Source organism: Trichosurus vulpecula, chromosome 6 (assembly GCF_011100635.1).
Source record: "Trichosurus vulpecula isolate mTriVul1 chromosome 6, mTriVul1.pri, whole genome shotgun sequence".
Classification (NCBI taxonomy): domain Eukaryota; kingdom Metazoa; phylum Chordata; class Mammalia; order Diprotodontia; family Phalangeridae; genus Trichosurus; species Trichosurus vulpecula.
The window spans coordinates 43,800,213-44,066,625 of record NC_050578.1 but is presented as its reverse complement, the minus strand read 5'-3'; the positions used below and the strand labels follow the sequence as shown (position 1 = coordinate 44,066,625).

Here is a 266,413-nt window from a genome sequence, read left to right as displayed (position 1 = left end):
TCTATGCCCCCCTTTCTCCTCTCACACTGCCACCACTCTAGTGCAGACCCACATCACCTCACACTTGGACTATTGCAATGGCCTGCTGGTTGGTCTCCCTGACACCTCTCACCCTACACCAGTCTATCTTCCACCCAACTATCAAATTAATCTTTTTCAAGTGCAGGTCTAACCAAGTCATTCTCCTACTAAGTAAACTCTACTGGCTCTTTATCACCAAATCCCTTTACAACTTGGTCCCCTCCTACCTTTCCAATCTTCTTACACCTCACTCCTCCCCCTCCCCCACTTTATACCTCTCCCATGTACTCTGCCATCCAGTGACAATGGCCTCCTTGCTTTTACTCACACAAGACATTCATTCCTTCTCCAAACTTGAGGCATTTTCACGGGCTGTCCTCCTTACCCGGAATGCTCTGTTTTATCTCCACTTCCTGAATTCCCTGGCTTCTTCAAGTCTTAGCTAAAATCTCCTATTCTCCGAGAAGCCTTTTCTGATTCTCCTTAATGCTAGAATCTTTCCTCTGTTTGATAATCCCTAATTTATCTTTTATATAACTTATTCATATGTAGTTGTTTGCATGTTGCCTCCCCCATTAGTCAATGAGAATATAAACTATCTGTTGCCTTTCTTTGAATCTCTAGAGTTTAGCATAATGCCTAGTCCACAGGCTTATCGACTGACACAAGGTGCAATACCCTATCCAGTACACCACACTTCCTCTCATGTCATTCACAAACAGGAGCATCTGGAAAACCTTTCCATCAATAGATCCTTCCATCCTTCTTCCACTGGGTCTTACTGATATCTGCTAATGCCTTTGACTAGCTTTGTTGCTGGTTTTCAGTCATGTCTAACTCTCCATAACCCCATTTAGGGTTTTCTTGGCAGAGATACTAGAGTGGCTTGCCATTTCCTTCTCCAACTCATTTTACAGATGAAGAAATTGAGGCAAAGAGTTAAATGACTTGCCCAGAGTCACATAGCTAATGTTTGAGGCCAGATTTGAACTCACAAAAATGAGTCTTCCTGACTCCGGGCCTGGCGCTCTATCCACTGCGCCACCTGGTTGCCCTGTTTGACTAGTAGATGCTTCCGTGTTCCATACTTGGAGACATTCTTTTGGAAGGGGGTGCTAGTGAACCACTATCATGTTCTGGAAAAGACATGTTATTTTCAAGTCTTGGCAATTGATTGGGTTACCTCTGTCTTCTATTTGTGGGATCACTGACAGGTACAGTGTGTGGCCATGGAAGAGCTGGGTTTTGGACGGTGGTGGGGATTGTTTTTTCCACCTGGTTACTGCTGCTGCTGCTGCTGTTTGTTCTTAGTTCTTGAAGAAGACCATCTCATCAGGGAGGTGATGACATGACAAGCAAATGAATTGGATTTAAGTGAGGGAGGGCTGTACAAAGTCACCAGCCTCACTTCCTCCTCCGGAGCCACCTGGATTAGTAAAGGGGACACATAGAAATCAAGCTCACAAGCATAACCTCCTTAATTAATTAAACTAAAGGAGCTAGAAATAACCTAAAGGAAGGGAAGCATATCCGAGCTAGAAATTAAGGTGACTTGAAGATAAACATTCTAAAGCTAGCTGAAGGAATTGGGCAAAGTTTGGAACGCTGGTTTGTTTAGGAAAATAGCTAGAGATTTGATTATATAATCCTGAAGTAAGAACCAGTGCGAGATGTTATACTATCCTCCTCAGCACCTATTCTCCACTCAGGGAAGTAGTGAAGGGGGAAGAGCTGCTTCTTTTAAATAAAGACAACTGGAAAGAAAATTCACTTTAAAAATTCTTTGCTTTACTATAAACATTCACATTATGCATTTGTTTATACAGAAATGTCTAAAAAAAAGTCCTTTCTGGAACATTCATTCCCTGCTGCCCACAAGAATCAGAGTCAAAGGCTGCACCCAAAGCAGGGAGCACCCATTCTTAATACTGCCTGCGTTGGCCTCTACTCAATGTATCTTCTTCCAAAACTAATTCATGCATGTCAGAAGACTGTTTCATTGTTACTGGTTATACAAATTGAGGAAGAATGTAGAAACCATGATAGGGAAATGCCACACAGTACCAAGTAATTAAATTTGCCTCACGTTGCATTATTCTGATCCAAGAAAGGTCAAAGACCAAATCAGAGTGGGAATTTCAGATGCCGTCTCAAGTAGATCAGATCTCAGAAAAGGAAGGCCCCAAAGTCAAACCTACCATGGCTGGAGTCCAGGCCAGCCTTGCAATATAGGACTGCTGCCCATATTGGGTAGAGAGCAATATTGGGTAGACAACTACAGCTCACCACTGGCACTCATTACACACTTATGACCTACTGGTATGCTGTGGAGGCTTTGTATGCTGCAGCAAGACATTTTGATATATTGCTATTTTGAACACTCCTTCTTTTCAAGTCTTCATGCACTGTGAAATTTAATCTCCCTCAGGGGTAAGCATGACCTTTCCCAGGGCCTCCATGAGGATGAATCAGCATCTGGTTTGAAAGACAGCGCAGTACAGTCTCACTTTCATGGTCTTATTGTGGTGTGGAGGTGACCCTGCATTCTTGAAGGCTATGACAGCAAAGCTCAATGCTGGAAAGGCGTGGAGAACAATCCCAATGACAGACTACATCTGCTATGCTATTGCAGAACCAGCCTAGTTACGTGTGGAGAGGCTCATTACCCGGAGGTCAGATACGTGGTGATGAATTCTTTGGCCATGAAACAAAGCAACGAAGTAAGTAAAACACAAGATGGCCTTCGGTTCTGCGTTCCTTCGATTTCTACGATACGATGAGAGAACGCCGATGAACATAGTGCCAAGGATCAGTTTTTAAAGCAGCTCTAAATATTAGCTTAGCTATTCAAACTTGAAATGGAAGAGCCTTGTGCCAATGACCAATCCATCAGTTCAGCCAACAAGCACACTCACTCTACTGGAGGATCCTGATTTTATTAATACAAAAATAATAATGGCTGTTATTAACATTGCCATTCTCAATATTTTTTTAAAAAATGTCAAAGAAATTTACTACTAGAGGGAAAAAAATGGTTTGGTCTTGTGGGAAACAAGGGCTAAGTGATATATAGTCTGCATTTTCCACTGGCCACCATGCGACAAATTAGAGGAAGATCTCTATCAAGTGGGGTGGGCTTCTTGGTGGTGGATTTCCAAAAAGATACGGACAAGAACTTCACAAGATGGCGCCGCATTCTACATTACTGGGAGGAGGGCCTATGTCAAGATCACAGATGCATCCAAGAACATCGCAGCTAAAAGAGCAAAGGACTTAAGTCTGAAAACCTACATCACAGCCACTGCTCTGTAACATACTTTGTAACCTTGAGCAAATCACAAGTTCTTGGGGCTTTATTTCCCACCACCCCCATCTGAAAAATCACCGTATTATTTGTGCCACCTCCCAAGATTGTTGTGAAGTCAGTCAGTCAACAAACATTTATAAACACCTACTATGTGCTGGGCACAGTGCTAAGAGCTGGACATACATAGAATACAATGTCTCAAGGAAGTCACAGTCTAACCGGAGAGACGTTCAAACTATACACAAACAAGATATAGACAGGACAAATTGGGGTTAACCAAAAGACGGAAGGCACTAGAATTAAGGCCCTTTGTAAACTATAAATGTGAATAGTTATTGTAAGTTGTCATAGTAACATGATTATATACTTTGTTCTAAACAGCACCTAGTATGTTATTAAAGCTTAATAGCAAATACTCATTAAAAACTTGTTAGTCAAGAAATGGATAGGTTAAGTCAAGTGAAGGAATCAGATATTTATCATGGGGTTCAGGGTATCTCCCCCTGCCCCATGCAATCTGGGCAGGTGGCTCCTTCCACACACACTTACTCTGTGTAATTCTTTTCCATGTGTTTAGACAAATCCTCCACGGAAGAGCCATTAATTTTCTGGATACTTTTCTTTTGTTCTTTTACCATTTTGGGGAAGGCTAGTGAAGTACCTCAGGCTGTCTCCCTGCGCTTTTCCTTCTCTCTACATGGCCATGCCAATCATACTTTATGATGTCTTTTACACCACTTCTGACAAGTCATGAAATGACATAAACTTCAAAACACCACACTTAGCTTATGTAAGGGCATGTCCAATACAGCCCAACCTATGTGGAAAAGCTCTGGTTGGAGCTACCACACTGAACAAGTCCTGTGAAAGACTGTGTGTCTGCTATCTAGACACCAGCCCAGCCAAATTCAAAGGGCTCAGCTAAACCCAGCCACATGACTGGCCATCAGATGAATTTTTTTTCAGCTACAGAAACTCCCACAGACTTTCTACTTAGGCATGGAGGAATTTCAGTTTTTATAAGTGGAAGCAGCTCTCATACTGACAAAATTATGGAGCCTTGAAATAACAAATAGGGACTATTAAAAATACTCCTGAAACAACATCTGAGATGGTACTTCTTCAAAATGTTTAGAAATTTCCCATTGATTCCGAATAACTGAGGTAGGGGTATACGGGACAGCTATCTGGGAAGCGATATTCTTTCTGGCTCTTCTAAAAGAAAACTAAGGAAACTTTTTAACTCCTTCTTCCAGGGCCAAGGATTAGGCAGAAAAGTGAATTTGTCATTTCTGCCAGCTCGGAAGATGGACACTCCCCTGCAACATGGCTAGCATGGATGAGCGTCGATCTTGAACCAGTCTGGGTATCACAGTTTTGACAGGCTAACTGTCAAAAAATGGCCAAGGTCCTTAACTTTGGAAACCAAAATGCTTTGTAATAAGAGTACTTGACCAAACTGAGGCATGGCCCATTATCAAGACAAAAGTAAAAACACGAAATTAAAAACAAGGGCCAAAAATGAAACAATGAGTTTGTTATCTGGGTAAATGGCTTGAAGTGTCAGAGCAGAGCTGTTCTACGTTAGCAGACAGAGTTTCTTCATTGAGAATTCCCTGTACCAGTAAAATCCCAGGTCTGGCCATCTATACACAGGAGAATATACACCCTTACATATGTAAATGCATTTGCATGAATTTTTTAAAAATGTATTTATACAATGTTTATAACAGGGTTTTGTTTTTCTTGCTTTCTCAGTGGGGAGTAGGGATGGGAAGAAAAGAATGTGGATCTGAAAATAAAATAAAATGTACTTTTAAAAATATGTACAGTATAAGCTATGTCTAACAGCTTTTCTTCTTCAAAAGGCACCAAGGTAATCTAAAGTTAATTCTTTAGAGATCCAAAAAGATCATGCTCCAGGTAGATAGGTCCTTAGATACCTCATGATCTCATTTGTCCAGTGCAGATCCCAACCCTCCCCCTACACACACACACACACACACACACACACACAAACACATATCCTGTGCAATTCACATCCATGCTTTTTTGTAAATTCTTTAGTAAGGATCCACCCAATGCACCGAACCTCTTCCTCTGGTGATCTTCAAGGCCCAAGAAAGTCACAGAATTTAAAAAACAACAAAGCACTGAATTTAAAATACTCCATTTGAGGGCATGGAAGACAGAAATGTTGCAGTTCAACTAATTCTACCCAAATAATATCTATCCATCAAGTTGTCTGCCTTCCCACGCCCTTTAGGATTCCCTGTGATCTCCATTTGTTCAATATTCATTTTCATCCATTTCTGTAGGCAATGTGGATGAAGAAAAGCCATTCTCAGGTACAGGCTTTCCATAGTGTCTTTCCTCTAAGAGTGACCGTGGGGCTCGCACAAAGCATGTCTCAAAATACTCCAAGGATTCCCCATCTTCTTTCTCCATCAAGAACTGGTATTCTCCAAACCGCACGATGCACCTGCCCGGAAGGTCCATTTTATTGAGATAACCAAGTTCTATGTTGCCCACAAGCAGGCTGGTTTTCTTACTCAGGTTTTTTATTTCAAATGAGAGGACTGGACTGTTGAATTGTTTAAATGGCTGCAGGGAGAACTGAACTCTGGAGACTTGTTTGTCTTGAAAGGTATAATGACACAGGTTGGGACTCCGGCCAAACTTTACCACTTCCATGGATGACAGCTTTTCTCGATTAAAAAACCTCAGTCCCTGAAACACCTGATTATGATCTTGGTTCGGATGATAGACTGTAACTTGGAAGCAAGTGAGTGTTTCCTCAGTGTCTGCATCCTCAAAGCTGGTCATGGCGGGCATCAGAAGGAGACCTACCAGTAACAAATGAATCATAAAGTTAGCATATCACCAAATAGTACTGCAAGACTTCCCCTATGAGAACTACAATAAATTCTTCAAGGAGGAAGGTGATGTCTAATATTAAAAGAATTTTGTTGAAGTTTGTCTCCTAAAAGATTTGTTTGAGTTCCAAGTTCAGGAATAAGGGGCCTAATGTTACATATACAACATACTTCTGATTAAATTTAGTTGCTTAGTAAAATAAAGCCCTTAGCCCAGGGCCCTGTAAGAAATAAAACATTCAATTCAGTGCAACAAGAGAAATCCTGGTTACACAAAGGCAGAAATCAAAGCGTCTGGATAGGCTAAAATCAAAAGACTCCTTGTTTGGGAGATGGAACTTAAGCTGAGCCTTGAAAGGACTTAGGAATTCCAAGATGCATATGAAAATCTTTTTGACACCAATAATGTAAGCAACACAATAGTATATAATTCAGGGGTGCAAGGTACCTAATCAGGCAGCTGGCTGGCACAGTGAGTAGAGTACCAGACTCATCTTCTCGAGCTGAAATCCAGCTTTAGACGCTTAACTAGCTATGTGACCCTAGATAAGTCACTTAACCTTGTTTGCCTCAGTTTCCTCATCTGTAAAATGAGCTGGAGAAGGAAATGGCAAACCACTCCAGTATCTTTGCCAAGACAACTCCAAATGGGGTCACGAAGAGTTGGACACGACTGAAAACAACTGAACAACAAAGGTACCTAATCGTTTTAAAATTAGAAAATTTAAGCTACTTTTTGAAAAGGGAGGAAAAAAATAGCTTCTCTTATTCAACCTAATACTCATGAAAAAATCTTAAAGGAATCTCATCTAATAACCAAAGAACTTCAGGATCAGGGAGCATTTTCTAAATCTTGACACTTCTAGAAACCCATCAAGTTCTTAGGTTATGCTGACAGGCTTCAGAATTCTGTATTCTTAAGTCTTTTCAAGTCAAGTTTTTCTCAGCCAGAGACTGTGGACCATAGGTGCAAAATGGGGAATATCCTCTTAGACATGGCCAATGTGCTATCCTAGTTGGTTCAACCATTCTTCTTTATTACAAAGAAGGGTTTCATTTTCAGATATGCAGGTCCTTTGGCAGTAACTAGGATAGTTTTTAAAGTTTTAATGAAACATTTATAGAGATAGGCACTGGACTTGTGATTTTATTGGTATTGTGTAACTACCAATCCAGGTCAGGACCTTAAGAGAGTTGCCTAGGCAGAAAGGTGAAGTGGTTAACATAGCCAGGATATGACAGAGGTAAGACTTGAACCCAGTTTGTCCTGGCTTCAAGGCCAGCTCTCTATCCACTACTACACCAGGCTGCCTCTCATGAAACATTTTTTTTAAAGAAAGAAAAAAAGTACATTAAAAATAAATAATAAAAAGCATTCAAGAGAAGGAAAATTATTAAGTATTTTACTAGAATTATAATAGGATAGTAGAGTTGTTTATCTTTATCAATTATTTCTGATGAATTAACAGCCAAAAAAGTTATCACTAGCCACAAGTACCACAAATTAACTGTTAACCTCAACATCTGGATACTGTTAATATCCCCATCTCCCCAAGGCACATGTTATGTTGTGTTTTCTCTCCTTGATCGCTAGTGTATAAAAAGTAACATAAAAAATTTGGAGGAACTGCTGAAGATGACTTCTTAAGTCTTCATTTTACATATGAATAACTGTCATTTATTTTTCAATTGTAATTTTTTTCAAAAGTTATTTAATCTCTGTGGACCTCATTTCCTCATTTGTAAAATGAAGGGGTTGGTCTGGCTAGCCTCAAAGTTCACTTTCTGAATCAATGATCTTATGATCTTAGCCTATTACGCAGTTATGCAAGTATAACTGAAAAAATAGATTTAAAAAGAAAAGTCATTAAATTCTTAATTGCCTATGCTAATGAAGATGTTTAGCAGTACACCTAATCCAAAGTTCTCTTTTATTTATTGTTTGAAGCTCGAAAATAAAACTTATTGTCATTCAATTTAATATTTATTAAGCACTTATCATGGATAAGACACAGTAAAGATAATATACATTTAATATTATGTTTTATTTGGATTAATAAAGAATTTTCATGAATTCCCTGACCATACACTGTAGAAAACTAATGGGCAGCTTAAAATCCAAAAAGTGAGATTCATCTCAAAATATTAATAAAAAATTGGCAAGTGAAAGCTAAAAAGCAGACAAAAAACCAGATCAACCAATAAGCCTTTGTTCGGTGCTTTTTATGAGGCAAGGGACTACAAATACAAGAGTGACCTAGTCCCTACTCTCAAAGAGTTTACATTCTATGAGATGGGATTAGTGAATTCATTGTAAATCTTATTTGGAGAGAACTTTCTTATGAGAACGCTCCTTAATCAGGAATTGGTCTCCTTTAAATGTAAATGATAAATTATGATCCTAGAAATTTAAAAATGGGCCCATAGAATGATAAAAAAGGTCCAATAACCAGGTAAGATGTTTTAAAAGAGAAGACAGGAAAGTAATAATTGTCAGTGTCTTGTCAACCTGAGAAGATGCTTTGATTCTAGATGGTCTTCATAGAATTGTTAGAGTTAGAAGAGACCCTTAAGAAAATCTACTACAACCCTTTTATTTTATAGATGATGAAACTAGGGCCTTGGGATATTAGGTGATAACATAGTACTTCTGCTCTGAATCCAGAGGATGTGTGATAGAATACCACCATTGCCATTTGCAACCTATGTTCCTTTAAAGAGCCTAGGACCTTTAACTAAACTCTTTGGAACTCAGTTTCTCCAATTATAAACCAAGAAGGCTGTACCTGATCACCTCCAGGTACTTTTAGCTCTAAGTCTATGAAGCTATGACTTGATCACTATGATATAGCCTTTGACTCCAAGTTCAATGGCCCTTTCCACTATAACACAGCTGCCTCCCATGGCTATGCCTAGATAGACCCCCGCTCTGTAAGGCCCAGATTAACGGACCAGGTACTTGTACTACCAATATGGTAGGGAAAACCACCACAACAGCAACAACAGAATTGGAATAAGAAGATACAGGTTCAATTCTCACCTCAATCACTTAGCAGCTGTGTTCACTTAGGCAAGTCAGTTAATTTCTTAAGCCTCAGTTTCCTCATTTGCAAAATGAGGATAACAATAATCAACTGATCCCCCAGGGGTGCTGTGATCAAATTAGACAATATAGGTGGAGAGCTATTCAAGTGTGGTTTAGTGTCCTTATTGTTATTACAATGTTTGACAGAGAGAAGAAGGGTCTACTGAGGCATAAAGAAGTTGCCATCTGTGCCTGGGTAGAACAATGAAACCAGACATCCTTAAATTAATTAATTATTTCAATTAATTATTTAATTATTTGATTATTATTTATTAATCAATTAATTATTAAAACAACATCCTACACCTAGACAGTGGAGAGAGGTACGCTAAGGGTGCCATTGGCCTCTCATGATCTATGTTTAAAATTGACTGAAATAGACATGATGCTAAAGCATCACTCCCTGGCCTTATCAGACTGAGAAAAGACAGGTAGAAACTTCACCTACTGAAGCAGCCTACTGGTGTGACTTTTAAAATTTATCCTTAAATTTTGAAGCCACAGAGAGTTAATACTATCCCAATGTGGCTTTGAGGCAGGGTGGCATATAATAGTGGTATATTGAAAAGATGTATTTAATGGCCCCTTATCTGTTATGACAGATAAGGAAAGGATTGATAATGTTAATGTTGGTCCATGTGAAGGGAATTATAATTTTCATAATTGATATGATATGTGTAATGAATATACTGATAATTTAGATTTTCTAGAATTGCCTCTTCTAACTTGTGAGTCAGAAGCTCACAATGCAGCTTGAAATAATTAATCAAACCCTTGACAACACAATCACTGCATTCTTGTGCCTGTATACCTTAATCAAAGTGAATCAAAGATTGTAAAACCTATTCCTGTAACAGATCTCTGGTCCTGTGACCCACCAAGTAATGACCCTCAACGAACTGAATCAGTGCTGTTCCCACAGAACTTCAGGACACCTGTATCTTGGTGATTGTGGGATTCGTGGGCTTGTGGGAACTCAGGCGCTGGGTAACTATTGCTTGTAATCCACCTTCCCCCCAGCCTTCCCATTGTGATTTATGTTATCTAACCTCTGCCTTCACTACTGCAAGATGGAATCCTGATCAGGAAAATTTCCAATTTGCAAATCTGTTCCTCATAATGAAACTAATTAATTAAACCTCTGCTTGATTACTGACACTTTGTCTCTGGCTTGCTGTTTCATCATTCTCAGGTTAGAGACTGGCTTGGTAAAATCCTGGTTATAATGCATCATAAAAATACACCATACAAAAGGATGTTCTCTGATCTCTAAGGGGCCAGATGGAATTGACGGAAACTTGGAAAACTAAAACCTTCGGAAGAGGGAAAACAAAACAAATTTTAAAAAACCCACCAACCTGAAAATTCCAAGGAGGCAGAAACCTGTATCTCTGTTATCAAAGAAGATGGATTACAGTATAACACACTTTTATTATCAGAAATCCCCAAAGATCATAGGGTCAAAGGTCCAGAGCTGGAAGGGACCTCAGAGGCCATCTTGTTGAGTGGAATACTGAAATAGTGAAGCACCCCCCCACTTCAGCATGGGAAAAGACCTTACCTCTCCTACCATCCACCTCCCCCCCCACCCCTCCTATATTTTTATAAACTGCTCTGCTGAGAAAGTAGAGATAAGAAATTACATCAGCAGACAGACACCTGCGAGGTCCTGCTTCATCTAACTACTACTCCCTTCTTGCTGACAGACACCTGCAAGGTCCTGTTTTATCTAACTACTACTCCCTTCTTGCTGACAGACACCTGCAAGGTCCTGTTTTATCTAACTACTACTCCCTTCTTGCTGACAGACACCTGCAAGGTCCTGTTTTATCTAACTACTACTCCCTTCTTGCCCTTGGTCTCACGCCTGTTTCTTTTTGTTCTTTGTTGCAGGGGAAAAGTTTCTGCATTTAGAGTGTGAGCTCCAAACCCAGTCATGGGAAGACGAGCCAGTGCAGGGGTGGGGTGGGGGGTGGGAGGGGACGACTCTGCATTAGGGTCTATATAACTTGCTTTGAGCTATATGCCACACACACATGTGCTGACATCATCTTGGGCCACGCTGAGGTGTATCCTTTCTCATGAGAAAGTAATAAATTCCTTTTTGCCTTTTCTCAAGAATGGTCTCTGTTTTTAGTGTGAGTAGTGGTCTCTGACCCACACGTTGTCAAACCCCTTAATTTTGCAGATAAGGAAACTGAGGCCCAAGAAGGCTTAGGAGTAGCTAGATGGTATGGTGGATAGAATGCTAGAATTGGAGTAAGGAGCTCCTGAGTTTTAATCGTGCCTCCAGCACTCTGGGTGCTTAACCTCTCTCAGCCTCAGTCTCCTCACCTGTAAAATGAGACGGTTGGACTTTTGGCTCTAAATCTATGTTCCTATAGGCGACTTGCTCACAAGTGGCAGAACGAAGATTTGAACTCTGTTCCAGTGTGTTCTAAGTATAGCACTGTGGTGCTTCCCTGGAGGCAAAAACTGGGTGGGGAGGAGAAGGAAGTAAGGGTGAATCAGAAAAAAGGGCATCACAATACAAAAATAGCATTATTAAATGCTAATAAAAATAATAAATGAACTAGAAAGTGTACAGTATGAACTCAAAAGATCCTGGGCCAAGGGGAGAGCTGAGTAGAAGGGGGCCAGGAGGCCCTCCTGGTTGATTTTGTCAGGAGGGAACTCCAAGTTACAGCAAAAACTAGTGATAGCATACCTCCAGTGAGACCTCCAATAGCCAGAACGAGGCCAAGTTTGATGAGATGATCTCTAAATTCCCTTTTGACCCCAAGATTCTAGGACCCAAAGTGGATGAGTAGCAAAAGGAAAACAGGCACCCATAGATGGTCTTTTCTGACCTATTCCCTTATACTCTAAAAGAACTAAGTTGAGCTTACCTTTAGGGAGACCTTACTATTAAGTCTACCCAGATCTCAGTGGTCATAAAGCCCATCCCCAAATCTCCCCAAATGCCAACTGATACTATCAAATGTAAACTCCTTGAGGTCAGGGACTGCTTCATTCTTATCTCTGTATTCCCAAGGCCTAGAACAGTGACTGGCATATAGAAGGTATTTAATAGATGCTTGTTGATTGAATAGAGTTCTTTAAGAAGGTATAAAGCCTTTGATTTCACAATTAACAATACTTCTATGGATGTGACTGTTCTCTTTAAAGCAGGGCTTCTTAACCTAGGGTTCATGAACTTGTTTTTCCTCATATTTTAATAACTTTATTTCTGATCCAACCATTCTGGAGATCAATTCAGAACTATACCCAAGGGGCTATAAAATTGTGTATATATACCCTTTGAGTCAGCAATACCACTTCTAGTCTGTGTCTCAAAGAGATCAAATAAAAGGGAAAAGGCCCTATATGTACAAAAATACTGATAGCAGCTCTTTTTGTGATTGCAAAGAATTGGAAACTGAAGGGATACCCATCATTTGGGGAATGACTGAACAAGTTGTGGTACATAATTGTAATGGAACACTATTGTGCTATAAGAAATGATGAGCAGGATGTTTTCAGAAAAACCTGGGAAGACCTATATGAACTGATGCCAAGTAACAGAAACAGAAACAGGAGCACATGTACACAGGAACAGCAATACTGCAACATAGTCAATTTTGAAAGACATAGCTACTCTGATCAATACAATGATCCAAGACAATTCCAAAGACTCACAATGATAAATGCTATCCCTCTCCAGGGAGAAAATTGATGAATTCCAAGTGCAGATCCAAGTAAACTTTTTTTTTACTTTCTTTTTCTTGCTTTTCATTTATTTAATTAGTTATTTTTGCTACACGGCTGATATGGAAAATATGTTTTGGCCATCTTTGTTATGACCGTCACCCTGACATTATCCTGGTGACTGTGAGCTCTGATAGATGAGTTTCTGCCTTATCTAGCCTGGAACCAGGAAAAAAGACGGTGTACTACTGTACCCTGCCCCTCCAAACATACTTTCCTTTCTTGCTCCTCTTTATCATCTTTCTCAATTAGAATAGAAAGTGCTTTTGGACAGGGACTGGCCTACTTGCTTTTATTTGTATCCTTAGAACTTAACACAGTGCCTGACATATAATAAGTGTTCTAGTTAGATAGGTAGGTAGGTACGTAGATAGGTAGGTAGGTAGGTAGGTAGGTAGGTAGATAGATAGATAGATAGATAGATAGATAGATGGATAGATAGATAGATGTTCTATCTATCTTGTAGTTGGGTGGTGCAGTGGATAGTGTTGGGCCTAAAGTCAGGAAGACTCATCTTCCTGAGTTCAAATCTGGACTCAGATCCTTCCTAGCTGTATGACCCTGGGCAAGTCACTTAGAATCCTGTTTGTCTCGATTTCTTCATATATGAAATGAACCAGAGAAGGAAATGGCAAACCAGTATCTTTGCCAAGCAAACCCCAAATAGGGTCACAAAGAGTCAGATACAGTGAACAACTATCTCTTCTCTATCATCTCTCTGTGTCTATTTGTCTTTGTCTTTCTATCATATCTATCAATCTCCCAAAGTTCCGGAACCATAAAAGCTTTACTCACTAGATGTTGCCCAACAGTAACTGGACATCTATTGTAGGAATGGAAGTGTTTTCAAGTTACTGAAAGTATAGAAAATTTCTCAACTAGCCTGCTTTCTATTAGCAGAGATAGGAAAGTCCCGAGGAACCAACTTTCTTTTGTGGCCTGCAGAGCCAACTTTAAGGAAGGAAAAATACTACCCTGACAAAATTAGACATAGTCACTCTAGAAAAACCCCTGTGCAGCACAAACAACACTCAAGAGTCAGGAAACCTGGGTTAATATTTCCTTATTAAGTCTTGACACCCTAAGTCACCACAATAGATGAGTGGGCAGCACAGCAGAGTGGATCAGAGTTAGGAGTCAGGACCGAGTTCGAATCCTCTTTCTGATGTAGTCTGGCCGTGTAAACCTAGGTATTTTTTAACCTCTCAGTTCCCTAGACAACTCTCTTAAGACTGGACTGCAATCCTGCACTGGTGGAAAACGTTTCCACAGTGGGAGCTTTGATGAACTCCCAGGCCTTGCAATATTGCTCTTCTGCATCCCGGCTTTTCCATAAAGACTCTGAGCCGTCCTGAAAGAGGCTGGAGACCATAGAAAAGTTCCCAAACCCGGGAATGACCGGGATCCAAGTCCTAGCGCTGCTGCAACCTTCTTACTTGTCTTGGGAGTTTCAATTTTTCTTACCTGTAAAATGCGCGAAGTGGAAGACGTTTAAGGTCCCTGAGTTCTCAACCTTTACGGGCCACTTGGGCTACGCACTATTCTGAGCCCACTTATGTTTCCCGGTCCGAAAGAGATTGCGGGAAACCAAAACTCACAATTCCGTCCGGCCTCCTTCCACTGGCCTTGCCTCTACTGGCCCTGGGGACGCAAGGTCAAGTGCACGTTATTTTCGTGGGCACTTCGGGGTTTTTGTCGGTTATTTCCTTCCTTTTTCCCATCACCTCGTCCTTACTTGGTCCATCTACGTTTCACTTTCCAAAGTGTGTCTCAAACCGCCAAGACAAGCCCATCAAGAAGAAAGAAGGGCCTCTCTTTTACTTTCCTCTGTCCCCACCACTTTCTGAAGCAGATAAGCCGACGCCAAGGGTCTGACCCCAAGTACCTCCCCTTCCCTCCACGCGCTCCCGGGGAAGCAGCTATTCCAAGGCTGGAAGATGCTGTCTGCCTGCGCCCTGCCCGCCCTGCCCAGGTCGGGCAGGATGGGCCACGTAATTGGGGTACAGCCAAACCGGAGGGACGGGCTCCTCGGAGGAGGCTGCCTCCGCCCCCTTCCTCTTACCTGTCTCGGCCAAGGCCAAGGCGACTGGATGCAGCGAGACTGGAGCAGGCGGCCCCGCGGCCGCTGGCTTGGGAGAGGCAAAGACGTGGGGTTGGCGGGGCTAGCAAAACTAAGCTGACTTTCCGCTGAGCTGAGCCGGGACTTCTCCCTCCTCCAGGTGCGAGCGGGGAAGAAGAACTCTTTATTTGTAGAGGAGGAGAGAGATCTGCAGGACTAGTACCTCCTCTTCGCCATCTCTCCGCCTCTGCTCAGTCTCGTGACGGTGGCGATGAGAATTGGGAGAGGAGGGGCCAAGGCAATTATGAAAGTCTGCCAAAAAAAAAAAGTACTTGTTTCTGTGCAAGCTGCCCCAGCAACAAGCCCATTGGAAGATGCGGGGGTGGGGTGGAGGTTGGGCGAGATGGGGATGGGGCCGAAGTGATTTATGGGGAAGTGTTTAGGAGAAAGGTCCCAAAAACCCCACGCATTGCGAGTGGTTGCCTAGTGGCAGTCACGCTTGAGAAGGGAATTGTACCACTTGTTAAGCGTGACCTGTCCTACATACAAGATCCTGTTGGTTCTCCTTTGTGGTTACTCCAGTGGTATGGTTTCAGGACCACCACAAAGTCTCCCCTCTACTGCTTTCCTCTCCCTCTCCCACCTCCCCCACACCATTCCAACACACACACACACACACACACACACACACACACACACACACACACACACACTAAAACAAAAAGCCATTTGGCTAGCTAGTACCAGAAATTGATTCCTGTTAAAATGTGTAAACATCTTAAGCATTATCTGACTAGTTTAGGGATGTAGTGAAGCCAACTCTAATAGGCTAGGAGTCTGTTAAATTAGCTCCTTGAGGGCAGGCATTGTTTCTTTTTTGCCGTCATAGTCCCAGTTGTTGTTGTTCAGTCATGTCTAACTCTTCATGACCCCAACTGGAATTTTCTTAGCAAAGATACTGGATTGGTTTGCCATCTCCTTCTCCGGCTCATTTTACAGATGAGGCAAACTGAGGCAAACAGGATTAAATGACTTGCCTAGGGTCGCACAGGTAGATCTGAACACACACATACATATATATTCATATATACATACTCATATGTATACATACATATATACTCACATATATAGAGGTATATATATCCCAGAAATCGACAAATGAGTTATTGTTTTGTTGATTATTTAGACTTAGGAGAGTGATGGGGAACCAAAAATTAAAAATAAATTTAAGAAAACAAAGTGATGGAGGGAAAAAAAGGTTATAATATAGGTTAAGCTTAAGAATGTGTCTTGCAGGATTTCTTTTTTATTCGTTTTGTTTTGTTTTGTAGAGATCTGGTTGTTAAACATTTACCACCTTGTTTCATGTACATGATTGTGTAGAGGCAAGTATCTTGAACAGAGAGACAGGAGATGTGGGTTCTAATCCTGCTTCTGCCACTAACTAGCAGTGTGACCTTGGGCAAATCACTTGGCTGAACCAGGGCTCAGAATCCTAATTTTTCCAAGGAGTAAGCTCCAAATTTTACATTTTCATTTTTTAAGAGTTCTGAACTTAACAAATACTAAAGTAAAACAAACAGCAGAATAGAAATATAGGCTTATATGTGAAACCATAAATCTCTCCTGCATACAGCTTTTTAAAAGTATATAATATATTACATAATATAATATAATTGTACACAACCACAGATATATGGATTCCGTGAGGACCAACCCTGACAGACTTTGCTCTTCTCAGCAACACAAGGTGCAAGGACAACTCCAGGGGACTCACTATGGAGAATGGGAGAATGCTATCTTCATCCAGAGAAAGAACTGTGAAGTTTGAATGCAGATTGAGGCACACTACATGCTCGCCTTTTTTCTTCTCTTTTGTTTTTGTTTTTGGGGTTTTTTTTTTGGTTCTGTCTCTTCTTTCTCATGATTCATTCCATTGGTCATAATTCTTCTCCACAAATTGACTAGTGTATAAATTAATTCAATGCGAAGTTTAAAAAAAGTATATAATACATTTAACATGCTATTTTCAAAGCTGTCCTTATTACTTTTGTTTTCCTATGAACTTCCTTATGTTCCCATCTGGGCATTTTGAAGACACTTAAATAATTGTTTTAGTCTTCTTTTTTTTCAACACTATTACTAGCTTCTACTTTTGCTACAAAGGTCCTATCCCAAACCAAAAAAAGGGGGGGGGGATTACAATCCTAGTAACAAACATTACATGATGAAACAAGACAAATCCACACATTTGCTGTGTCCAAAAATGTATCTCATTCTGTGCCTTGGGTCCATCTATCGGGAAATGGGGAACATGGCCCATCATTGGTCCTCTGGGGTTGGGGTTGGCCATTGCACTGGCAGAGTTTTAAGTCTTTCCAAGTTGTTTTTCTTAGATTCCTAATCTCAAAAAAGAAAGGGTTCGTTGATTCATTCAGTATGTATTTAAGAGCCTGCTGTTATGAAGTATATTGCTCAATCTCTGAGGAGTTCAACAAGAAGCTGTCCAACAACATTGTATAGAACCTTCGTCTCTGTATCTGCCTATGTGACATCACCAAGTTAGAGGAAAAATGTGTTCCAGTTCCATACCAGAGTTGTTTCTTAGCTAAAAGTTTTGAAGCTTCTCTTTGTCGTTAGGATTTCACCCCAGTGATTTAGCAGCTTCTTTTTCTCTCTCTACCCCAGTAGTCCCGGCACCCCCACCCCTTTGGTGATTTCTTCTCTGAAACTCCATTTTGAAGAAGTGCAAAGACCAGCAATTCTTCATTCTCTGAACTTTGTCTCCATACACACACACACACACACACACACACACACACACACACACACACCCCTCCCCCACTACTTTCAGCTCCCTTTTCTGTATTGTCTATTCCTTGTTAGAACGTGAGAAGGAACTGTCTTTTCGCTTGGATTTGTACCCACAGCCCTTAGCTCGATGCCTGGCACATAGTAAGCACTTAATAAATGCTCTTTGACTTGACTAGATTTATGTGCCTGGCTGCTTTCTAAAACTGTGATAGAGTACTGGACTGAAAGAATCAGGATAACTTGGATTCAAATACTGCCTCAAACACTAGCTTTATGATGCAGGGCAAGTACTTTAACCTCTCAGTGCTTCAGTTTCCTCATCTGCAAAACGGAACAATTGAACTTGATGGTCTCTAAGGACCCTTCCAGTTCGAAATCTCCAACCCTATGGACTGCATTAGCAGAAGAGGATTCCCTGTACCAAATGGAATCCCAAGTCAGATCCAAAAAAAAAGTGACTGTGACTGTGACTGCAAGGGACAACTAGACAATGCCATAGAGTGACAGGCCTAGAGTCAGGAAGATGAGTCTTCCTCAGTTCAGATCTACCTGTGTGACCCTAGGCAAGTCATTTAATCCTGTTTGCCTCTGTTTGCCTCATCTGTAAAATGAGCCGGAGAAGGAGATGGCAAACCAATCCAGTATCTTTGCTAAGAAAATTCCAGTTGGGGTCATGAAGAGTTAGACATGACTGAACAACAACAACTGGGACTATGATGGCAAAAAAGAAACAATGCCTGCCCTCAAGGAGCTTATATATGATGGCAGTGGGGGGATGGTAAGAAATACATGTACATAGAAAAGTAAATAAGAATTACAGGATATGCAAAGTGATTTCTGGGAGGAAGTCACTAGTGAGTGAGAGGGCTGAAAGAACAGAACCAGATGAACTCTAATCTCCTTCCAGAGAAAGCTAACATTCCAGGACTCTGTAACCCTTACATCACTCTTAAATCATACTCTTGTGAAATCTCTGGCAAGGTAGTCTAGACATTTCTCCTGTGATTTACTGCCTGCCATATCCGGATGCTCCATCTTTCTGTTGTTTCTGAGAGACCAAGTGTTTCCAGCATGCTGGCCAGGAGCCTAAATTCTGGACTGATGGATCCCAGAGGGCTCCAAGTATGTATGCTACCTGCCTCAAAGTGCGGAGCCTACGGGGAGCCTTCATTCCCTTCAGTCTCCCCAGAAGCCATAGCAAATATTAAGCCAACAGGTGTAGCTTCTCTTTTCTACCAAGGCAATTGTTTCCTTCCTGTTGAGGTAGCCCCAGTTGCGTCTCACCTTCCCTACTGGTATTCATAGATTTGGTCTCCTTTGTATTTTCTTCCAAAATCTCTCCAGAGGTAGATGTCTCACTGAAGTTTGTAGATGGGACTTCCATTGAGCTGAATGCTTCTATTCTTCTTCTGAATGTTTTTATAACCCTATTAACATGGTGGTCCAATCAGTTTCCCTGAGAGTATGTGTCTGTTTTAGACTTACATGAGTATCCCCTCTACAAATGCCCAACAAGTGGTTCCCCTTGAGTCCTCTTCACTACCTGGTAAATCATTGGAGGGGAAGAGGGGCCATCATGTCTTGAGGAACATTCTGTTCAGACCTAGTTGCCTTTACCCTATGCTAGTACCCCCATACCCTTCCCACCACCATCATTCCCTTCTCCTTCATCCTTCCCCCACCCCATTCCATGTCCTCGTCCTTTATTAGAATGTTGACTACTGGAGAGTAGACAGGGACTATCTCATTTTCCTGCTTTTGTATCCCTAGTGCTGAGCATGTTGCTTGGCACATAGTAAGTGCCCTAATAAATGTTCTTTCTCAATCTCTCAATCTCTCCCCATCTCTGTCTGTCTCCCTCTCTCTCCCCCTCCTTCCATCTAGGGGAAGTCCAGTACTCTTCCATGTAGCCCATCCATTTTGTAATAATCATACTTGTTCTAAAGTTTCTCCTTACTTTGAACCTAACTCTGCCTCCCAATACATTCCACCCATCGTTCCTCAATTCAGCCTCCCAAGACTAAGCAGAACAAGTATAACCTCTCCTTCTCATGACTGACCTTCAACATGAGAAGACAACTAACATGTCTTCTCCTTTTCTCCAGGTTAAGCATCACCACTACTTTCGACTGCCTCATATGTCTCCTCACCATCTTAGTCATCCTTTTCTGGACATGGACTAGCTTGTTAATATCCTTCCTAAAATGTAGCACTCGTATCTACAGTCATGGAATCATAGAATTTAGAATTAGAAGGAACCTTAGAATTAATCTAATCCAACCAATTCATGTTGCAGACTAAGTAACTGAGGCCTAGAAAGAGATGGTGTGCCTTGCCAAAGGTCACATAGGTTCTAACTGGCAGAGATAGAATTTTCACTCACAAATACTGATGCCAGCAAGCTGCCTAAGGGCAGGGACTCTTTTTGGCTTTGTCTTCATATCCTCAAATCCTAGTATGGTTCCTTGACACTGACTGTCTCCCATGCCTGGAATAGTCTCCCTCCCAACCTGGCTTCCTTCCAAACTTAGCTCATATCCTACTTCCTGCATGAAGCCTTTCTCAGTTCCCCCAGCTGCTAATGCCTTCCTCTCTCAGATTGCCCTCTGTTTACTCTGTAGGTACCTTGTCTGTACCTAGTCACCAATGTTGTGTCTCTCCCATTAGCACGTAATCCCCTCCTCCTCCTCGTCTTCTCCTCCTCCTGCTCCTCTTCTTCTCCTCCTGCTCCTCTTCTTCTCCTCCTTCTCCTCCTCCTCCTTTTCCTCCTCCTCCTCTTCTCGTCCTCCTTTTCCTCCTCCTCCTCTTCTCGTCCTCCTCTTCCCCCTCCTCTTCCTCCTCCTCCTCCTCCCCCTTCTTCTTCTTCTTTTTCTTCTTCTTCTTCTTCTTCTTCTTCTTCTTCTTCATCTCCTCCTCCTCCTCCTCCTCCTCCTCCTTCTCCTCCTTCTCCTCCTCCTCCTCCTCCTTCTTCTTCTTCTTCTATCTTCAGCATTTTGCATAGTGCTTGGAACATAGTAAATGCTTAATAAATGCCAATCTACTTACAAATAGGATGGTTAGTCAATGCTTGTTGAATTGGATTGGACTCTAAACTCCACGATGCTGAATGCTGGCCAGAAGAACTCACACAACCATGATGACTAGAGATTCAGGACATCTGATCAGCAAATCTCAGCTGGGCCTTTACATGGCAATGCTTTTATCCTTCTCCCCCAAGAGGTATGAGGCATGCTTCACTGTATGACTGACTTCCATTACATTCCTCAAGGTAGTTATTCTAAACCTCTCCTTCACAATTTCCTCCCTCACTCCATTCCCTAGTATGTCATCTAAGAACACAGAGGCCATCCACTATGAGATCCTTCTTTTCCCTTATTTCGTGTCTTAAAACTCATCTTCATCACCACTCATTCTCTCCTCCTTTGTGCCGGTTTCTGAGGTTGAGCTAGTCTTTCTCCTTGCCACAGCCAAGCTTTATTCTCTCTTGGCTTTCATTATACTGCTTTCACCTGACTCTCCTGCTACCTGTCTGAATACTTGTCTTTAAGTCATCTTAGTCATCAACCCTAAGTTACTCTTGAAAGTTGGCTGTACCACAAAGCTTTGCTCTGGGCTCCCTTCTCTTCACTGGATACACATTGTGCATTAGTGATCTTATATGTTCCCCAAGTATCCCCAGTAAACAGATGACTCCCAAATCTATATATCCTTCCCTAGCCTTCCTCCTAAATTGTAGCTTTGCATCACCACAGGCCACCTTGATATCCTGCTGGCATTTCAAACTCACCGTGCCTAAATAGAACTCATTTTTTCCCCAAACCTGTCTCATCTCCAGTTTGTATAGATGGCATTTCAACGTCTAGTTATCAAGGTTCTCAACGCTGGACTTTTTGGGGACTCTTCCCTCTTCATCACCCCCTTGTTCAATCAGCTGATAATTCTTATTCTACCTCCACGATATTTTTATTATGTTTCTCTATTTTCCATTCTCATGAATACAGCCCTAGTTCAGGCCCTCATAATCTTTTGCCTGGACCATACCAGTAATCTCCAAATTGTCCTCCTTAATACCAGTCACTCCCCTTCCCACAAATGCCACATTAATCATCTGCAAACACAGGTCTGAACAGGAAGGACACCCTTGCTCAAAATTTTCAGTGACTTGACACTGCCTTTAGAATAAAATACAAACGCCTCAGCCTGACCCTTAAAGCCACCAGGTCAACTGTGCCAGCTCATTTCATACTATGTCTCTGTAGACATTCTGTACCATTTTATGTAGCTATATCCCAAATTCCACATTCCATTTCTGGGTTCTGTGCACAGACTCCCACCACATGCCTAGAAAGTGCTCCATCCTCACCTCCAACTGACTTTAAAACTGAGCTCAAGTACCACCTCCTATATGAAGCCACTCCTGATTTGTAACCCACAATTGTTAGTGGGGGTACTTTCCCTCCTAAAATTATTTTCTATTTACTTCTCTGTGTATCTATCTATATCTATATATCTATATCTATATATCTATATATCTATATCTATATCTATATATATATAGCTTATAGGTCAATGGGTTGCTGTCCATATATGCCTGAAACCAGGCTTCTTAATCATAGCCTCCAGAATTTTCACTGGCAGCCAAAATTTCAACTTGTGAATAGAATAGGGTGGGTCTCCCTGGCACAGAGTCCACTGACAGTTTGTAAGTACAAATGTAACAGGCTACAAGCAGCCATCACTTTGTTACTCTAGATACCAGGCTGGTTTCTGTGTGTAACAGAAAAGCATCTGATACTGTTCATAGTTAATGGACTGGATAGCACTTTATGTTCAGATGAGAAAGTTTCTCAAGTCATAAATGCTATAAGTAACAAACCTGTGAAGGAAATGAGCTAATTTATGGTAGTACGTGGTGTCCGTAACTTCTTGGTTTACCAGGAAGAACAACAAAATGCTGTGTGAAGAAAGGTGTTTACTCCAATAAATGTGATGGCAAGCATCCAAACTCATTCTCACATGAGGCAGTCAATTGAACTTTTTGTAACTTTTGTAATTCCAGGCAATCCCAAAGGAGTGATCAAAGGCCTTCAAGGTCCAGCTACACCTGAACAAGGATCTCCTTTTGCGTAAAGGTCTCTAGTATGAGGGAATCTCACTACCCCCTACGGCAGCCTATTTGACATTTGGGTAGCTTAGATTGTTAGGAATGTTTTTTTCTTTACACCAAATCCGCTAAATCTGCTTCTCTATAATTTCCACCCATTGTGCCTATGGGGCTGAAAATGTCCCAATAATAACAGCTAACGACATCATTTTTAAAGGTTTTTCAGTCTTTTTTCAATCATATCCAATTCTTCACGACCCCATTTGGGGTTTTCTTGGCAGACATAACTAGAGTGGTTTGCCATTTCCTTCTCCAGTTAATTTTTACAGATGAGGAAACTGAGGCAAATGGGATTAAATGACTTGCCCAGGGTCACACAGTTAGTAAGTGTCTGAGGCCAGATTTGAACTCAGGAAGATGAATCTTCCTGACTCCAGGCCCTGTACTCTATCCACTGCACCACCTTGCTGCCCCATTTTTACATACATAGTACATAAAATCTGAGGTCCTCTAGCCCATATCTTCATTGTTCTGTGTCTAACAATGATATTCTTAGAATATTTCAGTAACTTGCCAACTAGGTTTCCATTTTCTCCTTTCCTTCTAGGGCAACAGCAACAGAATGATGGCAACTTCTCATGAGGGATACACATTGGGTGTGGTTGTAATATTGGTCTTAGAATCTACCCAAGCTCCGTGTCCTTTCTTCAAGCCACATCATGTTTGGGAGTGGAAGGGCATTCTCCCACACTGCCAGAACAATCAACCAAATCAGCAAGTGTTTATTAAGGGCCTACTCTATGCTAAGCTCTGGAGTTACAAGGCCAGAAGTAAACTGCTTCTTGTCTTCAAAAAAGTTATGTTCTATTGGCATAGCTAGAATGAAAGCTTATATCCTAATATTAAGGAAGAAATAAATCTCTGTAAGAGCTCAGTGATTCAGACACATTCCATTCACTTCTCTCTTTGCATGATCTCTCTAGGAAATTTGGAATGCTTTGTGCCTCAGAACATTCACAGAGAACAGCATTCCCACTGTGCCCACTTCTCAGCATCTTACCTAGACCTGCCCAGAGATTCAAAGTGGGTGGCAGGATCTTCCAGATGGTGCACTCATCACAGTTCAGTAATAATTCCCCAAATCAACTGTGACTTCTGTTTAGACCAGTCCTCTAAAAATTGGTATACCCTTTCCTTAGCGTGTCTTTCCGGCACAATCCTCTGTCTGTTAAGCTTGCTAACCAAGTTCACCTATTGCAAAGAGAAATGACTTATGCACCATTGAATCACAGGACATATATCTAGAGCTAGGAGGGATCTTAGGATCCATCTTGCTTTGTTTTACAGTTAAGAAAACTCAAGACCCACAGAGGTAATATAACTCACACAGGTAGTATTAATCACAGAGATGACTTGAACCCAGATCCTCTAACTTCTGAAGGAGTGATCTTTCTACTGTACCAAACTGTTCACTCTAGTTGACTACTCAGAATGCAACCCTTGTCTTTCCTAACATGAAAGGCTCAGATTCATGTTATTAAAGACAAGGGCTAGGGGCGGCTACGTGTTGCAGTGAGTAGAGCACCGGCGCTGAAGTCAGGAGGACCTGAGTTCAAACCCAGCCTCAGACACTTGACACACTTACTAGCTGTGTGACCCTGGGCAAATCACTTAATCCCAATTGCCCTGCCTTCCCCCCTCCCCCCCAAAAAAGACAAGGGTTGCATTCTGGTTGTTGAACTGAAAGCTAGCTTGCCTCTGAGGTCCCTTCCAGATCTAGACCTTGGATCTCATAATCTCAGCAACATAGCTCACCCTGTCTGAGGACAAGTTTCTCTGTCCATCTCAGTGATACTTGCAGACTCTTCTTTTCACCAGATGGTTTTTAGGGTGGGGTTACTTCTTTGAACTCTTCAGAGAAAAGCATAATCATAGCACTAATATTAAAGTCATGCTCTCCTGCATATCAGCCAGATTAGGAACTATATAGCCATTGTTAGTCAATTATCAACAAAATTTATAATTCCTAGGTAGAAAGCCACCTTTGTTGGTGTCTTTATCTACATTTAAGTGAGTAGAAGAAAGAAAAAATATAATTTCAGGTTCATAGTCATAATGGGACACATTAAAATACCAATTGCTAGCAGATTTGGCTTTCTGATGTCCAATCATTTTAAAGAAAGTACAATAATTTCATAAGAACCAAAATGCTGTATGATTCCATTTTTTGTCTAAGGATTAGGTTTTCCTTAAAACACATGCTTCATTTACAATGAGGTACACTGGAAAGATGGAGTGCATGACATTGGTATCTTTGGTGTCTAATCGAGCTCTAAACTCCCCATAGCCATCCATTCAGTTCTGTCAAGGAAAGTCTTCATGTGTTTAGGGTAGACATCCCTGTAACTCACTAATGGCTTTGAGGATTGTTGGTTACCTTCAATGGTTTACTGGGGTGTGACCACTATGTGTGGTATAGCTTCTTGGAGCCACAGGTGAGAGTTAGATGAAAGTAGACACCAAGAGTGGACAGGCAGCCCTGAAAAGGACTCAGCAAACCCTCACACCAGAGGGTCTAGTCCTCTCGGAACACCCATACAGTGGCTTTGGAGTCAGAGGATGTGGGTTCAAGTGACATCTCTCATACTTTCTACCTATGTGTCCTTAGGCAAATCACTCAATCTGCCTGGCCTCTATTTCAACTATAGGATGAGCGTATTCAATTAGATGACCACTGAGGTTCTTTATAGGTCTAAATCTATGATATTTTAGATACAAAATTTGCCTTCAATAACCTGGCTGACTCTATGGTTGGCAACAACATTATTCCTCCAACAATGGAATTAGAATGACGGATCTTCGTTATTATTGTTGTTAATATCAGCTGATGGAGGTACCCACCTGAGTAGTCAATCAGGGAGTTGAGTGTCATAGTGAATAGAATACTAGGCTTGGAGTCTGGATGACCTGAGTTCAAATCCCACCTCAGACACTTACTAATGGTGTGACTCTGGGTAATTTTATGTAACCTCTGCTTGCCTCAGTTTCCTCAACTGTAAAACGGAAATAATAACAGCACCTCCTTCACAGTGTTGTTGTAAAGATCAAATGAGGTAATATTTGTAAAGTACTTAACACAGAGCCTGACTTGAAGTAGATACTAAATAAATGATACTTCCTTTCCTTCCACCCAATCATTCTTACAATCTTGAGTCGGTGGCTTGGATTCACTGTTTATTGAAGTGAATTTCCCATAGTTATGTTACTAAAGGGTCAGGAGAGATTGCTTAGTAAATCAAAATGGATTTTGCCTAGGTACTTCTCCGTATAATGTGGGGCCTTGGCTTTTCTTGAGGACTGACAAGAGGCCTAGACTGATTGATAAGCTCTCTATTCAGATTTCGGTGGGTAAGAGGTAATCCCCTAACCTTCATTCTTTGTTCCTTCCAAATAAAAGGATTCTTTTGTGACTCCAAATCTAAATTACTGAGTTAGCCAAATATTTCAAATCTATTTCACAAAGCACACTAAATTCATGCAACCCGTAATGGTGCCGCTGCTTTAGGTGCAAAGTAGTCTGTATCTTTGTTTTATTACTGCTTGATTAAGTTAATATAAAAATTAAAATAAGATTCTTAAAAAGACATTTTACAGTTTTATGCTTAGATTATTCTTTTGTAGTTCTTGAAGGTTAGAACATAAACAGATACAACACAGGAAACTTTTTTAGGTAACAGGAAAATTATAGTAAGGTAATAATAGAACTAGTATTTTAATAACACAAAGAAAACATTACTAAGATTTTTAGGAAAAACTTAAGTGGTGATTTTTCTTTTTTCTTTTTCAAAGATAATGCCTAAAAATATAGGCTTAGTAAAAAGACTGCAAGCCATAATGATATGTCATGTGCAATTCCAAATACACATCATTAAATCAAAGTTTGTAGTAGCCTTCTTTATTTGCAGTTTTCTCGACCTGCCTTTGTAAGAAAAGAAAGAGAAAATGTATCTTTGTCAAAGAATAACCAAGAATTTTAATAACCAAGATTTCTGGCCTATTGGGTCAAGGAAATGGGTCCCTCTTTTCCACACTTGCTTTCTGGCTTCTCATCCCTTAAAAGTTGTGAAGAAGGTTCTGATGCTCTACTTTTTTTCTTATGAAATGAAAGGATGCTGCTGATAGAATTTGGATATAGTAGGAATTATCATCGAAAGCAAAAATCCAATACACCAGAAGCTAGACTGGGATTCTACTGGATTATAAACTCATTGAGGACAGAATTGTCTTCCTGTGTCTCTTTGAGTGCCTAGCAAGGTGCATTGAACCAAGTGGGCACTAAATCCAATCATTTGCCAAGAATTTCTTGGGTGATTACTCTTAATAAAGAGCTGTTGAAAGAATGAATGCATAAAATAAGTTAAATAGATACTTAAGTCCACTCAATTAACAAATATTTATTTAGCATTCATTATGTGCAGTATAGAATAATGGATTCACAGCTGTCCTGGAAGTCATGGAAAGGTGGGTTCAGATCCTGCTTCTGATACATACTGGCTGTGTGGCCCTAAGCAAGTCAAGTGCTCTAGGCCAGAGGGCTCAGGTGCATCAGGAGCTTGGTGGCCAATTTGACCCAAACCAGATTAATGTATAATTGGGAAATATTTAAGAAAATTAATAAAAATACAAAAAATAATGTTAATTTTTGGTTTCCTAAGACAATATGAAGCCTGTATTTGTTTGATTTTGGCACCTCTGCTCTAGGCAACTGTCTACAACTCTAAGTTGAATAGAAAGTACTAACTTGTACCATTAGAGGAAGTTCCTTATACTAATAAATCATAGGTCCAGTCCCTAATTCTATCCCTGTTATGTGTAAGACACTACCCTAAAGGCTGGAAATATAAAATCAAAATTAAATAGTCCCTGCCCTCAAGGAGTTTATGGATGTTATATATAAACACACACACACATAAACATACTCACATACACACACACACATACTCACATACACACACATATATACTCACGTGCACATAGCCAAAATAGTTGCACACTTTCATGTGACCTTATCTATAATTGAACAATTCAATAAATATTAAACCTACTTAGGGATACTAAGATGAAAAACATAATATATCTCCCTGTCTTCTAGGAGAATATGTGGAGACAAGTTTGATAAAAGGAAATATGGGAGAAGGGGAAGGTTTTGGGGGGAGAGTGTTGAGCTCAGTTTTATACATCTTGGTTCTCAAATGTTGTTGGGCCATCCAGGTGGAGAGATCCAAGGGGCAGCTGGAAATCTGGGACTGGAGCTCAGGGGGAAGTTTGGGGATCAGTATATATATTTGGAGTCTACCTAAATAGAGGTGATAATTTAATTTAAGTTATGGAAGTATGTGTGTTTATGTATGTGTGTGTGCAGAGAAAGAGAAATAGAGGGGGGCGGAGAGAGAGAGAGAGAGAGAAAATGTAGGGGTAGACCCACAGTTAAAGGGGAAAATGTAGATTGATTTAAAAATGGGAGAACTATAAAAGAACAGTCTGACAGATAGGAGAACCAGGAGAGAGGAACGTTGCTGTTTGTCCTTTGATTTTTGAAGAGAACCAATGACATTATGGGTAATGTCTTGGCTTGCATGTGAATTGGATTTAAGCGAGGCACAGTTGCACAAAGTTGCCAGTCTCACTATCTTTTCCTGTGTCATCAAAGTCCAGTGGAAGGACAAAAATCAACACAACTGATGATGGCTCAAGATGGAGTGGATGACATTGGTATCTTTGATGTTTAATCAAACTCTAAACTGCCCATAGCCTGCTTCAGTTGCCTCCATGGCCATTGCAACAAATTGTTCTCATCCACCCTTTCTGCCAGGGGAGGTCTTCATGTGCTTAGGATAGACATCCCTGTAACTCACTGACAGGTTTGAGGACTGTTGGTTACCCTCAACAGTTTACTGGGGTGGGACCACTATGTGTGCTATAGCTTCTTGGAGCCACAGGTGAGAGTTGCATGAAAGTGGACACCAAAAGTGGATAAGCAGCTCAGCAAAGTCCTCCCTGAACATCCATACAGAAAAGTGAAAAGAAAAGAAAAGTGAAAAGAAGCACTTGGCATAGATGCAGTATGGGCTAAATCAATCAACAAACGTTTATTAAGTACTTACTATCTGCCAATTTGTCAGGCACTGTGCTAAGTGCTAATGAATGAATGGATGAGTATTAACTAAGCACTTACTATATGCCAGACACTCTGCTAAGTGCTGTTGATATAAAGAAACATCAAAAACATTGTCAAATAATCAGTCAATGAGTCAGTCAATAAACTGTCAGTGGGTCAAAAAACAATCAGTGAGACAGTCAATAAATATTATGTGCCAGACACTGTGCAAAGGAGTAGGGATACAAAAAGAGCCAAAAGAGAGTTGCTGCCCTCAAGGATCTTACAATCAAGTGGGGGAGACTACAAGCAAGCAAATATGTACAAACAAGCTATACACACACACACACACACACACACACACACACACACACACAGAGAGAAAGAGAGAGAGAGAGAGAGAGAGAGAGAGAGAGAAAGAGAGAGAGAGAGAGAGATTGAGAGAGAATAATAGGAAATAATTAAGACAGGAGTCATTAGGATTAAGGGAGGTAGGGAAAGACTTCCTGTAGATAATGGAATGTTAGTTGGTACTTGAACCCACGGAAGCCAGTAGGCAGGTGAAGAAGGAGAGCATTCTAGGCACGGAGTAAATCCAAGGAGGAAAAATTATTAAGAAGAGAGGGGGAATGTGGCTGTGTCTTTTCTGCAGAAAGGGCAAGAAGGATGATTGAAAAAGGGGGCATCACATCTGCAGCAGGGGAGTGGAAGAGAGCGGTACAATTTGCAAATTGATTCCTAGAATTAAGATCATAAGATCACAGATTTAGAGCCAGGGGCTCTCAGAGGCTCTCTAATCTGACCACTTCATCAGGCAGATGAGGGAAAGTGATTTACCTAAAGTCACATAAGGAATAAGTAACAGAGCCAAGATTTGAACTTGGGACTATTTACTCAAAATCTAATGATATCTCTGGTGTAATACTATTTATTCTAGTAGAAAATTGCAATTCCAAAAGACTAATGATGGAATCCGCATCCTTAGAAAGAACTATGGAGTCTGAATGCAGGTCAAAGCACACAATTTTCTCTTTTTTTTTGTTTTTTGTTTTTTGTGGTTATTCCCTTTATTTTTGATTTTTCTTTACAACATGACTGATGCGGGAGTATGTTTAATATGATTGTACATGTATAGCCTATATCAGATTGCATGCCATCTTGGGTCTGAGAGAGGAGAGGGAGGGGAAAAAATTTAGAACACAAAATCTTATAAAATTGAATATCAAAAACTAAAAATAAATTAATTAATTTTAAAAAAAGGAAATTGGTTGGTATAGATGAATGAATACTATATTTGTAGTCAAATGGTCTGGATTTTATTCTTGGTCTTGCCATTCACTACTTGTATGAACTTGGGCAAAACACTTAGCTTCTCAGTCTCTCAGAAGATTGTGGAATCCTTTAAACTTTACAGTTATCTGCTGTCAGATAACTTGCTCCAATCTGAAGCAAAGTGAGCATTTTGCGGTTTCCGTCTCAGGTTCTGGATCTTCCGGGACAAGATGACACCACATCAGGGGGATCATGAAAAGGGCAGCTGAGCCCCAGAAAAGGGTATTGCCCGAAGGTAATGCATCTATCTCACAGCCTGGCCTGAGCTAGACATGAGCTATCACAGCTCCCAGACCTGTGCTGCTGAAGAATAGCTTCGGCCTGAGGTCAGGACCATTTCCCAAGGAAGAAACAATTTTTTTAAAAACCCAAGAGAGGAAGCTCTGACTTAGTCAAAGAGAAAATCTTTATTACAAAATCTGATTTTGAAAATGGTCTTTAACCTTGTTATCTTTAAGGAAAGAAGGGTTTTCTGTTATCTTCAGATCCTCCACCCTAGAACTTTCTTCTTCCTTCCTCTGTGAGTTTAGTGCCTGGTTCACAGTCTTTCTTTTCTCCCCAAATCAATCAGTCAGTGCACATTTATTAAGCATTAAGCATATAAAAATTATTGTCTGATAATTACAAAATACTAATTATTATTTATTATGTGCTTTGCTAAGTGCTAAGGATACAGAGAAAGGTACAAGATAGTCCCTGGTCTCAAGGAGCTCACAATGTACACGGGAGACAACATTCCAATACCTATGTACAAACAGGCTACATATAGGATACCATATTTCCCCATGTATAAGATGCATCTTAATTTGGGGGCCAGAAATTTGAAAAAAAATGTATTACATAAAGTTACTGAACTCAAGTTTTATTCATCTGCTCATAGCTTTCAGGCATCTTTTGGGCAAGTCTGGTGCATGTACACATGCTTAGTCCATTCCATTTCATGAACCTTAAGCGCCAATTGTGTCCTCCTTTGAAATCAGTAACTTCTTTTTCATCAGCAATTCTTCTTGCCTCATGCTGAACCATCTTTGTGGACACAGGAATTCCAAATACCCTTTGCTCTTCAATCCATATCTTCAATTACTTCTCTAAATCAGGTCATTTTGCTGACTTGCCTCTCATGGCCTTCTTCTGCTGTGGCATTTTCAGTAGGGTTTCTTTTTCCTGTAACCAGTCTTGGATTGTTTTCTCAGTTGAAGGAAGACCAAACTTACATTCAGCAGCCCAATTTCCATTCACTTTTGCAAACTGGATCACTTTTAACTTGAATTCAGCACTGTATGAAAATCTTTTCTGAGCCATTTCTGGGCAGAACGTGGCAAAATATAACTTAATATACTAGTAACAAATGGGAAACAACAAGCACAAAGACAACAAGGGCGAAAAAGTGGGAAACGCAAGTAAAACATCTATAACCACTGTGTAAGACTCACCCAGTTTTTAGACCCCAAATTTTTCGAAAAAGAGTGCGTCTTATACATGGGGAAACATGGTAGCTTGTATATAAGCAACAGAGAGGAGAAATTAGCAGTAAGTAGGACTGGGAGAAGTTTCTTGCAGAAGGTAGGATTCTTGCTAAGTCTCCCTCATTAAAGTGCAAGCAATTTAACCCAGCAATACTAGTTCTAGGGCTGTATCCCAAAGTCACAGCACTGAACTCAGTGACTGGCACACAGTAAGTGCTTAATAAATGCTTGTTTTCTAACTGTAAGAAATACAATTCCCAGAATTCCTTTTACCGAAACAGCCTGATTTGAGGAGGTGTAATCCTGTGAGTCTAGCAGCTGTTGAAAGTCCCTGGAGTTACACAATCCTTAGCTGAGCCAATGCCTGTTCTCTGAGGTTTTTTTTTTTTTCTCCCCACTTCCTGGAACTGGAACTGCTTTTAAGAAACTGAGTACTTCTAGCCTTCTAGCTGGATCATACCAATGTACATCAAATCCCTGAGTTGTTGATTAATATTGTTCTCAGAGATAAAGGTAAGTATTCACTTATGCATGTATTTTCTGTAAATCTGTGTGCATCAGATTCGTTCTAAAGTACTGAGGGAAGGGTTTGCTTAGATTGCTGTCATTTAACTTCCTTCCTATCCTCCACCCCTTGCCCAGCCCTCAGAGAGTGAGCTCTCTGGCCCAGAAGGTACGGACGTAATGTTATCTGAGGATCAGCCTGGTCAATTTCAGAGAAGCTCCTTCTCTCCCCGCATCCTGCCCGATATAGCTTTTAGCCCCAGGAACTTCCAATTTAGACCACCCCTTCTATTTTTATTTGAGTTGGTGGAGTTTCATCGCTGAAACCACAGAAGCCTAAAATTGTTGGTTTTTAATTATTTTTAAAATAAAAAGTAAACAAAAATTATTTTATCATCAACTTAATACCCATTGATAAGCCATCGAATAAACACAAGGAGCAAGCAGCATGGTGCAGAGAATGGGAGTTTAATCCTATGTCAGAATCTTAAAAGCTGCAGGACCTTGGGACAAATTATTTCATCTCTCTGAACCTCAGCTTCTCCATCTGTAAAATGAGTGGGTTAGACTAGATGACTTTAGAAGGTCCTTCCAGTTTTAAAAATCCATGAATAACATATGAGCACTTAACAGGTGAGAACAAACGAAGCCAAAAGACACAAATGTTTTCTCAGTGCCCCCTTCCAAGTTTATCTGAAGCTCTGTTACATTTGGCTCGATTTTAAATGTATGTTTTTGGACCAGACCTACTTAAGATGGTATTGTTGTGGGAAAGTTCCTGATGAGGAAACTCTCTCTACCAACGTTATATGCTTAGAGAACTGTCTGGGAGCATTGAGAATCGAGGGGATTTGCTCAGGCTCATACAGCCAGGGTCAGAGCAGGATTTCAACCCAAGCCTTCCTCAATCTAAGGCCAGCTCTCTCTTGACTATGTCACACTATCTATCACATATGTCATGTCATACATGCATATACATATGAATATGTATGTATAGAAACACATTTATATTTATATTTTTGCATTTATATCTATAGTTAACATTTGCATAGTGCTTGCTAGACACCAAGAACCACTCTAAGCGCTTTACAGTTATTAAATCCTCACAACAGCTCTGGGAGGTAGGGGCTATGGCTATCCCCATTTTTCAGATGAAGAAGCTAAAGCGAAGAGAGTGGTCACACAGCTAGTAAGTGTCAGAGACAGGATTTTAATTCAGATCTTTCTCACTCCAGGTCCCTTACTCTATCTACTATGCCATCTACTGTATGTATTGTGTGTATGTATATGTTATGTATGTATGTATTATGTACATATGACACTATGTAACTATGATGCTATTGTGTGTGTATTATGTACATATGATACTGTAACAAAATAGCATGAATGGCAAATAAATGTGTGCATATGTTCATATAAAACATGCATGTGGTGTATCCTATATGAGGTACGTGTGTGCGCGTATGTTTTGTAAGGGATCATATACACATATAACATGGTACCTAACATGGCAAGGACTTAATAAATATTTGTTGATTAAAATAGCAGTATATTTGTGGTTGATATTTAGACCTCTCTGGTTCTGCTGATCTCATTTCGTATCATTTTGTGTAGGCTTTTATATATTTCCTTCTATTCTTCACAGTTGTTATTTGATGATTTGTTGATATACTGTTACACTAATATGCCATAATTTATTCAGCTCTTTTCTAATCATTGGAAATATAAGTTGCTTTCAGGGTTTTTTTTTTTTTTTGCTACTACAAGTAAAACAATTATGAATATTTTTGTGCAGGAAGGGCCTTTTATCCTTCTTGGCTGTGTGTGTGTGTGTGTGTGTGTGTGTGTGTGTGTAGATGATTTAAAAAATAAAAACTTCCTAGCAATAAAATCTCCAGATCAAAAGGCATGATCTGTTCTGTGTCTCTTCATATGTATTACCTGTTTCCTTGGAAGTGTCTGGATCTGTGCTTTTCTGGTGGGGAAACTCCCTCTTCCAATGTGGCAACTATTCTTCAATTCTTAGAGAGTCTAAGTGACATGTCCGGGATCATACAGCCAATATATGTCACAGGCAAGACTTGAACTCAGGGCTTCCTGATTGGATTTAGTCAAAGGGCCCCACTTGAGGACCTAGAGGGCTAAATGTGGCCTGGAGGCAGCAGGTTCCCCACCCCTGCTCTAGACTATAAGAGGCAGAGAAGGGATGACCTGCATTTGTAAAGGAAGTTTCCTTATTCAAAATACAAAATTACAAGTCAAATTTCTATCTTAGACTTAAAGCCAATGGATATACATGTGTGTATTCTTATATGTTGTCATATGTAATATAACAATACTATATAACTGTTTATGTATATATGTGTATACAGGTGTATATGTGTGTAGACATTGATACACGTACAGGGACAGCTGGGTGGTGCAGTGGATAGAGCACCGGGCCTGGGGTCAGGAAGACTCGTCTTCTTAGTTTAAATCTGTCCTCAGACACTTACTAGCTGTGTGACCCTGGGCAAGTCACTTAACCCCATTTGCCTCAGTTCCCTCATCGTAAAATGAGCTGGAGAAGGAAATGACAGACCTCTCCAGTATCTCTGCCCATAGAAACCCAATGAGGGTCACGAAGAGTCAGCCATGGCTGAGCAACAACATACACATATCTTTTAAATCTAGAGTATCCAAGAAATGATCATTGACTTTTATGATAGTGTCTATGACCTCACTGGGAAATCTTAGAATTTCCTCAATCCATACTGGAATAACTGGAGTACAATTCTAGGTGTGGAAGAGGACGAATGGGGAAATGGATAAGGAACAATTTTCATGATTAAGTCCTTTCAGTCTCTGGTCAAAAAAGCTTGCTATTAACTGATACTGTACTAGCTTTTGTAACATGAGAGGATATTTTGTGTGATATTGCATTAGCTTTTGTAACAGGAGAGGTTTTTTTGGGTATTCGGTATCAGGGCTGCAGATTTATTTCGAATACTCCATCTTGGAAAGATAGCAAAATAGAATTGCAGAATTTCAGAGCTGGGAGGAACCTCTATGAATTTCTAGTCTAACACATAACTGCAAGAGAATTCCTTCACTAACACACCTGACAAGTGGTCATCCTGCTTTTTCCATAAAGACCCCCTGAGGAAGCCCATTCCCTTTTGGATGACTTTAATCATTTTGATAATATCTCATTGTTATGTAGTTTTTCTTTAAGTTGAGGTTCAGTTTACCTCTTCGGAACCTCTGCCTATTAATTCTGTCCTATTGGGGCCAGGCAGAACAAATCTAATTCTTTTTCCCTACATGACAGATCTTCAAATATTTGAAGACAACTATCACATGTCCCTGACTAAGTCTTCTCCAGGCTAAACAGCCTATTTCTTTATCCTTGTATGGCATGATCTCAAGGCCCTGGACCATCCTGACTGCCCTCATTTTGATGCCCCCTAGTGAATCAATATCCTTCCAAAAATGTGGCATCCAGAACAAAAACCAATATTTCAAATATGCTTTAACCTGGGCAGAATACAGTGAGGATGTTACCTCTTTAGCTTTCTTCCTTGAATCTATCCCTCTCTTAAATCAGCCTAAGACTGTGTTAATTTTTTTGGCCACCATATTGTACATTTGACCTTACAGTCCATTAAAACCCCAGATCTTTTTTCAGGCAAATTGTCGTCTAGTCAGATTTACCCCATCTTGCGAAGCTCATTTGTGGAACCCAATGGTAAATTTTTACATTTGTTCTCATTTTATTTCAGCTTACTTAATTCATTTGGATAGCCTAACCCAGGGGTGGGGAACCTGCAACCTGGAGGCCACATGTGGCCCTCTAGGTCCTCAAGAACAAATCCTTTCATTAAGGGGGTTTGTTCTGTGAAGTTTGGATTCAGTCTAAGGGCCTCATTTGAGGAGGGCCATATGTGGCCTAGAGGCCATAGGTTCTCTACACCTGGTCTAGCCTGTCAATGAACTTTTTGGATCCTGATTCTGTCATCTACAGTATGAGCTACTTCTCTCATCTTTGTGCTGTCTACAGATTCGAAAAGTATTTGAATTAGCCCCAATCTTGGCACCAATTTGAATTAGTGCTATTTAGCTTGCTGTGTAAGAGTTTTCCTTAAAATGGACATGAATTAACCCTGTTCTACCCATTTCACTTGTGTCTACAGAGGAGTGATACTGTGGTGAATCAGTGCAAATCAGCCTAGGGAGGATGGGAAAAGAAGAAAGCCTAACCACAAAACTTTTGTATTCAATGAATAATGAGATTTATTGAAGGACATTCTTTACAATTCAGGGGGACCTCAAGAGAGATGAGGCCTTGTGTGGGGAGAATCCTGTAAAGCACCTGCATGTAATGTGATTGGGGCTAGGGTGGAGGTACAAACTCACACAGATGCCTTCCCAGCATTAGGGTATAATATTCAGATAGAATGATTGCCTAAAGGGTAATATAAAAGCCCCTCAGTCTGACTGGTTTTCCCTTTTGATGCTTTAGGGAGTTTCTGGTAAGTAGAGTCATAAGTGCGACTGCAATGGTTTCAAGCCCCCAGTTAGAAAAATTCCTAATGTTTAGGCAGAGGTCTGGCTCTTAATTCACAGCTCTCCACCCCTCCCCCACACTCATATGAGCCATTCTTGAGGAAGCCAGGCTACTTGCTGTGGTCAAGACTTATTTTCTATATGTTCACTATCTTTTTAATAATACGTTCTAGAATTTTGCCAAGGGCAGCTAGGCGGCACAGTGGACAGAGCACTGGACCTAGAGACAGGAAGACGCCTCAAATCTGTCCTCAGACATTTACTAGCTGTGTGACCTTGGACAAATCACCTAACCCCCTTTGCCTCAGTTTCCTCATCTGTAAAATGAGCTGGAGAAGGAAGTGGCAAAACACTTCAGTACCTCTGCCAAGAAAACCCCAAATGGGGTCACAAAGGGCCAGACGTGACTGAACAATAACAAAAGAATTTTGCCAGGAATTGAGGCCAAATGCACTGGGCTGCATGTAGTTTTCAGGTTCTATTCTCTTTCCTTCCTTGAAATCTGAGACAATAGTTACCCTCTTCCAAATCAGTAGTGACTTTTGCATTCTCCGTGTTCGACCAAAGGATCGTTGATACAGGCTCAGGAGTCATCTCTGACAGTCTTTTACAACCAGAGTTCATAAGGGCCTGGTGACTTGAATTAATAAAAAAGATATATGATGTTCTTTTATTATCTCTTTACTTCTCTTGGACATAAGTATTAGCTATCTTTTTTCTCTATCTAATCCAAAACTTATTCTCCTTGGCAGAAAAAAAAAATATAAGAAAAATTAGAATTAAGGAGATCTGCTTCTTTCCGTTGGTATCTGTCACTAGTGAGGTGAATCATAGATTTAGATTTAAATTTAGAGCTAGAGGTAAGATTAGAGACCATTGATTGCAACCCTCTCATTTTGCAGTTGTAGGAACTGAATGTAAGGAGAATCAAAGATAAAGGGACTGGATGAACCACTCTGACTCCCACCACAAACCTTCAGTTTACAGAGCACTGCTCGGAGACCAAGGAAAAATAGCCCTACCTGAGCACCTAATTGTGACCAGCCACACCCTGACCTGACTCAATGGAAACTCTGATTAACTTTACTGCCAAAATGAAAATTGGGATATTAAGAGACTCAGAAAAAGGGGACAAGTCTATGCTTGAGAGAGACAGAGGTGGATAGAGAAATGGAGAGGCAGAAAGAGACAGAGACAGACAGAGAAACAGAGAGGCAGAAAGAGAGAGACAGAGAAGCAGAGAGAAAGAGAGACAGAGAAACAGAGAGGCAGAAAGAGAGAAACAGAGAAACAGAGAGAAAGAAGGAGAGACAGAGACAGACACACTAACAGAAAGAGAGAAAGCAAAGGGACAGCTTGTCCCAGAATGCCCACCTGGACCATTGCTTCTTCTCTTCCTGACCATTGGATTGTAAGTGTGCTTCTCCCCACATTAAAGCTTGCTTGCTTAAACAACCCCTGTCCTGGTTTCCTTTTTCCTCATATCCATAAGCCACAACCCTAGTGGGGTCAGCACACTGAGGCACAGAGAATTGACATGAGGATAAATAACTTCACCTGAAAAAACATTGTCATTGAATGAGATTGAAAACTGGAAAAAAGTCAAGAAGGGAAGGGGAACATACATGTCAAAACTTGATGGAATTTCCTATGTAGATACATGTTTATTTGTACATGCATATATGTATATTCACATATCCATACACATATGTATGTATATGGCATCCATATATGTTTATGGTACCAAATTGAAAAAAACTCTTGATCTTCAGAGTAAGAGAGTGAGGTATATATAGAAAAAAACTACTTCCCCCCACCAAATATTAATGCAGGAGGCACAAAAATGAAAATTCTTTAGGTCATAGGAGAAAAAATTTTTAAGTAAACTAGTTTATTTTCTAGAAAAAAAAACCAGAAATTTACTTTCATTTTTTAGTAACTTACAGACCTAGGGAGGTCCCCAAAACTATAATTTAGAGTAAATTTTCCCTGCATCTTTAATAAAAAGTGTGATGAAATATCCGGTCTTTAAACTTCTATGGTAGTAGAAGTTTGACTGTAGTCAAGACATTATTAAGGATGAGCCAAGAAGCTGCTAGAATTAATGGAAAAACACACATAAGTATGTACAGTACTTGGCCACTTGGATAATTTGATTGATTCATAATTTCATTAGCAGAGTTATCCTCTCCCCTAATGCTGATCACAGTCCCACTGCACCCTTTTATTCTGTACAGTGTAATTTTTGCCCATATCTTTCCATAAATTCTTTATAGATATCTCTCCAACCTACTGGAGGCCCTCCTTTCACTCCTTTTTTTAAAATTTCCAATAATCAAGTATTTTTTTCTCCCTCCCATTCTGTAGCTGAGAGCTCTGAGTGCTGAGTCCATGCTCCCATTTCCTTAGCCCTAACCTGAGTTCATAGCCCTGTCCAAGTCAGTCTACGATCAGCTCTGTGTGCCCCCACACTGCTGGCCTAGCTCAGAACTAAGGGTATTGAGGCCATGCTGCTTGCCTAATTTGTTTTAATTTAATGTAATCAAAATTATCCATTTTACATTTCATGATGCTCTCTATTTCTTGTTTGATCAAAAATGCTTTTCTTCTCCACAGATCTGATGGATAAGCTATTCCTTGGTCTCCTAATTTGCTTATGGTATCACTCTTTATGTCTAAATCATGTATCGATTTTCTTGGTATATGATATAAGATGCTTGTCTATACTTAGTTTCTGCCATACTGTTTTCTAGTTTGCCCAGCAGTTTTTTGTCAAATAGTGAGTTCTTATCCCAGAAGCAGGGGTCTATGCTAGATTACTATGGTCATTTATTATTGTGCCTTGTGTACCTAATCTATTCCACTAATCCACCATTCTATTTCTTATCTAGTACTAAGTAGTTTTGATGATTGGTGCTTTATAATGTAGTTTGAGTTCTGGCGTAGCTAGGTCACTTTCTTTGGCATTTTTACCATTAATTCCTTTGATATTCTTTACATTTTGTTCTTCCAGATGAATTTTTTATTGTTTTTTCTAGCTCTACTAAGTAGTTTTTTTGGTAGTTTGAGTGGTATGGCACTGAATAAGTAAATTAGTTTAGGTAGATTTGTCATTTTTATAATATTAGCTTGTCCTACCCATGAGCAATTGATATTTTTACAATTGTTTACATCTGGCTTTATTTGTGTGAAAAACTGTTTTGTAATTGTGTTCCTGGGTTTGCATTGGCAGATAGACTCCCAAGTATTTTATATTGTCTACAATTACTTTAAATGGAATTTCTCTTTCTATCCCTTGCTTCTTGGCTTTGTTGGTAGCATAAAGAAATGTTGATGGTTTATGTGGATTTATTTTATATCCTGCGACTTTGCTAAGGCTGTTAATTATTTCAAGTAGTTTTTAGTTGATTCTCTAGGGTTCTCTAAGTATACCATCAAATCATCTCCAAAGAGTGATAGTTTTGTTTCCACATTTCCTACTCTAATTCCTCAATTATAGCTAACATTTCTAGTACACTATTAAATAATCATGATGATAATGGGCATCATTGCTTCACCGTGATCTTGTTGGGCAGGCTTGTAGCTTATCCCTACTACAGATAATACTTGCTAATGGTTTTAGATAGATACTAATCATTTTAAGGAAAACTCCATTTATTCCTATGCTCTCTTATGTTTTTAATAGGAATGGTTGCTGTATTTTGTCAAAATGCTTTTTTTGCATCTATTGAGATAATCATATTATTTCTATTGATTTTGTTATTGATATGGTCAATTATGCCGATAGTTTTCCTGATATTGAACCAAACCTGCATTCCTGGTATAATTCCCACCTGGTCACAGTGTATTTCCTAGTGATATATTGCTATAATCTCCTTGCTAGTATTTTATTTAAAATCTTTGCATTAATACTTCTGGGAACCAGGATGGTGGAATAGGCAGTAAATCACCATAACTCTCCCACATTCACCTCAAACAATGATAAAAATAGCCTACCAAACAAGTCCTAGAATAGCAGAACCAGCAAAAAGATGGGGTAAAACAATCTTTTAGCCCAAGAAACTTGGAAGATTGTCAAGAAAGTTCTGTCTCACTCAGGTAAAAGGAGAACTCAGTCCAGGAGAGGAAACATCCCAGCAAGCCAGCAGCAAGCCCTGCCTCAGGAAAACATTGGGAGATCCTGAGCTCCAATGTGGTGGAGCAGATAAATGCCAACACCAGGACCCCCTCAACATAACCAGGGGAACAGGTGGACTCCAGCTCTGAGAACCTCCACGTGCTTCAGAATAGCCCTGGGCAAACAAGCAGCCTCCAGCAGCTAGAACACCAAATGCTTCAATGTGGCCCTGAGGAAACACAGAAACATCCCACTAGGCTCAACACATGCCAGACACCAGTACTAGGACCCTAACTCAGCACCGAGTAAGTTTCCAGACCCCTATGGCCTCTAGCAGCAGCAGACATCCCTCAGTGAGGCACCAGACACTAGAGTCTTTCATGGGCCTTTGGACAACATCAATGCAGCACTAGGTAAAAAGTCAGGACCTGTATTCCCTGGCACCAGAAACCTGAGACAGTGCCTCTTCCATCCTGAAAGCAGAGCTCACATTTTTAAAAAATGTAAAAAGCCAAAAGAGATGAGCAAAAAACAACAAAAAAAGAATCTGACCATAGAAAATTATTATGGTGACAGGGAGGATCAAGATACAAACTCAGAAGGGGACAAAAATGTCAAAACATCTATGGGCAAAACTCCAAAAAAAATAAAAACTGAGAGTGGCCTCAAGCCCAGAAAGAACTCAAAAGGGGGCTTAAAAATCATATGAGAGAAGTAGTAGAAAAATTGGGAAAAGAAATGAGGGTGATGCAAGAGAGTTATGAAAAAAAAGAGTCAACAACTTGGAAAAAGAAAATAACTGCTTAAAAAGTAGAATTGGCCAAATGGAAAAGGAGATACAAAAATCCACTGAAGAAAATAACTCCTTGAAAAGCACAATTGGCCAAATGGAAAAGGAAATACAAAAGCTAACTGAGGAAAACAACTCCTTAAAAGTGAGAATTGGGCAAGTGGAAGCTAATGACTCTATGAGACATCAAGAATCAATTGAACAAATTCAAAAGGATGATTAAATAGAAGAAAATGTAAACCATCTCACTGGAAAAATAACTGACCTGGAAAGTAGATCCGGGAGAGACAAAGTCAGAATTATTGGACTACCTGAAAGCTGTAATTAAAAGTAGGACATGGATAATATCTTTCAAGAAATTATTGAGGAAAACTGCCTTGATATCCTAGAATCTGAGGGTAAAACAAGCATTGAAAGAACCCAGGAAAGAGATATCAAAGTAAAAACTCTAAGGAGCATTGTAACCAAATTACAGAACTATCAGGTTAAGGAAAAATATTATAAGTGGTCAGAAAGAAACAATTCAAATATCAGAGAACCATAATCAGGATTACAGAGGACTCAACAGCTGCAATATTGAAGGATCAGAGGTCATAGAACATGATATTCTGGAAGGCAAAGGAACTAAGACTACAACCAAGAATCACCTACCCAGCAAAATTAAGCATAATACCTCAACGGGAAAAATGGTCATTCAATGAAATAGTATGATTAAGCTTCATAAGAAGACCAGAATTGAACAAAAAATTTGATGTCCAATATCAAGACCCAGGAGAAGCCTAAAAAGGCAAAAAGGGGAAAGAAAACATAAGTGATTCAATGGAGCTGAACTGTTATGTGGGAAGATAATATTTGTAATTCTTAAAAATTGTATCACTAATAGTACAGCTAGAAGAAATATACATAGACAGAGGGTACAGGTATAAGGTGAATTTGAGGGAATGGTATCAAAAATAATTAAGGGATGAGAAAGAGGAGCACAGTGGGTACAGAAGGAAGGAAGAAGTAGAATAGGGTAAATTATTTCACATGAAGAGGAGTGAAAACCCATTACAGTAGAAGGAAAGATGGGAGGGTGGGCAATAGGCATCACTTGAACCTTAAGCAATAATATACACAATCAGTTGAATAGCGAAATCTATCTTACCCAACAAGAAAGTAGGAAGGGAGGAGATTAAGAGGAAGAGGGGGAAAGCCTGACAGAAGAGAGGGCATACTCAAGGAGGTGGTAGACAGAAGCAAAACAATGTCAAGGAGAGAAGGAGTGAAAGGAGAGAGGACAAACAGAAGGAAAAATAGAATGGAGGGAAATACACAGGTAGTAATCCTAACTGTGAATATGAATGGGATGAACTCTCCCATGAAACGAAAGTGGAGAGCAAAATGGATCAAAAACCAAAAGCAGAAAGACACACACAGAGTAAAGGTAAGGGGCTGGGGCAGGATCTATTATGCTTCAGCTGAAGTTTAAAAAAAAAGTGAGGGTAGCAATCCTGATCTCAGACAAAGCAAAAGCAAAAATAGACCTAATTAGAAGAGAAAAGAAAGGAAACTACATTTTGTTGAAAGGTACTATATACGATGAAGTAATAGCATTGCTAAACATACATGCACCAAGTGATATAGCATCCGAACTGTTAAAGGAGAAGTTAAGTGAGTTACAGGTTCATGACCAACCAAGAGAAAGATACCATTATGAAATGCAAAATAGATCATTTTGATTTTATTAAATTAAAAGGCTTTTGCACAAACAAAACCAATGCAACCAAGATTAGAAGGAAAGCCTAAAGCTGGGAAACAATCTTTACAGCAAGTGTCTCTGAAAAAGACCTCATTTCTCAAATATATAGAGAACTGAGTCAAATTTACAAGAATACAAGTCATTCTTTTAATTGACAAATGGTCAAAGAATATGAACAGGCAGTTTTCTGATGAAGACTATCTATAGTCATATGAAGAAATGCTCTAAATGGCTTTTTATCAGAGAAATGAAAATTAAAACAACTCTGAGGTACCACCTCACACCTATCAGAATGGCTAATGTGACAAAAAGGGAAAATGATACATGTTAGAGAGGATGTAGGAAAATTAGAATACTAATGGATTGCTGGTGCAGTTGTGGGCTGATTCAACCATTTTGGAGAGTAATTTGTAACTATGCCTAAGGGACAACCAAACTGTGCATACCCTTTGATCCAGCAATACCACTAATAGGTCTGTATCCTAAAGAGATCATAAAAAGAGGGGAAAGGACTTACATGTGCAAAAATATTTATAGCAGCCCTTTTCATGGTGGCAGAATATTGGAAATGTCCACTATTGTGCAATAAAAAATGATGGACAGGCAGATTTCAGAAAAACCTGGAAAGGCTTGTACAAACTGATGTGAAGTGAAATGAGCAGAACCAGGAAAACATTGTACACAGTATCAGCAGCATGTGATGATCAACTATGAATTATTCAGCTCTTCTCAGCAACACAATGATGCAACACAAGTACAAAGGACTGAGGAAATAAATGTAAATATTAACCTTTTCATTTAGATTGTTAGATTTATTGGCATACAATTGGACAAAATTGTTCTTAATTATTGCTTTAATTTCCTCTTCATTGGCGGTTAATTCACCCTTTTCATTTTTGATACTGGTAATTTGGTCTTCTTCTTTCCTTTTTAAAATAAAATTAACCAATGATTGTTCTATTAGATTGGCTTTTTTCCATAAAACCAGCTCGTAGTTTTACTATTAGTTCAATGGTTTTCTTACTTTCAATTTTATTAACCTTTTCTTTGATTTTTAGGATTTTCAATTTGGTATTTAATTGGGGATTTTTAATTTGCTTTTTTCCCCTAGCTTTTTTTAGTTGCATGCCCAATTCATTGACCTGCATTTCCTCTGTTTTATTGATGAGATAAAACATTTAGAGATATAAATTTTCCCCTAAGTACTGCTTTGGCTACATCCTATAAATTTTGGTATGTTGTCTCATTATTGTCATTCTCTTTGATGAAATTATTGATTGTTTCTATGACCAACTCATTCTTTAGGATTAGATTATTTAGTTTCCAATTAATTTTTAATCTCTTTCCATGACCCTTTGTTAAATGTAATTTTTGTTACATCATGATCTGAAAACAATGCATTTACTATTTCTGCCTCTCTGCATTTGATTGTGAGGGTTTTATGTCCTAATACAAGGTCATTTTTTTCTGTAGGTATCGTGTGCCACTGAGAGAAAGGTACCTTCCTCTCTATCACCATTCAGTTTTCTCCAGAGCTCTATCATAATGAACTTTTCTAAAATTCTATTCACCTCCCTAACTTCTTTCTTGTTTATTTTCTGGTTAGAATTATCTAGTTGTGAGGAGGGAAAGTTGAGGTCCACCACTAGTATGGTTTTGCTATTTCCTCCTGTAACTCACTTAACTTCTTTAGAAATTTGGATGCTATACCATTTGGTACATATATGTTTAGTATTGATATTACTTTATTGTCTATGGTACCTTTTAGCAAAATGTGGTTTCCTTCCTTGTCTCTTTCAATCAGATCTACTTTTGCTTTTGCTTTGTCTGAGAACATGATTGTGACCTCTGCTTTTTGAACTTCAGCTGAAGCATAATAGGTTCTGCTCCAGTCTTTTACCTTTACTCTGTATATGTCTCTCTGCTTCAGATGTGTTTCTTGTAAACAACATCTTGTAGGATTCTGGTTTTTAATCCACTCTGCTATCCACTTCCATGTTATGGGTGAGTTCATCCCATTCACATTTACAGTTATGATTACTAACTCTGTATTTCCCTCCATCCTATTTTCCCCCTGATTACATAATTTTCTCTCTTTCCTTTCACCCTGTCCCTCCTCACTAGTGTTTTGGTTCTGACCACTGCCTCTCTCAGTCTGTCCTCCCTTCTTTTTCTTTTCCTCATCCCCTCCAACTTCCCTATAGGGTAAGATAGATTTCTACACCCAACAAAGTGTGTATGTTATTTACTCTTAGAGGCAAATGAAATGGCACTAAGGTTCTAGCAATGCTCAACCTCCTTCCTTCTCTCCCTCCACTGTAATAGGTTTTTTGCTCTTCATATATCATATATCACTTCTTATATCACTCTTCATGTGATATAATTTACTCCATTCTGACTTTTCCTTCCCTGTTCTCTCAGAACAATCCTCTTTCTCAGCCCTTACTTTTTTTTATACCATCCTATCAAAGTCATCTTATACCCCCACACTCTATGTATATTCTTTCTAACTGCTCTAAGAGAGATACAGTTCTTTTTTTATTTAATTTATTCAATATATTTAGTTTTCAGCATTGATTTTCACAAGAGTTTGAATTACAAATTTTCTCCCCATTTCTACCCTCCCCCCACTCCAAGATGGCATATATTCTGGTTGCCCTGTTCCCCAGTCAGCCCTCCCATCCCCTTTTCCCTTCCTTTCTTGTAGGACAAGATAAATTTCTACACCCTGTTGCCTGTGTATCTTATTTTCTAGTTACATGCAAAAACTTTTTTTTTGTTTTTGAAAATCTGTTTTTAAAACTGAGTTCCAAATTCTCTCCCCTCTTCCCTTCCCACCCACCCTCCCTATGAAGTCAAGCAATTCAACATAGGCATATCATCATGTATAACCCTTCCACAATACTCATGTTGTGAAAGACTAACTATATTTTGCTCCTTCCTAACCTATCCCCCTTTATCCAATTTTCTCCCTTGACACTGTCCCTTTTTGAAAGTGTTTGTTTTTGATTACCTCCTCCCCCTATCTGCCCTCCCTTCTATCATCCCCCATTTTTATCTTCTTCCTCCTTCTTTCCTGTGGGGTAAGATACCCAATTGAGTGTGTATGGTATTCCCTCCTCAGGTCGAATCTGATGAGAGCAAGATTTACTCATTCCCCTTCAACTTCCTTCTCTTCTCTTCCTACAGAACTGCTTTTTCTTGCCACTTTTATGTGAGATAATTTATCCCATTCTATCTCTCCCTTTCTCCCTCTCTCAATATATTCCTCTCTCATCCCTTAATTTGATTTTATTTCTTTTAGATATCATCCCTTCTTCTTCAACTCATCCTGTGCCCTCTCCCTCTCTCTCTCTCTCTCTCTCTCTCTCTATATATATATATATATACATACATACATATATACATACACACACACACATATACATACAAACACACACACACACACACACACACACACACACACACACACACATATATATATATATGCATATTCTCTTCAGCTACTCTAATACTGAGGTCTCATGAATCATACACATCATCTTTCCATGTAGGAATGTAAACAAAACAGTTCAACTTTAGTAAGTCCCTTGCGATTTCTTTTTCTTGTTCTTTTTCTTGATTACCTTTTCATGCTTCTCTTGATTCTTGTGCTTGAAAGTCGAATTTTCTATTCAGCTCTGGTCTTTTCACTGAGAAAGCTTGAAAGTCCTCTATATTATTGAAAATCCATATTTTGCTTTGGAGCATGATACTCAGTTTTGCTGGGTAAGTGATTCTTGGTTTTAATCCTAGCTCCATTGACCTCCGGAATATCATATTCCAAGCCCTTCGATCTCTTAATATAGAAGCTGCCAGATGTTGGGTTATTCTGATTGTGTTTCCATGATACTCAAATTGTTTCTTTCTGGCTGCTTGCAGTATTTTCTCCTTGATCTGGGAGCTCTGGAATTTGGTGACAATATTCCTAGGAGATTTCTTTTTGGGATCTATTTGAGGAGGTGATCAGTGGGTTCTTTCAATTTCTATTTTGCCTGTGGCTCTAGAATATCAGGACAGTTCTCCTTGATAATTTCTTGAAAGATAGTATCTAGGCTCTTTTTTTGATCATGGCTTTCAGGTAGTCCAATAATTTTTTAAATTCTCTCTCCTGGATCTATTTTCCAGGTCAGTGGTTTTTCCAATGAGATATTTCACATTGTCTTCCACTTTTTCATTCCTTTGGTTCTGTTTGATAATATCTTGATTTCTCATAAAGTCAGTGGCTTCCACTTGCTCCAATCTAATTTTTAAAGTAGTATTTTCTTCAGTGGTCTTTTGGACCTCCTTTTCCATTTGGGTAATTCTGCCTTTCAAGGCATTCTTCTCCTCATTGGCTTTTTGGAGCTCTTTTGCCATTTGAGTTAGTCTTTTTTTAAGGTGTTGTTTTCTTCAGTATATTTTTCACTATTTTTTTGGGTCTCCTTTAGCAAGTCATTGACTTGTTTTTCATGGTTTTCTCACATCCTTCTCATTTCTCTTCCCAATTTTTCTTCTACTTCTCTAACTTGCTTTTCCAAATCCTTTTTGAGCTCTTCCATGGCCTGAGACCAGTTCATGCTTTTCTTGGAGGCTTTTGTTGTAGGCTCTTTGACTTTGTTGACTTCTTCTGGCTGTATGTTTTGGTCTTTTTTGTCACCAAAGAAAGAATCCAAAGTCTGAGACTGAATCTGGGTGCATTTTCGCTGCCTGGCCATGTTCCCAGCCAACCATTTGACCCTTGAGTTTTTCGTTGGGGTATGACTGCTTGTAGAGTAAAGAGTACTATGTTCCAAGCTTGGGGGGATATGCTGTTGATTTCAGAGCTATTACAGCCAGCTCTGCCACACCAGCACTCCTCCTTCCCCAAGAACCCCCAACCTGGACTTAGATCTTCAGCAGGCTGTGCACTCCTGCTCTGATCCACCACTTAATTCCTCCCACCAGATGGACCTGGGGCTGGAAGCAACTGTAGCTATACTTCTGTAGCTGCCCCACCTCCACTGCCCCTGGGGCGGTGGTTGAACTGAGAACTCTATCACCCTGTCCCCAGCAGCTTTTCCCACTAAGCTTCTCTGTTGTCTTTGGTTTTTGTGGGTTGAGAAGTCTGGTAACTGCTGCAGCTCACTGATTCAGGGTGCTAGGGCACACTCCGCCTGGCTCCTGGTCTGGTTGGTCTGCGTGGCCCATGCTGGGCTCTGCTCCACTCTGCTGTGCTCCCAGCTCCATGTGCGAAAGACCTCACCCAGCAACCATCCAGGCTGTCCTGGGCTAGAGCCCTGCTTCCCTCTGCTCTTTTGTGGGTTCTGCAGTTCTAGAATTGGTTCAGAGCCATTTTTATAGGTTTTTGGAGGGACTTGGCGGGGAGCTCATGCTAGTCCCTGCTTTCTAGCTGCCATCTTGGCTCCACCCCCCGAGATACAGTTCTTAAGAGTTACATGTTTCATCTTCCCGTGTAGGGATATAAACAATTTAACTTTATTGGATAACTTACTTTTCTTCTTTCTCATTAACCTTTTTATGTTTTTCTTGAGTCTTGTATTTTAAAATAGGATTTTCTATTTAGCTCTGGTCTTTTCATCAAGAATGCTTGAAAGTCCCCTACTTCCTTGAATGCCCATTTCCCACCCTCCACCCCCAAAAGAGTATGCTCAGTTCTACCAAGTAGTTGATTCTTGGGTTGTAATCCAATCTCCTTTGCCTTACAGAATATCATATTCTAAGCCTTCAGATGCTTTATTGTAGAAGCTGCTAAATCCTGTGTAATCCGGACTGTGACTCCCCAATATTTGAATTGTTTCTTTCTGGCTGTTTGCAATATTTTCTCCTTGATCTGAAAGTTCTGGAATTTGACTATAATATTCCTGGGAGTTTTCATTTTGGTATCTCTTTCAGGAGGTGATAGGTAGATTCTTTCCTTTGCTATTTTACTCTCTGATTCTAGGATATCAGAGTAATTTTCCTTGATAATTTTTTGAAAGATTCTGTCCAGGCTCTCTTTTTTTATCATGGCTTTCAGGTAGTTCCATAATCCTTAAATTATCTTTCCTGGATCTATTTTCCAGGTCAGTTGTTTTTCCAATGAGGCATTTTACATTTTCTTCTATTTTTTCTGTCTTTTGATTTTGCTCACTTGATTCTTGATGTTTCATAGAATCATTAGCATCCACCTGCTCAATTCTAATTCTTAAGGGATTATTTTCTTAAGTTAGCATTTGTACCTCCTTTTCCATTTGGCCAATGGAGTCGTTTTCTTTTTCCACTTTTTGTGTTTTCCTTTTCAAGCTGTTGACTCCATAATTCTCCTGCATAACTCTCTCTTTTTTTCTTCTACCTCTCTTATTTTATTTTTAAAATCCTTTTTGAGTTCTTCTAAGGGGACTTTTTGGACCTGAGATCGATTCATATTTCTCTTTGAGGCTTTGCAGGTAGGCATTTTGACATTATTGTTCTCTTCTGAGTTTGTGTTTTGGTCTTCCTTGTCACAACAGTAGCATTCTATGGTCGGACCTTAAAGCTGAACGCTACTCCTGTGGTACAGGGGGCACTGTCCCAACCATCTTGCTCAGGCAGGGTTGGTGGTGGTGGAGGGGACAAGGGGCTGCTTTAGGATCATTAAAACACAGGTACAGTTTCTTCTTTCTTTCAATAAAACCTATTTCAAATACATGCTTTTATTCTAAATTTAATAAATATCCCTCCAAATAAATATTTCTATCTTCAAAGTAGAACATTGAAAGAGAATTTTATATGAAATTTTAAGTTTTTTTTCCATACTACTTGCTTTAAAAATGGATAAAAATTCCATATTACTTTCAAAACTGTCTTGATTGTTTCCTTCTGAAATTTCTTCTGATCTTCTTTGTGAATTTTTTAAAAATATCTCAATGACTCATCTTTTTTGGGTGGTGGCAGGAATATCATCGCCTCTACCCCCACCCCAACTAGTTTTATGCAATTAAAATAGAAAACAAAACAAAAAGCTTGCAACAAATATGCACAGTTAAGCAAAACAAATCTAAACCATGGCTTCATCCAAAAATATATGTTCTTCTCCACTCCTTGAATCTATCAGCTCTATGTTAGGAGGTGGGTAATATTGTTTATCATAGATTCCTTGGAAATGTGACTCGTCATTATATTGATCTCAGTTGTCAGGTTTTTTTAAGTTGCTTATCTCAGCAAAATTTTATGCTAGTATGAATTGTTCTCTTGGTTCCTCTTACTCCACTCTGTATCAGTTCAAACTTCTCAGATTCTCTGAAACTGTCTTTTTTATCACTTCTTGTGGAGCAATAACATTTCATTATATTCATGTACCACAGTTTGTTCAGTCATTCTCCAACAGGTGAGCTTTTAGTTTTCAGATATTTCCTTTTCTTTTATTTGTTCTTTTCTTTCTTCTCTCTTCTCTTTTCTTCCTTTTCTCCCTTTTAATCTTCCCTTCAGGATTAAGAAGTTTGCTTTGCTTTCAACTATTCCCTCACAGATATTACCTTCCCTCTTAACTACACTGTTTCTCTATTAAGTTTGCAGTGAACCAACAATACTGTCTATGTCTGTGCATGCATGCAGGTGTGTGCATATGTATATTCAATCTTCCTTTCTAAATTAATATATTCCTTTTACTATTTTCTTATTTAATCCTCTCTTTACTCTTTGAAGTTATTAAGGTTCTAAAAAGATGTGTTTCTCCTCTCACAAAATATTAACACTTTTTTATCTTATGGTCACTTCCAATTGTTCAAATTAAACTGTTTTTAGGTTTCTCTTGATACTTATGCTTACATTTCAAATTTATTACTCAAATTTCTTACTTCTGATCAGAAATGCTTGAAAGATTCCTATTCCGCCAAAGGTCAAATTTCTTTCTGTAGGATTATACTTATATTGGTGAAATTGAGTTATTATTAATTTAAAGCCCATATCTTTTGCCTTTTGAAATGTTGAATTCCAAAATCTCCTCTCATCAGTAGTAGAAGCTCCCAGATCTTATATGATCCTGACTGTGGTTCCTTGCTACTTGAACTCTTTCTTTCTCATTGTTTGCAATTTTTTTTCTTTGATGTGCTAACCTTTTCATGAGTATTAACGTTTGTCTTTCTAGATCACACTGATTTATTTAGGATTCTCAGTTTTTTAAAATATGCAAGTTTCAGAAGAATATTTTGTTATAAAATAAATTTGCTTCTTTATTGTCACTGAGAAAAATGGCAAATTCTTTTGGTTCCAGCAACCTTCAAAGTATTTTAGCAGAAGAAAGCTAACTTATTTTGTAATAATATAGAAGTGTCCTATCCTCTGTTCAGCCACAAAATTTTCCAGTTTTCCACTCATCGTATTATTTTTATAAAGTTCATTAGTCTTGTAACAGCTTGAAGAATTTCATAAATCTGCTCATTCATTTCCCAATAAAGTGATTTGAGAAATGCAGTTATACCCATACAGCCTGAAGAGCCACATTTTTAACACGTGTTTGAAAACATGCTTTTCATCCTGAATCAGTTGAACCTCTGACACTTATTTTGAATTAAATCACTAATATACTTACATCGTGTATATGCCTTAATTTCCTCATTTGTAAAATGTTGGGGGGGGGCGTGGAGTAGACCAAATAGTTGGTTGGCTTCTCAAGTCTCTTTATCTCTAGATCGATGACCTATGATTGAGCTCTATTGGGGCAGAATGTCTACAATTTTCCTATATGTATACAATTTTCATTTTAAAATCTATCACTTAGAGTGAAACTTTCTCTCGTGTCACTGTCATCAATAGCTTTGCAAAGCAACACATCTTCTCTAACATCAGTTTCAACAGCATATCATACATATCTAATCAAAGGTACATGTAACTATAATCACTCTCGAGTCATTTCCAAAAGTTGCAGTTTTTGTAAACCAGCTTATGTTGTACTTATCAAAGTGAATAATTGAGAAATACAATAGATATTATCATATTTTTGATTTTTACAGAAAGATTATCTCTGAGTTTTCACATCATATTTAAGGTCAGCAAGCAGCATTATGCTGGAGTATTATGAGCTTATGCAGATCAACAATGGCAGATTGTGCTGATATTAACAGTCTATTATCTTCTAAATTAAATTCAATCTTGTTTGCATTTACCATAGTAAATAATCACTGCCATATTTACTGTCAAATTGGAATAAATTCTCCAGGCTGGTTTTCCTTTTGTTGACTTGGATAGGAACTTTGTTTTCACTGACAAAATAATGGATATATTTATGAGGGAATTACACCTGAAAATAAGCAGCTATTTTGTCTGTAGCTTTGCTTCTTACCTGCAGAGTATCTCCAGACTTCCAAAGGCAGAATGCCCTACAGTTTGGAAAACTTTGCCTTCCATCGAGTGTACCTGTAGCATTAGTACTTGGGCTTAGTTTCAAAATTATGGATTCCATTTCAAGAAATAGTCATTTAAAATATTTTTTCTTTCAAATCTTAAGCTTATTTATGACAAAACACTTATATTTGGATTTATCCAGGATGTGAGCGTAATTGGTTGAAACAGTTGGTATTAAACCTTATTTTAGATGTTTTTGTTAGAGTTAGTGGTTTTCTGAATAAGGAAGATGCTTTTTCCCCCTCCTTAGTCACTGTAAACTAAAGAGTGCTTAGGGAGGATATAGGCCATTGTGGTTTACTTGGTTTACTAAGCTTACAGTGTCTTGCTCAATTTGAAATTTTAAGGTAAACTTGTTCTCTGCTGTCTTTTTTTCTTTTATGCCTGGAAAAAATGGAAAGAGACTGATATAGACTGAATCCCAGTTAGTCAGAGATTGCTGCCCAGAGCAGACCTTCTCTGAATAAGGTGCTAATGTTTTGTCCTTCTTGGGATTTAGTTCGTGTTGAATGCCCCTCTTTAGTTCAGCAGTTTTCCTATTATACTGCACTGCTGCTCTCTTAATAGCCATAAGCAGGCATATTGTCAATGATGTTTAACTTTATTTTACTCCAGTTGTGTGGTATGGTTGGGGGGAAGGGAGGAAACCACCAGATTCCTAGTTAGAACCTTGGGTCTGACACATACCGCATCTCTGGCACATGTCCAGTGACTGTCCTATTGCTCCACTCACCACCCTTGTGACTTCCCAGACCAAACACCCTCCTTAGCTTCCACTGCCTTATATATGTTGTCTTCCCCTGTTAAAATGGAAGTCCCCTGAAGACAGGGATTACTTCTCATTTTGAAATTGTGTCTCCCCCTCCCCGCCATTAGCACAGAGCCTGGCCCATTGTTAGCACTTAATAAATGAGAACAGGAGTCAGGTCTTTTTAAATGTCTCTGTAGCCAATTGGAGAACCTCCTCTTTATTCTGATTGGAACCAGTCAGTCAATAAGCATTTATTAGGCACCTACTATATACCAAGCATTGTGCTAAGCACTGGAGATACAGAGAAAGGCAAAAGGAGCCCATGGTCTAATAGGGGAGATAATATGCAAACAACTATGTACAAACAAGATTTATACAGGATACACTGGAAATAATCAACAGAGGGAAAGCACTAGAATTTAGGAGAATCAGACACAATGTCCACACATGCTCCAGAGGTGCTTCACTTAAAGTCATCTGGACACTCCCAGAAGCAGGCTGGCCAGCTTCTCCAAATAGGAAAGTTACATTAGCAGAGCAAGATGAGGGATCCGCACATGAGCCAGACCCAGGTTACAAATATAATAGAAAATAGAATTTGAAGGTATAATAAAAAGAGGTATGTTAGAAAAGAATAGCTAGTGTTTATATAATGCTTTAAGGTTTGCAAAGCACTTTGTAAATATAATCTTTTATCTTCAAAACAACCCTGGGAGCTATTGTTATCCCCATGGTACAGATGAAGAAACTGAAGCAAAGTTTAAATGATTTGCCCATGCTCACATACTTAGGTAAGTTTCTGAGGCAGGATTTGAATTTAAGTCTTTCTGACCCCCAGTCACGGTCCTGGGCTAGCTCCATTAGAGATAGAAAGGTTGTTCTCAGAATTGTGGCAGGGGTCTAACCATCCTAGCACATACAGCCTCTTCTGTCTCTCTCCCCTTCCTCCTCCTCCTCCTTCTTTTTCTCCTCCTTCTCCTCCTCTTCCTCTTCCTCCTCCTCCTCCTTTTCTTCTTCTTCTTCTTCTTCTTCTTCTTCTTCTTCTTCTTCTTCTTCTTCTTCTTCTTCTTCTTCTTCTTCTTCTTCTTCTTCTTTTTCTTCTTCTTCTTCTTCTTCTTCTTCTTCTTCTTCTTCTTCTTCTTTTTCTTCTTCTTCTTCTTCTTCTTCTTCTTCTTCTTCTTCTTCTTCTTCTTCTTCTTCTTCTTCTTCTTCTTCTTCTTCTTCTTCTTCTTCCTCTTTCTCTCTCCTCCTCCCTTTTTCTCCCTCTCTCTCTCTCTGCCTCTGTCTCTCCCTTCCCCCCTTTCTCCTCCTTTCTCTCTCCCTACCTCCCCTCCCACCAACTCCAGGTCTATTCAATGTGTCACCTAGTCATCTTTGAGAATTCAGGTGAAGCAGGGATTACTTCTGTCTGGGGCAAGAAGATTGCCTTTGAACCAGGCTTTGAAGGATGCATAGGAATTAAACAGGAAGAACTGGAAAGGCAGTTGGGAGAGGAAGGCATTCTAGAAAGAGGAAACTGTGTGGGCCAAGCTATAGTGCCAAGAAGTACCTTTTGGGGAGACAGTGAGTATTCCAATTTGATTGGAGTGGAGTAGTGGAAATAAGACTGGAAAAGTAAATTGAGGCCAGATCATGGAAGGTCTTGAACAACCAATGCAGGAACTTTATTTTGTAGGTAATGGGAAAGCATTTAAATTTTTACAGAGCTGTGGAGGAAGTGGGGGATTGACATGATAAAGCCTATATTTTAGGAAGATTACTATGAATCCAGTGATTAGGATGGCTTGAATTCCCTCTTCACCCTCTCCCCTGGCCTGGCAGTCCCAGAGCTCCTCTGGGATGGCTAGGTAGCAGGAAGACTCACTACCATTGGAGGTACCTTCCCTCCTTCCCTAGGGCTTATTGATTGTTCATAGGGCTTGGATGAGATGGGAATCCACAATTCTATTCCTTCCCATGTGGCTTATCTACCTGCCACTGCTTCCTATCCTCCTCCAGTCCTCACTGTCTGATTCTGCCTCTTACCTGCCTATATAACCTAAGGATCTGTGGGCCTCGCCATCATCCTGCCGATTAGCATCCTTGGTATTTTTTTGCCCTTTCCTTCTTCCCTGCTGATTTTCTTTTGAACTGGCATTTCCTCCAATTGATGTGTGAGCTCCTTGAGAGCAGGGACTGTCTTACAAAATTCTGGGCACATACTAAGTACTTAGGAAATTTTTTTCATTCATTTCATTGATTCAAGAGGGGAGAGACTGAAGGTTGGAAGATTAATTAGGATACTGTTGCAATTGCCTTACAAGAAGTATGCCCAGGGCTCTTGGCCTCAGGGTCTTGGACTGTCTCCATTAGTCTGAGGGGTTGTTCTCAGGATGGTAGCAGTGGTTTGATTACCCTGGCACATGATCTCTCATTTCCCTCTTCCCTCCCCTACATTTCCATCATCTCCTTTCTCCTCTCCTCTCCTCCCCTCTCCTTCCCTCCTCTCCTCTTCCTTCCCCTTTCCTCTCCTCTCTTTTCCTCCCCTTCCCTTCCCTTCCCTCCTCTTCCCTTCCCTCTCCCTCTCCCTCCCGGCCTCTGTTTCTCTATCTCTCTGTGCCCCCTCCCCTTTCTCTCTCTGTGTCTCTGTCTCTCTCTCTTCTCTCTCTGTACCTTCCTCCTTCAGCTAAGTGGGCTTGCCTGCCTAGAAAGTGATGATTGGTGAGCATGGCTGGCCCCTTCTACCCAGGAGTTACTTATCGGGCTGATGGCTTTGGGGGACACAGCTAGAAGCAGGTTTTGCAGTCTCATTGGTGAGACATCCGCACTAAATGCAATTATCTTGCTGTTCACTGATTCTTTAACCTCTGTTGTTACTTGCTGAATCCAAATTACTGCTTACCACTTTCCTTTATTTTGTTAGGACATGACTTCTGCTTACCTTGCAGTTACATTTTCTCAATTAGTTTCCTTCCCTTTGAAGAGCCAGCATGACCTAAGATTCTTTGTTTTATACTGTCTTCTATTTAAACCTAATCTTGTTCTATCTTATTAAGTGCCCAATGGTATCCCCAAGACTTCCAGTCACAGCCTGCCCAGCAGGTCCTGCTTTCAAGCATATCCCGGGCCCAGCCAGCTATTTCTATTCTCTCTTAGTAGGTTATGTGGGAAAATGAGCTGAGCTAAATGCCTGACACATTCAGTCTTGTCCCTTCACATTTATACTTTTCATTTCTTATTTTAGGTATCATTGTTAAGCTTCCTTTTATTTTGTCACTTTCTCACTACAGCCAGATCTCTAATTTAGCACACATGCTGCAAACCATGACTTTCTAAAAGTCATCACCATCATTCATTATACAGCTTTATTCTCTGAATCATGGTCTATTTTTGTTTGGTTGGTTGTTTTGTTTTTCTTGAAATCTTTAATAGTGGGGAAAAAAATCCAAGCCTGCCTCCCAGGCCTGCAAACATGCACAAAAAAAAATACACAACAAAGACCCAATGGGGAGAGGGAACATGGGAGGCAAGTTAAGTTTCAAAGGGGAATTTGAGCAACAGCCCCTCCCCAGGGGCAAGGATCAGTTTGTGCATGCTCCCCTCCCTGAGTCCCTGGGTACTAAGCATAAGGGCTACCTTCTCGGACAGCTCTGGCTTCTGGTTGGTGGGCATAGGGGGTATCTTTGGCAATGCCTCCTGCCTCACGGAGCCTAGGCTGATCGCAGCAGCACACGTAGGCAAAGATGTCCTGCGTGGGCAGAACCATGAAGTCTCTGTGCAGTAAGGGCTGACTGCTCCTTTTCTCTTATGTCACTCAGTTTCCAGGAGAAAGAAAGAGAGAGAGAGAGAGAGAGAGAGAGAGAGAGAGAGAGAGAGAGAGAGAGAGAGAGAGAGCAAAGACCCAGGGTTGTCCTTCCTGCCCTGGACGGTCATGCTGAGCTTCACTGTTTGGCTTCATAGGGCAGAGTCAGAAGCATGGGTGGATGATGCAAAGAGGTAAATTTAGACTTGAGGTTGGAGAAAACTTCCCAACAATTGGAATTGTGCGAAGTGAAACAGCTTCTTGGAGAGGTGGTGAGCTCCTCCTCCTGGGAGATCTTCCTGCAGAGTCAAGATGACCATTTGTCACATAGGCTGTTCCATTATACTGAGAGTTCTTTTCATGTATGGGATGAGTTAGATGGCTGCTGAGGTCCCTTCCAGGTTTCAAATTTGGGCTTCTTTAACTATGATTCCTCCACATCCTCACAGATGTAACTAAGGATTCTTGAAAACAATGCCAATAGATAACAAGCCCTGGGGTGCTGGTAAATGTTTAATCACCAGCTCTGAGGAGAGTGGGGAGGTGGATGTACTTATAACACACTTTTAAGTTCAATTTGCATAATTAGCATTTTTTCTATCACCTAAGTCTAGAAAAAAATGACCAACACAATAAATCAAGCCCTGATTTATAGCATTCGCTAATTTCCAAGGTGTAAGTGCTCATGCTGAAAATTTAACAACAGACCCTTGCAAGCCTGTACCAGCTGGCTCTAGAACACACCTGTTTATACTAAGAAAGGCTGGAAAGACTATGAAAATGGTCCCTGCAGTAGGCTGGCCATTTGGTGATGAATTCCTTTTCTGTGGCAACCCATGAAACAAACAAGCAAAAATTTTTGTGCATGGGGAATGACTTGGCCACAGTGATACAATGAGTCAGTACTGGCGCCTAGATCAAGACTGAGCTCTTTGGATTCAGAATCCCTACTAATCCAACATTATAGCTGCGGTGATGTAGTGGTTGAGGCAGTACTGGATACACACACATGTACGCACATATATACATATATACACACATACACATCTGTACACACGTACATATACATATGCACACACAAAATGTGTATCTACATATATATAGTGTTGTGGGTATATTGTATGAGCATGTATGTACTCTTATGCACATGTATTATGTATACATACATTTGCATATATATAGGTGTATTTGTGTGTATATATGTATATATCTATGTCTATGTATATTTGTGTATATATGTATGTGTATCTGTACGTGTCTATGTGTTAATATGTGCATGTATAGATGTATATTTTTGTATGCATGTATTTATATATTTGTCTGTGTAGCCAGTTCTGGCCTCAGACACTTATTAGCTGTATGACCCTGGCCAAGTCACTTAACCCTGTTTGCCTCAGGTTCCTCATCTGTCAAATGAGCTGGAGAAGGAAAGGGCAAAACCACTCCAGTGTCTTTGCCAGGGAAATCCAAAATGGCATCATGAAGAGTCAGATGCAACTAACCAATAACAACGTGTATATATGTATAAATGTGTGTACATATATTTGTATGCATGTGTATGTGCGTATGAAACAGGTAATTGAGATGATGGTGTGAGAAAATAATCTAGGGATTTTGTTGTGTTGTGTTTGTCCTTCAAAAGGAAGGTGAATTTTGATGGACAGAAGCTGCCCAGTTAAGTTGGGGTGTTATACCAGAAGCGAGTGAGACATGCCACAGAGTATAAGTTTTAAGTGGAGAATTTATTAGCCAGCGGCCATTGGGGTACTGCATCACAAATCAATGGCTACGTTTGAAGCGACAAGGTAGTTCATATAGGGAATTACATGCCAGGTCACAGGGTGGTCTGGGGGTACAGGAACAAAGGCCCTGACAGATCACAGATTCTGACAGGTTATCGTTAAGTGGGATAACCTTATCTATTGACATTCCTTGGAGGAGTCACGGAGCCCAGGGATATTTGCTAGACTCCAAAAGGTCTGAGTCCACTTTTTAGTATGCAAAACTGGGGTTTGTAGTTAGGGGCTGGGGGCAGGGTTTTTCTAGCAATAGCTGGCTACTCAAGTATCACAGGGGTTTACTAGCTAGACTACAAATCAATTCATAAACTACACAAACTCTCTCTCTCTCTCTCTCTCTCTCTCTCTCTCTCTCTCTCTCTCTCGCTTTCTTTCTAGGAGTTTTAGTGGAATGCTGGACTGCAATATCAATGTGAGTCCACAGTATGACATGGCAGCTGGAAAAACATGAATGTTAGCCTAGTGATTAACACACATTTATTAAGTACCTCATGTACAGTGAGGCATCATGGCATAGTACCTAGAGAGCCAGCCTTGGAGTTAGAAAGACCTGGGTTCAAGTGCCACCTCTGACATCCACTGCCTTTATGACTCAGGGTCAGTCATCTGGACCAGCTGAACCAGCAAAGGCGAGGGGTGTTACTGGAGGGAGCACTAGACAGTGTATAAGGATCCTTTGACTTCAAAAACCACAAATTGTGTCTTATGCTATTTTTTCCTTTTGTTGAGTATTTCCCAATTGCATTTTAATGTGGTTGGGGCATTTATTCATGGCCCTCACGCCACCCATGAAGGGTATTTGACGTCTCTGCCTTGGGCACCTGTAAGTTGGAGAGACTCTGCTGTATCTACATTGGGAGCAATCTCCTTATCCAAGGGTGCCCTGAACCTATGGAAGCACATCCGACTGTGCATTAGGCAATTGAAATGTAAAGACAAAGTAAAACAATCCCTGCCCTCAAAGAGCTTCCATTCTATTAGTAAAAGCAACATGCACACAGCAATGTTTGTAAAAATAGATACAAGGTAATTTGGAGGGGGGGTGGCAGAGGGAAAACACCAACTTGTGAAATCCTCTCCTTGGGAGACAGCTGAATGTTGAAGGAAGCTGGTGGTTATAAGAGGTGGGAGTCAGGGGACATTCAGGGAGTGGGGCTTTTCTAGATCTACCTCCTAACGTGATGTAATGAATGGCTTCTGGTGCCTGCACAGAGGCAAGGAAAAGGGTGCTGGAATATTGGGGAGGGAGCAGGAGGAAGGTCTCTTTGCTGGAATCATAAAGTGTGTGGAAAGGACCGTAAAATAAGGCTAGAAAGGTGGGGTGGAACCAGATGTTGAAGGGCTTTCGAAAATTAACAATAATGACTAATATTTGTAGAGCACTTGCTGTGAGCCAGGCACTTTACGATAGCATCCAATGTGGTCCTCGAATCAACCCCAGGAAGTAAGTGTTATCATTATTATCCACATTTTACAGATGAGGAAATAGCTTAAGTGACTTGCCTAGGCTCACTCAGTCGGAGTCTGAGCCTGGCTTTGAACTCAGGTCCTCCTGACTTCAGGCGAGGTGCTGTCCATTGTACCACTTAGCTGCCCTAATGCTAAGCGGAGGAGGTTGTATTTGTTCTCTTTATAAGCTCTTGGGGTCCGTATTATAATAATATTAACTAACATTGATATAGTGCCCAATATGTGCCAGGCACTGTACCAAGCATTTTATAATTATTATCTCATTTGAGCCTCACAACAACTGAGTTAGGTGCTATTATTAGCAAAAAATGAGGATTTTACAGAGGCCAAGTAACTTGCTAAAGGTCATACAACTAGTAAGTACCTGAGGCTAGCTTTGAACTCATGTCCTCCTGATTTTAGGCCCATACTCTTTCCACTATACCATCTACCTGCCATGATACCAAGCAGAGAAATTTGTATTATTCTAATTTCCATTCACACTTATGAACTAGGTCTACCAGAACAAAGCTAACTAGCAACTTTTCCCTCTCAGGGGTCTGGGGGTCCCCCTGAGAGGTTGTCAGTATCTCTCTACCACTTTTGGCTCAAGCCTCATTAAAGCATTTCTTTCTAATATTAATCGGCAGCTACAGTTAGTATCTCTTCTATATCATGGTTGGCCCACGGCGTTCAACCAATTGACATTAACCAACTTTTCCAAAGGGACATTTGCTGAGAAGATACAGGAAGAACTGAAGTATAAAACAATCTGCCATTCCCTCCTTCAATGTGCTCTCCAGGCGCACATTTCTCTCTTTTTGGAGGCATTTCTAATACCAGCACTCCCTTTGTTCAGGTTTGATGTTGGTATGAAAGGAGGCTCTTGGAAGTCATTGAGCAGTTAACAAAAGGAGGTTTAATTTCCCCCAACATAGCAAGCATAAAAATCAAGGATATAGTGACATTTAGTTTCTTTGGACATAGCACCTCTAGTCTCCAGATGGAAACCTGTCTGGTCATCAGAACAGGAGAGGGTGAAGGACAAAGAATTCACATGGTCTTCGGAAATCCACCAAGTCAAAGGGCCCCAACTGCCCATGGTTGGGTCTTTGTATGCATTCTGATGTACAGAAAACTTCATAGAGGAAGTCAGGCCCATTCAGGTCCTGGGGATAACTGTCTCCTCTTGGGGAAAATAAATACCTGTACAAAGAGGGAAGGAGAAGAGACCTATGCCTCCTCCATATTATGGGTTGGGGGAAGAAGCTGCATTAATGTAGATATTGGTCTTATCACACAACTCTAGCACCTTGGTCCTTGGGGGAAAGTGATATTAAACTTAAAATGGCTTCTACAAAGAATCCACTTTACCAAGTTCAGTATAGCCCTACATGAATGGCTCCCTTATAGAAGCAGGTCATGGTACTTCAGATTCCATCCATTGCTGGGCTAAGTCCAGCAGATTGCTCATGAGGCAGCACTGATACCTCAAATGGCTCAAATGCCAGCAAACTGATTCCCAGACCACTAGTAGGACCCTTGACCTTTAGAAGTTCACAAGACTGCATCTTAGTCCATTTCACCTAATAACAGCAAAAAACAGGAACAAGAAGATGAAAAACAGAGACATTACTTATTTATAATCACATCCAGGCAAATAGGCCTCTAGGAATGGCAGAACCTCTCTTCCCACCCAGAGGCTTACAGCAGATATTGCCTCAGTCACCATCAGGAAAAAGAGACCAATTTGACTGGTTAGTGACTTTTTTTACACCCTCTCAGTTTTAGCTCAGCAGCCAATCAAAAGGCTGTGTGTAAGTGAGCAAAAAAACAATAAGAGAATACTTGCACCTTCTACAGAGTTAATATGGGGGATTTCATCAAATAGGGTCCTCTGTGCATGTTCATCAGGACTGGGTTCTAATTGGCCAATCCCTTGTTATATGTTTAACCCTCAGGACCTGGGAAACCACTAGAATTTATTAACCAGGGAAATGAGAGAGCTGATAGTTTCACCATAGTCTGTTCTGGTCATATCACATCTGGAGGAGTGTGATTAGTTCTAGGGTCTGCCAATGAGAATGGACATTGATGAGCCGGAGCACATTCAAATGCATTCGGAAAGGACAGAGGGGAGTTGAGATCATACCATACAAGAATAATGCTATGTTTGAAGGGAAATCTTTGGGAAAACATGACAATTTCATCTTTAATCTTCGAACTGTTGGGAATCAATCCTAGACTAGCTTAAGTCAAGTGAAGAAGGGATATATTTTTCCTGTTCCTCAACCTTTGTGCCCCTACCATTCAAACAACTAGGAGGTTAGCGGTTATTTCCTATGGTATTTCCAAGAATGGATGAGCTAAGGAGGCCTCATGATAGTCTCCTTTCAGTGGCTTAATACATGTCATCATACCCACCCCATTATGACTAAGTAGTCAAGTGCCTAACATGCCAGCAGTTATGGCAGCAAAAACATTTATGTGTGTATGTAAGTGAATGAATGAATATTCATTAGCAGGTGTTCTTAACCTTTTTTATGTTATAGACCCCTTTGGCAAACTGGATGAAGCCTATAGACTTTTTTTGAGAATAATGTTTCTTTCAAAAAATTCATGAAGGAAATGCTGAATTTCAGATAGAGGTTAGATAGTTTTTTTTCTTTTTGATACAAATTCTTGAAGGCTATTCGTGGTCCCCTTGGGAAGCCATGGACCTCAGGTAGAGAACCCTCATGTTAGAAAAATGTCCAGTGAGCAAAAGTGACTTCTGATGAGGATTTCACCCTGACAGATATATCTATGTTTCTTTGGAATGTGGCATGGAGTATATTCATCCTAAGAGTATATACCTTCCATCAGGTACATTTGGTTGAGCTAAAGTCTGTGGTTGCCATTCAACAAATAAATTATAATTAAATTAATCATTCTATCTTTCCATTTGTATCATTTATTTAGGACACATGAATCAGTGTGTACCTGGATTTGAGTGTGCTATGTTTGCATCAGTGACTACGGAGTTAGCTTGCTATATAACGTGAGTATTTGTGATTTCTTTTTAAACAAAGAGGCAAGTGAAAAGAAATCAGAGATAAGGGGATGAGGGAGAGAAATGAGGTACAGAAGAGGAAGTGCCTTTACTTGTTGTTCACAGGTTCCAGGAATTGGTCAAGGGCTCTAGCCAGGATATGATCTAATTGCCTGCCATAAATCATCTGTCAGGCTATAAAAACAAAACTAAACATTATTTTTTTCTTTTTTAAAATTGTGTTTTTCCCAAATTACATGTAAAGACCATTTTTTAACATTTAAGTTTTTTAAATTTTGAGTTCCAAATTTTCACCATCCTTCCCTGAGATGATAAGTAATTTGATATAGGTGCAATCATGTAAAACATATTACCGTATTAGTCATGTCATGAAAGAAGGAGCAGAACAAACAAAAAATTAGGGAAAAAAAGAAAGTGAAAACAGTATGCTTCAATCTACATCCAGACTCCATCAGTCCTTTCTCTGGAGGATAACATTTTTTATCACAAGTCTTTTGGAATTCTCTTGGATCGCTGGATGGCTGAGAATAACCAAGTCATTCAGAGCTGACCATCGTACAATACTGCCATTATTGTGGACAGCATTCTCCTGGTTCTGCTCACTTCACTTGGCAGTTTGCATAAGTCTTTAAACATCATTTTCTAGAAAATCAAAATGAAACTACCTGCAAAGAAGGGAACAAGGCTGTATTAAGTGCTAGGCACTGTGTTAAGCAGTTTACAAATATTATCATTTTATTACTATGATTAATATTAACAATTAACCATATTATTTAATTTATTATTTCATTACATTAGTTATAATATAGAAATGATAATAAACAATATAATATAATAAATATAATATGATATAATATGATAATATATCATATCATAATATCATATAATATAGTACCATATAATATATAATGTATATTATATATATGTTATCAATATTACAAATATTATCATTTGATCCTTATAACAACCATGGGAGGTAGATGCTTTTATTATGCCCATTTTACAGTGGAGAAAACTGAGGCAGACACAGGTGAAGTGACTTGCCCAGGGTCACACAGCTAGTAAGTGTCTAAGACTGAATTCAAACTCAGGACTTCCTGACCCCAGGTCCAACGCATTATCTAATGTACCACCTCGCTACCTCCTTCCAAGGATCATGGGATTTAGAGTTTAAAAAGAGGGACTGAAGAGATCATCTAGTCCAAGGCCCTCATTTCCTCCCAAAATGAGGAAACTGAGTCCCAGAGGTGAGACCTGACTCGACCAAGGTCACACAGGTAAGTAGTAGAAATTGGCCCCGTCCTGTCCTCAATCCTTTTCCAGGACTGACCTATGATTTTGGCTAATCTACTTGGCGCCTGAAAATAGAGAAGTTCTAGATTTTGGTTCTCAAGTTAATAAAATGACCGTTTGTTGGCATTTGAACAGTTTCTAACAGATCATATCGCACATTTTTCATGGCCAGAGCTCCACGTACAAACCTGGGAAATTTTTCCATTAGACACGGAGTACAAAAAAAAGTTTTTAAAAAACAAAAGAGAAGCAAGGACATCAACTAGTATGTGACAGGCCAAAGTCCTGTAGCATTACCCCAGGGACATTTTCCTAGGTAAACTACAATTCCTAGAAGAGGCATCTTTTCAGCCTTTAGTAGTGTTGAGCATGGATTTGGAGTCAGAGGACTTGAGTTCAAATTCTGGCTCTGCTTTTTTCCATTGTTTAGTCCCGTCTGATTCTTCACGACCCCATTTGGGGTTTTCTTGGCAAAGATACTGGAATGGTTTTGCCATTGCCTTCTCTAGCTCATTTTACAGATGAGGAAACTGAGGCAAACGGTGTTAAGTGACTTGCCCAGGGTCACACAGCCAATAGTTGTCTGAGACCAGATTTGAACTCAAGAAGATGAATCTTCCCAACTCCAGGCTTGGTGCTCTACCCACTGCACCGCCTAGAGGCCTGGCTTCTGTTACTTACTAAGTACGTAGCTATGGGAAAGTCACTTGGCTTTCTGGATCTCAATTGCCTCAGTTATAAAATGATCTCAAGTTCCCATCCAGTTCTATATGTTATGGCATTATCTACTCTAGACATTCTGGATATTAGCTGGGACCCTGGGAATTCTCCCACCAGATCTGTCTATTCTACCTCACAATAGGATCTCATGCATCCATCGCCTCCTTTGTAGACCTGTTCCTTCTGACCCACATCACGCTTCATCTCTGGTCCTGCAGTAGTCCTCTCTGCTGCCAAAGTAATCTTTGTAATCCTAGGCTCTCGAGATGGAAGGACTTTCCAAGGGTCATCCATTCCAACCCCAACATTTTAAGTAAGAGAAACTGAGACCTAGACGAGTTAAGTTTCTTGCCAAGGTCACACAAGTAGTAAGTGATAGAACGGCGATTCAAATTTCTGTCCTGTGACTTCAATTTCATCCCTCTTTTCACGGCACCACTGTGTCCCTTAACATGCGTCTGCTTTGTATTTTTAATTTATGCTTTATTCTAAATTTAGATGTACCAAAAAAAAGAGCATAGCAGAACACAGAAAGAGGATTGTACATGAAGCCGTCAACCTACATTTCATACTAATTAATGCATCAATCTTATTATGTCATCCTCCTGCTCAAAATCCTTTAGGGGCTCTCCATTACCTACACAATTAGGCAGATACCCCTTACTCTGGTATTTAAGACATCCCATGGTCTCCCTTAACATAATCCGTACATTATATATGCCAATGTAATGAGACATCTATCCTTTCCCATATATTTCATTTTGTTCTCCCTTACTTTAGGGCATTTGTTTTTATAGTTAGATAGATAGATAGATATAGATAGATAGATAGATAGATAGATAGATAGATAGATAGATATAGACAGATACATAGATAGATACATGTATACATATAAATCTTTTTTGGACCAGACTCTCTCCACCTTGCCCCATGTTGAAATTCTTCCCAGCTTTCAATGCCCAGATCATCTGAAGCCTCCTCTATAAGGCCTTACCTGATCCCTCAGACCTGGAGGCCCCTCTATCCCCAAAACATTATTCCTTTTTTTGCCTTCTATGGATTTGGGGGGGGGATGGGATTTTAACATAACTTGTGGCCCAGGATCTCCCGAGCTCCAGACTCACAAGGAACTGGTTGTATCTAAAAGATCATTAGATCTTTAGCTCATGTCCTTCCTCCTAGAGATTATTCTGGAAAAACTCCAAATATACTCATGTATTTTTCCACAGATGTAGGGAACCCTAGCTACCCTAATGAATGTATATTTGGTAGTGTATCAGGGGAATAGTCTTTAGTTAATTCTCAGAAAATATAGAAGGTGAAAAAGTAAAAAAAAAAAACAAAAACCTCACAGAAGCCCATCAAAAGAAAGAGAAAACTAAACCAAGGGCTCACAGTAATGTCCAAACTCTCTTCAAAAGGGAACTGAACTTGGGTGTTGCCATTTTCACAATACACTGAAATTTCAGTGACATTCTTCTCTCTCATAGGATTCCATACAATCCTTCTTGGTGTTATCAGAGAGCAAAACCTTTCTCATTGTGGAATTTCACAAGAATTGTGGAATTTCACAAAAAATGAAGTTTTGTTACTTTTGATGACATCTACGTAATTAGAATCCACTGCTAACAAATTGTTTATAATTCAAAACTCCCCTGAGTTTGCTTTAATGAACAGGTTAAAACTGAATTAGCAGCATCTATGTTCATATAATTAGTTTGAAACCAGCTTAAATATGTCTGTGCTATTTTGTTTGAATTATACATTGGCCAGGAAAACTAACCTTCAAAAGGTGAATTTAATACTAGCCATCCTATCTAATCCCAACAACATTTTTTAAAGTGCCCACTATGTGCTAAACACCACATTAGAGAATACAAAGACAAATTCTGGGAGAAAAATTAGTGAGTTTTAATGCACTGAAAACGTATGCAAAATACTAGGGAGCTCATAGAATCATAGATTTAGATAGGAATGAGAGATCATCTAGCCCAACCCCTTCATTTACAGATGAGGAAACTGAACCTACAGATGTTGCCCAAGGTCCCACAGATATTAAATTCTGGAGCTGTGATGCAAATCAAGTCCTCTTGTTTGAAATCTGATTACTTCCACTATCGTGAGGTAATTAATAGATATCTTAGTTTTTTGCTTTTAATATCTTAATAAGTTTTATATTCCTCTAAGAGATTTTTTTCAAGGCATAATGCAGGATCAAATGTAATGAAGTTTTTCATTTTTAACAAAGTTTTTAAAAAAGCATTGTAATAAATGGATGCTATGCACCAGCTATTACTACTTCTTACCACGAGGGGGCAACAGCGACTCATGAGAAAACTAAATTACGTGAACTTTTTGATTATGTGGGAAGTTGTACTGTATTTAAGGATCTGTCCATCCCAGGAGCTTCTAACACTCTCAAAGGTGTAACATTTGTTGTACTTATGATTTTATTTCTATTCCAGACCCTCCAGTCAAGGAAAGCTACCACTATAAATGCCCAAATCTAAATCTAACATTATCAAAGATACATTATTATTAAGAATGTTTTATTTTATCTGGTTACTTCTGTAATGATAATTTGAAAAATTATTTGGAAGTATTTCTATATGTTATCTTGTTGTTACCTAGTTAACATCTTTAAACTGACTCATTTTAGCTTTCAATGTGCTTGGCACATAGTAGGGGCTTAATAAATGCTTAAGCATCCTAGGTGGCACAGTGGATAGAGTGTCAGGACTGGAATCAGGAAAATTTGAATTCAAATCAGGCTTTAAACACTTACCTGATGTGTGAACCTGGGCAAGCTATTTAAACCCTATTTGCCTCAGTTTCCTCATCTATAAAATGAGCTGGAAAAGGAAGTGGCAAACTACTCTGGCATCTTTGCCAAGAAAAATCCCAAAAGGCATCCAAAAGAGTCAGACATGACTGAAAATGACTGAACAACAATAACAATAAGTGCTAGTTGACTTGATAGTACTTGATTCCCACGTTATACTTGTCTAAAACTGTGTCTCTTTCTCCATATCCGTTCATCACTTCAATGTCAGGAGACAATAGTATCCTTTATCATGGCTTTCTGGGATCATGGTGGATCTTTTCATTGATCAGACTTCCTAGGTCTTTCAAGATTGTTAGTTTTTACAATGTTGATGTCATAGTATGGATTATTCCCCCGGTTCTGGTTTTGCTTACTTTACTTTTCATCAGTTCGTAGAAAGCTTCTCAAGTCTCTCTGAAACCATCTCAAGTAATTTCTTACAGCACAATTGTATTCCATTACATCCATATGGGATAATTTGTCCAGTCGTTGCTTAATTGATGAACACCCCCCCCCCCCCGCCGCTTAGTTTCTAGCTCTTTGTCACCATAAAAAGAGTTACTATAAATATTTTTTTATATAAACACCTTTCCGATAGTTTTAAAATTTTTTTTTAATTACATGTAAAGACAAATTTTAACATTCACCTTTTCTTCTTTGATTTCCTTAGGGTATAGTTCTAGTCGTGATAATGTTGGGACCAAAGAACATTGCACCAGCTAGTAACTTTTAAAGAATTGGCAACTCAATAGATTAAGTAAATAAGAGAAATCACTTGAATTTCCTGTCTACCATTCCTTGAAATGCTGTTGTTGATGCTCATCCCGAGTGGGACAAAGCTTCTCAAAGTCAGCCTCACTCTCTCCTCCACTCATCCTCCTTGAAATGCAGAAATGACATTCAAAAACCAACAATACCAATCTACTACTAAGAGAACTAAAAAATTAATTGCTCAAGCCCCAAATGCTTTTAAATTTAAATTTTATTCCGATGAACAAAAATCTATTTTCTCCCAAGCCTTAAAATGACTAGTAGCTGGGAGAATCAGGAAAGGCTTCATGTAGGTGTTGTCACTTTATTAGAACTTTGAAGATAGCTATGGATTCTAAGAGACAGAGGTGAATAGGTAGGTGGTATATTCTAGGCATGAGGGACAGTCAGAAAGAAGGTATGAAACACCATAGGTGATGAACAGCAAGAAGGTGGGGTTGGCTAGACCAAAGAGTTCATAAGAGGGAGTAATGTGGGATCTTCCTGGAATGGTAAGTCAGAACCAGGTTGTGAATGGGTTGTATAAGTAGGAATTTCCTGAATGCTTTAAGTTGAATTTTGTTTTTTCATTTAAAAAGCAACTTGGAAAATTCTGTACCCTAAAGATGACAATCTTGGATAAGGTGAATATTCTTGGCTTCCCCTGGCACAAGTGAAATTGTGGTTTTCACATTGGTTTGAAAGAAATTTAATACTTGAAAAGGGGCTTGTCTTATTGGCATAGCTAACTCAACCTTCTAACTTCTGAATGTTTGAATGAATGAACCTCTGAATGTCAATCTCAGCAGGTCTTTTCTCGCCGTATAACTTTAGTTTTGGAAGGTTTGTAAACTGTAAATCAGGTTATTGAAATGTATTCTCCAACCTGAAATCTAGCTATAATATACAGGTCATGGGAAGAACAGATAAAAAGAGAGGAGAGTAAGGCAGGGGAACAAAGTGATGGTGATCAAGCAAAACAGATATGAAGCAAATAGTCTACTATCCCTTGAACCATTGTATTCTTACATAATCAAATGTTCTATTACTGCTGCTGCTGCTGCTGCTGCTGCTGGTGCTACTGCTACTAGTACTGATGATGATGATGATGATGATGAAGGCAGAATGTTATGGAGAGAGAGCTGGTATTAAAATCAGGAAGATCTGAGTTCAAGTCCTGCTTCTTGCCTCTAGGAAAGTCATTTGCAAAGCATTTTACAGACATTATCTCATTGGACCCTCACAATGACCTTGTGAGATAGGTACTATTAATGCCCATTTTACAGATGTAGAAAATGAGGCTATGAGAGGTTGTGACTTGCCCATGGTCACACAGCCGGTGGGAGTCAGATGGACTTCTCCTTGACTCTGTGTCTGGCACTCTGTCTGCAGTGCCATCTTAATCAGAAGGTTAAGCAGATTTTGTATGTGATCCTATTTACTCCTTCTGTATTCTTCTGTATTTGTTATAGCAGAGGAGTGGTTCAGCTATTAAGTAAATGTCAGAATAAAATATGGTGGCCAAGTACTCATGAGGATCTTTGTAATTAGTCCTAGGAATGAAGGGAATTAAGTAATTAAGAGGAAGAAGTCAAATCAAGTGAGTGAAACTTGATTTTCTGGAAAGTCTATTAGAGGCTTCAGAATTCTTACCTATTTGAATATGTATAGTGAGATAATTAAATTATTGGGGAATAGACTACATTGTCTAAAGTAACCACATCCTTTAATTTGTGCAAATGATTATGTATATCGTTTCTCACATTTGGCCACAGTGAATATTTGTGTATTACATAGTATAATTCTCCAGGGACTAACCATCATTCTTTCCTGACAGCATTCCACTTTCTGAGATTTCTGGAAGTCTGTGTTTGGCATTTGGTACTCTTAATGGAGTTCTTGGACGCTGCTATGGGCCTCCTTGGAACCAGGTTTTGCATAATATGCCGCTTTGTATGACAAGTCTGACCACTGCTGATCACTGATGGATATTAACACATGAAGAAAGAAAATCTTTTCCACTCACTCTGGTGTGCAAGTCATCATTAGGAATATACTGAAACCCTCTAATACTCAGCCATTATGTATGTCCCTTGGGACAGGTAGAGATGAAAAGCAGAGCATTCCAAGCAAGGGGGACAGCCAGTACAAAGATGGAGATGGAGCACTCTATTTACGGAAGTGAAGATAAGTCAGTGTGGTTGGATCATGGAGTGAAAGGAGGAATGGAGGGGAGGTAAGTGTAAGGAGACTAGAAAACACGGAAGGTTATGAAGAGCTGTAAATGCCAACTAGAAGAGTCTATCCTGGAGATAATAGGGAGCTCACTCAGCCCAGGAGTGATGTGGTCAGTGATTTGCCTAGAGTCCCAAAGCCAGTGTGTGAGTCAAGACTTAAACACAGGTCTTCATGACTCTGAGTTCTGCTTGATCTCTCTCTGTCTCTCTGTCTCTGTCTCTCTCTCTCTTTGTCTTTTTCTCTCTTTCTTTCTCTCTGTCTCTCTCTTTCTCTGTCTCCATCTTTTTCTCTGTCTCTGTCTCTGTGTCTCTGTCTTTTCCTCTCTCTTTTTTTCTCTCTGTCTCTTTCTCTGTCTCTCTCTTTCTCTGTCTCCATCTTTTCCTCTCTCTCTGTCTCTATCTCTATCTCTGTCTCCCTCTCTCTCTGTCTCTATCTCTCTCTGTCTCTGTCTCTCTCTCTCTCTCTCTCTCTGTCTCTCTCTCCCCCCCCTTTGTGGATATTTAAAAAATAATGGCATGAATTGCAAATTCGTTCCAGAACCACTGACATTTGAGTTCAGAGAATGTGATAGTCCACATGATACCATCTTGCCCCTGTTGCCATCCAAAGCAATGCCCAGCAACCAAATTGCTGATATAATAAAGGGATAGTAAATAGTAAAATCATAAAATGAACCAATTAGAGGGCATTAAATGGATTATGGTTAGAGCAGGTGGTAAGATATGAGATAGAGACAGGCGGACTGACTTTAGGCTGAGACAGAAGCAGGGGACCAAAGAGGAGGACAACGAAGAATCAGTCCTTCCAGCTAGAAAGCAAGAATTCATTTCCTTTAATCAATAGAGCAAGGCTTAGAGCCTAGATACCTAGGGTAGCACCAGAACCAGGAGATCTCTAAGTCACCATAGAGAATTTGAAAATGCAAAGACAGAGTGGAGTGAAAAGCCATGGAGAGTGAGGTATAAATGTAAGAAGTTGAAGATAAAATGGGTAACTATTGTTGAATCAATAAAGGCCCATAGCTTTCTGCCATCTTATCTTGGCCTTAGTCAGAAGTTCAATTGCCAGCACTTTGACTCTGGTCCATCATTCTAGGAAGCAGATAAATTACCTTCCATCCAGCTTCTGGCTGGGCCTCCCATCTGCTCCAAGGAAATGGCACTGTCCTCAGACACTGGCACCTAGGACTCATGAGCAAGAGGAACCACACTAACAGGCTGGAACAGGTCCTTTAAAAGGTTAATGGGCTGCCCTGGGCAAGGCTGCTGAGGGAAGACCTGAGGCACTGGCTAAAAGGCCACAATGGACAGCAAGCTCCCCCCAAATACTCAAAGGCCTTCTCTCTGTCTCTCTCTCTGACTTTGACTTCTACCTTCACTTTTCCAGCCTTAACCTTAGCATTTTCATTATTCAAGTAGGCTAGGTCTACCTGAGATGGGCCTGACATCTCAGGTTTGAGATTGGAACAAGACACTTGGGGAATATTTAGCAGCTAATAAAAACAGATTTATTTAGCCATAGCAGGGAAAGGATATTTAGGCCAGGGAAATGATATTTAGCAAGGACATAATCTTGATTCAGTTGGTTGCAGCTTTCCTGCCTCTGTGTTGGCTATGATGGTCTGCTGGTCAGGGCTTGAAGAAGCAGCCAGAGTTCCTTGTTCCATGATATTTTTTTTACTCAGGTTAACCAGGAAGCCGAGTCAAGGATCTAAGCCAATCAAGTCTCAAGGACAGTTTACATTTTAAGGAAAAGGCTAGGCTAGACTGTATTACAAAGGACCAAGAGTATGCTGAAACCAGCTTGAACTGGAGCCAATTTTTACATTTTCAGTATGGGCATGTACATCTCAGAAATCTGCAAATGCTACAAATCAGCTAGTTGTCTAAACTCAAGAAACTAAACTCAACTGCTACATTTTTCCCCCTAGAAAGCTGGTTGTTAAACATTTACCAGCATGTTGCTGCAAGGGTCCCTGATAGATAATTCTTCTTCCCACAATGATGATCTAGTTTGACCCAGCTCTGACTCCTAGAGATCAGCCAAGCTCACTTTTGAACTCCTGGGCCCTGCTCTCATTTGAATCCCACAGCCATCAAACCTAAATAAAGCAAGTTGCCCTGGCCCAACAGAGGAGGAGTGAAAACTCCAGTGGGGGCACTTTAAGTATTCTAAGAGGTGAACTCAGCTTTACAAATTAGCTCTTCCTGGTAACTGGAGAGAATACCACTGAGCACAACTTCGGCCTGGCCACTTGGTCACTGGGGGCCTCAGACCCACTTCCTTTCCCTGTGGCAAGTCACCAGTTTAAACCCCAGATGAAATTGAGATTCCTTCAATATTATCAATTTAGTGGAAAGAACACTAGATTTTTTTTTATGAACCATCACTTTCAATGAGGCTGCTTTCCTTCAGGTCGACCCTTTTGCCCCCACTTAATACAATGCTCCTTTCTTTGTATAGACTAAAGGGAACTTGGGAACCTGGCATTCCATTAGAATATGTATTATAAAATCTGATAGGGCTAGGTTCTTCATCAAAAGACCCCAGTGCTGAAGTTGCTAGAGGGAGCAGGAGAAGGGAAGACACTAATACCTAGAACGCAGAACAATTTCTTATTTGATGTTATGTTCCTTCCTACTCCGACCTTCCCAAATATTACCAGCTCTGCCCCATAAAGGGAAATCAGCCCAGCCCTATTCTGAAAGCAACTAAACTGCCAGGGTATAGATAGGCCCATGGACTCCAGAAGGGATACGCTGTCTTCTACTATCCCTGAGCTCACAATTAGGTGGGTACCTAGGGCCTATTGGAGCTGGGGCTTCTGAGATACCAGATTGCAAATATGGATTGTCCAGTCAGTCAACAAGCATTTACTAAGGGCTTCCTCTGTGCCAGGTATTGTATTAAGTGCTGGGGATACAAAAAAAATGGACCCTTGCCTCAGGAACCTCAAAGTCTAATGGGGAAAAGAACATGTTAAAAATTTTACATATCATTGTCCACTTAACCCATGAGGGCCTCAGATCTCTTTATTATATCTTTAATGAGAGAATTATACTTGAATAAGGAATACTAGGCTCTTAATACCATCATCATTCGAAATTGGCTTACTTTTCTGCTAATTCCTGATTTGCTAGATCTCCTATGGTAATTTTAAGGGAAGAGATGATTTCACCTTTGTCTTTGGGTCTCCTGCACTTCACATATTTAACAAGACGTGTTTATTGTGTTGAATTGATTCCCAAAGTTTGTTTCAGACTCCTGTGTCAGTTTCTGGTTATCCTATTCTTCTAGTCTGGACCATGGTTTTTCAACTAGGTTCTCGGTACAGGCCTACTGAATAATGACTGTTCGACCCTAGCCCTAGTTCCACTGGCTAGCTCTTGACTCCTCTGGAGGCCAGGACCGTGGCTTGACCCAACATCTACACCGCTTACTCTTTGAGTAAGCAGCTTGACCACAGTCCCTCTTGTCAGGACCAAGGCAGGTACAAGACAAGTGTGTAACTAGACTATGGGGGCCAGGAGAAAAGGAATACAATGTTCATCAGACCAGAGCATCTATGTGTTTTCTACATCTACAGCTGCTTGTCCTTCAGCAGAGAGAGACCATGGCTAATAACACTGTCTGTCTCAGGCTTTCTTGTATCCCATTCTCTTTATTGTTCCCCACACAAGACACTCCATCAAAGGACTCTGGGAATTTTCACTCATGCCTAGAATTCTCTTCTTCCTTATCACTCTTTCTAGACTTCCCTGCCTTCCTTCGAATCTCAATTCCCCTTAATGTTATTGCCTTCCCTTGGTTGATTATCTCTAATTTATCCTGTATATCTCTGGTTTTTACATGGTCCTCTGCTCATAGTTTCCCCCAATATGGTGTGAGGGCTTGAGGATAAGATTGTCTTTTGTTTGTTTGTTTTGCCTTTTATTGTATCTCTAATACCTAAGCACTGTGGCTATAGTAGGTGCTTAATGAATGCCTCACCTGAGATAAGCTGATTCCCCCCTATAGTACGGATCATAACAAAATGTGGCAAGTCTTCAAAGAGATGGGAGTACCAGATCAATTACTTGTCTTCTGAGGAATGAACCTGTATTCTGGCCATGAAGCAACAGGTAGAACTGAACATGGAACAAATGACCGATTTAAGATTGGAAAAGAAGTACAACAAGGCTGCATATTGTCACCTCATTTATTTCACTTATATGCAAAGTACATCATGTGAAATGCCAGGCTGGAAGAATCAAAAGCTGAAATTAAGGTTGGAGAAATATTAACTGTCGCAGATAAGTGGGTGACACTACTCTGATGTCAGAAAGTGGAGTAGAATTAAGAAGCCTCCTGATGAGGGTGAAAGAGGAGATTATAAAAGCTAGCTTGAAGCTTAACTTCAAAAAAACTAAGATCTTGGCAACGGATCCCATCATTTCCTGGAAATGGAGGGAGAAGAAATAGAAGCAGTGTTAGATTTTATATTCTTGGGCTCAAAGATCACTTCAGATGGCAACTACAGCCATCTTTGGGGGAGAGCTCAAGCAAGTCCCTGCTTTAACTCTGCTGTCTTGGCCTGCTTGCCAAATACCAGCCTATTTTCACTCTTCTCTCTAGTAGAATCCTGTCAGTGAGATACTGTCTATGGATCCTCTAGGACAAATTTCTAGAAAGGCATGGATAAGAATCCTAGAGGTAGAAAAGGCATGGAGGGGTTGCGATCGACATTGATGGGAGGGTTTACCCACACCAAAGAAATCACAGGTCTATCAAGTGAATGCTAATGATCTGAGTTAACGGAGAGCAAGTTTTGTAGGAAAGTATGGGAAAAGTCATATAGAGGAGAGGCCATGCAGCTGGAATACCTTTTTAAAACACAAACCAGTCAATATAAACATTTATTAAACACCATTTACTGTGTGTCAAGAAGCACTGTGCTAAACACTGGAAAAAGAAATCCAGAGGTGGCTAGGAATAATATCCCAAAGAGAGGTAGGGAAGACCTTTACTCAACTGTTTTTTTTGTGTATGTTTTACTGTGAAAATGACAGCAGGGTTACTGATGTGGGAAAAATTCAGTGAGACGCATATGATTTCATTTTTGTCCAATGGCCACACCATATTTGCTAAAGTAACCCATCTCTATGATACCTTATTATGCAAAGTAAGCACCTCAGCTTGCCTTTCTTCACTCTTCAAAGTTCTCAAATCTTTTGTATAGTTAGTAAACAAAATGTATATGAATTTTAACTTAAGGAAAAAAATACAACCTTGTTGAAGTTTTTAGGGAACTGAGAAGTATAAGGAAAATGGTTTTCCCTTTTCCTCTCTCCTGTAATTTTCTCTGCTGCCACCGTCTGGTGATAGGTGTTTCCAATCAGGCTTATATAGACTAGATCAGATAAAGAAGTATGCCACAGGAATTTAGAACAAAAAGGATTGTTTCTTTAAATAATCTAGAAATCTTGATGAAATTTGTATTTTTAAGTCAGTCCATTATGTTGATATGGGAGGAAGAAACCTTTCCAGAATTCTTATACCTGACTCCCCTATTCCCCCAGCCTCACCCAATACATTCTACAACCCAGTGATCCCGACATCCTTCTAGGATCTTTACATCGGAATCACTTCACATCTGGGATCCATCTTTACACTTGACAATTCATCTCCCAGCTCCAGGCATTTGCACTGGCTGTCCCCTACACCTGGAATACTCTCCCTCCTCATCTCTGTCTCCTAGCTAGCCTGGCTTCCTTCAAGCCTCAGGTAAGTCCCACCTTCCGCAAGAAGCCTTTCCTGGTTTTCTTTAGTTTTAGAGCCTTTCCTCCAATTTACCTGTTTGTACATAGTCATTTCCAAATTGTCTCCCCCATTAGAACCATAAACTCCTTGAGAACAGGGACTGTCTTTTACCTTTCTTTGTGTCCTCAGTACTTAGCACAGTGCCTGGCACATGGTAGGCAGGTAATAAATTCTTGTTGACTTCCCTTACAGTGGTCACAAATTTATGAAAATACTTTGAACTGTAAGATAACATGTTCTTCCTTAAGTAACACTTCCCATAAGTATGATCTTATCTAAAAATGTTGGTCTCTTGCTGCTAGTCTTTACAAAGAGGGTCTGTAAAGAGAAAAGTTCTGAATTTACTCAGTGGTGGGAAGTAGTTCCTCACAGAATCTCAGAGTAGGAAGAGACCTTAGAGTTCACTGGGTGTAACCCAGACTGGAGCAGAAATCCCCTTTACCAGATAAGTGACGAGCGGTCATTCATCTTCTGTTTTTCTGCTGAGGGTAATGTACTGTCTCAAGAAGCAGCTTGTTCATCTTGGAGGGCTCTAAATGGGATGACATTTTCCCTTGTAGCTAGCACAGACCTCTCTGCACTTCTTCCCTTCTGCTCCTTAGTCTATTCTCTGCGACCATTTATTCCATGGACACTTCTTTTCTATTTGATATCTTAAGAGGTAGAGGATTTTCTCCTTTCTCATGATTCATTGCAGTGGTTATAATTCTTCTTTACAACTGGGCTATTATGTAAATCATTTCACTGTGAAGGTATACGTAGAGCCTACATTGGATTACATGCTTTCTTGGGGGGAGAAGGGAGGTGAGGGAGGGAGAGAAAATTTGGAACCCAAAAACTTGTGGAACTGAGTGTTGTAAACTAAAAATAAAAAATTAATTTATTAATAAAAAATTAAAAAGAAGTAGATGTTTATAGAGTTAATTTGAGCCCTCCATCCCCCTTCTTCAATGGAGATAACAATGGAGGAGATAGTCTAGCTTGTATTCTCATCCCTATCCTACCATGCTGGGAAGAAGAGAGAGTTGATTTTAGTCATTTAAGATCTTAAAGGTACCCTGTGTGTTACCAAGTTCTGCTGTTCCCTTAGGACACTTTATAGTGATGGCTTTACATGTTTCCTCCCACCCCCTCTTTCCTCCTAACTTGTTCTCTCTCCAAGTCTTAGGGCACCACATAATTGTACCACATCCATATTTCCTTCTTCAGCTCTTTTTGCCACGCCTTGGAGGGTTGACACTGGTGATGGAAGGAAGGAAAGAAGGAAGGGAGGGAAGGAGAGAGGGAGGCAGGAAGGAAGAAAAGAAGGAGAAAAGCATTTAAGCACTTGCTCTGTGCAAAGCCCTGGTGGAGGGTGGGGGTGGAAAGGAACATACAAATAGAAAAGTAAGACAGCCCCTGCCTTCAAGAAGCTCTCATTCTAATGGGAGAGATAGTATATAGGGAAGGTTTCAGCTGTAAGTCAAATGGAAAGGTCTCATGGTCCATAGATTGCAGCAGCAAAGTAGATGCTAATGTATCTTCTTTAACGTTATTTCAGCTGATAAAATATCAGCTTCTGATGCTGAACCATTTGACAGTCACTGTCTCCTCTCCCCAGCAGCAACCTCCTGGCAACAGCCAATCTTCTCCCTACCAGGCCCCCCTGAGAGGCGGTATGGCCTAGTGAGAGGACAGGGTGCTAGATTGAGAGACAGGAAGACGGGTTCGAATCCCATCTCAGACACTAGCTGTGTGACCTAGGACATGATGTTTAACCTGTCTAAGCCTTAGTTTCCTTATCTATAAAATGAGGATGTTGGACATGCTGACCTCTAACATCCCTTCCAGGTCTAAACCCATGATCTCATAATGCACTCCAGGCTCAACTCCCTCCCTGGGCTCTTTTCCACCTTGCCACAACATTTTCATCCTGGCAATAACCTGGCCCGAAGAATTGGTCCTTTAATTGATGAGTCCCCACCCTGAACTATAGTATTTCATGAGGGAAAAACCATGTTTCTGGCTCAACTCACTGTACTTCTTCACTTCCTTTAAACAGACTTCCAGTAACTTCTCCCCTCCTCCCCCACCCCACTTACTGATTCCTTCTCCATATTTTCTTCCCCCATTAGAATATAAGCTTTAGCTTACATTTGCTTGTTTTGTATCCTAGATTTAGCTCTCTGTCTTGTTCATCTCTCTGTCTCTGTCTCTATCTCTTTGTGTCCCCGTCTCTGTTTGTCTTTAGTCTCTTGCTGTCTCTATCTATCCTCTATCTCTTCCCCTCTCTTCTCTCCCCCTCCCCAACTCTCTCCTCTCTTCTTCTCTCCCCTTACTTCTTTCCCATCCCCAGCATTTAGCACAATGCCTGACTTGACTGTCCAGCACATCAAATCTATCTCTCTGTGATTCTGAGGTGAACAAGTGGGGCAGCTAGCAGTGGCCAGAGGTAGATGGCTAGAATGGGTCAGGCAGTTGTAACAGGGTTTTAGCCCCTTATCACATTGGGGATGGAGAAGAAGCCATGGTTTGTTGTTTCTCCCTCTCTGGAATTGTTGTGGGGTACTTGTCTCTAGGTCTCTAACAACTCTGGCAACTTGCTGAAAGTCCAAGTTCACATTTTTTAAATTAAGAATTTTTTTAAAAAGTATCGGGAAATTATCCTTAAATATTTGTGGGGACTTGAGCAAAGAGTCCCTTCCCTAAATGAATCCTAGGCAGAGCCCATGTGAGCATACACACACACACACACACACACACACACACACACACACACACACAGAGCCTTCATGAGCAGAACCAGAAGACTAAGCCACTACTGCCCCCTGATGGCAGCATGCAAGAGTTTAAACTTCACATTTTCTGTAAAGCCAATAAAAGTCCCCTTTAAAAGAACGTTACATGCTACATAATTCAACCAAAAATGATGAGGTCGCAGCAAATGCGCAAATGTATGTACTTTTACTATGTGTTTGTGAAGATGGGACTGAATTAAATTAGCAGCTGAGTAAAAACAAATGAAAGAAATGGTTTAAATGAACAAATCTTTACTCTTTTCCTGTTCGCATGTATCTTTGAAGGAAAATCATTGAGCAAACAGTAGGTTGCATTGATTTTCCTTGGACTTCCCCAGAAAGTTATGTAGTTCTCTGTGTCATGTACAATAATCACCTTGTAAATTGTTTGCGCTGGTCTGATATACTATATTTCTTCCCATAGATTACTACATCTCAGTCTCAGTTTCCTCATCTGTAAAATGGGGATAATTCTTAATAATAAAAATAATATAATATATCATAATTATTATATAATAATAATCCTTAATAATAATCCTACCACACAGAATTGTTGCAAGAATCTAAAGAAATATAGTAAGTGAAGAACAATTTAAATGTCAACGATCATTCTTTATTAGTAATAGAAAGAACACTGGCTTTGGAATCCAAGCCCTGAATTCAAATCTCCTCCCCACTACTTCATATCAGCTCAATCTTGAGCAAGTCACTTATCTTTTTAATTTGTGAAATAAAGGAATTAGACTAAATGACTTCTAAGGTCCTTCCTTTCCAGCCAAAAATTTATGATCCTAGATTAATCTGACCTTTTTTAAAAAAAAACTGGGCTTATCATTTTATTGATGTAGGAACCATCTAAGTAGAACTTTCTCTTTGAAGGCAGATTTTTTACCTCCTCTGCAATTTATAGTCTCAGAGAGTTACAAAATCAAGTGACTTGCCCAGAGTCACACACAGCTAGTACGTGGAAGCAATGGGACTTGAACCTGGGTCTTTTAACTAGTTTTCTGTCCTCTACATTGATGCTACTTCTCTTGACCTCTATATTTTATTAAAGTGTTACTTTGGGGTAATATATTGTTGATGAGGATAGTGGGGAAAGGAGACCATGATCAGTTATTAATTATTACTTCAAAACATATAATTCTTTTTTTTTGGTTGGGGGAAGGCAGGGCAATTGGGGTTAAGTGACTTGCCCAAGGTCACACAGCTAGTGTGTCAAGTGTCTGAGGCCAGATTTGAACTCAGGTCCTCCTGACTCCAGGGCCAGTGCTCTACTCACTGTGCCATCTAGCTACCCCCCCCATATAATTCTATCTTATTAATCAACAAACAATCCAGTTTGCCTACAAGCCAGTTACAGGCTAGATGCTATGATCTCCCCCTTCCACAAAAGGGAGAAACAATTCTTGCCCTCACAGAGCTTCTATATTATAGCAGAAGACAGCATAAACACATTTAGAATATATATATACATACAGAATATATACACACATATACAGACTGTGGACATCTACACATACAGTATATATACTTACAGAATATATACAAAGCAGATACAAAGTGACATGGAGGGAAGACAGGGGAGAGAAAGTATTAGCTAATGGGAAGACCAGGAAAGGCTTCATGCTGACAACAAGTGCTTTGGCTGAGTCTTAAAGGAAGCCAGGGACTCCATGAGGTAAGAAGGGAAAACATTCTGGGCATGGGGACAACCAGTAGAAAAACACAGAAGAGGGAGATGGGGTGTTAAGTGTGAGGAAGAGCACGAATATGTTGTAGGGAATGAATGTGTAAAAACGCTAGAAAGTTAAAATGGAGCCAGGTTTAAAAGGGTTTAAATGCCAAAAGGAGGAACTTATATTTGATCTTTAAGGTAAGAATAATAGCTAGCATTTATATAGTGCTTTACAGTTTGCTAAACACTTTAAATATATGAACTTATTTGATCTCCCAAACCATTCTGGTAGGTAGGTGCTATATTATTATCCCGATTTTACAGATGAGGAACGTGAGGGACAAAGGTTAAATGACTTGCCTGGAGTCCTATAGTTAATAAGTGTCTGAGACAAGATTCAAATTCAGATCCTCCTGACTCCAAGTCATTTACTGTACCACTTGGCTACCACTAAGGAGCCCCTGGCATTTATTGAATAGAGAGACAACGTGGTCGGACCAGTGTTTATGGAAAATTGGAAAATCACTTTGGTAGCTTTGTTTGCATACTTTAAGGTGGGGAGAGACTTGGGTCACGGAGAGGGATCAGGAGTCATTGCAGTTGTCCAAGGGGGAGATGAGAGCCTGGGGTGTGCATGTGTGTGTGTGTGCATGTGCGTACATGTGTATGCATGTATATATGTATCTATTTTAAAATAATATCAGAAAAGAAAAGGGAAAGAAAGGTCTGTGATACCATTCACTGGGTCTGTTCTCCTTGCTCAGACTGGCTCAGGTTGCTTTCAAGACAGAAGATGTTGTTAGCACTTGATCTGTAATCAAAGGGCCAAGAAACTTTGAATTAGTTTTATTTTTCATCTTACTTGAGAAGATTATAGGTGGACACTCAAGAAAAAGTGAAAAATAGAAAAACTCCTCTTCAAGTATAGCACAGTGTTTGGAATGGTAGCACGGATTTTATCCCCCTTATAATTCTCCTTGATGAACACAGAAGGATTTCACAACACAGAAGGCAATGGTTTATAGGGTGGTATACAGACTCACAAGAGATCTCTGTTCAATAGTCTTCAAAGTGATTCAGCGATGGCGTAACTGCCGCTGTGGCCACATGTAAAGGGTCTGTAGCTCTTTAAAGAGGATTAGCCTTCACTCACCAGGAGCATTCATCGATGGATTTCATGTAAAGTAGAATATGCTAATTAAATGTAAATGTCTACTGCAAACATTGCATAATATTGAAAAACCCTCAAAATTGAGCTTTGTCTCTTGCACCGTTGGAAGTCAAACTTTATCATATCACGAGAAAAGAGAGAAAGACAGAGAGAGAGAGAGAGAGAGAGAGAGAGAGAGAGGTCTCAGTGGCTTAGAGAAACACTCCTGTACAAAGATGAAATATGTATAGATTTAAAATAAATTAAGATTCAACTTATTGCCCTATGAAGCAGCAAAACAAAATTCAGTCAATCAAAAAGATATTCCTAGAATCTTGAACAGCAGTGAAGATTTAACAGCTCTCTCATGGGAAAGAAAACATTTATTTAATATACAACATTGGGAGATTCTGTTGCCTTTTATTTTATTCTAAAACATCCTCATTTGTAATTTTTCCCACTTTTGGTCCGAATGCAAACTTTTCAGTGTGTAACTCTAGAAAATATTCTATTTTATTTTATTTTCTTTCTTTTTGTTATCTCATAGGAAACTGATGTGAAATTGACCAATTTCTTGAAATTAAATCAACTCTTCCTCATTGTAGTTAGTACTAAAGTACTATGTAAACATGAAGTAATTCATACTGTATTTTAATCATATGAAACTGAACTCAAAAAACCTATGATGTGAATTTCACCTAGGTTAATGGACTGAATTCCACATAGGTTTGCATAGCACAGTTGAACACACACACATTTGAAGTCACTTATACTTTGTTCGTGTTGTTCTAAGGCACCCTAAAGTTTCATCTGGACTTGTTGGGAAATAAAGGTCCTAGGAATCATATGCAGCCATGTTTGTCTGATTTGATTTCCAAAGCGTGAGCTTTCATTAGTTACTAGCATTTCAGCACACTCAGCTTAGATTTTTCGTGTGTGTGTGTGTGTGTGTGTGTGTATGTGTGTGTGTGTGTGTGTGTGTGTGTGTTTTATATCTCAGTTTTGAAGGGTTTGTCTCTGTAGACATGGAGGGATGGTAATACATATTCATGAAAGACGGCTCTTTCCAGCCCCTGTTAACATTGACAAAGACTTAGCTGTTTCACACAGCAAGCTGGGTGGAATTGTGTGTATGTATGGGGTGGGGGGAGGGGAGGAGGGAGAGGAGAGAAAGTTGAGGAGGGGGAGGGGGGTACTGCATGGCCAGATTAGTGCCAACATCAAGCTTACTCCTCCAGTTGTTAGACCTTGCCTTCCTAACAATTGTCACTTGTGACAAGGCTGTCATTAGGTGATGACTTCTTTTGGCCATTTCGAGATAAAGATGATTTCCTTAACTTCCATTTTATTGGGCAACAAGCACTTTGGGAGAGAAAGGAAGTGCCTCAGTAGTTTATGGATTGGGGTTTTGTCACTTCAAAGGCATCTTTGATCTAAAAATATGTGCTGTACCAAATTCATTATGTCTTTTTTTAAAGAGCTTTTAAATTTATTGATCTCCTCAATTATTCCCCTTTAACATCTAATAATGATGTGTGAGATGGTAGTGTTGGGAGGAGTGCAGGGAGGGACTGGAGAGGGGGGATGTCCTGCCAAAAATGGTCACTTTTAAGGTCATTACAAGAGTTAAACAACAGGTGCTTTTGTTTCATAAGGACTGACACTCTTAACTTTTGATGCGAAGGGCCATCTACTATTTCTCACCCAAGATGACAATATTACTGTCAGTGACATAGGGGCTAGGTTAGATCTGAGACTTTCGATGTCTCCAAGAGAAGAACTTCACTATTTATAAAATACACAGAGCTCTAAACTGTTTTTTCTTTATCATGTAGTCCTTCCTTGGCTCAAGTCAGATCCAATAGTGCTTGCACAATTGATCAGAAAAAAAAGAATGTATTCTTGCCTACCAGCAAAAGATTCATCTTTTTTTTGTTTGCCTGTTTGTTTCATTTTAAGAATTTCAACAAAAATCTACTTACTTGAATTAATATTTTTCACTATGGAAATCATGGGTTTTGACTAATTTTGGAACATGGGATGCCTGCAATGTAAGATCAGTCTTATGAAATTCTTAGGTTTTGATTGCTACCACATAACTTTAGGTGTCAGTAGATGTAGTGGTTGGTTTTTTTTAAATTAATTTTTTTCAATTAAAAGTTTTCTCTTCTAGCCCTTCCCCCATCACTGGGGGTAGAGGGGTGGAATCCTTTGTAACAAACACACACACATATAGTCAAACAAAATTAACTCTCCATATAGTAGTGCTAAAAATACCCAAGTATATATAGGACATCACAGTAAATACATAACAAGTTACATCTTTAAAGATGAAAAAGCAGATCTTGCTGTAGGTATCCTGTTCCTGCTGGCTTTTGTGTTTTAAGTAACTTGTTGCTCCGGTGAAATTTACAAGCATGCACCACATAATGTTTTAATTGGTTTCACAAAAACATGATTTTAGAGGAAGCAATGTTACAGGGGGCAGTGTCCTAGGAACAATGTCGTGAATGGGCTGTCAGCAATATATTTCTGTAACTTTTGCAGTAGGTCAGGGCTACCTTTTCTGGGGGCATACCTGCACATTCTTTAAAACAAATAATAATGAAGCATTAAGGGAAAAGAGGCACATAATTTGACCACATTCAAGCTATTACTTAATACAATTCTGTTTCTTTCAAATACAGTACTCAATTCAACTCATCAAGCATTCACTGTGCTAGGCTTTAGGGATACAATGATGAAAAAAAGAGTCCTGCCTTCATGGAGCTTATATTCCACTGGGAGGATGCAACAAGTAGACATTTAATTAAATGAGTTAATTTGAAAAGAGAAAAGACATTAACAACTTGGATACAAGTTATCAGGTGTTACTTTTATGCCTTCAGAAAATCTTTTCCTACTTGAAATAGCTAACCTCAAAAATGTCTAAGTATTATGAAGACTATGTGATTATCACACAACTTGAGAGTCCTACAAGCAATGAAACTTCGATTTGAAAAGTCAGTATTTCCTGAATCCTTAGCATTCAGGAGAACGTTCTGCATGCATCCAGGACCCAGTCTTCTGGTTTGAGAGCAGGCAAAGTCCCCATGATGCTCAACTCCCTGGAGAAGGTAAACCTGAGGGATACTGTTGCTACTTTTGACTGTACCTGGAGGGTTTCAGGATCTACTGGGAACCAGAATGAACTCTACTTTTTACTTGCCACCCAAGTAGATGGCTGCCAAGGTGCAGAAACAGAAAGCATATGGAGATCTTTATACCAGCCATAGGAGTCCCCAGGTGGACCAGCAAGTTAACATGAACAAATCTGGTAAAAAATCAAGTCAGTAAGATGAACAATAATATGAAAAAACATATTATTCTGTCATTTCGAGGATCCCTTTCAAGCAGTTATCAAAGTTCAGTGGGGAGCACACTAAATTAAGGAGGAATCAGGAGAAACTGGTTTGTAATCCTGGGTGGGCCACAAACTAGTTGTGTTACCTTAGGCAAGTAATTTAGCTTCTCTTGGGGAAGGAGGGAAGGGAACAAACATTTATTATGTGTTTATTTATGGTTGTTCAGTCATGTCTGACTCTTCCTGACCCCATTTGGGGTTTTCTTGGCAAAGACACTGGAGTGCTTTACTTTTTCATTCTCCATCTCAAAGAAACTGAGGCAAACAGGGTTAAGTGACTTGCCCAAAGTCACACAGCTAATACGGGTCTAAGGCTGGATTTGAATTCAGGAAAATGAGTCTTCCTGAATCCAGGCCCAGCGCTCTATCCACTGTACCACCTAGCTGTTCTGAGTGTCTATTAGGTGTTATTATTATCTCCATTTTACAGCTGAGGAAACTGAGGCAGAAGGTGTGACTTGCCCAAGGATGCATAGCTAGGAAGTATCTGAGGCTATAAAGGAACTCATGTCTTCCTGATTCCAGGCCCACCGATCTACCTACTGTGCTCCCTAGCTGCTTTTATGTCTCATCTAGCTGGACTAGGGAACACCTGGGTTCAAATTATGCTGAGACACTTACTAGTTCCATGACAATTTCTCTTGGGCAATGGTTTCCTCATCTAGCTAGGTGATATGGTTAGGATGCTACATTTAGAGTCAGAATACTCTGGGTTCAAATGCTAGCTGTATGACCCTAGGCAAGTCTCTGGGTCTCTTTGTGATTTAATGTCCTCATGTGCAGAATTAGGGGGTTGGGCTTGATGGCTTCTAATGTTCATTTCCAGCTCTAAATCTACATTCTTATAATCTGTGAAATGAGAGCGCTGGGCTAGATTATGGCTAAATTCGGCCCCTTTAACCTTAACGTTCAATTATTATTTCTTTTAACTGTGAATTTTAGCCAAGAAATCTTAATTTTGTCTTTCCAGTGAAATAAGGAAATACTGTATTGGAGTGGAGTAGAAAGGTAGGGGGAGAAGAGGATAGGAGGAGGAACATTTTGAAAAAAAAGTGCTTTTCCTTTTTTATGGATAATATTCAAAGAAGTTTAACTGTTATACAACACCTGAGTGAAAGACAGATGGCATCTCTTCTATAGAACTCCTCTGGGCAGCAGCTCCAAGCCACCAGCCTTAGATCACTGAGACATAAACTCCCCTCCCCAACAGGCTGCCCTAAAGTGGGAGAAAAGCTCTTGCCTAGTGACCCCTCTGCCCATACAAAGATCATATTCCCCTTCCCCAAACACACAAGGAGCTTGTAAACTACCGTTTCCTATGCGGACGATGGTGGTGATAATAATAACAGGACCCTTCTCACTGCTGAGGCCCCTAGACTGATCCCATCTCCAAACACAAACACTTCTGCTCCAGTCAGGGCGGTGGCTGTGCAGTGGTCTCTCCCCACCCCCAACCCCACTGGTTGGGTTCTTTTTTTTTTGCCTGTTAATTGGCTGAGACCACCAGAATTCGAAGGACACAGATGTCACTGATAGTTTGCCTAGGAGCACATTCATGCCCATCTGTTGCAGTCTAGAAGGCTGTTCATATATCCACAAGGCCTTCATTTAATTCTTGTCAGAAAGTAATGTAAATCCAGTTTACCTCAGAGGTCGCAGCCGAGATTTATGCCAATGAGCCCCCTGCAATTTACACACACTGTAGTTGTATAGGATGAAAAGAGAGCTTTTCATGTTAGTGCATATTAACAAGAAAGCCTGCCTTTGGAGAGGCCTTGGGAGTGGGGTTTCTCCTGATTTTAATACAGCCCATGCCAGTTGGTATACCCAGCTCCACAAAAAAAAGAAATATCTAATCTTTAAACTGGAGAAGTTAAAAAAAAAGAAAAAAAGGAAGAAAAAGAGAGAGAGAAACAGAGAGATAGAGGAAGAAACAGAGAAAGAAAAAGAGAGAATAGGAAAGAAAACAGAGAAAGAAAAAGAGAAAAAAGAGATAAAGAAAAAGAAAGAGAAAGAAAACAATAAAACAAAACCTAGCAAATAAATCCAGCTGCATCTTTCATTATCAGTTATTAGACAAGCCTTCTATGAAGGAATGGGAAAGAAAAAATGACTAAAATTTAGTCTTTGGGAATGCTCCATCAAGGGCCCTTGTCCTTCCTAGTAGATAATTGTAAGAGTGAAAGGTGGAAATATTGCCCAACATCCCCTCCCTCCATTTTGTTCTACTGTGTTAGAAATTCCTGGAGCTCTGTATTTTCTTAATTCAAATAAGATAACATTTAGAAAGCATAGTGGCTGGCACATATTAAGCACTTAATAAATGCTTTTTTCCCCCTTGAGGAGTACCACACAAAGATAGATCTGTTAGTGAATGGAAGAAGGTATTTCTGGGTAACCAATATACCTACTGGGATATTTATGGAATTATCTATTAAAGGGAGACAGATGAAAACCTCTGTGAACTTGTTTAAAATATTATATATATATATATATATACATATATATGTCTGTACATATACACAAATATATTTTATATGTGTGTTTATATATAGTTTATAGTTATCAAAATACAGTTAGAATACAACTATGAAAAACATATTTTATCGATAACTACATAGCAAATTTTCTTTGTAATACTACACATTTTCTCTAATGCATTTAAAAACAGTCTTCTGAGAAGGGGTCCACAGGTTTCACCATATTCTCAAGGGGCCCCATGACACAAAATAAGATCCAGAAGTCTCACTCTACAGTTTCTCCTGATTGTGGCTTGCTCAGATCACCACATTTAAGAAAAAGCAAATGCCATCTTGATTGAGGCCTTTTGTCACATGGACCAAAGTCAGTAAGCTATTATGTGGTAAACAGCTGGTCAGATCTGTTAGGTACATAGTAAGAAAACATTAGGCATTGGAGCCAATGGGATTTTCTTAGGATTTCAAAGAGATGGGTTGGTGGGCTCTCTCCTCATGGCTATGAATTATAGATATTTGTATTTATTCTGTGAAATGAAATAAAAGAAATAAACGTGCTGCCTAATAACCCATGTCAAAGTGATTTGGAAAACAAGTAAAACTATGCTTCTAATTGAATCTCTTATGCATGAGTGTTACTAGAAGGTCTAGCCCAATGCTAATGCCCTCAAAAGGATCCTGAAAAATGATGAGCTTCATTTCATATTCAACTCTTGACTATCTGCATTGAATGAGGGAAGCAATTGATCTTGCAAGAATGACTTACCTTTGGCTTTTGAATTTTGTGACATGCTTAATTTTGCAACAGACCTATCTCCTTTTTAGTGTTCCCAGCTCTAAGTCTTGGGATTCTGGTATTTTCATACAGTGTCAGCAATAGAAGAAACTTAGAGATTATGTAGCCAAACCCCCACTGAAGAAAAAATTAAGGCCCAAAGAAAGGATGTAATTATGTGACACAATTTGACTAAGATATAATTAAAGGTTTCTCCACCCCCTAAGCACACATTAAATGGACAAAGTGGGTGAGATAACCTGGACCATTAGGTGGATAGTATGGTATAGTGAAGAGAGTTCCAGGGTTGGATTCAGAAGGCCTGGGTTTGAGTACTAATTCCAGTCCTTACATCTGGGTGACCTAAGGGATCATGGGCAAGTCAAATATGAGCTCTCTAAGCTTCAGTTTTAACCTCTGTAAAATGGGGTGACAATATTGTAATATCTATCTCACAATGTTGTTTTTCAGAGAATACACTGAGCTGGGCATAGTGATGTGCAATGGAGGCCGAGGCTGGTGGACAGCTTGAGTTTGGCAGTTCTGAGCTGTAGTAAGACTAAAGCCAATATGGCGCCTATGGCCAAGCCTTCCACCAATATGATGAATCAATGGGGATTGGGACCTACCAGCTTGCCTCAGGGGGAGTGAACCAGAGCAGGTCAGAAATGGAGCAGGTTAAAGTGTCCATGTTGATTAGCTGTAGGATCAGCCCACATATGCCCGTTGCATTTCCAGCCCAAACGAGATATGGAGACCCAACTTCAAAACCAAAACAAAACAAAACAGTTCTTTGAAAAGCACAAAGCACTCTATAAGTATTGTTGTCCAGTCATTTCAGTCGTGTCTGATTCTTTGCGACCCCTTTTGGAGTTTTCTTGGCAAAAATGATGGAGTGCTTTGCCATTTCTTTCTCTCACTCATTTTACAGATGAGAAAACCGAGGCAAAGAGGATCACACAGCTAGTAAGTGTCTGAGGCCAGAAGATGAGTCTTGCGGACTCTGTCCTTGCTCTCTATCCACTGCATCACCTAGCTGCCCACTCTATAAGTGTAAACTATTATTATTATTATAATCATTTTGAGAGAATAGAGGGAATATAGTATAGCAGGTAGATGTCACAGTGGATAGAATGCTGGACTTAGAATCAGGAAGACTGGAGTTCGAATCCTGCCTCAGACATTTAATAACTATGTGACCCCGGGCAAGTCACTTAATTTCTGATTTTCAGTTTCCTTATCTGAAAAATGAGAGGGTGTGGGGGATGAATTTGATGACCTCTTTTAAGGACCCTTTCAGCTCAAAATCTATGATCCTATGATTCTATGACTTCCCATTATGTGTAATCTACAAAGTCCATCCAAATTTGAATATTCAAAAGTTAACTACTGTTCAAAAAGGAAGCAATTGTTTCATCCTATAAAGCAATAAAAGTGTCAGAGACTGAAGTCTGGTCAATTAGAACAGCTAGGTCCCAATTAGCCCAAATAATCAATCCCATGGTGAGGTCACATTATTTGAATTCACACTGCATACTTTCTGCATTGGACTGGAACCAATGATCATACTGTATATAATTATAATGTTAAATAGTTCAGATTTGAATATGTGTGATCACTTCATGGGACTCATCTATACTGTTTGGAATCTAGCTGTATCTAGAACTCAGGGCTCTCTAGCCAGAGAAGCTTTGCGAAGGGGACAGAGAAGCATCACTGGTGCTCCTTAGAGATGATCAAGACCGTCTTGTGTTACTTGTGACTTGTAGTCATCAAAGCCCAAAATTCATAATTCAGTCCTCATTATTCCAATGAGTTGCTCTGATAATTAGCACTCTGGGCACAATGGATAGTGCATTGGAGTCAGGAAAATCTGAGTTCAAATGTGACCTCAGATACTTACTAGGTGTGCAACCCTGGACAAGTCACTTAACTTTTCTGTTCCTCATTTTTCTCATTTACAAAATGTGTTTAATAATTGCACCTATCTCCCAGGATTGCTGTGAAACTAAAATGAGATAATAGTTGTAAAGTACTTTGCAAACCTTAAAGGGTTATATAAATGCCAGCAATTTTTATTATCTTAATATTATGATGGATAGGTTTCATACGGCAAGAATCTTTGGTAACAAATTAGACTAGATTGAAGGAGTGTGATTTGTGTGTGCTTTAGTGGGTGTTTGAATCCATGCGGAAATGTGAGGAACCTTCACTTATATAAGGATTACGTGTTATTGTCTAGTGCCCTCCCAGAGGTAGGTAGTAAGTGATGGCACATAGCAAGTGCTTAATAAATGCTTCAAAATTCATTTATGGGGGGAAACATTTTACTTTAACCTTATGACTTTGGTATGCAGTTAGATCCTTGAAATCTCAGCTGATATGACTTACACAAAGGATTAACCTCAATGTCATATTACTCATTGGTGCAAACTGCTCTCTTTAACATAGTGTAAGGAAAGGGAGGGGATCAAGATCACGACTGATATGCAAATTGGCGTAATTTAGTACTTTTTTTTTAGCTTCCTTCCCCAGCAAAGAATCTTGCACTTATAGTAATTAAAAATGTTTATTTAATAAGAAAAACCATTGTGGTCATAAATAACAACCCCATTTCTCACTTGGCTGCATTGGGCCTCCATTGAACACCCCTGGGAAGATGGTTATTTGCTCCCTGTCAGGATTAATACATAAATGCACTCCCCACATGGAACTCATCAGTTCTTTTCTTCCCCTTCATTGGTCCCTTGGGAATCATCCTGCTGCTTGAATAAGATCAAAATGAGGATTCGTTTTTTATTCCAGAACATAGTAGTTGTTGCTTTGCTGCTTTAAAAATTAGGGCTCCTATAACCAGAACTGGAAGGAGACTTTCTTGTTCAGGAAAACTATCCCAATGGTCTTTGGGGTTTGTTGAACTCTTTAATATGCTGAGTACCACATACATCGAGAGACAGAGATAGATTGATAGATAGATAGATAGAGAGAGAGATAGAGAGAGAGAGAGAGCATTTGAATGTAAAGCAAAAGTCTGGCTCCAGCTCCTAGTCAGATTTTTCTTCAGGCAAGGACTGGTTTTTGTTACCTTGTGCATTGCAGGTGTTTAACAACTGCTTCTGGATTACTATGGGATTTATATCAAATCACTTAACACACTTTCTTCTGTAAAATGGGACAAGCTCCCTTACTGGCCTTCCTCTAATGATCTTGTGGGAATTAGCAGGATAATCACTTCATGTCTTCCCTTTTCAGCAAGTAACAATGTCTCCCTCTCCTCCCAAAGAAGTGTTAAGCATTAACGGGAAGGGAAAAGTGAATTTTCCACAACCCAGAAAAGTCCTCCGCAAATTTAAGACAGCAATTTATGAGACAGGATAGTAATAAAGCCTATTTCATGTCATTTTTCAATTGCTTTCTTCATTTGAAAAGTAATTTTTTTACATCACTTTACTTTCCAAATATATTTCTCTGTCTTCTCTTCCCCCAGAGTAATCCATTGTAACAAAAAGGGAAAAAGAAAAAAGGGAAAGAAAAATAGCAGTTCAGCAAAATTAACCAACATAGCAACAAATATGCTTTCAAGCCTGACAGCATGTGTAATATTACCCACCCATAGTCCCCCAACTTCACAAAGAAGGGAGAGAGGTGCATTTTCTCCTTTCATTTTCAAGTCAAACTTGATCACTTTAGTTGCACTGCGCTCATTTTTGTTATTCCTTCCATTTACATTGTTGTAGTTAATGTGTATATTGCTTTCCTGGTTCTGCATGCTCTACTTACAGCAGTTCATATAAAGCTTCCCATGCTTCTCTATATTCCTCTGTATTCACCATTTTTTATGGAACAGTAACATTCCATTACATCTCGTAGAGTTTTTGGATTAGCTGTTCCCTAATCAATGGGCTGTAACTGCTTTTGGTCTCCTTCATGTTTTGCTTCCTACCTAGACTATAAGTTCCATGAAAGCAGGAACTAGTTTTTCTTGTTTCTTTCATAGCCACCAGTAATGCTAAGTGTTTTGTTATATACATTTCGAATGCTCAAAAATGTTTATAGACTAAATTTTAGGTCCCTCAAAGAAAATCAAAATGCAAATATTATATATAATATTTCTTTTCTTTTTTATATTTCCAAGTTATGGACTATCCCTAGTCACCAAAAGAGTAATAAAGAAATCTTTTATAATTTCCTCTGGTCCTGTATTATATTAGGGTTGTGGATATGTGCTGTGCCTAATAGAATGATAGTAGGGATTTTTTTTTTCTGTATTTGGGTCCCCAGTACCAAAAGCACAGTGACTGGAGCATAGTAGGTGCTTATTAAATTCTTTTTGATTGATTCTACTCTCTGTCCATTTCAAAAAACTTCCCTTTAAATTTTATTTCTGTTCCTTTGTAAGTACTGTCCTTAAAACCATAGGACCATAGATTGAGAGCTGGATGGGATCCCAGAGATTATCTAGCCCATCTCTGACCCTCATTTTACAGATGAGAAAATAGAGCTTAGGGAGGCAAAGTGATTTGTCTAAAGTCAGATAGTAAGTGGCAGAGCTGAGATTTGAGCCTAAGGTCATCTGACACCACTATCCTGTGCTCTTTACAAAGGCCATCTCAAACAGAAAGGTAGAATTAACGTCAAGTTCTCTCTCTCTTCCTCTTTCTCTTCCTTCTCTCTCTCTCCCCCATCTCTTTCCTTCTCTCCCTCTCTCCCCCTCTTCTTTCTCTCCTCCTCCTTGCTCTCCTCTCCTCTTCTCTTCTCTTCTCTCTCTCTCTCTCTCTCTCTCTCTCTCTCTCTCTCTCTCTCTCTCTCTCTCCCTCCCCCCGACCCCTTCCTTTCTGTCTCTGTCTGTCTCTGTGTTCTTGTCCCACATTATTTAATGAGGAAATGAGACCTCTGAGGTCCTCATTTTTAATGAGGAAATGAGGCTTGCTGGCCTTTGAACTAGGGGAAGTAGTGAAGATAAAAACATATACACAAAAACAGTAGATACTGCTCCAAATTGACTGCTTGTAGTTCTGAGCACCATTTTACTGAGAAGCAGAGAAAGGGGCCTAGACTTTTCATTTGCACCAAGAGTGCTTATTTTCCAGGATTGCCTGGTTACATGAGGAGTTCTCGAAGGCATCCAGGTAGTAGAAGTAGTATGTATTTCCCAGGCAAGACTTTTTGGATAACTTTGGCAGAGATAAGAGAGGAAAAGAGAGAGAGAGAGAGAGAGAGAGAGAGAGAGAGAGAGAGAGAGAGAGAGAGAGAGGAGAGAGACAGAGACAGGAGGGAGAGAGACACAGAGAGAGATACAGAGACAGAGAGAGACAGAGACAGAGAGAGACACAGAGACATAGAGACACAGAGACAGAAACAGAGAGAGAGGAAGAGAGATAGGGAAAGAGACAGAGAGACAGAGAAGGGGGGAGAGACAGAAGGAGACAGAGAGAGACAGACAGACAGACAGGGAAACAAAGAGAGAGAGGAAGAGACAGAGACAGAGAGAGGGAGAGGGAGACAGAGAGATATAACACAAAGAAAGGAGATACATGAAACAGAGAGAAGGGAGACACAGAGTGAGGCAGAGAGAGAAAGGGAAAGACAGGCAGATAGACCGAGAGAGAGAGAGAGAGAGAGAGAGAGAGAGAGACGGGGGGGGGGGAAGAGGAGAGAGAAGGAGAGAGGAAGACAGAGACAGACAGACTGAGAGCACAAATGCTTTAGTAATACAGTATATGCTAGGCTAAACAAGGGAAACAAACATGATCTCCCGTTTTCATTGAAGTATGGATAGGGGTGGGGGGGTGTTGCACCATGGGGCGACACAACACATTTGCAGTAAAATCCTGCTATAAACTTTCTCAGAACCACTGCTGTTCTGCCACACTCAGTCATGCTTCCATTTAAAAATGCCAGTCAGTATTTTGATGCCTGTCCTGTTGAACCACACATTTCCGTATATCTTTGGAGCAGCCCCCAGCCATCCCTCTGTGTGGCTCTCCGGATTTCAGCATCCCAGTGGCTCTGGCAGCTCTAGGAAATGTAGCCCTCTCTCTGTCCCTAGGCCAGCAGGAGGCTGCCTGCCAAGACCCATCGATTGCGGGTGACATGCCCATTCTGTGTAGATCACACAGCCACATGGTGAATCTTTATTATTTCAGAGCTGGAGTGTGATCTGCCAATCCACAGCTCAGGAGGCCCACCCCCAGGCTCCTTTGACATTCTAAGTATAAAATAAATAAGAGCTTTTTGTGTGTCTCAGGGTGAAGAAGAGGAGGGGCTGGGGGAATGTTCATGTCTGATCTGTAATCCGATGGACTCTTCTTTCCCTCCAGCCACGGCGGTGCTCACTCTGCTGACACCCCAGACAGAGTGCTGGGGAAACGAACAATGGAACATAGCAGGGGCTCAGCAGACCAGGAGATTACAGACTGGGGATGAATTACCTTTTTAAAAGAAAGAAAGAAAAGCAAATAAAGCTCATATCTTTCTCCCTGAAAAATGTCTAATTGGTCATAACACTTCAAGTCTTTTGAGTGGAATCTCTGCTTGGTGATAGAACGTGGATCTACTGTGTAATTTAGAGGGATTCTCCTCATGGTTATATTACTTTGCCCTAGAAACCCAGCTCAGGATTATTGGAGGTCAAATGTAAATTATTGTCATAAAACCTATCCTTCTCAGAAATTCAGATGACAGTAAAGCCAACAGAAAACCCAAATATAAATAACAGAAAACCAAGAGAAAAGATAATATTTTTTATTTAAAAAAAGAAAGGGTATTTCTTGAAGATTTTTCCCTGTCAATTAGTGCAATGAATTTGCCTAGAGCAGGCATCTAAATGTTGTTGAAAGAATGAACAAATGAGTAAATGAATGAATGAACTGAGATGGCAAACTGTTATTTCAAGAATATCTTAATTTTTCTCCTCCAGTAATTTCAGATTTCTCCTTTGTACATATGCATTTTTGTGGATGTATGCGTATTATATTTACATATGTATATGTAAATGTGCTCTCTCTGGATCTGATTCTTGCTCCTTGAGGGTCTCTTTCATTATTGTCTTTCTATTCCTAGAATTTTCCTCATACCTTGAACGTAGGGATAGGGAGGAGGATGAAGATAGGGAGTGGACCTATGATATTAGTAGCACAGCGAACTTCCAGATGAGGAAGCCTCTTCTGCCATTGCTGGCCAGCACCCTCCTTCAATGTAAAGCATTAGGGAATTATTAGGTCATTGAGAAATTAAGTGGCTTGCCCAAGATTGGACAGCCAGTATGTGTCACAGGAGAGACTTGAATCCAAATCTTCCTGGCCCTAAGGCTAGGTCTCCAGACATAATGCCAATTCTGCCTCTCTGCCTGGCACATAGTAGGTGTTTAATATGTTGAATGAATATGCTATGACCTCATAGTATTGTAACAGGATGTGTGTGTCCTAGGTTGCTGTTGTTTGGTCATGTCTGACTCTTTGTGACCATGTGGACCATACTGTTTGTGGGATTTTCTTGGCAAAGATACTGGAGTGGTTGGCTATTTCTTTCTCCAGTGGATTAAGGCAAACAGAGGTTGAGTGATTTGCCCAGAGTCACACAGCTAATAAGTGTCTATGGCCAGATTTAAACTCAGATCTTCTTGACTCTAGGTCCAGTGTTCTATCCACTGAGCCATCTAGCGGCCCCTATCCCAGGTACTTAACTTCTAAAAGTATAATAAACCGAGCAATCAGAGCCATAACCTGGAGGTCCATAGATGATAGTATTAAGGCTCTGGACTGGGCAGAGAGAGCTTTAAAGGTGATTACGGGGTGATGGGGGCAGAGAAAGAGGTTGAAAGTGGCAGTGGGGAGCAAGGAATGTACCAATCCCTCCTCCTGGCCTGCAGTATTGGGGACTGTGAGAGATGGAACAGCCAGCCTTGGAGACTCATGGCAAAATCAAGATTCAAAAGGAAATTCGCTAGCTAGAACATTGGACTGCATTCATTAAGATGAAAATTTATAATGGTAAATGTAAACTTTTGCACTTAGGTACAAAGAAATCAACTTCACAAGTATAAGAAGAAGAAATTGTGGGTTGACAAAAATTTTTTGGAAAGTATCTGGAGGGTTTTAGGGTCAATATGAGTCAGTAGTACTATGTAGCAGCTAAAGAAGCTAATGTGAGTTGGGGCTGCAGTTAAGAAAGGATTAGATTCAGGAATAAGGAGGTGATAGTCCCATTATTGGGGCAGCAAGATGGCTCAGTGGATAGAGCACTGGGCCTAGTGTCAGGGAGACCTGAGTTCAAATACAGCCTCAGACACTTATTAGCTATGCAACCCTGGGCAAGTCACTTAACCTCTGTTTGTCTTAATTTACTGGAGAAGGAAATGGCAAACCATTCTGGTTTGGCAAACCATTTCTCAAGAAAACTCCATGCATTGTGGCAGTTAGGTGGCGCAGTGAGTGGAGCACTGGCCCTGAAGTCAGGAGGACCTGAGTTCAAATCTGGCCTCAGACACTTGACACACATACATGCTGTGTGACCTTGGGCAAGTCACTTAACCCCATTTGCCCTGCTTTCCCCCCTGCAAAAAAAAATCTAAAAAAAAAAGAAAGAAAACTCCATGGACAATATGGTCCATGGGATCACAGAGAGTCAGACATGACTGAACCACAAAAACAACATCAAAAGTTCCAATATGGTCTGCCTTTGTCTGGTAAGTAGAAGAGTATCCAGAGGAAGGTGACTAGGCTGGTAAAGGGCCTTGAATCCATGTCTAACAAGAATCTATTAAAAGAAATGATATATTTATCCTACATAAAACTGACGGGGGATATTAAAGTTGACTAAGAGTTTGAAAGATTTTTATGGGGAGAAGGGACTTTTTTCCTTTGGCCCCAGAGGGCTGAACCTTTAGCAATCAGTGCAACTTGCAAAAAAATGTTTTGATGTTGAACCTCAGAAACATCAGAAAAACTTTCTGACAGTAAGAGCTGTCCAAGAGTGGAATGGGTTATCTCAACAGGGGATGGATTCTCCCTTCTTGGAGACCAAGAAGGGGATGAGCACTTGTTTGTCAGGTTATAATGGAGGAGATATTTTTGTATATGGGCTGGACAACACAGCTGCTGAGATCCTCCCAACTCTCCAATTCTGTCATTCTAGGAGAGGGTGCCAAGAGATTCTGTCTGTGTCTTTAAGAGAAAGCTTTGTTTCAGTGGGCATGAAAGAATAGAAATAATCCATTAGGAGACTATTTGTTCTCCTAGAAGGAGAACTAGGATCACAGAATCGTAGATTTAGAGATGGAAGGTACCATAGAGGTCATCAAATTATCCAACCCCATTCCTTTTACAGATTAAGAAACTGAGGCCTAAAGAGTTTAAGTAGGGGGTGGAGCCAAGATAGCAGAGAAAAGGCAGGGACTTGTCTGAGCTCTCCTCCAAACCCTTCCAAGTCCCTTTAAATATTGCCATAAAACAATTCCTGGAGCATCAGAACCCACAAAAGGATGAGGTAAAATAATTTTCCAGTGAAAGCTAATGACTTAGAAGGTTAGCATGAAAAGTCTGTTGCACCTAGGTGAGAGTGGAGCACAGTCTAGCACAGGCCACACCAGCACAGACCCAGCCCCAGCAAACCAGGAGCAGATCTTTGGAGTCACTGAATCAGCAGTGGCAGTAGCTGCTTGCAGAGCTCTCAGCCCACAGACAACAAGGGGATTGACCAAGTGGCCAGAAGGAGATTACAAGGGTCTCTTTGCTAGCTCTGAGGCAGGACTCTGTTGCTTTGCCCATACTTGGATCTGGGTCACAGTCTTGGGTGGCAGTCCCAGGGCAAAGAAGAGCACTAGCATAGCAGAGTTTGCAGCCACAGTGGATGGGGGGGGACCTTCTTCACAGTTCCAGGGCAGAAAATAGTGCTTGTGGTCACTCACAGACCAGAGAATAGGCCAGGAGAGGAGTAAAGGCACCTCTCCTTAGATCATACTACCTTGGAAGAACTGAAAACTTACAGGTGCCTAGAAATATCTCTGAAAACAGCACACAAAACCCTTGATACTTGGGACAGTGCACCCTCCACCCTGGAAGCAGAGCCCTACTTTAACAAAGAGTTAAAAGTCAAGAAATAGGCTGAGGAAATGAGCAAATAACAGAAAAAATTCTGACCATAGAAAGTTACTATGGTTATAAGGAAGATCAAAACACACACTCAGAAGATAACAAAGTCAAAGCTCCTACATCCAAAGAGTCCAAGAAAAATATGAATTGATCTCAGGCCACAGAAGAGCTCAAAAAGGAGTTTGAAAATCAAATAAGAGAGTTAGAGGAAAAAAATGGGAAGAGAAATGAGAGTGATGCAAAAAAAAAATCATGAGTCAGTAGCTTGGTAAAGGAAACACCAAAAAAAATGCTGAAGAAAATAACACCTTAAAAACCAGAATAGGCCAAATGGAAAAAGAGACACAAAAATTCACTGATGAAAAAACTCCTTGAAAAGTAGAATTGGGTAAATAGAAAAGGGGGTACAAAAGGTAACTGAAGAAAATAATTCCTTAAAAGTTAGAATTGAGCAAATAGAAGCTAATGACTTTCTAAGAATTCAAGAAACAATCAAATAAAACCAAAAGAATTAAAAAATAGAAGACAATGTTTAATACTGGAAAAACAACTGACCTAGAAAATAGATCCAGGAAAGACAATTTAAGAATTGTTGGACTACCTGAAAGTCATTATAAAAAAAGAGCTTAGACATCATCTTTCAAGAAATTATCAAGAAAAACTGTCCTGATGTTCTAGAACCAGAGGCCAAAGTGGAAATTGAAAAATCCACTAATTATTTCCTGAAAGATAGCCCAAAATGAAAACTCCCAGGAATATTATAGCCAAATTCCAGAATTCCCAGGTGAAGGAGAAAATATTGCAAGTAGCCATAGAGAAACAATTCAAGAGTCATGGAGCCACAGTCAGGATAACACAAGATGTATCAGCTTCTACATTAAAGGATCAAAGGGCTTAGAATATGATATTCCAGAGGGCAAAGGAGCTAGCATTACAACCAAGAATCACCTACCCAGCAAAACTGAGCATAATCCTTCAGGGAAAAAAATGGATATTCAGTGAAATAGAGGACTTTCAAGCATTCTTGATGAAAAGATCAGAGCTGAATTTGACTTTCTAATACAAGGCTCAAGAGAAGCATAAAAAGGTAAAGAGGAAAGGGAAATTACAAGGGACTTAATAAGGTTAAAATGTTTACATTCTTACATGGGAAGATGATAGTTGTAACTCATATCAACTTTCTCATTATTAGGGCAGTTAGAAGGAGTATATATAGACAGAGGGCATAGGCATGAGTTGAATAAGAAGGGATGATATCTAAAAAATAAAATTGGTGGAATGTACTAGGGCAAAGGGAAAGGGAGAGGTAGAATGGGGCAAATTATCTCACATGAAAGAGCTTTTACAATGGAGGAGGAGATAGGGGAAGTAAGTGGGAGCACTTGAACCTGACTCTCATCAGAATTGATTCAAGGAAGGAATAATATACACACTGAACCTAATATTGAAATGTATCTACAGGAAAGTAGAAAGGGAAGGGGATAAGAGAAGGGGGCTGGTGATAGAAGGGAGAGCAGATTGGGGGAGGGGTAGTCAGAAGCAGAACACTTTTGAAGAGGGACAGGGTAAAAGGAGAGAGAGAATAGAATAAATGAGGTAGGGGAAAATAGAATGGAGGAAAATAGTTAGCAATAATAACTGTGAAAAAAAACTTCAAGCAGGTTGCTCTGATAAAGGCCTTATTTCTCAAACATATAGAGAACTGTGTCAAAATTATTAAAATAAGAGCCATTCCTCAATTGATAAATGCTCAAAATATATGAACCGTTGTCAGATGAAGCAATAAATGCTATCTATAGCCATATGAAAAAAGCTCTAACTCCCTATTGATTGGAGAAGTGTAAATTAAAACAACTCTGAGGTACTACCTCACACATGTTGGATTGGCTAATAGGACAGAAAAGGAAAATGAGAAATGATGGAGGAGATGTGGGAAAAATGAGACACTAATGCATTGTTGGTGGAGTTGTGAATTAATTCGACCGTTCTGTAGAGCAATTTGGAACTATGCCCAAAGGACTATAAAACCATGCATACCCTTTGACCTAGCAGTCCCACTACCTTAGGTCTGTATCCTGAAAGAGATAACAAACAAAAGAGAAGAGGACTTATAGGTACAAAAATATCTACAGCAACTCTTTTCTGGTATCAGAGAATTAGAAATTGAGGGAATACCCTTCAACTGGGGAATGGCTGAACAAATTGTGGTATATGATTATGATGGAATACTATTGTAATATAAGAAATGAAGAGCAGGATATTCTCAGAAAAACCTGGAAAGACTTACATGAGCTGATGCAAAGTGAAATGTACTGTGTACAATGCAACAGCAATATTGTAAGATCATCAACTGTGAATGACTTAGCTATTCCCAGCAATACAATGATCCAAGAGAATCCTGAAGGACTTATAATGAAAAATGCAATCCATCCCCAGAGAAAGAACTAGTGGTGTCTGAATACAGACCGAAGCATACTTTCTTCTTTATTTTTCTTGAGTTTTTTTTTGGTCTATGTTTTCTTTCTCAACATGACTAATATGGAAATGTTTTGTATAACTACACATATATAAAATATCAAATTGGCAGTCTTCTCATTGAGGGAGGTATAGAGGAGGAAAGGGGGAATTTGGAACTCAGTTTTAAAAATGAATGTTAAAATCGTTTTTACATGTAACTGGGAAAAATAAAATACTAAATAAATTCAAAAATTAAAAATGCCAAAGAGGTTAAGTAACTTAGATGAAGTTATACAACTGGTAAGTTAGATCTTTTAAATCTAAATCCAGCTACCTTTCTACTGTAATGGAAAAGTCTGATGGAATAATGGAAATTGAGGGCAGAAAAGAACAAGGACTGGGGAGATTTAGTGTGAGTTTACTGTGGAGGGGCAGGGGCAGAGAGCCAGTAACAGTGTGGGCCAGACTTGCCCCCCACATCCTTTGCCCAGTTTGCTGCTGATTGCCTGTTGTTGTTGTTTTTCAGGCATTTTCAGTCATATCTGACTCTCCATGACGCCATTTGGAGGTTTTCTTGGTGAAAATATTGCAATGGTTAGCCATTTTCTTTTTCAACTGATTTTACCAATGAGGAAACTGAGGCAAACAGGGTTAAGTAACTTGCCTAGGATCACAAAGCTAGCAACTGTCTGAAGCCAGATTTGAACTCAGGAAGATGAGTCTTCCTGACTTCAGGTGTGGCAGTCTATCCACTGTGCCAATCTGCTCTGCTGATCTGCCCCAGTGATCCCCTAGCAAATCTCAAATGTTGAGTGAGTCCTGTGGCAGCAAGGTAACTAGAAAAGGGAGACTGATAGACGTAGGATCCTACTTTTTAATGGTTGCAAACCACAGAATACCTCAAACATAAGGTAACCTTCCTGGGATGGCCAATGTGTGAGTGAATATTCCAGGAATTATTATCATTCTTTTCCAATATGTCTTATCTTCCAAACTAGATTATAATGTGAATTATTATTGTTATAATGTTGAGGGCATAGATTGGCTCTAATTTTTCTTGTATCATCATGTGCTTGGCACAGAATAGGGTAACAGTTCCTAGGTGGGCAAGAAGGCAGAGGGGAAGAATACATGCAGCAGTTTGTTGGTCACTCCTTGTCCATCTGCTCTTCCGACAATCACCCTGGACCATTCCTCACTTTAATCTCTGGTCTAGCAAGGTTTGTTGTGACTTGCCATTCCAGCTCTGTTCAGGGAGATGATGTATATGGATCATCTTGCATTTTCACAGATAAGAAACCACTAAATAAATGCATGACTTCCTGTCTTCCTTCAAAAAATGAACTCCCTATGTCCCACAGAACCCTCCCCTCTTCTAATTTCCCTCTTAGTGTTAAGGAGACCACCACCCTCCCAGTCATACAGGCTCACAACCAAGACATCATCTGCAAATCCTCACTCTTTCTCATTCACCATATTCGATAAGTTGCCATATTCTGTTATTTCCACTTTGGTGAAATCTCTCACATTTGCCCCTTTCTCTCCTCTCAAGTGTCACCATGATGTCATCTCACTCCTAGACTTCTATAAAAGTTTGCTGGTTGATCCCCATGACTCAATCTCTCCCCTCTCCCACTTAGCTATCAGAAGGGTCTTCCCAAAGTGCAAGTTTGACTATTCCCTCCCCAACCCTTTCAGTAAACTCCATTGACTCCCAATTTTATATTCAAAACCCTTCATGATCTGTTCTCCCCTCTCCAGTTTTCTTAAATCATTTCCCCCTCCCCCTCCTCTAAGATCCAATGATACTGACTCATTGCTGTTACTCACAAAAACACTCTTTTGACTCTGAGCATTTTCCCTGGCTGTACCCCATGCCTGGAAAGCTCTCCCTCCTGATCTCTGTCTCTGAGTTTCCCTGACTTCCTTCAAATCTCAGCTAAATTCCCACCCTCCACAAGAAGCCTTTCCAATCCCCCTCAATGCTTCCCATTTATCTGATTATATTGTGTTTGTACAAAGTTGTTTCTATGTCTTTTTTCCATTCTACTGCGAGCTTATTGAGGACAGGAGCTGTTTTGCTTCTTTTTTGTATCCCCAGAGCTTAGCATAGTGCCTGACACATAGTAGGTGTTTAATAAATCTTTATTGACTTAATTATGCTTAAATCACAGTACTCTTCTTCCAGCAAAGCAGACATTACAAGTTATTTTCATAGCACTTGGGTCAATGTGCATGGAAAGTAGGTCTTCCTACCCAGATCGGAAGGTCAAAATCTCAGAATTCTAATCCTCATTGTAACTGACTCACTGTGTGGCTTTGAGTAAGTCACTTAAAAATCACTGCTGCCCCTCCTCCCTCCACCCCCCTCCACACTCAACTTCTTTATCTTGACTATGGTTCTAACAATACCTGCCTCCCCAGGGCATGGCTAGGGTTGCTCAGGGTTTGTCTACTCTCCTGGTGTCTCACATCAATTCTGTGAATATTAGGGACAGATGGGGGCAGTGGAGATTTTCTTGGACATAAATGAGTATATTTTCTTTCCTCATTTGAGTTTGGAATTGTAAGGGAAGATCTCCAGGAAGCAGCATTTCAAAGACATCTGTGTAGGAGCCTGGAGCCAGGACCAGATGGCAAGGATGACTCACCTTGACCTGGCATGCTCTCAGGAGACAGTCATATGCCTCTCTTCTCGCCATCAGGGCCAGTCTAATCAGATGACTCCATTGTCAGATGTCATCATGGGCTGATGGAGTGGGTAACTGTAGCCGAGTTACGTTCACATTATCCTCAGCAGGGATGGCCTTTTCCTTTCCTTTTCTTTCTTCCTGAGAGTGACAGGTAACCCATCATGACCCTGAAGACTCTCTTGTCCTAACTGAACAATCCCACTTACCTACAGAGTAGAGTTTGGTAAACATCCACAATGAGGAATTTGGTGACTGAATTAGAGCTTCTGGAAGGACAGAACTTTGTTTCTTAAAATACTTGGTTTTCTCAAACTTGCTACTTTCCATAATGTACAAGTTAACTTGTTATTGAGAACAAAAGAGATTGATTTTCAATTTGTGGTGCTAACTTTCTTAAATGTCTCCTTAGATTAATTATTTCATTACATTCTACTCTCTTTTCTGTATACGTAAGAGAAAGAGATGAATTAAATCTACTGAAAATATTGGAAGCCATTTTAGCCACTAAGTTAAGCTTGCCATGAGCAGTCTTCAATGTTGGAGGCCCACCACGTGCATTCATTGGATATGCACATTTTCTATCTGTGCTGGTGACATATGTTATTTACATATATGTCATTGAACTTGTGTGTGCCCCCTATGTATTATCCCTGTGTATCCGTTCTTCCCACTGACGATGGTATTTACATTTGGGGGAGAACAACAAAAACTCTTTTCTCATAAAACTAGGCACGGTCTTCCACAAACACAAACGCATCAGTGGGAAGAGGGGCCACACAGGGAGCATGCATAGGTATACATACTATCACTTGAACATACTTTGTACACTGCTACCTTCAAATCTTTGCTCCAGATGTTCTCCTTATCCAAACCCTACTGTCTTGAAAGGCTTAGCTTAAGTCCTCCTCTCCCGTAAAACCTTTACTGCCCCTTCCAGCGACCAGGGAATTTTTTGCTTGTAGACTGCTGTAGCAATGGTCTATGCCACTCATTGGGGGATAGCAACTTCCCAGGCAAGCAATTGATCACAGTTCCTCAATTTAGAATACCTTGGGAGTGGTTGATCTACAATGTTATATTCTTATATGAATACTCAAAAGGTTGGTACCCAAGATTTATATCACTATGATTAAATTCCTGCTCCCTTAAAAAGAAATTTCCTCTGCCTTCTACTGTCATCCACAGATACTTCTGGAGGCTGAGGAAGTCTCTATTCCCACCTCGCTCTGACCTTATTAGAATGTGGTATAAAAGGAAACACAGAGGAATTTGAATTCTCGGATATAGATTAGAGGAAACGTGTTATTAACTCTGCTTGTGAATTTGCAATGCATTTTCTGAAAGAAACAGTTGTATACAGCAATTAAGTGTAGTTCACATTTAATAAGCATTTATTAAATACCCTAGTATGTGCAGTAAAGAGCTGGCCTTGGAACCAGGAAAACTTGGGCTTCAAGTTGTGTTTCTGACATCTCCTGGCTGTATGACCCATGACAAGTCTCTCAATGCTCTAAGAATACCAAATGCAGAGAAGGTGTAAAGGGAGTTTTTCACTGGACAATTCCTAATAGGCCAATGAGATAACAGATCCAGTCCCTGTCCCTTATGTGTAAAACACTGTTCTGGATGTTGATAATAAGACAATCCATGCCACCATTATGCCAGTCATAATAATTCACATTATTATTATTAAAGGCTAATTTGAGAGATGTTATGTTGGCAAAGCACTACTGTAGCTGGAGTATTTTCTCACTGGCCTCCAGAAAAGGTGCCCCAGCTTCAGAGTACTCTGTGGCTTCACATTCACTCAGAACCATAGCTTAGAAGTCCCCACCAATGATTTTATTTTTATTAGACAACCAGAGGACACAATTAGTCCAGAGCAAAGCCATTTAATAAAGAGCAATAAAGTAGTAATAAAAAATAGCAATAGAACTTTTCTTCAACAAACCTAGATATACTTTCTTACAGCCTCAGTGGAAAGCATACACACATCATATGTAGGGGTACAATAAGTGGAGAAATATACATGTATCATTATGACTTTGCTGCACTCTATCATTCTTATTCCCATGCCAATAAGTTTTCCTTAATGCTTCTACCTACTGAACCTCAGCTGTATTCTTTAACTGCGGGGTTACTCTTCCCTAAAAGAGGAGGAATTAGCTGTGTTGACTCTTTTTAGCTTATAGCCCAGACACTACACTTTAGCTCTTTTAGTGAGAAAGACAGGCTCTCACACTTACAGTTAGATCAAGGGAAAAACCTCATCTCTGAGCTCTTTGGTTTTATAGAAAACTCATCTTTGTCTCTTCCTGACTTCTGACATCCAACTGATTTCTGTTGACAAGGCCTATTGATGCTACCTTCAATATGGCTCTCAAATCCATTCCTTCCTTTCCATTGCTATTACCATAATTCTAATCCAGTCCTGCTTTACTTTTTGCTGAGGAAATTGTAACATATTTCCAACAGGCCTTCCTGTTTTCTCTCTTTACCTTCTTTAATATACCTTTCAATCAAGAGAGGTAAATAAACCCCTGACAAAATAATCATTGTAATGCATAGGTCGATACAATGACCACTCATGATTACAAAAAACTGATGATGAAAACTGCTATCCATTACAGACGTGATGGATTTGGGTACAGAATGTGACATCTATCTGTTGATTGATCGAACAATTGATCCATATATGACTATGTATTTGTGTATAGTCTTTGGGGAGATTTATTTTGCTTGACTGAATATTTGTTATAGGAAATTTAATTCTTTCCAATGGGCTAGGGAGTGAGAGGGAAGTAAAATACATTTCAGTTGATTTTTAAAAATACAGAGATGGGGATGCTACAGATGTGAAATGCTGCATGCATGTTCAGACAGGGTCATTGTATACTTAACTGTTTTCCTTTATTACAAGAGACTTTTCATATAGGTAAATGTAAAAGGTATTTATAAATACTTGTAATATAAAAACAAACATATCAATAAAACTGAAAGTGTAAAAATGGGGGAAAATGCATAGGTCTGACCATATCATTCATCTGCTCTATGGATCTCCATCACCTGCTGGAAAAAATTCCAAATCCCTTAGCCTGGCATTCAAGGCCCCTCTACATTCTGGCTCCAATCTGTCCTTGTAGTCTTATTTATCAACATTTCCTACATGCTTCCCTAAGTTTATCAGAGCATGGATCGTAGATTTAGATCACAGATGTCATCAGGTCCAACACCCTCATTTTACAGATGAGGAAACAGAGGAAAATTATCCAAAAATGATGGGATTGGATCTAATTATCTAAGTCAGTCCAAATTCTAGTCTTGTCATTATAAGGAATACTTAAAGATGCTCCATGTTGTAGTGGATAGAGCATGAATCTGGATTGGTTACTTAACCTCTCATTGTTTCTGAGCAACCCTCCAGGATTATTAATTACAGAGCAGGTGCCAATCTGGATTGGTAAAAGGAGTCCCTCAACTATAGCTCCCTATGGCAATGAATCACAGGTCCAGCCAAAAAGAAAAAACATAGACGAGAGACATTGGAGAACCAGGATTATCCAGTATCTCACAAAAGTATGGTGGATTTGAGAGCCATATTGAGGTAGCATCAATAGGCCTTGTCAACAGAAATCAGTTGGATATCAGAAGTCAGGAAGAGACAAAGATGAGTTTTCTATAAAACCAACGAGCTCGAAGGGTTTTTCCCTTGATCTAACTGTAAGTGTGAGGGTCTATCTTTCTTACTAAGAGAGCTAAAGTGTAGTGTCTGGGCTATTAGCTAAAAAGAGTCAACACAGCTAATTCCTCCTCTTTTAGAGAAGAGTAACCCCTCAGCTAAAGAATATAGATGAGGTTCAGTAGGTAGCAGCATAGAGAGAATCAAGGAGGAAGTGGGTAATAGTGTCAGAAGCAGCAGAAAGATCATGGAGCTACTAATAAAAAAGCTATTGAATCTGGCAATTAGCAGGTTGTTGAAGACCTTTGTGAGAGCAGTTTCAGCTGAAGATTGCAAAGGATTAAAGACGGGGTGGGGGGGGCAGGGTTGCGAGAAAACAGAGGCAGTTAGTGAAGATGGTTTTGCAACAAGTTTGACATTGAAAGAAAAGATGATACATGGAGCAGGTTGATGTCAAGATTGAAGAAAGTTGGTTTAGCGTTTGTTTTGTTGTTTTTTTTAAGGATAGAGGAGACTTGGACATGTTTATAGGGAGAATGGAAAGAGCCAATGAAGAGAGGAAGACTGAAGAGTGAAAAAGAGATGGGCTCATTCCCAGGTGAAGTGGAAAGTTGGAGATTAGAGTTCTAAAACACCACAGTTCTAATCTAGTCCCTGGCGCTTATCAACTATGAGGCTTTGATAAAGGCACTTACCTGTCTAACCCTCAGTTTCCTTATCTGTAAAATGGGGGGAAGAATATTTGCACTATCTTCTTTGATGGCTGCCATGAAAGCTCTAGAGAAATATAATCTTTCATGTTTGATAGAGTGAAATATTAGCAGAAGACAGACAGGGAAACAATGCAGGGATAGAAGTGGGGAGGAAAGAAAGCTACCTCTTCATCTTGGGTAAGAAAAAAAGAGGATGAGTGAAAATAGAGAGAAGCTTCAAGATGTGGACGGCAGGAGTTGAAGGAGCCCATGTGGGAAGAGCTTGGCTCTTTTTAGTAAAGTAAGACATGAGGTGACCTGTGGAAAGTACGAAGGCATGGACACAAGGATCTAAAACAATTCCAAAAGACTCACAATGGAAAATGCCATCCTCATCCGGAGAAAGAACTTTGGAGTCTGAATGCAGAGCAAAGCAGATTATTTTCTCTGTTTTTTTCTTTCTTCTTTCTAGTGGTGTTTCCCCTTGGTTCTAATTGTGGAAATATGTTTAATATGATTATACATGTGTAGCCTGTTTCAGATATCATGCTGCCTTGGGAAGGGAGAAGCAGACAGAGGAGGAGAAATCTAGAACTCGAAATCTTATAGGAGTGAATGTTGAAAACTAAAGACAAATAAATAAATAAAATTAAAATTAAAAAGGGTGAAGATAGGAAAATGATACTTGAGATGAGAACAGTCAGTCTATGACATGAAATAATCAGTGGAAATGAATTGAATGAAAAGACAAAACAAAACACTAAGGAGCAGAGATTAAAGAGGATGACTTGAAATATTCTGCAGCCTCAGAGATGGAGGAGAGAGTAGATGATGAAGGCTGATCAGCACTGAGGCTTAAAGGTAACAATTGCAAAAAAGCAAAGGTGTGGGGAAAGTCAGGGCAAAATAATTCTGTTGTTCAAAGCTGTGCTATAGCTTAAGAACACCATGAAGCTCAATGGGTGTTTGTGAGCTCAACCAAGCACCTAACCACCTGTATTTTTATGGGAATGAGTTCTGAATTCTAAACATTCTAATTTACAATGGACTTTAGAATTATAATCCATTCGTGAGTTGGAGCAGGGGGGCCTTCCTGTACTGCCCTGTAACTATATTATAAATTCCTTGAGGGTACAGAGCATCGATAACAGTAATAAAATGATAAACATGAATTTCTATTGTGCTTTAAGATTTGCAGAGAAAAGACTTATTTGTACCAACCCTGTGAGGTAGGTAGTGCGTGCTGTTATTATCCCCACTTTGGAGAGGAGCAAATTGAGGGTCTTGACTTACCTACAGTCACACGACCAGTAAAATGTGGTAGATCTGGAACCAGAGAACTTATATTCAAATCCATTCTCTCCCAACTCACTACTTGTATGAGTCACTTAACCCTTCTAGCCTTAAAATTTGGGATCCTGTAATAATAAGTGTCTAAGGTGGGATTCAGACATAGGATTCCCAACTCTGGCGTTCATTCCCCTAGACAACAATGTGTTCGACTCTGTGCCTTGCTCAATAATATTTGCCGACAAACTGATTTGTGGGCTGTCTGTTGATGGAACAAACAAGCAGGAGAAAAATTGGCCCAGTGAGGCTTTCTGTTCCTTTTATTTCTTTCCCTCTTTCTAGCAAAGGTGCTAATGATCAGTGAAATGTCCCACAGGCAGCTAACCACCAAGAAACAAGGGATCCAGATAATCCAAAGAATTGAAAATTGGTGAGTAAATTGCAGGATTAACCAACTATCCCAAAACAACCAGGGACAGTTCTCCTCCTCTCCTCCTGATAGATTTTTGGATCAGCAATAGGTCTGAGCTGTGAAGGGGCATAGGATCAGACAGATGGAAAAGAAGGGATGAGTATACGTGCGGGTCTTGTAGTCTGTTTTTTTCACATTTGAATATTGATCTCACTTGAGAGTCAATTTCAAGTAGTGTTTTATTATCATTTATTCTGTATTATGCTTCTCCTTTCCTTTATTAGTATAGATAGGAAGAGCTGATTACTTGCAAAGGCTAATTGCTCTATTTGGACTCTGCTAGAATTATAATTTTAGAATCCTCAACTTTACATTAAAACAGTTTTAAAGGAATTGAAGTAATCGAACACATGGTTCTCCACAACACAGATACAAATCTACTCTTTAAAAAGAGATTTTTCATTTTGGTACTAGGTCTTTGTATTCACAGCTTGAGCAGTGTGACATAATTTATTCTTCTACCTCCATTTGATGAGAGCAATAGGAAACTTTAAATTTGGGACTTGAAAATGGTATTAATGATTTGGATATGGCTTGGACTAGATGAATGAGTGCATGAAAAGGTATTTATTAAGCACTTAGTATCTGCCAGATACTGTGCTAAATGCTGGAGACCCCACCCTCAAAAAACTTACATTCTAACAGTGGAAAACAGTGTATATATAAGGGAGTGATGTCTAGGGAGGGCAAAAGTGAATCAAATTCCTTAATTTGGCATTCAAAGCCCTCCACGATTTGGTTCTAATGTATCTTTGCAGTCGTTAATTCTGCTTCATGTATGCATTCCAGCCAAACCATAACACTTATTGTGCCCTAGTATCTTCACCTTTTCTTACATCTCCATGGCTTGACTCACACTCTCCCCCATCCAACTTTACTGTTGCAATGGGATACTATTGACTGTAGACAAATACAAAGTCAACTTGTCAGTCAACAAGCATTTATTAAACACTTAAAATATGTCATAGGCATTGTGCTAAGTGTTGAGAATACAAAGAAAGACAAAAACAATTCCTGTCCTCAAGGAGCTTATATTCTATTAGGAAAGACAACTTGTAAAGATATATCTATATTTATCTCACCTATATCTAGCTATCTATCATTTATCTATCTACACACACACACACATACACACACACACTGTGTGGATCAACAGTAATCATGGAGGGTAAGGTGCTTCCTTAGAAGCTGGGGGGACCAGGGAAGGCTTCCTGCAGAAGGTGGGGCTTTAACTGAGTCTTTTTTTTCCAACATTCTCTTTTGTAAGACTTTGAATTCCAAATTTCCCCCCCCCCAAGACAGCAAGTAATCTGATATAAGTTATACATGTACAATCATATTAAACACATTTCCACATTAGTCATGTTGTGAAAGAAGAATCAGAACAAAAGGAAAAAAACACGAGAAAGAAAAAAATTTAAAAGGGTGAAAATAGTATGCTTGGATCTGCACTCAGACTCCCATAGTTCTTTCTCTGCATGTGGATAGCATTTTCCAACATGAGTCTTTTGGATTTGTCTGTGTATACAATTTGTCATTGTATTGCTGAAAAGAGCCAAGTCTATCAAAGTTGATCATCACATCATGTTGCTGTTACTATGCACAATGTTCTCCTGGTTCTGTTGATCTGAGTCTTGAAAGAAGCCAGTGATTCTAACAGGCAAAGGTGAGGAGAGAGAGTATTCCAGGATTGGGGACAGCCAGTGCAGTCATGGAAACAAGTGATGGTGGTAGCTATGCCAATGCTGCTACTCCAGGTGCTTCTTCATGCCATCCACTTTGTTCTGTCTTAGCTTCATCCCTCTGTCTTCACTTTATTTGGATGGAAGCCAATGATCACATCATGCTACGTACAATGTTTCTAGTCATAAAAAAGTGCCTGTTGGACATTTCCACATGGAGACATCTTAAACTCAACATGTCTAAAGCTTAATTCATTATCTTTCCTTCTTAACCCTCCCTTATTCTAAACTTCCCCATTTCAGTCAAAGGCATTGTCATCCTTCCAGTGTCTCGGGCTCATAATCTCAGCAATATTTCTCGTTCTTTACCTCACCTCACATATCTAACCAGTTGCTGAACCTTGTCATCTCTACCTTTACATTATCTCTTTCATCCAATCTCTTCTTCCTACTCATTTACCACTTCAGCTCAAGCTGTCATGAGTTCTCATCCAGATTGTTACAAAAGCCTCCTTTTTGGTTGCCCTGCCTTAAGCCTCTTACTTTTCTGGTCCATTCTACACTCTGCTGCTAAAGTCAATTCCTTTTTTTTGAGGGGTAGAGGAAGGCAAGGCAATTGGGGTTAAGTGACTTGCCCAGGGTCACACAGCTAGGAAGTGTCAAGTATCTGAGGCGGGATTTGAATCCAGGTCCTCCTGACTTCTAAGGTAGGTGCTCTATTCATTACACCATCTAGTTGCCCCATAAAGTCAATTCCTTAAGCACAGATCTGACCAGGTGACTTCATTGCTCAATCAACTTCAGTGCCTTCCTATTGTCTCTAGAACAAAATATGAGCTCCTTTGCTTAGCTTTTACAGCCTTACACAACCTGATCTCAACCTACTTTTCCATTGGACATTACTACCTTCCCATATTCTGTGATCCATTGAAACTGGCCTTCTCTCTGTGCCACCATACCCCACTCTACCCATCTCCATCCTTTTTGTGGTGATCCCTTACACCTGGAATGGACTCCATCCTTGCTTCTTCCTCACAGAGTACACTCTCTTCCTTTAAGATGCATCATAGGGATCTTCTGCATAAAGCTTTTCTGGATCCTCCCAACTACTAGTCCAAACTACTTTTTATTCAACTATTTTGTGTATAGATATAAACATAGACTTATAAAGATATGACATAGAAATGGATCATAGATATAGATATAGGTATGGATATGTAAGGTGTCCCCAAAGTTTTAGTGCCATTTTAAGCTCTAGTAGTGCTAATAAGCTTAAAATTGCACTAACTTTTGTTGTTATTCAGTCATTTTTCAGTCATATCCAACTCTTCATGACCCATTTTTGGATTTTCTTAGCAAAGATACTGGAGTGATTTGCTGTTTCCTTTCCCCAGCTCATTTTACAGATGAGGAAACTGAGGCAAATGGGGTTAAGTGACTTGAGGTTGGATTTGAACTTGGAAAGATGAGTCTTCCTGATTCCAGGCCTGGTCCTTTATCCATTGTGCCACCTACTTCTCAATTATTAAGTACTTAATAATTATTTTATTCATTTATATAGTTCACACTTGTTGGATTTGATTAGACTTAATATTCAGCATGGTTTCAGTGGGGGAAATGCTTTTGATATGACTTCAGCAGACCTAGGTTTGAATCTAATTTCACCTACTACCCATGTGACTTTGAACAAATTCTTTCACTTCTCCAGGTCTGTTTCCTTATCTGTAAAAGGAAGAAGCCGTGTTGGACTAGATGCCTCAGAGCTCTCCTAGATCTGTGATTCTATCCACTGTTTTACCTAGTTTATGACAGTAATTCATTGGACATTTTCTGTTTGCTCTCAATTCCCAGAAGAGAAACTTTCTCTTCTTCTCAAGCCTCACATAACTTTTCAATTCAAAATGATCCCATCCAGAAGAAGAACCCATCTTTTCTACACTGCTGTTAAAAGCTTAATTATCACATCACTGGATTTCACACTGGGAGAGAGATGAGGTCAAAGACAAAGGGAGTGGGATCTATGTGTACAGCTACTCTCTGCTTCTCTTGTGTATTACCACTGCCCTGGACTCTCGGTCCTATGCCCAGATGCACTCAGAAGCAGTTTAACCCTGATGAGAACCTCCTAAATATCTACTTATCTGCTTAACAGGATGAGAGTTGGTTTGTACCCAGAAATACAGGTAGCTCCTTATTTGTATGAATAATAAATCGTTAGAATGAATAAGTACAAATAATGAATCCCCACATGTATTCAAATTTGCACTATCCACTAACTCTAGTAATGTGCCCTCTCCAAGGGGGCATTATTCCCATTAATCGAGACCCAGCTAGACTCTTCATTATTTCCTATCATATATCTATATCTATATCTATCTATATATAAAATATGGCTCTTTTCATTATTTCTTATATATATATCATATATATAATATATTAAAATTCATATTATATATGCTTGTTTTGCATATATTTGTTTGTGTGTTGTCTCCACCATTAGATTGCAAGCTCCTCGAGGGCAAGGACTAGCTTTTGCCTCTTTTTTGTATCCCCAGAGCTTAGCACAGTGTGTGGCACGTAGTAGACACTTAATAAATGTTTATTGGATGATTGATTGAATGTAGGACAAAAGTTTGTTGATCTAGTTGTTTTGGGGGTATTTATTTACAATCACAGAATGTGATAAACTAGAAGGAATCTTGGGAATCGTGTAGTCCAGTTCCCTCATTTACAAATTAGGAAACTGAGGTACAAAGTGGGGACATGATTTAGCCAAGGACACAGTGTGAATTCTCAGCAAGATTTCTGTGCAGGCTAAAGAAATTATCCTGTTTTGAGTTCATAGTAGCTGCGATATGCTCCTGTGCTGTACATAAAGTTGCAGAAAGAAAGTGTTTTCCAGATCTTAGTTTTTATATTAGTCTCCATCTTCTAAGGATGTTGTTTCTTGCTGTGTTGGTCACAGTGATTGAAAATGTATTGGCATCTGTAATTCTAAATCTCGGTACCTTTCAAATTTGTGGTTGTTTGGTTGTTCCTCATTTTCAAAGAGGACCAATGATATCATGGGGTCATGTTTTGAGCGTGAATTGGATTTAAGGGAGGCAGAGTTACACAAAGTATGTCAGCATCACTCTTCCAGAATCATCAAAGTCCATTGGCAGGGCAAAAGACAAGGTGCCTGCTGATGGCCCAGGGTTCAGTGAATGACTGACCTTGGCATCTTCAGTGTCTGACCAAGCTCTAAGCTCTCCACAGTGCCTGCTTCACTTGCTTTCATGCCCTTTGGAACAAATTGTTCTCATCTGCCCATTCCACCAGGGAAAGTCTTCACATGCTTGGGGTAGACATCCCCTTAACTCATCAACTTGTTTGAAGCCTGTTACCCTCAACCTAGTTTAGCCTGTTTGCCCAGACAGTTTTACCAGGGTGTTGCTGCTGCACTTGCTACAACTTCTTGGAGCCACAGGTGAGGGCTGAGTGCCAGGTAGACACCAAAGGTTGATGAGCGGCCCTGCATCACACCAGACGTGCTAGTCCTCCCTGAACACCCCATACACCCCTCAAAGTATTCATATGTAGAATGCTGCATGAAGGACTGCGCAGTGGGTCTTGAGAAGGGTAAACTCAGTGCTTTCTTCATATGACCAGGTCCTTGGGTCCCTCAAGATTCAGTTCAAATCCTATCTTCTGTGGGAAGCTTTTCCTAGTCTCTCCCTGCCCTTGAGGCAGCTAGGTGGGGCACTGAATAGAGCACTGGGCCTAGAGTCTGGAAGACATGATTTCAAATCTGCCTCAGGCACTTAGTAGCTTTATGTGACCCTGGGCAAGTCACTTAACCTCTGCCAGGCTCTGTTTCTTCTACTATAAAAGGGGCAGCATAATAGCACATAGATTGTTGTGAGGATCAAATAAGATAATATGGCAGGTATCATCTTATTTGGTAGTTGCCTTTCCCACCTCCTTCCCTCTGAAATTATTTTCCATTATTCTCTCCTTCCTTCCTTCCTTCCTCGTTCTTTCTTTTTCTTTCTTTCTTTCCTTCCTTCCTTTTTCTTCCTTCCTTCCTTCCTTCCTTCCTTCCTTCCTTCCTTCCTTCCTTCCTTTCCTTCCTCTTTCTTTCTTTCCTTCTTTCTCTTTCCTTCTTTCCTTCCTTCCTTCCTTTCTTTCTATCTTTCTTTCTTTCTTTTTATCCTTCTTTCCTTCCTTCCTTCCTTTCTTTCTTTCTTTCTTTCTTTCTTTCTTTCTTTCTTTCTTTCTTTCTTTCTTTCTTTCTTTCTTTCTTTCTTTCTTTCTTTCTTTCTTTCTTTCTTTGTCTTATATGTACTGTTCCCTATTTTTGCCCTTCTTTTTATCCCCAGCACTCCCTAAGCAGAGTACCCAACATATAGCAAGTGCTCAATAAACATTTGCTGACAGTGAATTTCAAGACTAGGATTATACAATTGCTTCCTGTAGTCTGCCGGAGATAGAGAGCCTGATGCCTGTCTGTCCATAAAAGTATCCAAATGCATGAAAATCAAGAGGGTAGAGAAATCCAGAGTGTCCGCTGCCTGCTCGGCCTCCTCACTCGGCTGCTGGCCCGCCCTGGGGCTCTTTCCCTTCTGCTCTCTGCTTCCTCTGAGGTGCTCTCCCTCTGGAGCAGGCCCTGTGGTAATTTCACACTGTCCTCTAATAAAGTCCTCAGAGGCTGTCATGTATTTCCATGCATTTCCCCTATTATCTCTCCCTGCTTGAGCCTTGCAGATAATTGATGATGCTTTAGTTAATTATCTCCCCCATCTCTTTTGTTCACCAGGTACGTCCGCCTTGAAGGGGATCCCTTTATTGAGAATCTGCGTCTTCTTCTTGGTAATTGATCACTCTGCACCCAGGGACACCCAATTCATAGTTGAGGCGGAGTAATCATCATGAATAATCAAAAAGCCGTGGCTGGGCTGCTGCAGGAGTGCAAAGAAGCGCTGGACACACTCTCATGGGCATTGGGGAAGGAAGACAAGAGACACTATGAGCAGTGCCAAGGTGAGATCTGGGGCAAGGAGACCAGAAAGGATTCCACTGGTTCCATGTTCTTACCCTGTCCTGCATGATGCCCGTCCTCCTCCCTGCCCCATTTATCTACCCTTGGCAGATGAGCAGTGAGAGATGGCTGGATTTCTGGGGCATGAATGGGACATGGGCTGCAGGCAGGCAGGGGAGGAAGCCCACTTTGTTGAAGTGAATTGCTGTCAGTTCCAATTTTAGGCTCCAGTAAACATGAGACCACAAGGAACAGTTTAGTTCAAGAGGAACAATGGCCCCAAGTTTGCTGCCGCACATAAATTTTAATTATTAAAAAAAATGAACTTCTGAATGGTGCCACTTCTTAAATAAAAAAGACAAACAACGAATAAACCTCAGAGTTTGCGCCTTTACTTGAAGATTCCTAAAGTTTCGGTCTATGTTTCATGCCTCAAGCCCAATCTCTGTTTTGAAGGGCATCAGTAGATTTATATAATAATATTTTAATGACACAAAGAGGTATGAAATCAATCAACTCTAACATATAGTAAAAAATTCATATGTGGAATGATGCCATAAAAATTATTCGTTGCACCATTATTTTGGTTTATGTTCAATTTTGTATTCTGAACAAGTTTGTGGTAGATCAGAAAGTAGAGAAAGTGACTTCCTACATGTTGTCTCTCCAATTATAAGAATGACAACCCATTTTTAGTCTGGCTTGGTCTTTCTCTGATCCAGTCAACTTGATTGTGTCATTGTCTCTTCATTCCTTCCTTTTTTCTTTTGGGAGAATTTAATACTTCGTTTTTGTAAATAGAAAGACATCGTCCATGTTAAATTCACACTGTACTCTCATTTTGGTTATTCTGTAATGGATACGAAGTAGTGTGAGATTTTAAACATTACACATATGCATATTGATATGTGTGTAATGATTTGGGTATCTTTTTCTAATGCAAGATTCTTTTTCTGTTTTTATGTCTCAATTTTTTGTGACCTGCCTTTTGTGCTCCTTTCAATATAACATGCTCCATCACCAGTCATTTGTCAGCTTTAGTTAGCATGTCTCAGTCAGGAGTATTAATCAGGCCATTATCTAAAAACACACTTACTGCTCTGTGATCTGCACTTTCATACAAGCATCCCCTTGGCCATCACTGACAGGTCCCCCGGTCTTTAAGAACAGACTGAGTAGCTGTCCGTGGTTCTCTCCATGGGCAGCGTGTAATGTTCTGTCATTGATGCTGATACCCTTTTTTCTCCATGCGACACTTTTCCTCCTTGTAACAAATTCTTTTAAACTTTGTGATCTCCTTTTAGGAGATACTCTGAACCCCTTAATCAGGTATAGCTTTTTCTTCTTCTCTTTCCTCTCAAATGCCACAGAATGGGAGAAATAATCAGTTTAGTTCCAGATAAGGCAAATCAACACTTTATAATCGTGAAATTAGACACGGCCCTTCAGGTAAGGAGCTTCAGGAAGTAGGCAATCAGAGGGCAAGGGGAGGCTGCTGCTTGTGCTGAAAACCACTGCCCTGGGCTGGTTGAATAGAATAAATGCAAAGAAGGAGCAAGCATCTCTGCAGAGCCTGAGACAGTGTTCTTAATAACGGAGCACAATTGCCATGCGTGGACATGCCACTGGAGGGCATGGATTGGTGGGGAGGCTGGCTGGGCTCGCATGGCAGATCCCTTCTCCTCTGGCAGGTGGTTTCTGAACAGCCCTAGCAGGCGGATTGTGCTCACTGATTTCATCAAGCCTGCATGTGCGACAACAGAATGGCATTAGTACAGGGTCACTTATGGCAGCAGTTTGAGCCAAAGGGATTCTCTGAACACAAACACAGCCTTTTTTATTCCTCTTTTTCCTCCCTCCCCCCCAATCCCACCCTTTCCCTCAGATATTGTTCTTGTCAGCATGGGTGAGTCTCCCCAAAGAGATTTAAAAGGGGGAAAAAGGAGCTGAAAGCCAAATACATAAGTGGAAAAGGCTTATTCTGGGGACTTTTTCTTTTCCATTTTGGTATTTCCCACTGGACTTTGCTGATAGAGAGTTTAGAGAAAGGTTGATATAGAGGAGGGTAGAATGAGATGGATCCTGTCCCATTAAAATGTTTTTATATTTCTTCAAAGCCTCTAAGTAGTTCATAGGTGTGTGGAAATCATAAGCCATCTCAAATCACAGCTGTATACCACGTACCCCTACCGAAAACTTGATTCACCAAAAGAAGGTTCTTTAAAAAAAAAAAAGCAGACCCACATTAGAAATATTTACAGAAACTGATAGTAAAGATGAATGGTTATACATCTAGGCATACAGCAGTGGTTTTAAAGTTTTTTTCTCATAAACCAATATTCTTTTTCCTAAGGAACCAAGGCAGTCTGCATATTTAAGCTGACAGTGTCATGAGAGGCTTGCACATGTGCCTTTTCCTTCAATGAGACCAGCTGTTTTTGTTGAGTTTTTTTTTCAGGTTCAAGGGTCTAATGTGCTTTGAGGTTGCTCTATACATGCAATAGGCAGGTTTTGTTTCTACCATAGTGCCATACTGCATGGGCTGGACAAGAAAATTCATCTACAATAATGTAACATCTAAAATTTTGCAGCACATCTAGGGGAACCCAAGGCCCACTATGATGCTTTGGGCCATCCTTTGAGGACCACTCTTGTACAGAATGTAACGTTCTTAAGACTCGGCTGTAAATGATTGCATACCCTGGATGGTATACCTTATTGAAAAATAACAGAGTAGATAAAATGGGACAATGGTGTAGCAGTATACATTAAGAAATCCAGAAATCAAAGAAGGAAAATATAGGGGGAGAAGGGAATATGCAATTATATAGTGCCTACTATGTAGTAGGTACCCTTCTAGTATCTCATTTTATTCTCACAACAATCTTGCAAGGTAGATGCTATTATTATGCCACATTTTACAGTTGAAGAAACTGAGGCAAATATAGGCTAAATGACTTCTCTAGGCCTGGGTCTGGAGTCAGGAAGACCACAGCTCAAATTTGGCGCAGGGCTCTATCCTTTGTACCACCAGCTGCCTCCATAGTACAGGGTGTCCCTAAAGTCTGGACACATAGGAAAAAATGCATATTTTGAAATATTTGGAATATTAACAGACCTTAGCTCCCTTGACTTCTTTTTCTGGGGTATGCTAAAGGAGAAGGTGTAGTCAATGAAAATCAGATGCAACACACTTGATTGAATGCATAAAGAGTGAATGTGCTAAAATTGAGGGCAATGTGGAGTTATTGTATCGAGTTCACGTGGATCTTGCAAAGCGCATCAACCTTTGCATCACAAATGATGGAGATCATATTGAAGATGTTATTTGTTAATATTCCAATTAAATTAAATGTTGTTAAAGATTTTCATTCATTTCATTTCTTGAAAATAGGCATTTTTGCCTATGTGTCCAGACTTTAGGAACACCCTGTAAAAGTGGAGAAAGTATTTCAGTGAAGATCAAAGGAGGAAAACACAAGAGTGACATCGTCATTAGTATACACTACAGATCACCTGGACAAAAAAAGAGGGGGTAGATTAGGCATCCAGAAAACAGATCCCGGGCCTGGCATTGAGACATGTTATAGCAATAATGGGCAGCGATATGCTGGTAAGTGTGAACAACTAGCTTTCCTGGAAGGGGTGTGTGCACAACACATACACTTATGTCTAATATACATTATTAACATTTGCCTTTCACTTTTTAAAGTCCAGACTATGGAGAAAACAATAAACCAAACCCCAATATATAACCATTGCTGATTTCTGAGATATAAATATTCACGTGGAAAATTTAACAACTAGCTCTCAGGAATCAGTTTGTGAGGGCACTAACAAGGCATCCAGGGGTGGGGAAATTGCATTTACTGAAACTTCCTCTCTGCCAAAAACAGAGCAACTAACATCTTCTTGACTTGCCCTGATGGTAGTGGAGGAAGAAACAAGGGGAAAATTTATTCTGCATCTAGTTCTCAATCCCATGAAGGAATTGATTGTTAGGGTGGAAATGATGGCAGATACTGGGCAGGGAAATCACCACTTTGCCACAGGGTCAGTGATACCTCTATCAGAGGCAATCTAGGCATAATCTGACATGGACCTTAGATTTTAGAAAAACAGTTCTCAAAGAGTTCAAAGAAAAGATAGTAAAGTCACATCAAATGAAATGTTTCTGACTAGGTCAGCCTAGGAGGGAAGGAAGATGGTCAAGAATGAAATTCTGAAGGACAAGGAAAATATGGAGTTTATGTGAATGGACCAATGTGGATGCACAGGGAACTCACCAAACAGCTTAGACTTTTAAAAAGAAACGTACCAAAGTTTGAGGCAAGGCCAAGGAATAAGTCCTATAAAAATAATGATAGGAATACTAAAGTCTGAATGAGCTAATGAAAAGCTAAAGATAATTAAATGGGTTTTATATTTTGTTTTGAGAAAAAAAAGAAGAATCACCGGAAGGATAGGTTCTTTGCTAGGGGTGGACGGGACAGTGATAACTGACAATAGAAAGAAGGCAGGGTTCAGTCTTAGTTGTTTCTATTTTCTCTGCAAAGGTTAATGACCTTTACACTGTAAATGACAGAACAAAAATGACCCCCTTGGAGCTCATATCCAAAATAAGTGAGGAGGTAGTAAGAGGGCACTTAGCTACCCTAGATAAATTCAAGTCACCAAGCCCTACTGAACTGCATTCTGGGTCCTGAAAGAGCTGGTACATGTGATTGCTGAGCCACTGTCAGTGATATCTGAAAAACCATGAAAGTCAGGAGAGGCCCTGTCATGTTGTTGTTGTTCAGTCCTTTCAGTCATGCACAACTCCCATTTGGAGTTTTCTTGGGGTCGTTTGCCGTTTCCTTCTCTAGGTCATCTGACAGATGAGGAAACTAAGGCAAACAGGGTTAAGTGACTTGCTCAGGGTCACATAGCCAGGAAGTATCTGAGGTCAGACTCCAGGCCTGGCACTCTATCCATTGCACCATCTAGCTGCAACATTGGAGAAGAACAAATGTCCTGATATTTTAAGAAATGGGTGGGGGCGGGATAGAGAACTGTCTGCAAACCATTTTGATTATTGGGAAAAGTCCAGAATGGATCATCAAAGAAATGTTAACAAAGAACTAGAAAGGGAAGTTTATTACAAAGAGCCAGCATGGCTTCATCAAGAATAGGTCATGCCAACTTAATTTCATTTCCCTTTTTTGACAGCATGATTCATCTAGTAGATAAGGGGATGTGGTGAATATAGATCATTTCGATTTTAGCAAAACTTTTGATAAAGCAGCTCATACTATTAATTATTGAGTTGAGATGTGGATTGGTTGGCAATACAAGCAGATGGGTTCTGGTTGGATGGATAGGTTTAAAGAGTAATTAATGATTCAATATGGGCAGCTAGGTGGTGCAATGGATAGAACACCAGGCCTGGAGTCAGGAAGACTTGAATTCAAATCCAGCCTCAGACATGTCCTAGCTGTGTGACCCTGGGCGAGTCACTTAACCCTGTTTGCCTCAGTTTCCTCATCTGTAAAATGAACCAGAGAAGAAAATGGCAAACCACTCCAGTATCTTTACCAAGGAAACCCCCAAAGCGGTCACAAAGAGTTAGACATGACTGAAAAATGACTAAACAATAAAAATAAGAATGGACAGCTAGGTGGTACAGTGGATAGAGCACTGGGCCTAAAGTCAAGAAGACCTGAGTTTAAATCTGGCCTCATACACTTACTAGTTGCATGACCCTAGGCAAGTCACTTAATCCTTATTTGCCTCAGTTCCTCATCTGTAAAATGGGGATACACTGGAGAAGGAAATGGCAAACCACTCCAGTATCTTTGCCCCCAAAACCCCATGGACAAAATCCATGGGGTCACATAGAGTCAGGCCCAAGTGAATAACAACAATGATTCCATATCGATGTGGCAAGAGGTCTCTAGTAGAGTACCTCAGAGATCTATGGCTGGTGCTAGCCCATTTCATGGTTTTATCAATGACTCAGATAAAAGCATAGATGATAGACTCATCAGGCTTACCAAATTTACCTGATGCCTGGAATGCTTTCCCTCTTCATCTCAGCCTCTTAGAATGCCTGGTTTCCTGGCAGATGACACTAAGCTGGGAAGCACAGCCCACATAGTAGAAAGCACAGTCGAGCTCTAAAAGGTCCTTGACAGGCTAGATTATTGGGCTAGATCTGAGAAGATGAAGTTCCCTAGGAATAAGTGCAAAATCTTATCCTTGGGTATGGAAAATCAACTTTACAAGCATAGCTTTAGGAGGCAAAGTTAACAAGTTTTTTTCTGAAAAAGATCTGGGAGTATAGAGAACTGATGAACTCGGAGTGGATTGAAGCATTTTTTTCTTTTGTTTTTCTTGCTTTTTTGGAAAATGGATAATATGGAAATGTCTTGTATAATTTTATATGCATAATGGATATCTTTTTCTTGCCCTCTGAAATGGTGTGAGAAAGTATAGGGAGAAAGAGCATTTGGAACTGAAAACGAAAAATATTTTTTAAAATTATGGGGGTGGGGTGGGGATGGGGGAATGAGTTAGTGGCCTATAAAGTCAATACAAGTCTAGCAGTATGATGTAGCAGCCAAAAAAAATCATGCAATCTTGAGCAGCATTAAGAGGGCCTAGCTTCCAGGAACAGAGAGGCAATTGTCCCACTTTTCTGTGCCCTCAGATTTCATCTGGAGTACTGTGTGATTAATTCTGGGTATCAGTTTAAAAAAATGTCAGTAAACTGGGGAGTGTCCAGAGGACGGCAAGAAGAATGGTAGAAGGCCTGGGGATGCATCTCATATGAGGAACACTTGAAGGAACTGGGCATGTCTAGTTTGGAAAGGAGAAGATTCACTGTGGAAGGGGCAGGAGGGAGATGAGAACTGTCTTCAGGTGTTTGATGGGCAGTCACATGGAAGATGTATTGGACTTGTTCTGTTTGGCCCCAGAAGGCAGAATTAGGAGTAATGGGTGAAGGGTGACCTGTGATGAGTTTAGGCTTGATTTCAGGAAAAGCATCTTAACCATTCAATCTATCCCAAAATAGAAGGGTCTACCTCAAGACTTAGTGGGTTCTCCCTTTTTGGAGATCTCCAGGTATAGGCTGGACCATCATTGTCTGATATGTTATAATGGATAATCCTTTTATATATGACTTGAACTAGATGCCTACTGAGCTCCTTCTAACTCTCAGATTCTGGGACTGTGTGAATGAAAAAAAATCACTTCCCATAAGCACCAAGGCTGACACTCAGAGCTTTTTCACTGAAACTCTTGACCATTTGGAAAAGTAAATCATATTGCTGAAAAACAGGAAAAGAAATACTATAAACCAGGGATTTTTAAACAGTTTTGTGCCATGTGCCCCGTTGACTGGTGGGTGAAGCATATGAACCCTTTCTCAGAAAAATGCTTTTAATGCATAAAATACATATTTAAATGTAATAAATAAATAAATACTATAATATAATAAATAATAATAAATTAAATAAAAGGATTAAAAGGAAAACAACTATACTGAAAATAGGATGCATTTTTCCCCATCCGAGTTCACCCCCCACCAAATCTATCCACTGACCATCAAAGAACAATAATGTTCACAAATTAAGAAGTCCTGCTATAGACTAAACCCTTCCCAGCTGTTAAATTGAAAGCCAGAAATAAATAAGCCCCTATATTTTTAAAGAGGTTTGTTTAAAAGGGAAAAAAAGACAACAGCAAATTGCTTTCTATTAGAGAAAGTATTTTTAGTAGCCATAGCCTCCCACTGATTTCCAATTTGGTACTCAAGGCTTCCCCAAAGGTATTTAGCCAGTAACATGAAATAATTTTCTAGTATTCTGTCCCTGTGCAACAAATTTCCCACTAAGTGAAATTCTTGCTCCTTTTTCTATATCTTGTATGGCTTATCTTGACATAATCCCATGGTATTCATTGGGCTAGAGGTGTGGGTCAAAGGATAGAGATTCGAGTCTTAGATTCCCCCATTTCCTACCAGCTAGGTGGTGCAGAGGATAGAGTTATGAGACTAAAGTCAGGAAGACTCATCTCACTGAGTTCAAATCTGAGCTCAGACACTTACTAGCTGTACAGTCCTGGGCAAGTCACTTAACCCTGTTTTCTTCTGTTCCTTCACTTGTAAAATGAGCTGGAGAAGGAAACGGCAAACCATTCCAGTATCTCTGTCAAGAAAACCCCAACTGGGGTGACAAAAAGTCAGACACAACTGAACCACAAAAGGTGGAGTTGTAAACAGAACACTGAGTCTAGAGCCAGAAAGACCTGGGTTCAAATCCAGCTTCAGACACTTATTAGCTGTTTTGGCCTCACTTTCTTCAACTGTAAATATGGAGATAATATTAATACCTACCTTCCAGAGTGGTTGTGAGGATCAATTTAAATAATATTTGTAAAGTTCCTGGCACAAGGTAGAAACTTAAATATTTGCTTCCCTTCCTTACTCTAGCAACTCTGAGTCTCAGTTTCTTCATCTGTAAAGTGAAGGGATTGAGCAAAACTATCTCTCATATCCCTCATGCACAACAATCAATCTTCCGTCTCCCTGACTCCGTCCCCCATTCCTGGAGCACCTTGGCTTCCCATCTCAGCCTCTTGGAATCCCCAGTGTCTTTCAACACTTAGCTCAAAATATTCCTTTGAGCTCAGACTACACCTACATACAGTAGGAGACTTTTCCTGATCCCGTCACCTGTTCAGTGGCCTCTTCTGCAAGGTTCTGTATCTACTTTGTGTGTCTTTTGTATTTGTCTCTACACTTTTTTTCTCCCAATAGTGTGTAAGCTTCTTGAAAGCAGGGACTGTTTCATTTTCATCTTTGCATCTATCTCCAGTGCCTAGCACAGTGACGGGCACATAGTCAATGTTTAATAAATATTTGTTGATGGATCAATTCTCCACACACATCCAAAATATCCTCTAATTCTATGGCAGTCTTCAGTTCTGATGACTCCCTTTCAAACCTGACTTGTGGATTTTAGGCCTTTGATTTCTTTTCTTCCTTTTTTTTTTTTACTTTCTCTATCCTGACTCATTGTTAGTGAAAGTATGGAAAATACCAGGTAAGAATGGGTTGGATGAGTAGGTTCTCCCTGTTCTCTCTGTTGTCCCCCTAGCCACTTGACCACCCCCCACCCCCGGCTACCCATGCCATTCTGTTTCTCGTTTGACAGTGAAAATAATATTTCCGCCACTCCTTTCTCTGATTCTTCATGCAAAGGTAGTCACTGGAGCACTTTGCTTCCTGCTAAAAACACTTTTTAATGCCTGAGTACCCCGATTTACCTGTAGGGCAGAGCAGAGGAAGGCAGCCCCTGACAGCTAGTTTCTCATTATTACTCTTTGAGTGAGAACCAACAGCTTGGAGCATCCAAGGAGATGAGGGGGAGGGGGGAGGCTGTTTTTTCTAACAGAGGTGCTTCATCATAACATGAGTGACTGGGCTGCCTTTTCTTTGCCTGCAATTTCCTCACCTGAACTCTGACCTTTTCAGCTTCACTCCCCAGCGAGTTAAGGACCCTAATCCAAGAGGCCAAGGAAATGAAGTGGCCCTTCGTGCCAGAGAAGTGGCAATACAAACAAGCCGTGGGACCCGAAGACAAAACAAATCTGCAAGATGCGATCGGCGCCAGGCTGCATGAGTTACTGGTAGGCAGCTCCCACCACCTGTTCCTTTAAAACGCACAAGTGTAGCATTTTGAGTCTAAAAAATGTCTTCCGAGATCAGATTTCTTGAAGCACAAGATGCCTTCGTCCCTTATGGTGGCTTTGCCAGACTTACTAATGAGGGGAAGTAGCTATTAGAAAAAGACTGGTCATCCAGAAGTCTGTCCGTGGGAAGCCTAAACAACAGCTAATGGAATGGCAGTCACAAAGCTCATCTGCAACCAATTAGATCATAGCATTCATAGAGCCATTAAGATGCTAGAAATAGTAGATTGTCTCCTATTGTTTTTGTATGGTTTTGTTTTGTACTTTCCTAAATTTGACTATGGTTAAAAAAAATCCACAGCACTTTCGGAAGTGTTTTTGCTTTGGGGGGCTAAGGGAAATTTAGCCTCTAACTTATGCCCTCCTATGCAAATACTAGCCAAGCTAACCCTGCTTAGCTTCTGAGACCAGGCTTGCTCTGGGTGGTGTGGTCATAGACACTTTATCTCAAGTCTTGATGTAATTTGGCATGCAACTCCAGTTCTTAGTCTCTTCTCCCCTTTCCTTACTCATCAATGCAGGAAGCTGCCTCTTTATGAGTTCCAGAAAGACCAACATGTTTATTCTGCAGTATGGACATAGATGTACAATGCTGGGGCACACTTATACCACTACTCTGGGTGATTGTAGGTTCCATTATCACACATGAACTCAGTGTAACAGGGAACTGACCAATGGAATTACAGCCCTCGTAGCATGCATGGTATGTTCTGCTTAGTATTAACTTGCATGAAGGCTTGATAAGCATGCTTCCAGAAATGTATGATGTGACAGAGGAAAATTTCTCCACTTATGTGCATGTACAGGTATCCTGTTTCCTGTTGGCTTACTCCATGGTGATAAAAAGCCTTCTAATTAGCTGCTGAACTGAAATTGTGTGTGAATTCAAAAGGCTTCAGTTGGGAAACTTCACCTCTCTCCCTCTTCTTGGCAGCACTCAAGGGAGGAAGAAGAAATGCCATATGCCTCTAGGTGTGAAGAGAGGCATTAGCTGTGGCCTGTAGCCACCAACTGCCTATCTCCCCACCCAAGCTGTCATGTGTCCATGAACACATGGCACTGTTGTTTTTGTCTCTCTCGTGTTTATTCTTCCTTACTCTTTAGGTGACTGGGTATTGAAGGTAGAATAAATAGACCAGGTCACAAACTTGTGAGCTTCAATGACTGGAGTGCATAACAGTGTTTGTTGACTAGATGAGGAGCCAGCTTGGACGAGTCAGCTTGACCCAGCCTAGCGGTGACTTGACCTGACAGCCAAGACACCGCATCTTACAAGGAAGGAAGTAATTCATCTATCGGCTATGCCAGACCCAAAAGTGAACCTTCTGGGAAGAATGTTTAGTAGTAGCCGATTTATTTTTTAATCCACTCTCTCTAGGGACTGAGTTGGCTCTTCTAACAAGGTGGTAGCCTGGTCCATTGAGTCTTCAATACTCATTCACCTGAGAGAAGGAATATATTAATACACACTGGCACTAAACAGCAGCATCATGTTTACTGGCTTCCTGATGACCAAGTGGGGAGATAAATCAGCCCAAACAGCTGCCTTATCCCCTCCGCCTGGAGGCTTACAGGTCTTCCTCAGTTGCTAGAAAGCCACGAGGGAGAAGGGGACCTTTTATCTCTTCAAGATTTTTGTGTTTACCCTCATCTCTAGTATAGCAGCCAATGAGGTGAAGGGAAATGGATAGATATTATATAGCACCTACTATGTGCTAGGCACTGTGCTAAGCACTTTAAATTTTTTTTCTCATTTGATCCTCACAACAACCTGTGAGGTAGGTGCTGTAATTATCCCCATTTTACAGTTGGCAGAACTGAAGCTAACAGAAGTTAAGTGACTTGTGCAGGATCACACAGCTAGTGAGTGTCTAACGCCACATTTAAACTGAGGTCTTGACTCCAGGCCCAGTGCTCTATCCACTGTGCCACCTAGCTGCTTCTAGTTATCATCACCATGGAGTAAACTGATAGGAAACAGAATAACTCTGAATACTCTGAATCAGGGAAAAGGCTCTCCATTGTATCATGAATTTCCGGAAATAGATTCGCTGAGCTTCCACGTGGGTGATACCAAGAAAAACACACCATGCCTACTCCAAGGAGTGCAAACCTATTGGCCTAGTCCTCTATTACATCAAGGCTCAGGAACTAGGGATGCCATTGAAAGTACCATTTTGGGGGGCAGCTAGGTGGCACAGTGGGTAGATCACTGGCCTTGGAATCAGAAGGACCTGAGTTCAAATCCAACCTCAGACACTTGACACACTTACTAGCTGTGTGACCTTGGGCAAGTCACTTAACCTCAATTACCCGGCCTTCCCCCCTCCAAAAAAAACAACATGAAATGTGAAAGTACCATTTCTGGTTGTTTCACTTAACTTCCCTGTTCTTTTCTGAATAAAGAAATGATGCTTATCTTATGATGATTTTCACACACACGCACACGCACACGCACACACACGCACAAAATTAAGCCAGAGACCAAGCCTTTGTAGCAACATTAGCATTACTATTCATTATATCTGATTGCACATGGTGCCACACAAGGAGCAGTATACCACCAACCAGTCCTTGCCTACTAGAATAACATCTCAGAAATATACACCAACACAGACAAACATGTATAGGATCCTAGATCTAGAGCTGGAAGGGACCTCAGAGGCCATCTAGTCCAACCCCTTCATTTTATAGATGATCACAGGACAGACAGCCTTATAGAAGTACTAAACCAAAATATGACAATACAACATACTGACATACAAGTCCAATGAGATAGACTTGGATACTAGGGAGAAAATGTTGGACAAGAAAAAGATGGACAATGATGAAACAATCACTTCTTCTCTGATCAATCCAGAAAGGCTTGATAGAGGAGTTAAGAATTTTAGGAATTGTTTAAAAGATGGAATGATGGCAAGTGATGGCAGAATACCCATGCAGATGGATGGGTCATTAATTAGACATTCATTGCTTGGGGCTTTGTCTTTGCTTCAGCTGAGGACTCAGGAAGGGGTGGAGAGGTAGTCTATTACAGTGTTATCCCCCATATTTTACTTTTCAATTCTATTCTTCTGGGACATATCTCTCCCTCTCGTTGAAAGCTTATGTTAACTTCAACTGAAAAGCTACGGATTTAAAAAAGAAAAAGCTCAGTAAATATGGGGCAAGTATGATTACCAGAACCTGGTTTGCATACTTCATATTTTCAGAATACTCTTATAGTTATGCATCCGTTATTCAACATCAGATTTCTCTCTTTATTCTATACATCTGGCAAACAAAAACTTGATGGCATTGAGAATTTAAAATTTTGGTACCCGGTTCATAAGGTCAGTTATTGGCATCTTTGAGAATCTAGACTATTAGACCTCCATTAATTTCTAATAATATATTCACTCTGGGGGCTTTCTGAGCATCAGTTTATATTTGCTTATTCAGTGAGCTATAATTTTTTAGAACACACAAACTTTGAAAAGACCCTTCAGATCTTTCCTTTTTGTGTAGCTCCCTGGTGTATGATCGCTAAAAGACCCTATTTTATAAATAATGCCAACTCTAGCACTTTAAGAGGAAGTCAGACCCAGCAACTTTTAACCTAAGCTGCTAATATTATTTTAGTTTTTTCAAAAACAAAAACCCAACCATAGTCATTGTTATACATCTGTGTGTGTGTGTATGTGTGTGGTGTGTGTGTGTGTGTGTGTGCGTGCGTGCGTGTGTGTGTGTGTGTGTGTGTGAGAGAGAGAGAGAGAGAGAGAGAGAGAGAGAGAGAGAGAGAGAGAGAGAAGTTGCTTGAGTCTGCTATGCTGCTTGTTTCTAAGTTAAACTTCACTGAAGCTGGACAGCTAAGCTTTCTTAATTCGTTTCACTAATTGGTGACTTAGTTTATGTGTTCTCCTTTTCCTTCTCAGGTTCTCCCTTCTCTTCTTCATCCGACCCTTCCCCACCAATGAGTTCATTTTTTTCATATGTGAGTGCGAGAGCTGTTTTTGTTTTATTTCATTTTTTAATGCTCCAAAAAAAATCCCATCCCCGTAATAAGTTCCCAACTTCATTAAAGGGGAGGGAGTAACCACAGCACATTCGGGATACAACCTCTGTCTCTTTAACTTCCTCCATTGATTAGAAATAAAGGCAAAGAATAACAGAGCTGAGAAAAAGCATGTTATAAATATATGTTTTCTATGCTATAGCACACTCAAGACTGAGGAAACCAATAATTTTGACCACCCCAACTCAAACAGAATATTTATATTTCTCCTATATTTTGCCTTCTTTTTTTTCTCTCCTATCCTTACCATTCCCTCCCCTTCCTTTTTCCCTTTGGTGTGTGGCCTCGGACAGAAATTTATGGCAGGGGCCAACCTCCTTTACAATACACACAAAGCTTGAGAGAGTTGGTCTGCTCTCTCCCAGAAAAAACACCTGCAGTAAGCTCTCCAAGAAACCTGGATAGATGGGAGATTAATGTGGCTGTAATAGCAGAGCAGTGTTTGGGGTATTATGCCCTCTCCCCAGGTAGATGGGCCTTTTCCGAGATGATACCAATTATTTATTGCTGAAACATCTGTTGATAACTGCAGCTGCCCACGTCAAACAAAGCATATCGTGGGGTCACAGGCTCTAGGGACTGAAAAACTCTCCCTCATGCTAGTTTTAGGCCATTCACCAACACCTCCCCCCCAAGTCCATGGGTTACCATTTCTTTAATGTTTCATCCTGCCGGCCAAAATACTTTGTAAACACAGCACTGCCTTGCCCCGTGGGCTTTGAAGTATTATTTCATCTCCGTTGGTAATTTATATTCCAGGGCTATTGTACTGCAGGGGAAAAAAGAGGGAAACCTTTTTTTGTTTTCCATTTATTGTAGATCTCCTGACACTTTGACCTGTATTATTAGTATTAGTCAAGAAAGGGGATTTTCTCTCTCTCTTTTAAAAATAAAATAAAATAAAATTTCAAGGGAAAGAAGGAGCTCCTTCAGCCCTTTTGACGAGAAAGTGTTTACAATTTGATAGAAAAAAAGATGAAAAGCATGAGCAACTTTTTTCAAGTGTTGGAGCGAAGAGAGTTCCAGCCTGCGAGGGCTGCATAAATATTATTCAGCAAAACCTTTGATGGCGATCATCAAAACCTATCAGAAGCATCTAGTTTCATGTTGGTTTTGCTCACTTTTGGATGGATGAAGTTGGGCTCTGGCTCCTGAGGCTGGCTTTGTCAGTGGGCATGAGCACTGACAGTAATCTGAGAAAGGCCATTGTCTTTTTCATGGAGTTCCTTCCCCCACCCCCACCCCCCGCCCCGCTTTTTTTTAGTCGTATTAACTTCTAAAATTTAACAAAAAATGTGTGGAAAAAAATCTGAAAAGCTGTTTTAAAAAACACAAAACAAGGGGAGATGATTTAGTTTGCAGCTCTGAAAGCATTTATTGAATAAGCATTGAGACGGGTCAGATTGTGTTCAGTTGGAAAGTACGGCTAGGGGACCAGGAGGCTATGTATAGTAGAACAGAGAGAGAGCAGTGCATTGGGATTCAGAGAAATTGAGTTCTAGTCCTAATTCTATTATTTATTAATAGCTAGCATTTTAAAATAATAATAATTATACCTTACATTGTTATTATAAATTATTATAATTACATGTTATCATTATAATATTATATTGTCATTTTTATTTTATTAACTACATGACGATGAAAAAAATCATTTCACTTCCCTGATCCTCAGGTTTCTTCTATAAAATGGGGACCATAGTATTGCACTGCCTACATTACAAGGGGTGCTGGGAGGATTGAATGAGACACCATGTGCAAAGCATTCCATAAACCATACAGCTGTATATAAGTGACTGCGATTATTATGAGTGAAAGTCCTGTTTCTGCAAGTTTGGGGATTCTGTTGGTAGATGGTGGGATTGGATTCTTTCTGATCTTTCCTCTACTTTATTTTTCCTGCCCACCTCATCCCCATCCCCACTCTACCCCTACCCCCATCCCCTCAATTTGAGAATGGTGGATGCTTTTCATGCGCCTTAAAGAGACTTAACTGGAATTTTTTACTAAAACCAAAATGAAAATATTGGTGTCTAAGGGTGTGCGATAGATAGATGTAGAGTTGCATAGATATGCACACATATATGTGTGTATACATATACACATATACTTAAATATACACATATAAACATACACATACATATATATGTGGGGGGAGAGAGAGAGAGAGAGAGAGAGAGAGAGAGAGAGAGAGAGAGAGAGAGATCACTGGAAGGAAATTCATGGTAGGACCCTTTTTCTAATACCTTGATTTATATAGTTATGAAAGTTGTACTCTTACTGTCTGCCAAGAATATTATTTTCATACTTATATTATTTAGCCCTCAGTTTCCTCATGTGTAAAGCAAGGTGGGCAATCTAGCTGTCTCTTACATCCCTTCCAGCTGCAGATTCTTAATGCTATGAGGCTATGCGCCTGGGCTGGAAGGGAGGGAGGAGAAATCAAATGCATTTTTTTTTTCATTTTTCTTGTAGTAACTTAAGAAAACAATGCATTGTGAATGACTCAAGTTTGGAGTCAACTAGTCAACAAGCCTCCATTCATTAATTAAAGGCTTACTATGTGCCAGACGCTGGACTAAGTGCTGGGGAAAGGAAGGAAGAAAGGAAAGGAGGAAGGGAGAAAGCAAAGAAGGAAGGAAAGAAGGAGGGAAGGAAGGAAGGAAGGAAGGAAGGAAGGAAGGAAGGAAGGAAGGAAGGAAGGAAGGAAGCAAACAAAGAAGAAAGGAAGCAAAGAAGGAAGGAAGGGAGGAAGCAAAGAAGGAAGGAAGGAAGGAAGGAAGGAAGGAAGGAAGGAAGGAAGGAAGAAAGGAAAGGAGGAAGGGAGAAAGCAAAGAAGGAAGGAAGGAAGGAAGGAAGGAAGGAAGGAAGGAAGGAAGGAAGGAAGGAAGGAAGGAAGAAAGGAAAGGAGGAAGGGAGAAAGCAAAGAAGGAAGGAAGGAAGGAAGGAAGGAAGCAAGGAAGGAATTTTTTTTCTCCTGTTTAGCCCAAGCCCCAGAAACTTACTCATTTTTTAAAATTTTATAGTGCTCAAAATAAAATAGTTTCTTAAGCAGCAAAGAATTAGAAAATAACCAGATATGTGTTAATCCAAGTTCACTGAAAGAGCGTGGCAAAATATTGAAGCAGCCAAAACATGTGATGCCTGGGAGTGGAGAAGCTAGAGAAACAACACCAGCAAGTGGTAACTCAAGTATGAGGTTATTATAGAACAAAAGGCCAAAATTGAGAAACGCAAACATGCAGCAGGGCAAAGCACTAATGAATCTGAAGGCTGAAAGGCTGTGTCTCAGAAGCAACAATAAAGTACACTCAGAAAGCAGACTGAGAGGGAAGGTACTCTTGAAATAAAGACAGAAACACTAAGTACAGGTAACCAGTGGAGGTCATTATCCCATTCAGATGCAAGTCTTCATGTCAGGAAAAGAGAATGCAAAAGTGGCAGCAGGGACATTTTGCACTTAGGTTTTCTCTCTGTGACTGTTTTTCCTGAATGGGTCATTTAGCTCTGAATATCTCCTCTTGAGCTTTAACAGTTGAAATGTCCTTAATTGACTGAAGAATGAGAGGCAATCACAAATGATGCACCTATTCTTTTTCAGCAGTGCTCATTCAGGTCAGGTATTTTAACTCTTGAGTAAACCTCTGCAATCCCCAAGTCACTGAATTTTAGAGCTAGAATTAGCCTCAGACATAATCTGATCCTATCCTCTTATTTTACAGATGAGGAAAGAGTGACATCTTAGCTTGTTAAAACCATCCAACAGTGAAGTTTAGAGAAGCAATAAAGATCTGCATTTCAAAACATTTCCAAACCTCCAAGATTTGAAATCACTCATTTAACATTTATTGAAAGCTCTCTCACTAAGGATATACAAATAAAGGCAAATTCCCTGTCTATGAAAGGCACCTAGCCTTTGAAGTACAGAAAGTCTGAAATTTTTGCTACAAATTCCTCTCTATATTATGCATGTGTGTCAACAATCAATCTGGAATGTTTTGTTATTGGATTTTCACCAGCAAAAATTTTCAGTCTATCTATAAGAAAAATGTCAGGTCAATTACACAAATACATACATAGAAATGTTAAATCTGTTAAAAAACCATACAGGTGAGTGTATATCATATTGGCATATACAGCTTTACATATATATAATCTATATGTAGTGTGTACATATATAGAGAGAATGTACAAATGTTTCTGTATATATACACATAGATGGGGCAGCTAGGTGGTGCAGTGGATAGAGCCCTGGACCTGGAGTCAGTAAGATCTAAGTTTAAATCGGGCCTCAGACACTTACTAGCTGTGTGACTCTAGGCAAGTCATTTAACCCCTATTTGCCTCAGTTTCCTCATATGTAAAATGGAGCCACACTGGAGAAAGAAATGGGAAACCACTCCAGTATCCTTGCCAAGAAAACCCAAACTGGGTCGTGAAGAGTCAGGCACAACTAAACAACAACAAAAATATGCATGTAAAAACATTTGAACCCAGGTTTTTCTGACTGTACTCTAACTAACTATGCCATGCTACTTTTCATGTAACTTATACATATATGCTATCAATATATACCCTATGTGTGTATATATGTATATGTGTGTGTGTTTATATAGGTGTGTGTATACATATATATGTATATATGTGTGTGTGTGTATATATATATAGTTGGTTCTAAATGAAATAAAGCTGGGAAGAATTCATAGACTTCTAGATCTGAGCAATTTCGAATGAAGGGAAAAGTGTTATTTCATAGAAAAGAAGAAATGTCCTATGAAAAAAAGCCAGGAGATTCTCTATGTATTGAATAATAAGATTTGCTGGGTAGTAATACAGAACATGACAAGGATTTATCAGGGCACAAAGGTAAGTGAATAAAAATATGCCAATTTATAAGGGAATAGACATAGATGAATTTTACTTTGATTCAAGAAGTAGTTGGAAGAAGGCTTCCAAGAAGGAGAAGGAAATGACTCTCAGAAAGATGATCCTTGTTTCATTTCTATTATAGATTAGAGTGGAGGAGACATTCAGAGAAACCACTGAGCAAGGAGTTAGCCAAATGCTAGGGGTTTATGAAATGAAAAATAGTTTATATTCTCAAGCTGCCATCTATACTTTTTATAGTGAATATTTTAAGACTTTGTATTATCTTTGTGCTCATCATTATCAATACCTACTCCTCCAATGAATCAACCAACAAGAGTTTAGTAAGTGCCTACTATGTGAGCTCATCACTATCAATACCTACTCCACCAATGAATCAACCAAGAAGAATTTAGTAAGTATCTTCTATGTGCCAGGCACTGTGCACTGTGCTGGGGATATGAAGAAAAAAATGAAAACAGCCTCTGCCCTCAAAGAGCTTACCTTCTAGCCATAGAAAACAATACATACATACCTAAATATGCATAATGTAGATCCAAGGTGTGGTGAGTGAAGAGGGGGCTAACAGCTTGGGAGTATCAGGAAAGGCTTCATCAGGAAAAGACTGCACTTGAGCTGAACCTTGAATAAACTAGGGATTCTAAGAGGAAGTGGTAAGGAGAGAGAGCATTCTAGGCATGGTGAACAGTCAATATGAAGGCAGGAAGCTGGGAGTGTTATCAAGAGTGTTGTGTATGAGGTCCAAAAAGAAGACCATGTTGACTAGACCACAGTGTACATGAAGAGAGGTAATCTGTAATAAGTCTGGAATGGTAGGTTAAGGCTAGGTTGTGAAGGCCTTTAAGATACCATCAGAGAGTGCAGATTCCAACCCATTCACATTGATTTCTACGTGACTCTTGTCCATGACCTTCTACAAATTCTCCTTAATAGGTTCACCAAAGGTGGGGCTAGGGGCCTTCCTCTAGCTCTCTTGAGTTTTCCTCAATGATTTTGAAGTGTGTTGGCGGCCCATCAGTCATCTCATGCTCTTGCTCATTTTCTAATCTTTTAGATGTTGTCCTTTATGCTGTTTATGCCTTATTGATAATGGACTGTGGCCTACTTACATTCAATATATGCCACTCCATGACCCTTTGGATGATCCTCAACTTTAATCTTTGAGGATCACATAGTATTCTATGGCTCACAGCCATATAGTATCAGTGGAAGAATGTTTATACATATATATATATATGTATATGTATATAACTTATATATATATACATACATTGTATATGTACATATATATGTGTATATATATACACACATATATGTGTGTATGAATTTTTTAAATTAGCCTTTGTTTCAAAGAGATGCTGAAGCATCATTAAAAGCATAGCCCAATTTCCCAAAGGGAGTATAGCTCACTCCACTCCTCCTCTTAGTCAATTCTGAGTCTATCTACAGTTTGAAATAACTTTTCTCAAAAAACCCTCTGATGATTATCAAAAGAAGCATAAAATGGGCAAAGATATGCTCACTGAAAAAGGAGTTTAGCAGTCTCTTGAAGGATGTCTAATGCGGAGGTCAATCCTTATAAATGATAGTCCTTTGGATTCTCCTATTTGTGAATAATTGTAAAAATAATAACTAGCATTTATAAAGCGTGTAAAGGTTTGCAAGGCCCTTTACAAATGCTGTCCCATTTGATCCTCCCAACAACTCTGTGGGGGAGGTGCTATTATCATCCTCATTTTATGAATGAAGAACCTAAGACAGGTGAAGGTCATGTGACTTCATCGGTGTCTGAGGCTCAATTTGAACTTGGGTCTTCCTGACTCCAGGTCCAGAGCTCTATGTGTCACCTAGCTGGATGCCATTATGTTGCTTATTATATCCAGCCACAGCACTCTTCAGACATTCCTAATAGAAAATCCATCCATCCAGGAGATCCCTCAGTAGGTTTGGCCCCAACTGTGTATTCAGGAAAAGCCAGGTGGATGAAGAATACCTATCACTAATAGCCAGCATTTACACAGTTGTTTTGTTTTAATCATTGGCTTTACACAGATTATCTCATTGGATCTTTACAACAACCCTAGGAGGCCAACACTATTATTATCATCATTTGACAATTGAGGAAACTAAGGCAGATAGCAGATAAGTGATTTACCCAGGGTTACACAGCTAATAAGTGTCTGGGGCCAGATTGGAGCTCCAGTCTTCCTAATTTGACCCAGCGCTCTATTCATTGCACCACCTAGCCACCAGTCAGCCAACATTTATTAAGTGCTTATATGTGCCAGGCACCATAGTAAATGCTGGGATTACAAATACAAGCAAACCAAAAAAAAAGGTAGTTCCTGCCTTCAAGTAGCTTACAGTCTAATGAGGAAGGCAACACACTGAAGGAAAATGAAAAGGGTAGAAGGAGTGGGGGATGGGATGGGAGGGGTGGCGACAGTCAGATGACCAACCAATGGCTTTTCCAACAGTAAAGTAAAATTTTCAGTAATTTAAAACTGGATCCAAATCCAGGAAACATTTACTAACTATGGGTATATGAGAGAGGATAAAGAATTGGAATAAGGAAAACAAAGAAAAGGAAAGAATATCTGATGACTTCATGATTATGAACGGGCAGTGTAGTGGACAGCCTTGGTCCTCTTTAGGCCCTGTGTCAGCTTAGAATGCTAAGGTGACCCAGCAAGTCTCCTTGTTCTTAGTATTCCAGAGGACAATAATCACAGAACAACACAATATTTGTGGACGTCTGTAACCTGTAGAACTCAAAGAGCTTCCCAAAGGAAAACAGAGCCTAGGACCAACTGTTTTGTTTCATGAGGAAGCATGGGCAAAGTAAATGAGATTTTAAGAAAAATTTTGTCTATTGTTCACCCTATTTAAATCAGTGTTAAATACATTTTAGATGCCATGGAATTTTTTTTTTGATAATACCTGTAATTTCATTGGAGTATAGCATTCCCCAGGAAAAACAAAAAATCAAAATTAAAAAAAAAACTCCTACCAAAGCGGATTGGAAAGTGCTCTATGATTTGTTGTCTTAGAGGAAAACTGTCAAACATGCTGCTGGTGGCCAGCAACACTCCTTAGTGCAGCCAAAATCAGACTAAAATGAAATTGGAAAATATTTAACAAAATAAATAAAAATGCCATAAAACATGGAATAACAGTGCATTTTACAACTAAGTCAATATGCAGGGCCATATGGATCTTTGTGTAGGGACTCATTCCCCTCACCCCATTTTCTTTTAGAGTTTGACAGTCCTGCCTAGAGCACTAGGAGGTTAAAGTGACTTTGCATAAAGTTGTAACAACAATGTTGCTTGTAGCTGCTGTTGAGTTGTAAGACCAACAATGCCAGCACACAGGAGGGCTGCTAGCACAGGTTCTTTGATCTGTTTTTACTAAGGAAAGCAACTTTAAGGTGTTTACAATCTTACTTTAATTAAACATACATATATCATTCACTTAGTTCAGGGGAAAACGTCAGCACCTTGAACTTCAGAGAAAACACAAACAGAAATTACAAGCAGAAATTATAAACAGCAAAAGAACACAAATCAACAGACAGCCTTCTATCTGTCTGACTATAGCATTACATACATAGTTACCAGAGAGAGAAGCATCAACATCTGGGTCTTTCAAAGCCAGGGGTGCTCCTTAACTGCTACCTAGAGTCTTCACACTAACACTCTTCCAATGAGTGAGCCCCCAAACAAAATGCTAACCTCAGAGTATATATACACTTCTTCAGAGTCAGAGAGCTTCACACCTCTCAGGGGCTTTGCACCTTTGAGGGCTTCACATCTTTAATGACCTAATTAGCAAAAGGGTGTGGGCCTTCCTACAAACAAAGGCAAGACTCAATCAAACATACTTGATTGCCTTAGTGCAGAGAAGCACTCCAAAACAAAAGACAACAAAAGTCCCACTTTGTATGCCATTACAAAAGTCAGTACATGTTAGAGGCAGATGCCAGTCCAGGTTTTCCTGACTCCAAAGCCAATTCTACCCACTGTACTATGTTCCTCAATTGTTCCAATATGGAGTCGATGAATTGGATTATTTTGTTCCTGGGAGATAGCTCCAACATGATGCAAACAACTAATCCAACCTGTTCTATATACACCAATAATTGCCTTAGGATCTGAATGAATTTCTTCAGACATTGAGGAATCCGTACAATTCAGGCTAATTAGTTAGTGACTTTTTAAGATCAATATATTTTGTGCAGCGGCATTGATATTATTGCTTAACATCTTAGGGTCCCAGTCAACTGTGTAAGAGGATAAGTTGCAGAGCATTGCAGACTTGCATTGGCAGAGGGAAAACTCTCACTGGACATTTTCTACCAATGAAATCACAGAAGAACTGCAAGGCATAATGATAAACCCTATGCATGGAATGTAATGATCTTATTTTTTTTTTAAAAAAAGACCCCCCAAAAAACCAAATACCTAAGTGCAATGGATAGAGTATCTGTCTTAAAGTCAGGAAGACTCATCCTCCTGAGTTTAAATCTGGCCTCAGATACTTACCAGCTGTGTGACCCTGGGAAAGTCACTTAATCCTGTTTGCCTCAGTTTCCTTATCTGTCAAATGAGCTGGAGAAGGAAGTGACAAACCACTCTGGTATCTTTGCCAAGAAAACCCCAGATGGGGTCATGAAGAGTCAGACACAACTGAAATGATTGAATAATGACACTAGGTAGAATGTGAAAATGTAATTAGACAGGCAAAAGTGCCATGTCCCTTCAAAAAGGGGAGAAATTAGTTCTGGTTGGGGGAATCATGAAAAAGATGGCATATGAGCTGGACTTTGAAGGCTGAATTACACAGAGCTAGGAGCAGGAAGAACATTTAAGATAGAATAAATAGGATGAAAAATGGTATGGAAGGATGTTCAAGGAAAAGAAAGCAGTATCGTTTGTCTGGGGTGCACAATACCATCGCAATAGAACAAGCAAGAAGAGTGAAGTCTAGAATTTAGTGGGTGGCTGCAGCAATGTGCAGAAGGAGATGGCTAGGAAAATATTGAAGGGCTAAAACTACATAACTTAATGACTAGATGTGAGGGTCTAGGATCAGCCAATCAGTCAATACACATTTATTAAGGATCTACCATTTGCCAGGTTGTGTTTGTCCTTCATTCTCAAAGAGGACCAGGGCATCAGGGAAATGATGACATGCCTTGCATTTGACTTTGATTTGAGTGAGGGAGGGCTGTGCAAAGTCACCAGCCTCACTTTCTCCTCCGGAGCCATCTGGGTTCAGTGGCCTGATATTCACAAGGAGGACTGGAGATGGCCCAGGATGCACTGGGAGACCCTGGTCCTTTTAAGCTAAGGTCTTTTCAGGTTCTCGCTTAGAGTGAGGTAACACCCATTCGGTGAATAGGCCTCTTGAAGAAGTGAGTCAAGGAACACCAGGCATTATACTAAATAATGGGGATACAAAGAAAGACAGGTCCTGCTCTCAAGGAGATCACAGTATGATGGAAGAGAAATGAAAATAACTACATACAAGCAAAATTTGCACAGGATAAATTGGGGATAACCAACAGAGGGAAGAAATTGGAATTAGGGAGTAATAGGAAAAGCTTCTTGTAAGGCAGGATTTTAGCTAGGACTTGAAGGAAGCTAGGAAGTAGAAGTAAGTATAGAGAGGTTACCAGGCATGGGAGACAACCAGTGAAAATCAGAGATGGAGTGTTGTGTTAGAGGAATAGCAAAAAAGCCACTGTCACTGGATTAAAGAGAACATGGAGGTGGGCAAGTGTAAGGTCTAAGTAGACTGGAAAGGTACAGGGGTGAGGAATAATGAAGGCTTTGAATGCCAAATAGAAGATTTTATATTTGATCCTGGAGGCAATAGGGAGCCACTGGGGATTTATTGACTAGGGAGGATGATATGCGTTAGGAAAATCACTTTGACAGCTAAGTGGAAGATGGACTGAGTGGGGAGAGATTTGAGGCAGAGAGACCAACCAGCAGCTTAGTGTAATAGCCTGGGTATGAGATCAGAAGAAACTTGCAAGTTTCAAACCTGGATGACTGGCAGGATGGTGGTGGTTTTGACTAAAATAGTTAAGTCAGGAAGACCATCAGGGTTTAGGAAGATGATGTGTTCAATTCTGGAAACATTAAATATGAAGAAATGGAGAAGAGCTGCTAAACAGGTTATAGCCATTGAAACTGGCATCCCTTCACCTCCTTTTTCCAAGTGTTGGGTTGTTGGTTTGGTTTTTTGTTTTTTGTTTTTTTCTGTATTGGTAATGTCTTGGGACCCTTCTGCATATAAAAGCCTTGATTAAAGTGGGTAGCAGAGGTTCCCAAACTTATTTGGCCTACTACTCCCTTTAAAAAATAATTCCTCAGTGTCCCCTGGGAAATCTACTTTCTTTAACCCTTTGATGGTTTTTTTAAATTGCATCATTTCAAAAAAATATTTTTAAATGATACATCTTAAATTTAATAATTTATTGTAAATTTGTGTGGTTTTTCCTACACTGAAATTTTGATGATGCAATATTGTGTCATACAACTATGTAGTATTGTATTGTAAACACACACGTATTCCTGCTGATGCATGCTGACTTCCAACAATGTACGACAGACTTGCCTGTCAACACTTGCTTGTTAAGACCTATCGGCAGACTTGACCACTAATAAGTTATAATTTACATTTTATGTGTTTATTTGAAAGGTAATGTGACCACTATGACTTTAATTCTATTATATAACAGATGAAACATATAAGAATGGTTTTTCAAAATTTTCCTTTCTTCTTTTCTTATGCTTCCACTGCCCCCCTTATTTTTATCCAACATCCCCCAATTGCACCTGAGGCTACTACTGCCCCCCCTGGATCATTCTAGCGCCCCCCAGGAGGCAGTATCACCAACTTTGGGAACCTATGGACAATAGCACATAAGCCCTTTGAACTTTCTTTTCTATTGTGCTATTTTTTTTAATTTTCATAGCTTTCTTCTAAGCTAAAATACAGATCTTCTTTTTTCCTTATCTTATAACTGAAAGGTTGTGTGGTGTGGTAGATAGAGAGCCAGATGAGTGGGGTACATCTAGACTCACATCCTTCCTCTGACCCATACAGGCCACATGATCCTGGGCACATCTCCCATGTAACCTCTTAGTGCTCCCAAGCATTCTCTAAGACGATAGTTTGCAAATCAGTTTCCAATCTGTTTTAACTGAGGCAGTTTCTTCACCTATGAATGAAATCACAGGCCAAAACATAAATCTTATAGCTGAAAAACAGAACAAAACTCAATCGACAAGTAATTAAGTCCCTACTAAATGCCAAGCATTCTGATCGATCCTGGGAGTAGAAAGACAAAAGTGAAACAGTATTTGCCCTCAAGGAACTTACATTCTATTTGGATTTTATTTTTAGGTATTTAAAAACCAGATAGCAATGTTATTTTGGAGGGGAGGACACCAGCCGTGAGAGGCATCAAGAAAGGCTTCATGTGGAAGGGAGTGTTTGATATCAGTTTTGAAGGAAACAAAAATCTGAGAAGGGGAAATGAAGAGAGATTGAATTCCAGCCCTAAGAGTAGCTAGTGCAAATTCACAGAGATAGAAGGTGGAGATGAGGAATAAATGAATGAGGAATAAAGAAAGGATAGACAGGGAATACAGGAAAGGGAGAAAGAAGTCATTCTGGTTGACTGAAGAGTTTGGGGAAATGAATGATATGTAATAAATTAGAGCGGGGACAAATTGTGTAGAGCTTCAAAAGTCAGAGTTTATATTTTATCCTAAAGATAGCAGGGAGCTATGGAAGTTTATTGAGCAGAGGAATAGCACTGTCGTGCGTGTCTTTAGGAAAATCGCTTGGGCAGCTGTATAAAGGATGGATTGGGAAATGAACCCCACCAGAGATGTTAGATAACAGGATAAATTAGGGAGCTGTTGAAATAACCTAGAAAAGAGGTGATGAGTATCTGGATTGGGATAGTGGCCATGAGAAAAGAGAGAAGAGAGGTCACAGAAGTCGAAATTGCCAGTTGGTTATATGGGGTGAGGGAGAGAGAGGAGAAAAGGATAATGCTGAGGTTGTAAACCTGGTGACTAAAAAGATGATGCCATTCTAGAGAGAAACAGGGAAGTTCACAGGAGGGGAGAATTGAACCTTTACCAAACATTAAACAATCGCTTATTCATTGAACAATTAAATAGCTTTTTTAAAATGAAAGATAAAATTTACTTTGCTGAAAGTAATTGCTTCTTTCTCTGGACTGCCAGCGAAAGCTGTAATTAGTCTCTGATTACGTATGTTCAGCAATAACCCGATTTCCTTTGATTATGCATAAAAAAACCAATATTTTAGCCATGTAAAAATGTGGGTAGTGTTTTTCTAACGTTGCTTTTAAGAATGCTTATGGAATCCTAATGTCTTATCTCAGTTGCCCAATTCCCTTTTACTGATTGTAGTCTAATATTCAATGTCCTCTTCTAGTTTACTGCTCGTCCATTTGGTAGCTGTTAAGATCTGTAGGATTAATTTAACAGCAACAGACAACATTTATTAAGCACTTACCATATGAAGATCACAATTATGGGCACTGGAGAGATATAAAATTTAGGTAAGACTCAGTCACTGGTCATTTTCTGCATTTGGGCTTTGGCTCACCATTCAGATCGTAGCTAATTAAAGCAGATTTCATAACTTGCAAATGTTGAAATTCAGTCTCTAAAGTCTCTTTTGAAAAGCACTGTATTCTGCTTTAAAGGAACCTATGCAAAAAATTGACATTTCTTACAAAGATCTTACACAATGAGGTGAAAATAGGTGCCAGAAAGATTGGATAGGTATTAGCACCTGTAACTATGTTCTTTTTAAATTTCATTTAAATAATAAAGGGTTTTTAAAATTTGCCCTATAACTTTGCAAAACTCTACTCTTTAGTTCCTTCTAGTTTCAATGGGAGATTAAAATGGTGGCTCTTCCTTAAAATTCTACCAACGAAATTTATCTGCCCGTTGCCACATAACCAAGCATGCAAACTATCCCTTTGATGAAAATTAACCCTATGGCATGAGTCCTATAAGTCTCCAGTAATGAGACACCGAAGATTGAGCCAAGCCCCCGGAGGAGGTGATTAGATTGAAAGAAACCCTGCTCCAAACGCCAGCAGCCTCATGAACAGACAGAAGAGTGGAGAGCAGACAAGAGAAGATGGCATTTATAAAAAGACAAATCCGGGGGGCTCTGGAGACATAGTCAAATGTAGGCTAGCGAGCAAATAATCATAACTTATTAGTAATTATGGCTTAGAGTTCAATAATGCTTTCTGGATTACAAAGCACGCTGGCCATCTATTTTTCTCATATGATACACACACACAGAGACACACAGACACACACACACACACACACACACACACACACACACACCATGAAGTAAGCAGTGTAACTATCATTATTCCCATTTTACAGATGAGAAAGCCAGCTGCAGAGAGATTGAGTGACTTGCCCATAGTCAAGCTGTTTATATTGTTAGCTAATAACTGGCAAGTCTGGAACTTGAACCCAGCTCTCCTGGTACACATCCAGTGCTATTTGCACTACATTTAAAATGAGCAAAAAGTTATGTGTTCTACAACCATACTCAATTACTTGTTCCTTGTGTTTATCCCTGACTGGTATGGATTCATCTGGCCCATACCATATATGGTATGGTATTACCATACATAGTAATGAGGATGCCAACATCTTTCACTCCACCTTAAAGGTGCATTGGAAGTTAAGCCCCTCTCTTGGCATTGATTCTTGGGCTCCATCCTCTATTACAGAAACTTCTACATAGCATAAAATGAATTAAAGACTCGGCAGTTGTCCCATGAACTTGATTCACGTAGATAACTAAGCTATATTTTTCGGGTGAGGAAGTTGATGCTCATGGAAAGCAAATGAATCAGGCAGAGTCATGCATGATCCAAGGCAAAATTCGAACTCCTTGCTCCAAGTCATGTTCTCTATCCACAGCACCATACTGGGTATATATAAAGACAAAAATGAAACAGTCCTTGTTCACAAGAAGGTCACATTCTATCAGACAAATTCTTTCATCTGTAATACACATTATAATTAATTGAGTTATATTTTTTTAAGACTAAGAAGGGTAGACATTATACTAAGAGCATTTCCAGGATCCTCCTAATAAAGAAACTTTTCATAGCATTAACAATCACTGTTAACTTGGCCCTTAGATTTGGTGATATGGAAATTTCTTAAAGCAAAACTCCCTGGCTGTGGATTAATAAATAAATTCCATTGCATCTGTGAAAATGTGGCTTTTTCCATCATAAGCATCTACCATGTAGAGACCAATTCTTTTAAAAATGTCTTAACTGGTCTCCTTTGTTTCCATATTACCTCCATTTCACAGCCATTTATCATTTACCAACATTTCCTAGCTCTCAGCTCCCCCCCATCATTTGCCCCAGTCTCAGAGAGGCATCTCTTGTAACAAAGAATTAAAAAGATAAGGAAAAAAAGTTTAGCAAAACTAACCAAAATATCAAAAAAGTCTGTCATTACATAGTGTTCCACAGTCTCTCATCTCTAGCAAATAAGTAGAATGAGGTGCTTTCTCATATCCCTCCTTTGGAAGCAAGCCTGGTCATTATCATTTGTAATACCCCGATTTGGTCATTGTTCAATCATTTCAATCATGTCTGACTCTTTGGGAGCCTATTTGGGGGTTTCTTGGCAAAGATACTGGAGTCATTTGCCATTTCCTTCTCCAGCTCATTTTACAAATGAGGAAACTGAGGCAAACAGAGTTAAGTGACATGCCCAGGGTCACACAGCTAGTAAGTGTCTGAGGCCAGATTTAAACTCAGGTCTTCCTGATTCCAGGCCTGGTGCTCCATCCACTTTCCCACCAAGCTGTCCATCCCATTTTAGTGGAGAGATCAATTCTATGTATTTCTCTTTGTGCGGCATCTAGGACCACACCCTGCCTAATCAGGCGCTTAATGTATTTTGATGAAGAAGCAGATAACCTCAGGACAAATCAATATCCTAGAGCAATGGGACCTATTAAATTTTTATTGTGCAGAGACATAACTAAAGTAGAGCAACTTTAATTTAGTGATGGGTCACTACCAGGACTTATAGTTCTTTAGGACCATAGTGCTTAGATTCAGAGTAGATGCAGATAGGGACCGGGCCTGTGATTTCATTGGGATAGGAAACTCCAAGGTGAGGAAACACCCTGTTCCAAAGCAGGTCACCACACTATCTGCAAGTTCTATTCTTCGAGAGCTGCCTAGATCACTAAGATGCTAAATGACTTGCCAGGGTCATACAGTCAATATGCGTCAGAGGCAGAACTTGTAACCCAGATCTCTCTCACTTTGCCAGCTGGGTGGCGCAGTGGGTAGAGCCCTGAGCTTGGGATCAGGAAGACTCATCTTCCTGAGTTTAAAACCGGCCTCAGACACTTCCTGGCAAGTGACCCTGGGCAAGTCACTTAACCCTGTTTGCCTCAGTTTCCTCAGCTGTAAAATAGGAGTAATAATAGCCTCTACCTCCCAGGGTATTGTGAGGATCAAATGAGATAATATTTAAGAAATATTAAAAATATTAAGAAACACTTAAAACAGTGTGTGGCATATAGTAGGCATTATGCCAATGAAGCCAAAGTTCATATTAGATATCTGGGTAGCCACATCATACTCTCGACTCAGATTGGTGGCACAGTAGATAGAATGCTGAGCGTGGGGTCAGAAAGACTCATCTTCCTGAGTTCAAATCCCAGAGTTTGCCAGCAATCACACAGCTGACAAATATCTAAGCTCACATTTGAACTCAGGTCTTCCCAACTCCAGGTCTGGTGCTCTATCCACTGCACCACCACCTGCCATCTACATTAATAAACCTAGACTACAAATCAAGTGATAGTCTTACTACCTATTTTTTGCTAGATAGAACACACACAATTACTAAGTACCCAATAAGCATTTATTGACTGGCCCCTTGACTTTTTTATTCTTAGAGTTCAAGACAAAGTTTTCTCCATTTTCTTAGCACAGGCCATTAATTGTTAAAGTGGACTTATTCATGTATTGTTAGATTTTAGTTCTTAGGAACTGGGAGATCCTCCTCATGCCCCCTAGTACTTATACCCCTCAAGACAGAAGGGTCACATCTTCTGGCAAGACTTGGAACTCCACATAGATGAAATTTCCCCATAAGGTCTGATAGCGAGGAGGTATAGGACATTGGCTTGGATGTTCATCATAGAGTCATAAAGACCTGGGTTCAAATGTTACCTCACACCTTACCAGCTCTGTGCCTCCAGGCAAGTAACTTGACCTTACTGTACTTCAGTTTGCTCATCTGTAAAATGAGAAAGTTGGACTTGATGGTCTCTAAGGTCCTGCCTCCCTCTAAAACTATGATCTGCTGAAAAACTAGTCAGGGGCACCCATTCTCATAAGATCATTTAGCCTCTAAGGATAAATGCCAGGGATTGGAGTTTGTCCTAGGCCTAGGTATTGACATTGCTGATCCGGTAACTCTGAACTCAAGTCCACGTAGAATAGTTTAAGTGGATTTTTTCCTCTTACACATATACATACATATGATATACACACATATAATATACGTATGCATATATGCATTATGCATATAATATACATATATAATATACACATACAATATACATATATACACACATATATACATACATATAGACAATAAAAATTTTTACTAAAAGAATTATAAATCATTTACAAATAAAAATAACAATAATAATCATTGAAAAAGTATAGATGGCAACTTGCCTCTAGTAATGAAATATGTCTAGAAAAGATCCATTACCCTTCATTTTAAGACCACAGTTTATTGTGCCTCAAACAAGGCAATTGTATCTACAGCTCAGTTTTGTGTCAACTTGTGAAATTTGTTTTTCATTTTCACATTCAAAATTATTCAAAACAGAAAGGCTCTTTGAAAATCCAAATTTGAAAATCTAGAATCTTGACTCTGTCTAGTTCTATTTTTATAATATATGGAACCTATTTTTAGACTTATGGAACCCTACAAGGATTCTGTACTCACATAGACCAGGTTTCACCCTGAAGGCTGACTTCATAGATGAGTCATTTTTTTCTGTTTGACTCGTTATCTCTATCTGGAGTTGCTCCAAAAAATTCTTAAGTACCCTCATGAGATAATTCATATCTAAATTTCCCCAGCTGTGGGAAAAAGGGGTCTTCATCTCTCATACAGATGCTTAAGGGACCAAAGGCACATCACGTTCAGGATGGTCTACAGAAAACAGAGAAGGCACAAAGAAATCCTAGGATCTCGTGAACTCATAAAGAAATAAGTAAATTCCCCCCGAAAGAGAACTAAACTTGGAGATGCTATGTGGGCAACATTTGGACATTCTAGTGTGTCACTTTTTCCCACATAACCTTATATTTCTTTCTCCTCCTTGCCTATAGTCATAGTACTGTGATAATTCCCTTGGGTAGGTAAACATATTTTGGGAGGTGCTAAATAAATCATCCTCTTCTCATTGACCTTGTACTAAATAACTTGTAGTAATAGGAAGTGGCAAGATCTATCTAGATTTCCCCCCTACCCATAATGTCCTCAGTTTCCATGGCCATGTTGATCATTGTCTTCCTTCTCCAAGGAGCATACAGTATGAGGAAAATCCTCTTCTCCCTCTCGGAAATTCCAATTTCCAAATTCTCAAACCTGGAAACTTTCAAAGTTGAGGCTATGTCTGTGACACTAACAAGAAAATCTCCAATTTCTGGCTAGAAGGATAAGTTCAATTTGAATCATTCTGCTTAGGGAACTCAAAATCCTCCACAAAAATCTCCTCCACACAGCATTTTGGAGTTCATGTATTTCATGTACATTGTTCACGGACTAAGCTCTCGGGTCAGATGGATTTCTCCCATGCGTCACAGTGGGAAATCACTCAGTGGCCCAGCTTACCTATGGTCACTGGCCATTCATTGCTAATCAATGATCTCTAAAAAACTAAATCCTTTGGTTGTTTTCTCAGTCTTCCCCTTCCTTGAATTCTCCAGCTTACTGCCTTTGCTTCAAGTTCTCATTGCTTTCAATTGGCTTCCAGTTCTATCACTCTATTGGAGTCGACTCCCAGTCTCCCAAGTTCCAAGTCACCTTTGATCTTTTTTCCCTTCTCTCTCAGCCCCCATAACCAAACAGTTGCTAATTCTGCCTTTGTGACCTTTCTCACATCTATCCTGTTCTTTCCTCCCAACTATCCACCATCTTAGTGTATGTTTTATTGTTTTTAACTTGTTGCTTAGCCTCCTAATCTATGCCTCCAGACTGTCCATCTCTTTATTGAATCTATAGATGACACAAATATGACTGGGAAAAGTTAATACATTCAAGCAGGATTTTTAAAAAATAGTCAATAGATTGGGGTGGAAAGGTAAATCTAATAAAATGACATCTAACAAAGATAAATATAAAGTCTAGTACTTGGGTTCTAAACTTAGCTGCATGTAGACAATTGGAGGGGTCCTGGCTGGAGAAAAGTTCGTGTGAAACAGCCAGGGGGAGATAAGGAGGGTAGTGGACTAATTTGGAATCAACAATAATGCAGCAGCTGAACATCCGAACTAAAGCTTAGACTGCAGAGTCTCTACAACAAAAGAGGTGAGGATTCAGCCACATTCTACTCCAGTCAGGCCATATCTTGAATATTGTATTCAGTTCTGCGGGTTACATTTAAGGAAGGACATCAACAGTTTAGGTGGTATCTAAATAAGGAAGAGGAGAATTAAAATCACATCATGTCAAGAAAAGAGGGAAAAGTGGAGATAGTTTATCCAGAAAAAGAGAAACTTACAAGGGACACAACCCTTGTTTTCAATTTTTTTCAGCATTGCCACATAGAAGAGGCATTAGACATATTCTTTTTAGTCCCAAAGAGCAGAATTAGGATCAGTAGGTAGAAATTGTAGGGAGGAAGATTTGATTTGATATAAGGAAGAATTTTGTCCCAGAGTAGTCCAAAAATAGAATCAGCTGTCTCAGGAGATGGTGAATGTTTTCATTTTCACCGGAAGTTTCCAAGCAGAGGCCGGATGACTGCTGGGGATATTAGTCAGTCAAGCAACAAGCATTTATTAAGCACCTACTATATGCTAGGCACATTGCTAAGTGTTGGGGATATAGAGAAAGGCAAAAGGTAGATATTGCCAAATGGGATTCATGTTTTAGATATGATTTGAACTACATCCCTCCCAACTCTAAGATACATTATTCTCTGTTTCCGTGTCAGCAGTTCTCAAACTTTTTGGTCTCAGAATCCCTTTACACTCTTAAAAATCATGGAGGACCCCAAAGAGCTTTTGTTTGTGTGGGTTATATCTCTTGATATGTACCATATTTAAAACTGAAATGCCTAAGTATTTTTATGAAAATTATTTTGACCTCACAGACCCCCTGAAAGGGTCTTGGGGACTCCAGAGGTCTTTGAACCACACTGGGATCTACTTCATGAAATTCTTTCTTTAGGCAAAAGGTGTAGCTAGGATAGCCTAGAGATAAAAAGAAAGCTTACAACTAAGTTCCAAACATATTTCAAACTTCCGTATTTTTTTTTCATGGAATAATGGCAAATCCTAATAAGAGTCAAGGAGAGTTTTACTAGGCTCTGAACCCAGGATTATCTATCTTTCTTGCTGACATTCATTCCAGGGCTAAGAATACATTTTCAACTTGCCATACGCAATCTTAAGTGCACTTCGGCCCTCTCGGCTCTTTTTCTCCTGTTTGCTTTTTGTCTTTTTCTATTTGGTTTTATTTTATCTTGGTCATAACTGTGCAGGCTGGAATCAATATTTCGTTTGTCTATTCTTCTAATTCCTACAGCATCAGCTCTCACCTCAAATCCCCCTCCCCCTCATCCCTCTTTGCTTCCCAATCTTCCAATTTGCTATGCAGAAATAATTTCCCTTTACACTTCTGCCAATTGCAATGCCAGATGGCTGCGGTTCTGAGCTCCCCTTAACCCCCCTTGAGAACAGCTGCCATTGTCATTGCTATGAACACATCCCGGCTTTGAACCCATAGCTGAGACCCAAACTTGAGGCGGAATGGGGGGAGGGGCTAGCACACTAATGCAAGAAACCATGAAAACAGCACACACTTTCTCTCCCTCCCTCGCTGTTAAGCAATAGCCCTCAAGAAAAGCCTCTCTAGTGTTTTCTTCAATCATCTGTGTATAGAAATCTCATCACAGAGTTTAATTCCTTCTCCACCTGACTCAGCTTCCCAGCCATGAGTTCCCTTTTGTACCAGAAACTCAATTACAGCCCCTACATTTCCCAACCTGAAAACTAATGAAAAATTTAGCAATCACAACTGTGGAGTGTGGGTGCATGTTGCCTCCATACCCATGGACATGTGTGCATGTGTGTGCCTTTGCACATATGGGGTGTGTTTGTGCATATGTGTGTGCCTGTGATATTTATGCATTTGTATATCCGTGCATGCAAAGCTCTCTCTAAAGGGGCACTGAACTCTTACTCTCTCTTGTCTCTCTTCCCATGAATTCCCACTTAGATTTATTATCATAACTGGATTTAGTAGAGATTTTGAAACCTAGACCTTTAATAAAAACCTCCTAATTAAAGCAAAGCGTCAAAATTTCTATTCATTTTTTAACTATAGGTTAAAACTGGAACCTCCCCCTGCTCACCCCAGAATGGCCACATTTTTTGACTATTCTAGGATCTCAATGAATGAATCAAACCCCAAACAAACAAGAGACCCTAAGACAAACTCCAAATAGTCCAATGTATGTTTTGCAGAGATGGAATCAGAAAGGTTACTGCTTAGATAGTCATAGTTTTTCATTTTATTTTGTTTTGAAAATGTAGCTTTCTCCCATGTCAATTTAATTGTGGGTCCCCCAGGAACATCTAACTATGTAAGGAAACTTTTCTAGTGGTTCTCCCCTGTGACATACCCTGTCCATATTTCCTTTCTTCTCTCCCTGCTGTCAGGGGTGCTCCCCAGTGCACATTTTGTGGAAATTCCCAGGATGGTGATGTATTTGGCTGCCTCTCTGCTGAGGAATTTACTACCCTCTCTCTTGGCAGCAAATGAAAGACGTGGGTATTAATTTCTCAGTGTGTTTGGTAGGAACACCCGAGTGTAACGGCAAGAATGATACCCACCAAAATCTGTATGTGGTGCACAGCATGCAGCCATTTTAAAGGAGAGGGAGAGAAAGGAAAAAAGAAAAAGAGAAGAAAAGATTCTCCCAAGTTGACTTTTCTGCATTTTGTATTGGTTTGGGTTTTGGAGAGAGATGCGAGAGATTTCAGCACTGAGTAGAATTAAATGATGCAGCTGCGGGGATGCCAGGTCCCCCAGAATGGGATGCTTCGTTTAGATTCTCCACAATGCTATTGAAGCGCTTCTTTTCCTCCTGAAGAGACACAAACAGATGCAAACTTCTGTAAACACTTTAGAAATGAATTCAGTGAGTTTGGCCTCTCAGCAGTGCTCAATAGCTGACAGAAAAATGTCTAATTAGTGCAAGTGGACATAATAGGGCCACTTGGATTCCTTCCATCCTCCTCCACGTCTACTTTTCCAAGGAACTCAAAGGTCCTTTTGTTAACCAGGTCACCCTCTCTCAGGCTTTTGTGCTCCAATCTATTAAGGGTAAAAGGGGGGAAAATAGATTAGGCAATGTTCTCCGCTAAAATATAGAGCATGTTCATGGGGGATGCAGAATGGGGTGCTTGCAACGCCAGTTTACAGGTGCCTGGAGAGGGATTCCTCCATTGTGGATAGCCTAAAGCCCTGCCCCACGTGCACACAGAGAAGGCATCCCCTTTCAAGAACTGTCCTCTTTTCAGCAGATGCAGATTACGGAATCTGCTCACTTTTCTTTGCTTTCTCATTTTTTTTCTAGCCATTTCATTTCTTAAGTGCTGCTAAGAAGAGGGAAGAGGTAGGAAACAAGTTGGAGGAGGGATTCTTAACCTTTTTGGGGTCACGGACCCTTTGGCAGTCTGGTGAAGCTTGTAGACCCTTTTTCAGAATATTTTTTTATGCAAAGAATAAAATACAAATAAAATAACAAAAGTTATTGAAAATAAAGATGGATTTTTTTTCTCATCCATATTCACAGATTCATGGGGGGGGGGGTGGTCCACAGACCCCAGGTTAAGACTCCCTGAGTCAAGAGTTTGGGAATTTTTCTTAGATAAGCACAATAGAGATTGGGGGAGGGGAGAAATGGGCTCTTTCTCTTTTTAAAATTTGGATGCTGTATAATGAGTGTCTTATTGTTCGTCTTCTCAATGAGTTGGGAAGGGGCAAGAGAGAGGGAGGAAGAAAATTTGGAAGTGAAAAATTTCTAAAATTAATGGAAAAATTAAAATTTTGGTGAGACTTGAATTTGTATAAAATCCTTTTTTCTGCCACTATTGTAATTTTAGGAAGAGGGTGAACCAGTAGATACCCTTATTAGTCTGATTTAGCAAGATTTTTCCCCCACATTTTGTTCCATTACTTCACTAACATCCTACTGTGATGCTTCACTGTGTATGGAGGTGACCCTGGGTTACTGAAGGCTGCACTAATGGATCACCAGCTCTGTAAAGACCTGCCCAAACCATCAAGGCTTTGGGTGTGGGCCTAGGGAAAGCCTGCCTGTCTGTTGTCCAAGGACCAGCATCTTTAAGTTAGGAGAGACTAATCAATCAACTGAGCGCGGAATGATGAATTTCTCAGCCATTGCACTTTCAAGTACCAGAGTATTGTGGTGGAACTCAATTTGGAGTTAAAGAATTTGGGTTCAAATCTAGACAACTACAGGGCATGGTGGATAGCATCCTGGACCTGGAATAGACAAGACTTAAGTACAAACCCTCCTTAGCTGCACATTAACTATATGGCTCTGGACAAGTCACTTAACCTCTCTTATTAAGTCTTATCTTGTCAACTGTAAAATGGGCATAAATATCCCCTTCCTCTCAGGGCTGTTGTGAGATGACATTCATAAAGCACCTTGTGAACCTTAAAGCACTATATAAATAAGTGCTATCTGTTCAGTCATTTTTCAGTCGTCTCTGACTCTTCATGATCCCATTTGGGGTTTTCTTGGCAGATACTGGAGTGGTTCACCATTTCCTTCTCTAGCTCATTTTACAGATGAGGAAACTGAGGCAAATAGGGTTAAGTGACTTGACCAGGGTCATACAGCTAGTAAGTGTCTAAGGCTTGAATTTGAACTCAGGTTCTCAGGATTCCAAGCCCAGTGCTCTATCCATTGTGACACCTAGATGCCTCTGGTATTACATTAATCATCTTCCCCAAATTGAACCACAAACATTTCAAGGACACTTCCCATTCAGTGTATAGTCACTTGAATAGGCAGCCACTTTTCCTCTTTAATTTCAATCCTATCCTCCCTAATCCTTCTTCCCCTTAGATATTTCAGCCAGAACTAAGTAACAAAAAGTAGTGCCTGCATGACTATTATTTGTTTTAGATTGTAAGTTCCTTGAGGGCAGGTTTACTGTTACACATTACTTCGTAGAGTTCCTAAGTGTACAGAAGTACACTTGACAAATATTTTGACTCCAAAAGACAAAATAAAATTGAGTTGAACTAAACGGTCTAGAGTTCTACATCTATGAGTTCTACATCTAGGATCTGCTGAACTATAGAGGCATCTTGATCACTGTTGGTTGCAGGAATACTGAACAATGACAAAATTAAGTCTTTTTTTCTCTTCCATTAACAGCTTCCAATTTCAGTGTCCTTCTTCCTTGTATTTTGATATTCCCCATGAATAATGAGATAGCAAATCTGTAGCTGAAGAGATTCTGCTCTCCCTTTGAAAGCTGTCCTGTTCTTTTTTGTTTAATCCGTAATTTTAATTTCTAAAACTTGTCTCTTGAAACTAAAACAATTAATCTTGGGGAGGAGAACTGAGATACTCTTCTGCTGAGGTGGACCTATCTGAGGTGTCTTAATGTTACCAGTAAAAGTTGACTCCACTGCTGATCTTCAGTGATCAGCCCATCAATGCGTTGCTACTTTGACTTACTTATAATAAAATCTTTTTAATTCTAATAATAATAATAACAACAACAAAAGAAACTACAACAATTGCTGAAATAAAAGGATAGGCTGATCTTGTCATCAAGGCCCATTGGATCTTAGAAGAGGATGTTTCAAAGGTGCTATCAAGGAAGTGTATGATAGGGAGAGAAGATGGACTAGTCACTTGATTAGAGTGAATGATGATGACTAGAGAGAGGCCAGAGTGGTCCACTCATACCCTCTCAATATCAGAACAAAAGAAGGAATGCCTCCAGCACATTGGATGGACTCCCTAGAGTGAAATTCTGGAAGAACATGAGCAAGAGTCTCCCAAATGGCCAGACAGGGATGGGCTACAATCTGCATCACTGGAACATCCATATTGATAAGATAACAGATGAACTTAAGTATTCGAGTAGTAAGCAAACAGGCATTTTGGGGGGTTTTACAAAATGTGGTAGGCTTGAGATGTGATAGGGCTTTGCCTACACAGGCCTGAACAGAACTTAAATTCTTTTTATTCTCTCATATTTCTACCTTCAGAGATGATGCTTTTATCATGGTTCCTGGCAGGGTATGTATGTGTGCATGTGTGTGCTTGTGCGTGTTTGTGTGAATATATTAGAGGTGAGGTTGTAGCTGAAACTATCTGCTCACAAACAAGTTTGTAGATGCAGAACCCTCATTTCAGGTCCTGAAACTACTTGTGGCTCAGCCGTAAAGATTTATAGCCTGGAACTATTGTCAAAAAGGAGTTGAGTTTATACCTGTCCTCAGACACTCGCTAGCTGTGTGACCTTGGGCATGTCACTTAACCCTGTTTGCCTCAGTTTCCTCATCTGTAAAATAAGCTGGAGAAGGAAATGGAAAACCTCTCTAGTATCTTTGCCAAGAAAACACTAAATAGGGTCATGAAGAGTTGGACACAACTGAAATGACTGAGCAACAACAACCTCCCTTCCTGGTAACTGCAGGAAACCCCATCATAGTTTCAATATATTGAGGGTCAGCATAAAAAAATGAAATGGGAATTTTTGGGGAGTTTTGCAGAAGCCACTGATGACACATGAAGACCAGCAGACCCTATGACCAGATCCAAATTGTATAATAAGGTACTGTAAACATCCCATAAGACAAAAAGAAAAAATTCAGATTTCTTCTCTGAAATAGGGGAGGGCCAAAAAATTTTAGTGGATTTTCCAGATCATGGGGGGTACCACGCCCCTAACCTCTGCAATGTGGAAGGGATAACTGTCAACAACTATAGTGTTTTATGTATATTATCCAATTTGATCCTTATAACAACACCTCGAGGTAGCTGATATTATTTTGTAGAGGAAGAAATGAGGTAAGAGAGGCTAAGAGACTGGCCCAAGATAACACAGCCAGGAAGTGACTGAGTCTGAATTCCCAGGCTTTCAGCTTCAAGTCTAGCTGTTTATCCACTTACCAGAGGTGTCAGACCCTGGGGCTAAGGGCCTTATGCTGCCCAAAACCCTCCTGAGTGCAGCCCAAACTTAAAATCTAACTGGGAAATAGTTAACAAAATAAGTAAAAATGCAATAAAACATAGATAATATTACATTTTAAAACTAAGTTAATATGCAGCCTCTAGGGATCCCTACATATAAATATTTCTATTTGCATTTGACATCCCAACTGTATACTACCTACAGGTGCAAATTCAACTGTTGGGTGTCAAAACCACTGTAGTGTGACCCAGAATGGGGCCACCTAGAAGCAGAGTGAGCAGGGAACACACACTGATGGTCACACAGATGTAGAGCATCTCTGCATGTCCCTGTTTCTTTGCCATCCTGACCATCCCATCTTTTTCTTTTTTGTGACTTCCTTTTTCTTGGTCTCCTTGTCTCTCTCCTCTCTTTTGTCAATGATATGAACGTTTCTCCTTTATATTTTTCTCTTAGCACCTTACCTGGACTCCTCCTTTGCACTGATTACATCATGCTTTGCATCATAATTTAGTGTTTTTGTTTTTTTTTTTCCTGCCATGAGATTGTAAGTTCCTTGAGAATAGCATCCATGTCATATGTAGTCTCTAAAAGAGAGACAGCATGAGTCAGTGAATAAAGAGTTTGTGTCGGGTCTGGGGAAACCTTGGTTCAAGTTTCACCTCTAACACATGATGTCTGTGTCTGTGACCCTTGGCAAGTCTCAACCTCTCAGTGACATAGGCAACTCTCTAAGGTTATGATAGAAGATAGATAGATAGATAGATAGATAGATGGATAGATAGACAGATGGATAGATAGATGAGTAGTGATAGACAGATGAATAGTGATAGAAGATAGACATACAGACAGATGAATGGTGATAGAAGATAGATACAGACAGATCATTTATTAAACCCTTTCTAAGTTTCAGATACTGTGCTAAGTGTTGGAAATACAAATAATATCACACTAGACAGTCCCTGCTGTCAAGTAATTATACTTTAATAGAGAAAAAAACCATAAAAGAGAGATAAAAATTGGGAGGAGAGGGAACATAAGAGGAAGAAAATGATCCACACCCGGTGACGTGGTTGGAGATGTCAGGGGAGTGCTTTGGTGGCCTGGAATGGAGGGAGATAAGGTCAGAGCTGGCCTATCATAGCTCCAGGGATGTTCCAGGGGCAGAATCCAATTTCTTAATGGGGAAGAGATGGAGATGATGGCCACTGTGCATATGGCATGGCTGGAGATATCACGGGAGCACCAGTCTGCGTGGGTGAGGGGAATTTCTGCACCCGGAGTTCTTTCATCAGTGAAATCCCAAGTCCAGTCAAAGAAAGACTGAAATATGAGGAAGAAAGATCCTGAGATCGTATCCCACTCTACGGACTTTTCTAACCTTCTCTAATTCTTTCCCATTAGTTGTATTCTCTGCATGTTCTTTCCAGGCATACTTGAAAGCCTCCATCCTGGTCCAGGACTTCACAACAGCAACTGCTCTCGTGTTCTTGATGGACCGGTTCTTATATGGCCTTGATGCCTCTGGCAAACTCCTGCAGGTCGCCAAAAGTCTACACAAGCTGCATCCAACAATCCCAATTGCCCCCCAGGTGGTCATCCGACAAGCCCGAATCTCAGTCAACACAGGTAAGGTCTCCCTCCTGCCAGGCTCACCTCGGTTTCCTGCACCACTGCCGTGTCTTTAATTCCACTTCAATCAAAGGCCACTTGACTTTTGAGAAGGCATTTTGTCTGGCGAGGAAGATGGCACTTCTAAGATCCCAGTGTGCCATCGTTCAACCTCTATCCCAGCCCCCACCCCCTCCTATGTCTGCCTCCATGCCCTTCCACCCACCCTTTGCCAGCACAAAAGCCCTGGCATAAAGGGTTTCAGAGCCAACAGCAGTAGAGAAAATTGTGAAAGGGTGTGGAAAATACTAATTGGAGCTTTTGTCTCCTAACAAATCTGTCCTGCTGCTTTCAAACAGGGGTATCTGAATTGCTATACTTCAGACCAAGAGACTTTAAAAAGCAAATTAGAATTCTAGCATTTTCTCTGAGTTCTCCCTGTCTCTTTTCTATAAGGTCACTTGACTATACAAACAATGCAGCTGACAGGTCCCCTGAAGTAACTTGATATTTTCACTACTCATGGAGTATGGGCTCTACCTGAAGATGCTTTAAAGTTTGGGGGGTTGGGGTTCTGCCCTGCTACTTCTTAAGCCAAATGAAAAATGAGGCTGACCTATTTGGCTTGAGGTGTGGGGTGAGAGGAGGGAGGTCAATTATTTAATTGTTTTAATGGAAACTTCTAAATCTGGAATTACTTAAATTGCTTCTGATTTATTTTGAAGTGTGCTGCATTATTTTTATTCCCAAGAACAGAAATATAAGGGTCACCTAAAAATGAACAAGAGGCAAACTACATTAATTGGAAGGAGCTAAAGGCTTTACAAATACTATCTTATTTGACCCTTCACAAGAAGCCTAGGAAGTAGTTGTATTGCTCAAACCAGAGGGGCCAGGGAAGATGGGATGGTGGTAACAATAGACTCCATGGAACCTGGCTTTTTAGGGAAGCAATTTCATTTATATTTTAATTCTTGCAAGAGTATCATGGGCAACCTAGTTATTGATAAGTAAGATCAAGGGCCATTTTATTTTAATACCTACCTGTAGTAGGTGTTTGTTGTTGTTTAGTCATTTCGGTCACGTCTGATTCTTCATGACCCCATTTGGAGTTTTCTTGGCAGAAGTACTGGAGGGTTCACCATTTCTTTCTCCAGATCATTTTACAGATGAGGAAACTGAGGCAAACAGGTTAAGTGACTTGCCCAACAAGGAAGTGTTTGAGGCCAGATCTGAACTCAGGGCCTCCTGATTCCAGGCCCAGCACTCTATCCACTATGCTACCTAGCTGCTTCAATAAATAAGCATTTATTAAACATTTACTCTAAGTATGGGGATACAAAGAAAGGAAAAACATTGTCCCTACCCTTGGAAACCTAAATTACTCAAATCTAACTCTATTGAAGAATAACAGAAAGCTCTTTCCTAGAATCCAACTAATGCTTTTGGTGCAGTAAAAGGGGAGGGAGAAGTGGAGAACAAAAATTTATTAAGCACCTACTGTGTGCTTGGTAATGTCCTAAGTTCTTTACAAATGTTATCTCATTTGAGTTTTACAACAACACAAAGATGAAGGAGCTATTATTATCCCTATCTTACAGATGAGGAAGCCGAGAAGACAGAAGGTAAGTGACTGGCCCAGGAATAAGTATCACAGGCCGAATTTGAACCCAAATCTTCTTGACTCTAGGCTCAACACTCTACTGCACCAGCTAGCTGTCTAGAGTAATAAACCATATTTATAGAGTACTTCAAGGGTTATAAAGTGCTTTTCTGGCAATAAATAAATAAGTAAACAACATTAACAACAACAAACCAATCCTGTGAGATACAGAATCATTGACTCAGACTCGGAACTGGAAGGCATCTCAGAGACCATCTAATTCAAACTCCATTTTATAGATGAAGAAACTGAGGCCAACAGAGTTCAATGACTTGCCCAAGCATACAGAGAGGGTAAGCATAGGAGTAGAGATTTGAATTCAGCTCTACTGATTTCACGCTTTTCCTCCCGCATCGTAGATTCTGTGTTGTAGGTAGTATCTACACTAGTATCTCCATTTTACAACCAAGGAAACTGAAGACCAAAGAGTCCGTGTGGCTTGCCCCAATTAGTAAGTTTTAAAGCCTGTGCTTACGTCTTTGGCTCCATCTTCTATGCCATAGACCTTCCCCCTCCTCAATCTCTAAATTCTTCCTGTCCTTCAAGGCTTAATTTGAGTGCCCATCTTCACCTTGAAATTTTGCCTGACTCTCTCCTCACTGCCTTGCTGAATGGATTTCTTCTGATTTCTCATCACACCTTACCCAGACTTCTCCTTTGCATGGATTACATCATGCTTGGCATAATATGGTGTTCTTGTTTTTTTCCCGGATGTGAGATTGTAAGTTCCTTAAGAGTAGTATCTATCTCATATCTATTCTTGCCTTTTCCAAAGAGCCTTGTACAAAGGCCATTAATAAATATTAGTTGCATTGAATTCCCACTCCCAGTACTGTGCTCTATCCATTACACCATGCACGCCCTCTTCAATAAAGGCAGTAATTTTTGTCACAGTAAGATTTGTCATTATTGAATCTTATTAAGTATCTTGAGGGCAATGGAGACAGATGACATCTGAGCACAAGAATAACTCATTCTTACAACATTATATTTGTGTCAAATTATAATGTCTTATTAAAAAGATTGGAAGAGAGGGCAGCTAGGTGGCACCATGGATAAAGTGCTGGGCCTGGAGTCAGGAAGACTCATCTTCCTGAGTTCAAAGCCGGTCTCAGTCACTTACTAGCTGTGTGACCCTTGGCAAGTCACTTAACCCTGTTTGCTTCAGTTCCTCATCTGTAAAATGACCTGAAGAAGGAAATGGCAAACTCCTCCACAATCTTTGCCAACAAAATTCCAAATGGGGTCATGAAGAGTCAGTCATGACTGAACAACAGCAAAACAACAACTCTTTAATATTCCAAATATTTCCAAGTATACCACTGTCACTTACCCTTAACTGACCACCTAAATGCTTTCTCCCCTTGGAAATGCATACTATTACATGACCTCTCTGCTGCAAATGGCATTAGCTAACTTTTTCTCCAGTTTTTCTTAGCATAAAGGTTTATTCACTTATGATTCCAAAGGATGTTTCAGTCTACTGTCAACACGATCTTGGAATCTGAACTACATTTTCCTTGAATTGATAGGAATTTTGTTGTTTCTTTTCAGGAAAACTGTTGAAAGCTGAATACATCCTAAGCAGCCTTATAAACAACAATGGAGCAACAGGTAAAAAAAAAGGTGTCTTTATTTGTTTTGTTTTTTGGCAGGGCAATTGGGGTTAAGTGACTTGCCCAAGGTCACATAGCTAGTACATGTATCAAGTGTCTGAGGCTGGATTTGAACTTAGGTCCTCCTGACTTGAGGGCTGGTGCTCTACTCACTAGAGTAGAGTAGCTTTAGCACTAATTCTTAGTAAAGCATTAGCTATAGTAACAATCCTTTTTTGTCTCTTGGTTTTTACTTGTTTTGAAAATGGGATATCCAGTGCTCCCCTGAATATTACTGTATGGTCTAACTGAATAATATGTAAAAACTAGTCTGAAATCTCTGAAAGTGCTCAGAAACCATTTTAGAAAATAAATTCAGAAGAAACTGCTGCTTAGAATAGGATGTTTTAAGAGCAAGTGTGTAGCCTTTTATTTAAAAAATAATAATTTAGCTCTTCCACTTAATTTAACTATTTAAGAATTTTAATTAAAATATGTTTTTGGAAATCATTTCTTCTTTCAAAATCTAGCACTAGCATTTACATAGTACCTTAAAATTTGTAAAACATTGTTTGTCATTTGATCCTCAAAACGACTCTAGGAATGAAGATCTATTATTATCCTCATTTTGCAGATAAGGAAACTGAGTCTGGGAGAAGTTAAAGGACTTTCTTCAGTTCATACAGCTAGTAAGGTTCTGAGGCAGGATTTGAACTCAGGTCTTCCTTACTCCAAGTACAGCATTCTTACACAGTTACCTTACATTCCTATCAACTAGCTACCATTTTTGTGCGTGTGTGTAGGAAACTTGCATGCAAAGAATCACTTTTTAATGGTTAGGGCCATAGGAAATCTGTACTGCCTGTGATTTTAGATCACTGATTGCTGGACTAGTTGATCTTGAAAGTCCATCCTTATCAATTTCAACATTGGCAGCGGCTGCCATGCCTTCTACATGGGCATTTCCAGAGAAAGAAGGGGACATATCCTATCCCAGAGGGCTGCAGATGAATAGCGTCCATGATGCTACTTGATTTTTCTCTGGTTTGGGGAGCAGTAGGGATGGAGAGGTTGCAGCAGAGATGTTCCTATGTAAGAAGGGATCAAAATCAAGATGTAAACAGACCAAGCTCAAGAAAAGGGCTAGATGAGTCACAAAGACATCAGCGCTTGAAGCAAAAGCAACATCAAAACCAGGAACACCAAGGTACTAGAAGGAATTAGTGCAAAATGAAGCATGGGATCCATGCTACAATAGTTTGGTACCTGGTGAGATAAAAAGATGGTAAATGGCCTCATTTTGCTGCATTGTTTTGTTCGGATGTGTGCTTTATGCCTGGTCTGGTGTAATTGACACCCTCTCCACCCCCTCCAATTTCTTCTGAAGTCCCTTTAGCTGGACAGCTCCCTCTGAGTTGGTCCCATCAGGCTTTGGCAACAGCCAGGCAGTTTGCTGCATGAGAATCTTTGTAGCTTCAGCCCCTCTCCTGCCCCATCCCCTATTGCCCTAACCTTTAGTAATGTTAAAATTTTCATGAAATTGAATGTAGAGCTCACTCTGGGAAAGGATGGATGTCTCTGCCTTAGGTGACCTCCCAGGTCATGCTTTATTGCTTTTCCCCAAAGGCAAAGAATTACAAAGAAATTCACAATTCACAAAATCACAAGAATTACGAAGTAAAGAGTAGATAACCATGTGATTCTTAAAAAAATAATTTTAAGATATAAAAAAGAACAAATTTCATCAGGTTAGTTGTTTTTTTAATAGCTGTTCAGTATGCCCAAAGGGCTATAAAACTATGCCTACCCAGCAATATCACTACTAGGTCTGTATCCCAAAGAGATCAAACAAAAAGGAAAAGGAACCATATGTACAAGAAATGTTTATAGCAACTCTTTTTGTGGTGACAAGAATTAGAATTGAAGGGATGCCTATCAATTGAGGAATGGCTGAGCAAAGTGTGGTATATGATTGTGATGGAATCCTATTGTGCACTAAGAAATGATGAGCAGAATGGTTTTGAAAAAAAAACCTGGGAAGACCTATATGAACGGATACAAAGTAAAGTGAGGAGAATATTATACACAGTAACAGCAAGATTGTAACAATGAACAATTGTGAAAGACAACTATTTTGATCGATACAATGATCCAACACAATTCCAAAGGACCCATGATGAAAAATGCTGTCCTCCTCTAGAGAGAGAACTGATGAACTCTAAGTGCAGATTGAAGCATATTTTTCACTTTCTTTGTGTTTCTTGCTTTTTGTTGTTTGTTTGGTTGGTTTTTGAAACATGGCTAATATGGAAATATGCTTTGCTTGCCTTCAGCATGGGTAGGGGAAGGGCAGGAGGGAGGGGGAGAATTTGGAGCTCAAAATTTTTTCTTTCAATTAATATTTAAAATAAATGAATGAAATTTAAAAAGCCATTCAGAGGGATACATGCTGCCCTTTATTTCTTCTCTTTTCTTTTCAGGCACATGGCAGTATAACAAGGAAAGTGATAAGATCCTTGTCCAGTCAGTCTGTATACAAATCAGAGGACAGATCCTACAGAAGCTAGGTGAGCCATACATTGCTTCCAGAAAAATTTACAAAGAATAATCTATTCATACAATATTATATTTATCTTATATCATAAATTATAATATTCAATGATAAGGATAGGATCTAAAGGACCCTTGATTTCATCCTTATAGAGAATTCCCAGATGAAGAAATTGTCTCCATCGATGCAGATTACAGGAATCTTGTTTGCAACTTCTGGTCTTTGAGAATTACCTAGAACACTGAAAGGGCAAGAACGCTTGACCATCATGTACCTAGAATAGGTCAGAGGTAGGACCTGAACCCAGGTTCTCCCAGTTCTGAATCGACTTCTCTATCTACACCAAGCTGCCTCCTAAGCAGAGTCATCACAATGAATATTTTCACATCAAACAAAAATAGTTGTGTGAGCAGAAGCAGTAATGGGATGTAGCAGTGCAAAGAATAGTTGGACTGAAGGTTTAATCACACTAGAAGAGAGGAGATTCAGACTGTCATGTTCTAATGAGAAAAGCAGGCTTCTTATGGGAGCTGTCCTACCCATTGGCCCTTGGAGAAGGGTTGCCCTAGGAGCAGACAAGACGTTGGAGATGAGATATGGGAAAGGCTTCCCTACACACATACATATTGGAACTCTCAGGCAAATCTCTTGATTTTTCTAGTTATGGTTCTGGTATTGAAATGATTAAACTGGCACTCTATTGGAAACTTTCCCACTGAATAGCCAATAAGTCTTGAATTCCATTTCCCCACCTGAAAAAAAAGTGAAATAAAAATCATCATTGTCCCAGCCAAGGATGTTGTGAAGATTAATAGGACAGTGTGCTAAGTTTTCGTACATTTGATGATATAAAGAAAAAATATATCCCTGGTTATCCTTAATGAGGGAGCATTTTGCTCTTAATATATTTTCCACCACCTGACATTTCACTGTCAGTAGGGCTTTCCTGTGAAATGATAATAGCTTTTTCTAAATCTGCCATAACATCTGTCCCTATCCTCCCTCAGAAGTGTCCTTATGGAACTTAGATGTGACTCTCTGGCAAGGAGCATAGAACACTGTAGTTACAGTTATTTCCAACAGTACTTAATCTGGATCCTTCCAGCAACATCCTCTTCAAAGCAAATTTAAAAAATGAATAGAACTCTAAAGAGCATACTTCAACTGATCAACCAAGCATTTATTAAGGGCCCACTCTGTGCCAGGTGCTGCACTAGATATGAGGGATACCAAGACAAACATGATAAAACAGCTTTTGCCCTCAAGGAGCTTATGTTCTACTGGGAGAACCAACACTTATGGTTTTGAGTAGAGACAAGATAATTTCCAGTGGGAACTCCTAACAGCTGAAGGGAGTAAGGGAAATTCACATAAGAGATAACACCAATAATGATGCCATAGCATTTATATAACACTTTAAGCTTTTCAAAGCGCTTTATGGATATTATCTCATTTTGCCCTGAAAGACAGGTGCTATTATTATCCCCATGAAGCAGATGAGGAAATTGGAGCAGAGATTAAATGACTTTCCTTGGGTCACATAGCTAGCAAGGCACAATTTGAACTCAGCTCTTCCACTGCACCACCTAGCTGCCTCTAGTGGCTAAAGGAGGTAGTTCTTGAGCTGAGCTCTGAGAGAAGACAGAGATTCTCAGAAGGGGAGGTGAGGATGGAGTGTATTCCAGGTTTAATGGCAGGCAGCTTTTGCAGAGGTAAAAAGAGATGGAAGATGGAAGGTTATATGTAAAAATCAAAAATCAAAAAAAGCTAGTCTTCTTGGATCATAGAATGCATGAAGATATCTGGAAAGGCAAGCTGGAACCAGGTCAGGAAGGGTTTTATATATCAAACAGATGAGCTTGTTTTTGAGAGTACAGGTAATAAGAGGTAGCTAGAGCTCACTGAGGAAGGGAGTAATGTGGTTATACCTATACGTCAGAAACCTCACTTGTGGAAGCAACATTGGTGAAGAAATACAAGGAGAGACCTGAGGCACCAATAGGGAGGTTACTGCAATATCCCAGGCTAGAGGGACTGAGGGCCCAAATTGGCATGGTAATCATAGAAAGAGAGAGAAGGGGATGGATTTTAGAGATGTTGTCATAGTAAAATTTACAAGATTTGGCAACATTAGCAAGATTAATTACATAAAAAGAGAGAAAGTAAACATGAAGAATGACATGGTGGTTTTCCATCTGAGTGAATGAAAAGCATGATGGCACCCTCAACAGAAATAGGGAATTTGGAGAAAGGGGAGAATTTGGGCGGAAGGTAATGAGTTCTATCGTGAATATGTTGAGTTTGAAATGCCCATTATGGACATTACCATACCAAAAATTATTATTTTAAAAGAGTGATATGAATAAAATAATAATAGCAAGTTCATTTGAGAGACAGTATGACACAATGACTAGAGATCCAGCCTCCGAGTCAGGAACACCCACGTTCAAGTTTCACCTCTGACACATGCTGTCTGTGTAACACTGGGCAAATCACTAAATTTCTCAGTGCCTCATGACACTAAGATTACATGTTGTAAAGCAAATGCCATCTTCATTGGGAGAGAGAGTTTCCTCCCAAGAATTCCCTGTGACAGTGATGTTGAACTCAAATAGAAAGAGGGAACCATTAAATTATACCTAAAGATCCCTGCAGCGGCATATTGACATTGAAATCCACATCTTAACATTATCTATGTTAATATTCCCCAATTATATTTTAATCTGCTTAGCCCAGTGCCTAGCACATAGTAGACATTTAATAAATGTTTATTGAATTGAATTTGTTCTAGGCGTACTCCAGACAATGTGTCCTACACCACTGTAACCACGGGTCTTGATCAAATCGAATTTTTAACCTGTTATATTTAAACATTATAATGTTAAGATTACAACAAAAAGGCATTGTAGTATAGTGGATAGGGAGCCAGTCCCAAAGTCAGGAAGACCTGAGTTCAAGTCTTGCTTCTGATACCTAAGGACTGTGTGATCCTGGGTAAGTCACTTAATCTCTCTAGGATATGTGAGTAAGAAAAAGTACTCTAGGCAACTCTAAGACAATAAATGGTAGAGAAAGTGCCAACCTACGTTGATAGAGGAAGTTTCCTCACCTGGGAGTTCCCCCAACTCATAAAATCATAGTTCCAATCCCAATATTTTTTGTTGTTGTTCAGTAATTTTAGTCGTGTCTGACTCTTCATGACCGCATTTTGGGGTTTTCTTGACAAAGATGCTAGAGTGGCTTGCCATTTCCTTCTCCAGTTCATTTTATAGATGAGGGAACTGAGACAAACAAGGTTAAATGACTTGCCCAGGGTCATACAGTTAGCAAGTGTCTGGGGCCAGACTTGAACTCTAGAAGATGAGTCTTTCTGACCAGCTCCAGTGCTCTATCCATGGTGCCACCTAGCTCCCTGTAATTGCAGCCACACTGGCACACTCAGGTTGGCTGCTAGTGCAAGTTCTTTTATCTGCTTTATCAGGACAAACAGCTGTTTCAGGGGTCAATGATCTTCATTAATTACATAAAATACAAACAGAGAAAATACAGAGAAGAGAAATAAAGACCAACAGACAGGGCTCTACTGCCTGAATCAAGACAATAGTGCTATATATATTTATCCTGATGAATATCTTCTCACTGGATCCAGATGGTTCTGGAGAAGGAATTGAGGCTGGTGACCATGCACAGCCTTCCCTCCCTCAAATCAAAGTCAACTGCAAGTCATATCATTTTCCTGATGTCATGGTCCTCTTCAAAAACAAAGGACAAACACAACAACAGCATTCACCATTGGATCGAAAGAGCCTGTATCTCTAAGCAGTTGGTAAACTCTGAACATATGGCCATTCAGAGTCCTGACCAGGGAATCACAAGATCCTTCTTGTAAGTGAGTCCCCAAAGCAAAAGCTCATCTCTCAGAATATATACTGTTTCAGCTAATAGGCTAGAGCCAGAAGGCATCACAACCCACCTGACTCAGTGCCTAATTAGCAAAAGGTATGCAAGCAAGCTTCCCTTAATGGGCTCCACATGAGGCTTATTGATGGATGGGGAATATCTTATTCCCCATTAACCTTACACTGCCCAATGCCTTTAATGAGATATTATAATTGGACATAAATATAATGTTGTAAGTATGAGTTATTCTTGTGTTCAGGTATCATCTCTCTCCATTGCCTTCAAGACACTTAACAAGACTCGACTTTCTTAGTGACAAAGGCACTGCCTATTTGTAGATTAGCTTCTTTGTAAGCTTCATTAAAATTCAGGTCTCTATAAATTGATATTTAGTTAGCCATTGCCTCACAGAAGTAAATCTGGCCTGAGAGAGTTGATTTGCTTGTCAATAATTTCTAACTTCAAGCCCAAGAGTTGTTTTAATAATACAGAGTTTAAAGTTTAATAATACAGAGTTTAAAGCTGGAAGGGACCCTACAAGTCTGAAAAAGGACAGGTATAAACCAAATGTCAAAAAACAAATTGTTAAATAAAATTAATCTGCAAATGCAATCCAGCTCTGTACCAACAAAATAAATATTCTTTTTCTTGTTTTAAAAGGCTGTTCAAAGGAATTTAACATCAAGGAAGCCCAGATGGTTGCTAACTATTAATATGCTTTATTTCAGGAATGTGGTATGAAGCTGCAGAATTAATTTGGGCTTCAATCATAGGGTATTTGGAACTTCCTCAGCCAGATAAAAAGGTGAATTAATTCTTTTCTCTCTCCTCCACCTTAGTGTCTCCCTGTCTCCCTCCTTCTCTCTCTCTCTCTCTCTCTCTCTCTCTCTCTCTCTCTCTCTCTCTCTGTGTGTGTGTGTGTGTGTGTGTGTGTGTCTCCCCCTTAAAAGTGATTAAAGCATAAATTTTATTTGCCTAGATCATCTTAATTTTATTTTTCCTCTGCATAATGGGTAGTGAGCACAATACAGAGGCATGCTTTTGGGCCTAGTTCTACCTTCATTCACTGTTGAATCTTAGGCAAACTGTATTTCTAAAGCTACCTACTTATATTTTATTTGTTTACTTAGGATTTTTATCTTACCCACTTCCAGAAGAATTTAAGGCACCTGATTGGGATATATGTAAAGTTATTATTCTACTGTCTAGTTTTCTAAAATATTCTAAGATAATGGTTCCCAACCTTTTCCTTTATGAGGATTTATTTTTAATATCAAAACATTTCACAAACTTTTCCAAATGGTAGGCATCATTAATATTCAATAATTTATAAATTACATAATGATGTAAAGATACTATGAATCCAATAATGTCTTTATGATTTGTATTTTATAAATCTTAACAGAAAAAGAAAAGGTCTTCATCCAGAAGGCCAGGGGGAAATCTTATTAGGTCCAAACAAAGCATAAATAATATAAAATTGTTACCATTTATCCCATTATTCACTATGCATATTTTATTGGGACTGAATAAACTCCTTACAGTAACTCCCCAGAGCTGCACTGCCCTCCACTCAAGATTTTCATGGCCTCAGCTTTGGGAACCACTATTCTAAGATCAACTGATTTGATTAAAATATTCATGTAGTTTCCTTAAATGAAGTCTTTTATTTCTGAATGATGTTCTCATCCTATGTAATTATATGGGGATGTTCTAAACACTAATTAAACCTCCAGGAGACTGAGTAAAGTTATAATACTAATACTTAGCATGTATGTAGCACTTTAAGGTTAACAAAGCATCTTAGAGATATTATCTCATGTAATTATCTCAATAATCCTTTGAGGTAGATGCTATCATTGTCCCCAATTTACAGATGAGGAAACTGAGGCAGATGGAAGTTAAATGACTTGCCCAGGGTCATACACCCAGGAAGCATCTGAGATCAGATATGAGTTCACTTGATCTCTGTCTACTTCAGTTCCCTGTGAAGTGGAGATAATAATAGCACCTACCTACTGGGGTTGTTGTGTGGATCAGAAACATGGTGCTTGTAAAGCACTTAGCATGGTACCTGGCACATAGTAGGTGCTTAATAAATGCTTCCTACTTCCTTCTTTCCCTTCTTCCCCCCCTCACTTCTCTCCTTTCTTCCTTCTCTCTCTACTTTCTTCCCTTCCTTCTTTCCTTCCTGACACCAGATATAGCCTTCCATCCCCTGTACCACCTCACTGCCTATAGATGCAATACTACCTCAATGGAATTCTACAATCAGAGGATTTAGATTCAAATCCTGCCTCTTTTGTTTGCTACCTGCATGATATTACACAAATCATTTAACTCCTCTGGGCTTCAGTTTCCTTGTCTGTAAAATGAAGTGACTCTAAAGTCCCTTCCAGCTCTAAATCTATGGTCCATAGCCTTCTGTTATAATGTAGTTTGGGGTGAGGGGTTGAGTTTTTTTTTTATAAGTGACACTTCCTATTGTCTAGAAATACTGAAAATGAGCCTATAGTGATAACTCAATGAAAATTAGAGAACTACCAAGAAATGACAATGCTTTTGGTAAATCTACATGCCCTCAGGCATCCTGAATAGACTATGGGAGAGAAAATGAACCTTCATAATCACTCCCTCATTTTACAGATGAGAAAATTGAAACAAAGAGGTAAAGTAAGTTGTTCAGTGTCACTAAGTGATTTTGTGGTAGAGTCAGGATTAGAACCCAGTTCTGCTGACTGCTCATCCCACTTTGTCATGATGTTTGTAGCCTTCATTTTAGAAGCACTCCTAGTGCTAAGCTGCTGGAATTTTTAAGAGGAGTGAGTACAGAAAGGGCTCAATTAATGCTACAGGATATCCTTCTTATGGCAAGCCAGAAACACAAACAATAATCGGCCCTAAACACTTAACCTCTTTTGTTTTTCTTTATAGGGAATTGCTACATCGCTGGGTATACTAGCAGACATCTTTGTTTCTATGAGCAAGAAAGATTATGAAAAATTTAAAAACAACCCTCAAATTACCTTGGTAATTATTATTTTATCTCAAAAATGTTATGGAATGGAATTACCTGCAGAAATTCCATTAGTGTGTTGGTTCCTGCATTTTTTTTATCTAATAAAAAGAATAGTCAAAGGATATAGAAAGCACAAATTATGAATAATCACTTGTATATTTGCCCAACCTCATCAATAAACAAAGGAAAGAAAATTAAAATACTATTGAGTTACCATTTCAAACCTATCAAATTGGCAAAAATAGAAAAAAGTAACAAAATTCAGTGTTGGTGGACTTGTGAACAAACAGGTAGAATCATAGTACTGTTGTTGGAATTGCAAAGTAGTAGAATCTTTTTGAACATTATAAATTACAAAAATCATTGACCCAACGACTGTATTTTTGGAATGTATCCCAAGAGTATAATTAAAATGGAAAAAGTAGCTGTCTATTCAAAGGTATTCATAGCAACATTATTTGTAATTGAAAAAAAAGTGAGAAATGACTTTACTATCCCATGGTTGGGGAAGGGCTAAGCCAATAATATTACATCAATATAAAGGAACTATAAAATTAAAATTAATAAGCATGAGTATAAATATAGAATCCCCTCTGGGCACACTCTCCCAACCAGCAGTAGCACTGTCAGAGTGAGTCCACAGAGGGTGGCTAACTGTTCTTCTCCCTCAGGAGAAGATAGGGATAAACCTGAGGGAGGTGGGTTTCTAATGCTGTTGATCACAAACCTCCACAAGTCTGCTCCCTGTTATCATTTAGGAAGGCAGACAATTAGCTTTTACAGAAAGTGTTTACTAAGCCAATGTGGTAAGAAGAATTGGTGCAACACATTTCCTCTAAAACCCAAGATGCACTCTCCACTTATACACACAAGGTCCCTAGGGAGAGGAGTCTCAAACTTAAAATACAGTGCATGTGAGGCAGCTGTGGGATAAAGGGATACACTCCAAGCTCCTGACTCTAGAAGACCTTGTCTCCCTTCTATGAGTCCTCATAAAGTTCCCCTCAGGCATAGATCTCTGATAAGTTCCAAAGATCAGTGTCTTTCTGGACTTTGTAGTTGGCATTTCCCTCTGCCATGAGGCATTGTAGTCCCCAAAGTTCCCCAAAGTCATGTTCCCTATTAACTGACTGTCTTTCCACAACATCTGCTACTCCATCCACTGTTATTCACCACTACTGGCATCCAGAGGCTGTTGCTACTGCTACCATAAAGCTCTGACCACCAATAGAACTACTGATGGAATCAGTAGGTTTCCAGTATACTTCATCCCAGAATAACATTTTTGTCCAAGTTTAGGAAAAAAATAGGCAGGATGAGACAGAGGTGGCCACATGTTCACAGTCACCACGGCTGGGTGGGACATGGGGCAATCCTCCCTCTGCCACCGAATCTCAAGGTCAGATCAAAGCAGTCCTGCCTCCTCAGAACTGCAAGGGAAAAGACAGCAATGAAGGGTCAAATTGATCTCCTTTTTATACCTAGCTCAGTAATTCCCCATCATCAGTTTTTCTGGCCTAGCAGCCAATTAAATGACTTTTCATTATGACACAAAACCAGCTCCAGAATCATCATGGCCACAAGGAAGTTGGCTCTCCCAGAGCTTCCCCATACTCACTAGGACTGAGATTAGGCAGCAGATATCTGTGTAGGTTTCAAAGATTGCCCTTTCCCCACCCTCAAGGTCCACTTGTATTATATAAAGAAATATGGAAAGGTGAATGTGAAATAATGTAAAGTGCTGGAATTAAAATCAGAACATGATAACAGTAATATGAAGGGAAAAATGTATGAGAAGAATGGTCAAACAAAAGCATGAGGGGACCTTGATGTAATATAAAGTTGTTATATTTAAGTATTTTAAAATACTTCATTAAAGTATAAATAGCTATACATATGTGGTTTTGTTGATCTTTAGAAGTGTTTGTAAATTTTTGTGATTATTTTTTCAATTATCATGTATTTATTTTTCTCTCTCATCCACTGAAGAGAAAAATAAAAATAAAACACTGGTAGCAAATATGCATAACCAAGCAAAACAAGTTCTCATATTGGCCATGCCCCAAAATGACAGTCTTGTTTTACTTATTTGGTTCATCACCTCTCTGTCAGGGAGTAGGTAGTATCCTTCATCATTGGTCCTCTGGAATCATCCTTGATCATTGTATTGGTCTTGTGTGTTTTTATAATGTGGTTGTTATAGAATAAATTGTTCTCCTGATTCTGCTCACTTTTTTCTATATCCACTCATATAAATCTTTTCAGGATTCTCTGAAGCCAGCTCCATCATCATTTCTTAGGAGTACAATACATTACATTCATATACTGTAGTTTGTTCAGCCATTTCCTAAGTGAGGGGCAGCCCCTTAGTTTTCAGATATTTGCCACTGCAAATAGGGGTGCTATAAATATCTTTATGGAAATAGAACCTTTTACTCCTTCTTTGGTTTCTTTTGAGTAGAGGCCACATAAGGACATTCCTGAGTCAAAGGGTTTATATAGTTTATCAACTTTTTGGACATGATTTCAAATGGTTTTCTAGAATGACTATATCAATTCACAGTTCCACCAAAAGTGCATTAGGATGCCAGTTTTCCCGTGGTCCCTCCAACATTTATCCTTTTTTTGTCAACTTCACCAAAATATTGGATATGAGGTAGAACTATAAAGTTGCTTTAATTTGTATTTCTCTAATTATTAGTTATTTGGAGCATTTTTTCCCTAAGGTTATAGATAGCTTGGAGTTCTTCTCTTGAGAACTACCTGTTCATATCCTGTGGCCATTTATCCATTGGAGATTTTTTTTAAAGAAAGAATCATGTAGTGAATGGTGATATAGTTTAACCCGGCATTCACAGACTCTTTAATCCATGTATGCATTCCAGGGGGTCCATAAACTTGAATAGGAAATATATGTGTATATATACACACATACATACATACAAACATACACAAACATATATATAATATACACATGTATATATATACCTATATACATATATCTTTATTCAATACAATTGGGTTTTTTATAATCATATATATCTTATTCTATGCCTTTAAATGTATTATTCTGAGAAGTTGTTAAGAACTTCCCTTCTGGAAGAAAGTAGAATTCTCATATGAACACTGGAGAAGATAATTTTATAAAAATTTTCTTCTTTAAAAAAAACACAATTTGGTTGCATATTGGACATGTTAGATTGGTAAAAAGGAAACACAATAGTTCGGGAGTTTTAACATTTTCCAGCTAAAATTAAAACTCAGTCTATTTTCTCCAGTGTCTTGTCCTTCTTATGTGCTATAATGGAATTTCAATGCAAATCCAAAGTTGTTCACCTAACTATGTTCTAAAGAAGGATGGCAATTTGAGAATTTTAAGATTAACATTATTAAAGTCAACTTATTTATCAAATGCAGAAAGTAAGAATGCTACTTTGTAGGGAGGTCCAGACAATACCACCCTTCAATTATTTATATAATCAAGAAACATTTTTATATTTTATTTTATTTTTTAAAAAGATGATTGCCCATGAAACTGAAAATCTATTATGTACAACTTGCTGTTCCTTTTAACTTTATGATGAAGTTATCATCTAACTTTCTTTTTTTTCTTTTCTTCCCTCCCCCACCCTCACCCTAGAGATGGCTACCATTAGACACAAATAAGTATATATATATGTAAAATCATTCCATACATACTTCTGTTTATCAGTTCTTTCTCTTGATGCAGATAGAATCTTTCTTCATAGATCCTTTGTAGTTAATTTGAGTATTTATAATAATCAAAGTGACTTAGTCATTCAAAGATGTTCTTAAAACAATATTGCTGCTTCTGTATACAGCAATCCCTTGGTTCTGCTTATTTCACTCTTCATTACTTCAAGTCTATTCATGTTTTTCTGAAATCAACAAGCTCACCATTTCTTATAGCACAGTAGTATAATGATCATATACCACAACTTCTTCAGCAATTCCCCATTTGATGGGCATCCCCACAGTTTCTAGTTCTTTGTCACCACAAAGAAGGCTGCTATAAATATAAGCCTCCACCATGTGCCAGGTCCTGTACTGGCTACTTTGCATATAAAAGCAAAAGCAAATCAGTGCCTTCTCTCAAACTTTTATTAGACCCTGAACTCTATTTATACAAATAGGATTCAATTTATAGAAACAGAAAAAATGTTCACCTCTGCCATCCCCATTATACTAGCATCCTAATTGCTATTAAATCACAAGCTAATGAGGTCTTTGCCAATAAATATACACTAATCATCCATGAATTGGTGATGATGTGAAAAAGGTATAACGGAAATCGTGTTCTCTTTGGGAAGGGAGGGAGTCAGGGGAAGAAAGGAAAAGGGAAAAGGGAGAAGGGCTATACAGAAAATTGGAGTCCTAGGCCTCCTTACTCCTCTTTCCTGCTGTTTTTCCTTGCAGATTTGAGGAGAGCCAAGGTTTGGAAACCTAAGTGTGAATCTTGGGTACAGCAGTTTAGCACACTACCACTCACTCTTGCTCCTGGTTGAGAGGGTATCCAATTCTTGTTGTCTCTTCTGTTCTCTTGCAGAACCTTCTCAGAGACTTCGATCACCATTTGCTGTCAGCAGCAGCAGCCTGTAAGCTGGCTGCTGCCTTTAGCCAATACACCCCACTTTTTGTGCTCACAGCTGTGGTAAGTGTGGTATAGCAAGCCCATTAGTCTTTCCTTGCCCTATGGCCTTTCAGATTTACCCAGTGGTAGGGAAAAAAAATCAATCCAGTTAAGCCAGGCTTCCTGCTATGTAATTGACAGTATTAGTTTAGAGACTATTCATGTAGGGGAAAGGCTTTAATACTTAGTATTGTAGCATCATGGCAGGAGCTAAGTTAATTCTGCTTGAGCAATAAAATGCCATCTGCCCTTGAGTACGAAGTATTATTATCTGAATGTATATTGATGCAAAGACCAGTTTGTGTGTATGTATGTTCAATTGCCTTATTTTGGAGACAACTTGTATCCATGCCTAAGCTCTATGAGCAAGAACTCCTGGGTCAATCATCTTTAACAGAAAAATGTCAAGGTTACAGTGGAATGGTAAATAGATACATACAACATCCCCTACATTTCCTTGTTATTTAATTATGTTTTTCCAAAACCATTCTTCAATGTTTTCTAAAGATGCCCCAGCTCTAAGATCTTTCCATCCTGAGCTCTAGTAAAATAAAATTCCAGGTTTTTAACCTGATATCTGATTTTATTTTTTCCATAGAACATCCAAGGCACATGTTTATTGTCCTACAGTAACTCTACTGACTGTCCTCCAGAAAAAAGAAAGTTGTATTTATCTGAAGCCAAAGAGGCCTTTGAAATTGGCCTCCTCACCAAAAAAGACAATGAAGCAATCTCTGGAAAACAGGAGCTGCATAGTTTCATCAAGGCTGCTTTCTGCCTTACCACAGTACATCGGAGCCTCAGTGGGGAGACCAAAGCAGTCTGTGTTTCAGATAAACTTTGTAGAGACGCAGTGGGGAAACTGTATGCTTATTGCACTTCAAGGGGAACTGAAGACAAAGAAACACTGGCTCGGGAGATCATGTCTGATATTGAGCTGGTTAAGAAGTACTTGCAAGTCCAAAGTTTCTCCAATTTAGATGACAGATCTTATGTCCCAGAGAGTTACAAATCTTGGATTGATCAGCCTATCTTGTATGGCAAAGTAGATTTCAAAGGAGTCCTTGAAAGGCATTCCCAACACCATGCTTCAGTGTGTGAAGTATTTGAAACTATATGTAAGAGCCACGGGAGCAGAGAAGAAGTAAAAACAGGAGCCTGTATCACATCCTTGAAAACTGAGACAAAAAACACAGACACCTTGAGTACTAGTGAGGACAAATTGTTAAGTCAAAAAGGCATTGAAATACCTTCTTCACAAAAAAACAGTCAGAATCATGGGAAGAGCCAAATAAAAGAAAGAAGAAAATGGCCCCGGTCAGATGCAGTTCATGTCTCACTTGATGAAGAGACAGAAACTGAACCATTGGATCACTTCAATAATGGGGAAACTGATGTTTCTAGCAACTCTCTGAATGGAAGTCAGACATCTAACTCTTGGAGCAAGATATCAGGATCCAGCTTTTCTACTAGCTGGGAGGAAGTAGATGATCATGCTGGCGATGGGCCAGTCAGAAGGGAGATCATTCAAGAAAAAAGGCTAGTAGACACTCAGTGTTCCACAGCCCTAACTGAAGATCTGGAGAACCATGATGATAGCAGTGATCTACATTCATTTTCTTCAATGCCTCATCCTCTCTCTCTCAAGGACTCTAAAGAAGACTGTTTAGATCTCTGTCAAAATCAACAATGTAAACAAACTCCCTTGGTTCACCACAAGACAATAAGCATAGCCTCAGTTTCTGGTAAAGCAAACTTAGTCAACAGAGAACTAGAAATAGAGAACGTCCAGGAAACTAGGAATATGGAACCCAAGGATGGCTCTCCATTTTTAGGACACTTAAGAGTCTCTTCTTGTTCTTCTACCTCTAGGAGGTCTAGGGAGATCATCTCATTGTCTCCCCCAGAAGAATCAGACTCATTTGAGATGATTGATGTGTTACCTGAAGCTAAAGGGAATCAAGGAGTCAAGAATGGAGAAGAGAAAGGAGTGAAAACCACTGAAAGAAACAAAGAACCCGTGTTTAGAGGACTGATTTCTTGGATTGATCAGGAAGAAGAAACTACAGAAAGTATAGAGGACGCTTCTTTGGACCAACCTAAAAACACCAAAGTCTCTTCCGCTTGTTCTTTAGCCAACAAATCCACTGTGGCTGGTAGTTCTTTCACTTACCACCGGCCCATGAAGAAACTTGTCACAGTAGGAAAAGAGCCCACAGAAAGTCAAGCAGATGAGCCAGATACCTCTACAAAGGACAAGGAAGTGGTGAGCCACTGGGCAAATAAAAATGGGTCTCATAGGCTGAATACTTTGAGAGAGCAAACCTGTCAGATGGTGAACAATGCCCATGGCTCCTGGACAAACAGTAGCAGACCCTTCCCCACCCTGTGTGATGACACTACCACAGAGGATCATGGCGGAGGGAATGAATTTGGAAACCATAGGGAGAATTCTAGCTCCTCCTTATCAGGGTGGCTCAATTCACCTGACTTTTTCAATGGTTCTTCTGAGGGGGGAAGTCCCTTGTCATTTCTGAATTCCAGTGGCAGCTCTTTTGTGTCTATACCAGGAACAGCCAACCAAGAAGTCCTAGAATCTCGCACCCTGGAGGACAAAGACTTTGAGAAACTCCTGTCGGGAGTAGGGCATGATTGGTTATTCCAGAGACTAGAGAACACAGGAGTTTTTAAGCTCAGGGAGCTCCACCAAGCACACAGTAAGTGGTTTGGGGGACAAGGGTATAAGGGTCTAATTTTAAGCAGCCATCAAGTTGGGCCTTGATTTGCAAAGCTTTGTGAAGCCCACCATAGCCACCTCTACATCATTGACAACCTCAATAAATACTTGTCAAGCTCAATTGAATAGATAGATGTTGCCTTTCTGGGAAGAGAGGTGGGAGACTAGGTGAAGGATAAGGCATGTATCACCAGCAACACGTGTTGCTTTGTTTTGTTTAACTACTCTTTGTTCCGAAGTGGGGATTCTATTGGAGATTGGGAGGATGTGGAGACCAGTGAGTGGTGACAATGATCTAAAATCATAGGATTTTACAAAAAAGCACACCCATAAAGGTTTTTTAAAAAAGATATTCCCCAAGACATAAAATTCATTGAAGGCTCATATCCCTCTGGCAGACATCAGACATGTTAGGTATTTGCACAGGACACTATACATTTAATGTGGCGTTTGACTGACTTTGTAGCTGGAAATAATCCTGAATGTAATAGCTGGAGACCAAGTGATGTTCTTCTCAGCCCAGCTGGCCAAATGTACCATTCTTCTTAGTTCAAAGAAGAGAAAAGCCCTAACTGTGCTCTCTCATAAAGATACAGTTATAGGCGCAGAAGCAGTTTGGCCTAGTGGTGGATTGGACCTGGGTTCAAATCTTGCTTCCAACACATACTGGCAGCATGATCCTGGGAAAGTCAGATAGCCTCTTTTGTCTCAGATTCCTCATGTGTAGAATGGGGATAATAATAGCACCTCCTTCCCAGAGTTTTTGAGAGAATCCAATAAGATAATAACTGTAAAGTGCTTAATACAGTGGTTGGCATGTAGTAAGTACTATATAAATGTCAGCTATTATTATTATTATTATTGTTAATGGACCTGGAGTCAGGAGGACCTGAATTGAAATTTTGCCTCAGACACTTGCAAGTTATATAACTGTGGGCAAATCATTTAATCTCTCTGTGCCTCAGTTTCTTCATTTGTAAAATAAAGCGGTTAGATTTGATAGTCTTTAAAATGCTTTCCAGGTCTAAATCTACGATCCAATCCAACTTTATAACTAGAAGGAATGTTAACACTTGTCTAGTCTAACTCTCTCATTATATAGATTAAAAAGAAAACAAAACAAAACTGAAGCCCAAATTAGAGCATTAACCAGTCCAAAGTCACAAAGCTAAGGAATAGGGGAGGCAGGGAATAGAACAGGTTCAGATTTCTGCTCTAGAGCTTTCCCTGTTCTAGAGCACAATGGATCATGTGATGTTTAAATGAGGTCGATTTTTGTAAAGTCCAGTAAATATTGCAGAAGACAAAGGCTGCACGATCGCAGAGTGAATTTTGAATCAAGCTTTCACCTCTTGGAGGCCAAGACACAAAACTGAGTCAGGTAACCAGTGAGATTAATTACACAGTTAGTGTCTTGGGATCTGGCAACAAACTAAGAGGACCTACAAATAACTTTCACATATATTATCTCCTTTGTTCTTCAAAGCAGGTCTGCAAAGTAGACAAATCAGGTAGAATCCCCATTTTACAGAGGAGGCAATTTTAGTTCCAAGGAGATAATCTTGTTCAGTAGCTTTACAGCTAATAATTTAAAAAGTCACAACTTAAATGAAGTATTGGAATGAATAAATCGATAAGTTTATTAAGCACTTGCTATGTGCCCAGCACTGTGCTGTATGACAAGGATATGAATACAAAAAGCAAAAATAGTCCCTACCCTTGACAGAGAGGGGTAGCATACAAAAAGGAGCAGTAACCAATGAGAGGCGTTTTGGCCCAGAAAGTTACAGGGGTGATGAGTAGATTGACCTATGTCAGCCAGTAAGAATGGCAATTGATTTGATCATGGTCGATAGCTCCAGAACTAGAGGGGAGAGGAAAAGGCTACCCTCCTGGAGGAAAGGATGCTGACTAATCTGTGGAGGAGAAGGCCAGAGAATTGGAAGTGAGGTGGACTCATTTTGGAGATGTTTTCTTTGCACCATACTACACAGCTATACCTGTGTATTCTATGTTTCAAGATCATCTCAGGGTGTTGAAATATAGTGGAATATTTCCCTGGCCAAGTGATTACTTTTCTATTTTCTGAGAACTAAAAATGTCCCACGTCACATGCCTCATGAATTTTTCTTCCATAAATGCTTGCCTTATCTTGTATTGCTTCTTGCCATCATCCACAGCAGAATGCTTTATTGGTTACAAATTCATCACATGTTATTACCCCTTTGCCTAGAAGTTAGAAGTTAAAAATGTGTGAGATTTGAGGGGGAATATTTTTAAAGACTTGAAAAAGTTTTTCACTGATGGAATACTTTAAGGCCTGTGTTTATTTTAGTCTTCTTCCTGGATTATAATAGCTTTGCTCAAGATATGGCTAATTTCACCTTTTCTTTTTCCAGATGCTCTTTTGCTAAAATATTCCAAGAAATCAGAACTATGGACAGCCCAGGAAACTGCTGTATATTTTGGTGACTACCTAGTTGTAAAGAAGAAAGGCAAACAAAGGAATGCTTTTTGGATACACCTCCTTCATCAGGAAGAAATTTTGGGAAGGTACTGCTGAAAAAGAGGGGAAAAACCAATTAATGTAAATGTACCTCAATGGAGTTCCCTGATCAACTTGATGAGGTCACATATAGAGAGGGTAGGCGTGTCCAGTAATACCTGGTTGAGAGGATTTTCTGGGCCTTATCAATCCATATGTACCTCACTGAGGATGAGAGTTTGAGTCTCCACAATTGGGAATAAACTGTTTGGCTTGGGCTATTGTAAGCTGGAGCCAATCCTACAGAAAACCCAAAGGATTCATAGTCGCCCCATCAAGCAAACCCGTGCTATGCCCCTGCAGTCCATAAGGATCCAGAACCAAATCCCAAGATACAACCAAGTTCTAGTGCCACAGAAGATTGAGTTCATCAAAGTTTTAAAAACAAATGTTAAAAATTGTTTTTACATGCAACTGGGAAATAAGATATACAGACAATGAGGTATAGAAATCTATCTTGCCTACAGGAAAATAGAAGGGAAGGGGTAAGTGGGGGGGGGGTGATAGAAGGGAGGGCAGATTGGGGAAGGGCTAATCAGAATGCACATCATCTTGGAGTGGGAGAAGGGGAGAGTTGGGGAGAAAATTTGATACTCAAAATCTTGTGGAAGTAAAAGTTGAAAACTAAAAATTAATTAATAAATGAAAACTGAAATTCCCAGTCAAAAAAAAAAAGAAGATTGAGTTCAGCTGCCATTACATCCAATTATTCCTCTAAAAAGAATCCCCACTATAACATACTGGAAAAAATGGTAATCTTGCCTTTGCTTGAAGACTTTTAGTGAGGGAAGAACCCATTACCTTCTGAGTCAGCCAATTCTACTTTTAACACTACTTTCAGTAGTATTACTTTTCAGCAAGCCAAAATTTATCTTTTTCAACACCCACTCATTGCTCCTATTCCAGTGGTGGGGAACCTGCGGCCTTATGGCCACATAGGTCCTTAAGTACAGCCTTTTGACTGACTCTAAATTTTCAGTCAAAAGGCCACATTTAAGGACCTAGAAGCCACATGTGGCCTTAAGGCCATAGCTTCCCCACCTCTGTCCTAGTCCAGTCTTCTGGGGATAATCAGAACAAATCTAGCCCTTCTTCTGAAGCCTTTCAAGTTCTTGAAGGCAGCTATCATGGCCCTCCTGAGCTTTATCTTCTCTAAGATAAGGATCCCCAGCTCTTTCATTAAATCATCCAATATTATGGACTTAAGGCCCTTCACCATCCTTCCTTAAATGTGGTGGTAGTGGTTGAGTCATTTTCATTCGTTTCTAACTCTTTGTGATCCCTTTTGGGGTTTTCTTGGCAAAGGTACTGAAGTGATTTGTCCTTTCCTTCCTCAGTTCTCTTTACAGATGAGAAAACTGAGGCAAACAGGGTTAAGTGACTTGCCCAGGATCGCACAACCAGTAAGTGTCTGAGACCAGATTTGAACCTGGGTCTTGCTGACTCCAGGCCCAGAGCTCTATCCACCATGACCATGAACTAAACATAATATTCCAGTTATGGTCTGACCAGAGTATAGGAGAAGGAACAATCACCTCCTTCTTCCTGGAGGCTATGCTTCTCTAAATGCACCCCAAGATTACATTCCTATTTGGAACTCTCACTTCACCCTGTTGACTCATTTTGAGCACCAAACTCCCAAGCTCTAGGCTTGTACTAATTCTCCCTAGAAGAGAAACAAATTTAAGGTTGCTAGAGCAACAATCTCTTGACATACTGGTAATTCCCATCTTCAAGTACTTACTTGGTACTAGCCTAAGTAAGGACTTGGATTTCTTCAGAAGGGAAATGTGTTTGGGGTTCCTGAAAAGGCAAGCTCCTTGCCTATCGGAACTGCAGTGTCTCAATAACTCACTATAATAGCAGAGAGAAAAACCCAGGTTTTTCTTATATATCATCCCTATTGCTCCTCCAGTTCTCAGACTATCTGTGAGATCTTCTTTCTAAGAGGCTGGTGTTGCCCAGGTACACTACCTCCTCCTTTTTTAGAAGACTGTGTCCCAGGATCCTCTTCTTTCCAAGATAAGTCCAGGTTCTTTCACCACTATCCCTTGATACATGACAGATAAAACATGCAACTTCATTGTTTTCTCTCACACCCTGAGACTTACAGTTTATCCAGAGTTTTCCTACAGTTTTCCTGTCTATGCTCAACTGTCTTGGGAACTTTCTAAGTAAGAGCTACCAAGATCTGTCAGTTCTTTTTAGGACTAGCACAAAGGGGTGGCTCTCATCCATAATAGCCAAATCCAACCAAATCATTCCTCGTTGATGAGACTGGATCTCTCAATCTCAGTGAAGGGTGAAAGGGTGGCCTCAAGACATTGAAGACATTAACCATGTCCTCAGTCCACCCAACGAGATGCCAATGCACATGTCTATAACCTCTACTGGGAACCATGCCTCCCTGCAGCACCTTCAGATTGAACAAGCAAATCACCTGATCAGTCCTCTGCAGATTGTTGTATGTGGAAGAGGACCATGACATCAGGAAGGTGGTACCATGACTCGCAAGTGAATTGGATTTAAGTGAGGGAGGGCTGTGCAAAGAACCAGACTCACTGTCTCTTCCGGAGCCATCTGGGTCCAGTGGCAAGATATCAATTAAGACGACTAGAGATGGCCCTTCTATCTTCTGTATAAAATAAATAAACACAGGCCTTCTGCTGAACTGATTAATTGTGGGCTTTTTAAAAACCATATATTTTAGTTAAATCTTATAGGTTTAGGGCTACAAAGGAATTCATCCAATCCAACCTTCTCTTTTTCAGATAAGGAACTGAGGCTAAATTACTTTCCCATGATCACACAGGTAGTAAGCATCAGAGTCCAGATTTGAACAAAGGATCTCTAAGTCCAAATCCAGGGCTTTTCCCACTGAATCACACTGCTTCCCAATCCTTGTACTAATGGGTGTCAGGTACAATGCTACACCAAATAGACACCTTCTCCTTACAGCCAGTAGCTTTGATAGAAGGGAGCTCAGGATCAAATTATGCTCAGCTTCTGCTATAGCAAAACCATCGAAGTCTCTAGATATAGGAAATAAAATTGTCAGTGAGAGGCAAAGCTATAATATTACCTTGTGTTTGTATAGAGTTTGGATATTGGTTGTATATTGTTATGCTTTTCAAACCCCACTCAAATACATTGAATCATTTTCTTCTCCTGTTCTATCCTGGGTTTAGGGAGCTTGTTCTAGTGTCTCTTTATTTTTGTCCCCCATAGATACGTCGGAAAAGAATATAAGTCACAAAAAGGACTTTGGCACCATTTTGTTGATGTGGAGAGGCAGATGACCGCACAATACTATGTCACAGAGTTTAACAAAAGACTCTATGAGCAAAACATACCAACACAGATCTTCTACATCCCATCCACAGTACTGCTGGTAAGAAATTCATTATAAATCACAACAGGGATGGACTCCTAAACAAGTGCCTCCCTGAAAGAATAAACAGGAAACAATATGGTATGGTAGAAGGAGCAAAGGCTCTGGTCACAGGACCTGGATTCAAATCCTACTTCTGACATTTTAAATCTGTGTGACCTTAGGCAAGTTATTACCTGGGCCTCAGTTACCCCATCCGAAAAAAGGGAGGGGGAGCTTGGGCTTGGTGCTCTCTGAGTGCCTTCCGATTCTAGATTTATGAGTCTATATAAAATATAGAAGGCAGTATTGCATAGTGGGTAGCGAATCAGCATTGGAACCAAAGTTCAATTCCTGCCTCTGACGCAGACTGGCTAAATGAACCCAGAAAAGTCATTTAACCTCTCATCACTCTCAGGCAAAGTGTTAGAAACATCAGATGTTCATCTGCCTTGGTCAAGATAATCCCTTCATTGGGATTTCCATAGTGTAAATTCCTTGAGGACAAGAACTGTCTTTTGCCTCTTTTTGTATTCCCAGCACTTAGCACAGTGCCTGGCACATAGTAGGCACCTGATAAATGTTTATTGATTGATTCGTTGGTGTGCTGGAGCTGATTCTTACTGAACCAAGACAGCCAATTGTTAAATTTTCAGCATGAACACTTACACCTCTGGAAATTGGCAAATGCTACAAATCAAGGCTTGATTTAATGCTTTGATCACTGTCCAGTCTTAAGAAAGTAATGGAGAAAATGTTGATATGCATATTAAATTTAAAAGTGTGTTTTGCATGCATTTTTGGATGATCTATTGTTAAACATTTACCAGCACACCCCATATGTGTATGTCTCTGTATACAGACACACACATAATATTCACACATATATACATATATACACAAAACATATGCGCACACATATGTATATACATATTTACAGATACATGCATGTATATTCACACAAACCTGTGTGTGCATACATATACATACACATATGTGCCTAAGACAAAGGAAGCCTAGGAACTTCTGAGCCCCTCCTAAAAATAAGAGCCTGGGATTTGTGGACATATTCTGGTACCAGAAGCCAGCAAGGAAAAGGATCTACTCTCCTGAACTGGATATGATTAAGCAGTTGAGCCTTATCTCACTCACCTGATTAAGGAGTAACTGGTCTGGACAGAGTTTTTTACCACTCTGGGAATGGGTAAATTTATCCCTTTTTATATGTGAGAAAACAGGCCTAGAGAAGTTATATGGCTTTCCCAAGGTCACACAGATAAATGGAAGAGGCAGGATCCAAACCCAAATCTAAACAATGTACTCTTTCCATTCCCCATTTTGTCAAGACCACTCTTTGTTGCCTTTCAGATTTTAGAGGGCAAGACAATTAAAGGATGTGTCAGTGTGGAACCTTACATTTTGGGAGAATTTGTTAAACTATCCAATAACACAAAAGTAGTGAAAACGGAGTACAAAGCCACGGAATATGGACTGGCTTATGGACATTTTTGTTACGAGTTTTCCAACCACACTAATGTTGTGGTTGATTTGCAAGGTATGTGTCAATGTTGGCCACTTTCATCACTTGCTAGTCAAACATAATCTTGTGTACTACATATGTGAACGTCTGCCTGTCTATCTGTCTACATTCCTGACAATAATCCATTTTAGGATGTAAAATTCTGCTCCAGATTAAGGGAGACAGTTTCTTTTTTCATTTTGTAAATGAAACTCTAGTAACCTAAAAATGATACTGCTGCTTCTAAAAGTCACAATTAAATCTAATTCAATAAACATGTGTTGAATAACCACTGAACACAAGGTGCTAGAATTTGCATAATTTCTGAGTGGATCTAGTTCCCTATAACCCCAGATTCCACTATAAAATCATGAATTACCATTTAAATCTCCCACTAACAGGGTTGAATGGCACTGATTCCTTGCTTATTAAATTTTCTCCAGTACTTCCTTCTTCCAGACTTTTACCCTTACTGTACAGATGACATTGTAAGATGCCTCCCTCAATCAAAGAGGCTGGTCAATTGATCTGTAGGACAAGTAAGGCAATAGGTTTTTACAGCAACCCTTATGAAGCTACTGGCCTGTTTTTTTTTTCCCCTCTTAACTTACTTCAAAAAAAATCAAAGCTGGTCCAAGCTTCTGAGTTGGTGTTTCTAAATTAGTCTTCTTATTGTGACTGTCTTTCAAAAGAAACAGTGAGAGTCAATCAAGTGAGACCTCTGTGTGGCAGGGCAGAGCAATTCAAATAAGTCTGGTTATTTGGGTGGCTTTCCCAAAACGTTTTTGTTTGTGTTCTACTCTGCTATGTGTTGGTGGGGAGCAACTCACACAATAAATTGGAATAAAATAGAAGACTACTAGAGGTGTTAAGGCACGTGTGCCCAAAAGGCATAGAAAGTGATGCCTGTGTCGTAGTCAGTGACAACTGCATCTTTGACAACACCTTCTGAACTCTTCCTTATTTTCTTATTCATATCTGTCATAGAAGTCATGCAACTTTGATGATGATGACCACGATGATATATGATGAGGATGATAGTAACGATGATGATACAGGGTGACCCAAAAATCTTAGTGCAGTTTTAACACTTTAAGGCTTAAAAAATGCTTTACATATATTTATTTTTTCATTGATTTTTCACAACAACGAAGTAGGTATTTCATTAGGAGGTTTTAGTAGCATAAAAATTTTACTACAGTTTCTAAAACTGACAATTCAATTCAATCAGATTATCTCCATTTTTAAAGATGAAGAAAATGAGACTGAAAGTTAAGTACCTTACCCAAAATCACGTAGTTTGTAAGTACCCAAGGTAGGATTTGACTAGCACGGTAGATAGATTGCTGGGCCTGGAGTCAGGAAGACTCATCTTCCTGAATTCAAATCTTGCCTCAGACACTTAGTAGCTGTATGACTCTGGGCAAGTCACTTCACTCTGTTGGCCTCATCTGCAAAATGGGCTGTAGATGGAAATGGCAAATGACTTCAGTATCTTTGCCAAGAAAACCCCAAATGGAGTCACAGAGTTGGACACAGCTGAAAAATGACAATTCCATTAACTCAGTCTCCACCTACCTGATAAAGCTAATAGTTTGAGTGAAAGATAAAGAACTGGAATTGAGTAAGATATGTTAAAATTTTAAATGCATACTTACATTTAACTCCTTTTATTATTTGCATGGATATTTTTATTTTTGGTTTCTGTAAAAATACATAATAAAAAACAACAACAAGAAGAAAACAAACATTTTAACCAGGAATTCTACCCAAAACAACTCTGTTAACTCCACCGTATGCATTTACATTACAATGACCATTGGTGTTCAGAATGATGACTTGGGTACACTCAGCAACCTTGAAGGACCTTCTTAATCATCAAAGAGAGATTATATTATGCTCAAATACAGTTTCAGTGTTTCAAGAGTAAGCCTAGATCTCTTTTGTTTCATTGTGGCTTAGAGATGACTTCTTGTGGTTTTTCAGTTGTTTTGTTGTGTCTGACTCTTTGTGACCTCATTTGGGGTTTTCTTGGCAAAGATACTGGAGCGATTTGCCATTTTCTTCTCCAGCTCATTTTACAGATGAAGAAATTGAGGCAAACTGGTTTAAGTGACTTCCCCAGGGTCACATGGAAGGTGAATGTTTAAGGGCAGTTTTTAACTCAGGAAAATAAGTCTTCCAGACTGTAGGCCCAGCACGCTATCCACTACACCAGCTTGCTGCCTTTAGAGATGACTATAGCTTCTTAAAGGCCATGGTAAGAAAATGCTATCACTGGAAGGTCATACCAAGCTGCAAATGGTGGGACTTTGTTGTCATAGAATCAACCTCATCCAGTTCAGAGAGGCTGACCAAAGACTTGGGATGAATTTCTCTGAACACAGCAATCAATGAAACCACCTGATGATATCACCGATCTTTTGAGTATTAAAATAACAATAGAGTCAGTCTTCATTTTAAATTTATTTTATTGCATCTAGACCTTAGAGAGTTGGTCATCTATTAAGCCAAAATCCAATTCCTCCTTCATTCAGGAGGCAGTTTGATGGTAAAGTGGATAAAATTCAAATCTCTGAATCCAACCTGAGCTCAAGTCCTACCCCATATACTTACTAGAGGTATCCTTAGGCAAGTCACTTAACCTTTGTCTGCCTCAGTTTCTTCATCTGTAGTTGTGAGGATGAAATGAGATAAAATTTACAAAGCACTTTGCAAACCTTAAAGTGCAATATAAATGTTAGCTATTATCATTAGTTTAAATGTTGTAAAATGAGTCTGGGAGATTGATCGAGGTCAACTCTTAGCATAAATGCATTCATTGGAACACTACATTCTGTTAACATCCTGGCTATCATAAAATTTACTAGGTATCTCTCTAAGTCAAAGGTTACTAACCTTTTTTATGTGTGTGCTGGACCCCTTTGGCAGTCTGGTGAAATCTATAGAGCTCTTCTCAAAATAATGTTGTTAGATGCATAAAATCACATATATCAGATTACAACAGAAGCCAATTATATTGAAAGACTTGAAAAAAATATTTTAAAACAAGTTTCATATACCCCAGGTGAAGAACTCCTGCTCTAAATAAGTATATTCTAGAAATGTTATCATTCTACAATACTGAAATGATATTTCATAAGAAATCTAAAACTCAAAAATTCTTTTATCATAGGTTGGGTGACCGGTAATGGGAAAGGAGTCATCTACCTCACAGATCCCCAGATTCATTCTCTTGATCATAAAGATGTGACTACTAACTTTGGAGAAAGGGGCATTTATTATTTCTTCAACAATCAGCATGCGGAATGTAATGAAATCTGCCATCGACTTTCTTTAACTAGACCTCCAATTGAAAAGCTTAGTTAGGCATATATTTTTCTTCAACAGCAATATAGTTGAAACAATAAATTTAGTTCTACAAAATGACAGTAATCTAGATGAACACCAAAAAAAATCAGTTAACTATCTGGACGTCATTAATAAGTAAACATACAGATGTTTAATATTATTTTTAAAAATATGTCTGTGTAATGGGCTTTTTGTTTTTACCTTTGAGACATCATGAAGATATATTCTTGGCTATCTCCAACTGTTGTTATTATGAAAGTGCATTATTATTGAATAAGGAGGGATAGGGATAAAGACCACACTTGTGATTTCATTGTACAGGGAACTCCCAGGTGAAGAAATTCTCTCTACCAAAGCACCTTCTCTTTAACTTAGAGCCTTAGAAAGATACCCATGGCCCTGAGAAGGTAAGATACTGGCCCAGGGCCATATAATCAGTATGTGTCAGAGGGTTTTCTTGGCTTCCACTTTTTAGTCACTACATCATGTCACCTGTAGAACTTATAATTTCCCCAAACTCAGAAAAATCTGTATTCAAGCTAAGTCCTCAGCCTTTAATCCATGTATTTGTCCTAGGTATTTTCAGATTAAAGTTATTTAGTGATGATTATATCCATTCAACTCCCTCCCCCAGAATCCCTTGGCCAGATGAGTGACAAGCCATAAAGGCAACTTATGGTACCTGCCATTAGAAACTAGCCATGAATTATCAACCCCAATATTTCCTGACCAAGGGACTAAAACAAGCCCTGGATAGAGCAGAAACATTTTACCCTTCTAGGAGTCTCTTGGACCAAAGTCCAACCCAGATAAAGAATGAATTCCTTTAAGGAATATTATTTTCATAAACATAAGTATTATGGTCAAATACACATAAATAAAACAATTTATCAGCAATTAATAAAGAAAATAATTGGGAGAAAAGTCATGGGATAGTTCATTGTAGGTGACTTCTAAAGAATACCCAGATATTGTCAGATAGCAATATGACCATAATGAGTTTTGATGTTCTGTTTTTTGTGGGGTGTTCTCCCCTCACCCAACATTCTTTTGGGGGGGGGGCGGTGAGGAATAAGTCTCTCTTTCACTCAGACTAGACTGCTGCAATAACACACAGCCTTACCCACTGCTGGTTGACAAGGAAGCTTTGACTTTCTTCTCTGACCTGGGTTAGTCTGGCTTTCTTTAGGACCCTGGTGGCTACCAGGGTACATTACAGTGTTCATTGGAATTAGCACAGAAAGGTGATCAGCTTTTAGCCCCACCGTAGCTTAAGCAATCTACCAACCTCAACCTTGGCAGTCACAGGGATTACAGGTATATACCACCAGGCCCATCAGCATTCTCCCTGGTGAAAACGTCCATCAGCATATGTATTTACTGGAATAAGGTGTACCAGTGCTATGTGACAAAAGATATTTTATAGACCAATATATTGTCCCTGGTGACAATAGTAAAGACATTTCCATATTTTCTTTGTGAGAATACAGCCACTAATAAAATCATGGCCTTGGTTTCATGCCTCTGATAGATGGACAACAACACTCTTCCAGGTTTTAACTCTTCCCCTGCCTGCTCCCATTCCCAGCACACCTATCTTCCTCCCAGGTCTTTGTTTTTTAATTCTCATCACTGCTTTGGGTGGTTCTCACCCTCACTAGGAGTATGGCAAGCCATGGGAAGGTGTCCACAGGCTCCACAAGATGAGTGACTCCTCCCGACACCCACTCTTACCACAATTTTTATCCTGTAAGATAAAGATGCTGTTAAGTTTCTTTAGTTTGTTCCAGTTTGGACGAAACTCTCTCTATAGGACCTGCAATTCCTCTGCACTCTTGGTTTCAACTGAAAATATGGGAGCAAACCATTGCAGCTAAAATTTAAAGGCAAATACTGAGAAAAAAATCTTTGTAGAAAGTTTCTCTGATAAGGGTCTTCTTTCCAAGATATCTAAAATAACAAATTCAAATTTTTAAGAATAAAAGCCAGTCCCCAATTAAAAAATAATCAAAGTATATGAACAGGAAATTTTCTAAGGAAGAAATCCAAGCTATCAGCAACCAAATGAATAACATTCTCCAGGTAACTAAAAATTAGAGAAATACAAATTATAAGAACTCTGAGGTTCTACCTCATACCCATCAGAAGAACAAAGTATTTTTGGCAAAGTTGACCAAAAAAATAAAATAACAAAGGTTAGAAGGGTTATAGGAAAACAGGGACATTAATGTGCTATTGGTAGATCTATGAATTGGTTCATCCATTCTAGAAGCAATTTGGAACTTTGGGGAATATCTAATGAGTCATCAATTTGCATGATTTTTGACTATACTGTTACTACTGGACTAATTCCCCCAAGGGATCAAATAAAAAGAAGAAGGATCTACATGCACAAAAACATTTATGAAAGCTCTTTGGGTAGTGGAAAAGAACTAGAAACTAAGGCAGTGCCCATAAATTGAGGAGTGGCTGGACAAGTTATGGCATATCAATATAAGGGCATGTCATAAGGAATGACAAAAGGAATGTTTTCAGAGAAACCTGGGAAGATTTTATGAAGTGATGCAGAGTGTTGTGAGCAGAATCAGAAGAGCAATTTATATAAGACAAACAATTCTGGAAAAATTCAAGACTGATGATCGGTGATGAATCAGGATTCCAGATGATAGATGAAGAAGCAAATGACATACCTCCAGACTGAAAGGTGATGAGCTCAAAGTGTATGAGATAAAGTAGAATGAGATATACTCTTTTGGACACAATCAAAGTGAGAATCTCTTTTGCTTCACTATGCATATTTGTGACAAGGTTTTTCTTGTGTGTGTGTGTGCTTTTTCTAATGAGGGAAAGGTTAGGAGGGGGCAGAAAATAAATGTTTATTGAAAAAATAAAAATGAAATGAAAGTATATGTATAAAATGCATATGAGAGAAAAGAAGGGAGGCCAAAAGGAAGCATGCATAATCAGGAAAGCTCTGAAAGTTAAATGTTAGATGTATTATGTAAAGTAAATGGAAAAGCCAGCTATATGTAGTAGAAATTCTCAGTTTTGTGTACAACCTTTTTATATCCTACTTTGTATATGGAAATGCTCATTTTGTTTTTTGATAAATTCACAATAAAAATAAAATTTTTAACATTTTTTTAAAAAAGTATATTCGCTGATTTCAATTGGAAAAAAAATCTTTACATCAAATATCTCTTTTAAGCATCTGATATCCAAGATATATAGAGAAACACAAATATATAAGACCAAGAGCCATTCCCTAGTAGATACAGTCAAATGATGAGAACAAATAGCTCTCAGAAGACTGACAAACTACTAACAACCACATGAAGCTTGCTCCAAATAATTAATAATAAGAGAAAAGTAAGTCAATACATCAAGTTCCCTGCCACATAGCTAACTAAGCCTATTTCCCTCCCTCCCCCACAAAAGACAGGAAACTGACTCTGAGACTTGATTGGCCCAAGGGCCTAAAGCCCAGGCAGTTGTCATGGATTCTTGGTTGTCTAGGGGCATAAAAAAGGCCAGCCCATAACTTGACAGATGTCCAGGCTTAAGAGTCACCAGCGCTTGCCCTGTTGATCAGACATGATTCTCTATGGAGATGAGGTGAGCCACATCTACCTAAGCTAAGTACCGTATTCTTCTGGAATATCCTTTCCAAGTAAGTAAGCTAAGTAAGGCTAAGTAAACCTCATTTTGTTAATAATTAAATATTTCACATTTAATTCCATTCATTGTAAGCCAATCTTGAGCCCTAATATAGAATGCCTTAGACTCCAACTGCTACTTTTTTAAAAATCTATAATAAGTTATACTTTTGGTTATTTGCTGTATCTTGATGATTTCAAAATCTTACTTAATTCTTTGTACATTTTCAGTCAGTCAGTCACCTAGCACTTATTAAATGCCTACTATGTGCCAGGAACTGACAAGCACTGGAGACACAAGGAGAGGCAAAAATAGTCCCTCCCACAAGGACATCATAGTCAAATAGGGACCAGTTTTAAATGGACTTCTTCTTTCTGGCACTACTTGTGTCCTAATGTCTGATTTCCATCAAGATTTCCATCTTATTGTTGCCATTATAATATCTTGTTGAGTGATTATAAAACTAAGACCAAATCAAAATAAAATAATTGTTTGTCTAAAGGTCAATTTCAAGCCCCTGCTAATGTTTGATATGTTGAAGCAATGTCATCATCTAAACAAGGCATTGGATCAGATGGCCTCCCAGGACTTTTTCAACTCTTAGATTCTGTGACAATAGCAATGATTTTAGAAATAGATGTTTTAATCTGATGTAAACTGGCCCATTTGACAATGCAAATCGTTATTTCAATACAACTGTAAGACATTCTTTATGGAAACAATGACCTAAATAATTGGAAAAAGATTAATTGCTTATGAATGGGTAGGCCAAGCCAATGTAATAAAAATGGCAATGTTACTCTAACAACAGTGTTGCTAGCAACTACTGTGGCCATGTAAGACCAACAACAACAGCACACAGGAAAGGCTGCTAGCACAGTTTCTTTGATCTGCTTTTCTAAGGAAAGCAATTTTAAGAGGTTAACAATCTCGGTTTAATCAAACATACATATATCATCCACTTAGTTCAGGGTGAAAAGATCAGCCTCCTGAACTTCAAGGCAAATACAAACAGAAATTACAAACATCGACAGACAGACCTTGTCTGATTCAAATCACAATTCATAGTTACCAGAGAAGCACCAACATCTGTCTGTCTGGGTTACAGAGCTGGGGGCAGGTTCAAAGGCTTGCCCAGAGTCTCATCACCCTCATTTTTTCAATGAGTGTACCCCCAAAAGTCAAATACCAACCTTGGATCTTGTATACCCATCTCAGGGTCCCAAGGGCTCAAGGCTCACCATTAAGAGTGTGAGAAATCACTAACAAAGTGTGGGAAAACTCCAACCACCAGCACCACATCATATACAATTCAATGACTCTCGATTGTCTTAGTGCTGAGAAACATTCCAAGACAAAAAGATCCCACTTAATGCCCCATTCAAACAAAGAACAGTGAAAAGTCCCATTTTGCTTGCCATTACAGTTACAATATAGTACAATAAATGCCATTACATTTATTCAGCACCATACAATTATTGCTGTCAAAAACTTCTTGATAACCATAGGAAATAATAACAAAATTCATTCAAAGGAACAAAAGGTTAAAAAAAACCTCAAAGGAAATTATTTAAGAAATGGGAAGGAATAGGTCATAGAAGTACTAGATCTCACACTAAACTACAAACAGTAATTATCAAAAAGATGGGGTACTAATTAAAAAAATCAAGAGGTCAAATAATGGAACAGATTTTGTACATAAACTGTAGAAGCAAACAAACCTGGTAGCCTAGTAGTCAATAAAGCCAAAGACTCCAACTACAGGAATTCCACAAAAACTACTTGGAAAACTAGAATGCATTCTTGCAGAAATTAGATGTAGACCAACACCTGATACCATATACCAATATAAACTCCAAATGGATACATGACAAATATAAAAGGTCACATCATTTAAAAGTCAAAGGAATAAGGAAGAAATTACACTTCATATTTATGGGTAGTAGAAGAGTTCATGACAAAACAAGCACCAAAGAGAATCACAAAAGATCAAATGGATAATTTTGATCACGTAAAATTAAAACAGTTTTGCATAAAGAAAACGAATCCGTGTGTGTGGGATGAAAAACCCTCACCAGCTAAAAGTTAATAAGGAGCCATCTCAGGGTAGGAGCAGAAATAAATTTTATTCAGTTCTCAAGAATTGGGCGTCCTCTGCTAGCACAGAGCAGAACCAGCAAAGGAGGCGCTTTACAAAAGGCAAAGCACTAATAATTATACCTAACACAAGAGAATTCCCGCCCACCTCTGACCCTTCTCACCATTGGCTGGGAGGTGGGCTTACAATCTGAGCATGAAAGCTAGACAAAGAACCGGGAAATTGAGGCACAGAAACTCCAATTCCCATTCCCTTAGTTAATGATTACAACTGAGGTGACATCTATAAATCTAAAGGAGGAGAATAGGATAAGGGGAGGGGGAGACCCTCTCCATTCTCTTACCGTACTTTTACAGTAAAGGAAGTCAAACCTGTGTACATTCCTACATGGGAAGATGATATATGTAGCTCATAAGAACTTTCTCATTATTAGAGCAGTTAGAATGAGTGTATATATAGACAGAGGGCACAGGTGTGAGTTGAGTATGAAGGGATGATATCTGAAAAAATAAAATTAAGGGATAAGAGAGGAATGTATTGGGAGAAAGGGAAAGGGATAGGTAGAATGGGGTAAATCATCTCACATAAAAGAGGCAAGAGTGGAGGGGAAGATGAGTGAAGCAGGGGGGAGAGAGTGAATCTTCCTTTCATCAGAATTGGCTCAAAGAGGGAATAATATACACACTGAACTGAGTATAGAAATGTGTCTACAGGAAAGTAGGAGGGGAAGGGGATAAGAGAAGGGGGCTGGTGATAGAAGGGAGGGCAGATTGGGGGAGGGGGTAGTCAGAAACAAAACACTTTTGAGGAGGGACAGGGTGAAAGGAGAGAGAGAATAGAATAAATGGAGGGGGAGAAAGTCAAAGCTCCCTCGTCAACCAGCAGTGGGTAAGGCTGTGTGTTATTGCAGTAGTCTAGTCTGAGTGAAAGAGAGACTTATTCCTCACCGCCCCCCCCCAAAAGAATGTTGGGTGAGGGGAGAACACCCCACAAAAAACAGAACATCAAAACTCATTATGGTCATATTGCTATCTGACAATATCTGGGTATTCTTTAGAAGTCACCTACAATGAACTATCCCATGACTTTTCTCCCAATTATTTTCTTTATTAATTGCTGATAAATTGTTTTATTTATGTGTATTTGACCATAATACTTATGTTTATGAAAATAATATTCCTTAAAGGAATTCATTCTTTATCTGGGTTGGACTTTGGTCCAAGAGACTCCTAGAAGGGTAAAATGTTTCTGCTCTATCCAGGGCTTGTTTTAGTCCCTTGGTCAGGAAATATTGGGGTTGATAATTCATGGCTAGTTTCTAATGGCAGGTACCATAAGTTGCCTTTATGGCTTGTCACTCATCTGGCCAAGGGATTCTGGGGGAGGGAGTTGAAAGGAAAGCAGGTCACAGTGACCCTGTTTTACTGAGGAAATCTTTAAACCAGAACCAGAAGAAAGAACACAAAGTTTCAGGGTAAACTTTCCCAGAGGCTGAGCCATCAGACTCTCATGGCCTCAGAATTTTTTTCATTTCCCTATTTCTTGATTTTTAAACATTTCTTAGTATAGATATAGATATATATTTATACATATCTTCCCTGTGAAGTCTTCACATTTTATTTACCTCACACACAAGTATAATTAGATTGAGAATAGTTAACTGAGAAATAATTCTTTGCAGCAGGTTTCTCTACTAAAGGTCTCATTTTTAAGATACATAAGGAATTTTTTCAAATTTATAATAAAAACAATTTCCCAACTGACCAAAGGATATGAATGAGAAATTTTCTAAGGAAGAAATGCAAGCTATCAGTAGAAATAAGAAAAAAATATTCAAAATGACTATTAGAGAAATGCAAACTAAAACAGCTTTGAATTTCCATTACATTAGCAAAGATGATTTTTTAAATAAAAAGGAAAATGACATGTTGGAAGGGCTATAAGAAAAAAAGCACATTAATGTACTATTAGTGGAGCCATGAATTGGTCCAGCCATTCTGGAAAGCATTTTGTAACTATGCCCCCAAAGTTACTAAACTAAGCATATACCCTTTGACTCAGTGATACCTGTCTTAGACCTCTACTCTGAAGAGGTCAAAGAGGAAGCACCAACATCTACTGAAATATTTGTAACAGCCCTTTTTATAGTAGCAAAGAACTAAAAATTAAGGGCATGTCCAGCAACTTAGCAATGGTACAGTAAATTATGTAATACGAATGTAATGGAATATTATTTTGCCATAAAAATTATGAAAGGGATGATTACAGAGAAACCTGAAAAGATTTGTATGAACTGATGCAGAGTAAGCTAAGCAGAAATGAGGATAATTTATACAAAAACAACAAGATTATGAAGATAAACAATTTTGAAAAACTTAAGAATTCTGATTAATGCAATCACCCACTATGATACTAGAAGATCAATGATGAAGCACGTTACACATGTCCTCAAAGAGAGATGTTAGACTCAAGATGTGAAATGAGACATAAATTTCTGGACATGGTCAATGTAAAGATTTTTTCCCTTTGAATATGTATATTTATTACAAAAGTTTTGTTTTTCTACACCCCACCCCACCACTATCGAAGCAGAGAAAGAGAAAAAATGTTTAATTTTAAAAATAATTTTCATAAAACAATGATTTTGTTTAAGTTTGTAGTTTGAAATTGAGAGAGAGAGAGAGAAGAAAATTAGTCCATGAGAAAAGAGGTTTCCCCAATTACTTCAGGATAAGGGCTGAGCCAATTAAAGAGAGTTTTTTGTAACTTGGGGCATTTCTAAGAGTATTCCAAAACCTACCCTCTAGACTGCCTTTGAATATATTAGGAGAAATTTTATAAGAAGATGAGCCAGTAACAGAATGTGAGGCAGGATGTTAATGTAAACAAATTCAGGTACCTTAGGTGCATAGCCTGGTATTACACAAATACGTATACATTGATGTTCTGATAAATGTTTAATGATTGGCTCTCCAGGGGGTAAAATGTATGCTGGAAACACTTTTAAATGTAATCTGCGTTATTAATATTTTCTCCATCACTATTAAAAAACTTTATTTAGTATTTTATTTTTCCCCAGTTACATATAAAAACAATTTTTAACATTCATTTTTTTAAAGTTTGAGTTCCAAATTCTCTTTTCCTCCCTCCTCACCCTCCACCCCCAATTGAGAAGGCAAGCAATTCAATATAGGTTATACAAGCAAACATTTCCATATTAGTGATGTTGTGAAAGAAAACATAGACCTCCCCAAAAAACCTCAAGAAAAATGAGGAAAGTTTAAAAAAAATATGCTTCCATCTGTATTCACACACCATCAGTTCTTTCTCTGGGGATGGACAGCATTTTTCATCATAAGTCCTTCAGAGATGTCTTGGACCATTGTATTGCTGAAAATAGTTCACTTTTGTATGAGCCCATACAAGCCTTTCCAGGTTTTTTTCTGAGAGCATCCTGGTCATGATTTCTTATAGCACAATAGTATTCCATCATAATCATACACCACAACTTGTTTAGTTATTCCCTAATTGATAGATATCCCATCAGTTTCCAATTCTTTGCCACCAGAAAAGAGCTGCTATAAATATTTTTGCATATATAGGTCCTTTTCCTTTTTGTCTTTTTAAAATCTTTTTTGGGATATAGACCTTCTAGTGGTATTGCTAGGTCAAAGGGTATGCATGGTTTTATAGCCCTTTGGGGGTAGTTCCAAATTGCTTACACAATGGTTGAATCAGTTCATCACTGTGCCAACAGTACATTAATATCTCATTTTCCCCATATCCTCTACACCATTTCTCATTTTCCTTTTCTGTCCTATTAGCCAATCTAATAGGTAGGAGGTAGTACCTCAGAATTGTTTTAATTTGCATTTCTCCAATCAATAGTGAGTTAGAGCATTTTTTTCATATGGCTATAGATAGCTTTGATTGCTTCATCTGAAACTGTTCATATCTCTTAATCATTTATCAGTTGGAGATGGCTCTTATTTTTATAAATTTGACACAGTTCTCTACATGTTTAGAAATGAGGCCTTTATTAGAAAAACCTGCTCTGAAATTTTTTTCACAGTTACTATTACTAACTGTATTTTCCTCCATCCTATTTCTCCCCCTCCATTTATTCTATTCTCTCTCTCCTTTCACCCTGTCCCTCCTCAAAAGTGTTTTGTTTCTGACTACCCCCTCCCCCAATCTGCCCTCCCTTCTATCACCAGCCCCCTTCTCTTATCCCCTTCCCCTCCTACTTTCCTGTAGACACATTTCTATACTCAGTTCAGTGTGTATATTATTCCCTCTTTGAGCCAATTCTGATGAAAGGAAGATTCACTCTCTCCCCCCTGCTTCACTCATCTTCCCCTCCACTCTTGCCTCTTTTATGTGAGATGATTTACCCCATTCTACCTATCCCTTTCCCTTTCTCCCAATACATTCCTCTCTTATCCCTTAATTTTATTTTTTCAGATATCATCCCTTCATACTCAACTCACACCTGTGCCCTCTGTCTATATATACACTCCTTCTAACTGCTCTAATAATGAGAAAGTTCTTATGAGCTACATATATCATCTTCCCATGTAGGAATGTACACAGGTTTGACTTTGTTAAGTCCCTTATGATTTCTCTTTTCTGTTTATCTTTTTATGCTTCTCTTGAGTCTTATATTTGAAAGTCAAATTTTCTATTCAGCTCTGGTCTTTTCATCAAGAATGCTTGAAAGTCCTCTATTTCATTGAATATCCATTTTTCCCTCTGAAGGATTATATTCTGTTTTGCAGGGTAGGTGATTCTTGATTGTAATTCTATCTCCTTTGCCCTCCAGAATATCATATCCCAAGCCCCCCAACTCTGTGATGTAGAAGTTGCTAAATCTTGTGTTATACTGACTGTGCCCCCACAATATTTGAATTGTTTCTTTCTGGCTGCTTACAGTATTTTCTCCTTCACCTGGGAGCTCTGGAATTTGGTTATAATATTCCTAGTTTTCATTTGGGGATCTCTTTTAGGAGGTGATCAGTGGATTCTTTCAATTTCTACTGTACCCCCTGTTTCTAGAATATCAGGACAATTTTCTTTGATAACTCCTTGAAAGATGACATCAAGGCTTTTTTTTTATCATGGCTTTCAGGTAGGCCAATAATTTTCAGATTATATTTCCTGGATCTATTTTCCAGGTCAATTATTTTTCCAATGAGATATTTCACATTATCTTCTATTTTTCATTCTTTTGATTTCGCTTTATTGTTTCTTGATTTCTCATAAAAGCATTAGCTTCCATTTGCTAAATTCTAATTTTTAAGGAATTATTTTCTTAAGTTAGCTTTTGTACCTCCTTTTCCACTTGGCAAATTCTACTTTTTAAGGAATGTTTCTTTCTAAGTGAATTTTTGTGCCTTTTTTCCCATTTGGTCTATTCTGCTGACTAAGGTATTCTTCTCCCCGTTGGCTCTTTTACCATTTGGCTTAGTCTGTTTTTTTAAGGTGTTATTTTCTTCAGTATTTTGTTGTGTCTCCTTTACCAAGCTGTTGATTTGTTTTTCATTATTTTCCTGCATCACTCTCATTTCTCTCCCCAATTTCTCCTCTATTTCTCTTACTTGATTTTCAAAATCCTTTTTGAGCTCTTCCATGGCCTGAGACCAATTCATATTTTTCTTGGAGGCTTTGGATATAGGAACTTTGACTTTGATATCTTCTTCTGAGTATGTGTTTTGATCTTCCTTGTCACCATAGTAACTTTCTATGGTCAGAATTCTTTTTCTGCTGTTTGCATTTTCCCAGCTTATCACTTGACTTTTAACTCCTTGTTAAAGTAGGGCTCTGCTTCCAGGATGGAGGGTGCACTGTCCCAAGCTTCAGGGATTTTGTGCAGCTGTTCTCAGAGATACTTCTAGGGACCTGTAAGTTTTCAGTTCTTCCAAGGTAGTATGATCTAAGGAGAGGTGCATTATTACTCTTCTGGCTTGTGCTCTGGTCTGTGAGTGACCATAAGCACTCTTTTCTGCCCTGGAATGTGATGAGGGTCTCCACTCCACCGTGGCCATAAGCTCTGTTGGGCTAGTGCTCCTCCTCACCCTGGGACTGCCAACCAGGACTGCCACCAAGATGGGCAAAGTATGGGCAAAGCAACAGATTCATACCCCCAGTGCCAGTAGAGAGACCCCTATAATCTCCTTCTGATGTTGTTTGACTCCCTTACCATTTGTGGGCTGAGAGCTGTGGAAGCAGCTGCTGCTGCTGCTGATTCAGTGGCTCCCAAGTCCTGCTTCTGGTTTGCTGGGGTCGGGGCTGTGCCGAAGTAGCCTGCACTGTTCTCCACTCTCACCCACATGTGTCAGACCTTTCCTGCTGACCCTCCAAGTAGTCTTTGACATCTGTGGGCTGAGAGGTCTGGTACCAGTGATTCAATGACCCGGAAGCCTGCTCCCAGTTTGCTGGGGCATGGCCTACTCTGGCTCTGTCACCCTGGTACAAGGGACTTTTCCTGCTGAACTTTAAGTTGTCTTGGGCTGGAAAATTGTTTCACTCTGTCTTTTTGTGGGTTCTACCACTCTAGAATTGGTTTAGAGTCATTATTTAAAGGTATTTGGAGGGGTTTGGGGGAAAGCTCAGGTGAGTCCCTGCCTTTACTCTGCCATCTTTGCTCCCTCTACCACTTTTTTAAGTCTAGACAATCAAGCCCTAATTTGTACCATTTGTTGATTTCTTATTTCTGAGGTGTAAATACACAAAAAATTTAACAATTGGCCATTACACACTGATTCAAGCTGGCTCCATCACAATCCTGTCACATACCCCAAGGGGTCTCTACATACCAATAAAGGAGTACACAGACTACCTAGACTAAAGCCAAGAGGACAGGCCCATACATCTATATGCTATATTATACTTATAGATTAGTCAGAGCACAAACCAAACACACATCTCCTGCTTTTATTTCCTTTTCTACCTTGCCTCCATAGCCAATTATTCTACTCAAAACTCACAAAATGTAGACTTAGAAACAAAGACAAGCCCAAAGTATGACTGAGGGGAAACTGGTAAGACTATCATAGCCTACATGGAGAACTGAAAATTTCTCCTGTACATAAGGGAGCGTCAGGAGCTTTTTATCTTTGTACTGTTTCCTTCATAGATCCAATCTATCCCAGCTGTTACCATGTACACTTGTAGGATCAGAAAAAAAAAAAAAAACCTCCAAATAAAAGACCTTTTACAAGCCTGAAGGTACAATTAGCATAATCTCAATAAATTTGGGGGGCAGGTAGGTGGTGCAGTGGATAGAGCGCCAGGCCTGGGGTCAGGAAGATTCTTCTTTCTGAGTTCAAATCCAGCCTCAGACAGAAACTAGCTGTGTAACCCTGGGCAAGTCACTTAACCCTGTTTGCCTCAGTTTTCTCACCTGTAAAATCAGCTGGAGAAGGAAATGGTAAATCACTCCTGTATCTCTGCCAAGAAAACCCCAAATGGGGTCACAAAGCATCAGTCACAACTGGAAAACAACAATCCATATAGATATGTATATGTGTGTATATACATATGTATACACACATACATATATATGTGTGTGAGTATATATGATAATATATACACACACTGTGCTTAATGAATATATACATACTTATATGTGATATATGTACATATACATATGTGCATATACACAAACACATACATACATATAAAGTCATACATATATGTGCATATGAAAGTGGTAATGAAAAAAATCAACGTAGATGGCTTCAATGAGAACCAGTCGTGCCAAACTTTTTCTTTTGATAAGGTTATTGAATTGGTAGATGTAGGGTGAATGGGGAATAAGATCTTCCCCGCCCATCAATAGGCCTCATGTGGAGCCTCATGTGGAAGCAAGTTGCTTGCTTGTAGGAAGGCTTACACATATTTTGTCAATTTCTAATTAGGACTGAGCCTATTAGCTGAAAGAGTATATATTCTGAGAGGTGAGCTTTTGCTTTGGGGGCTTGCTTATGAGAAAGATGTTGTGATTCCCTGGTTGAGACTCTGAGTGGTCATATGTTCAGAGCTCCTGACTTCTCAGAGGTAAAGGCTCTCTCAATTTAGTAGTGGGTGTAAAGCTTTGATTCAAACAGTAGAGTTCTATCTATTGGTCTTTATTTCTCTTCTCTGTATTTTTTCTGTTTAATTAAAGAAGATCATTGACTGCTTTTACATTGCTTTTCTAGTAAAGCAGATAAAAGAACCTGAACAGGCAGCCATACTGGGTATGCCAATGTGGTTGCTGTTACATAGAGATGGTGTATAGAGCTCTAGGTTTAGAGTCACTAAAAACTAGGTTTAAATCTTGTTTTTGCCACTTACTAGTTGTGTGACCTTTGGTAAGGCATTTGACCTTTTGAACCTTGGTTTCTTCATCTTTAAAAGAAGGGAGCTGGACTAGATGTTGCCTACATCCCTTTCAGCTCTAAATCTAAGATCCTGTGATTGGAGAAGTCATTTAAACTCTGAGTGCCTCAGGCAACACAAGCAAGTGCCTAGGACTTATCTAGTCAGTCATAGATGGGTCAGTTGAGAAAGTTTTCAACAGAAAACTACACCACTTCACAATAACTTGCAAACTGCAACCCTTCTAATGTGTATTTCCATAAGCATATTTTAAGATACAGTGCCATATTTATTGTATAACTTCTGGTGCATTAAGACAACGAAGGACAAACAAGAAGAGATGTGGTTTGAAAAGGGCTGGTCCACTCCTATCTCCTCTGTCATTTTGTACAATGGCTGATAATTAATCAATAAACATTTATTTAAATGCCTACTATGCCCCCAGCCCTGGAGTTGAGTCTCAATCCTCCAGTGCCAGCTACTTGACTTCATGAACCCCAGAACAGATGAAGCAGCAGTTTGAGTTTGTGGATTCCACCACTATTTATTGTAGTATTTATGTATTTCTTAACCATTTAACATATATAAAACTGTGCTACCATTTTTATTCAGTCCCTATCTTTTATTTAATGTGCCTCTGATGACGTTTCTGAGCGTTGTGCCCCTAAACCCATTTTCCCTATAGCCCTATGGTTTATATTGTACAATTTTGCAGGGCATGGTGATTTTTAGGAACAGATATATTGTGTTATAGTAAAATGGACTGTACATGGATTCAGAATCCATAGTTGAATGGCCTGACCCTGAGGGCAGTCATTAATGGTTCAGTGTCAACTTAGTTTCCAATCGCACCCCAAGGATCTATACTTGATCCTATGTTGCCTAATTTTTATCAGTGTCTTAAGGGCATTAAAAGATGGCTTATTTATCAAATTTGAAAATAATACAAAGGTGGAATAGATTCTGAATGATAGTGTCATGACCCAAAAAAATTTTGACGGGGAAAGGAAGAGAACCAACATTATTACTATTATTAAGAATCTACTATGTGCATTAAGGGAAATACAGTACCTACGAATTTAGAAGTGATAGTCCTGGGTCAGACAGAGAGGGAGGAAAATAGGAAGGGAGGGAGAAGGAGAGGAAGGAAGGAAGGAAGGAAGGGAGGAAGGAAGGAAGGAAGGAAGGAAGGAAGGAAAGAGAGAAGGAGGGAAGGAAGGAGAAAAGGAAGGAAGGAAGGAAGGAAGGAAGGAAGGAAGGAAGGAAGGAAGGAAGGAAGGAAGGAAGGAAGGAAAGAGAGAAGGAGGGAGGAAGGAGGGCAAGGAGGAAGGAAGAAATGAAATAAGGAGAGAAGGAGGGAAGGGAGGAGAAAAGGGAGGAAGGAGAGACGGAGGGAAGGAAAAAGGGAAGGAACAAATTAAAGAAGGAAGGAAGGAAGAAAGGAAGGAAGTAAAGAAGGGAGGGAGGGAAAGAGGGAGGGAGGGAGGAAGGAAGGAAAGACTTATTAAGTGCCTACTATGTACCAGTCACTGAGCTAAGGGCTTTACAAATGTTATTTAATTCAATCCTCACCACTGCCCTGGGAGGTAGGTACTGTTATTATTCCATTTCTTCATCATACCCAATAAGGATTTTTGTTCTGGTGTGCGTTTTTGTGACCTCTGAGTTCCTACCAGCTATTATTATTAATATGATTAGTATTTCTTTTGTATATAAGATTTGCAATAGGTGTTCAGTAAGTGCTCTGAGCTTGCCCCTTGCTGCAGGGAGAAGTGGGGAGAGTAAGGCTTATACTCTAAACATGGGATTAAGACTCACCTGCTCAAAAACTGGGAAAGAATTTTTACAACCAGTGTCTCTGATAAAGGCCACCCTTCTAAAATATATAAAGAAATGAGTCAAATTTATAAGAATACAAGTCATTCTGCAATTGATAAGTGGTCAAAGGATGTGAACAGGTAGTTTTCAGAGGAAGAAATTTTAAAATACTCTAAATCACTATTGATTACAGAGATGCAAATCAAAACAACTCTGAGGTACCAAATCACACCTGTCAGATTGGCTTACATGACAAAACAGGGAAATTACAAACGCTGGAGAAGTTGTGGGAAAATTGGAACGCTAATGCATTGTTGGTGGAGTTGTGAACTGATCTAACCATTTTGGAGAGCAATTTGCAACTATGCCCAAAGAGTTATAAAAATGTGCATACGCTTTGACCCAGCAATACCCCTTCTAGGGCTGTATCCCAAAGAGATCATATAAATGGGAAAAGTACACACATGTATGAAAATATTTAAAGCAACTCTTTTTGTGTCGGCCAGGAATTGGAAATTGAGGGGATGCCCATCAATTGGGGAATATCTGAACAAGTTGTGGTCTATGAATGTAATGGAATATTATTGTGCTATAAGAAATGATGAGCAGGTGGACTTCAGAAAAACCTGGAAAGACTTATATGAACTGATACTGAGTGAGGGGAGCAGAACAAGGAGAACATTGTACATAGTAACAGCAGCATTGTGTGGTGACTAACTTTGATAGACTTGGCTCTTCTCAGCAATGAAAGGTTCTTAGATAACACCAAAAGGCTCATGATGATGGAAAATGCTATTCACAACCAGAGAAAGAATTACAGTCTGAATGCAAATGTAAACATGCTATATTCTCTCTCTCTCCCTCTCTCTCTCTCTCTCTCTCTCTCTCTCTCTCTCTCTCTCTCTCTCTCTCTCTCTCTCTCTCCCTCCCTCCCTCCCTCCCTCCCTCCCTCTCTCTCTCTCTCTCTCTCTCTCTCTCTCTCTCTCTCTCTCTCTCTCTCTCTCTCTCTCTGTCTCTCTCTCTCTGTTTTGTTTCTCCTTTCTCATGGTTCCATTGGTTATAATTCTTCTTTACAACAAGACTAATGTGAAAATAGGTTTAATATGAACGTATATGTAGAGACTATGTTGGATTGCATGCCATGTTGGGGAGGGGGAGGGAATGGAGGGGTAGAAAATTTAACACTTAAAAGCTTGTGGAACTGAATGTTGTAAATGAAAAATAAATAAATATTTTTTTAAAAAAAAAGACCCATCTGCTCCACTTCTTTCTCATACTTTAAGAAAACCACGTAGTTTATTTTGGTTTGTATGCTGTTCTGTAAAGTAAAAATTATGACAATAATGGACAAAGTGAAAGACCAATTTGCTGAGATTAGTTTCAAAATGCTAGATAATAGCTAAGAGTATAAATATCATCCCCTCCATTTCTTTTTGTTGATGTGGATGTTAGGGGGAAATATTTTGTTTGAAGCAAGGGATCTTAACCTGAAGTCTGCTCATTTTACTTTTTTCATATTTTCATAACTATTTTAATATCATCAGTTTCCTTTGTAACTATTCTATGTATTTAAAAAACATTGTTTAGAAAAGGCTTCCATAAGCTTCAGTTCTCTGCTGAAAGTTGTCCATCACACACATACACACACACACACACACAATCCCCTACTTAAAGTAAATTTAGGAAAATCCCTTATTATTCCCTATAGTGAACATCAGTAAAGAAGACTGAGGCTTTTTCCTCTCCTCGTGTGTGTGTGTGTGTGTGTGTGTGTGTGTGTGTGTGTGTGTCTGTGCGCTGCAGGGATTCTGGGAGTAGGGAAGGGGCAATGCTTGAAAAGATAGGTCTCCAGAGTTGTGTTGGGTTTAAGCGGATGCCCAGCTTTTGTCTCTCCAACCAGCAAAGATTTCAAGCTTTTGTTAGAGGCTTTTAGCCCAGCTATTGTTTTCAAGGTGATGTTTGTTCTGAGTTGTTTGAATATACAGACACCCTCTGCTTGAATAGTTTAGTAGAAACTAGGTGTAAAAAAGAGTGAGAGGCAAGAGAGAGACAGAGAGAAAAAAATTAAATCTCTTTATTATGGTGCATAAACCTTCAGTGTGAGGGAGCCTTGCAGCTGCACAAGGAGAAAAAATGCATTCAAAAATATAATGCTACTGTGAATAATCCTTTCTACAATGCTGCTTGCAGACTGCTCCAGCTTTGTCAGGTGAACTTGAACTGGGCCATCAGATTTGCTCCCGTCTCCATTGCACACTCTGTCTATCACCCGGGGGCATTCACCATCTTGACTGTTGTTTAAAGGGAGCAAGCAATCCATCATTGATCCAGGGAGTCACTTTCCCTTAGAAAAGTACAATCAGCATGTGACACTACTCAGCTCTAGTGCTTTGCAGATTAAAATGATACATGGAAGCTCACGTGTTTCCTGGGAAGATTAAGTCGGTTATCTTGTTCCACTGCCTGGACAAAAGATGCCCCCTCCAGCAGTCATAGAAGAGATTTACCCAGAAAAAGTTGGGCCCGACCCTGGGGTCTTTAGATCACTGGGGTATTTTAAAAGAAAAGAGAAAATTAATATCACTTTGCATTTTTTCTAGCACTTTTCTTATTAAGAGGGCACAAAGAAGGAGCTGCCCCAAACAGGACACACAGGCGTTCAATCTTTCTACAGGGCTCTGCCATTGGAGGTGCCAATTTTATTACTTGAGACAGACACAATTTATTGTCTCACTGCCTGGGCAATTGATTTAAACGTGTCCAAATAAATGAGCAGCCCAGGGGCTTCAAGGCAGTTTGCTTCCTAAGAAGCTTCGAATCTTGTAGCTACAGTAGCAAGTTATTAACTTTGTTATTTCACTGTGTGATATTCATTGCCACTAATAAAATTTAAACAGGAATCTATGGGCAAAAAGACTCAGGGGTCCTCTAGCTCAAGACAAACAAATGCTTATAGGTAAATGAAAAGCTGTGCTTGACGATTGAAAACAATTTTGTTTGCTTCTTTGTTTTGGAAGGAAGAGTGGGGCAGCAGAGGAGGGCAGGTGGATCTGTATTTTATTTTTATTCGTAATTAAAAATGAATAAAAATAGGTGCCTTGAAAAGTGATGCCTTTTAATAAAATGAAACTGAATGCTGTGTAATTGCAAGCACAAACCCTGGGGGAAGAGTTGAGAAAATGCCCCCCACCCCCTTCTCTACAGAAGTGGAGCACTATGAGAGTGGAATACTACTTTATCTGACAAGGCTAATGTGTTGATTTGTTTTGCTGAGTTATTTCTTTTCTATTTCTTTTAATTTTAATTTTTACATTAAGGTGGCTTAATGGGTAGGGTAGAAGGGAGCAAAAACTATGCTATAACAAGAAGCATCCACAAAATTGTTAAATTAATTTTGAATGTTTTATTCTTTATAAAAGAAAGGCAAATGACACATTCTGATCCTTAAAAAAAGTCACTTGAATCTTAAAACTTGGAATAATCTGACAATACCATTTGTGTCTTACCATTTGAACACAGGACTTGGTCACTTTTACTTTCAGATTTCCTTGCATCTAGACCATCACTATTAGAATTTCTTCCCATTTAGGTTGTTTTATTGGGGGGGGTGGGATATATGTGTAAAGCACAGATCAATTTCTAGTTGGGTTTCATTTTAAAACAACAGCAACACCACCACCACCAAAATGCATTGTATTACTTGAATCTAGATTTTAAAAAAGTATTACTTGATGAATTTTTTGTTAAACTTTGACCCAAAGCATCCCAGTAGGAATAAATAACAGTACCCTAGGATCTCTGAGTTACGTCTGTTGAGAAAGGGCATTAGATTGAACCTTTTTTTCCATCACAAATCACTAAAAAGGAGGGAGCTGTTTAAACACTTTTGTTAGACATTTGACATGGTCTTTTCCAAAGCAGAAGGATTCACAGCAAATGGTTTTAAAGGATTGCATTCCCAATTCATTGTCAATAGGGCACATTCTCTCTATACATAACACCTGGATCTAGGGAAGAATTCCCTTGGGTTGGACTGCAGTCACTGAGCCACCTGCACAGGACGAAAAGACATTGGCTGAGAGACAGTGTCCTCTGGCCAGCTGTAACTTTCCCCAGCCTCCAGGGCATGTGCAGGCAAAAGAGCCAGGTCAGACCAGGCCAGGTCAGGCTGCCTTAATGTGGAAGAAAGCCCTCCCAAGTCCAGCCTCGAAAGTTAATGCAATGAATATGACCCCTGCAGATTGGGCTATAGGCTGGGGGCTAGGGGAAGGTGCTGTGAGCTCTTGAAATGAGAAACCAGGGATTTCTTCTGAGCTATCAAGTTCTTCCCTCCTTCTCCCTCCCCACAAAAAGAAGCTAATTTATATCTTCTGAAGTCTAGGGATAACAATTAGAATAATAGAGGTTTAGAACTAACTGAACAGGACCTTAGTTTATTCAGTCCTTTTTTGTATTCTATATATTCTATATCCTTTTTGAAAGTGTTGGGAAGCCTATGGACCTTGGCAGAATCACATTTTTAAATGTATAAAATAATATGTAAGATTACAGAAGAAATTAATTATGTTGAAAAATAAAGATAAAATTATTTTTTTCTTTTCCTTTTCCTTCCCGTTTTTTGGCCTTTTGTTATATCCTCGGTTCTTTGCACAGTAATTGACACATAGTAGTTTCTTAAGAATTGCTTAGTGACTTGACTTGACCCATGGGGGGGCTCTGAGATCTACCCAAGGACCCCAGGTTAAGAATTCTTAATCTACTCCAATTCTTTTACTTTGCAGATGAGGGAACTGAGGTCAAAAGGCACACATTCCCATCCAAGATTACACACAGGTCTTCAGAATCCTAGTCTAGAAATAAAGACTATGATCCAAGTTGGAATCTGCGCAGAAGCCAAACTCTAAAACTGAATCGAAAATTCAGCAAAGCCCTCATGACTTGCTTGCATTCCCTGTGTATATTTGATATGAACACAAAGTAGTTAAAAATTAGCCTAGACAGCTTAGGCACCGTAGCATAGTATGTTGGAATAAAGACTGGATTAGGAGCCCAAAGACCTAGGTTAGAATCCTGACACTGACTCTTACTAACTATGTTATCTTGATTAAATTATTTAACCTCTCTTAGCCTCAGTTTCTTCACCTGTAAGAAGGGAATGGTAATTGTATTACTTTCCTTGCAAGGTGTTTGTGAGAGTCAAAGATGATGATATAGATAAAGTTATCAATAAGATAAATCTAAGTTATTATTATTGAGAATAAGGCTCAGTATTAGTAACCTATTTTAAAAGCCTCTCATAAAAATTCTGCCTTCTTGTTATAGTCAAGTCTTAATTGGTAGAGAACAACACATGCTTTAAAATAGCATGCAATCCAAAAATCATAGGATGGAAGATTTAGTGCAGGAAGATACCTTGATGGTTGCCCAACTAGATCCAACTAGCCACTGTTACATCCAAGGTGTCATCCAAGGTAATTATGGTACAGTGCAAAGGATGCTGGCTCTAGGGTTCAAATCCTGCCTGCCTCTAATGCTCACTTCCTTATATGACCTTGGGCAAGCAACAAAACTTTGCCACTTTGTTTTATTACTTGACTCTGGACTTCAGATTCCTCATTTGCCAAAGGAGGGGGTTGGACGGGATGTCCTTTCCAGCTCTAGTTATGACCCTAAATTTGAAAGGCAGACATCAGACTCATGCCAGATCCAGAATTCTTTCAAAGGACCAAGGGCCTTGAAGACCATGGGATTTAAACCACCCATTTTACAGATGAAGAAATTGAAGCTAAGACAGATTAAGCGACTTACCCAAACTCACATATTTAATAAATGTCTAAGACAGGAAATTAAGCCAAGTTCTCATGATTCCAGGCCCACTATTCTATCCACTACTTAATACTACCTCTTAGCATTTCTGGTTATAATCTTTTTTCCCTTCAATTTAATACTGAAATAGTCTTCATTCCCTGTGTGCGCTAACTAAAGAATGAAAGGGAAAAGATTCATTTTATGCATCAAGGATAAGCCATCCATTTGTTAGGAATAATTCACAGACAGATAAAGGAGGGCTTCCTGTACTTATCATTAATATGAACCATTTTATTCATGATTGAGTTTAGTATTCTAATGCATAGCATACCTCAGAAACATGGTAACCAACATATCCATGCCATTAGAGATGATCTCAAATCACAGCAGGAAAGATAAAGATAGAGACACTTAGGGAAGCAATGAATAGATCCCTTTGAAAAAAAGCGTGAGCAGCATAGTATTTCTCAATAAGGCACCAAGAAAATACGTTCAATCAACAAACTTTATTATATACCCATTATGCCCCAAGCAGTGAAGATACCAAGAGGAAAATGAAGTAGCACCTTTTTTTCAGGGAGCTTGCATCAACCAATGAACATGTAAGTAAATAGAAAATATTTACAAATTATTGTTGGCTAGGGGAAGGGAGGAGGAGAAGGGACACCAGTCTGTCAGGGATTTTGGAAGACACCTTGAAGCTTGGGAAGATCTAATAAACATAAAAAAACAGAATTTTAATTCTCTTGGCTCAGTCTACACTCCCCTCAGGAGTCATTTTATAACATCTTCTATTATTGACATGTAGCTAATTAGAGGGGCAGGATTAGTGTTCTCAAAATACTACATGTGCAAGAGGAAAGAATGATTCATTCCATGAAGTAGAAAATGTTACACCTGCCTCTTTGTAAGACCTGGAGTTACTTTCTGCCTCCAACCCCTCAAAAGACAGAGATCTACATCTACTGAAAAGAGAGAAAATGCAGAGGGCCTTGGAGAACCCAGGCCTAAATCTGACAGTGTGGACTTGAAGGAAATGGACGCACTTTTTATGGAGGATTGTTTTAAAGTCAGCCGTGAATGGCTTCCTCACAGTTGGAAAGGTCACTTTGAGTGCACTGTCCTCAACATTTAACAAGAAATGACCCTTGTCATCTGTCTCAGCATGTGGGGCAGAAGAAACAAAGCAGAAGGCACACCAGAAAGATGGTGTCTCTGCAAGACCTCTTCTAGAAAAGATGAGAGTGTGCTCATGGTGATGGGCTACTTCTCCTGAAGCTTTATGTGCTAGGAATACCCCGGTATGCTGGGGAGATGGAGTGGGGAATGGGGCCAGAGGATTGTGGAACATAAAGCTACAGGGTCAATTCATCCCCTCCTCCCATGCCCAGCACCAATCTCTGCTAGAGATTGTACCTAAACCATCACATGCAGATGAGAATCTAACGCACCTTCCAAATTATCTAGAGAAGAAAATTCCCTTTGTTCCAGAATCTAATTAATGTATTTTCTCTCACATTTTGACTATCTGCATATTCCTACCCATTTTTAGGGAAAAATAAAATAAAATCCCACTTTCCTATTCTCCCAATAATTTCCTCATGCACATTCCCCCCTCTTCCTGGAAAACAAGCTATTTCTACTATTGACAGTTTTCCCTAAGCAGGACATGTTTTGTCCTCTCCAGAGCAAACAGAGGGTTAAATTAAAGCATCTAGCTTAGATAGTTGGGGAAGGAGAGAACTCCTTAGCATGGATCTATCTGAGCTGCCATTTTCACTTTTCTGATCTCCACTTCTCTCCTAGGTGAAGAATTCAGGATTATCTTGTTTCCAGTGTACATGAATGATGGAAGGAAAGAAGGGAAGGAAAGAGGGAAGGAAGGAAGGAAGGAAGGAAGGAAGGAAGGAAGGAAGGAAGGAAGGAAGGAAGGAAGGAAAGAAGGAAGGAAGGAAAGAAGGAAGGAAGGGAGCTAGAGAGGAAGGGAGAGAGGAAGGAAAAGAAGGAAGGAGGGAGGGAATGAAGGAAAGAAGGAAAAAATATAAATTAAGTGCTTACTATATGCCAAACACTGTGTTAAGCACTAAGGATACAAACAGAAAAATTGAGACTGTTCCTTCTCTCAAGGATCACACACTTTAATTGAGGGAAGACAACACATAAAAGAAAGCTCAGCTTTACATCAGAGACAAAGTGCCGGAAGTCAGCGTGCCACAATAGGGGGAAAGGGAAGACAAAGCCCAGGAATCCTTAGGTTGTATCAGTCAGTCAAATGACAGTGTCAACATCTGTAGGGCATAGAGACATGACAGATGGTAAGGCCTGAAGAGCCTTAGGATTCAGTAGCGGAGTAGATAGTAAGGCCTTATAGTACTCCATCAAACTGGAAAAAAAATTGAGTTGATGACTTCCATCTTGCTCACTGGAGTGAGATCACCTCTCTGGTCTGACTCCCTAGACCAAAAGTGTTTCACTTCTAAAACTGAAACTTGAAAGGAGAAGAAGAAGAAGAAGAAGAAGAAGAAGAAGAAGAAGAAGAAGAAGAAGAAGAAGAAGAAGAAGAAGAAGAAGAAGAAGAAGAAGAAGAAGAAGAAGAAGAAGAAGAACCTAAATATAAATACTTTCCTTTCAAAGTTTTCTTGCTACTCCTCAAACTACACATTCCATCTCCCAACTTCCAGCATTTTCAGTTGCTATACTCCATTCCTGGTATGGTCTCCCTTTTCATGTCCACCTCCTGGCTCCTCTGGCTTCCTTCAAATACCAACTGAAAGCCCGCTGGGAGCAGGACTCTGTTGTGTTGCCCATACGCAGTTACAGATTACAGTCCTAGGGTGAGGAGGAGCACTAGCACACTAGAGTGTGACTGGTCACAGTTCCAGGATAGAAAAGAGTGCCTATGGTCACTCACAGAGGCTGGGAGAATAGTGACCACACTTCTCCTAGTATCATACCACTTTGGAACAAATGAAAACTTGCAAACTTCCAGAACTAGCTCTGAAAACAGCAGCACATAAAATCTGAAGCTTGGGACAGTGCCCCTTCTGCCCTAGGAATAGAGCCCAACTTTAATATAAAGCTAAAACCAAGAAATGAGCTGGGAAAATGAGCAAACAACAACAAAAAGGACCTAACCGTAGAAAGTTACTATGGTGACAGGAAAGATCAAAACACAAACTCAGAAAAAGACAACAAAGTCAAAACTACTTCATCCAAAGTCTCAAAGAACAATGTGAATTGTTCTCAGACCCAAAAGAAATTCTTGAAAGAACTCAAAAAAATTTAAAAATCAAATAAGAGAGGTAGAAGAAAAATTGGGGGAAAAAATGAGAATGATGCAAGAAAATTATGAAAAAATAGTCAACAACTTGGTAAGGGAGGTACAAAAAAATACTGAAGAAAATAACACCTTAAAAAAATAAACAGAATAGGTCAAATGGTCTGGCACAAAAATCCAATGAAGATAAGAACTCCTTGGAAAAGCAGAAGTGACCAACTGGAAAAGGAGGTATAAAAGCTCACTGAAAACAAGAATTCCTTAAAAATTAGGATTGGGCAGTTAAAAGTTAATGACTTTATGAGACATCAAGAAACAATAAAACAAAATATGAAAAAATAGAAGAAAATGTGAAATATCTCATTAGAAAAACAACTGACGTGGAAAATAGATCCAGGAGACATAATTTAAGGATTATTGGACTACCTAAAGAAAGCTCTAATCTAAAAAAAAGAGACTTAATATCATCTTTCAAGAAATTATTAAGGAAAACTGCCCTGGTATTCTAGAACCAGAGAGTAAAATAAAAATTGAAAGAACCCACCAATCACCTCCGGAAAAAGATCCCAAAATGAACACTCCCAAATTCCAGAGCTCCTAGATCAAGGAGAAAATATTACAAACATCCATAAACAAACAATTCAAATATTGTAGAGCCACAGTCATGATAACACAAGATTGAGCAGCTTCTACATTAAAGGATCAGAGAGCTTGGAATATAATATTTTAGAGGGCAAAGGAGCTAGAATAACAACCAAGAAATCCTAGAAAAACCAAGTATAATCTTTTAGGGGGGAAATAAATATTCAATGAAATAGAGAACTTTCAAGAATTTCTGATGAAAAAAATCAGAGCTGACTAGAAAATTTGACATTCAAATACAAGACTCAAGAAAAGCATAAAAAGGTAAACAGGAAAGAGAAGTAATGAGGAATTGAATAAGGTCAAACTGTTTATATTTCTACATGGGAAGATAATACTTGTAACTGCTAAGAATTTAATCACGGTTAGGGTAGTTAAAAGGAATACACATAGAAGCTATGGGTGTAAGTTGACTATGATGGGATAATATTTTAAAATACAAAATTAAGGGATGAGAAAGAGGGATGCACTAAGAGAAGGGGGGAGGGGGAAGAGAGAGATATAATGAGAAAATTATCTTATATAAAAGAGGTGCATAAGAGCTTTCACAGTGCAGGGGAAGATGGTGGAGGTAGCAGAAAATGCTTGAACCTTACTCTCATTGGAATTGGTTCAGAGAGGGAATAACATTCATACTAATTTGGGTATAGAAATCCATCTTACCCTACAGGAAGGTAGAAGGGGAAAAGGATATAAGAAGGCAGTGGAGATGATAAAAGGGAGAGTGGATTGGGGGAGGAGGTGGTCAGAAGCAAAATACTTTTGAGGAGGGACAGGTTGAAAAGAGAGAGAGAAAAGTATATATGGGGAAAATGGGATGGAGGTAAATATATAATACTCATTTTTGAAATTTTATTTATTTTGTTTTTAATTTATGGAATAAAACAAGTATTTCCATAACATAGCATAATTTTTTAAAAGATAACTGCATCTGTGTGACCTTGGGCAAGTCACTTAACCCCAATTGCCCTGCCCAAAAAAACAAACAAACAAACAAAAAAAGATAACTGCACATGAAACTTCAAATCTTTTATATATAACTTGTTATTCCTTTTAAATATATAATAAAGTTATTATGTAAATTTTCCCCCTTTTTTCTCCCCCCACTCTAAAGATGACTATCATTAGACATAAATAAGCATGTATGTAAAATCCTTGTATACATACTTCAATTTATCAGTTCTTTCTCTGGATGCAGATAGCATCTTCCTTCATATGTCTTTTGTAGTTAACTTGCGTATTTATAATAGTCAGGATGACTTAGTTGCTCAAAGTTGTTCTTAAAACAATAGTGATGTTACTGTATACAACAACCTCTTGGTTCTGCTCATTTCACTCTCCATTATTTTATGCAAGTCTATCCATGTTTTTCTAAAATCAACAAGCTCATTATTTCTTATAGCACAGTAGTATTCTATCACAATCATATAGCACAACTTGTTCAGCCATTTCCCAATTGACAGGCATCTCTGCAATTTCCAGTTCTTTGCCACCACAAAGAAAGCAGGTATAAGTATTTTAGAACACATAGATACTTTTCTTTTTCCCTAACCATCTTTGGAAATAGACCTGGTGCTGGTATTGCTAGGTTAAAGGGTATAGGCAGTTAAATAACTCTTCGGGCAAAATTCCAGATTGCTCTCCAAAAATTAATCATAACTATGAAAAAAATTGCAGCAAGGTTCTCATAAAGGCCTCTTTTCTCAAATATATAGAGAACTAAGTCAAATTTATGAGATTATAAGTCATTCACCAACTGGTAAATGGTCAAAGGATATGAATAGGCAGTTTTCAAGTAAAGAACTCAAAGCTATCTACAATCATTAAAAAAAAAAGCTCTAAGTCACTATCGATTAGAGAAATGCAAATTAAAACAACTCTGAGGTACCAACTTAAACCTATCAGATTTATTAATATGACAGAAAAGGAAAATGACAAATATTAGAGGGGATGTAGGAAAATTGGGACACCGATGCATTGTTGGTGGAGTCGTGAACTGATACAACCGTCCTGGAGAGCAATTTGGAACTATGCTCAAAGGGCTATAAAACTGTGCATACCCTTTGACCCAGAAATACCACTACTAGATCAGTATCACAAAGAGATTTTTTTAAAAGGAAAAGGACCCATAGGTACAAAAATATTCATAGCAACTTTTTGTGGTGACAAAGAATTGACATTGAGGAGACACCCATCAATTGGGAAACGGTTGAACAAGTTGGGGTATAATGGAATACAATTGTCCTGTAAAAAATGATGAGTAGGTGGAATTCAGAAAACCTGGAAAGACAAACATGAACTGATGCAAAGTGAAGTGAGCATAACTAGGAGAACATTATACACTGTAACAGCAAAATTAATCAATGACCAACTGTGATTGACATAGCTCTTCTTAACAACATAATGATGCAAGACAACTCTGAAAGACTCATGATAGAAAATTCTATCCACAACCAAAGAAAGAACCAATGGAATATGAATGCAGATCAAAGCATACCATCTCCCCTTTATTTTTTCATGTTTTTTTCCTTTTGTTCTGTTTCTTCTTTCACAGTATGACTAATACGGAAATATATTTTATATGATTGTACATATATAACCTATATCAAATTGCTTGCCATCTTAGAAAGAGGGTAGGGGAGGAAGGGAGAACATCTAAAACTCAAAATTTTATTAAAAATGAGTGTCAAAAAATGTCTTTATATGTAATTGGGGAAAATACTATTAAAAAAAAAGAAATGCCCAGCAGGATGCTCTCAGAAAAACCTGGAAAACTTACATGAACTGATGCAAAGTGAAGTAAGCAGAACCGGGAGAACAGTGTACTTAGTAACAACAATGTTGCATGATGATCAACAGTGAATGACTTAGCTTTTCTCAGCAATACAATGATCCAAGATAATTCCAAAGGACTTATGATGAAAAATGCCATCCACTTCCACAGAAAGAACTAATAGAATCTGAATGAAGATTGAAGCATACTTTTTTAACTTCATTTTTCTTGGGCTCTGTGTGTGTGTGTTTTCTTTCATGATATGGCTAACATGGAAATAAGTTTTACATACCTACACATGTATAACCTATTTCAAATTGCTTGCCTTTTTAATGAGGGAGGAGTGGTGGGAGGGAGAGAATTTGGAACTCAAAAAAAAATTTTAAATAATGATAAAAATTGTTTTTTACATGTAATTGGGGGGAAAATAAAATAGTTAAAACAAAAATAGCCATTCTTATTTTGCTATTATTGTTACTATTATTATTAAATGCACTTAATAACTTATATTGATTTGGTGCTATTTTAACTACAGTGCCTGGGAACACCTCCCAACTCACAGAAAAAGATACCTTGGATTCAAGTACTACCATAGTTCATGAGCCCCCACTGATGTATTTACCTTTAATAGTCATCCAAAGGATGCAATTAATGAAAGGCAAAAGTATTTAATGAAATGGCATGTTGAGAAAAACCAGAATAAAACATTTACTCCATAAATTTGAATCCCATCCTTTTGCATATACACACCTTATCAGTGGGATAAATGGGCACACATAGGGAAACATACACATAGGGAACCCATATGACAATGGCACACTAGGGGTGCAGGTATAGCCATCACACACACACACACACACACATATGGAAATGTATCATGCTACTGTTAATGAAGAGATATCATGTCAACATTCAGTTCCTCTGTGCCTGCTTCCCACTAGTCTTTACCAGGCACTGATATTTTGGCCGCTCCACTGAATAGTCTCCATTGAATATGCTCAGGCACAGCCCTGCTGGGAAAGCAGTTGTGGAGCTTCTGTTTGCAGCTTCTGACTTTGGCTAAAGTCCTTGGCTATAGTGTTATGTTTTCCTCATAAGAAGAGTGGACTCTGTAATCCTCTTTTAGTTCAAAGCCAAAGAGACTTTAGAACAGCCTCTCTAACCATGGACTAGCAAGAACCTTCCTGGGGGCTGGGTGGTGAGACCCAAATTAACTTAGTTTGCAAAGGCTTGCTGTTAGCATATTGGCTACTAAGTGATGAAGTATGTGACCATGGCAACCCATAATGGAGAAGAAAATGCAAATTAGTCGTCAATTTTGTACATCTACTTGTTCAGTGTCAGTGATGGAATAGTGCAAAGGGGAATAGCAAGTGTCAAGAATCAAAGTTTTGAGACCATCTAGAAACATTAACTTGACCATTGGTACTCTAAACATAAAATGTTTGTCCAATGGCCAATGAATTGGAAGAACCGAACTACATTAGTGTTGAAATTTCCAATTAGAAATGAAACCAGGAAATAGAGGAAATTGCCTCTAAATGGAAGGATGGCTCATAAGTTCTCCTTGTTTTGGGGTCATTTGATTGGTTCACTTTGCAGTGCTCCTGATAAGCATAATGGTAAATCACATTAAAGCATATGCACCATCTGTTGGGTTGGATGATAAAATGGAGAAATTCGGTGAAGTTCTTGACAAGAACCTCTACACTAAGCCAACACCTACTTCATAGCTTATAGCTAGCATTCATATAACACCTTAAAGTTTGCAAAGTGCTTTACAATTATTATCTCATTTGATCCTTTCAATAACCCTTCTAGGTAGGTATTATTATCCCATTTGACAGATGAGAAAACTGAAGTAGGAGTTAAATGATTTGGCGAGGATCACACTGTTGTTAGTAAGTGTCTAAGGCAAAATTTGACCTCAAGGCTTTTGAATCCCAAGCCCAGGGCCCTATACCATCTGGCTACCTCAACTCAACAATTTGAAAACAAGTGTGGATGGGGTGGGGGAAGGAGAGGAGAGAGGAAGTGAAGGACATGTGGAAATCTGTGTTGGGAAATTCGGGTCAGGTCTGAAAAATAAAAAAGATTGAAGCCTTGTAAGTGCATGATCATCAATGTGGTTAAGAGCTGGGGCAAATTACTTAGGCTGCAAGTTTACATAGAAACTTTCAGTCTTGAAATTGTTCTTAGGCTTTCTAAAAGTCTGAAAGAAGCCCCTACATCTCAGACTTGGTCTGAGCCTATGTAATTTATGCCTCAAAGAGAGAAGGAGGATGAGAATGTATCACTTGCAGTTTTCAAAGTCTTATTTTTTTCCCCTTTCCTTCCTTCCTTCTTTCTTCTTTCCTCTTTATTTTGGTTTCCTTCTTTCTTCCTTCACTTCATTTTCTTCCTCTCTCCTTCCATTTCCCTTCCTTTCCTCCTTCTTTCATTCCCTCTTTCTTTTCTCCCTTTTCTTTCTTTTCCTTTGCTTTCCTCATTTTTTCTATTCTTTTCTGCCCTTTTTCTTCCCTTTCGTCCTTCCCTCTTTCTCTTGCTCTTTCCTTTCCTGTCCTTTCTGCCCTACCCTGTCCTGTCCCATTTTGTCCCACCTGGCCCTGTCCTGACCTCCTATGTAAATATAAAACAATCTTTGGAAAGACTTGGGTTCCCTCACACAAACCAACACCTACAGAAACTGCCTCACTAGGTAATACCCCCAATGCTCCTAGGCTCAGTCTGCAGAATCCATGCTGTGATTTTCTCAGCCACAGCCTTCCAGGGACTGGTAACTGCTTATGTACTTAAGAAGAAATGTGTGTAGTTGATGCATTCAGTAGAATAAGGAGATGGTCTGGGGAGGGAAAGAGGTGCCAGGAAGAGGAACTGTGGTCCTCTAGCTTAAATATTAGTATTAGAAGCCTTATTATCATCCCTAAGAATAAACTATCTCTGAGTCTCCTCATGACTGTGGATAAAATGAGATCCCAGCAACAGCTGGACTCAGACACTCTTAGCGAGCAGTTGAAGCTTGTCAACCTGTTTCGTAGAAAAACGCCCCTCCAGTTGGACACATGGGCTCACTCTTATCACACTCCTCAGAGTTTGTTTCAAAACTGTAAACTTCGATAATCCTTATTCAGAGGCAAGACTAGGGGAAGGCAAGAGAAGCAGCTGGCCATTGTGCAATGCATGGTGAATCACAACGAGGGATATTTTCCAATATTACCATATTCAAATTTCAATATTGCCATATTAAATAAGGCTAAATGATTGATTGCATTCAACAGATAAATAAGGTATTTTGTGATAATTCACATGGGAGAGGTAGCACAAAATAATGAAGAGTTAGCTGGCCTTGGAGTCATGAAGATCTGAATACAGGTCTAGCACTGATACATACACAGATGGTGTGACCCTGGGCAAGTGACTTAACCTCTCAGTGCCCCAGGAAAGTCTCTAAGACTTCATTTAGGGAGCTGGGCTGATTTTCATTGGTTGGTAGAGTTTTTTCAACAGGGACTTCCCTATACCAATAAAATCACAGGTCAGAAGCTCCAACCCCACCAGAAAAGAAAAACTTATATGTGCTTTTGCAATAAATAGACAAAACACCCTGAGGGAGAGAGATGAGTGGCATGTGTTGGACAGATCAAATCGCTGATGGAGCCTCAACCACTATTCTGCCTCGAAGGCCCTGGTTGAGGCAGCCTGGGACCCAGAGTCCAAAAACCCTAGGAATCAAAGTGCCCCCTAGGATATTGCCTCTAGCCTAATTCAAGGGAGCAATATAGGGCCTGTCATTCCCACCAACTGCCAACCAATTGCCTCCAACAGGGCAATCAAATAAGCCTGGCTAAAACAGCAAGGCATTCTGAGAAACAAGAGCACGGAGCAGGCATGGAGCAGGTCTATCAAAAACAGTACCACCAACTCAACTGCCACTGCCCCTCAGACCCTTATGGAGCCTAGGATCTATAGCCATCAGCAAGGAAACAAAGAACCCACCATCCCTGCCACTACCAGCATGAAAAACCAACCAACAGCTGAGGACCTAGGGATTAAAAGTACTTCTCAGATCACGAGACCTGCTAGCAGCCTGGCCCCTCACAGCTATTGTCCCAGGAAAGCAACCTTTGCAGAGGGGTGACCTGGTAAGTGCAGCTACAGGCTTTACAGCCTCTGCTTCCGCAGCTATTTAGGACCCAGAAATGAAAGTTCTCATCGTGAAAGTTCTTAGCACTGTCCAGTGGCTAAATAGCAGAAATAGATATTTTTCTTCAAGGATTAAAGAAAATATGTTATTGTCTGCTTTGCTGCTGTACCATAGTGCAGGGACCATAGTGCCTTTCCATGTGGCTTGCTGGTGAAACCTTGTATGTGTTGTCTCTCCTACTGCAATGTTAGCTCCTGGAGAATAAAGACTGTCTTTTTCTCTTTGTATCTCTAGGGCTTTGCACATGTTAAGCACTTAGAACATATTTTTTAATCTACTCATTCATCTATTCAACAAGAGAGGCAAACTTTTCGGCTGTGGGGCTGCATAGTTTTCAAACTTTACTAGAGCTCATAAATACCTTACCTTAGCTCTGTTTTCTCTAGACATTTCTAGACAAGTTTCAGAGCCAGGTGGAATATATGAGAATGGCATTGTGACTAACAGGATTGGGTTTGTTATCAAAGAACCTGGATTCAAATCCCAGCTCTACCAATTATCTGTCTGTCCTTGGGAAAGTCTCTGAACTTCCCTGGACCTCAGTTTTAGGGTCTTGAAGGTTATGATAGAAATTATAAATCAAATAAATATTTGGAAACCACAGAACAATTGTAAAAGGAAAGTTGGGAACATGTCTGACAGATGGATTTTTTTTAATTTCTCACTATAATGTAGATATAAGTCACTAAACACAAGGAAACCCTGATTTTAGGCATTAAAAGTAAGATAAAGACATAAGGTAAGCATAGAAGAAGTCAGGAGAAACCAGAGAACGGGAAGACATAATAGCAAGAGAGAAGCTAACTGAAGATTTCCCTTGATGCTAGAAGATGATAGGAGGAAAGTGGAATTGTCTTCTGATATGAAGAGCTATCTGGGATTATTGCCTGATAGCATTATCTATCAATAGCCTGAGAGAGGGGAACCTTACTGGGGTTTGATTGCTCTCTATGGCTTGAGAGAGAAAAATACCAAAGGAAAGATTGTCTTTGCATCTTATTTTATGTGAGCTATGCTTATTGGAGAAAAGTTGTGTTGTAGTTGTTGTTGAGAGCTGATTGGAGAAAAGAAAATCCTCTGCTATTTGAAGAGTTGGCTAGAGAAATAGCACGTTACCCTATAATCTATAACTTAAGGTGGAAAATCCACAGGGGCTTGCCTACACTATTACTATCATTTACGGCTTTGGAAAAGGAAAGTCTCCCCACTATAGCACATAAATAGAAAACTGTATTAGCCTATCTGGTTCCAGACCAAGGGAATTACTGTTTCCTCCAAAAGTATAATGCTGTTACTTTTCTGAGTGTAACACTTTCTTGGTGCCCTCTCAAAGGTGGCTGTGCTCTAAGAGAAACTGACACTACTTCAGCAGCCCAAGAGGAGCAAACAAGTGATTTTTCCCAGCAGGAGAGCTGTGAAAGCTAAAAGAGGAAGCAGTTAACAAAGAAGCAATTTTGCCTAGCAGGTGACTTGTAGTGCAAGTTCTTGCCTAAAGAGATCAAAGACATCAAGTCTGTGGATGTTGTTAGTTGCTCCAGGAACATGGTTTTCTCTAGTCATGTGCCTGCCTTTTAGGTTTCCCACTCTCCCCCAAGGACACTATTTGCATTTGATGTGAGAGTGTGACCCAGGTTTATAGTTGGCTATGATATTTCAATTATTTCAATGTTTGCCTTCTGCTGAGTGAATATGTGATGGTTATTGTTACTTTTGCTTTTTTGTTTAGTAAATGTTTCGCATTTAAAAGATAATAGTGGAAGATGATAGACTAGCTATTTTCTCTGATCCCCATGACCTCTCAAACCTCTCTAAAGCAGAAATTATGTGCCCAAGGTAGAGCAATTTCAGCTGTTTCCACGGTCTAAAACACCAAAAATCCAAAAGAAGATTTAAAAAGCTCAAACTCAGGAATCCAGACCCAGTGTCTCACTGAGCCTGAGCTCACTTAATACCCGACCTCCATCTCCCATGCTATTGGCAGTAAGGCTACACTAGCAGACCGAAGGATGTAACACAGGCTTACATCAAAACCTGTCGCTGAACCCTGATTCAGCCTCGCTCCTTCCAGTGTTGAGGAAACCTTAACTCCAGATTGCATAAGTTTATTCAGGTTTCAACAGCCAGGTTGATTGTGAACTTTTAGGAGAAAAAGACTTCCAAGTGCCCCAACCCAAAAACACCAGTGCCAAGGAGAGCAGGGCCCAAATTGCCAGTGCTGGGCCAGAAAATTGAGGAACAAAGGCAGCAAGACAGTTCACCAGACCAGGATGCTGTGCTTGTGAAGAGCTATGCAGCAAGCCACCAAGCCTGAGGGAAATAGCAGAGCATCCAACTGGGGCCAGTTCTGATCACCTGGAAGTGACTTGAGGCAGAGATCTAGGCTAGTAAACCATGAAATGTCCATCAAGTGAGGAGGTCAAGATGCTTTGAGATCAGGAATAGTGATAAATAAGATAAGGTACAGGAGAGACTAATAGTACTAAAAATTTCAGGAAGAAGAAAGCTGAAAGACCTTGAACATAAACAGATAAATCAACAGAAAAAAAAAACAGTAACAAGAGGAGAAAATATGGCCTCCAGATTTAGTAAATTAGTTCAGGCAACTACACATAAATATGGGGGTGGGGGAGCATAATTCAACACTTGATGAGACAGAGGACTCTGTGGAATTTGGGGAGAACATGGAACCATGACACACTATTCCTGAATGGTTTAAAAGAGAAATGAGAATTTTTTTGTTGTTTAGTCATTTTTCAGTTGTATACAATTCTTCTAGACCCCATTTGGAGTTTTCTTGGCAAAAATACTGGAGTGACTGGTTATTTCATTCTCCAACTCATTTTACAGATTAGGAAACTGAGACAAACCGGGTTAAGTGATTTGTCTAGGATCATATAAATAGCAAGTGTTTGAGGCTAGATTTGAACTCAGGAAATATGAGTCTTCCCGACTCCAGGTTTGGCATTCTAGCCAATGCACCACCTAGCTACCTGTCAATGAGAATTACAAAAGCAGAATTTATGTCCTGCACAGCAAAAATAATGAGTAGAATAGAAAACCTTGAATCTGCAATGGCAATTCTCATCAAAAGAAATGAAAGAGAAAACAGTAGATTGGGAATGTAAATACATAGAAATGAAGGACAACCTAGAAGAAGAGAAGCAAAAACCAAGAACATGAAGAGAAAGTATGCTCACTATTCAAGCATGTATACTGAACCTGAAGATAGGACACACAGAAACAACCTAAGGATGATACATCTCCCAGAAGAATGCAAAAGAGGAAAAAACCTTAACAACTATAATGAAGGAAATAATAGAAGAGAACTTCCCAGAACTTTTAAAAATAGAAAATGAAATTCCAATGGAAAGACTGAAAAAAAACTTCCTTTAGGAAAAAAAAAAACCAAGGTTGCAATCTTCAAGACACTTAGTGGTTAAACTTGATATAGCAATTCAATTTAGAAACAAGTTCTACAAGAAGAAAAACCTTCAAATACAAAGGAAAGGCTATTTGAATAACACAAGACTATTCTGCACCCCCTAGAAAAAAAGAGGAGGGAGTGGAATAATGTGTTCCAAAGAGCAACAGAGCTCAGGATCCAGTCCAGGGTGACCTATCCTGCAAATGAGCTCAACCAGCTCATATGGGACAGAGGATGGATATTCAATAATAAAGAAGAGTTGGAAACATTTTTAGCAAGAAAATCAGAACTGAAGAGATCATTCGCCTCTTGAACACCCCAAACAATGAAAATTAAGGAGTGAATAAATTCAGCAGACAAGGACCGCAGCAACAACAATGACAACAGAGAGACAAGTAAGAGACTTTTTAATATAAATGGAGACAAGGAGACAAGGGTGAAGGTAGAAGTCTGGTAGAGGTAACAGTGAAGAGGCAGACAAGGGACATCATGGAAAAGAAGCTGACAATACTCTACCTACAAAGTGAATGCTTCTTTTGTGTGACTACTTTACAACATGGAAAGGCACATAAAAGGTAGGGAAGGGAAACAGAGGTTAGAGAGAAGAGAATGATGCACCAGGGCTGAATCAAAAGCTAGCAACGAGGGGAAGGTGATCTTTATGACCTCAGAAAGAGAAGAGCCTATAAGGAAGTGGGTGAGGAGGAGAGGGCAAAGACTGAAATGGAAAGGAAAAGGAAGAAGGGCTAACTTTGGAGGTGAGAAGGGGTTTCATTGATGAACATTCCTATGAGTAAAGACAGATGGGTGGTGAAGGGAGAAGAGGACCTTAAATTGGATGAGTTCGAAGGGATTTGGTGCTTGATAAGTCTATTTGTCCTGGGTGGGGAGGAGTTGGAACCCCTAATCATAACTAGCACCTGAAGAAGTGAGAGAGCATGGACACATTTCCAGACAAGCTTAGAGGAGAAAGAGTCAACAAGAGAGGATATAGATTATTGATGGGCTGCATAATTTGGGACATGGTGGGGAAAGGGCCTTATCATGGGGCAAGGCTAGGTGGCTCAGTGGATAGAATCCCAGGCCTGGAGTCTGGAAAACCTAAATTCAAATCCAGCCCCAGATACTAGCTGTGTGATCCTGAGAACATCATCTATGTACATAGAGAGAAGCAAGTTCAGAAGAAAACATCAGCTGTGTGACTCAAATCTCAGAACCCTTAACATATCAGTTCCAACTTTTATCCCAATCTGAAGCTTGCAAAATAATAGTCAGGGCAGAAATCTCATACCAAAAGGACACTTACAGTTATGTTACTCTGAATTAGCAAAGCTTGCTAGTTTACTGAGAGGATCTAAGTTCAGCAGCAAGCTATTGTTGCTTACATCCAAACCCAGGCCAGGAATTTGCAGATTTTTGCCAGGGAGGCAACAATCAGATAAGTTTGGGAGCACTGAAAGCTTGCAGATCTCTAGCTTGATATGACCTTGAGAGCCTAGAATAGCATAGCACTCAATATCCCAAGAAAGCAGCAATAGGATCAGCCTAGACCTTTCCTTCAGAAGTACACAGAACCTGGCCCCTAACATCAAATCCACATTCATGAAGTAGGCTGGAATAATGATTTTTAAAAAAGAATTCCACTATACAAAGCTTTAATGGTAACAGGGACACTCAGGACAGAAACCCAGAGGAAGAGAATGACTCCAAAACATCTATAAGCAAAACCTCAGAGGAAAACACAACTTGGGCAAAATTTAAACTAGAATTCCTGGGGGAAATGAAGCAAGAGTTTTTTAAGAGTTTTAAAGTAGCTTTTATAAATGAAATGAGATCACTAGAGGAAAAAATGGGAAAATAAATAAGAGTTATAGAAGAAAGAACTGGAAAAGGAATTAATAGCTTAGCACAAGAGGTACAAAAATTTTGTCAAACAATAAACTTGAAAATTAGAATGGACCAAATAGAAGCCAATAAATTTTTAAGAAAATAAGATATATTAAAACAAACCAAAAGACAAGAAAAGAAAAGGTATTTCACAGAAAAAAAAAGAATCTGACCTGAAAACAGAGTGAGGAGAAAAAAATTAAGAATCACTGAACTACCTGAAAGCCATGATCAAAAAGCCTAGGTATCATATTTTAAGAAACCTTCAAAGAAAATTGCCTAGATGTCTTGCCTAGATGTCTTAGAACCAGTGGGTAAAGTATAAAAAGAAAGAAAACTCCAAGGAACATCATGGCCAAAATCTAAAGCCCCTATGTCAAAGAAAATAAAAGTACTGTAAGCAATCAGGAAAAAAAAAGAATTAAAGTACTGAGAAGCCATGGTCAGAATCACACATGATTTTAGCAGGCAGAGTTATAGAGAATACTACAAAGGGAATATTGGTTAACAGCCAAGAATAATTTTACCCAGCAAAACTTAACCTAATCATACAGGGAGAAAAAATTAATTAATCAGAGCATTTCCAAGCATTCCTGGTGAAAAGAAGAAGTGCAACGACTCTATACAGATGACTCTCAAATCTATTTGTCCAGCCCTAACCCCTCTCTTGACCTAGTCTCACATTTCTAATTATCTGTTAGTCATCTTGAGCTGAATATCTCATAGACATCTTAAACCAAGTATGTCCATAACTAAACTCATTATCTTCCCCCTTCCCTCCAACTCTTCTTACCTTCCCTATTACCGTCGAGTGTACCACCATCCTCCCTGGACTTGAGACTTGGCTGTTATCTTCTAAGTCCTCACTCTCTCTCATTCCCTATATCCAATCAGTTGCCAAGTTCTATTGTTTCTACCTTCATAACCATTCTCATATATGTCCCCTTCTCTCCTTTGACACTACCACCTGTGGCAGGCCACCATTATCACCTCATGCCTAGACTATTTCAATAGCCGACTCGTGGAACTGCCTGCCTCAAATCTCTCTCCACTCTAGTCTATCTGTCACTTGGCTGTCATATTGATCTTCCTGACTATATGTGACCGTATCACTCTCCACCCCCACCCCACCCCCATTCAAAACTACCACCTCTAGGATCAAACATAAAATCCTCTGTTTAAAAATTGAAATTTGAATTTAAAATCCTCTTCCTTTTATAACCTAGTCTCTTCCTACATTTCCAGTCTTCTTGTACTTTACTTGGTCCTCCACGTACTCTGTGATCCAGTGACTTGACTTTCCTGTTGTTCCTTATACATGACACACCATCTTGCATTCTACTTTATCTGATCCTGATATCGTACGAATTCAAGAGACTTTTCCACTTAGTTACCCTCCTTTGAACATTCTTCAGTTTGTCAGTGTCCCTTCTAAAATGTGGCACCCAAAACTGAGCACAAGACAGAGCTCAACTAGATTACTATCTCCCTAGTGCTGGACATTATACAACCTAGTGAAATTGAAAAGGAGAAATCCATTTAGTAATATATCAACAACTTATCAATATGAATCCCTTAAGTAAGAGCTTTGGTTTTGTGTATTTTTACTACAGATCTCTGTGTATATAGCCCCAAGGAAGTGAGAGAGACAGAGAGAGAGAGAGAGAGAGAGAGAGAGAGAGAGAGAGAGAGAGAGAGAGAGAGAGAGAGAGAAAGGTTTTTCATCTCAGGCCCTATATGGGAAAAATCAATTCTTCCCTTGATAGAAAACCTGTGTTTTTTGTTCTCGTCATATGGGAGGTAAGACAATAGAAAGAGTGCTATTTTACAGGCAGGGAACTCAAACCTTGTCTCAGCTCTGCCACTGATTTCTTGTGTGATCTTGGGTAAGTCACAACTCCCATGGGCTGCATTTACCCAACCTGTACAATGGGGGAGTTGGGCTGGATGGGGGGAGGGGCCTCTAAGGTCCCTTCCAGATCTAAGTCAATAATGATCTACATGTGATATTCCCTAACAGGATCCTGTGGCTACCTCCTGTCCGTGAGAGGTAGGAAGTTCTTGCCCCTTAAACACTAGTTGATATGAGTAAAAGTTAAAATCCAAAGAGCCATACTCTGTGCTGGCAGCTTCTGGATGGATGCACAGCCCCCAGTCCTCTCCCTTCCCCCTCCCCAGACTAAGCCATCATGTTAATAAGGGTTGATTTGTAAATAGTGTCTCCCCACTACATGATCAAACACCCCCACCCCCACCCTCTCTTGGCCTTGCTCCTGGTTTTCTGCTTTGTAGCACAGATGCTGCTTTGAGCAGCCTGGGACCAGGCAGCTATTAGCAACAAATCCAGCGAGGGAAATTAATGAAGGGGACAACTAATAAAAGACAGCTCAGGATAGGCAGACTAACTTGCTCCAAGCAGTAATTAACTTTTTTTTAACTCACGAAGGTAAATATGCCATCGGCACTGGTCCAGTCTAACTCTTCTTTATTAAATAAGAAGAAGATGAAGAGAGGGAGCAGTGCTACTGGGGGGGGGGGGGAGCTGAGACTTAATCTTATGTTATTAATTATTATTTTTTCCTTCAGGAAGAACAATTTTAAATAGCTTTGTGGGGTATGCCTCCAGCCCTCTAACAAACAAATCAAGAGATGTCTTTGAAAGATCAGAGAGCAAAGTGGCTCTTCTGAGCAATGCAATGATCTAAGCCAACTCCAAAAGATTCATGATGGAAAATGCTATCCACATCCAGAGAAAGAGTTATGGAGTCTGAATGCAGATGGAAGCATATTTTTTTTCTTCTTTTTGTTGTTTTTCTGTGTTTTCTTTCTCATGGTTTTTTCCTTTTGTTCTGATTCTTCTTTCACAATATGACTAATGTGGAAATATGTTTAATATGATCCTGCATGCAGTACAGCCTGTATCAGATTGTATGCCACCTTGGGGAGGGGCAGTGGAAGGAAGGGGGGAATTTAGAACTCAAAATCTTATAAAAATGAATACTGAAAACTAAAAATAAATATTTTTAAAAGAACAGAGAGGAAAGAGGAGAAAGAGAAATAATTTGGTCTTGAACAAAAGAAAGAAAAAGGAAATCTCTACCCAGAAACGATTTGAATCAATGTTTTTTAAAAATGGCTGACTTTGTTAAAAATTCCCCATCTGATATTGTTGGCTTCTTTTCTGTACAAGTGGTGAATGAAAAACCAAGTTGAATTCAAGATATTAGGACAACTCTAGGTATCAAATGTTAAACGCAGGTTAACAAGTTCTAGAAGCTTTGGGGCTGGTGGAAGAGCATGGGTGATCCTAGGTTCTAAAGAGGTATATCTTTTTGTCTAGTCCCACCTCCTCCTTTCAACTGTTTTTATTCTATTCTATTCAATAAGCTTTTATTTGTTAATACTACCAGCAGTTTTTACTTTAAAGCCAGAATCATAAAAATGGGCCTAGAAACTTGGTTTCTCTATTTGTGAGTGTTGCTGGAAATCATCATAACCTCTCTTTTCAATGGCATTCTGAACCCACAATTAGACAAAGTGGATGCCTACAATTGGGCAATGGCTATGTAAATGTAATAGAAAATTAAAGTACCAGAAGGAATGATAAATATGAAAAAATGAGATAAAGTCAGGGAAACTTGTATTCTTTGATGTAGAGGGAAATCAACAGAACTAGGAAAACAAAATGAACTAAGCTTGTTTTGTATATATTTGTTTACATGTTGTCTCCCTCCATTAAATTCTAAGCTCCTTGAGGGCAAGAACCATCTTTTGCCTCTTTGTATCCCCAGCACTAAGCACAGTGCCTGGCACATTGTAGGTGTTTAATAAATGTTGATCATTGATTAATTGATAATCTAAAGGAAAGTGTATTGAAAGACTCCAGAAAGTGCTCAGTTTCATGTAAAATAACCCTTTTATTCTTTATATGGTATGTTGAGATGTTTGAATTTGTTAAGCTCATTAATGAAAGATAATTTTTAAAAGATTTTAGAAGTTTGATCAATACAGTGACCAATCATATCTTAGAGGGAAAGAAGGAAGGAAGGAAGAAAGGGAGGGAGGAAGGAAGGAAGGAAGGAAGGGAGGGAGGGAGGAAGGAAGGAAGGAAGGGAGGGAGGGAGGAAGGAAGGAAGGAAGGAAGGGAGGGAGGGAGGAAGGAAGGAAGGAAGGGAGGGAGGGAGGGAGGGAAAAGAAAAAAGAAAGAGAGGGAGAGGAGAGAGAGAGATGTACGGAGGGAGGGAAGGAGAGAGAGAGAGAGAGAGAGAGAGAGAGAGAGAGAGGGAGGGAGGGAGAGAGATAAGCATTTACTATGTAATATGTGCAGAACACTATCACTGAGGATGAAGTGTGCCTCCCCTCTTTCATCTGAGAGGTGGATAACTAAAGATGAGGAATGGCCCATACATTTCCAGGCAAGCCCATTGTGCTTCTTTGTTTTGCTTAACCATACTTCCCAATTCCATGAAAAGATTAGGAGGTCACTGTTTGGGTTGAGGAGTCATCAAGTTTTTAATACAATAGGGCAACTGGGCAAGGTGAGTCCTGTGCTGGCAATCTGAATGGCATGTTGGATGTCTGCATGCTTCCAGAAATGAATAATGATGAGGAATGGAGGGTCATGTTCCCCCACTTGGAGTATACACATGAACTTCTCCTGTTGATCAATTCTACCATGATGAAAACCTTTTTAACCAGTTGCTGCACTGAAATTGAGTGTGCATACAAAAGGCATGTATAAATAGATATTCTTTCCCTGTATAGGTTTTTTAGTGAAAGGGAACTACTGTGAGCCTCAAGATGAGGGATGGGTCTCAGGGCCCCCTTTCACCTGGTTACTATGTGGCCATGGGGCTGTAGCTACGAACTCATGGCCGTCTATGTTTCTTTTGTCAATGTTATGCTATTTCCTGAACTTAAGTGAATAAGTGTCATAAATAGAATAGACTAGATTATGGCCTTATAATTTTCAAAAAATCAAAAGATGCACCAGATAACTAGCAACTGAAATCAAATTGCTTGAACCAGCCCATCAATTAATTAAACTGCCACACAAGACACTGTGACATGTAAGCAGCCTAGGTGCGGCAAAGCCACACCTAGAAGTGAACTTAGTTGGGGCAATGTTTACTGGTAGCCACTTTAGGTTTAAGTCTACTCTCCCCAAGGATTGAAGCACCAAATTTGAGAGGTTTTTGTACTCTACATTCTAGTACAGGACTGTCCAAAATATGGCTGCATGCGGCCCGCAGTGAGATTTTGTGTGGCCTGCCTGTGGGTTTTAATATTCACTAGCGAAAAAATAAAATATAAATTTGCATGGAATGCATATTAGATTTTTTTAATTCCATCACTAATAAATAATCTTGTTGATGTTAATTTTCTTTGATGTTTTTAAGCAGTATTACAGATGGAACATATGGCACAGAATTTTCAATTGATCTGCAGGATGCGTTCCGTCTGTATGATGCAGACTAGTCAGTATGCACCTACCTTTATACTGTTGTGTTGTCGCTTTGTTGTTTTGTGTTTCCTTTCATGCTTCGCACCTTCACCTGTCATATTGATGACGCATATCCCCCCACTTTCTATTAGTGTATTGTATTTTTTATTCTGGGTGCTGCCCTCGAATAATTATTTTATTTTAATGCAGCCCTAAGATAACCTAAGATTGGACAGCTCTGTCCTAGCATATTTTTTCAGAAAATATTCCTTTGTAAAGCTAAACAGTGCTAACTTATCAAAATTACATTAAGGTGGGGTGGAGCCAAGATGGCAGGAACCAACTCTAGAACTGCAGAACCGACAAAAGAGCAGAGGGAAGCAGGGCTCCAGCCCAGGACAGCTTAGATGGTCTCTGGGTGAGGTCTATCCCACACAGAGCTGGGAGCTGGAAGCTGGGAGCGGAGCGGCGTGGACCAACCAGACCAGGAGCCGGGTGGAGCGGGCCCTAGCACCCTGAATCAGTGAGTTGCAGCAGTTACCAGACTTCTCAACCCACAAACAACAAAGACAACAGAGAAGCTTAGTGGGAAAAGCTGCGGGAGTGGAAGGAGTTCGAGGTTCAGCTACTGGCCCCGGGGGCTAGCGGAGGTGGGGCAGCTACAGCTGCTGTTGCTTCCAGCCCCAGGCCCACCTGGTGGGAGGAATTAAGTGGCGGATCAGAGCAGGAGTTCACAGCCTGCTGAAGATCTAAGCCCAGTCCGGGTTGGGGGTTCTTGGGGAAGGAGGAGTGCTGGTGTGGCAGAGCTGGCACATCCCCCCCAAACGAGGAACATAGAACTCTTTAGTCCACAAGCAGTCATACCCCACTGAAAAACTCAAGGGTCAAGTTAGTTGGTTGGGAATATGGCCAGGCAGCGAAAACGCACCCAGATACAGTCTCAGACTTTGGATTCTTTCCTTGGTGACAAAGAAGACCAAAACATACAGACAGAAGAAGTTAAAGTCAAAGAGCCTACATCAAAAGCCTCCAAGAAAAACATGAACTGTTCCCAGGCCATGGAAGAGCTCAAAAAGGATTTGGAAAAGCAAGTTAGAGAAGAAGAGGAAAAACTGGGAAGAGAAATGAGAATGATGCGAGAAAACCATGAAAAACAAGTCAATGACTTGCTAAAGGAGACCCAAAAAATGCTGAAAAATACACTGAAGAAAACAACACCTTAAAAAATAGACTAACTCAAATGGCAAAAGAGCTCCAAAAAGCCAATGAGGAGAAGAATGCCTTGAAAGGCAGAATTAGCCAAATGGAAAAGGAGGTCCAAAAGACCACTGAAGAAAATACTATCTTAAAAATTAGATTGGAGCAAGTGGAAGCTAGTGACTTTATGAGAAATCAAGATATTATAAAACAGAACCAAAGGAATGAAAAAATGGAAGACAATGTGAAATATCTCCTTGGAAAAATCACTGACCTGGAAAATAGATCCAGGAGAAATAATTTAAAAATTATTGGACTACCTGAAAGCCATGATCAAAAAAAGAGCCTAGATATCATCTTTCAAGAAATTATCAAGGAGAACTGCCCTGATATTCTAGAGCCACAGGGCAAAACAGAAATTGAAAGAATCCATCGATTGCCTTCTCAAATAGATCCCAAAAAGAAATCCCCTAGGAATATTGTTGCCAAATTCCAGAGCTCCCAGATCAAGGAGAAAATACTGCAAGCAGCCAGAAAGAAACAATTTTGAATATTGTGGAAACACAATTAGAATAACCTATGATCTGGCAACTTCTACATTAAGAGATCAAAGGGCTTGGAATACGATATTCCGGAGGTCAATGGAGCTAGGATTAAAACCTAGAATCACCTACCCAGCAAAACTGAGTATCATGCTCCAAGGCAAAATATGGATTTTCAATAAAATAGAGGACTTCCAAGCTTTCTCAGTGAAAAGACCAGAGCTGAATAGAAAATTTGACTTTCAAACACAAGAATCAAGAGAAGCATGAAAAGGTAATCAAGAAAAAGAACAAGAAAAAGAAATTGCAAGGGACTTACTAAAGTTGAACTGTTTTCTTTACATTCCTACATGGAAAGATGATGTGTATGATTCATGAGACCTCAATATTAGGGTAGCTGAAGGGAATATGCATATATATGTATATGTTTATGTATGTATATATATATATATATATATGTGAATGTGCATGTATGTATGTATATATGTATGTATATATATATATATATATATATATATATAGAGAGAGAGAGAGAGAGAGAGAGAGAGAGAGAGAGCAGACAAAGGGTGAGTTGAAAATGAAGGGAAGATATCTAAAAGGAATAAAATCAAATTAAGGGATGAGAGAGGAATATATTGAGAAAGGGAGATAGGGAGAGATAGAATGGGGTGGATTATCTCGCATAAAGGTGGCAAGAGGAAGCAGTTCTGTGGGAGGAGGGGAGAGGGCAGGTGAGGGGGGAATGAGTGAATCTTGCTCTCATCAGATTTGGCCTGAGGAGGGAATACCATACATACTCAATTGGGTATCTTACCCCACAGGAAAGAAGAGGGAAGAAGATAAAAAAGTGGAGGGATGATGGAGGCGAGGGCAGATGGGGGGTGGAGGTAATCAAAAACAAACACTTTCAAAAGGGGACAGGGTCAAGGGAGAAAATTCAATAAAGCGGGATGGGTTGGGAAGGAGCAAAATATAGTGAGTCTTTCAGAACATGAGTATTGTGGAAGGGTTATACATAATGATACACAAGTGGCCTATGTTGAATTGCTTGACTTCTTAGGGAGGGTGGGTGGAAAGGGAAGAGGGGACAGAATCTGGAACTCAAAGTTTTAAAAACAGATGTTCAAAAACAAAAACAAAAAAATAAGTTTTTAAAAGCAACTAGAAAACAAGATACACAGGCAATGGGGCGTAGAAATTTATCTTGCCTTACAAGGAAGGAAGGGAAAAGGGGATGGGAGGGGAGGGGGTGATAGAAGGGAGGGCTGACTGGGGAACAGGGCAACCAAAATATACACCATCTTAGAGTGGGGGGAGGGTAGAAATGAGGAGAAAATTTGTAGTTCAAACTCTTGTGAAAGTCAATGCTGAAAACTAAATATGTTAAATAAATAAATTTAAATTTAAAAAAATGCAAAAAAAATATGAAAAAAAATTACATTAAGGTAATAATAAATGTTTGAATATTGGGTAGCTGGTGATTGGTCAATTGGTGTTGGGGGAGAATACATAATATGGGGGCTCATAAGAATAGCATTAGTCAGTCAGTTATGGTGGTGCCCAGGTGCAACCTTTGTTACAGGGGAGCCTGAGGCTGGTAGATCACCTGAGCTCAGAACTTCTGAGAGCTCAGACGTTTCTGAGATACAGAGGTTAAAGCTAATTGGCTGTCCATACTAAGTTTAGCACCAATATGGTGAATCTGTAACAGGGGGGCAGCAGGCTGCCCAAAGAGGGACAAATTGGCCCAATTTCAAAAATAGAGCAAGTCAAAGCTTCCGTGCGGACCAGCAGTAGTAGGGTCAGGCCTGTGAATGACTGCTACATTTCTAGCCTGGGTGAGATAGGGTGATCTAGGCACAGAAGAGAAAAAGACATTATATTATAGAAAACCCCAAGACCCCCTAATGAGGGAAGAGCAGTAGCCACACTCTGGAGTCCTATCCTGCCAGCGAAAGTACAAGTTGGGATAATGATGCCTTCTCCATAACTTATTATACGTGCTACATTTTAAAAGTGGGAGACATTTTGAAAATGAATATTATTTACCAAAGGAAAGGATGAACATTAGTAAATCAAAGAAACATGAGAAGACTTCTATGAATATAGGCAGAACAAGAAGGCAGTACCAAGAGAAAAGACACATTGATTACAATGAGGAGAATGAAAACAAGGCTGACCAAACCTGGTTCCAAAAGACCAAAGTTGAAACACATTTCTCTCCCTAGAGAGGTGGTAAATTACTGGTACAAAATGTTACAAATTCTGTAAGATGTGGCTGATATGACCATTTATTTTGCTTGACTGGCTTTCTTTGATAGTAAGAAGGATTTGATTGGGCTGGGGTGGGGGGTGGTCACTGGGAGGTGAAAGTGGTGTGAAAAACAAAAAAAAATTGATAAAACAATTTTTAAAACCCTCATATTTGGGGGGAAAGTCCCATGACCTTTTGAAATGCATAAGGTAAAATTCAAGTTGTTTGCGAAATTGCTGTCGTTGTAGTTTTTAAAAAAAGAAAAAAAAAGCTTGTCACCAAAAATGTAAAAGCATACTAGTTACCAAACTTTCCAAGACCCAGATTAAGCTTTAGCTAAATGACTTTCTGCTAATGTTGCTAGTGCTCCCTAATCTAGTTACAAAATTTCCATAAACCCAATTACTTTACTCAGGCTGTTTCCCTCCACCCCTTTTTGCGGGTATAAACTGGAGAAGATTGAATATAATGATGTCGTCTTAGTAGGTTTGATCCTTGGTGTCCCAAGAGTCAGTTAAATCCAAGGATGCCTGTAGCATTGAACAAACTATTTCAGCCCAGTGTTTATGTTATGCCCAGAGATGACCAAAACTACCCTTGCTGCATTAATGTCTGGAAGCCCATGGCCCACTGATCGCTTTCAAGGACACATGCATGAAAAGCAATCCTTTTTACACATGAGACAAGTCCCCTGATTGATAAGTTTACCCCTCTGTGCCAGCCCTCTGTCTGTCAACAGTACTCATGAGATGGCTCCTGCAAAGAAATCTGTAGTCCCAGGTTGTCTGTCTCCTGCGCTAAGGCAACAGAAGTACTAGCAGTGATGGAGAGGGAGCTATTTGTTTAACTGCCTACTTGCATTAGTCCTCTGAACATAGAGGAAGTGCACATTTCTGCAAAGTGCATTATATTAAAAGTGTGAAAAAAGACAAAGAAGTATGGGAGAAAGGTATTTAAAGACAGAACTTAAACACTTTTAGGGCAATAACTGATTAATATTTGTCTGTGTAGCCCCAGGGCCTAGCACAATGTATGGTACACAATAGGTGCTTAATAAATGCTTGCTGTTTGATTAATACATTAAAGGTGAATCCTTTTTTTTTTTTTACAAAAGAACCATAAATGGCTTTACGAACACTGATTCTTTAGTCTCTTACCAAATATCAGATTATAATAGGATGTGGATACCTCAGAAGGCAATCAGGTAGTTGGCTAACCTAAGGACAGGTGAAGAAACATAATTTTGAGTCCTTTTAGGGAGGAGGAGGAAAAGGAGCAAGTAGATATAACTCTAGCACAGAGAAAGTCAGTTTTGAGGTCCTAATCTCATGTTCCCTTCCTGGCAGAAATCAAAGTCATCCTTGGACAGGGGTAGATGAAATTTCAGAGATCTATTCACACCTCCCAGAGAGTTGTATTTTGACAAGCCCTACATGGGCAGCTTACACATCTCATAAATGCATAATATTTAAGCATAATACTTAAAACATCATTCTGGGAAGTGGTCTCTAAGTATCTCTAGATTACTAAAGGAGTCCATGACACACAAAAAAGGTTAAGAATCCCTGAAATTAATGATATTGATCCAATAATTCATCAGCAGATACATCAACAAATATGTGGTCTATGTTGGCATGTTTTTTCATAGTTTGTTAAGATTTATTTGCAAAGCATGGGCTTCGTAGAGAGGTACTATGTACAGAGGGGATAGGAGAGAATCTTTTCTTGGTCTCCTCCTCCTTGGACAAAATCTTAGTGATCTCCCTTTTCTTAGCCAGTCTCCTGGTGTGCTTCCTTAGTTTTGGATCGGCAGGCCGCAGCCTGGTCAGCCAGAAGCTTCTTCCAAGCCTGTCTGTCTTCAGAGCTCCATGAGGATCTGCTTATTCCTGAACATATGCCCTCTTTGCCTTCAAGTACAGGCTGTGGTACATATAGTGGTTAATCTTTTCAGATTCATGATGTCTTTGGAGTAGACACTGTTACTCACTTTATGCAGGTCACCTTCTCAGGCATATGAACGTTGGCAGCACTCTTTCTTTTACTAAAACCGTGTGGCTACCCTTCCATTGAGCCAGAAGCTCAATATCAGACATGAAAGTAGACAGTAACAGGCTATATAATACAGATCATACAATATATCCAGAGAGAGGATACATATTTTATTTTACTTCATAAAGGTTAAACCCCTTGAGGACTAGGAATATTCAACTTTTGTCTTTGTATCCTTAGTGCCTAGAACAATGCCAGGCACATTACAGGTGCTTAATAACTGTTTATGGATTGATTGATCAATGGTCTAAAGAAAATAGAGGAAACTCATCTCTGATTGGCCAGAGGGGTTCCAAGGAGAGTCAGGGGAGTTAGGATGGGATCACAGTATCAGTTTAATCCCAGATTTTTTTAGCTTACCTCAGACCTTTTCTCAAGCAAAACTTCAGGGTGGTCCCAGAATGAAACCAGCCTCATTGAAACCTCTAGAATGGAGATGGTATTAAAAAGGATTGCTATAGACAGAAATACCCAGGACTCCTCCCAAATCCTTCCCCATTTCAGTCCAATTCATGGAAAGGCAATGTTTTGAGACCAAGCCATTTCACAGCTCTGCTGCTATAGCTCTATTTAAATCATGTTTCCTAAGAATATCAATCTCAAGGGTTTTATCAGTCTAACGAAATAGTGCAGCATCAATTCTAAGGGGCATGGAAAGTGAATTTGGTGGTCAAGTATTTGATTGTGATGGTTTGGACCTAATACACATGGCATTAGCAAGTGGAATGTCACCAGTCCCTAGGGTTGTAAGGTTTAGTCTTCTAACATGATTTGGAAAGCAAGACAGACAGACAGACAGAGGGAGGAAGAGGAAGATAAAAAGAGAAAGTGAGAGACAGAAAGTGAGAGAGAGATGAAGAGAGACATACAAAGAAAGAGAAACAGAGAGAAAAACAAGGGAGGAAGAAAGACAGAAACATAGAGAGAGAGAGAGAGAGAGAGAGAGAGAGAGAGAGAGAGAGAGAGATGGAGACCAAGCAAGAGAAAAAGACAAAGTGAGAGAAACAGAGAAAGAGAGAGAAAGAGACAGAGAAAGTGAGAGCAAGAGAGGTGGAGAGAGACATACAAACAAAGAGACAGAGAGAAATATGAGGAGGAAGAGAGACAGAAACATAGAGTAAGAGAGAGAAAAAATAGACAGAGACAAAGCAAGAGAAAGAAAGATAAAGTGAGAGAAAGAGATGGAGACAGAGAGGCAGATACAGCAAAGAGAGAGTAAGAGAGAGAAAATGAGAGAGACAGAAAGTGAGAGAAAGTGATGGAGAGACAGACAGAGACAGAGAGACAAAAAGAAAGAGGAAAGTTTTCAGGGAAAAGGTGAGAGATCTGTGTTTAAAATTACAAAACCAAAGAATAGCCATCCCAGGAACCCTAATTTTAATCACAGCGATATGTGGCAAGATTTATGTATTACATGAAAGAAAGCAACGCTGCGCCCCAGGGGTTACTCCTTTGTCACCCTGGCACTAGTTTGGCTCTTTTCTGCTTTTCTTATGCCAAGGAGGGCTATAAACCCCCTTGAGAGCCATAGAACTGCTCATTGGGTTCTGACAGAGCAGAGAAGCTTTTATGCCAAAATACAATACACAAAGGGACCGTAAACACGTTTTAAAGGGAAGACGACCTCTTTGTCACCAGGAATTAGGCTTTATTGCCAGTGGTTGCCACAGAAACGAGCCTCGGGTCCCCTTCGGTTATTTTGAAGGGATGTGTTTCCATTTGGCAGGCCACTTCAGCACTGTCACTTAATTGTTTCTAGACCCAATATTGGAACGGTTCTTTTCTATGTTGTGCATGCCCCCAGGTATGTCTCTAGAAGTGCACATGAGAGTGAGATGAAAAGAAAGAGAGAGGAGAGGAGGTTATGCAGAAAAGAATGAATGTGTTAGGTGGGATAGGTAAATTTAAGTGATTAAGAAAGTGATCTAGAAGAAAAGAGAGCAAGAAGAGGATTTCTAGATCCAGAAGAGAGCTGGAGGAAGAACACCAAGTCATATAAATTCAATTTAACAAAAAAGCAAAGTGTCTACATTATGCATGGCACTGAGCTAAGTTCTGTGGATAGAAAGAGAAACAACGACACAGACCCAGCACTCAAAGCTTCTATCTCGGGGATTCGAATAGGGCCATTAGAGGTCAATTAATCACATCCCTCTTTTTCTAATCACAGTTCTGCAACATAGAGGAGGTCAACATACCTGTTCGACCTTAGGAAAGTCATTTAATGTCCCTAGGTGTCATTTTCCTCATCTGTAAAATATGGAGGGTTTTTAGATGGTTTTGAAGGTCCCTTCCAGCTCTAGAACTATGAGCCTCATGAAAGTGACCCTCCTATTAAGACAGAGTATTGTATACATTGTTAGAATGGTCCTGTATAAAAGCAAAAGGCATCAATAAAATGTTTTGTGTTGGTTTAAGCTAAAGGGGCTTAGGAGAGAATAGGCTCTCAGAATGAAGCTTTGTAATGAACAAGGGGCACAATTTGAGAAAGATTTGATAAAGAATAGCAGGTCAACGGGAAAGGGGACCAAGCTTTGGGTTCATAGCAACACAGATTGAAAGACTGCAGAGATCCTCTAGTTCATCTAGTCCAACTGTCTTATTTTACAATTGAGAAAATTAAGACCTAATACTAAATTGCAATACTAATACTCAAAGCAATGTGGAATTATGCCCCAAAAGTCACAGACAGTATTCAGTTCTTTGACTCAGTGATACCACTAACTAGGCCCATATGCCAAAGAGACCAAAGATGGAGGGAAAGTACACATGAATTCAAATTCAAAAATATTAATGATAGCTCTTTTGTAGTGACAAAGAACTAGAATCCAAGTTGAGGGGGTGGGGAGAAAATCTGTTGGAGACTTTCTGAACAAATTACTCTCTAAACATAATAGAATACTACCATGTCATAAGAAATGACAAAGAAGATAGTTTCAGAGAAATTTGGAAAGATCTTCTTTAACTGATTCAGAGTGAAGCCAATAGAAACAGAATTGTAAAGACAAAGAAAGGAAAGAGGTCCAGTAAGGCATTTTTTAAATGCACAGAAGAGAACAGAAAGAAGACCAGAAGAAATCACAGTCAGGATGGTTTCAAAGTATAATATATTATTATTAATTATTATTATATACTTTTAAAAGAAGAGCAGACAGTACATAATAGAGATTCCCAATTTCATGTACAATTCTTTTTCTCTTCAACTATTTATATGGAAGTGCATTTTGGTATTTAAATCTAGAATTTGTTTTTAATTAAGCAAAAAAAAAAACCCATCCCCACTATATCCTTAATGTCAAAAAAAGAAAAAAAAATTGAGGCTTAGAGAGATTCAGTGACTTGTCCAAGGTAACATAGGTAATAAGTTACATAGTCATCTTTGGAGCTGGGTGGGACCTGGGGGTCTTTCAGTCCAGCTTCTATGATTTTATATTTAAGAAAAGTAAGAACCAGACAAGATTCATTAAAGACCACACAACTAATAAGTGGTAGAGCTAGGGTTCAAACCCAGGACTTCTGACTCTAAAAGCCAGTTTTCTTTCCACTACTCCCTTTTGACAACTTGCTTTTGTCAACTTGCTATCTTGTGACATACTGAATAAATACATATGCTCTAAAGTTATGTAAGGTATGAGCAACCTTTTGGTCACCAGACAAGAGGATTGGTAGAAGCCAACTCAATAAACAGAATTGCTACAAGATATATGTATGTGTGTATGTACATACACACATATATGTTTATATATGCATGTGTTTATTTATACATTATATATAGAGAGAGATAGTTATATATAACTACATACACAAACACATTTAGGCAATGTAAAAACAAAACATAACATGATTTTTCTTAATTGTGTATAGCAGAACAGTATGGAATAAGGTCATAGAGTTAGGGTCAAAAATCTAGAGGTGATAGGGTCATTGAACATCTACCTCTAATTCAACTCTCTCACTTGAAGGTTGAGGAAATCCAATGAGGTTTAAGTGACTTACCCAGGGCCACACAGACAGTAAGTGGTAGAGATGAGATTCAAACCCAAGGTCTTTGACTTCAAACCCAGTCTTTTCCTAGTAATCCCTCTAGATTGTAACTAGATGGTAGAAAGCCTGAAATGCCAATCTAAGAAGTTTATTTTTACCTTACAGGATATAGGGAATCAGTGAAGATTTTGATCAAGGTGCTGACATTGTCAACAAAAAAAAATAGCCTAGTAACCTTGGAGAGGCTAAATCTCTGAGATTTATAATCTAGATCTAAATCTGTGGAAAGTTTCTATTTCCCCTTTCTGGTTAGTGTGACCAGAGAGGAACACTGGGACCTGGTGGCAGAAAGATCCTACCTGTCTACCCCTTCCCCCCTATGGTAGGAGCAACATTTTAATCCTTCAGCCTATGCAAGTTAGACTAGATTTTCCCTTAAGCATTGAAACTATTCTTGAGGCTTAATTGGTTCTGGGTACTAAAGACAGGCTATTGATATCACTTCCTGGTTATATGAATAAAAAGCAACCATGGAAAGCTTGGCTGGTAGATGGATGATGATAAGCAATTCAGGAAGGAGGGATTCAACTAGATGATGACTCAACTAGAAATACCTTCTTGAATATTCTTACCTGGCTATGGATTGGTAAATCTCCTTTTGTTATCTGTTAAATGACCTACCAATATTTCTTTTAGTCCAATATTTAACCATAATTACCAGGAATTTGGCTTGATAAATCTGCAGCCCCTAAACCCTCCCCAGGAGGTTGAGTAGCACAGTGTATACAGCACCGGGCTTGGAATCAGGAAGATTCATCTTCATGAATTCAAATCTGGATTCAGATATTAGTTGTGTGACCCTGGGCAAGTCACTTAACCCTGTTTGCCTCAGTTTCCTCTCCCGTAAAATGGCCTGGAGAAGGAAACGGCAAGCCACTCTAGTATCTTTGCCAAGAAAATGCCAAATAGGTCCTGACAATCAAATACAGACTGAATAACAACAAACCAGTCCAGGCATTGTGCTATGATAGAAAGAGTACCAACTCTGGAATCAGAGGACCCATGTTCAAGTCCTACCTCTATTACAAATTACATTTCATTTTTTTCAACCCTCCAGTGAAGGTGATTGAAGTAGATGATATGGAGCTCTAAATCTATGATCCAACCTCCCTGGCCTCATCCCACACACTACTCTTTTCTACACTATTTAAGAAGCTAATAAGAGAACACCCTGTTGGTTATCATGAATTCTAGTCACCTGACTTGGATAAATTTCATCCTTGGGCACTGAAATAACAAGCAGATATGGTTGCTGAGCCCTAGTCACTAATATTTGGCAGGTCTATAAGCTTTTATCCAAATTGTACCCTATGTGTGTAATGGTGGGGGAGGGGAAGTGAGAGAGTGAGCCAGAGGCTTTGATTTGCCTGAAATCTCTTGTGACTCTTTGGAAGCCTTAGGTCCTTTCAAGCTTCAATTTGGATGCCCTCCTATAAGAAGACCTTCCTGGTTGACTTTGGGCAAATCATTTAACCTCTCTGGGCCAACCTCATTTCTTCATCTGTAAAATTAGGGGATGGGGCTATATGGCCTCTGTGGTCACTTTTAGCCTTAGATCTATGATCCTATGATCCCTGCTCTTTTGGGGGGGGAGAGGGCTGAGTCTTTCAGCCTTCAAATGAGAACCTCCACTGGAGAAAAGAGCAGGCCCCCTCCCAGGCACTGCCTCCTCCAGTCAAATTTTTCCAGTGATATTTGCAAGCTAATTCAATGAGATATTTCCTCCCTCTGCTTCTCCCCCCTCCCTCAACTGCTGAGTGCACCAAAAATGCTGGCAGAAACAACTCTCCCACCCTCCTCCCTTCTTCTCCCTCCCCCTCCCCCAGCCCTTGGCATGGAGAGGAGGTCCCAGACAATGGCAGTGACCACACCATAAGGATTATTTCCCAGACCCATCTTCCTGACTCATGTTTGCCACCTTGTATGGAAAAATAGCTTCCCAGCTCCCCTCACTTTGCCCTGTCCCTTCCCAAAGGACTGGCTCCATTGCGCTTCCTGCCCCCCTCTGAAGCCTACCACAGGCTGCATCCCCAGGCCATCCAGTGATTGGACAGAGAGAATGCTGAATAGAACCGCTGCAGCAGTCAGGGACATCTCAGCCTCCTCGGAAACCAGCAGTGAGCCCCTCTTCCCCAGCCCCCATTCCCAAAGAGGCAGTAGGGGTGATTGTAGGATCTTAAAGAGTGCATTCAGTCCAGAGGGCACATGCCAAACTGTAGGGGGAGGGTATTCAGAGACAGATAGATAGAGATGGAAGTAGAGATGGAGAGACAAAAAGATGGGGGGGTAGGGTGGGAGGGGAGGGACGGAAAAGGGGGAAAGCCCTAAGCACAGAAAAGAAAATTCTGACCCCCATCCCCACCCCAGGTCAGGGTCAGAGGGATGCCAATAAAAGTCATTCGGTGCAAAACTCAGAGGTCTGTCACTCTCTAGCTGCAAACCCATAGGCCCCTCCCCGCCCCCCAGCAGACTCTAACACTCCCTCGCTATCCTCACTTGGTCAGGAGAAAGAAAAAAAGAAAGTTACACGCGGTGTGGGCCTGGTGGGAAGACTGGGGGATGGGGGCTCATGACCACCTGGAGTGTCTCCCCCAAAGTCCATTTGGAGAAAGAAATTGAGAACAATGGACCTTGGGAGATTGGAGAGGGGTGATGGGGGGAGGGACACTCATACTTAACCCCTCCTCTATCCCTTTTTGGCATTCCTTAAGTTTAATCATTAAAAGGGATCCTTTATTAAAAAAAAAAAAAAGGCAGGAGCTTAGAGCGGTTTGTGACGCTGTGCCCCCACACTGTCAGCCCAGTGAAAGCTCTGGGTCTGGCTTTGTTTCCTCCTCTGCCAATGGCAGATTTGGGGAGACCAAGCTTCAGATTTCTGGCCACATCAAAGTAGTGATTATGCAAATTCCAACTTTTAAAAAAAGGGTAAAAGAAACTTGGGAGGGGGTGTGTGTGGAGGAGAATTATTTATCACACAATGAACCCCCTGCCAAGGTTGGAAACAATAGTTTCGTCCCCTGTACTTGTAGCCTGAGGCTGGGGGAGAAGAGTGGGGGAGAATGGTGGGGGGAGAGTGGGGAAGGGGCCAGCTCGTTTTATTGGTCTAACCTAATTTCACTAATTCTCTTTTCACACATTTTCTTCTGCGGATTCCCGGGCCAAGGCTTTCACGCTCACAGGATCGCCTCGTATTGGCCAGACTCACTAAGGGCCCGTTTTTATTTAATCAATGCATTCAGAAGCTAGGCAGGGGAGTCCAGGGGGCCTAAGGGCTTGGAGGAGAGAGAGGAAAAGGACTGGGGCTGGAGGAAGGGGTAGGCGAGGGAGGCGGTGCTTTTTAATAGTTTCCAGGTGTCTATGCCCAGGAGTCACAACCTGCTCCGGGCTGTATAATAAATGTGGGGGAAGGGTGGGGGGAGGGAACCTGGAGTGCGCCAAGCCTGGGGCAGACTGTGCCAGAGAAAACTGAGGAGGGGAGTCTGGGAGCAGCCGGGACTCTGGAGTTAAGGCTGCTCTGGGCTGCTTACCGACTCTCGGCTTAAGGCTAGGTGGGCAGAGAGAGTCGCATACGTAAGACGTGCGGGTGGTAAGGCGATAGGGTGAGTGCGCCTCCAGCCAGCTCACCAGACACTGGAGGCTCCTGTCGCGACAGTCAGGCCAACCTCAGTGGGCTCTGCAGAGAGTCCGTACAGGGGATTTGGGCCGGAGCCTGGGCTTCTAGGGAGACCAAGGAAGGGAAGCGATTATTTCTGAGAGACCAAGAGTAGATAATTGGCCAGAGCCTTAGAGAGGCAGCCAGAGGTTGAATTGTGGCTCTTTGCTCCCTTTTCGTCCTCCGTCACCGACTGGACCTCCCTCCCCAAATGCCCTAGTGCTCTCTGGGCCGAACTGCGCCCGAAGATACCTTAAACCCTTGTTTAAACACCCGGGAAAACAAAGACAACAAGAACTAGGCCGAGAAATTCCCGACGGAAGGGCAAGGCAGGTCGCCTCATAACTCTCTGTCACCTGCCCACCGCCAGCCCCTGGCCTGTTCTGATCCCGCTGTTCCTCCTTTGCCACGTCTCACCACCCTGAGAATCAGTCTGGCCTGGGTCAGGCTTTGCTCGCAACCAGAGGGAGACTTTGTAACCTTTGTAGCTCTCTGTAGCTGCCCACAGAAGGCCCGGAACAGCCCTTTGGAGCGCACTGACGATGTAGGCCTTATGCAGGACTGGGATAGACTTTAAAAGTGTTTGTTGGGAGGGTAGGGGGAGAGAAGAGTCCTATGCAAGGAAAATAAGCCTTGGGATGATATAGATCTTGAGATGAGGAAGAGGAAGATGGAGCATTCAAAAAAAATATTTTTAGCCCTCTCCAAACTGTTTAGCGCTCTCAAAGTCCCTAAATTAAACTGGGATCCACTGTGGGCTTTTCCAACACCTAAGCGTGTGAGCAATCCTTGGATTCTCTGCTACATTCTCTAAACGGTCACTGAAAGAAAGAGTTGGTAAGCTACGTGTGACTGAACCATCCATTTCCATCTGATATTTCGCTAATGCCTAATATATGCAGGGAATCTAAAGGACACATTACGTTGAGGTGTTTCAAGTTTGTGGTCATAGAATGTTAAACCTAGAATGGGAAGGGACCTCAGAAACTATCTAGACCAACTTTACCTCAGGAAACAGGAGGCCCCAGGGTGTTCAGTGATGGGTGAGGGGGAGGCCCTGGGGGGATTGCTAAGAAGCCCATGACATAGCTTCAAGGCCCTGGTCCTCCTTGCACAGCCTGGTGTTTTCTCCTTAGACCTGACTGAAGAATGGAAAAGGCACTTTAGTTTCCTACTTCTTGGCTCTGGCCATTCCAGTCAGCTTCGAGGTGAGAGCATGGGTCTCTAGTTTGTTCTAAAACAAGAAATGGAATGCAGGCATTGTAGAGAAAGCTCTCCTCTGTGCAATTCTGACAGCTTTGTGGGAACAAGCACAGAAGAGAAGGCTGAGAAAGAGATATAAGAGCCCCTAATGGATTGGTTCAAATCACTGCTTCCCAGCTAGAAATCTTTAGTTATGCAGTGTGCTCCTGCTTAAAACTATCAGAGGGCAGGCTAGGCAGTAGCGACAGAGTTAAGTTAGCAGAAGCTAAATTCAGAAAAAAAATGATGGTTATTATAATTAGTACGCCCATTCCACAGCTCCCTAACTCAGTATGTAAAGAAGTCTATTTGTAGCAGCTGGCTACCTGGTGCGACCTGACCTAACTGCAAAAAGTTTCCAACTGAGTCAAGAAAAGGGCTGCCTCCTGGAGTTGTCCAATTACAGGCCTTTCAAAACTTGAACTGCTCCTTCTCAGTCTTTAGGGACATCCCAACAGAATTATCATTTCCTGTCATTATCACTGGTGGGTATGATAAAAAGCAGAAACTAATCTGCAGGCATCACGACTCTATAGATTACAAATCCCCAATATTATCATTTGGCATTGGTAGGGAAAGAAGGGTTTAAAGGCTTGACGCAGAACTCTATGAAAGTGTTGAGAAAATAACACTTTCTCGCTGACAATGGCTTAAGCAACAATAGCTTTGTAGCATAGTATCATGGAATCTTAGAAGTGGAAAAACTACCTGATGGCATCGATTATAATTTTCATAGGGCAGACACAGAATTGTTTAAAATTCAACTCTCCCCCCATGAAACCAAATCATTGCTTCATTTATAAGAGCACAGGATTTGGCCCAGATAAGAAGCAAACTTGATAATGATTATGATGATGGGAAGGGGGGAGGAGAAGGATGGTAGAAGTATGGGTTGATAATGATGATGGCTGATGAAAAACTATAATATCTGTAGAGGAGAGGGGAAGATTCAACAACCTGAGATGCAAAGCAGAATCTCTCTTAAGCAAAATCTGATTTTCTCTAGCTGAACTTACAAATGCATTAAGGCATTTGAACTCAAATTTTCTATGATATCCACTTGTACATCCTTGTCCCAGGCCTTCCCAGGCCTGAGGATATTTTATCCTTTACATAGATCAGAGATGTGGGGTGGGGAAAAGAAATGGAGAAAAGAGACGATTTAGAGGTTAGTTTTCTGTTTACAAAGGAGGTTAGAAAGTTGGATTATTTTCAGATTGGAAAACTGAGGTATACACATTTTCTGTACAAGTTACCTTCTTTCTACCACTTACCTCTTCCTAGGATCCCTGCTATTTACTTACTTTATCCAACTTGATTGTTAAAATGAATGATCTGAAGTCAGCTTCAGCCAATTGGTTTGGGGTTTTTTATACTATTGGAATATTAGAGCTTGAAGAATCCTTAGAGATCAACTAATCCAACACTCTTTTTCTTCAGATGAGGAAACTGAGGCCCAGAATGCTTAAGTGACTTGCCCAACATCAGGATAGTTGGTGACAGACCTCTGACCAGCACCCAAGTCTTCTGATTCCCAAACCAATGTTCCTTTTACTACAACATGAAATCTAAATTTCACTGTTTAATTTTTTTAACCATATAAAGTGAACTTGGAACATATTGTTACTCAAATTGTAGTTCCCACTTTATTTGGTGACCTTAATCTATCAGAAATTTATTTTTTAAAAATATATTTAAGTTCGCACTTGCAAGGAGAACCACATCATGTTGTCCTGGTTCTGTTTCAGATAATTCAATTTTCCCTTTGGTTTGTTTTTCCCTCCAAGAAAAGTCTTCTGTTGCTATAATTACATAGCTGTGCATCCTCATCACACTCTCCTTCGGAACTATGTCAGTGGATCAACATGGTAACAATTTCAAAACCTAAGCTATATCAATGCACAACACACAGCTCAATCCATTGACTAAAAACCCTAGTGGCCAAGAACATATTACGACACAAAACTTATGAAAATTAGATACTTTATTTATATTTTAGTCACAAGAAGTTTTCCCCCTTATTTTCCGGGCTGTAAATACATACTAGAATAAACTCTGTAAAATATACAAAAAAATACATACTTTTCCCATGAAATCTTTCTTTATAATAAATAGAAGAGACCACGTGTGTGGCTGGTTGCGGTAATGCTCCGTGTCTGCTTAGGTTTTCAGTCTGTTGATTTATTTTTAATCTCTTGAAAGAATGGGGGAGTTCCTCCTCCCCCAAAAGGTCGAGATAAATAATGCATGAAGCAACCCTCCCTCCCGATTTTTCCCTTTTCCTCCACATTTTTTTCCTTTTGATAGAGAGTTCAGCCTAAATTTCCACGCTTGCATTCAATCATTACAAAGCCTACAAATTATACAATGACTTCTAACCTGGCCCTCTAACAAAACAACTTTTTCCCCTTATAAATCATAAGAGACAGATGGCAAAATGGAGAAGAAAAAGGAAAGAGAAGGGCTGGACAAAGGGCATTGTGACAAATCTGGGAAACTGAGCAAAGTGCACATCAGAGAGGGAAAGTTTGGTTTGACAGGTGAAATTCCCACAGGCTTCGGGCAGCACTGGGAAGAAAGCAGATGCTAGCCATTGCGAATCTGTGGATAATTTTGTTACCGGTTATATCATTCAGATGCTAAGACACATTTCTTTCTAGCCGACATTAACATCTTTATGGAGACGCAAAGGTGACAAGATCACACTAACCAGTTGCGTTCCCCCTCCGAGGTTCACATGGATGAGACCAAAAGAGAAAGGGGGAGGGGGAGGGGCGATTCCGTTGGTTGGATAGACCCGCTGGTTCCCTCCGCCCCCGCCCGCGCTCCCGCAGAGCCGCGTGGTCTTGAGCTACTGAAACAAGAACAATGCAGAATTCGAACACACCTCTGCGAGGCAGAGCCCTTTCCTCCACCACCACTCCCCCTGCCCCCCACCATACCATTCCCAAGTTACACTGAAATCCTCTTGGAAGAAGGAAACCCCAGAGCAAACACAACCAAAGGACTTTGCAACCACGTAACATACAACTAGACTGTCAAGTGAGCTGACTAGAGGATTTGGGGAGTGGAGGGGATGACTGAAGGAGGGGGCAGGGGCGCAGGATGCAGTGTGGACAGTCATGGTGTTACATACAGTCCCTGGCTATGGGGTGCAGAGGTGCGTAACGGTGTTTGGCTGGGGGCGGGGGCTGCCAGTAGTCCAAGTCGGAGCCGCCCCCCGAGCTGGCCGGGCTGGCGGGAGATAAAGTGCAGCTGTAGGGAGAAGTGGAACTGGTGGGCGTGCAGGACGCGGACGCCGGACTGTCGCTGCAGCTCCACGTGGAGGCGGACGAGGGGCTGTCTGCGCCGCAGCTGTTCAGGGCCGCGCTCGCTCCCCCCGGGCTCAGCAGCACCGCGGGGTCGGAGAAGAGCGCCCCAGGCAGGCCGCCCGCGCCCCCGCCCACGCCCCCAGCCCCGCAGTGGTCCGCCAGCCGCAGGGTCTCGGTGAGGGCCCATATGTAGTTGTGAGCGAAGCGCAGCGTTTCGATCTTGGTGAGCTTGGCGTCCTCAGGGAACGTGGGCAGCACCTCGCGCAGCGCGTCCAACGCCGCGTTCAGGTTGTGCATCCGATTCCGCTCACGGTTGTTGGCCTTGAGTCTCCGGGTCTTTTTGATCCTCTGCACTGTCTCCGCCGTCTTGGCACCCCGGGAGCTCCCCCTGGCCCGACTTGGCCGTCGCTTGCACTCGTGAGCCAGGCTTAGAAGGCGAGTCGGGGGCTTGCACTCCTCCCCACCACCTCCGCCACCGCCCCCTCCGTCTCCGCCGACTCCTCCTCCAGACGCTTGCTCGGCTTCAACCAACCGTGGCCGCCGCCCTCGGGAAGGCGCGTCCAGGTCATCCTCCTCCTCGTCTTCCGAGCTGGAAGTCAGCGGCGTCAGGGAAGACGAGGAAGGGGAGGACGAGCCCAAGAGCAACAGCACATCTTCCTCTTCTTTCAGCTCCAAGGTTTCGGATTTGATGAACATTTCTGCCCACGAGCAAAGAGAAGGCACCTGTCAGGAACGGGGCAAAAACACAGAGAAACTCAGTAACGCCTTGAATCGAAACGACACTTGCTTTGACCAACCGAAAGGACTTTTTTTGAAAGGCATGAGAGAGAGATGGGTGGCTTCTTAAAAAAAAAAAAAAAACCACCACGACCCTCCAGTAGAATCCAATACTCTTTTCTCCTGTCTCCAACTGCACCTTTGGGTAAAGATTTAGTCAATTGCTCTTCTAGGCTCACACGCCTCGCCACTCTGCGCCCCCGTGCGACTGTGTTTAGTCCTTTACTGCACCCTATTCTTGCACCGCTAGGTTGGCTGTGTCTTCTCACCCACCCTTACACCCTTGGGTCGCAACTCGATCCCCCGGGAAAGACACTGGTGGTCCCTGGCATTAAAGCATCTTAAAAGAGAAAGGCAACAGACAATGATCACAGGGTTAAATAGTGATCACAAAAGGTATGGAAAAATAAGAGAAGGAAGAAGAGCGCTCGAAAGTGTGAAGCAGCTCCGAAACTTACTTGGCTCGCTTTAATTGCGCCTTATAATCGCTTGCTCGGGTTTGAGCTTCAGCCTGTTCCCTAAGCTTCTCCGGCGTCCTGGAGCAGCGGGACTGTGCTCACCACCTGGAGAGCGACCTCGTGCTGCCGATGTGCTTGTCCTGGGGAGCTCCTCCCCAAGAGCACCTTTGCCAAGAGTCGATGCAGGGGCCCTTAGCGGCGGCTGCCCCCTTGGTCTTGTGTGTTTTGGTGGTGTTGCGTGTCTGTCTGTCAGTCAGTCCCTGGTGGTGCAACTCCTGGCACGCGACTCCTCGACACTCCAGTTAAAGTGAAGCTGCTTGTGGTTCAATGGCTGTGTGTCTGGCACACGACTCTCCTTAAAACCCCTTATATACTACCAAGAAAACAATCAAATCTGCCCCCGGGGCCCCCCAGATCCCCCACCCCCTGTCCTCCTCCTCCCTCCTCCCCTCTTCCCTCCCCGGGTTTATTCTTTTCATTGCATTATCATCACTCATTTCTTTCTCTTTCTTAGCCCCTTCCCCCCTCCCCAATGCTGCCATCCATCCATCCTCCCCCTCTTCAACCCCCTTTCCCCCCCTCCTCTTTATCTAATCAGCATAAAGTGGTTCTAAAGCTCCAGTCTGAGCTGGGAGCTGCGGCCCAGGCTGCAGAAGCGGCGGTGGCGGCTGCTGCTGCTAAAACTGCTGTTGTCGCAGCCGCCGCCGCTCCTCTTTGTGATTGGTGGCTCGCGCTCGGCTGGAGCGTGCCGCTAATTTATTAATGAATGGTGGTCGCGAGGCGCAGCTGGCCAATCAGTGCACCCCGGACTCTGGGAGTTCTGCAAGCCACGCGCACCAGAGCCCGCTCCCTTTGAGCAGCCTCATTAGGGTCGGGGGGGTGGTGGTGAGAGTAGGGGGTGTGGGGGGAAAAGGGGACACCGAGAAGCACGCACCCCCACCCCCACCCGCTCCCACATCCTCCCCATCCCGAAGCAAGCCGGTGGGAGTGCGCGCACACAAACTCACACCCTGCCTGCACTCTCAGTCCTCCTTCCTTTCTTCGCCTGCAAAGGGAGATGAAGAATTAGTAGGAGTCAGAATTCTAGTGGAATTAGTCCGGGTTATGGGGCCGCAGAGCGTTTCTTTTTAATTGTATTTTTGCAAAGCTATATTATAAGAGGAGTAGATGGAAGGGGAGTAGCGATCGGCGAAGATTCCAGCCGGTATGGGAGTGGTGAAGACTCCCTTCAAGTTATTTTGGGGGTGGAGAATAGAAAGCGAAAGGCTTTGGGGAGTAGAAGCATTTCTAAAAGATATAGTGCATAACAATATAATATAGAAATCATCTAGTCCACTCTCTTCATTTGACACGATGAGTAAACCGAGGCCCACAGAGTCCCAGAGTGGAGAAGTGAGTTGCTTAAGGTTATACAGTTAGGTAGCGGCCAAGCAGGATCTAGAGACGCGTGTGTCGGTGTGTGTGTTGGGCGGGGCATGGCTTCCCAGGTGGGCAAGTATGGCCAGTGGACTGTTTTGACTCTAAAGCGGTCTCTCAAGGTCGCTGAGAGACTTTAGATAGGTATACGGCACTAGTCCTCGCAGATTTTCGATGAGTTGAAGTTGACTCCTGTCTGACAATCGGTCCTTTGCCTCTTCTGTCAGTCCTCATCATTTGAAAGCTAATGTTCCCCCTACCCGGTTCTCCTATTCTTTGCCCCAACCATATTCCCTACTCCCAGTGGGTACACTTATTGAGGGAGGGGGAACGTGTGTTTTTCCCGTGTGTGGAAGGAAGGAATAGGTGGGTGGGGTTACAGTATAGTCTGGTGTGAGTGGTTAAAAATGTCCAGGACCCCTACAGACAGGGAAACCGTGCTTTGCGATTCATTTTGGAAAGGAAGTTTTGTTTTGTTTTATTTCAACAGTTAGGTGTTATTTTTTTTTCCTAAGTGGAAGAGGTTTTGCTTCGATGTTTTTATTTTTACTTCAATGGATGTAGGGGAAGGTGAGGGAGGGATGGTTAGTATTGTAAGCTAGCTCTCTCTCTCTCTCTCTCTCTGTCGTACTTTGTAACGTAGAGACTTTGGAGTCCTGTTTTAGGGAAGGGAAACAACCAGAAAAGGTCGTAGGTGTGTGGCAGCGTTTTTTGTTTGTGTTCCTAAATTAAATTTTTTAATTACAGATTTTTAAAAATAGGAATCCTGGGGTGAGTAGATAGGAAAAAGTAATAAGTACTTAGTACCTATAGTACTAAGGAAATAAAACATTTGCAAAGTGAAGCTTTCTGTACTCCAGGTTAACCTCCTTCCTCACAAAATTATTCTTGCAAACCATTTTAATTTTTCCCCGTTGGTAAGAAAGTTGAATTTTTTCCACATCTTTTTTCCTCACTGAATCTCTTTCCTAATCCCTTTATTTAGAACGGGGATTTTGTTCCTTTCCTCCACTCAGTCCCCAAACAATCTTGATATTGTTCTTTGAAAATGAGGGGATACTTCAGAGCAAATCTTTCTCTCCTAATCTTTCCTAGTCCCTCTCCTCCCTGACCGTTCCCTTATCTCATTCCACTGTGCCATTAACCATGATGCTGTCATATCTAAATCAAAGAGAACTTGAGAAGTTAAACGTTTAGTGAATCTAAAGATCGGATGGCATGAAAGGTTGGGGAATGATCGTCGTACTTGATTTTTGGAACATTTCTACAAGACGTTATCAGTGATAGTCAAACATCGAGAGAGAGAGAGAGAGAGAGAGAGAGAGAGAGAGAGAGAGAGAGAGAGAGAAACAAAGGATGAGAAAGAAAAACCTGAGACCATGTCGAAACAGAGAAGTTATCGAGGAAGGGAAAAGCTACTTCTTTAGTCTAAGAGAACTAAACAAAGGAAATAAAAGTGCATTATAGTGTATAGGAGTCTTCAGCCATCAGCATCTATTCAGGCAAGTTGATGGTAAAGAAAAACAATCCACCAAATAGTGTTAGAAACAAAGAAAAGGTTTATTTGGCTTCTCCTTTGGAAATGTAGTCAACCTGCAAAAATTCTCTAAGAAGTGCTGGTTGTTGGAAGTAGTCGAATGAATTAATAGAAACAAGTGAAAAAGAACCGAGTTCCAAAGCAACTAACCTGCAGGCCTTATGAACCTGTTTTGTTTTTTTTTTTTTTCTGGGCTGTAAGTAATATTTAGTCCTACCAAGTAGGATGGTTTGTTCTGAAGTTTATGGAATCTGGGGTTTATATTCAAAGCTTCTATGAGAAAGTGAAAAATTAGCTTCTTCAGTGAATTTGCCATTGCGTTACAAACTTATAACTGAAAGAGATCTCGAGGCCATCTAGGGCAGCACCCTCATTTTACAAATGGGGAGACTGAGGCTCCAAGTAGGTTAAGTTAAGCTCATTTTCACACACTAGTAGTCAGCAACGAGACAGCATTTTAAGCCACATCATCTGCCTCCGAATCCTACTCATTTTCTACTGCAGCTGCCTCCGTGTGACAGGAGGAAAATCCGCACAGTTTGCACAGAGAACCAAGGGGAAAACACAACACTTTGCTTGAATTCTGTGAAGATTCGTCTGACAACTTGGGAGTGGGGCAACAGAGACAGTCCAGTGAGGGACTGTGTCTAGTAATACAAGTCGACTCCTTCTGTGCAAATTTATTAGTCTTGGAGAGGTTCTGTGAGCCCTGAAAAATTAAGTGACTTGCCCAGGGTGACACAGACAGTATGTGTCAGGAGTGGGACTCGAACCCAGGTGTTCCAGACTCCGAGGGAAGCTTTCTGTCTACGATGCTACTCCCTCAGGCTCTGTCTTTATCATTACAAAACAAAAGCAAAAAGCAAAAGTTTTCACAGAATGCCATCTTTCCTCCTCTGGATGTGGTTTACAAGAAGGAGGCAGGGAGGTGTTCAGAATAACTTGTTCAGACAGCATTAATTTAAACTTTAAACCACCCCCGGAAGCTGCCTGTACATAATAGATAATAAAGATATTACTAGCGTTTATCTTGGGAAAGCGTCCATCAGATTCGATTTCTCTTTGTTCCACGGAATAGGTAGCTGTGTGAGTCAAATCAAAGCTTGAAGCACAGGCTGAGGAAAAACAAAAGCAAAAACCTTTGAGCCTCTTCTCTCAATTTGTACCATGTTTGTCCAACAGAATTTGGGTTTTTACTAACAGATCTTTTCCAATGTTCCTAATGGCGCCTCAAGGACCAGTTTTCCCTTGAATTTAGAAATACATCCTTGCTTATAAACGAAAACAAAAGCAGATGTTTAAGGACGTTCTCAAAAGGACTTCTCTGGCGCAGCCTAGGGACACACACATACAGATACTGTCCACCCCCCCCCCCAAAGGGTCGCACGGTCTTCATGAAAGAAAGGCGATTTTGATCCAGACACAGAGTTGAGGGCAACGTGACCCAAACCAAACTTTCTTAGCACTCTTTTAACTTAGATAAATTCAAGAGGCACTTGTGTGGTCTAAAAAGATTGTCCAGATGAAACCAAGCTGAAATGTTCTGCCAAAAAAAGGGGGTGGGGAGAGAGGAAAGAACTGAATAGCATCAGTGAGGCTGGTGACCGAGGGCCCTACTGTCCAATGCCTGAACTGTCTGTCCTAAAGGGTCAAACTGTTCATCTTCAGCCCCTTTTCTATGCCCAATCCTACTTTAAGGGAAACAAAAGCTCAAAGCAGGCAGTTATCAAGAAACCGGAGCACAATGATTTAAACTCCTGGCAGGGTCTTAAGAACTGTGTGCGGGGGTTGGGGGGAGTGTGGGGGGGACGGACAGAAACGGGGGGAGGGAAGAGGGCAGGGGGTGGAGATCTTTAGAAAAGTCTTTGTTGCTTCTAAGAAGCTTGAACTCTGAGGCGACCCAACAGCCCTAAAAGTTTAGGGTAGGTGTTGCTGTGGGGCCTTCGGCGGCAGCCAGTGCACACACACTTCGACCTCACAAGTGGCGCGTCCCCGTGGTCCCAGCCCCGACAACCATCTTTTGCAGGTGAATGGGGAAAGGAAAATGGAGGAGCAGCCCGTGGGAAGAGAGTACCAGCCCCTCCTGGGGTTCAGGCTCTCCACTTCAAAGAGGAAGGGATTTCTAACAACGAAGTGCGCTTCTCTAGTAGAACATACTCCACTCTCTTCTACGCTAGCTAGATCAGCTTCCCTACTCCCCCAAGAAGTGGACTTGCGCTCCCGAGACTCTGACCTGAAGGGCGGCTTGGTGAATTGCTCTCACTCTTATGGATGAATATCACCGAGAGGTCGAAGGAAATGAGAAAGTGGAATCCCTAATAAGGTCACGTGGCTCACAAGTGGCTCATCCAAGCTCTTCCGCCAGAATGCTCACACGAAAGCATCCGAGGAAGGCAGAGACAGACTTTGAAAATAGCTGGTCAGAGACAGATTTGATAGACAAAAAGCAGTCTGATTCTCAGCATTTCGCCCATCTCCATCCCCAATTATCCATTCCTCTGGGGTTTGCGCTCACTGTCTCTTAGAACATTTACGAGCTCGGAAAGCCTGAGGAAAGGGGATGGAGAGCTCCCTAATTTGAGCCTTTACTGAATACTGACGCACCTTGTGTTTCTTTCATACAATCGACCTTTTGGGGCATCTGTGGGTCTCTCTCTCTCTCCCTCCCTCCCTCCCTCCTTTCGATTTGGGTTTCCAAGACCTGAAAGCACTCTATCGCGTGCACCCCCAGGGCTGACCTCCTCTATGTCTCTGCTTCCTCTAGCCAGTCCCATCCTCCCAGTTTTGCTTGGAGAAGGCGACGGAACTGGCCCAGAGCTAACAGCAAATAAACAAAAAAGGAGGGGGGAGGTTGGGGATCCCTGCCTGCCTGCAGTAAGTTAGGGAAGCGGAAAGAGCAGAGCCCCTAAAGCAATCGAGAAAATTCCTGGTTGCCTCTACTCATCCAGATACGCCCACCCCGGGAATCCTCAATCCCACCTCCCTAAATCTAGTCCTCCACGGGAAGGCGGGCAGATTTAGGGTCTGCTCTGCTTGTTTGTGATCAGATTTGTTAGACCTAGATTTGAGGCTCCTCTTGCCTTTCTAGTCCCCTACCTTTTTCCTCATCACGCCCTAGTGAAAGTTACTTTTCTCCAGTCTTCTCACTTTCCCTAATTCTACTCCTTGTCTGTCTCCCTTCTTTCCCACGAAGCAAAAAGGAATCACTTGGGGCTTTTGTGAACGCGCTTCAGCCTACGGATTATTTCCTGCAGGTATGGGCAGAAGAACAGCCGGCGGTGTAAATGAAGGAGGAAGAATAGAAGGCCAAGTAACTCCTTCTCTCCCTTGCCCCCCCCCCAAGAAAAAACCCTCTGTGCCTGCAAAAAGGGACATTGGCTATCCAGGCGAAAGTGCAAGAAAGAGCACTAATCGCTGAACCAGGAGACAAACACGATTACCAGCTCCGAGTCTTGAGTCAGAAAGTCTCATAGACTTTAAGATGTTAATCCCCAACATAATCCTTCCTTTGGCGTGTAGGAATAGTGCAGCCACAAGAGTTGTTTTGTTATTTATATTGGCGTTTAATAAAACTCAGCCAGTGGTGAATGGGCTGCCCACTCTCCAATGGTAATTAATTCCCTATTTCAGTGACCCAATTGTGCTGGGATAGAGCAGTGGGACCGTCCCAGTGCCCCAATCCCCCTTTGTGCAGATACACAGCTCTCGTGCTTCAACAGCTATGGAAACTCATTCTTTTGATGTCATTCAAGGACTTTTCCTTGGGCATCTTCTAAACTTCAAGGACCCTTTTCTTTCTCCGATTCATGAAAAGCAGTGCGAGCTTGACCACCTCTGTAGAATTTAATGATTTGGTGAAAGGGCCTTTGGGGGTTTGTGTAAGGAGTTAGACAGAGAGAAAGGAAATTTGGTAGTCTGCGCTCCAGCAAGAACTGTGCCGAACCTGGAAAACACAAAACTCATTCACGGGGAATGGATAAAGATCTTAACAGCTGATTTCCCCCACCCCCACCGCCACTCCCCTTCACTGACACTCCCCTTTATTAAAAACGCATCGGTTTCTCTTTTGGAAATAAGTGTGTTGTTTAAGGTTGCTAATGCAAAGGAGACTGTTAGAAAGGAGAAAGTAAAGACGAACATTTTACATTCCTCTTTGCACCTCTCAGATATGCCAGGATTACAGCTAAGGCTAAGGGCGAGGGAAATCAGTTTTGCATCAGAGTTGCAAGCACCATGGGGTAGGGTGGCCCGTTTCCTTTCAGAGTTCAATCCCGGTGAGTGGTTGACGCTAAGATAATCATCTGAGATGGGGTTGCACTTAAAAAAAAATCTTCTTTGTGTTCTCCTGTTATAACCAGGAACAAGTAAATAACCTATATACTGGAGTTCTGCTAGCAAAACCAAAAAGGCTAGTGATGATACTTCTCAACTCACAAATCCACGTTGGGAGTGAGGCGCCCAAAGCTTCCCCACTGAAAAGCAGAGGAGCCCGGGGGCCCAGCAGACTAGCTAGCGCGGATCGGGGCTAGAGGAGGGGGCGGAGAGGGGAAGAGTAGGGAGCAGAGCAGCAGGGGAGGAGGGATACCTCGTCCCCCTAAAGATGCTGCAGTGGCGTGGGTCCGGGCGGTTCCGCCAGACCTCCCCTCCCCGCACAAGTAGCTGTTCTATGTCTTTATACGCACTTCCAAAAAAACTTCGCAAGTCACAGAAGCAATTCAGAATTCAACTAAGAAAATACAGAGTGAACCATATGGCCTGGGTGGCTCGAGTCGGCTGCATTTTCCCCCAGACAAAGAAGGGATTGAGAGTTGAAGGAAAGGAGAAAAAAACCAACTTTCCGGCTGATGAAGCTGTTGTCTGGAGGCAATGATCCCAGATCTCAAGGCTTTATTCCAGGCTCCGACTGAGACGTGATATGTCATATGATTAGCATCTTTCATATTTACAAGAGTAGTATAGGCTGCCAGTCCTTAGAGAAAGGCGATAGAAAGAAGGGGGCATATGCTGAAATGGATTTAGCATTTGAAAGAGAAAAAAAAAGAGATCGGATAAATACACTTAAACGAGGATTTCGTTTTACTCCTGTTGAGTTCTAATGGATTGTTGATTGAGATTGTAGGGGACTCGGACCGAGGTGTCAGCAGCAGACACGCAAAGGAGACACGCAGGCCCCCAGTGCCTCTTGCTTCCATTTCCCACCTCCCCGCCTCTCTCGGTCCCTCTCTCCCTCCCTCCACACCTCGCCTATTAATGCCTTCAATCAGCCCCGAGGTGGGAAGGAGAGAGAAGAAACGCTTTTAAAATAATAGAATAAGACACTCGTCCGGGTGCGCTCACATCTGGGCGCCTAGGAAACAAGAGAAGCGAGGGCTCAGCAGTAAAGTCAAGCTGAGAACTTGGACAGGACCTATCCCCAGGGCGCCCGTGGGGTCCTGCGGAGCGCCTTGTCCTGGCTTCCTTCCACCTTCTTTCTCTTTCTAGAAGATTTAAAATTTTTCTTGGAATCATTCTGGGTCCCTCTGGGTTAAACAGCGAAGGCCCTGGCGCCACCCAGTGGAAAGAAAAACCTATTCCCAGGGTCCCAGAAGGGTCCATGGCCTTGAAGAAATTGTGGATCCAGAGCAGGCATCACCACAATCCACAAGCATTTATTAAGTGCATACTATTTGCTACTCACTATGGAATACAAAGGCAAAAGGAAACAGTTCTTTTCCTTAAGGAGTTTACATTCTGTCGTAGAGGTCCTCAGAGAGTCCATTCCCTCCTTATTTTACTCTGGAGCAAACCTAGAACCAGGGAATTTAAGAGATTTGCCCAAGGTTACACAAGTAAGTGCAATAAGTGTGAGAACTGAGACTTGAACTTCAGAGCTCTTTTTTAAAAATGCATAGGTTTTATGATTATCTTTTGTTTTTACATTGCCACTTGCATCTTCACCCCTCTCCCCAGAGAGCTATCCTTTATAACAAAAAAAAATTAAAAGAAAATAAAACAATAAAAAGAAGAAGACAGAAATTTTAGGGTAATAAATCAACACATTTAAACATGTTACATTCCATAGCCCGGGACCCCCCACTTCTGCAGAGAAAGGGGAAGGATGTCTTCTCATATTTCTTCTTTGAGGCAAAGCTTGTTCTCATATTATAATTTTCATTCATGATATCATTGTTTCCTGGTGGTTGTTCTTCCTATTTACATTGATGTAGTCATCGAATAAACGTTTTCCTGACTCCAATCACTTCATTTTGCATCAGTTCATGTAAGTCTTTCCATGTTTCTTTCATTCATTTCATTCATCATGTTCATTATTCCATTACATTCATTTGCCACAATTTATTTAGCCATTCCCTATTCTTTGTTCATTTACTTTGTTTTTAGTATATTGTTCACACACACAAACACAAACACACAAAAATACTGCTACAAATATTTTGGTGCATAGGGAGACATTCTTTCAATGACCTCCTTGGGGTATGTGTGTGTGTGTGTGTGTGTGTGTGTGTGTGTATCAGTGGAATCTCTGGATCAAAGGGTATGAATATTTTTGACACTTCATTTGCATAAAATTGCTTTCTAGAATAGTTGTACTGATTCATAGGTCCATCAACAATACATTAGTGTGCCTATCTTTCCACACCCCTTCCAACATTGGCTATTCCCACTTTATGTCATCTTCCCCAATTTGCTGAGGTGAAATCTCAAGGTCATTTTAATTTTAATTTCTGTTAATATTAGTGATTTGGAGCATTTTTATGGTTGTCAATAGCATGACAGAGCTCTTTTCACTGTACCAATCTGTTTCCAGTCATACGTCTTCAAAGTGGACACATGATCCAGGCCCTAGGCAGAATTGTGAGTGAGGTAAAAACTGTCTGCATGGCAAATTTTTCCATTGCCTTCAGAGTGTGTCCTCTTAGGCCAAATGCTCATGATCCTCTGGCACTGGGTAGAAATTGATATAATCTTGTGGAGAGGGTAGGAGTTGGGGTGTTGCAGGAAAAAATACTAGATTCAGAATGCTAGTATTCAGCCCCCAGATCTGCTATGGTTTGGGAAAGTCACTCAAACTTCCTGGGCCTGTTTGCTCATCTTTAAAAGTGAAGTGGTTGTACTAAATGAACCTTGGAGGTCCCTTTGCAATTCTGAAACCCACAATTCTTCTCCACAACCTGAATGAAGGCATTATGACCGAAGACAATATGCAGCAGACTTTCTTTTTAACCCAAAGAAGGAACTTTGAATCATGACAGTTTCAGGACAGGTAGAAGATGGTGCCAAAGTAGGCTGAAAGGAGAAGGTTTTGACTAGAGATGGGTATTTCAAGTGCAGTGTAGGTACAATATCCCATTTCATAGGTGGTTTCTTATACCCTTCATTAAGGCTAGGCCTATGGACCTGGGATTCAGGTATGATTGCATGGGTAGCTGAACTTTGGAATAGCACCAGAAGAATACTATAATTTAAAAAAAAACAACTCTTTGTCTTATGACTGAGGCCTCAGGTTCCCCACCCCTGTAAGCCATTAATACAAACATCTCTCCATAAAATAGAACTTTATAGCTTGTAGTAATTTCAGTTTGTTTTATTGAATTCCAGAACCCTAGGACCAGAAAACCATTTAGTCCATTATCACATCACATACCGAGAAAAGACCACATCCAATTGTTTTAGAGGGATGTGGCTATAGACTGTTTTTTAAAAGATATATGGAAAAATAAATCTTACAGATACTCCTCTCCCTCCCCCCCCCCCATTCAACACCAAATACATATGGGAAATTCTTCTTTATGTATAGCCTTCCTCATTTTTTCCTATTTTGTCCTTTGTAGTCTGACATATATATGTATATGCATATGTATGTGTATGTGTATGTGTGTATATGTATATATGTATGCACACATGTCTATATATGTGTATATGTGTGTATATGCATGTATATATGTATATGTATATGTGTGTATATATTATATATATACATATCGTAGCAATTTTGTATCATAGACAAACTTCCTTAAATTTAAAATGTACCATTCTTACTATTTTTAAATAGTATTTTTAAAAATCAATACTGGGGAAATTTACTGGACTAGAAGATTTTTCTTTACTATTTTTTAGTCTCTTCCCTTCCCTGGTTGATGGAAAGTACATCTACCAAGGAGCAGAATACTATGAATTTCTATGAAACTCTGCATTTTTATAGCACCAATCACCCCAGCACATTGAAACTAGGTTGCATTATTGTCAATGCATGAGACAGCAGGACTGGGTAGAGAAAAGAAAGGATTTGCAAGAGGATAAAGGCATTCTTCTTACCAAATTCTCTTCTTCTCAAGGGATTTTATTTTTAAGGAGTTAGGGAGACCATTTTCTCCTGAAAAGATGGGGGGAGGCATAATCTCCTTATACCAAGGATGTACCAAAATAAAAAACCAAACCCTAAAACTGTTTGTTGTTTTCTAAAGTTTATCATGGAAAAGGCAGCAAAGAAATTCTGAAAGCAAAATAAGCAAAATAAAAAAGAAACCCATCCCCCCTACATTTGTAATGACTCAAATCCCATCTACTTCAAATACATTGAATAGAACAATTTTCCCTACTCTTTTGAAAAAAGCCTTGGGAAAGTTCTAAGATTAGGCAATGTCATTAAAAACTAAAAAAAGAAAAATGGGTCTTACTATTTGAGCAAATATGAGTAATTAGAAAATGTTGAGCAATCCTCTTGACATCTGAGAGTATAGCAGCATGTGCATTAGTTAGGACAAAGTAAAACAATTTAATTTATTGACATGCAATGAAACCTTAGACCTTCTTCAGAAATCTTTTTATATGCACGGTGTCCTCTTTTTGCTGTATTTACTTGTATTACATAATTTGGCCTAAGTTTTTGATGCATTTTTTAAACCTTCACCATGAAACGGAAGTTCTGTCACATTGGATATTAAGAACTTTTGATGAAGAGTCCATATTCTCAAGTCTAGACTTGATTATCCATCACATATTTTCACTGGAGTTTCCAGTTAGGGGACTTCCTACACAAATAATTCTTATTTTTCTTTTAGGAATTTCTCAAATTCCCAGTATATTTATCAGAGTTCATCATTCTCTCCATGGGGATATGACTTCCAGGCCCATTCAAAGTAAAAAGATCCACCCACACCTCTAAATATTGAAGTGCCTGCCATATTCTGATGAAGATGCTCACATCTTCCAGGCATACCTAGATTTATTCCAACAACAGTTTTACTATAGCCATGGATAATGAAGTGAATTTCATTATTAAAAATTACTTTTTCCCTCAATTTTCAGCACTTCAGTTTTTGTATCATTTTGCCTGTGACAAGCAGGTTGCTATTATTGTTTTTGTATCTGTGGTTTGCAGCAACTCTTTTTTTTACTGGTCTTCTTGCTGTTCTTCCAACTCCATGAAGTCTATGTCACAATGGAAAAAGATAAACTAAACCCTTTCCCACTACCAGGTTCCTCTGAAGGTCTTTACTTATTTTCTGAGTATTAATTAAGCTTTTTGCAGTACAGGTTTCTCAATTCTTGGCATTGTTTTTAACGAGTCTTTCCTTTGTCTTTCAGTGTAGCTGATCCTGTTTTGCTGAGGGTTTAAATGAACCTCAAAATGCTTTTGTAATTAGAGTGGTATTGTCACTACTCCCACAAGAGACAGACCAATACACAGTTACACTCAAATTCTCTCAGAGTCCTATGGGTAACTCTGTTAAGGGGAAATTCTCTTTCTCTACTCACCACTCTAACTCCTGAACCTCCACTGATGTGTTTCTATTTTTCCAACTAGCCATTCACAATAAAATGCACCCACATGGTACAAGATATCATGGTACCAGCCTCTCACATTAATGACATTTAAAATCTTAGACAAAACCATTTATTTAGCAAAAAATGCAAATTGAATAATAACATGTTCAC

The 266,413-nt window shown here is 40.0% G+C and overlaps 3 protein-coding genes across 4 annotated transcripts; 1 reads left to right on the top strand and 2 right to left on the bottom strand.

The window, feature by feature from the left end:
* Nucleotides 1-5,140: 5,140 nt before the first annotated feature.
* Nucleotides 5,141-15,312, bottom strand: TIFA (TRAF interacting protein with forkhead associated domain). Of its 2 annotated transcripts, none has more exons than XM_036764466.1 (2): nt 15,099-15,312; nt 5,141-6,174 (listed from the first exon to the last, which is right to left on the bottom strand). In XM_036764466.1, the coding sequence occupies exon 2, from the start codon at nt 6,161-6,163 to the stop codon at nt 5,618-5,620; it is 546 nt and encodes a 181-aa protein (XP_036620361.1). In that variant the 5' UTR covers nt 6,164-6,174; nt 15,099-15,312; the 3' UTR covers nt 5,141-5,617. The 2 variants fall into 2 exon arrangements, with proteins under 2 accessions (XP_036620361.1, XP_036620360.1); XM_036764465.1 differs by lacking the exon at nt 15,099-15,312 and adding an exon at nt 14,501-14,628.
* Nucleotides 15,313-63,807: 48,495 nt separating this feature from the next.
* Nucleotides 63,808-193,693, top strand: ALPK1 (alpha kinase 1). The gene is made up of 14 exons (XM_036764557.1): nt 63,808-63,866; nt 117,617-117,840; nt 127,356-127,510; nt 159,525-159,723; nt 162,923-162,982; nt 165,444-165,530; nt 170,143-170,219; nt 172,349-172,444; nt 177,001-177,105; nt 177,683-179,801; nt 182,221-182,374; nt 185,595-185,757; nt 187,105-187,291; nt 190,431-193,693. The coding sequence occupies exons 2-14, from the start codon at nt 117,729-117,731 to the stop codon at nt 190,622-190,624; spliced, it is 3,708 nt and encodes a 1,235-aa protein (XP_036620452.1). The 5' UTR covers nt 63,808-63,866; nt 117,617-117,728; the 3' UTR covers nt 190,625-193,693.
* Nucleotides 193,694-252,106: 58,413 nt separating this feature from the next.
* Nucleotides 252,107-253,573, bottom strand: NEUROG2 (neurogenin 2). Its single transcript, XM_036762312.1, has 2 exons — nt 253,525-253,573; nt 252,107-253,012 (listed from the first exon to the last, which is right to left on the bottom strand). The coding sequence occupies exon 2, from the start codon at nt 252,983-252,985 to the stop codon at nt 252,107-252,109; it is 879 nt and encodes a 292-aa protein (XP_036618207.1). The 5' UTR covers nt 252,986-253,012; nt 253,525-253,573.
* Between the last annotated feature and the right edge of the window lie 12,840 nt (nt 253,574-266,413).

Excerpts from the sequence above, each read along its gene's own strand:
- ALPK1 (XM_036764557.1), top strand. The coding sequence starts at position 117,729 with ATGAATAATCAAAAAGCCGTGGCTGGGCTGCTGCAGGAGTGCAAAGAA. Across the intron at positions 162,983-165,443 it reads AAACAACAATGGAGCAACAG|GCACATGGCAGTATAACAAG; the intron begins GTAAAAAAAAAG and ends TTTTCTTTTCAG. Across the intron at positions 177,106-177,682 it reads TTTTTGTGCTCACAGCTGTG|AACATCCAAGGCACATGTTT; the intron begins GTAAGTGTGGTA and ends TTTTTTCCATAG.
- TIFA (XM_036764466.1), bottom strand. The coding sequence starts at position 6,163 with ATGCCCGCCATGACCAGCTTTGAGGATGCAGACACTGAGGAAACACTC.
- NEUROG2 (XM_036762312.1), bottom strand. The coding sequence starts at position 252,985 with ATGTTCATCAAATCCGAAACCTTGGAGCTGAAAGAAGAGGAAGATGTG.